This window comes from Mobula birostris, chromosome 31, assembly GCF_030028105.1.
Source record: "Mobula birostris isolate sMobBir1 chromosome 31, sMobBir1.hap1, whole genome shotgun sequence".
NCBI lineage: Eukaryota > Metazoa > Chordata > Chondrichthyes > Myliobatiformes > Myliobatidae > Mobula > Mobula birostris.
Genome location: NC_092400.1, coordinates 3,214,295 through 3,452,358, shown reverse-complemented (window position 1 = coordinate 3,452,358; position 238,064 = coordinate 3,214,295). Strand labels below are relative to the sequence as shown.

At 40.6% G+C, this 238,064-nt stretch overlaps 1 protein-coding gene across 2 annotated transcripts; it reads right to left on the bottom strand.

Annotated features, from left to right (window-relative positions):
• Positions 1–11,373: 11,373 nt before the first annotated feature.
• On the bottom strand, positions 11,374–236,752 carry cita (citron rho-interacting serine/threonine kinase a). 2 transcript variants are annotated; one of them, XM_072247918.1, is made up of 50 exons: positions 236,665–236,752; positions 217,008–217,117; positions 210,033–210,183; positions 208,419–208,594; positions 197,579–197,680; positions 190,313–190,455; positions 185,995–186,088; positions 175,838–176,041; positions 171,162–171,315; positions 161,441–161,624; positions 138,701–138,806; positions 132,147–132,290; positions 121,385–121,504; positions 110,195–110,365; positions 108,847–108,900; positions 107,674–107,727; positions 103,978–104,118; positions 101,048–101,173; positions 99,398–99,493; positions 98,900–99,016; positions 98,283–98,392; positions 91,994–92,168; positions 90,919–91,116; positions 89,617–89,670; positions 87,397–87,594; positions 86,542–86,735; positions 83,941–84,076; positions 73,116–73,220; positions 72,324–72,464; positions 67,773–67,880; positions 65,935–66,097; positions 58,121–58,285; positions 57,767–57,904; positions 56,822–57,002; positions 52,077–52,168; positions 50,519–50,620; positions 47,094–47,263; positions 46,872–46,913; positions 45,072–45,152; positions 37,262–37,397; positions 36,885–37,024; positions 29,927–30,019; positions 29,589–29,697; positions 28,718–28,846; positions 28,095–28,175; positions 26,065–26,143; positions 23,636–23,812; positions 15,669–15,716; positions 11,639–11,927; positions 11,374–11,519 (listed from the first exon to the last, which is right to left on the bottom strand). In XM_072247918.1, exons 2-50 carry the CDS (start codon positions 217,101–217,103, stop codon positions 11,496–11,498), a joined length of 6,291 nt encoding a protein of 2,096 aa, XP_072104019.1. In that variant the 5' UTR covers positions 217,104–217,117; positions 236,665–236,752; the 3' UTR covers positions 11,374–11,495. The 2 variants fall into 2 exon arrangements, with proteins under 2 accessions (XP_072104019.1, XP_072104020.1); XM_072247919.1 differs by lacking the exon at positions 15,669–15,716.
• Between the last annotated feature and the right edge of the window lie 1,312 nt (positions 236,753–238,064).

Genomic DNA, 238,064 nt, shown 5'->3' with positions numbered 1-238,064 from the left:
AAATATTAAATTCCCAGTTTTACTGCCAAGCACCTAATGATCGTTAATGCGATATTCGTGACTGCTCCCATGGCTCGTCACTAATACACGTCAATTCAGTTTTACATTTACCTTTCTCCTGCAGGGGTTCTCTGCTATTTCTGAAGCGTCCATTGCTAATGGGATTGCTTCGTACATCTGAAGGCTGGCTTCAGGTTACAGTAAGGCTCAGGACCTTTTTGTTCTGAACTTGTTGATAGAAAAACAATGTCCAGCCCACTGATTGGACCCTGGCTCAAACTCTCTTCTACCAATTACTGTTAGCAATCAGTGCTTGACAGACAGGTTAGGGAAGGAGTTGCCCTTTTCTATGCAGACTTTGGAGAATAATTTTGCATTAACAAGGGGCTTTTCACAGCCTCGTGTTCAAATAGCGTGGCACTGGCAGATGATGTATCATTCCACTACTGTTCCAGAAATAATAGTCAATATGCGCGCAGCAAATTCTCAGTTACCATTGTGAGCACCACGGTTCGTCCATTAGGTTAAATTAGATTAGTTTACCAAATATGTTAGGATGCAATGACATGTCACCTTCGTAAAGCTTACAAAGTTAACAGAATTTGGCCCATTGAATCTGTTCCAACGTTTGATCGTAGCTGATTTATTTTCCCTCTCAACCCCATTCTTCCGCCTTATCCTGGTAACTTTTGACACCGTTACTAATCAGGAACTTCCCCCTCAACTTCCTCTTTAAGTATATCCAATGACTTGGTCTCCACAGACATCTGTGACAAGGAGTTTCACAAATTCACCACCCTCCGGCTAAAGGAATTCCTTGCCATCTCTTCTCTAAAGGGACATCCTTCTATTCTGTGCGGTACTTAGACCCACTATCGGAAACACGTCATCCCTCTCCAGGCCTTTCAGTAGGTTTCAATATCCCCCCCTTTCTAAACTCTAGGCAGTACAAGGCCAGAGCCATCAAATGATCCTCATATGTCAACCCATTTCACTCCCAGGCTCATTCTCGTAACCTGCTCTGGACCATCTCCAATATCTGCACATCTTTTCTTAGCTATGAGGCCCAAAACTGCTCAAAATACTGTAAATGTGGTCTAACCAATGTGTTGCTTTTATATTCTAGTCCTCTTGAACTGAATGCTAACATTGCAATTTCCTTCTTTACTATCGACTCAACCTGCGATGTAATCTTCCTATGGTTTACCTTCCTAATGTTTCCTCTGGTGGGGTATCCAGAAGCAGAGGGCACAGCCTCAGAATTGAGGGGCGACCTGTTAGTGAAGAGGTAAGGAGGAATTCTTTAAGCCAGTGAGTAGTGAATCAGTGGAATGCCCTGTCACAGCTTGCAGTGGAGGCCAAGTCCGTGGGTATATTTAAGACTGAAGTTGATAGTTTCCTGATTGGTCAGGGCATCAAAGGATTTGATAAGAAGGCAGGTGTATGGGGTTGAGTGGGATCTGGGATCAGCCATGATGGAATGGCGGAGTAGACTCGATGGGCTGAATGGCCTAATTCTGCTCCTATACCTTATGGTCTTATGGTCTTATGGTCTAAGTCCTGCACAAAGGCTCTCAATGTCACAAGCATGGATCTGGCAGCTTCTGTTGTAGTATTTGTCGAGACTTAGACACAACAACACCTGTTTGCATTCCGCCTTGCCTGAGAAATTGGACTGCCGAGTCAACTAACTCTGAAGACTAGCGGTATTCGTTTAATCTTTAGTTGTTCTTTTCAGCTGCAGTGTTGGCTTTGTTTTCCATTTGAGAGTTTTAGTTAATGGCCCTGTTTGGCCTAGCATTTATTCTCTTCCCTTTAGCACTGTTCGCATTAATGTCTGTGAAATATCAACCCACTTCAGTGTCTCTCACTCCGCACTTGGGCCAGATCCGAACCCGGTGACACTCCAGTTCCTTTGCATCTCCCATTTATGAATTGGTTCCCTGTTTAGAAAATAGTGTACAGCTTTATTCCTTCTACCTAAGTGCATGACCATACACTTCCCTGTGCTGGATTCTGTCTGCCACTTCTTTCTCTCTTTAGAATGCTTTATCTTCTTTGGGATAAAAACAATCCTGTATCTTCTGAATTGCACACAGGAACTCCACCACCATCCCTTCTAGTGTCCCCTTCCAATAAACTTTGGCACACACCACTCTCATGCTTCAGTCATTACCTTTACTCAGCTGTGATACTGATAATTTGAATTTTAGCTTTTCTCTCTCTCTCTCAAACTGCAGAGTGAAGTCTATCACATTATGATCACTGCCTGCTAAGGATTCCTTTACTTTGAGCTCCCTAATCAAGTCTGGGTACTCGGTAATAATAAATTCAGCAATAAATACAGCAGCAAAGACAAAGCAACAGAATGGTCTGAATACAGATGAGGCATCTGGAGTAGTGCAGAAAGAATCCTAAAGTGGCAATAACAGAGAAGTAGATTTAAATGTTCAGTAAAATGACCATAGTACTGGGTAGGGGAATGTGAATGAGCTGATTGGTTCAGAAGTTTTATAGTGGGGAGAAGGAGCTGTTCTTAAGTAGTAGTAGTAGTAGTAATAATAAAGTCATACTTTATTAATCCCGGGGGAAATTGGTTTTCGTTACAGTTGCTCCGTAAATAATAAGTAGTAATAGAATCATAAATAGTTATATAGTAATATGTAAATTATGTCAGTAAATTATTAAATAAATCCAGGACCAGCCTATTGGCTCAGGGTGTCTGACCCTCCAAGGGAGGAGTTGTAAAGTTTGATGGCCACAGGCAGGAATGACTTCCTATGACGCTCAGTGTTGCATCTCTGAGGAATGAGTCTTGACTGAATGTACTCCTGTGCCCACCCAGTACATTATGTAGTGGATGGGAGACATTGACCAAGATGGCATGCAACTTGGACAGCATCCTCTTTTCAGACACCACCGTGAGAGAGTCCAGTTCTATCCCCACAACATCACTGGCCTTATGAATGAGTTTGTTGATTCTGTTGGTGTCTGCCACCCTCAGCCTGCTGCCCCAGCACACAACAGCAAACATGATAGCACTGGCCACCACAGACTCGTAGAACATCCTCAGCATCGTCTGGCAGATGTTAAAGGACCTCAGTCTCCTCAGGAAATAGAGACAGCTCTGCCCCTTCTTGTAGACAGCCTCAGTGTTCCTTGACCAGTCCAGTTTATTGTCAATTTGTATCCCCAGGTATTTGTAATCCTCCACCATGTCCACACTGACCCCCTGGATGGAAACAGGGATCACCGGTACCTTAGCTCTCCTCCGGTCTACCACCAGCTCCTTAGTCTTTTTCACATTAAGCTGCAGATAATTCTGCTCACATCATATGACAAAGTTTCCTACTGTAGCCCTGTACTCAGCCTCATCTCCCTTGCTGATGCATCCAACTAAGGCTGGACATCTGGGCTCTCAAGGGCCAGAATCTCCTTCCAGAAGGTGAAAGAGAGAAAAGAAAATGGCCAGAGTGGTCGGGATTCTTGGCAATACTGTTAGCCTTTCTGAAGGCACGTGGAGTGAAGATGGACTGGGTGACAAGCTTGTGAATGGGTGGGCAGTGTTGTGACAGTCCACGGCAAAGCAGTTGCTGTGCCAGACTGAGATGTAAATCATCAGGATGCTTTCTATAGCACATCTGTGGAAGGTCATGCAAATCATAATGTACAAGCTGAATCTTCTCAGGTTCTTAAAGAAAGTAAATACGCTGATGCATTTTCTTGATCACTGCATCAGTGAGAAAGGCCAAGTAAGGTTGCTGTGATATGGCTGCCTAGGAACCCGAAGCTGTTGACCATCTCTACAGGAAAGATATCGATAAGATTGAAAGAGTGTGGAGAAAATGTAAAGGATGTTGCTGGAACTTGAGGATTTTTGCTTTAGGGAAAGGTTGAATAATTAGGATTCAATTTCCTGGAAAATGAGGGGAGATCTGATAGAAGTATATAAAATTATATAAATAAGGTAAATACAAACAGGCTTTTTGCAGTGAGGTTGGGTGAGACTACAACCAGAGGTCATGGGTTAAGGGAGAAAGGTGAAATGTTTAAGGGGAACATGAGGGAAACTCCTTCACTCAGAGGAATGTGAGAGTGTGGAATGAGCTGCCAGCAAAGTGGTGGACAGGAGTTTTATTTAAGCATTTAAGAGAAGTTTGGATAAGTACATGGATGGGAGGGGTATGGAGTGCTATGGTCGAGATGCAGGTGAATGGGATGAGGCAGAATGATAGTTTGATGTGGACTAGATGGGCTGAAAGGCCTGTTTAGTGCTGTATGACTCTGTTGCTGAGGACTGGGCTGTGTTCATCATCCAGCTACCTTCTATCAACAACCAACTTTTTCACCTTGGCCTAGGTTGATTAAGGGTTAGGTTGTTGTTCTGAAAACTCAGTTGCACAAGGTTCACAATTTCTATCCATGTTGTATCATCGTCAAACCTAAAGACTGAGATGGTGCTACGTCTGGTCAGTGGGTAGAGCAGGGAATTAAGCTCAGGGAAGCATCAGCATTGAGGCCCAGGAGTTTGGAGGTGAGCTTATTTGATATTAGAGTGTCGAAGAAATAGTGACTGAGGAAGTTTTGAATTCCTGCACTGGGGAGAATTCTCCAAAATTACCTTCTTCAAAGTAGTACCATTGATACTTTTCTATTCATCTGAAAGAACTAAGCTCCTGATATATAGACAGCTTTTTGTGCTGGGGAAATTCACCAGGATGTTACTTGAATGGAGCTTATTGTGAGACTGGAGGAGCTAGGTCTGTTTTCCTTGGAGCAGAGGAGGTAGAGGGGACATGACTGAGGTATGTAAAATTATGAGGGGTAGACAGTGGGAAACTTTCATCACTTCAAAGGAAAATAAAACTAGAGGACATAGATTCAGAGTAAGGAGTATAAGGTTTAAAGGGGATCTGAGGTCACCCTTTTCACCCAGAGAGTGGGTGAGTACATTGCCTGAGAGAGTGGTGACATTATTTGTGAAGTGTCTAGACAAGCACTTGAATTATTTACATATAGGCCACGTGCTGGCAGATGAGATAAATATTGCTGGATGCCCAGTAGTCAGTGTTCACATGAGGTTTGATTCCACACTCTGCAGTAACCTTCTAATTCAGATGTGAGCAAGGAGCCAACTGAACCATAGTCGATACGATATTTTATCATTGATAAACAGAAATTCTCCATATCCCTTGGACTCCTTTATCCCCAACCAGGGCTTAAAAAAGCAAAATTATGTTGCAAATATCCCACCCGGCAAAAACTCATTTCAGGGAGGTAGCACCATCAATTTGTGGGAACTTCTGAGAGAGGTGGGATGTCTGCAATAGAGTAGCTCCTTAGCAGCCGGCCAGCTAGTTTAAATAACGTTAGCTATGCTAATGAACAAATGACACCTGTTAAACTCACCTCAACATGTCTTTTACAGTCTTAACCCACCATGGGCAATAGAAAAGTCACTGTTGCAAACAGTGCAGCGAGCAACACCGTCATCATTTTGACCCCTATTAGGCAGGGGTACATTTTAGGGTAGTCTGGGGTGACGTACGTTTTATATTTTCTTTTTTTGGAACACTCTGCCATGGCGCGCTCTCGCTCACGTTCTCTCTCTCGTGGTTGCTCTCGCGCTCTCTCTCTTACTTTCTCTTGCTCGCTCACTCTCAAAAAAATTGATTTCTGGGACATTGTATATAATTTGCGGGCATCAGGGAGCCACTATTAATATGCGGAACTTCCGGGAGAGGTGAGGTGTCTGATGTTGACAGGCTAGATAATGATACCATAGCACAACCTGTGGTGGATATTCAGTGTGTCAGACTACAGTGAACAATGGGCAATCACAGTCACTCCATGCTGAACTCTATGTAGGGCAGGCTGGTGCTTTATCACCCATCACATGTGAAATATTCAGATGGAGTGTGCTAAGCATTATTGATGCTGTGGAGAGCTCTATGAAAGTGTGATGTGGAATTCATTGGTGACGTTACCACCATAAGACCAGCAGATGTCGAAGCATATTCAGAAACCTAGAAAAAAAATGTTACCATTTACATTTGTAGATGGAAAGAATTGGCATGGAGTTCATGGTTTACTTTCAGAACAAATTTTCTGTTTACTACAAGCTGACATCAACAGGGGAGACACTCGTCCTGGAATGAATACATCCCGATCCAAAGTTTTCTTTGTTCATACATTATTTCTTATCTGCTTTTCCCCACACTAACTCTACCCTGTGTACATTGAGTGAGGTAAGCCTGTAGGCAGTGTTAAGCTTCAGTGCCTATGCTCCATACCTAAGTGAGCTGGGTTCTGTTCTGCTTTTTCTTTATATGTACAATGGCAAGCATTTGCCCTGGAGTTTTATCAAGCCCTTGCTGGGCCAGTAACCAGACGTGAGTCACTATAGATCACTTTAGGCTACAGTTTTATGGTTGGAGTAGTCGAGCCTGTTACAAACTTTCACCAGCTGGTACCAATCCGATAGAAGTACCGTTTATCTTTCTATCACGTGCTCATCTTTTATCTCTCTGCTGTACTGTGCACCAAGAATTCACTGTTCCAGGAATTTACTATCCCTTACTACACATTCTTGTTTAGAATGAGTGTCTAATACGATCACCCCCAAAACCCATCTCCCAACAAACTGAATTTATAATGACCCTGATAACATGCTTAATAATAATAATTCAACAGTAGGACGTTATCAGTCAACCCAGCTGAATTAACTACACATTATACAAATTATTTTTAAACCAACTAAATTACAGCTAGTGCCTCCAGTGCAAGGGATTACAGGATTTACCAGCTTGGGAGTTCGAATGTTTTTGGACTCAGCATTTGACCTCTCAGGACTTAGAAGTGATTTACAGACACAAGAAATTCATCCCAATGGAGGTTAGCTCATCCTTAGAAAATAGAGAATGCCCCATAATACTGTTTAAATTGTATCCAGTGGGTTAATTCTCGGAGTGAACTGTTAATTCAATATGGAAGATTTAAAAATACAAGAGGAGATGAAAAGTTTAGGCAGTGACGACATTTTCTGGATCGCTGTTGAAGAATGTGACAGAGGTCCCAGACTTTAGGAGACTCCCGCACATGTTCACTTGGAAGTAGCCAACGAGCAAGTTAATGAGAATGTATGGATGATCACTGATGGTGCAGCATCTACATTTTCAGCAGGTTGCTTCTCCAGTTATAGACCACCCACATGACAATGGAGCTCATAGGTGTACTTGGCCTACAGGCAATAAGACTGGCACTTGCAGAACGCGCAGAGGCCCTCCTCTGTCACTGTCTGTGTCAGCACCTCCAGTTGAACTTGCCTTTTTGTGTTTCCCCCCCCTAGCCGTCAGTCTATGGTTTTGTATTGCCATGTGCTCTTGTTTGTTTTCATGCCCCATGTGCTCCTGTCCCCGCTCCTGCTCTACTCCGGCCCCTGTATTACTGAGTACTCTGCCTCTCACCTGTTTCTCATTGTTACCTGTTTTGCTGCCGCTCATTTCTCATTGTGCTCCACCTATCATCTGCCTCTCTGTTCATTGCTCAGTGTATTTTAGTCCTGTGCTTTGACCTGTTTGCTGCCAGATTGTGCCAGTGAGTTTTCCTGAGCCTTTCCAACATTTGTATCTGAACTCTGTCTGAATATCAACTCTGCCTGTTTCCTGATTCTGGTTTGTGGATTTCTCTGGATGTCTTGATCTCTGCCTGAACTTTGATGCTGACTTTGTTTGCACCTTGGGATTTGTTACTCAATTAATATCACTGTGTGCACAGTACTGGGTCTGCGATTGGATCCCTGCTCCAGTGTCCTGACAGTCTGCTGCCAACTTTCTCCTCCACCACTTGTTCCTCTTCCTCTTCCTCAACCCCTTTCATTTTAATGTCTAAGGTCCTCTAGTAAAGGGAGAGCCCTTCTCAGAATCTCAATCAGGTTTAATATCAGCGGCATGAAATTTCTTGTTTGTGGCAGCAGTAGACTGCATGACATAATAATAAACACCGTGAATTACATTAAGTATATATTATAACAGATAACTACATTAAATAAGCAGTGCAAAAAGAGAGGAGAAATACTGAGGTCGTTTTCATAGGTTCATTTGAGGCAACAGCTTTTGAAGGTGTTCTCGATGCTGGGAAGATGATGGAGCTGACCTAACTTACAGCTTTTTTCCAACCCTGTGCCGTGGCCCCTCCATACCAGACGGTAATGCAACCAGTTGGAATGGTGTCCATGGTACATCTGTAGAAACTTAGCAGTGTCTTTGGTGACGTACCAATTCTCCTCAAACCCCTAATGAAACATAGCCGCTGTTGTGTCTTAGTAAATGCATGAATATGTTGTGATGTGTATTTAATGTTTAATTAATCTTGTTAGTATATTGCAATGCACACGGGACACTGAAGGAGTTCAGCAGGTCAGGCAGCATCTATAGAAATGAATAGATAGTCAATTCTTCAACTTGAGACTCTTCTTCAGGACTGGGGGGGGGGGGGGGCGGGGAAGATGCCAGAATAAAAAGGTGGGGAGAAGCTGGAAGGTGATATCTGAAGCCATGTGGGTGGGAAAGGTGGGCTGGAGAAGAAAGAATCTGATAGTGGAGGAGAGTGGACAGTAGGAGGAAGGGAAGGAGGAGGGGACCCAGGGGGAAGTAATAGACAGGAGCGAAGAAGTGAAAGGTCAGAGTGGGGAATAGAGGAGTGGGGGTGGGAGGAATTTGTTCACCAGAAGAGAAATCGATATTCATGCCATCAGGCTGGAGGCTACCCAGATGGAATTCAAGATGTTGCTCCTCCACCCTGAGGGTGGCCTCATCATGGCACAAGAGGAGGCCTTGGATTTACACGTAAGAACTTCTTTATTTCTGTTTTTGCACTACTTATTTTAACTATATATATATAATGTAACTTGTTTTTTTCCCTCTATATTTATTTATCATGTATTTCACTGGTACTGCTGCTGTAAAGAAGTTAACAATGTTCACGACATATGCCGGTGATATTCAGTCTGTTTCTGAGCCAGTGGAAAGCTCAGCATTCTTTATGTTTCCATGCTGCTCAAAGGAGACAAAGGTCAGCAGTAGCTTCCTTAACAACACAGAGCACAGCTAATTCGGATACAGGGCAAAGACTGCGTGAAAATGATCAGGAGGCTAGGGCCTACTGAGGCAATTCACCTCACTCAGTCACTTGTCAGTGGGTGGCCCTTTACATTGCATGGAGTGGCCACAGCGAAGACAGTGAAAAGTTATCTTCTGTTTGGGTAGCCTCCAACCTGATGGAATGAACATCGATTTCTCTAACTTCCAGTAATGTTTCTGTCTTCCCCTTTCTTCTTCCTTAATTCCCCACACGGGTTTCTCTTTGTATCTCTTCTCTTCTCTTCACCTGCCTATCACTTCCTCCCATTGCCCCTCATCCTTCCCTTTCCCCCATAGTCCACTCTCCTCTCCTCCTTCTCCAGGTCTTTACCTTTTCCACCTATCGCCCTCTCTCCTACCCACCTGACTTCACCAATCCAGGCTGGAGCTGTGCCCAGGTAAAATGACACATCTCTGTCACCACAGAAGGACATGATGTTAGCTTCCTGCTTCATTGCTCTTTCGACTGCTGGTGTAGGAGAGTGGATCCCTGAACCTTCTCGGAGTAACAAGGTCAATCAATAAAAGAACCTACCCCACCTCTGGACATGACTCGCCTGCTTCTAGCTCCTGCTCTGTAGCTCAGAGTCACCACAGATCCTGAGATCAGTTCTGTCTAGGATTGTTGTCTCCTCCAGAGATGTTCAAGGCAACATGATGAATTTTGTTCTGTTGTGTCTTGCACAAGGGCATGGTACTATGATACCTCCATTGTTGATGTTGAGTTTGGAATTATGTTTGGTCCTTGACCATCTTTCAGTGAAGATGTCATTACTGAAGCACAGATCCCTCATGCATTTTTCCCACTGAAGTCTGTTCCCACAAATCCCTGGATGAACAAAGCCTCCTGTGGAAAACAATTGTTCATTCCACTTCCACTTCATTCTTAGTGCATCTCCAGAATCGGAATCAGGTTTATTATCCACCTTATATGATGTGAAATATATTGTGTTGCAGCAGCATTTTGTTATGCTCTGCATGTCCTCAGTTCCTCTTGTCATGTTGCATACCAGGTCCTGCATCTGAGAGCAAATGGTTTGAACTTCCTCTACGAATGAGAAGTATGGGAGGCATCACCTGGCACGTGATGTCGATTTGTTGTCAGTCCTGACAATGGAATTCCATTCATATTTGCTTTCCTGGCCTCAGAATGACTCTCTATACTTCACTGGACTTGGGACAACTTCTTGTTTTACTTTATTTAATCTTTGTTTTAATTGCTATTGATCAATATTATAGCTCATCTCTGCTTACTTAAAGTTACCTACCAGTGGCTTTCTGTATTGTAATTTTGCAAAATGTGAATTTGTCATACGAATGCAGGTCTGAGTTATGCTAATGATGAAAGATTCCAGGTCATCCTTTTCTTGTGAGTCTTTTAGCACAGGGCCTGTGATTACTGACAGATTAGTTTGAGTTGAATCTGTGTGGCTAGAGTTTTGAGCCAAAAATTTTTCGATAATTTGAACAGTTGTGAAACAGCTGCTTCAACTAGAATCTCCCTCAAGTTTTAAAACATTTTGTGCTAGTTTTATCACTTATGCCATTTTTATGTCTGAGAATAAGATAAAAACAGTTTCAATGTGAAGATATGCAAATTATGTTAAATTTATTTAAGCATTTTCATGGAAAATGAGTCACCAGAAATGCGACTCACATTTTATTCTTACGAGTCGCATGTCGACAGAAAGCGGTACAAAGAGAAAAATACAGTAATCTCACAAAAATAGGAACACTTCAGAACTGGGAATTTTTGACACAGATCAGAGAAACAAAATACAAAAATCTGCAGTCAATTTTGTTTGAATGTACAATACATCCAGGACAAAGCAGCAGTGCAAGACAGCAGAGAGTAAAGATTAAATAGCCAAGGGCTATGGATTATCACAAAATATATATTAAGTCCTGCTGCAATTCCATGTTCAGTTTCTCTTCATAACCTTTGTATAAAATTCAAGTAATGAACTGTGTACGGTTAATAACCAATTTCATCTCTGGTTCAAACTTGCAAACCATTTGACTATACAAACTTGACTGGAGAAAATTTAAAAGGATTTGCTATCAAGAGGAACAATCTTTCAAATGGCAGTGAATCTTCTACAGTTTTGTACATTTAACTCTGCAAATCCTTTTCCCCACAGATGAATCAGTCACCCACATTACCAAGAGCCAATCTTAATTTAGATTGCGAGCAGCATGTAGATTAAAGTTAATGCCCCACCCTCCCATTCCCTTAGTGACTGAAGCAGATAAATGTGCGCGACTTTATTTTGTTCCGTGCAATTCCTTAGTCCGAGAGCCATCCTCCCTCTGTTGATCAATACATGCCTCTTCATCTGTAAGACAGCAGTGTACTCATACAGCAGATTGGTCCCAGGGCTGTTGAATACAAACATTAATTCCATTTGCAATTTAGATAAGCAAGGTTGGAAAGTGTTAGTGTATGCATATGATTACTTAATTCTAAATTTTAACCAATGATGTGATGTGGAGGATACCTTTGTAACTGGAGCTCTTGCAGATCCTGCAGGTAAACGCATACCACCTCCTCTGCTTTCATCCAATATCCTTCCTGGTGACCTCTCTCTGGTGGTATCCAAAGGTCTGCCTGGTGATTTCTCCCTCTCCAAGGCTCGCCGCGGTGATTTGTCCCTTCTCGTTTCTTGCCTCCCTTCTCTGTACCTGACTGACCTGTTCAAATCCTGAGGTGAATTTTCTCTCGGGCAAGGTGCCAACTTCTTTGACATGTGCTCATTGTATGAGGGAAGTCCTCGCTTGTTCGGACTGCTGCTGGCCACATGGAAAGAGAAAGAGCCTCACTCAGGCATTTAAATTTGCTAGTTCTAACAGAGTAAGACAGAGTCTCATTAGCTTCAGCTTTTCTAGCCATTGACAGCAGCTGGAGGGAGAAGAGACTAAATCCTAAATCAATCTCAATAAAACTTTCACTGTATTCTCTGTCTGGCTCAATGATGTCAATGGGACATATTGTACAACATCGGGCTCAATGCATACACCGCAGATACCTAGGTCTATCTCTCCAACATTTCACTGCACTAACAAACTGTTGGAGGAACTCACTGGGTCACACAGCAACTGCAGAGGGAAATGGCCAGTTGACAATTCATCTGATGTGGAATGAAGGGTTAGACACATAGCTTTTAGGATGCTGGAATCAGTTTGCTCCCTTTGGTGCTATTAGCAACATTATCTTCCTGACTACCTTTGGACCATTGATTCCCTCCATGTCTGCTACGTGTATAGTATAATACCCAGTGAGGCACATAAAAAGTGTTCAGTTATGATTTAATTATTTCTTAATAATAATAACTTGCACCCTTTAAAAAGCAGAATCTATTTAATTGCTCCGCATCTTAATCTTACGTAGCAGCCATGATGAAGAGGCTGGAGCAACAGGTATGGGTGCTGTCCCCAGTTGACTGTTGGTTACCAGTTGCTTTGGGCCTACTCCAGGGTTCCGATCTGAGGATTCAATTCTGGTTCAGAATGCTGTTGATCACTTCAATTGGTTGCATGATTTATATATTTTTTATCTTGTGCATCAAGTGTTGGTCTTTTATTTTTATTTTTTTTCTTTAATTGGGTTTCTTGCTTTGTGACTACCTCTGAGTAATCAAATCTCGAGGTTGTATAATTTATATATTCTTTGATAATAAATGTACTTGAGCTCGTAACTGTTTTTTAGTTTTCTGGAACTATATTGATTCTCCTATAGGAAACGAAAAGATATGATCCTCAATTTCAGGATGCAGTGGAGTATCACGTTGGTTCTGTACAGAATGGACTTTTAACAGGAATGAGCTCCCTCTACCCAATCCCTGCACAGGCTGGATACACAGTGTAGCTCTCTACAATACCAGCAACTGGACAGTCAGAGATTCTAAACTATGTATCTCTTCTGACATACCAACTAATATCAAGTCCCTAAACCTTTAATTATAGTCACCTTATTGCATACTCCCAGTATCTGATTAATTAGTCAAGTCCCGGTTTAAGATGGTGCTACATACCAAAGATGTGCGACAGCTTACTGGTAAATGATAAGGCAAGTGAATAGACTAAAAACGTGATTTACAACATCTTCCATAAAGCAAATTGTGGTGAATTATCGCCGCAGACAGTGAGGGGGCAGGCGGTGGCGAGGCTGTTTCGGGGATGAGCTGTGCTGGGGCATTGCGAGGCACAATGTGTTCAAGCTGCTGGGTCCGCAGATGAAGATCATATTGCTATCGAGATGGAGTGATCAATTTGGAGAGGAGTCAATCCGGAAGAGTTTTGATACCTGTCCACCTAACCCAGATGCGAGGTTGAATTACTCCAAGCACCGCAGCGAGATTGAGAACAGCTTTGGATGGGGTGGTATAGATCCACATCCTGGAACATGACATTACTCAGTGCTTGGACAATTTAAACACCGGCACAGATAGACTTGTAGCCTGAGTGCCAGGTACCAAGGTGAGGGTTGAGTTGATTTCACTCGCTCTCCCACGGATGTTCATTCCTTTCTCCGAAGCAGTGAACTGATTTGACTGCTGGGCGTTTCTGCTCCATTGCTGTGAAAACAGGGGACCAAGGCTTGGCTTGAACCTACTCCCGTTGCTCCGGGAGCAGATCTCGGACTCAATCTGGTTCGGGATGCTGTTGGCTTGCTTCTATTGTTGGTGCGATCTGTTTTTTTTTCTCCCTCCCTCTCTCTCTATGAAGTGTGTTTTGGTTTTTTTTAATTGAGGCATTTTAGTTTCTTTGCTTTGTGACTGCCTATAAGCAGACAAATTTCAGGGTGTATAATTTATACAGTCTTTGATAATAAATGTGCTTTTTAAATCCCAATAAGGATAAAACAAAAATGGCCTAGGCCTCATCTGATCTAAATTTATGTTTCCTTCATTTCAACCTAGTTGTAATTTTTTTTTTTACTTTTTAAAAAATATTTCTTCCTAACTTCATTGTTTCATTGTCTATCATCTCTTAGTCACCCTTGCTTCTCCAAACTCTCCCAGTTCTCAGGCTTACTGCTCTTCTCACATTCTAAACTTTAGCTTGAACCTCTTAGTTTCCTTTTCCTCAACAAAATGTGCACTGGTAATTTTGAAAGATTTCTTTAATGTTACCCATTATTTATTGATTGTCAAATCCTTTAAATTATTTCCCCTAAAGTACCTGAAGTAATTGGCTTAATTACATTTCAAGACACTAGGTTTTGATTGATTTGTATCTTTCCCAAATTGCTTACGATGTTCTAACATAGACTCATAATCAGAATCAGATTTATTACCACTGATATATGTCATGAAATTTGTTGTTTTGTAGCAGCAGTACAATGCAAGACATTAAAAATCATTCTAAATCACATGAATAAATAGTGCAAGAGAGGAAAAATGGTTCCCAGACCATTCAGAAATCTGATGGCAGAGTGGTTATTCTCTGGAGGAGCTCTTGTTATGCTCCAGAAAGGTTCCATCTTAAAGCTTTCCTCGCAGAATAAAAATGACTTTATATTAAAATGAACTAGTCTTCACTGTGGATACAATAACCACATTTAACATTCAAAAATAAGCAAGCATCTGGCTTGTGGCAGCAACATTTCTGCCTCACTGTCAGATGTTGCAAAGTTTACGCCTCATTCAAGGCATTTTTAATTCAGTATTGACGTTCTGTAGGGTAACTTGCACCTGATGGGTGTGGGTGACTCTCGTCCATATCAAATGGATCGTGGGAATACCTAAAACCCATTCATCCATTCGTGAATGAGATAAGCAATGTTAGGAGAATTTATGTTGTGGTTATCAGCTTATTATTCAGTCTGCAAACTCTTCTACTATTCTTTAAAGGAAGAACCCAGTGGCATAAAAAACTGAGCAACACCTTTAGCTTGCACAGACTGCCCTGCCTGCACTGATGATATTATCTGTATTATACAATATGTACAGGTCATATATCTTATACATTCTCAGGCTGTCACAAAGAAATTCTCAGTGAACTAATTACTGGAAAGTGTAGTCACTATTGATTTTAAATAAGTACGTATGGCAAATCTGTTCAGCAAAAGACTATAAACAAGTAATATTTTGGGGGAAGGTTCATTACAAAATCATTTCCATTCAACTGAGAACACAGAACACTGCCTCAGACAGACACCACCACCAAAGCATAGCACTTCCTCAACTGTGGAAATTACACTGTCATCCCCTACAGTAAGGCCAAAATCCACAGCCTTTGATTCAGTTGCTGGACATGAGATCTCACCTTGTCATGCAAATACAGCTCTTGTGTCCTCTAGTATAAATAAAGTGGGGAGAGAAAAGGTTTACTTAGAAAAAAAAGCATTCTTCACAGCAAATTGTTCTGCAGACAATTAAGCCAGCTGGAGTACAATGAAGAAAACACTGAGTACCACAAGCAGTTCCAAAGACACTAACATACACAATATGATGATAAATGGTGCAGGCACACACATGCCAAGTACACGATTTTACACAAAGAAACGATCACTGCCTGCGCACTCACGTTGCATTTGCTGCCTGCTGAACCGGATCCATGTTGTGAGAAGGAGACCTAAAAGAGAAACACAGTACGTGCTGCACATACCACAGTTACCGTCTTAATCGACAGAGACAGAGAACCTGTACCGAGTTACTTCACCTATCAAAGTCAGGTCTGCCTCAGAAACTGATCACCCTCTCATGGTCAGAATGAGTGCAGGAGAAAAAAACAATAAAGCTAATAATCCCAGGAATCATAAATCATATTTTATTATTTCTGGTCCTAGGGTTGGGTTCTGAACTGGAAGAAGGCCAAATTTGAAGAAATGAGAAAGGATCTAAAAAGCGTGGATTGGGACAGGTTGTTCTCTGGCAAAGATGTGATTGGTAGGTGGGAAGCCTTCAAAGGGGAAATTTTGAGAGTGCAGAGTTTGTATATTCCTGTCAGGATTAAAGGCAAATTGAATAGGAATAAGGAACCTTGGTTCTCAAGGGATATTGCAACTCTGATAAAGAAGAAGAGGGAGTTGTATGAAATGTATAGGAAACAGGGGGTAAATCAGGTGCTTGAGGAGTATAAGAAGTGCAAGAAAATACTTAAGAAAGAAATCAGGAGGGCTAAAAGAAGACATGAGGTTGCCTTGGCAGTCAAAGTGAAGGATAATCCAAAGAGCTTTTACAAGTATATTAAGAGCAAAAGGATTGTAAGGGATAAAATTGGTCCTCTTGAAGATCAGAGTGGTCGGCTTTGTGCGGAACCAAAGGAAATGGGGGAGAGCTTAAATAGGTTTTTTGCGTCTGTATTTACTAAGGAAGCTGGCATGAAATCTATGGAATTGAGGGAATCAAGTAGTGAGAACATGGAAACTGTACAGATTGAAAAGGAGGAGGTGCTTGCTGTCTTGAGGTAAATTAAAGTGGATAAATCCCCGGGACCTGACAGAGTGTTCCCTCGGACCTTGAAGGAGACTAGTGTTGAAATTGCGGGGGCTCTGGCAGAAATATTTAAAATGTCGCTGTCTACGGGTGAAGTGCCGGAGGATTGGAGAGTGGCTCATGTTGTTCCGTTGTTTAAAAAAGGATCGAAAAGTAATCCGGGAAATTATAGGCCGGTGAGTTTAACGTCAGTAGTAGGTAAGTTATTGGAGGGAGTACTAAGAGACAGAATCTACAAGCATTTGGATAGACAGGGGCTTATTAGGGAGAGTCAACATGGCTTTGTGCGTGGTAGGTCATGTTTGACCAATCTGTTGGAGTTTTTCGAGGAGGTTACCAGGAAGGTGGATGAAGGGAAGGCAGTGGATATTGTTTACATGGACTTCAGTAAGGCCTTTGACAAGGTCCCGCATGGGAGTTTAGTTAGGAAAATTCAGTCGCTAGGTATACATGGAGAGGTGGTAAATTGATTTGGCATTGGCTCGATGGACGAAGCCAGAGAGTGGTGGTAGAGAATTGCTTCTCTGAGTGGAGGCCTGTGACTAGTGGTGTGCCACAGGGATCAGTGCTGGGTCCATTGTTATTTGTCATCTATATCAATGATCTGGATGATAATGTGGTAAATTGGATCAGCAAGTTTGCTGATGATACAAAGATTGGAGGTGTAGTAGACAGTGAGAAAGGTTTTCAGAGCCTGCAGAGTGACTCGGAGTGAGCTGGAAAAATGGGCTGAAAAATGGCAGATGGAGTTTAATACTGACAAGTGTGAGGTATTGCATGTTGGAAGGACAAACCAACGTAGAACATACAGGGTTAATGGTAAGGCACTGAGGAGTGCAGTGGAACAGAGGGATCTGGGAATACAGATACAAAATTCCCTAAAAGTGTCGTCACAGGTAGATAGGGTCGTAAAGAGAGCTTTTGGTACATTGGCCTTTATTAATCGAAGTATTGAGTATAAGAGCTGGAATGTTATGATGAGGTTGTATAAGGCATTGGTGAGGCCGAATCTGGAGTATTGTGTTCAGTTTTGGTCACCAAATTACAGGAAGGATATAAATAAGGTTGAAAGAGTGCAGAGAAGGTTTACAAGGATGTTGCCGGGACTTGAGAAACTCAGTTACAGAGAAAGGTTGAATAGGTTAGGACTTTATTCCCTGGAGCATAGAAGAATGAGGGGAGATTTGATAGAGGTATATAAAATTATGATGGGTATAGATAGAGTGAATGCAAGCAGGCTTTTTCCACTGAGGCAAGGGGAGAAAAAACCAGAGGACATGGGTTAAGGGTGAGGGGGGAAAAGTTTAAAGGGAACATTGGGGGAGGGGCTTCTTCACACAGAGAGTGGTGGGAGTATGGAATGAGCTGCCAGACGAGGTGGTAAATGCGGGTTCTTTTTTAACATTTAGGAATAAATTGGACAGATACATGGATGGGAGGTGTATGGAGGGATATGGTCCGTGTGCAGGTCAGTGGGACTAGGCAGAAAATGGTTCGGCACAGCCAAGAAGGGCCAAAGGGCCTGTTTCTGTGCTGTAGTTTCTATGGCTCTATGGTTCTATGGAAGCATTTTCTCTGCTTTCAAAGTGCCATCCCCATTCTTTAATATACAGGCTCTAAAACAAAGTATGGAAAGGTCAACTACTCCCAGCATCCAGCTTTTCATTTACCCGACAGGAACACAACTGGGCACAATGGGCAAAGCAAGTGCTATCATTAAAGAGGGTCCAGAGCAGGTTTACGACAATGATCCAGAAAAGGAAAGAGTTAACAAATAAGAAGTGTTTGATGACTCTGGGTTTGTAAATTACAGAAGTTTATAAGAATGGTTGGGGGGGGGGGTGGGGAGTGTGGAATCTCATTGAGACCTACCAAATATTGATAGGCCTATATTGAATTGATGTGGAGAGGATGTTAGAACCAGAGGGCACAGCCTCAGAATAGGATGTCCCTTTAGAACAGAGATGAGGAGGAATTTCATTAACTAGAGGGTGGTGATGTCTTGGTAAAGCAAGCAGGCGTTACAACCAGATCTGGGCGCAAGTGGGCAGCCAACGCAGCTGTGGCGGAGGCAGTGTGTTCCCTGAAGCTGCGAGATATCATCGGCAACCCGTGCGTCGGGCGGCAAGGCCTCGGCTCCGTTCACTTCCAGAAGTGGGGAAATGCAAACATAAGGAACAGGCGAGACATGATGCAGGCAGAAGTACGGATCCGTAAGGAAGAGAAGCGGATTTCAAAGGCAGTGGAACAAGGGTCCCAGGGTGCCTGGACAAAATGGGATCTGCCTAAGCACAAGATCTCATGGGCAGAGTTATGGAGACTGGAGCCCATCTGTATTTCCTTCCTCATGCGATCTGTGTATGATACCCTTCCTTCACCATTACATCTGTACACATGGGGGATGAGAGAGGACCCGAACTGTAAGCTCTGTGGTCAAAAGGGGACACTGGCTCATATAATGTCTGGGTGTAAAACAGCTCTAACTCAAGGACGGTATAGGTGGCGCCATGATAAGGTGCTTCTGGCTCTTGCTGACACACTAGAGCGGGAGAGATGCAAGAAGAGGATGGCTGGCATAGATTTGAGAAGGGCCATCGCCTTCATCAAAGAGGGAGCCAGGCCTTTTGTAACCAAACAACCAAAGCCCAATCTGCTGCTAACTGCCAGGTCCTGGGAGATGAGGGTCGACGTGGGAAGGAGGTTGCAGTTCCCGGATGTGGTGCACACAACCCTACGCCCGGACATTGTACTGTGGTCAATGGAAGACAAGAAAATAATTCTGGTTGAGTTGACTGTGCCATGGGAGGAGGGATGGGAAGAGGCCCACGAGAGAAAGGCCTTGAAGTACCAGCCCTTAGTGCAGGAGTGTAAAGACAAGGGATGGCAGGCATGGTTGTTCCCTGTGGAGATCGGCTGCAGAGGTTTCCCAGCCAAATCAGCATGGTGGTTGTTGTCAGATCTGGGCCTGGACGAAAGGAGCAAAAAACAAACAGCTCATAGGATGGGGGAAGAGGCAGAACGAGCTTCTTGTTGGATTTGGAGTAGGCGAGAGGAGGGGAGCTGGAAGCCAGGAGCAGACGGGCAGTGATTTAGCCACCACTGCCGGCCCACCAACTGGAGAGTGTCGTGGTTAAGGGTCGAAACACTCGGTGAAGGTTAGGAACCAACTGATGACATCTGCTCCTGGCTGAAGGCTACAGTTACCTTATAAGGTAACTGGAGAATGCACCCTAACAGGTGTATGTAACAAGCATAAACATTGTTACATTGACCTGTGTTAATATCTTTAGAAAACAGTAAAGAAACATTGTGCTCAAAGTCTGATAGTGTTCTGCTGAAAGCTATAGATCAAAATCAGAATCAGATTTAATATCATCGGCACATGTGGCGAAATTTGTTAACTTTATGGCAGTAGTACAATAAAACACATGATTAATAAATAAAACTGAGTTACATTAAGTATGTATACATCTGTTACATTAAGTTAAAACACGTAGTGCAAAATAACAAACAAAGTAGTGAGGTGGTGTTCATGGGTTCAACGTCCATTTAGGAATCGGATGGCAGAGGGGAAGAAGCTGTTCCTGAATCACTGAGTGTGTGTCTTCGGGCTTCTGTACCTCCTTCCTGATGGTAACAGTGTGAAAGGGGCATGTACTGGGTGCTGGAGATCCTTAATGATGGACGGCAACTTCCTAAGACCCTACTCCTCGAAGATGTCTTATATACTATGGTGGCTGGTATCCATGATGGAGCTGACTAATTTTACAAGTTTCTGCAACTTATTTCGATCTTGTGCAGTAGCCCCCCTCCACTCACCATACCAGACGGTGAGACAGTGGTGCAGCCAGACAGAATGCTCTCCACAATTCATTTCTAGAAGTTTTCAAGTATTTTAGTTGACAAACCAAATCTCCTCAAACTTCTAATGAAATATAGCCATTGTCTTGCCTTCTTTATAGCTGCATCAATATTTTGCATCCATGTTAGGTCCTCAGAGATATTGACACCAGGAACTTAAAATTGCTCACTTTCTCCACTTCTGATCCCTCTATGAGGATTGGTTTGTGTTCCCCCGTCTTACTCTTCCTGAAGTCCACAATCAGCTCTTTGGTTTTGCTGATATTGAGTGTAAGGTTGTTGCTGTGACACCACACAATTAACTGCTATATACCGCTATTGTATGCCCTTTTGTCACCATCTGAAATTCTGCCAACAATGATTTTATCATCAGCAAATTTATAGATGGCATTTGAAGTGCACCTAGCCACACAGTCATGGATGTAGAGAGAGTAGAGCAGTGGGCTAAGCATATATCCCTGTGGAGCCCCAGTGTTAATTGTCAACGAGGCGGAGAGGTTATTTCCAATCCACACAGATTCTGGTCTTCCAGTTAGGAAGTCCAGGATCCAGTTGCAGAGGAATGTACAGAGGCCCAGGTTCTGTAGCTTTTCGATCAATACTGTAGGAATGATGGTGTTAAATGTTGAGCTAGAGTCAATAAACAGCATCCTGACCTAGGTTTTTGCACTGTGCAGGTGATCCAAGGCTGCGTGAAGAGTCATTGAGATCATGTCTGCTGTAGACCTATTGTGGCCATGGGCAATCTGCAGTGGGTCACGTCTTTCCTGAGACAGGTGTTGATTCTAGCCATGAACAGCCTCTTACCATAGATGTGAGTGCTACTGGACCAGTTGTTGAGGCAGCTCACACTGCTCTTCTTGGACACTGGTATAATTATTGCCCTTTTGAAGCAGGTGGCAACTTTAAACTGTAGCAGTGACAGATTGAAAATGCCTTTGAATATTCCCACCAGTTGGTTGGCACTGTTTTTCAGAGCCTTACCAGGTACTCCATCCACCCCTGCTGGCTTGCAAGGGTTCACCCTCTTGAACGACCGCCTGACGTCAACCTCCGAGACAGAGATCACAGAGTCATCAGATGCTGCAGGGGTCCTATAGCTGTAGTTTTATTCTCCCTCTCAAGTGAGAATAAAAGGCACTGAGCTCGTCTGGTCAGACTGTGGAAGGTGCTGAATGAAATATTAAAGGGGTATTCATGAAATAGATCTGAATTATCAAGTGCAATGTCATGGAACAGTTTTAATAGTTCCTTTGTGAAATGTTGTGCTGAAACTGGCAGTACCAGTTTGAATCAGTCACATTAGGGTGGGGAAGTAGGTTTAGTGTGGAGTACTGAGGGCAGGGCAGACTGGGATTCAACTGCAGCAGAGTAGTTCGGGTTAGAGGTAGGAGCGAAGTTGGGAGGCAGTCATGGGTTCTCTGAGGAGTATCAAAGATATTAGTATCAGACTGGGTAAATGCTGAATAGAGTATTGGACATGTTGTTGCCTGAATATTTGCTATCCATACACAGCAAATGACCAATAGAAACAAACCAACTCTAAACTTGATAATTTTTTCTTATGATTTGGCATTAGGACAGGGCATGAAACTGAAGTTAGATTGCATGTTTTAGGTTCTTGTACATTAGTTCATTGGAAGACATATTATAAATTATTTGTATGCAATGTCAGGAATGCACTTTTTATAACAACTTGTTAAGTTCCTTGGGAAGTGATGTCGAGAGTCATAACAGATTTCTCACCATAAAGAGAATTTGGCAAATAAACTGGATAAGAAAGTATTCAATTTTAAAAAGTGATGCACCTTGGCTAAATTATATTAATTGTGTACTGGATATTATAACAAGGCATTTATGCTTTGGGAATAGTGAAGAGCAAAATATGAGTTTTCAAATATTCTGTTAATACATTATGAAGAAAGATTGTAGAAGTTTGTCTTTAGAGATTAACTTTACTTTTATTTTGTTACACAGCAATCAGTATCTTTGGAGATCCAAGTAACACACACAAAATGCATAGATGCTGCCTGGCCTGCTGAGTTCCTCTAGCATTATGTGTGTGTTGCTTAGAACACTACCAATACTGCAGTACTATAAAACTGTATCAGGCTACCTCAATAAATATATTTAAGACAAGGTTGGACATATTTTTGCATAGTAGGGGAATTAAGGGTTATGGGGGAAAGGCAGGTAGGTGGAGATGAGTCCATGGCCAGATCAGCCATGATCTTATTGAATGGCAGAGTAGGCTCGATGGGCCAAATGGCCTACTCCTGCTCCTATTTCTTATGTTCTTATGAGTGGTCAACACATGCACTTTAAAATGTTTCTTACACACGAGACATGTTACATTTTACAATACATGGATCAATTAAGTTGTTAGTGAGGAAATAACAAAAGTGTTGCTCTGTGATGGGTGCAAGAAACAAGATAATAAATAATAAAAAAGATTATTGTGAAAGGCAAAAATGAGACAAGTAGAAAGAAAACATAGTCAGGGATATGCAACTGGGTCTGGCAAAAGATGACATCAATACCGAATGCTGAAGCTCTAGTGTACCTGGCTGAAATAAGTGGTGGTTGTTTCCCAAGCATACATGGAACTATGCCAGAATGGGTAATGGGCCAAGAACACAGATATCAGATGAAAATCAGTACGGAGAAAGAAACCAAAGCTAAATTTATGTTGAAAGCCACTGTTTTTCTAAAATACTTTTTAAAAAATACTTTTAATTTGATCAGCTTGGATTTCTCGGTGACTAGTTGAGCTGATCAATATGTTGGACTTTATTGGATGGAGTCACACACACACACACACACGCGCACCCTGAGTGCAGATGACTACTTTCACGTTACATACATTTTTCCCCTTCCCATCAACCAGCCTCATCGCTAGCTAGACTGTGGCTCCTATGTATAACTTTAAGTTCTTTAAAGTCTGATCTCCACGCCAGTGGTCAGCGCAGCAATGTTATCAGTTCTGAGCTCTACACATAGCTCCCAATGGGAATAACACATATCCAGCCTGAGTGCTTGAACTGTTGTGTAAAAGGCTTTTGCTGTGACTAATGGTCTTTTTGCATTTATTGCAAGAGATTCAAAAGGGCATCAATATGAAATGCAACATAGGTTTCACAACTCAAAAGAGAACAGACTCCGATTTCTAAGCATATAGTCATACAGTTTATCTACCTGCGGCTGGTGATTGCACTTTGTAAATCATTGCTTGCCTCCTTCACCAAGTTGCCTTTGCAGCAGATGATTCGCTGTTTATTCTGATAGGATGAGGCTAAGTAAATGGCTCCAGATGACATAGCAGGACCGAGATATCTGGGATTTGGGATGTCCAAGTGAGCATGACTCAATACACTACAAATACAGAATTAGGGTAATGTCAATTTGTTGAACTTTGTTTCATGTAAATACACTGTTAAATAACTAAAAGTTCCAGTCACAGCTTGGTTTGGTATTGCAATAAATAATCAACCTAGTCATGCAAAGCTCGGCATAGGGATTTGTATTTAAGACTTTGTTCCCCAACCCCATGTTATTTTTCTTATTTCTTCAAGATTGTGAAGACAGTGACAAAGAATTGTTCTTGTTTTTACAAATGAATTGTTTAGTAGTTCATTTCTGAGTGCACCAAGAGTAAACCATGTTCATTTGATTTGTCTCTATCAATGTCCAATCAACTCCTGGGCCTCTGCTGGTCATCATTCAGTCCCTCACAACAGTGCCAGCACCATTTCTCCCTCACCCTGAATTTTCACAATCCTCATCACTGAAGTGCTGTAGAATCCCTCAAGTCCTTGCCACAAGATGTGCAGTGTGAGCGCTCATCCCCAACCTCAAAACAATGCAGTATGAACCCTAATTTACTCCATAACAATAGTCATCCAACCCTTTCCTACACTCTGAACAATGGCAGGACAACTTAATTGATGCCATTGCCATTAAATCTATCCCACCACAAGATTAGTTCAATCCCTCATTTCCCACCACAGCAAGAACAAGGCAATACTTCTCTCATCCTCACAACAATGCAGACATGATCCTTCATGCTCCCTGGCATAGGACTGCTGCTGCTGTAATCCCCCACTATTCCCCAATCAAATACAATGCCAGTGTTTTCCCCTCCTCACACTCACAATAACACTGGTGTAATCCTTAATTCCTCTCCACAACAGCAATGCAGTCTGCCTTTGCCTCACAGAAATGCTGATGTTACCCTTACAACCCGAGCCAATAAAAAACAACTGTGTTGTTGCTCCTCCCCTCCTCCCTCACCATATGCTGCTCTCCTAACCTACTGTGACCTCCACTCCAACTGAGCCTGTGGTTGATATCCTGGATAAGAAGACTGATTGGCACATATACAGTCCAGGCCCTTGGCTGCAACTGAAACTGCACCAATATGGCTGTTAAGTCAACTCATCTATGTGTTTTAACCATTCTTCAGAGTGTACAAAAAAACTAGACATTAATTTTCTTAATTATCTCAAGCTCGAATATTCAAATATGCTCTTGACTGGTCTCCTTCATCTCACCCTCTGTAAATTTGAGATTGTCAAAAACCTTTCTCCTCTACTTCCTCAGGAGGAAGGAAATTTGACATGCCTGCTTTAACTCTGATATATTTTTATTGATGTGCCACAGAAAGCATCCGATCTGGACGCATCACCTCTTTGTATATCAACTGCTCTGGCTGAGGCCACTAGAAACTGCAGGGCTGTGGACACAGCTCAACACATCATGAAAATCAGCCTACCCTCCGTGTACTCAGTCTGTACTTTCACTAGCTTTATAAAGACCACATCCTCCAAGGACATTCTCTCTTCTCCCCTCGGACAGAAGATACAAAAGCTTGAAAGCAGGTACCTCTAGGCTCAAGGACAAATTCTACCCCACTGTTATAAGACTATTGAATGCTTCCCCAGTACAATAAGGTGGATTCCTGACCTCACTATCTACTTGTTTTAGCCTTTCACCTTATTCTCTGCCTGCATTGCACTTTCTCTGTAACGTAACATTTTATTCTGCCTTCTGTTATTGTTTTCCCTTGTACTACCTCAATACAGTGTAATGAAACGATGATATACAAAACCATCAAACCAAAATGATGTTATTTATTCATTTCCGCAGATGCTGCCTGACCTGCTGAGTTCCTCCAGCATTTTGTGTGTGTTAATGGAATGTATGGATGGTACACTAAAACAAAATTTTTCCATTATACCCCTGTACATGACACAATAATAAACAAATTTACCAATTTACTTAGTCTTAGCTGACATCATGCCCTGTTCATCCATTATGCTTAGGTTTGCTTTACTGCACTGGTTCTCAGTTAAGCGATGATTTTAAAATACTCATCTTTGTTTTAATATTCTCACATAGCCTCAGATCTTCTGTTTTTCTGTTTCCTACAGCCCACGTCACTGAGATCTCTGAGTTCACCCAAATCTGGCCCACTACTCATTCCTGACAGTCTAATTCCTCCATTCAAATTACTTCCTTAAGTCTCTCTGTTTCACATTTCTCCTTCACAATCTTCCCAATTTTTCAATCAACTTTATCTGTCATTATCACTCCGCATGAGAGAAACTACTGGATCTAAGACTCACCTGGCTGTGTTACGGCTTTGGATTTCAATAACCTCCAGAGAGTTGAAATGAGTTACAAATAGGTAAGGTTCTCTATAAGCTGAAATGATCACAAATAAATCATCAGGAATTACAAGTTGGAAATTGCAAAAGACATGCAGAATAATGGTGATGTTACCGTACAGTGATCATATGTACTGTGGTGTGAAATTTTGGATTGAAGGTATTATATAACTAATTTCTCTCAGCTATCAATCTACATCTAAATTCACAGCCACAAGACATTCAATGCAAACTGTGGGGCATTAACACAAAAGTGCATGCAAGTCATCATTAATCTTGATAGATAATGAACTAATTCCACAATCACTTCCAAGGACTAGATGGGCCAAAGGGCCTGTTTCTGAGCTGTACTTTTCTATGGCTCCATTACTCAGGTTCTTAATTTTATTTATTTATTTAATTCTCTCTTTTTTTTGTTTGCACAATTTGTTGTCTTTTACACATTGGTTGTTTGTCTTTGCCATGTGCAGTTTTTCATTCTGCAGAGAGTGGTGCAGATAGCCCAGCGCATCTGTAGATGTGAACTTCCCGCTATTCAGGACGTTTACAAAGACAGGTGTGTAAAAAGGGCCTGAGGGATCACTGGGGATCCGAGTCACCCTAACCACAAACTGTTCCAGCTGCTACCATCCGGAAACAGTACCACAACTTAAAAGCCAGGACCAACAGACTCCAGGACAGCTTCTTCCACCAGGTCATCAGACTGATTAATTCATGCTGGTACAATTGTATTTCTATGTTATATTGACTATCCTGTTGTACATACTATTTATTATAAATTACTATAAACTGCACATTGCACATTTAGATGGAGACGTTAAGTAAAGATTTTTACTCCTCATGTATATGAAGGATGTAAGTGATAAAGGCAATTCAATTCAATTCATTGATTCTATTGTGTTTCTTAGTACTAACTGTGTATATCTGCAAGAAACCAAATCTCAGGTGACATACATGTACTTTGATAATAAATTTACTTTGATCTTTGAAAACTAAGAGTTAGATATCATTATATGACAATTATTTTATTTTATAAACTCAGTACCTATTTACATAGAAGAAAATAATGGGTGGAGAGGGTTTGATCTAAAAAATGCCCAGGTCATTGTAGCATATGTGAAGACAACCAAGTAATCTGATCTGGAGAGATGGGATAATATTCTAATATGTTAATGGGGTAGAGGTCTCCATTGTCTTTATCCCTCTGATTGGTGTGGACCTGGATTCTCGTAATAGGGCAGCTATCAGCAAGTAAGTATTCTTTTAGCATCATCTACGGACTAGGAAGAACAGGGCTTCACCTTCTCTATTCCTCGAACAAACTAAACATCATCTCTTTTGTCATCCACATCCAGACGATGGTGCCTCTTCTTCCATCTATGATCTCTCTTCCCATTCCTCACATTGTTTCTCTGCTGCTGTGTGCCAAGCCTACTGCTTCTAGCTTCTTTGTGGAATTGCAAGCTTGCCTTTATAAGCTGCGGTCCAGTTCGCTCTTTCCTGCCTGTGTCGGAATCTTGCAGGCTAAATTTGATTCCATAAATAATGCAATACTAGGGAATGCAGTATAGTAAGACTTGATGCCATTTAAAAAATCCTTTTCTAAAACAAACTACAGTTTCATCTTGTCCAGTCTTTCCTGAGATCCTTTAGCTCCAGTATTTGGTTATCTTACAAATCACTTGTGAACTCACTCTAGTGGTTCTGAATTCTTTTCATAACACATGGAACTGAAATATCCAAGTGTGGTTTAGCCTCAGGTTCAGTATATACCCATTCATCAAGTTCATTAACTTGAATTATATCACAATCTTCCTTGTAATCCACAAATCTCCCAATTCAAAATTTTTGAAGCATGCTTCCAATTTCCAAGTCTAAATCATTTCTCACAAAATTAAGCTAAATTTTTAAATGATACCAATTTATAGAACTCTGTGCTAACAAATTTGAATATACAAACCTAGAAAGATGCCACAAGACATACTTACCAAATGCTAAGGGCAAACGTTTCCACTTCAGATCATCAGTGCGACTGCGTCTTCCGTACGAATCAACAATGACTCCAAATTCTAATTGTAGATTAAAAAAATAGCAAGTCATAACTGTGAAATTGTTTCATGACTTTAATAATGGCAGGAAGCAGAATGTAAAATATAAGAAGTGTCAGACTACATAAGGCAGCAGGATGTAAAGTTACGTTCACATCTTTCTGTGGAACCAACAAACTCTAATTATTGTGTTGTATTTCCCAATAAATAGACATCTTGAAGGTTATGTCAGTATTACCCTGTGTACTCAATAAGTCACACATTCAGTGGTGAGTGGTGTGCAGAATGTAGGGCTGGTGTGCAAAACTACTAAGGCACAAATGGAGCATTCCACGCCCAACCCCCCAACTCCAATGATCAATATCATTGGTTTTGCTTTAACATTCCCCAGAAAATCTTTACTATCTATTTGTCTGTAAGATGGTTGGGTTATTCACATTAAAGTAAAAACAACTGCATGCGTATCAATATAAACCTGAATTAACACCTAACCAGGTCATATAGTACAGAAGGCAGGCGTCATTATAAGTAGGCAATGGTCATGCTTCAGGCTCATTACGTACCATGGAAACAGAGCAAATACTCATCCTTTTGTCCACTGCTGTTCACCTGGGCTATGGCAATCGGGAAACTGTAGGATGAAGCAGCAAATATGGCAGAGGCCAGGGTCATATCATTCTTATCCAGAAATTCTGTAGTGCAAGAGATAGTCACATGAGATATAGGGTTCTCAATAAGAACATATTACCAAATTAATGAGGTCAACAGTAAGTTCAACATTTACAATATGCCTATCAATGTTATTAAGACAATATTTGGCTGGTTGCTAACTTAAACAACAACTAGTTTACTTTGAAATGTTGCCCAATGTTTCAAGTGTCTACTTTATCCAAACACATAGAAGAATGAATATACAAAGCCTTTCAAACTGGAACTTTTATCCACCTGTCTTAATCCACTCTTGTCATCCTACATTATTTCTTTTTCTCAGCTATGGAAGCTTCCCAGTGAACTTTGTACCCTTGAGTTATGAAAATGAAGGGAAGAAACACAGACAGGGCTCCTTTTCTTTGCATCTTTTTATTTCCTGTGGAAAGTGGATGTAAGCTTTGACTAATATGCTCCATAATGAAAAATAGTCCACCAGTTGTCACTGTCTAAACTTGATACTGGCCACATGTTATTAATGAACTTCTCCTGTTCAACTGCTGCGGTAGTTTGAAGTTGCGGCTGAGAAACCAGGCAGATGCACAGCTTAAACATTACTTTTTCCATCAACAACGTACAAAGGTTGGCAATTTAATAATAAGATAAGAATAATGCTTCATTATTCACATCAGTATCAATTACTCCCAGGTCTGGCATCATACAAGTAAGAAGCAACCAAAACTGCTTTGAAGCTTTCAGTGCTAGTTTCACAGTAATTCTTCTTACCCTCCAGTGTGTAGTTCTTCATTTCCATCTCATAGAACTTGTTGGTTCCAATGATGATACTGTATGCAGTAAACTGTATACAACTGCAGGGCTCAGATGTTTCAATCTCCTATGGAGACATTGATAGTAATAGCCCAACGTGCAGATTATATAAAATCAAAATAAAACTAATTTGTCAGTGGGTAGCATATGGGCTATTTTTGACAATTCTACTGTATATCAGATAGAATAGCCTAAATCAGTAATTGTGTTACAGAAGAATGGTAGACTGCAATAAGATAGAGTATTACAATTCTACTCTGAACAAGCTTTTCTATAAACTGCATTAGCACACTCACCTTGCGTATTGCAAAGCTGTCAAGACCCTCATTATAACGGAGGACATATACTTTATTTGGCATTGCTGCACAGATGCAGGGTCCAGCCTCAATCTGATGAGAGAAAAAACATAACCATTACCGCAATGGATTCAGCGATAGGATTTTACAGTTCATGGCTCATCAACCATGTGTACTACTATCCCACAAGGAGGTCCATGTTTAAATAGTGACAATTTCCTGAGGTCAACACAAAAGTAGTTTAATTATCAGTGTAAGGCTCTCTATCATGGCAAGGCCTACTGTGTGCAAATTCCTTCCTAAAGGAGATATGTGCAGAATATACATGATGAAAGTACTTTGATAGCAAGCTAAGCCATGTTCTATTGTTTTGCCAGCACTTCTGACTTACAAAACGTTTAGAAACTCTAAAGCTCATTTATTACAATTATTATTACTGTATTTTTTCTTTATTAATCTTTTTATTGATTTAAAAAGCATATATATGAGAATTATCTCAAATATATATATATCAATAACAATACAAACAGAAAGTGAAATAGACATTATCAAAATCATGCATAGTATTAAGCTACTATGTAGTATATAATAAAAAAGAAGACAGTTAATTCTCCTCTTATCAATTCATAAAGAGAAAAAAAAAACTTCAAATTTTTAAAATGAGAAGAAAAAAGAAACCCACTACACTATATGAAAAAAAGGGACTGGGCAGTCCATTCTGAGGATACGACAAAAAAAAAGTAAAGACTTTCTGATCAAATCTAAAACTTCAAAAAAAAATAATTGGAAGAGTAATAAATCAAATCAAATGAAAATATTGAATAAAAGGTCGCCAGATTTGCTCAAATTTAAAGGATATATCAAATGTCCGCTTCTTATTTTCTTTAAACTTAAACAGGACATAATGGAGGAGGGCCAATAAGCAACAGCAGGTGGATTAGAATCCTTCCAACTCAATAAAATGGCTCTCCTAGCCAATAAAATTGAAAAGGCTATCATATGTTGAGCGGAAACAGGAATATTACCTGCTTCTGATAGGATAGTTCCAAAGATTGCCGTAAGTAAATTAGGTTGTAGGTCCAGATCCAAGACTTTTGCTAGCGTTTTAAAAACATCTCTCCAAAAATTATCTAGCTTTATGCAAGACCAAAACATATGAGTTAAAGTGGCCACCTCAATATTGCATCTGTCACAAATAGGATTGATATTGGAAAAAATACCTGCTAGTTTATCCTTTGACATATGGGCCCAATGCACTACCTTGAACTGTATCAAGGAATGGAGGGCACAAATAGATGAGTTATTAACCAAATGAAAAATTTTACTCCATTGATTATCTGAAAAATGACTCTTGAAATTCCAATTCCCAAGCACATTTAATTTTATCGTTAGATATCATTCATAAATTCAATAACCGTTTATAAATTATAGCTATCAACCCTTTTTGAAGTGGTTTAAGCTGAAAGAGAGCATCTGTCATATTAGATGGACAAGCAGAAGGATAATTTGGCAGCAAACCACGTAAAAAATCCTAATTTGTAAATGTCTAAAAAAGTGTACATTAGATAAATCATATTTATCCACTAACTGAGAAAAAGACATTAAACAGTCCCCTAAAAACAAATCTAAAAAGGTTGTTGTTCCCTTGGTTTTCCAAATTAAAAATGCCTCATCCAAAATTGATGGTTTAAAAAAATAATTGAAATGGATATTACTAGAAAGAACAAAATTATTTAACTCAAAAAATCTATGAAACTGAAACCAAATTCTAAATGTATGTTTAATGATGGGATTAAAGGCTTGTCTACTAATCTTAGAAAACAAAAAGGGAAGAGGAGCTCTCAGTAAAGAGGTCAAAGAGAACCCCTTCACCGAGCTTTCCTCCAAATCCAACCATGAAAGCCATTCATGTATGTCTGAATAATGAAACAAAAAAGTAATATATCGAATATTACATGCCCAATAATACATTCTAAAATTTGGCAAAGCCATACCACCATCCTTTTTTAATTTCTGCAATAAGAGTTTACTCAATCTAGGATTTTTATTATCCCAAATATAAAATGAGATCTATTCTGTCAAAAAACGTTTTAGGAACAAAGGAAGGAACTGCCTGAAATATATGTAAGAATTTCAGTAGAACTATCATTTTAATAGCATTAGTTCGACCTATTGATGATAATGTCATAGGTGACCATTTAGAAAGCATTTGTTGGGTGTAATCAATTAATGTGAGAAAATTATATTTATACAGGTCCTTAAAATTTTTAGTAATTTTAATACCAAGATAAGTAATTTTTAGCAATACTAAAAGGTACTGGATGATATTGATCCGAGTAATTATTAATGGGAAATAACTCACTTTTATGTAAATTTAATTTATATCCAGAAAAGCTACTAAATTCAGAAAATATAGATAACATAGAAGGAATAGATTTCCTAGGATCTGAAATATAAACTAACAGGCCATCTGCATACAACGGAACCATGTGTACTTTGTCCCCTCTCTTAATACCCTGAACAGTATTGGAATCTCTAAGACTATTACTGTTTTAAATTATTAACATTTAAATGTGCCTGAAAACAATTTACAAAATTTAACTAACTTAAAGCATGTAACTACTTTCCAGTAAAATGGACTTTATTTTGTTATGTTCTAATTGTGTTCTTTCTTGTAAAAAAAAGTGTATATTCTATTTTAAAATTTATGTTTTTCTTGTGAATGTTATGTGTCCGTGACAATGCTGTAAGTTTTTCATTGCACCCGTGCATACATGTACTTGTGATAAGGCAATGAACTAGACTTAGAGTTAAAAAACTGTAGATTACTAAACCTTACCTTGCCATATGAATGGGTGGAGATGCTGCTCTAGCACCAAATCTAATTTGCTTTAGGTATAGCAACACACATCAAAGTTGCTGGTGAATGCAGCAGGCCAGGCAGCATCTCTAGGAAGAGGTACAGTTGACGTTTAGGCCCCAGACCCTTCGTCAGGACTAACTGAAGGAAGAGCTAGTAAGAGATTGGAAAGTGGGAGGGGGAGGGGGATATCCAAAGTGATAGGAGAAGACAGGAGGGGGAGGGATGGAGCCAAGAGCTGGACAGATGATTGGCAAAAGGGATATGAGAGGATCATGGGACAGGAGGGCCAGGGAGAAGGAAAGGGGGGAGGGGGGGAAAAACCCAGAGGATGGGCAAGGGGTATAGTCAGAGGGACAGAGGGAGAAAAAGGAGAAAGAGAGAAAAAGAATGCGTGTATATAAATAAATAACGGATGGGGTACGAGGGGAAGGTGGGGCATTAGTGGAAGTTAGAGAAGTCAATGTTCATGCCATCAGGTTGGAGGCTACCCAGACCGAATATAAGGTGTTGTTCCTCCAACCCGAGTGTGGCTTCATCTTTACAGTAGAGGAGGCCGTGGATAGACATATCAGAATGGGAATGGGATGTGGAATTAAAATATGTGGCCACTGCGAGATCCTGCTTTCTCTGGTGGACAGAGCGTAGGTGTTCAGGAAAACGATCTCCCAGTCTGCGTCGGGTCTCGCCAATATATAGAAGGCCACATCGGGAGCACCGGACGCAGTATATCATCCCAGCCGACTCACAGGTGAAGTGTCGCCTCACCTGGAAGGACTGTCTGGGGCCCTGAATGGTGGTAAGGGAGGAAGTGTAAGGGCAGGTGTAGCACTTGTTCCGCTTACAAGGATAAGTGCCAGGAGGGAGATCAGTGGGGAGGGATGGGGGGGACAAATGGACAAGGGAGTCGCGTAAGGAGCGATCCCTGCGGAAAGCGGGGGGGGGGGGGGAGGAAAAGATGTGCTTAGTGGTGGGATCCCGTTGGAGGTGGCGGAAGTTACGGCGAATAATATGTTGGACCCGGAGGCTGGTGGGGTGGTAGGTGAGGACCAGGGGAACCCTATTCCTAGTGGGGTGGTGGGAGGATGGAGTGAGAGCAAATGTGCGTGAAATGGGGGAGATGCATTTGAGACACTTCACCTGTGAGTCGGCTGGGGTGATATACTGCGTCTGATGCTCCCGATGTGGCCTTCTATATATCGGCGAGACCCGACGCAGACTGGGAGATTGTTTTGCTGAACACCTACGCTCTGTCCGCCAGAGAAAGCAGGATCTCCCAGTGGCCACACATTTTAATTCCACATCCCATTCCCATTCTGATCTGTCTATTCACAGCCTCCTCTACTGTAAAGATGAAGCCACACTCAGGTTGGAGGAACAACACCTTATATTCCGTCTGGGTAGCCTCCAACCTGATGGCATGAACATTGACTTCTCTAACTTCCGCTAATGTCCCACCTCCCCCTCATACCCCATCCGTTATTTATTTATATACACACATTCTTTTTCTCTCTGTCCTTTTTCTCCCTCTGTCCCTTTCTCTATACCCCTTGCCCATCCTCTAGGTTCCCCCCCCCCCACTTTTCCTTCTCCCTGGGCCTCCTGTCCCATGATCCTCTCATATCCCTTTTGTCTATCACCTGTCCAGCTCTTGGCTCCATCCCTCCCCCTCCTGTCTTCTCCTATCATTTTGGATCTCCCTCTCCCCCTCCCACTTTCAAATCTCTTACTAGCTCTTCCTTCAGTTAGTCCTGACGAAGGGTTTCGGCCCTAAACGTCGACTGCACCTCTTCCTAGAGATGCTGCCTGGCCTGCTGCGTTCACCAGCAACTTTGATGTGTGTTGCTTGAATTTCCAGCATCTGCAGAATTCCTCGTTTTATTGCTTTAGCTATACCCTTGCCTTAAAAATTGCAGAAGGCATAAATGTAAAGTAAATGTGAGACTATAGTTTCCATTCAACTTTTTTCACTCTTCTTTCTCATCTCAAGGGAAAAGTAAACATTGAGCATTTTTCATCAGGTAGAGAATAATTTTGCATAACAACATCTCTTGCCATAGCATACTGTGGTCTGGGTTTCTGAACCAAGCTAGATGGCCCTGTATACGAGGAAGTCATAGAAACCATAGAAACTACAGCACAGAAACGGGCCTTTTGGCCCTTCTTGGCTGTGCCGAACCATTTTCTGCCTAGTCCCACTGACCTGCACAGGGACCATATCCCTCCATACACCTCCCATCCATGTATCTGTCCAATTTATTCTTAAATGTTAAAAAAGAACCCTCATTTATCACCTCGTCTGGCAGCTCATTCCACACTCCCACCACTCTCTCTGTGAAGAAGCCCCCCCTAATGTTCCCTTTAAACTTTCCCCCCGCTCACCTTTAACCCATGTCCTCTGGTTTTTTTCTCCCCTTGCCTCAGTGGAAAAAGCCTGCTTGCATTCACTCTATCTATACCCATCATAATTTTATATACCTCTATCAAATCTCCCCTCAGTCTTCTACGCTCCAGGGAATAAAGTCCCAACCTATTCAACCTTTCTCTGTAACTGAGTTTCTCAAGTCCCGGCAACATCCTTGTAAACCTTCTCTGCACTCTTTCAACCTTATTTATATCCTTCCTGTAATTTGGTGACCAAAACTGAACACAATACTCCAGATTCGGCCTCACCAATGCCTTATACAACCTCATCATAACATTCCAGCTCTTATACTCAATACTTTGATTAATAAAGGCCAATGTACCAAAAGCTCTCTTTACGACCCTACCTACCTGTGACGCTACTTTTAGGGAATTTTGTAACTGTATTCCCAGATCCCTCTGTTCCACTGCACTCCTCAGTGCCTTACCATTAACCCTGTATGTTCTACCTTGGTTTGTCCTTCCAACATGCAATACCTCACACTTGTCTGTATTAACCTCCATCTGCCATTTTTCAGCCCATTTTTCCAGCTGGTCCAAGTCCCTCTGCAGGCTCTGAAAACCTTCCTCACTGTCTACTACACCTCCAATCTTTATATCATCAGCAAATTTGCTGATCCAATTTACCATATTATCATCCAGATCAGAAATATAGATGACAAATAACAATGGACCCAGCACTGATCCCTGTGGCACACCACTAGTCACAGGCCTCCACTCGGAGAAGCAATTCTCTACTACCACTCTTTGGCTTCTTCCATCGAGCCAATGTCTAATCCAATTTACCACCTCTCCATGTATACCTAGCGAATGAATTTTCCTAACTAACCTCCCATGCAGGACCTTGTCAAAGGCCTTACTGAAGTCCATGTAGACAATATCCACTGCCTTCCCTTCATCCACTTTCCTGGTAACCTCCTCGAAAAACTCCAACAGATTGGTCAAACATGACCTACCACGCACAAAGCCATGTTGACTCTCCCTAATAAGTCCCAGTCTATCCAAATGCTTGTAGATTCTGTCTCTTAGTACTCCCTCCAATAATTTACCTACTACCGACGTTAAACTTACTGGCCTATAATTTCCCGGATTACTTTTCGATCCTTTTTTAAACAACGGAACAACATGAGCCACTCTCCAATCCTCCGGCACCTCACCTGTAGACAGCGATATTTTAAATATTTCTGCCAGGGCCCCTGCAACTTCAACACTAGTCTCCTTCAAGGTCCGAGGGAACACTCTGTCAGGTCCCGGGGATTTATCCACTTTAATTTTCCTCAAGAAAACAAGGACCTCCTCCTTTTCGATCTGTACAGTTTCCATGATCTCACTACTTGTTTCCCTTAATTTCCCTTAATTAAGTCCCTTGCAACTGACAGTGGTAAAATTCCTAATATTGAAATAAATTCATATCTTAGAGCTAGAATACTCTAACAAAGTGAACATTTAATACAGTCGTTTTAAATATTCAGATAAATGTCTTATAGTAGATAACAGACACCTATATATGTTTGTTCTGGCTGTTACTTAAATCTACTTACCCACACATTGACTCATAAATGAACATGACTGGACATTCAGAATAAGATTATAGAAATTTAAACTGCCAAATTGCTTTTGAAGTTGAACTGACTGTTTTGCATATGATAAATAAATCTGATTAAAAGTGCTCACTTTTCCTACTGCAAACAGGTGGCATCCTTTCAAGTTATCAAAAACTGTAGGTATGAGCTCTGGCTGGGCTGGCAGATGGGACTGAGCTATCGATAGCTTCACCTTCTTAATATCCACAAAACAGAGGGTTCGCTCCTCCCCTGTCAAACAGATAATGTAATTAATCATTCGCAACCACTCTTGATGTGGGTGAAGTGTTTTGAGAATGCATAAAAATGTGAAAGTCTGTAAAAAAAATCTGTATTACAATCAGTACTAAATAAAACTATAAATTTATACCCTTTGAATTAAACATTTATGGTGCGATAGCAGTTTTCTAAAGTTGTACCTGACCTGTTTTCTTGCTGGCTAACACATTCAAACAAGTCCATAATAACCTGCAATCATGATGAGTCGATCAAGTTCCTTTAGGATATGAAGCTGGAACACTGACCCCACACCCGGAATGTGCACAAGGGAGTTCTTCACAACATTTAATGCATATAAACCTTCTTCTGTCCCAACCAGCACAATCTGTAGATACACAAAAATCAGCTCTCCTCAGAAAAAAAGCATCGTAAGTAGATACTTTCTGATGACTTAATGCATGGGCTCTAGTTATAATCACATCCTTAATAAGAATGTACACCAAAACTTTGTTTTTTTCTGCTCCATCACTACCCCAAAACAAATTACATGCACATATCCATAATGGGAAAGACATTAACCCTTCAAACCAGTTTCAGTACTGTGTGAGGTAGTGGCTGATTGGTGATCTAATACAGAAGATACTGTATCTGCTTTTGTCCTACTTCTCTTAATTTAATTGGTTAACAAAAATTACCAATGTGAGGATCAAAATTATTGAGGGGAATTCAGGGTAATGGGGAAAAGGCAGGTAGGTGGAGATGAGTCCATGGACAGATCAGCCATAGAATGGCAGAGCAGGCTCGACAGGCCAGATGGCTTACACCTGTTCCTATTTCTTATGTTCTTTTATATGGATGCACTTACCTTTCAAACGTAAACACACACTAATCCAAATGGGACTACAATATAAATTGCAGTGCTTTGAAATAACCCTTCTGCATTCTTCTTGGAAAGATGGATGGAAACATTTATAAACTAAGTTTGAGATGCCTAAGCCAATTGACAGTCATTCTGGTGAACGCAGCAGGCCAGGCAGCATCTCTAGGAAGAGGTGCAGTCGACGTTTCAGGCCGAGACCCTTCGTCAGGACGAACTGAAGGAAGAGTGAGTAAGGGATTTGAAAGTTGGAGGGGGAGGGGGAGATCCAAAATGATAGGAGAAGACAGGAGGGGGAGGGATGGAGCCAAGAGCTGGACAGGTGATTGGCAAAAGGGATACGAGAGGATCATGGGACAGGAGGTCCGGGAAGAAAGACAAGGTGGGGGGGGAACCCAGAGGATGGGCAAGGGGTATATTCAGAGGGACAGAGGGAGAAAAAGAAGAGTGAGAGAAAGAATGTGTGTATAAAAATAAGTAGCAGATGGGGTACGAGGGGGAGGTGGGGCATTAGCAGAAGTTAGATAAGTCGATGTTCATGCCGTCAGGTTGGAGGCTACCCAGACGGAATATAAGATGTTGTTCCTCCAGCCTGAGTGTGGCTTCATCTTTACAGTAGAGGAAGCCGTGGATAGACATGTCAGAATGGGAATGGGATGTGAAATTAAAATGTGTGGCCACTGGGAGATCTTGCTTTCTCTGGCGGACAGAGCGTAGATGTTCAGCAAAGCGGTCTCCCAGTCTGCGTCGGGTCTCGCCAATATATATAAAAGGCCACATCGGGAGCACCGGACGCAGTATATCACCCCAACCGACTCACAGGTGAAGTATTGCCTCACCTGGAAGGACTGTTTGGGGCCCTGAATGGTGGTAAGGGAGGAAGTGTAAGGGCATGTGTAGCACTTGTTCCGCTTACACGGATAAGTGCCAGGAGGGAGATCAGTGGGGTGGGATGGGGAGGATGAATGGACAAGGGAGTTGCGTAGGGAGCGATCCCTGCGGAATGCAGAGAGACGGGGGGAGGGAAAGATGTGCTTAGTGCCTGTCCTGGCCGACCTATTGTCTCAGCTTGCTCCTGCCCCACCGAACTCGTTTCTGCAGCCTGTCCTGGCCGACCTATTGTCTCAGCTTGCTCCTGCCCCACCGAACTCGTTTCTGCATACCTCGACACGGTTTTATCCCCCCTTGTTCAATCCCTTCCAACCTATGTTCGTGACACTTCTCACGCTCTTAAACTTTTCGATGATTTTAAGTTCCCTGGCCCCCACCGCTTTATTTTCACATTGTATGTCCAGTCCCTATATACTTTGATCCCCCATCAGGAAGGTCTCAAAGCTCTACGCTTCTTTTTGGATTCCAGACCTAATCAGTTCCCCTCTACCACCACTCTGCTCTGTCTAGCGGAATTAGTCCTTACTCTTAATAATTTCTCCTTTGGCTCCTCCCACTTCCTCCAAACTAAAGGTGTTGCTATGGGCACCCGTATGGGTCCTAGCTATGCCTGCCTTTTTGTTGGTTTTGTGGAACAATCTATGTTCCGTGCCTATTCTGGTATCTGTCCCCCACTTTTCCTTCGCTACATCGACGACTGCATTGGCGCTGCTTCCTGCACGCATGCAGAACTCGTTGACTTTATTAACTTTGCCTCCAACTTTCACCCTGCCCTCAAGTTTACCAGGTCCATTTCAGAAACCTCCCTCCCCTTTCTAGATCTTTCTGTCTCTATCTCTGGAGACAGCTTATCCACTGATGTCTACTATAAGCCTACTGACTCTCACAGCTATCTGGACTATTCCTCTTCTCACCCTGTCTCTTGAAAAAAACACCATCCCCTTCTCGCAATTCCTCCGTCTCCGCCGCATCTGCTCTCAGGATGAGGCTTTTCATTCTAGGACGAGGGAGATGTCTTCCTTTTTTAAAGAAAGGGGCTTCCCTTCCTCCACTATCAACTCTGCTCTTAAACGCATCTCCCCCATTTCACGTACATCTGCTCTCACTCCATCCTCCCGCCACCCCACTAGGAATAGGGTTCCCCTGGTCCTCACCTACCACCCCACCAACCTCCGGGTCCAACATATTATTCTCCGTAACTTCCGCCACCTCCAACGGGATCCCACCACTAAGCACATCTTTCCCTCCCCCCATCTCTCTGCATTCCGCAGGAATCGCTCCCTGCGCAACTCCCTTGTCCATTCGTCCCCCCCATCCCTCCCCACTGATCTCCCTCCTGGCACTTATCCGTGTAAGCGGAACAAGTGCTACACATGCCCTTACACTTCCTCCCTTACCACCATTCAGGGCCCCAAACAGTCCTTCCAGGTGAGGCAACACTTCACCTGTGAGTCGACTGGGATGATATACTGCGTCTGGTGCTCCCGATGTGGCCTTTTATATATTGGCGAGACCTGATGCAGACTGGGAGACCGCTTTGCTGAACATCCACGCTCTGTCCGCCAGAGAAAGCAGGATCTCCCAGTGGCCACACATTTTAATTCTACATCCCATTCCCATTCTGACATGTCTATCCACGGCCTCCTCTACTGTAAAGATGAAGCCACACTCAGGTTGGAGGAACAACACCTTATATTCCGTCTGGGTAGCCTCCAACCTGATGGCATGAACATCGACTTCTCTAACTTCCGCTAATGCCCCACCTCCCCCTCGTACCCCATCTGTTACTTATTTTTATACACACATTCTTTCTCTCACTCTCCTTTTTCTCCCTCTGTCCCTCTGAATATACCTCTTGCCTATCCTCTGGGTTCCCCCCCCCCGTCTTTCTTCCCGGACCTCCTGTCCCATGATCCTCTCGTATCCCCTTTTGCCAATCACCTGTCCAGCTCTTGGCTCCATCCCTCCCCCTCCTGTCTTCTCCTATTATTTTGGATCTCCCCCTCCCCCTCCAACTTTCAAATCCCTTACTCACTCTTCCTTCAGTTAGTCTTGACGAAGGGTCTCGGCCTGAAATGTCAACTGCGCCTCTTCCTAGAGATGCTGCCTGGCCTGCTGCGTTCACCAGCAACTTTTATGTGTGTTGCTTGAATTTCCAGCATCTGCAGAATTCCTGTTGTTTGACAGTCATTCTGGAGAGGTTTTTATAATCTATGCATTTAGAGGTACAGTGCCGGCCCAACGGGCCACACAGTCCAGCAACCCACCTATTTAACCCTGGCCTAACACACAGGACAATTTACTATGACCAATTAACTTCCTAACCGATATGTATTTGGAACATGGGGCAGGCAGCACGTGAGGACCGATATGTCTTTGGAACATGGGAGGGAGTAGGCTGGTGGGGCAGGCAGCACGTGAGGTGGTTGGTTCTTCTGCATAGCTTGTTGATTGTTAATACCACCCTAATGCTTTCTCCATTTAAAATGGTCACGATTCAGAGGCTTCCAGCCACGGGAATGTTGTACTTCCAGGAAGTTTTCCATAGGTCTATTCTTCTGCCCATCTGGTTAATATCTCCCATGACTAAGCTTGAAATAGAATGCTTATTTTGGGAATATGGTGTCAATTTTTCTTTACACAGCCCATTGAGAGTATCTAGGACTTCTAAGGGAATATAAAGAGGAAGAGGATAGCTGAAGTGAATGTTGATCTCTTAAAAATTGATACTGGGGAAAGTAATAATTTCTAAATGGTCATTTTGGATTAATTTTCATGATTGAAAATACTAAAACTATCCTTTGATAATAATAGAAAAGCAAAAGACTACAGGGAAGAAGGAACTTAAAATAATTTCGTTCACAATGACAAGAAAAAGATTGAAGATAGTCCCTGGGCCCCGTGGCCTGCCCTGGGTCTTAAAGTGGTTGTAGAGACAGTAAATACATAAGTAATAAATCCACCAAAGTTCCCTGGATTCTGGAAGTCCCAGAGGATCACTCTTTTCAGATGGAATTCAGGATTTTTTTGTTATCTTCTACAAATATATTTAAGGCAGAGATCATCAAGCATTTAAATTACAAGGGCGTAAAGAGGTTACAATAAAGTTTGAGAAGTGATATTGAGTCAAGATTGGGTCAGTCACAAACCTACTGAACGGCAGAGTGGTTTTGAGTGCCTGATTAAGCTACTTGTACTTTGTTGCTTATGTCCGTAGGGTATAGAACAGGGGTTCCCAGTCTTTTTTATGCCATGGACCAATACCATTAAGAAAAGGCTCGTGGACCCCAGGTTGGGAATCCCTGGTCTGGAACTTAGTCCACTCGTCATCACCATTAAAATTGATGACACTGTAGTGCTGGGAGCAGACTGGCATTAATGGTTGTAATGAAAAGGATGGCAGACTGGATGTAAATAGCAGGAAATATCTGTAGGCACCAGCTCTAGCTGGACTGGCAGATGGGATTGAGCTCCAAGAGGAGTATCCGCGAGTTCACTGCTTGGACCGCAGATATTCACAATATATGAAATTGGTTTAGGTGAAGGAAATATATGTAATTTTTCCAAGTCTGCAGATCACATAAGGCTAGGTGCAAAGATGAGTACTGAGGAGGATGCAGAGAGTGATTTAGATATGTTGAGTGAGTGAACTGTATTGAAGAGCATTCAAATATTTGGAAGACAGTGTATTGTCTGAACAGTGAGATTAGGAAATGGAGAGGTTACAGCAAGGTCTGGGTATCTTTGTGTGTCAGTCCATGAAAGCAAGCAAAAAAGTCCAACAGCTAGTCAATAAATCAAATATTCTGGCCCTCCTGGTGAGAGGGGGTGTGGATGTCTCATTCCATTTGTACAGGGCTTTGATGAAATTGCAGCATAAACTTTGAATGCAGTTTTGGCTCCTTTTCTGAAGAATAATATCTGTGCTATAAAAGAAGTGCAGTAATTACTATGAGATTGATTTCTGGAGTTGCAGCAGGGGTGCATGATTGGGCTAATAGTCACTAGAGTTTAAAAGACTGAAAGAGGAGCTCACTGCAGAAAAGATGTCCCTGTGGTAGGGCCAAAGCCGAAGGAAATACAGCAAGCCATTTAGGAGCAAGATGAAGAGAAGTTCCTATATCCAAAGGATGGTAAGTCAATCAAATTCTCAACTACAGAAGGTATTTGGGCCAAATTACTAAATACATTTACATTATTATACAATATCAATGGCTAAAGAAACCAAGTGAAATGGGGAAAAGTTGGGAGCAGGGCACTGAGTTTTGATGATCTGCCATGATCACACTGAATGGCAGAGCGGACTCAAAGAGCAAAATGATATACACCTCTTTCTAAATTTATACACTCTATACTTACAATTTCTCGCTAATGAAGCTGACAATATTTTTATGTAGCAGTACTAATGCCAATTTTAGGCATGGGCTGGTAAATGGCATGTAACATTTGTGCCAGAAATATGCTGGGTTATGCCCATTTCCAACAAGAGACAGCCCAATAATTTATCATTGACGTGGTGTTATCATCAGAATCAGAATCAGGTTTATTATCACCGGCATGTGACGTGAAATTTGTTAACTTAGCAAACAGTGCCAAAATTCTGGAGGTCATAATTAGAAACACAATGGACTAGTAACATAAACATTGTGCCTACAAGAGCAGGCCTGAGGATGTGTGTCCTGCAGCGGATGGCTGACCTGACATTCGTAAACCTTCTTTCAACTACAAAGCATAAGCACATGTCAGGAACGTAATGGAATACTTCCTGCCTCATTGTATAAGTGGAGTGGTACTAATTCTCAAGTAGTTCAGGATTATTCAGGACAAAGTCACCTGCCTGATTGATACCTCATTCCCCCCACGGCGGCAGCACTGTGTACCACAAATACACCAAGTTACTCACCCCTGTGATTCTGACAGCATCTCCAAAACTCATAACTGCTATAACCAAAGATGAGGGCAGCGATGTAGGGCATCACCACCACCTGCGTAACCACCTCCAAGACACCTACCATCTTGATTTTGAAACATTGCTATTGCTTCATCTGCTTTGGAAACCCTGGAACACTCCCTAGCAGCACAATGCTGTGGGTGTATCTTCACCAAAAGACTGCACTGGTGAGCTCACCAGTTTCTCAAAGGCAACTGGGGATGGCTGGTAGAAGAGCTGACCTTGCCTCTGATGCCCATACTACAAATAATGGAAAGCAGTTAAAAACTTCACACTACATAATCTATGCCTCTAAATTCAATTCCAGTGTTGATAATGTGAGCACTGACCAAATGAAATTTGATTCTTTTTCATGAACATATCATGGTAAAACCAACTCTCTGTCATTTTGTGTTACATGAAGATTTTGATTGGGCATGTCCTGTCCGGATTTCCCTTTGGAACCCTGGCAAAACATCCATCTCAGAAGTATGTAAGATAATATTCTGTAATTAAACATTTAGTTATTTTTATTGAATTGCAGAGACACTTGGAGCATACTGTTCCAGAGAAGGCCATTGTAAGTACTGTGATCGCTTATTAATGCACTCAACCATGAAGCCTGTAAGATACTTACCTTCAATTTTCCCTTCCAAAGTTAAGACTTTCTCAAGTCTATAAGTCTCCCAGTGCTCATCCCTCACCACCAAAATGCCCCATCATCCCACAACTCCAGGAGGCATTATCCTGGCAATATCTGACAATCTCACTGCCTCTCGTTTCTCATTCCTTCTTCTCCGGCTCCCAGTCCATTGTGGACATTTGCTAGATTTCCAACTCTCAATCAGCCATATGTGCAATGACAACCAGTCTCTGATTCTCGGATACATTCTAATTCCACTCCGATACAAGCAGTTGGACCAGCTTTCTACGCCTGTTCTCAAGAGAGGTGAATCAGATGGCATGTGATTGTCAAAAAGAAAGGGCAATATCCACTCTGTCACCTTGAACCAATGAGCAAAGTTGCAATGAGCTCATTCACTCATCTTGTTTTAATCGCTCTTTATGAGTGAACTCATTTCAATAAAATCATCACCCATTCTTTTAAACTAGAGTGAGCAACCACTAATCTTATATAACAGCTCCTCACAAGAAAACTTCTATTCCTAGAAGTTAACCTATTGGTTCTAGGCTCTACCACCTCCAAGGCAGGTACATTAATATGCCTGTGACCTCAAAGGTCAGGCTTCATTTTAACTCTGCATTCTGAAAAAGTAACATGTCTGTATTTTGACCCTGTGGCTGGCAAATGACCATAAATTAGCTACAGCGAAAATCTATTTATTCTGTTTCCAACATACCTGCTCACTGAGTGGTAGAGTGCAATTTATATCCAAACGGTCATCTCCCTCCAGCTTCAGCAAAGAATTTCCCAGTAATTTCTGCAGAATTAAACAAACTATCACATTAGTATGTGCTTCCATGGACATGTATGTTACTCCATAATTTGTGCAAACTCAGTTTACAGTTTTGGACAGAAATGTACTTTTTAATTAATCACTCACTCCAGCATTGACAATTAGACTGCACTGATACATTATGGAACTGAGATAATATAAAAAAGGATTAGTTTGAGTTAAATGGCATCAAGCGATTGTTAGCAAAGCCTATGATGTATGTGTCACTAAAACATAAAAACATGAAATTTGAAACATTGAAGTCTTTTGGACTAGAGTACCTAGGGTCATTCTATTTTGATTAATGAAGTCTACAAAGTGTCAAAATTCAAGAGTTTTGATGAAAGAACAGGAATTAACATTTTATTTTATAATTAACCAGACCATAGAGATTTATGATAAATATATAGAAACAAGCATGGACATTTAGTTCCTTAGTTCTGTTCCACTTTATTTTGGTCTGCAATTTTATTCATATGCTCTAATTAATAAATATAATCAACAATTCTCCCATTTTTAGATGGTAGAGTTTCAAATTATTATCATTCACTAATTGTAAAAGTGTTTTTATTTTAATTTCCAAATGATCTGGCTCTAATTTGTTATTTATGTCTATCTAGTTTGAGACTTCCCAAGTAATGGCAATGATTAACCTCCATCAATTCTCCTTAATATTTTGTCAAATCCTAAACTTCTAAATTCCAGAGAATTGAACCATGGTTTGCTCAATGAAAATTTCCAGGAAGTGCAAGGCAAAGCGTCTACCTTTGACATTTAATAGTATCACTACATCTGAGTCAACCCTCCATGAATATCCTGGGGATCACCATTAATGAGCAAGTCAACTCCAGCAGTCATATATGTACTGAGTCTTAAGAACAGATCGGTAGTTGAAGATCCTGTGTGGTTGACTGAACACCCTAAAACCTTTTCGCTATCTGTGAGGCACACATCAGGAGTGTAATGGAATTCTCTCCACTTACCTGAGTGTGTGTTGAAACCAATTGCACAAAAAAAAAGCCCAATATCAGCCAGAGCAAACTATTAAGGATAACTCGCACAGAAGTTTATTTGAACTTCTATCAGTAGAAATGGAGATAATTTGCCATGAACTGCCAGGACTGCAGTTTTTATTTGTGGTTCTGCCAGACAATCTTAGGCTTAGCGTAGATGATTGCTAATCAAGATGCAGTTCATGAATCAATGAGAACATGGTAAACGCATGCCAGCAAAAGTGATCAATGTTTGGTAATGTGTCAACAGCATGACTTAGCAGGAAGAATACATCTTGAAGAACTGTTTACTTCAAGAAGAGCCATGGTTGCTGGTTGTCTGTGCCAATGTAGAATATTCACTTATGTTTTTCTAGAAAGGTGAAGCTTTTCTCTTCGTATCAGAAAGCATACATATGCTTGAGTAAGGCCTAAAGATGGGTAGTTTTATTCTATTAATTTTTTGATAGTTATAGAGCCTGTACATGTCTTTGAAACTACAATAATTAATGTCAAATGCATCACATGTGAAACCATTTAAACAAGCAATTAATTTCAAAACATTTTGCAAGGCAGAAATTTTAGTTTTTGTAATGTTGAAAGCTTGTTGTATTAATAAGCCCCATAAAGCTGAAAAGCGATGCTGCAAAATATATTTTGCAGTGGCATGCAGGGCAAGCATAGGACAAGCACAATTGTGTAATTGTTTTACCTTCACCAACAGGACAAGGTCATCGCTCTGGGCCACTTCAGCCTATCATATATTGACAATAGGGATCATTCCAGGCTATAGCACATGCTTAGTTAGAAACATGAACTATCAATGGCAAACAAGTCAAATTGTCAGGTTACAATAAATATAAACAAGGGCTATGTTTCAAGGAATTTTAGATGAAAGAAAACTGGATAAGCATAATCTAGTACTGGCACTTACAGCAGCTCTCTCTGCTTTTTCACATGATTTCCGTCCAGAAGCTGCAACAGACTCCAACACGGCGACCCAGCGCTGCTTGTCCGGGAAGCTCGGAGCAAGCATGTAGAGTGTCTGACCAGGCCAGCAGGTTGTGTGTGGCTGAGATTCTAACTTCAGCACATAAGGCACATCTATGAGGAGAGGAATTTGACGGAAAGGAAAACTACTGACTACTGTAATATCAAAAGCATTGTCTTATATTTTTGAATACAACCAAACCATCAATGGAAAAATAATAAAATTTCTTGCGGCCTTATGTTATTTATATATACACATAAGGGTTATATTTATGGACTCCCTCTTTAAAACCATTCACCCAAAGTAGGAAGCAGATTTGTATTCTCCATCTCATAGTTACCCACCTCTTTCAAATAGAAATATCCTCCACACAACAATGAGAAAGGTCAGAGCTCTTTGCAATGTCCAGTTATTTTATACCTCAACATTGCAAAGAATTTATTCTTTTTTTCTACTGATCATTGGTTTGTTTACTAGAAAATGTAACATTTAAAAATCTTTGAATAGAATCTTAAAAACTTGTATCATAGAAGGAGGCTATCCAAACCACTGTTGCTGTGCAGCCCTAAAGAAAAGCAGCTTGGTCTAGTCCCACTTCCCTGTTCAAATTCAGTGACCAGTTAGCTTATAGCACCTCAAGGGCCTTTCTGCTTAAATTTTAAATACGAGGAGGATTTCTGCTATAACAATTGTCAGGTAGATGCCCAAATTCCCAACATTGCACAGTGCTTTCCAAATTTTACTGTAAATCTATTTACTTCTCCAAGGGAAATAGAGCTATTTATTCTGCTCAGGCTTGTTACAGTTTTATATACTTACGTCAAATCTCCACTTGGCCACCTCTGTCCCAAGGAAATCAACCCCAGATTCTCAGATTCTGACAATATCTCCATGACTCTCACCAGAACTACCACACCCTACGTTGCATTACATCAGCTGTGGTGTAAGCTGCTTTGTGCAGTTCAAGCACAATCCCTTTACTCTTGTATTCTATATCATGGCCTTTCCTGTAACACTAATGCCTTGTTATCTATCTGACCTGCTATCTTCAGGGGTTTATGGACATCAGTTCAAAAGTTGCTTTAATCCTCGTCATATCATCCCTTGCCTTATTTGTTATCCTAAAATCTTATAATTGTCGATTTGCTATGTTTCTGCTCATTTGTCCAATGATATTTTTCTGTAGCTTACAGCTTTCTTCATCATTATCAACTGCCTGGTCAAACATTACTACATCTGCAAAAGTATTAAATATAAGGAGCACAAATAAATCTAAGTTACTGATTATATATCCACAAAGACAATAGAAAAAGCCAGTGAATCGACTCTTCAAATCAAGTTCAAGTTTAATTGTCATCAAACTATACACAGGAATCCAGCCAAACGTAACACTGTTCCTCTGGGGACAAGGTGCAAGCCATGGTACTGACAATCACATACAGCACATATAATTACGGCAGCAGAAAAACAGAGAAAAAAAAATAATAATACAGCCCAGGTCCCTAGGTGTCAGCCTGTAGATTCATGGTGTATGGATGTTGTCCTGAAGCCACATTTCCGCAGCAGATCTTCATGTCGTGCAACTGCAGCTGACGGTGAACGCAATCCAGCTTGTCTTCACGGAAGCAAACACTGGAGAGCAGCACCAAGGGAGGAGCCAGCTCCCAACCCAGTACGAATCCCAATCCAGTGATACACAGCTGTGTAACAACCGAGGCAACTCAGCTTCCCCACTGCCAGTCTGGCCAATGAACCGGTAAATTGGACTCACTGTATTCTACATTACCAATGTCCAACAGGGATCTTGTGGTCACAATAAAAATGTCCAAGTCCATCATATCCATTGTTTGTTGGATCATGCACCGCCTCCACACACTGCCTCTGACCCCTTCTTCCCTGAGTGGCTGAAGCAGGCTGCAACATGGTGCAAAACAAAGTCCAGCTCCACTGCTATCCAGCAACTCGCCAGTGGGGTGCATTTGCTGTACTTGATGTTCTTAATATCCCTCAGGTTCTTGCGATCATAAAAAAGATCCAAAGGACGTACAATTACACCTTTGATTGGATCCAGAGAGGCCACTGCATCCAAGCACACCACCATCTTACCAGAATTAGCCTTCACATTGCAAATTCTTTTTGCTTTTATACTTTCTTTTGACCTTTACCGTGACATTTCAATACTAACCTAGACATTCTGCAACAATTCATTGCCTGTACATGAAAGAAGTTTTTGCTGTTTGTTGCGACATAGTTTATACAAGCTGATTTTTGAAAATTAAAACCATGAATCCAGTTACTGCTTTAAAATATTTCAAGAAATGTTAGCTAGATTATTAATTTTCATTTTCCATAAACAAATTCAGTTTGAGAAATCCATTCCTTTGTTTCCTCTCTCCAAATACATCTTTCACATTTGTCTTCTTTGAATTGCACCTGTAGTTTTATTTGTCTAATCAGTTAACCTTGCATTTTAAAATGTATTTATGTAGGTAGTTAATAATGAAGAAGCAACTTCATATAATATTAACTACTTACATTTAAGTTGAAATAATATGTAACATTTGTAAAATAAAAACACGTGTGTCCTGGCAGTGAGCACTGCATATGTCTAATGTAAACAGCCTTCCATTGGCTTCTTACTCCACAGCTCGTCCTGTCTTAGCATTCTGCCACATAGGACTGACTCAAACAAAAATAAGACCATACACTATTTCTTAAACAGGTAAAAAGGCAACCTCTTTCCAGGCCTCTCTAATTGGTCAACAAAATATAGGTGCATAGTAGCATGATTTACTATCTTCTAGCAGTCAGGTGAGAAACTGAAATTCTTACCGAAACCAGGAACTTAATTCAAAGAGAATGCAAATATATTTGCTATCTTAGATTGTACCATCCAGTAACGTACTCACTTATGTATGTTTTCTTAAGCTTCCTCTCCCACCATACTTTCAGGATATTTTAATAATCTGATATAGTCATATAGCTGATTCTAGCTACTACCATTGGGCAGAAGGTACAGAAGCCTTAAGTTCCACACCACCAGGTTCGGGAATAGTTATTATCCTTCAGACTAGGCTTCCAAATCTGGGTGGGTAACTTTATTCATTAGTACACTGAATTGATTCTATGATCCAAGAACTCACTTTCGTAGTTTTATTTTTATTTGCTCAGTTCTTCTGCACTTTGGTGTTTGCCAATTTATGTATAGTTTTTGTAAAATTCTATTGTATTTCAATTTTTCATGTAAATACCTGCGAGAAAATTAATCTCAAGGTAGTATATAGAAACATAAAACATAATTTACTTTGAACTTTGATATTCCACTGAGGTTATTTTTTTTGTTCTGAAATTTCACAATTGAGTTTCACCTGTCTTTGCAGTGTTTACAAGTTCAGTGGCTCCAACTGCTCCATGCACTGTCACATCCCCATCAGGCAAGCATAGTTCAAATTCATCAATTGGTCTTTGTCCTGTTGGAGGGTAAGAACAACACATTATACCATAGTGACAAAATGTAGCAAAATTGAGGAGACCATTTTATACAACATAGACAAATTCATTACTCTATTTCATTCTCCTGCCAAACCTTTCAAAGTGTGAATGGAAGACAACTGCTACTATCAACTGAACTCTGTCCACTTTTTTGCAATATCCTCCACAGTAAATCAAGGTGCCACTTAGCTTGGTGATACAAGTTAATCAATATTTATTGCTTACCAGGTAAAATCATTCATCATATCTATTACAAAAAGAATGTAAGGAAAAAAAGATTTTCATTATGTTCTGTACCTTCAGTTATCTCATTGGCCTTCTGTACCTGTAAGCTCCTAAATCCTACCTTTTTTATGTCACTGCAAAAATCTCTGCCTCTTGACAAAGTTATCCTCTTAAACTAAATTGGGGACATTTATCAGGAGTGCTGTGTATGCAGGGCCCTTAGTATGGTAAAGGATCCCAGCCATCCATCCGGCATCCTCTTTGACTTTCTACCATCAGGCAGGAGAACATAATGCATAAAAACAAGAACGGTCAGGATGAGAAACAGTTTCTTTCCCCAGGCCATTAGGCTTACGAACTCCCTGCCACATTGTAATTAATGTGTCGCTGATTAATTTGTTCCGTACCTTATGACATTTAATATTAATGCACTTTAGTTTGTTATTTATGTGCAATTCATTTGTAGATTTTATCCTTACCTTCATAAGTTATCGTGTATTATGTGTGTTATGTGTCTCACATGCTGGTTCAAAGAACCATTACCTCATTTCTATATACACTGTATATGTTGTATATATGTATGTATGCCGTTAAATGACATTAAACTTCACTTGACACTTGACTGATGAAGAACATGTCACCAAAGTTATTTCTGCTCAACTAGTTCTGCCTTTTGATCCAGAGAGTACCCCTTTCACCACTCCTAAAAGTTGTGCCCTTTTCCTTTCTTTGGATATTTGCATTTCAGCTTTCATCATCCAGTCTTTACAAAGATACACCCCAGTTATATTAAACACCATAGAAATGAGTTGACATGTTATATGCTGTCTCTAGAATGCATAGTACTGAAATATATATTATTCATTTAAAGGGATTCTGTTAAGGGTTGTAGCTGCTACAAGTACATTTAATACAATTGATCAGGAGTGAACTTCTAGACATATGTAATTAACATAAACTGTAACATAATAAAAAGTTCTGGTGTCCTCTCAATTTGTGAGGTCAGCTTTTGTCCACTGCCCTGATTGGGTAAATATATCTTTTACTTTTTCTGTACCATTTGGATCCAGAGCAGTAACTTAACAGCACCTAATGAATGTCCACATTGGACAGATGTTCTCCAAAAGTGCTATTAGGAAGGAGTGATAATTACAGGATGAAGCAAGTACATGCTGTATAATAACATTTATAATAGCATTTATTACTTACCATCTATTGAATCATTGTCGTAAAGGAGAACTTTAGATCCTTCCAGGACGATATACTTCCGTTCCCAGCCCTGTTGCCCTCGTTTCCCATTTCTACCAAATGAAAAACCATAAGATGGCAGAACATGGATTACCGCTGCAGACATAGACGACATTTAGAGCTAGCAAATTAATACATTTTTTAAGAGCCAAGGATGTATGTTGTTCAAGTTAACCATCTCCGCAGGTCAGTGGTCACTCTCCATGGAAGGACTGAGTTCGAGCGGTTGCTCTCCTGATGCTGATGGAGGACGTTTTTGAAATTATGAAATATATGTGATTATTGGTGTGGACAGTAGTTTAGATCGGTCCCCTTTATTTTTCTGTGTTTTCTTTCTAGTTGACAATTGGTGGGTGGGGGGGGGTTGATGTCCTTGTGGGTGATATGTTAGTTTTTGTGCGAGGGAGGGGGTTGGGGGTTTGGGTTTTGATGCTCTAGCTGCCGTTTTCCGGGTGGACGATCTGTTAGCTTTTGTGCAAAGGAGGGGTGGGGGGGGGGGGTTTAAAATTTTTGTTTCTTTTTCTTTTTCATGCGATGGGGGGGTGTTGATGTTTTTTCTTTCAATGACTTCATGGTTTTTCTGTATTTCATGGCTATCGGGAGAAGATGAATCTCAGAGTTGTATTCTACATACAAACCTGGATATTAAAATGAACCTCTGAACCTTTCCAGGAGATAAAACAGTTCTTAGAAGGAAAAGATGATTGTTAAGGAACCATTACAGATCTCCACCAGGAGGGATCCTAAAAAGCAATTGATCTGTGGTATAGGCAAGAACAGTAGTGACCTTTGCAATTAGAATCATAATAGCCAAGGAGGAGGCCACGCAGTCCATTGAGGTAACAAATTCAGGTTGAATAGTTTACTTAGTTCTAGTTCCTCATAGTTCAAGATTAATTGTCATTCAACCATACACAACTACCCATGAATACAGCCAAACAAAACAGTGTTACTCAAGGCCCAAGGTGCAACACACAGTACCAACAGTCGTACAAAATACAAAGCACAGAAAGCACAAATAAGATAGCAAGCTCATATAAGGTTTCAGTAAAATACAGTCACACAAAAGGAATATAGTCCAAGACCATGAGTCCACAAATGCTGCATAAGTCTTCTGCCGGGATAACACTAGGGGCAGCTCCGATTCCAGCTTGGATGCTGCACCACACCGCCTCCAGTCGAGCACACTGACTCTGACACCTCTCTCCTGGGTGGCTGTAAACAGGCAACGACGCGGCTTGAGGCCTGGTCCTCACTACGACCAAAGCCATGCAGTTCCCCCCGCCGTCCGCCAATCATTCCACATTAACAATGTCCAAGAAGATCTTGTGATCACAAGAAAGACAATCAACATGATCACTCACTGCTAGACTGCACACCTCCATTGCGCACCAACGCCTCTCCTGACACAGGCAGCCACACGATCCATACCAAGTTCTCCTTCAATTTCTCCGCCAACAAGCAATGCTCTGATGGGGTAGACCTGCTGAACATTAAGTTTTTAATGTCCAGCAGGGCCTTGCAATTGTTAAAAAACATGTTTAAAAAGGACAATAACACCTTTGGTTGAGGCCGTAGAAGCTGCTGCAATCAAACGCGCAGTCATCTTACCCTCTACTTGCTCTGCAGCTATGCAAATTATTTCTCCTCATATCCAATCAATAGTCCTTTCTGAAAGCCATCCCCACATTAGGCAGTGAGTTCTAGATCATAAATCAGAATCAGGTTTATTATCACCAACATATGTTATGAAATTTGTTGTTTTGCAGCAGCAGTGCAGTGCAATACATAAAAAAATGACTGTTAGAGTAAAAAATATATAAAAAATAGTGTCTATTAGTACTGTAAAATACTCAGTGTAAGGAATTGTGATTATACTCTCTCCATTTACAGCTACATTTCAGTTCTCTCCCTCCTCTTGAATGACTCCCTGAACAACAGTGCTACAATTCAATTGTTCATCCTTTCTACGCCCCATTGTCATCCTCACAGGCAGCAACAATCTCAGACCCATTGAGCAAGCTCAGGTACTGAGCCTCCTCTCGAGTCCCCCTTCCTGCCTTTCCCACATCTTGTCCCTGGATCGAGACTGAATTTCAAGTCGTTAGTCTAGTAGGTGTGACCGCCTCCTGAAACACAGTGTCCAGGTATCTCTCCCCATTCCTGATGAAGCTCAGATCCAAAGTCATCAACATCGAGCCTGAGCTTCTTAAGCAATCAACACTTGCTGCAGATGTGGTCACCAGGAACCACAATGGAGTCCCCCGGCAACTACATTCTGCAGCTATAACAAATCACCTGATCCTGCATCCCTAATTTTATGTATTTAGTTGTAATTTTGTATCTTTTCAGTGCAAAATACTACATCCGGTACCGTGTTTTGCACTTGGTCCTGGAGGAATGCTGGTATTCATGTATGGTTGAATGATAATTAAACTTGAACTTAACTGCTATTAAAACAAAAATGACCTGTTCCCACCTACTGCTCACCTGGCCCTCTTGTCGAAGCCTCTCAAGCCAAAGCCTCAGACCTCAGATTCCTACAGTAGCCCACTCACACAATGGACACCGTACCATACTGGCTGCTTTATCTCTCCATCTTATTTCTATCCCAAGCTGTCTGTGACCTCCTGCATTGTTATAACAAGACTGCAACATAGCCAAATGAAATATAAGGTGCTACTTTTCAAGTTAAGTTGAGTCTTGTTACAACAACACAGGAGGTCATAGAAAGGTCTCAGGAAGCTCCAGGTCACCCATGAGGATTTAATACAAGAATACCACAAAGGTGGGGGTGCTCCCCAATCTGCAGTTGGTCTCTCCAGTGTAGAGGAACCCACATTACAGTATATTGTTGATACGGTGAATACACTAGGTTGGAAGAGGTCAAGGGAATTACTATTTCACTTGTAAGGATGATAGGAAGAGAAGAGGAGAAAGGACACATTACGCCTGCTATCACATCGTCATGATCACCATTGGAAATGTCTGAACCCAAGTGCAGAGGAAAATCAGACTCCCATGTGGAGATGGCAAACAGGGTTTATTCATAGCAGTTCCAACAAAACATTAGTGGCCTGGCTAAGTGACATGGTGACACGTAACATTCTGAAAGCCAGGACCTGCGATAAGTGTCATTTGGGAGTCCATTTAAATAATCCCAGAATATCGAAAAACTTGTGTCAGTCAAAATAAACAATATCCTTAATAAGATTAAACAGAAAGCAGAAACTTTCATTAATACAACAATTAACAAATTCAGGTGCTCCAGAAACCTGGGAGCCCAATGCTCTGACTCCCCGCACAGGCCCGAACAGCTCATCACACACATGTGGAAGTCAAAAGAGCAGAGAGGGAGTGAGTGGAAAGGAAATGGATCAGAGGAGAAAAGTTGGCGTCTAGAAAGGAGGAAGTAATATTATTGGGGAAATAGCAGGCTGAAATAATGGGCCTGCTGGGACAGCCCTACTTGCGGATTTTGGAAGTGGAAAAGCCAACAGGCTATGAGGATGGATGCTGTGGAGGGAACATCACATGAGGAAATAGGGTTGATCAGTATATGGGAGACAATCGCTTGTACTAAAGAAGTCCCTAGTCTGTATGGTTAGTGGAGAAATAAGTGGAGCTGGAGAAAGTTGTACAATTTCCCTTAGTGCCCCTCGTTCAGAGGGGAAGTGAGATAAATACACATCTGTCCTTGTGGAGGGGTATGAATGCAAACATAATCAACTCATGCTGAGACTCCCTAATAACTTCAAAAGTGTCATTGCTCCCACCAAAAACAAACATTGCAAAGAAATACAAGAGAAGGCTGCAAATTTTTGAATTTGGTTCACTTTCAGAAGAACAACATTTTTAACATTAAAGCATAAAAAGCATTAACATGTAATTCAGTAGATTCAAACCCAGTTGAGAGATTAAGCTCAGCAAGATCTGAAGTCTCATGGTATCCATCATTTATAAGTAGTTTCAAAATGACTTGTCCACTACAAGTCATGCTTAGAGTCATTCGGTTCGATTAACTGCTCTATTTTCACATTTACGTGCACAGTAACTTACAGAAAGTTTACACTTGTGGATCTTCCAAACATTAGGACTGCGTCTTATACTGCTGAGCCTGAAAATGTCATGCTGGAAAGTCTCCTTGCCTGTTCTTTTAGAAAGTTTATTTTATATTCTTATCATATGTATGTTTCCAACTGTGCCTGCCAAACTGTACTGAACTGCAAGGTTTTGATACATTGCCATTGACTCATGCATGGATTTGTTTGATGGCAATAGCTCATAAACCATCAAATTTTAAAGTATCTCTATAAATCTTCCTGAGACACATTGCTACCGTCTTCAGATTCCAAATAAATTTTTGTGAACAAAAGAATTTCTATTAGTCCCCACTTTTATGTAGGAAATGTATAAAGCCCATGGATATTCCAATTAACCATAAAGGACCTTAAGATTCACAAGGAATGCAGGAGGAAGAGAGAGAAAATAGAGGAAGACAAAAATAAAGAGAGGTGGAGAAAGGAAAAAAGATAAGTAAATAATGAGGAGATTGAAATGAGAGAAAGCATATGAGTTAATTACTTAAGAGGAAGAAAAAGCGCACATGAGAAGGAAAACAGGGTTATGGAGAAGTGCTGTACTAAAACAAGACAATGAGAAATTTAGTTCATATCCGGGACACCACTGTTTTGAGAAACATTCACCTGGGAATTTTCATCCAGCCCTCCAGCCGCATATTTGATGCTGGATCCTTTAGTTGTAAGCCAGGTGAGTTCATTTTGTCTCGACAAAAGGCTTTTGTGAAGTGTGTAGCATATTCTGCAGGGAGCCCACATGTTGCTGGTAGACAAGAGGAGCATTTAGGATGGCACATCAATTGGCATTCTAGAGATAGAAAAAAACATTTAACAATGTTAGACTTACAAGAAGAACTGCAAATGCAACACCAGTAACGATAAGATTGATAAAAGAACTAAATCTGATGGGAGTCCTCTCAGATTGTTATGTCTGTGCCTTGCCAGTGGAATGGTCTTCTGCACGATCCTCCCCAACTCCCACCCCAGCCAGTATTGTGCTCCTCACAAAGTAATTGCCACTGAGAATGGAAAATCTGCACAAGGAATAGCGAGACATTGTACTAGGGTGGACATCAAGAGGTATTACTGGGTGACAGAGATTTACAGTGATTGCAGCACTTTCTGTAAGACCATTGACTCGTTTCAGCTGGTCAAAAACAAAATTATTGCTGGTGAAACATAATGTTCATGTCCTGGGACAAAAATAAGTGAGACCAAAATACTTATACTACAATTTTTTTTTCCCAAATCATCCACAACTTAAAGTGAGCTTAAGCAAAAACAATGAGAGTAAATTAAATGAGTCTGTATTTCTGAAACAGAATTGCATTAGAAGGAAAATCCTGTTGATAAAAGCCTATCATGACTCTGACTGTACTGGAAGCTCAAAATGGTGAATTCATAATGACTTTGCAATATGGGCTAGGGAGTTCTGAAATTTACTTTTACAGATTAATTTAAAACAATGCTGTACACACTAAGATACTTGCTCAAAAAAAGACTATTCCACATAAAATAGACAATAAAAAATAAAGCTATCAGCTTAGAATCGCATTAACCTTCAGGGCTTACCTCCACACTTTGCTGCTTGGCGGCCAAAATGTACTGTATCCAGGCAAACGACGCATTTTGTAGCTCTCATGTTCAGGCCAACGGTGAAACGGTGCGGAATATTATGATGCATGCGTTCCTTCAATTGCCGACCAAATTCTGGGAAGAAAAATTTAACAAAAAAAAGAAACATGACCTTGGCTATTGGGAAGCAACTATCTATTGGTATGTCCATTATTAGCAGACACACAGACAAATTCTCCAAGATACTAAAATTCCAACCCACTTTCTGGTAGCATTGCAATCTTTCTTAAAACATATATTTGAAACATGGTTACAACAGTCCAGTTGCATTATTAGTCAATACTGCTTCACCTTCAGGAGTAGAAGATTCCTTCCTGTGGCTGGAAGGAGGAGCCAGCAGGCTGACAGGATTTGGCTGGTGCTCTGGGGAACGGACAATTGCAGACATGAGGATCTGGTGTCTGGCTGAAGCGGGTGTTGATTGTGGCTGGTGATCCACTGTTTTTAAATGAGCGGCTATAAGAAGAAAAGACAGTAAAGGCTTAGTCATTGACTGTTTCAGAAGGGAATGCAGTTTGATTACCCCTTGTCTGAAATGCTTGGGGCCAGAAGTGTTTCAGATTTTGGATTTTTTCTGATTTGAGAATATAATGAGATAGGTTGGATCGCTATCATTTCCAACTCTGAATTTATTTGCTACTGGTAAGCTGTCTTTGTCTTACACTTGTTCATCACACATATGTACTGATGCAGCCATTCAGAGTGTTAGATTTTCATCAGTGATGATCTTGACAAACTCATCAATGAATTTCTCTGCTGCTTTGTGATCAGCAGGCGCTTTATCACCCACAAATCTTTAAAAATGTAATGCGTTGCCTTTTCTTAAATTTCTTCAACCAGCCTGAATATTCAGTTACCTTCAATTTTCAGTTTGCTGCGATAGATCATTGCTTGTTTCATGATCAGTGTACCGTTAAGCGGCATATGTTCACTCTGATACTGAAGATTCCACGCTTTCAATACACGATCGAGATCTTCATTTCTCACTTTATGTGGTGTTTTACTATTTTCCATTAACTTCTGTTCATTACATATGTGAGGTCATTTCTCAGAACTGTCTGTGGTGCGCAGAGACCTGCAGATCACCTGGGAACCTTCCCAGTGCTTTGTGGAATTTTCCATTTGTGATGTTATGTCAGTGCTCAGAAAAATTTCGGATTTCAAAAGTTTTTAGATTTTGGAATTTGGATAAAGGGTACTCCCCCTGTACTAAAAATAATTGGCAAAAAAATGGACCACGAGCACCAGAGACATTGTAAATACAGTAAAGCAAACATTACTTGAAATGCTTGATTTTATTCCTTTTATCACCATTAACTTACAATCTTGCCCAAAATAAATCCATTAATCATAAGTCACATTAACCATGTGGTCACTAGGAACATTCTGAAATCTGGTGCCACACATGATCCCAATTGAATTTGAGATCATATCACTAACCTATTTTCAACACTGCAATGTCACCGATTTCATGAGACACAGGAGATTTCAGATGGAATCTGGAGCAAAACAAACTGCTGGAACTCAGTGGGGCAAACTGCAGCTGCGGTGGCAAAGGGATGGTTAATGTTTCTAGTTAACACATTTCATCAAGACTCATCTGATTTCATTCCTGCCTCACCTCATTTGCCACAGAAACCCTCGTATACGCCCCTTGTTAGCACTGCATTACATTTCTGGTTGGCTTTTACTCTGCATAAAATAGAAGTTATCACAAAATCGTGTCCCAACCCATGCCATCGCCCATTCTTTATTTTTTTATATATCTGTCAGGATCTGGGTTTCACTAGTAGGGTCATCATTTATTGACCATCCTTAAATGTTCTTGAGAAAATAGTAGAGATCTTCCTTCATGAAACTACTCCAAGCTTTCTGGCGAATGTACTCTGTCTCTGGCTATCCATCCCATAGGATGATGATGGTTCCTTTCAGACAGTTAGTGGGGTTCGATATGAGCGTCCTGGAGTGGCTGTACAGGCCGATCCTTGAGAGGCACTATTTGCCACATACTTGGCAGGTGAGGCCTGGAGGGGCAGCAAGGGCAGAAGCTCTGTTGTGGCGCTTCCTGCGCTTTTCCTCTGTTGCCTCGTTGAGCTTGTTCTCAGCAGCGTCCACACCTTTTCTGATGGTGTTCCTCCACTGTGAGCAATCTTGAGCCAGATCCTCCCATGTTGATGGGGCAACGTCAGCTTTCTTGAGGCTCCTGTGCAGAACATCCTTGTACCATAGTCGCTGGCCTCCTTGTTTTCGGGTACCACTGGACAGCTGGGCGTACAAGATGTCCTTGGGCAGTCTTCCGTCAGGCATTCTGACAACATGTCCTGCCCAGCGCAGTTGGGCTGACATCACCAAGGTTGACACTGCTGGCATTCCGCCTCGAGGGAGGACCTCGGTATTGGAGACCTTGTCTCGCCAGGTGATCTTCATCAGAGAACGTAGGTGATGCTGCTGCAGTTGGTCAAGCTGGCGTAAGTGTCTCTGACATGGGCACCATGTCTCACATCTGTATAACAAGGTTGATATGGCAACGGCCCTGTGTACCTTGCACTTAGTGGCCAACCTGATGTTCTGTGACCAAACTCGATCTTTCAGCTGACCAAAGGCAAAGCAGGCTTTTCTGGTTCTTGACTCAGTCTCTACATCCAGAGAAGCTGAGGATGTTATTATACTGCCCAGGTAGCAAAACTTGTTGACAGCATTGAGACGAGTGTCATCAATGAGGACAGTTGGTTCTTCGTAGCTTGAGCCAGGAGCCGGTTGGTACAAAACTTCTGTCTTTTTCAGGCTGATTGTCAGTCCGAAGCTTTTGGCTGCACTGGCAAAGTGACTGGTGATCTCCTGCAAGTCTTCGAGAGAGTGGGTAACCAGTGCACAGTCATCAGCAAACTGTAGCTCATGCGCCACAATGTCCCTGACTTTTGTTTTTGCTCTCAATCTTGCGAGGTTGAGGAGCCGGCCATCAGCCCTTGTTTGTAGGAAGATCCCTGACTTCAGGTCTGATGTGGCATCCTGAAGAACAGCAGCGAAGAATAGTCCAAACAGAGTGGAAGCCAGAACACAACATTGTTTTACTGCTGCTGATTGGTAGGGTGTAAAACTTCTGACAATGAAGGAATGGTCTGCAGTTTCAAGGGGAAAATGCAATTGGTGGTATGTCATTGCAAATAGAAAGAGTGAGATCTCTAACTTAGTAAAAAAAAATGGACATTTCTAAAATAACCTAATCTGTTTCATTTATAAGTCTGGCACACCTTTATCTTGGAAATGTTAATTTTCTTGCCAGTAAGAGATCACTGGATGAAGATTCAGATCTAAAGCCATGGCAAGGCTCTTGTAGTACAACAACAACAACATTGAAGCACTTTGCTTCTGTTCTGCTGATGCCTGAATTAGGTTTGCAAGAGGCACATCGTCTAATCCAAGTGTAACAGAGCTTTTGAGGCTTGACAGTCAAGTTATAAATTGCATCAAAACCCAGTGGGCTGAAAGTGCTTCCAGCAATCTTGGCACTATGGTGTAATAATGCAGAGGCCACTGGGCATTCACAATTTCATCAGGAAGCATGTAACTAATGCAACCTCCGACTGTGCATTAAGTCCCACAGAACGCATCAAAGGTGATCAAAACAGATAGACTGCTTTATCATTAGTTAAAGAACCCAGCCTTAACTGGTCACTTCAAGAGAATCTAAGGAGATCACCTATCCACTCTCCTGTCCCCAAATTCCTCATCATTCTCTCTCTGCAGTTGTAGAGCAATCAAACACCATAGCAATGATTTCTCCCCAACCTCTATGATCCACTCCCCAACATATTTATTTGCAATTTGACTCTCTGAAACACCAGTAGGTGATGAAGAGAAGGCCCATTCTGCCATGCATGGTATTTCAGACATGAAACATAATACTTTAGAGGAGCTACCTCTTCAGAGGGGGCAAACTAAAATTTCCCACAGACCAAATTTAGGGCCATAGTCATGGTTTCAACATATCTAACCAAATCCAGATTTCCATACCCTTCTTTCAGTTCTCTATCTTCTACTTAAATACATCTATGATATTGGCCATATCTATTCTATGAGGTAGCAAGTTCAACACTCTGAGTAAAGTCATTTCTCCTAAATTTTATTGTCTTTACTTGTTTTATTTTATACACGCCAGAAAGTTTTTTTTTAGTTAATTCTAATTGGTGCATCAATAAACATGGTTATACCAAAGTTATCAAGGAATAAATGCATCTCCCAAAAAGTGCCTCAACAAACCTGTTGGAATTCTTTGAGGAACAAACAAAGGAGACGAAGGAGATTGAGCGGAGGTTGTTTCCTCAAATAAGTGGGAATAAAGGAGGCCTGTTCTGGTTGGCTGCAAGTGACTAGTGGTGTTCCACAGGAGTTGGTATTGAGGCTACTTCTGTTCACGTTATATGTCAACAATTTGGATGATGGGACTGATGGCTTAAAAACTAGATGGAAGGGCAGGCAGTGTTGAAGAAGTGGAGAGTCTGCAGAAGGAGTTCGACAGGTTGAGAGTCAGAGTCTTAGGGAAGGACAGCACAGAAACAGGTCCTTCAGCCCATTTAGTCCATGCCAAAACCATTTAAACTGCCTACTCCCATCCACCTGCACCAGGACCATAGCCCTCCATATCCTTACTATCCATGTACCTATCCAAACTTCCTTTAAGTGTTGAAATCTCTGGTTGTAGTCCCACTCAACCTCAGTGGAAAAAGCCTGCTTGCATTTACCTTATCTGCACTCCTTATAATTTTGTATATCTCTATCAAATCTCCTCTCAATCTTCTACACTCCAAAGAAAACAGTCCTAACCTATTCAATATTTCCTGATTACTCAGGTTCTCCAGATGCAGCAACATCCTTGTGAATTTTCTCTGCACTCTATCAACCTTGTTGACATCTTTCCTGTAAGTAGGTAACCAAAACCACACACAGTACTCCAAATTAGGCCTCACCAATTTCATATACAACTTCAACATAATATTCCATCTCCTGTACTCAATACATTGATTAATGAAGTCCAATGTGCCAATAGCTTCTTTACAACCTGTGAAGCCACTTTCAACAAATTATGTACCTGTATACCCAGATCCCTTTGTTCTGTTACAGTCCTCAGTACCCTACCGTTCACTGGGTAAGACGGTCATACCGAAATGCAAAACCTCACTCTTATCTGCATTAAATTCCATTTGCCTTTTTTAAGCCATTTTTCCAGCTGATGCAGATCCCAGCTGCAAGCCATAACCTTCCAATACACCCCCAGTCTTGGTGTCAATCGCAAATTTGCTGATCCAGTTAACCACATTATTATCCAGATCATTGATATAGATGAGAAAAAAAACAAAGGAACCAACACCGATCCCTGCGGCACACCACTAGTCACAGGCCTCCAGTTAGAGGGGCAATCCTCTACTAACACTTTCTGGCTGCTTCCACAAAGCAATGTCTAAGCCAATTTACTACCTCATCCTGAATGCTGAGCAACTGAACCTTCCATGCAGGACCTTATCAATTGCCTTACTAATGTCCTTGTAGACAACATTCATTGCCTTGCCTTTATCCACTTTCCTGGTAACTTCATTGAAGAAATCTTATAAGATTGGTGAGACATGACCTACCACGCATGAAGTCATGCTGCTATCCTTAATCAGTCCATGTCTATCCAAATACTCATATATCCATCTCCTTAGAATACCTTCAATGACTTTCCCACAACTGATGTCACAGTCACTGGTTTATAATTTCCTGGTTTCTGTTTAGAGCCTTTTTTAAGCCAATGTTGCTCCATTGTTATTTTCCAATCCTCTGGTACAAATTCCTGTTGCTAAGAATGTTTTGAATATCTCTGCTAGGGCCCTGGCAATTTCTGCACTTGTTTCCGGAGGGTCCAAGAGAAGACCTTGTCAGGCCCTAGGGATTTATCCAGCCTGATTTGCCTCAGGGTAGCGAGCAGCTCCTCCTCCTCTGTAATTCGTACTGGGTCCATGAAGTTGATGCTGCTTTGCCTCACTTCTATGGGTTCATCCAAGTCAATACAGATGCAAAGAATACAGTTAAGAGCACTCCCATCTGTTTCAGCTCCACACATGGATTACCTTTCTGGTCTTCCAGAGGACCATTTCTGTCCTTGCTATCCCTTTGCTCTTAACATATCTGTAGAATCTCCTTCACCTTGTCTACTAGAGCAACTTCATGCCTTCTTTTAGCCTTCCAGATTTCTTTCTTAAGTGTTCTCTTGCATTTCTTGTTCTCCATAAGCGCCTTATTTGTTCCTTCCCTATACTTCTAGGCACCTCTTTTTTCCCCCTTAACCAGGGCCTCAATATCTCCTGAAAACCAAGGTTCCCTGCACTTTTTATTCTGACATGCAAGCTTTGTACTCTCAAAATTTACTCCTCACTAGAGAATGGGAAAAGAAGCAGCAGATGGAATATAGTGTGTAGGGGAGTGTATGGTCATACACTTTGGTAAAAGAAATAAAGACATGAACTATTTTCTAAGCAGGGAGAAAATTCAAAAATAAAAGGTGCAAGGGAACTTGTGAGTACTTGTGTAAAATTTCCTGAAGGTTAACTTGCAAGTTGAGTTGGTGGTAATGAAGGCAAATGCAATGTTAGCATTCATCTCGAGAGGACTAGAATATAAGAGCAAGCATTGGTCAGACCGCAACAGGTGTACTTAGAGTACTGAGAGCAGTTTTGGACCTCTTATCTAACAAAAGTTGAGCTAGCATTGGAGAAGGCCCAGAGAATGATTCCAGGATTGAAAGGGTTAATGTACGTGGAGTGTTTGACGGCTCTGGGGCTTGTACCAGCTGGGGTTTAGAAGAGTGGGGGATTGGATCTCATTGAAACCCACTGAATATTGAAAGCCCTAGACAGAGTGAATGTGGAGAGGATGTTTCCTATAGTAAGTAAGTCTGGGACTAGAGGGAACAGCCTTCGAATAGAGGGACTTCCATTTAGAACAGAGATGAGAAGGAATATCTTTAGCTAGAGAGTGGTGAATCTATGGAATTCATTACAATAGATGGCTGTAGAGGGCAAGTCATTTAAAGTGGAAGTTGACAGGTTCATTATTAGTCAGGTGTAAAAGGTTAATGGAGAAGGGGTCAAGATGGTTAATAAATCAGCCATGATGGAATGGCGGAGCATACTCAATGGGCTGAGTGGGCAAATACTGCTATGTCTTATGGCCTTAGTAGAAATTGCTAAGCACACTCAAAAAAAACTTTAGATTTATTAACCTGTCTACTTTTTCAATTCTGCTCTAGCATAATGACCTTTCAGGGTTTCTCTTCACAGCTAGATTTTATTGCATACGTAGCCCCCGGTAAGCCTCAGGCTCGCTCTGCTTGCTTTCGTCTAGGGGGAGCAGCCTTTGGCCCCGCCAAGCTGGGTAATCAAGTTTGTGTGGATGCTGTGTGATGTACCCCACCCCGCCAAAATAACAGACAATACACCATATGCGATTAAATGATTACACTTTATAGATCTTACTGGAACTACGTAATTAATAGAGATAAAATATAAAAGAAAGATAAAAGGTGCCAAACTTATCAAAGTTCAACCATTTCATGCACAACAGTTGGAGCTCAATTAACGGAGTCTTCTTTCCACCATTCGATCCCCTCCGACCCCCTTGACCCGCCGCCTGGGACCAACAACGGTGGTCGACCAGACGCTCCACACGTGTCTGTCTTCGTCTCCTCTTCTCACTGAAGACCCTGGGCCTCAGACTCCCGCTCAGAGTCGGTCCCGCCGCCCAGGGTCACAGCAATGCATCTCCTCTCTGTCCCCATCGTGCCTTCTGCGCCAAAGCCCGCGAAACACAAAAGCTTACAGACACACAAGAAAGAATAACATCCATCCCAATTGGTTTGTTCCCTCTCTTAGCAATAATATAACCCAAACAAGCAGAGAGAGAGAGAGAGAACTCCTTACATCACAGTTATTATTACAGAGAAGCCATTATATTATAACATAACAAAGAAGCCATTTTGTTAGCCTTCGCAGTAACATAAAAGGAGAAACCCTATACACATATTTTTCAAAGGTATATCAACCAGCTCTTGAGCATTTCAATGCTCTTACCTTCTTCCCGAACACATTTCAGCTCTACACGTATTTTCTGTAGTGCATCCTCTAGCTCCATGTTTCGACATTTCTCCTTATCCAAGGCTACTTTCAAGTCATTATACTGCATAGGGACTTGGACGGGAAGAGTAGGGTCCTCACGCCGGCGCCCAAACAAACTCTGCAAGCAAGGAGCGGCAACATGACGAGAACAATTTGCTTAGCAGCTGAATACCACGTAATGTATCTAGAACACCAGGTAATGTGTCCAGATCTGAACACCACGTAATGTGTCTAGATCTATGGAAGTGCATAAATGATAAAATGGAAACCTGGGAGAGTCTGTAATAAAGATATAATCCTCATCAAAATTACTGAAACTGAACACTGCAGTAGCATTGAACTATTTTCAAAAGGATATACAATATATTTTGAAGGAGTAAATAATTAGATAAGGAATACAAACAATGGTCCTACTGTTCAAGAACAATAATTAGTAAATAATAAATGTTGGTCTCTAGTTGCTGATTTTATTAGTGGAGTTAATTTTCTATTAACCCACATCAGAAGATGGGCAAGACATTGGAAAATAATGTTATTCATGTAGAAGGGGAAAGATTGATCAGGTTACAGTATAGTTAGCATCAGGGCAAAGGTAGATGGTTTGGATGAAGGAGTTATCAGAATCAGAATGAGAATTGGGTTTATTATCACCGGCATGTGTCATGTGATTAGCAGCAGCAGTACAATGCAATACATGATAATATATAAAGGAAAAAATAATAAGAAAATCAATTACAATAGGTTTATATATGTTTATATGTAATATATGTAATATATATGTTTATATATTAAATAGATTAAATATTGTGCAAAACAGAAATAATATATATTTTTCAAAAAGTGAGGTCGTGCTCATGGGCTAATGTCCATTTCGGAACCAGATGGCAGAGGAGAAGAAGCTGCTTTTGAATCGCTGAGTGTGTGCCTTCAGGCTTCTGTACCTCCTTCCTGAGGGCAACAGTGAGAAGAGGGCATGACCCCTGGGTGATGGAGTTCCTTAATAATGGACGTCGCCTTGCTAAGGCACCGAGTTATAAGAAATGACAGGATAAGAGAGAGGGATAGTACGACAGTCTTGAGACATTCAAAGACACAAACATAAAACAGAAATACAATAGCAAAATATATCTCTCAACACAATTATATGGAAGCAAGAGTATGCACAACAAGGTCTTTCAGAAAACACTGGAATATTAATGAATGAACTTCTGATCAGAAGTCAACTGCTTTATAGTTCAATCAATTGTAATCATACTAGATTTCAATCGTTAGTGAAGATCAAGTTTGTTTAAAAGTCACGCTTGGACACAGGCCCTTTCCTTTAGAGGATAATTAAAACATTATAAATGAAGTACCTTTAAAGAAACAGAACTTTTAATCTTCAATCAAATTATTTACGTTTTAGTGTTATTTAACCAATTATAAGGCTCATTATATGAACATTTTATCAGAAAATATTTAGATTCTCTCAGAACATCCTGAATATGGTACAGTTCAATGAAAAAATGTGTACACTAATTTTATATTTGAAAAGAAGCCTGCTCCTTCAATTTGACCCTGAATTAAATCTATCTTTACTTTTTGCTTTGTTCAGCTGAGTTTTCCCCAGCTAATTTTGAAGATTCTGGCACTTACACAAAAGTAAGAGTCAAGGAAATAAATAACTGGAGATAGAAGAGAATGCAGATGCTGAGATACCTACTTTGATGATGATTATACATTGAACTTTTGAAAAATATCATATTAGCATAATTCCATAGATCCAACTTCAGTTTGCATTCCCATTTAATTACCTTTTTCTTTTTAATTGACTGGTCCATCTTTGATTGTAGGAAATCAATCAGTTTAGACTGTTGAGAGATAGTACCTTCCAGCTTCACTCTATCATGGGAGAACACCATCTGTAAATAGAAAGAACAACAAAGATTTTTAAGAATTATCTTTATTTGTGCATCGAAACGCACAGCGAAATGTGTCATTTGCGCAACAACCAACACAGTCTGAAGATGTGCTGGGAAAGGCCGGCAAGTGGTGCCAGCAAAGCAGGCCCCCTGTGTGCTAGCCCGTACATCCTGGAAACAGGAGAAACTCTATGTGGTCACAGTGAGGATGCATAAACACCTTACATACAGCTGTGGGAATTGAACCAGAGTCATTGACATTTAAATAGCATTACACTATCCTGCCACCCAGAGCCTACTGTACATTTTGCTTATATACAATATAGGGTTCTGCTTCAACCACCTCAGTAGAAACAGCCCAATCAAAGGTTATTTCATTGAGAAAACAAGCTTCTCTGGCTTCACCTGTTTTAAAAGTACATCTTTCCTTTCATCATCTATGGAAATATCTTCAGGTTTTGGTTCAAAACCATTAATTTTTCTTCAGATGAACACACACATTTATTTGTATAATTCATTGTTTGATCTTTTATCATTGTGCAATCATACTTAACAAGGTATCACTACAGAAATAACCCTCCATAATACCAGACTAACAGAGTAATCACTCTATCCTGAAAAAAATTCAGCTAGAGAAAAAGCACTGGCCTAAAAATTATTTTTAAAAAAGCTAGTGATTGTAAATCATGCCAAGAACTTCTTGGTTTTAGTTCTGATGCTGCAAACTTAATCGTCAGAGACCTAAGGTTTTCAGTGCAATAAAACGTGTTGGCGAATGACAGTAAGACTTTGAGAAGGGAGGCTGGGTCAGGAATGGTTGGTAGGGATGTGAGGGATGGTGGTTATCGGTCCACCTGAGCCTTTTGGTAGCATGTGGTGTGACAGGGATTGGAGATGTTATAAGATGATTGAGTCTAGGACGGGAGGTGAAACTGGGTCTACATAGCAAGGCTAAAATAGGTCACAATACTAATAAGGTACTTATAAAGCACATGTAACAAAAATAATATGGTAATCATGGCAGACTTTAGACAAAGCAACACACATAAAAGTTGCTGGTGAATGCAGAAGGCCAGGTGGCATCTCTAGGAAGAGACCCTTCGTCAGGACTAACTGAAGGAAGAGTGAGTAAGGGATTTGAAAGTGGGAGGGGGAGGGGGAGATCTGAAATGATAGGAGAAGACAGGAGGGGGAGGGATGGAGCCAAGAGCTGGACAGTTGATTGGCAAAAGGAATATGAGAGGATCATGGGACAGGAGGCCTAGGGAGAAAGAAAAGAGGAGGGGGGAAGACCAGAGGGGCAAAGGATATAGTGAGAGAGACAGAGGGAGAAAAAGGAGAGAGAAAAAAAGAATGTGTGTATATAAATAAATAACAGATGGGGTACGGTGGGGAGGTGGAGAATTATCGGAAGTTAGAGAAGTCAATGTTCATGCCATCAGGTTGGAGGCTACCCAGACGGAATATAAGGTGTTGTTCTTCCAACCTGAGTGCGACTTCATCTTTACAGTAGAGGAGGCCATGAATAGACATATCAGAATGGGAATGGGACGTGAAATTAAAATGTGTGGCCACTGGGAGATCCTGCTTTCTCTGGCGGACAGAGCGTAGGTGTTCAGCGAAATGATCTCCCAGTCTGCGTCGGGTCTCGCGGTGGTGGGATAGAGTGAGAGCAGATGTGCATGAAATGGGGGAGGTGCGTTTGAGAGCAGAGTTGATGGTGGAGGAAGGGAAGCCCCTTTCTTTAAAAAAGGAGGACATCTCCTTCATCCTGGAATGAAAAGCCTCGCCCTGAGTTGCTTGAAATTCCAGCATCTGCAGATTTCCTCATGTTTGAGACTTTAGACAAAGGCATGTTGAATAGTAAAAGCAAATTTGCAATAGCAGCAAGGAAGGATTAATGGTGTGGATACATATTCTCTAGCCTGAACAAACTCTGAACTGATTCTATGAGCTACAAACTCACTTTCAAGGACACTTTACAATTCATATTCTCAGTTTTATCTTTTATTTGCACAGCTTGTCTTCTCTTGCACACTGGTTGTTTGTCAGTCTTTGTCTGTTTACGTAGTTTTTCATAAGTTCTACTGAATATTTTTCCTGTAAGTGTTTGGAAGAAAATATATCTCATGGTAGTATGTGGTAACATATACGTACTATAATAATAAATTTATCAAAGTACACATAAGTTATAATATTTGTCTGAACTTTTCAAATTGCTTTCTTGACCAATATGTTGAGAAAGACCATAGGCCCATAAGACATAGGAGCAGAATTAGATCATTTGGTCCATCAAGTCTGCTCCGCCATTCCATCATGATTGATTTATTATCCCTCTCCACCCCATTCTTCTACCTTCTCCCTGTAACCTTTGAAGCCCTTACTAATCAAGAACCTATCAACTTCCACCTTAAATATACCCAATGACTAAGCCTCCATAGTCATCTAAGGTAATGAATTCACCGTCCTCTGGCTAAAGAAATTCCTTCTCATCTCTGTTCTAAAGGGATGTCCTTCTATTTTGAGGCTGTACCCTCCAGTCCAAGACTCCTCCACCAAAGTTCACATAACTTCCACATCCGCTCTATCTACAGTTGGCCTTTCAATTTCATTTGGCGGAGCTAATGATGGTACCAGAGGACAACTTCTCCCAGCTCATCAAATTCTTCCTATTCTAATGTCTCTATTTTCCTTTACAGGGTGGCTGGGGCCCTATTGGGATCTTTGGTCTACAGCAGCATTCAAAACTGCGGTTCTGCACAACGGCACGTTCCCGTTCTTGGAGCTCATCAATTGGCTATGTTTCGGTATATCCAGGTTTGGCTTGAAGTCGGGCAACTCTGGGGTCTTGCATGGCCCTGTGAACACAAGTTCTCACCGTTGTCATAAACTGAAGCATAGCAGGAGCCAGAACATCGAAGACAGCGGGAGTGACTGTCGGGGGACTCTGCACTTGGTAATCAATCGATCTCTCTCTCTCTCAATGGTGAGGGAGAGTTTGCTGCCAATTCTTGAGTCAGGGAACTCGAAATAAAAAACAATGCTTCAGACTGACTGCAACATTGAAATAGTGACTGTTGTCTCCTCTGTTGCTGTTGAAGGAGTGATACCTGTTCCTCCCTTGTTAGTGACAGTGTCTGTGGGATGTCATAAATGTCAGAGTGAACAATTAGTTTTTCATGTACTCTAGATCATGGTCTCTCTTTGGGGCTTTACTGTTGCTTGCATAGTAAGTAGTGGGAATGCTGATGCTTTATGCTAGAATAAGTGGGGGAGGAGAGGAGAGGGGTTTGATGCTGCTTGTGCATGGAAGGTGGGGAGGAGGCTTTGGGTTTCTTAAGTTTTTTCTGTCATTCATTCTTTGGGGATTTCTCTTCTGTTTCAAGGATGTCTGTGGAGAGTGAGAATTTCAGGTTGTATACTATATATTATCCGATATTAAATGGAACTATTGAACTCCAGCAAGTATAGGCCTAGAACTATCAAGCTCTCCTCATATGTTAACTCTTTCATTTCCGGAATAATTCTCGTGAAACTCCTCTGGACCCTCTCCAATGCCAGTACATCTTTTCTTAGATAAGGAGCTCAGAATTCCTCGCAATACTCCGAATGTGGTTTGTATTCTAGACCTCTCAAAGTGAATGCTAACATTGCATTTGCCTTCCTCACCACCGATTCATCCTGCAAATTTACCTTTAGGGAATCCTGCACGAGGACTCCCAAGACCTTCTGATTTCTGAATTTTTTCCCTGTTTAGAAAATAGTCTGTGCCTTTATTCCTCCTGTAGTTAATAATCAGCTCCTTAGTTTGCTGAAATTGAGTGAGAGGTTGTTATTGTGGCAACATTCAGCCATATTTTGAATCTCCCTCCTATTTGTTTATACGTCACCACCTTTGATTTGGTCAACAACAGTGGTGTCGTCGGTAAATTTAAATATGGCAATGGAACTGTTCTTAGCCTCACAGTCATAAGTATAAAGTGAACAGAGTAGTGCCTTCTCATGCACCTGTGCTGATATTGATTGTGGAGATGTTGTTGCCAATCTGAACTGACTGGGGTCTGCAAGTGAGGAAATCGATGATCCACTTGCACAAGGAGGTATTGAGGACTAGGTTTTGGAGCTTATTGATTAGTTTTGAGGGATTGTTAGTGTTGAATGCAACCTTATGTAGGTATCTTTATTGTCCAGGTTCAGGGCTGAGTGAGGAGCCAATGAAATGGCATCTGCTGTTGACCTGTTGTGACGGTAGGCAAATTTGAACGGATCCAAGTCCTTCCTCAGGTAGAAGTTAAGTTTCATCACCAACAATTCATTATCATGGATGTAAATGCTACTGGATGATAGTCATTGAAGCAGGTTACCAGATCAAAGATTGCAGATGATCAGAATTTACAAGTAATATGATAGCTGAATTTGATTTTCTTTGCATTTATTGCTCACCTGCATGTTTGCAATCTGATACTCCAAATCACTCTGCTCTGTTTTTAATAGATCAGCCTGATCCAAGGCTTCCTGCAGTCCTTGAGTCAAACGGAAGATGTGTGTCTTGTGCATGTCCAACTGCTGCTGTAGCTTAGTTTGCTGAGTCAAGCGAAAAATCACAAGGAGCAGAGAACGTGCAAATTTAGGGACAGAAAGAACGGACAAAAAAAAAACTTTAGTCAGTTATAGTCTAATTTAGTATTCACAACACCAGGGATTAAAAACAAGCAAAATTGTCAAAGTGCTAAATTTCTGTTTAACTAAGTAGTGCACAACAAATTATCACCATTCTTTATCAGGAAGAGAGTTCCTCACTTTGTTCATTATTTGACTTATAAATCACTTTTTAACATGGAATTGTTAATGATGATATATATTCTGGGTTCATCAGACCCAATTCTATTTTGTAAAACAGCTGTTTACATCACTAACAAGGCTAGGATTCATTGTCCTTTAAATAGAGAGGCTTCTTATCCCATTTCAGAGACAGGAATCAAGCGCATTGTATTCAACAAGATTTGTTAGTCACAACTAGTCCAGACTGGTAAGATTTCCTTCCTGAAAAGTATTAATTAACCAATCAATTGTTACAATCTCATGATAGTTTCATGACAATTGTCAATAACATTAACTTCAACATAGAACCTGGTAATTTACACAAAAGAACAAAACCAAATTCTAACCAATTTTAATCCAAGTATTTACCTTAATGTTTAGTTTTTCAAGGAATAATCTCTAACTTTTGTTTACCTCTTCAATTAGTCTGTGTTTTAGTTCTCGCTCTGTCTCCAGTTTCTGCTGAAGGCCACGTGCATTCATTTCCAGCATGGCATGCTTCTTTTCCAGGTCACTCAGCTGCAGTGAAAATAAACAAGCAGCTGATACAAGTAATTTGTACAGTAGTGCACTTTTATGATGTAGCAAATTAAATGAATAATCTTGTATCGCAAGCAAAATAACATTTTGAAAATATGGGGAATGGCTCCCAATTAAGCTCTTTTCATGACTTTATGGCATTCTAAAATTCCACAGTGCCAATGAAGTATTTTCAGATTAAGCTATTGTTATTATATAGAGAAATACAACAGTATTAGAGAGACCCATAAAGAGAGAAAGAGTTAAAGTCTTGGGTTGATGACTTTCATTTTCCATTTACATTTCAGATATGCAGCATTTACAATCATTGGCTTTTGAGCAACTATTTTTACAAAAGCATATAGGATTTATAATTTTATTTGCTGATCCACTAGACATTTGCTGCCCTGCAAGATAGCAATTAATATGCAATTGTTTATCATTAAGTAACAGAAAGCATGCATTTAAATTCTTGAAAGGATTCTGGGTAAGTATTTACATCTTTGTTTTCCTTTTACTTTGCAAAATTATTTCTTTTCATATACTACAGTTTGAAAGAATTTTAATGAAGCAAACATTTTTAAAATTCTTTTACTAAATTGTTTCGTGTTTTGTGCATTATGAACACTGGTTTATAACAGTTATATGACACTGGTTTATAACGTTTTTTTCCGCCAAACAGGTCAAAGGGTAGAGGCCAGACTAGGAAAATGTTCCTTTCTCAGAATTTTTTGTTTATGATACACTGCTTGAAGCTGAACTCAAGTATAATTTCAGACTGCTTGTATCATGTAGGAATTTGGAGAAACAAGAAATTAACTTGTATTGAATATAATGCATTTAATTGCATAATGGTGCTGACACTTTGCAGTAGTTCAACTAAACTAAAAACGTTTTGTTGATGATTTTTGTTTGTACTCAGATGTCTGAAGCTTCTCTCTTAAATGTACAACAATAATCAGCCAGCATTGATGGGTTCCAGTTGCCCTGATACAATTTCTCCATGACCACAATGTCCTGGTGAAACCTTTCACCATGCTCATCACTGATAGCACAAAGATTTGAGGGGAAGAAGTCTAAATGGGATTGCAGAAAATGTATCTTTAGTGACATTTTGCCAAAGAATCTTTAGTGCATATTGTCCACTAGCTGCATGTAACTTGGTGCTCTGTAGTTGCCAAGAAAATTTTCAAGAACGTGTCTTCCATGTGATTTTCTCCAGCCCCGCGAGATGTTCTTCAAATTGCCTGTCGTTGAAGACCTATTTGATTTGCGGATCAACAAAAATGCCTTCCTTAATCTTGGCAGCAGTTATTCTGGGAAACATCTGTGTCAAACATCAAAATCCTTCACAGAAATTTATAGCCTTTTGTTACGTAACCTGTAATGGGTTAAAGAACCAGCAGAAGTGGAAGAACACCTGGAATCTGGTATTGCTACTTTCTAAAGCTCGTTTATTAGTAACTACGCAATACAGTAATATAAATTTAGATATATCAAACAGGTTAGCAAAGATTATATATAAGTGTGGAAATATATAAAAGCCAAGCTTCTTCAAGCTTAGGAGGTAAATGAATACAGTCTTAAGATGATGGGTAAAGGGAATCGGTACAGTTCGTGGTATTTAGTTGAGTAGTGTTGGAGTTTAGTTCTTCAGGTAAGTTGATGCCGTCGAATCTTCGTTGTCCTCCGAAATCCTTTTAAAAGTCACCGAATGTGACCACAACAAAAGAGAATGCCGTTTTCACGTGGTAAAGCTATCAACCCAGGCGAGGGTTAAGCACACCGATAGCTTTCCACCGGTCACCCCTTTGTCCACACTGTGAGCAAAAACCCCACCTTTGTCGTGGGCACACAAAGCTCAACCAGTGTCAGTGTCTTCCGTGTCTCTGGTGTGTCTAACAACCAGCTGACCTTGTATTTATCTCTGCATGCTGAACACCAGTTGTCCATCACATAATGCCACCCTCGGTTACCATGACAACTCACGAGCTGCTCATTGCTCTCTCTCTCTCTCTCTTTCCATGGCAACCCAGAAGCTGACAGCAGTAGTCAGTGTCCTTGTAAAAAGTAAACACACTGCAGAGAACCCATAACATCGATTGTCCATCAAATAACTCCACCTCTCTCTCTCTCAGCAGAAATCCCAAAAGTTAGTCTCAGTTCTCTCTTGTGCCTTAAAGTGACAGTCCACAGCAAAAGGAACCCTAGGGGTACATAACACTTTCTAGAACCTGTCCAGATATGCAGCATCTGCCCTGCCTAAGCATGCCCAGGCATTCCTAGACAAGATAGAAATTTTTTTAGCTAGTGTGGGCAACATTTTGAATTACTTGAATTATGAATTGAAATAACAAATATAGTGAAGTTCAAAAATAATGGTGCGTGATAGGGAAATTTCATGATGATTTTCATGATCAGCAGCCTAAAATCCATAAGATACACCCAAAAGTATTCAGGAAGCAGAATATTTTTAGTCTAGTGTAATTGGTTTCTTAAGTCAATCCAATTCGCACTTAACCAAAATATGAAACTTCTTGTTGCTGTTCGTAAAGGTACAATTTTCACAGTAAATATCAGGTAACTCACTATGTAAAATATCTTGAAATAAAACACACTGCTTAAAAAAAATAAAAATCATTCAATTGTATGGGATCACATCTTGCAACTGCCTACCCAGTGGCATGGATAGCAGATGAGAAGGGCAGACTGAAATATGATCACATAATTATTACACAAACTAAACTATATATTAATTTTTCCTGCTTATCTCCTCAACTGAAACATCTACACTGACATGGACCAGTCAGGATGAATGTCCTGATTCGGCACTATACATTTCACATACAATAAAGCTCTGATAAGCCACTTTTTGACTATTCAGAATCCTGATTGTTAGGCATCTAGCTCATCAGGTGAGGTTTGCTGCATTCACTTTGAACTCACAGGGGCCCACAGAGAAGTTTATCATAGCATTGTGTAAAATCAAAAAAATTGCATTATAATGTGTTTGGATATTAATAGAAACAAAATCCAATAGTCCAGAGAATATGCCAGAGTAGTATCGTGCCAAAGATCCTGGAGTTATTGGAGTTTTCATTTCAATATTAATTAATATAAATTCTGTAAAAATAGGATATCTGTAGGTTGAATGATTACTTAAACAATCTTATTTAATTCCAGTCCACATTATTTACTATCCAATTATACATTTCATAAACCTTTGTTCTAACTTACAATAGTTACAAAGGGCAGCATGATGCAATGTTCAATTTCCTTACCGACTGCATTTATTTCAAATACTAGATGTAACAAAGGAAAAACATCCAAATATAATAAATTTGGCAGAACATTTATAATGATCCCAAATTCTACACTACAAATACAGAAAAATGAAAACAACTTGCAACATTACAAGTGTAGCCTTCACTTTAAAAGTTAAATCTTACATATAAAAAGTGCGAATGTAATTCTTTATACCTTATTGTCGCCAAGCAATTGGTACTAGAACATACAATCATCACAGCAATATTTGATTCTGCACTTCCCACTCCCTTGATTACAAATATTAAATATTAAAAATAGTAAAAATTAGTCAATATTAAAAATTTAAATTATAAATCATAAATAGAAAATAGAAAAATAGAAAGTAAGATAGTGCAAAAAAACCGAGAGGCAGGTCCGGATATTTGGAGGGTATGGCCCAGATCCGGGTCAGGATCCGTTCAGCAGTCTTATCACAGTTGGAAGGAAGCTGTTCCCAAATCTGGCCGTATGAGTCTTCAAGCTCCTGAGCCTTCTCCCGGAGGGAAGAGGGATGAAAAGTGTGTTGGCTGGGTGGGTCGTGTTCTTGATTATCTGGCAGCACTGCTCCGACAGCGTGTGGTGTAAAGTGAGTCCACGGACGGTAGATTGGTTTGTGTGATGTGCTGCACCGTGTTCACGATCTTCTGCAGCTTCTTTCGGTCTTGGACAGGACAACTTCCATACAAGGTTGTGATGCACCCTAGAAGAATGCTTTCTACGATGCATCTATAATTCTACTTACAGATGTAGAAAAGAATTGCAGAGGGTCAAAATAGAACCAAAATAGACCAAAATAGAACACAACATTTTTCAGTCAGTAACTGGGTAATGCCTCTGTTCTGGATTTGGACAGATTTGCTCAAATTATTTCAACTGTGAAATCTTATTTTTCTTTAACAGAGTGACACCTTGCACTACATGATTAGATGATACCTCTGCATGAGTTATGTGATAACTTCCAGAATCTTTTAATTTGTACCATAAACCCAAACATCCTAATGCAGTTGATTATTTCTTCCCTTACTCCAGTTCAAGGTATCATTCTCTACTGTGATGACATGAGGTTTTTATGCTTACAGTTTTTAGCTATTACTGGAAATAATAGCCCAATATTTTTAACCAAAGGAGTGCATACAAGGATAACCACTTGCAATATTAGCAGAAGTTTGCCTCCCAACTATTAGCATCTGCATACATTGGCAATTCTCTGGAATAAAGGAAATCGTGGTGAAAGGATGGAATAAAGAACACCACTATAATTCTTGCTTATTTTAACTTGCAATTTTCCTAAATCACCACATTCTTGATTTTGTTCAAAGTATTGCATGATTAAATATTATACTCTGATAATTGATATCTAAAGAGGTGGTACTTGAGTAGTCAGTGAATCAGTTTCTGTTTTGATAAAGGCACAAAGAATATTAAAAACTGTTCCTGTCATGACCTGCAGATTGCAGCTTCAGACATCAAAAGAATTTTTAAATATTCGTACACCAATATCTATGCTATGGCTCCACCATGGATCAGTAGTCATTGCTTTCACCAATCAACAAGCTAAAATTCTGACAAAGTACTTGGTGATTTTCATTAACGCTGTTTTATCTTCCACCAATTCTATCTTTGCATTTATCTAAAACATGCCATTACTCTTTTCCCATTCGAAGCGAGCTCCCAAGAACTCAGAATTTTCTCTTACATCATATACAAAACACAATGGTAAACCTGAGAATGTGAGAATTTTTAAAACAGAGCAAATGAAAAATCAATAAAGAATCAATGTAAGACAGAAACAAGCAAGGAATGTAACATAGAACGTAGAACAGTAAAGCAGAGGATCAGCCACTTTGGTCCACAATGTTGTGCCAAACCAAATAAGTTAGTAATCCAATGACCAACTAAATTAATCCCCTCTTTCTATACAATGTTCATATTCTTACATTTCCCCTATGGGCCTATCTAAATGTATCTTAAAAGTCTCTCATATATCTGCCTCTACCACCACCCAGGCAATGCACTTCAGGCACCCACCAATCTCTCTGTAAAAATATTTGCCCTCACATCTCTCCCGAACCCGATGACATGGGAATCAAGATTCCTGCACCTTCTGCCAACCAGCAGTAGCAAGAGAGACTGATCAAGTGTAGGCACACAGTGCTGAACACTGTTCATTTTCTGCTCTCATCTTTGATGATTTTAATCTTGTTTGATGTTTTAATCTGCGTGGAATAAAGGAGTCCACCACAGGTTCATGTTCCATCATTAGGAATCAACACAGAGTCTTACAAGTCGGTAAGACACAACTTGCCCCACACAGAGCTAAGCTGTCTCTCCCTAATTAGGTCATAGTTTTCCAAATACTCATAAATCCTATCCCTAAAAATTCTCTCTAGTAACTTCTCTACCACTGATGTGAGACTCATTGGTCTGTCCAAAAAAACTCTTCTCGGGCTTCCAGCCAGGTACAAGTATTGATTTTAACTGACATTTCGATGATAAACTCTTCCATCTTCATCAGAGATGATGCCGAGGCATGTCTAGTCCAATGATATATATATCCCCGTCGTCCATCCCTCCTGATTGGTTAGGCCTCATCCAATCAGTCTATGAGGCCACACTACGAAGGCGTCACTGATGTATCTGAAGAAACATGCTGTCTCCCTTTGTTGAGGGCTGTGAGCATCACATCATGAATTGACCAACTTCGTAAAACCGATAACCAACATCCAGCTGACCCCGGAGGACATAATGGTCAGTTTTGACATGGTTAAAAAGAGTTCCTATTAAGGACAGCTTGGTCCTCCTGCAGGCAGGGTTTGATAACGGTACCAGTGACCTTTTTGAACACACCCTTACATCGACGTACTTCCTCTATAAGGGGAACTACTATAAACAGACAGATGGAGTGGCCATGGGATTATACTTGTTGCTGGGTATTGCTAATTTCTACATGGAGAAGTTTGAGGAGATGGTGCCGAGTTCATCACCGTTATGCCCCAAATGCTTGTTCAGATACATCGATGACACTTACGTAGTGTGGCCTCATGGACTCCAGGCCAGTTCCACCACCACCTGAACAGCATACATCCAAACATTCAATCAATGATGGAGATGGAGAAGGAGAAGAATGATTGTCTCCTTTCCTGGACATTCTAATACGATGGAAACTGGACAGTAGCATCGGATATGCCGTCTGTCGGAAACCCACTCACACGGACGTGCAGCTCAACAGTAACAGCCACCATCATGCCTCCCAATTTAGAGCGGTTCTTTCTACTTTGATTAACTGTGCAAAAACTATTTCAGACCCAGAGAATTTCCCCGAGGAAATAAGATGATTGTGCACAACAGTCCTACAGAATGGCTGCAAAATGAAGGAAATCAATCAAGCCCTTAAAAGGGCCGATGGAAAAACCAGGAAACCTAGCAATGAGGAGGAACCCATCACTACTGCCGGTCTTCCCTGTATTTCCAGAGTTTCTGGAAGGATTGCCAGGATCCTGAAGACATACTGGATTAATACCATCTACAAATCCATAAGGAAGGTCAAATCACAGCTTCTGCGGGTCAAAGATGACCTGGGACTCAGGATGGCTGGTGTTTACAGAGTTCCCTGTTAATGTGGAGCAGTGTAAATTGGCCAGATGGGGCATACGGAGGAAACCTGCATCGAGGAGTAGAGGAGACGTATCCATTTGGGTTACCCGGTGGAAGCGGAACATTGTATTTACAATGGCCATAGGATTGTCTGTGACAGCACAAAACTACTGTGCTGCACCAATGGCTTTTGGGACCACTTGGTAAAGGAAACCATTGAAATAAAATGAGGTAAAGAATTTTAACAAATACGAAGGTCTCACTCTAAGTAAGAACTGGAATTCGATTGTAAACAAGGTGGGACAGCAGAAACCTAATTGGATGAGGACTAATCAATCGGGGGGACAGACAATAGGATATATATACCACTGGACTGTACTTGCCTCATCCCTGATGAAGATGGCAGTGTTTGTCATCAAAACGTCAGTTAAAATTGAGACCTGTACCCGGCTGGAAGCCCAAGAAGAGTTTGTTCATCATATATGGTGGGAAAGCACGAGATCCTTTCTCATTGGTCTATATATAGTTTCCAAGATTATCCCTGGTTTCCTTCTTGAATAATGGAGCAGCATTAGCTACTCCCCAGTCCTTCTGGTCCTCGGTTCTGGATAACGAGGCCACAGAGATATTGGTCAAGGCCTCAGCAATCTTTTCACTTGCCTCTCTCAATAACCTTGGGTATATCCCATCAGGCCCTGGGACTTATTCACCTCAATCCTCTTTAAGAGACCCAACGCTACCTCCTCCTTTACTTTGAAATGCCCTACCATATTAATACTCTTGGCACTGATCTTCCTATTGTCCACGTCTTTCTCCTTGGTAAATTCAGATATAAGGTACTCATTCAGAACCTTGCCTTAATGGGATTGCATGACTATCAACATGTTAAAGAAAATGAGCTTGGAGGCACAAGGGCACAGTTGGTAGAGTTGTCTCCCCAGGCCAGAGATTTGGATTTGGATTTGGAATTGAGCTCCTGTACTGCCTGTGTGGGGTTGGCACATTTTGTCTGGGATCTCTGGGTTCTTCAGATTCCTTCCAATCTCAAAGATGTGCAGATTAGAAGGGTAATTGGCCATTGCAAATTGCCCCTGGTGTATAGGTGAGTGATAGGAGCTGATGAGAATGTGGGTGGAACAAAAAATGGGATTAATGTAAGATGGGTGGTTGACAGATGGCACGGACTGATAAAACCAAAGGGCCTCCACCTGTGCTACATCTGGTTGATGCTATGATTCAAAGACTGCATACGAGGAGAAAAAGATTACTAAAATTAAATGTTGTCCTTTAGAAGCACAAGCAAAAAATAATCAAAAGGAATAAAAATGGTAGAGCAGACACAGTAAATCAATATTCTTCAGGACTCGCACGACCAGGTTCAGGGCCAGTTACTACCCCTCAACATCAGGCTCTTGAACAAAAGTGGAGAGCAACACTCATTTAAGGACTCTGTCATATTGTTACTTCATACTTGTTATGTATTGCTATTTATTTATATCTGCATTGGTACAGTTTGTCTACAGTTTACAGTTCCTAATATTTACAGTTTACTGTTACTGTCCTATAGATTTGCTAAGTATGACCACAGGAAAAGAATCTCAGGGTTGTATGTGGTGACATGTATGTACTCTGATAATAAATTTTACTTTGAACTTTTTTCTTCAAGCTTTTTAAAGATAGAGAGAAATGGCAAAAGAAAGAGAAGGATTAAAATTAATTTTCATGAGAGATAAAGGAATTAAAGGCTAATAAATCCACTGAACATAACAGCTCACATCCTAGGGTTCTAAAACAAATGGCTGTGGTGGTAATGATTGCATTTGCTATGACAGAACATACAGTAGAACACCAGAGAACAGTACAAAACAGTCCACAATGTTGAGCTGATCTTTTAACTACTCTAAGATAAATGTAACCCTTCTCTTCTGCATAACCTTCCATTTCTCTATCATCATGTGCCTATCTAAGAATATCTTAAATGCCCCTAATGATCTGCCTCTACCACCAGCCCTGGCAGGGCATTCTATGCATTCACCTCTCTCTGTGTGAAAAAAAAACTTACCTCTGACATCCCCCTATAGTTTCTTTCAACCATATTAAAATTATGTCCTCTTGTATTAGTCATTTCTGCCCTGGAAAAATGTTTCTGGTTATCCACTCTATCTATGCCACTTGGTATCTTGTACATCTCTATGAAGTCACCTCTCATCCTCCTTCACTCCAAAGAGAAAAACCTTAGCTTGAGCAACTTATATTCATAAGACATGCCCTCTAATCTAGATAGCATCCTGGTAAATCTCCTCTGCACATTCTCTAAAGCTTCCGCATCCTTCCAATAACGAGGTAACCAGAATTGAACACACTATTATAACTATTATCTAACACAGGTTTTCTGGAGCTGCAACGGCTCTTGAACTCAATCCCCCAACTAATGAAGGCCAACACAACATACACCTTCTTAAAACTTGTGCAATAACTTTGAGGAATCTATGGATGTATACTCCAAGATCTTTCTGTTCCTCCACACTGCCATTTCTCAGACCAGCTCTGCATCCTGTCAATGTCCCACAACAACCCTCCACACTATCCACAACTCCACCAATCTTTGTGTCATCTGCAGACTTACTAACTCACCCTTCCACTTCCTCACCCAAGTCATTTATAAAAATCACAAAGAGCAGGGGGTCCCAGAACATAGCCCTGCAGTAAACCACTAGTCACCAATCTCCATCTTTCCATCTACCATCACCTCTGCCTTCTGTTCCCGAGCCAATTCTATATCCATACAGCCAAGTTTCCCCAGATTCCCTGCTTGTCTTTCTGAATGAGTCTACCATTGGAAACCTGATAAAACGACTTACTAAAATCGTATATCACATCCACGGCTCTACCTTCTTCAATGCGCCTTGTTACACCCTCAAATAATTCAATTAGGATTCAATTGTGAGGCATGATGTGTCCCTCACAATGCCATGCTGACTATCACTAATCAAAGTAAGGTTTCTTCCATGGTCTGGTGTTGCTATGATATGTAGGAAGGATTATACGAACCATAATCACCTGAAAAGCTAGAAGTTCGGTATGTGCTATCCCCTCTATCTATTACCTCAGTCATTGCATTGGAACATTTTAAATCATTTTTAACATGCTGTTTTCACTGTAAATACATGCTGATATTTATATACCTGTACTTCTCAGTTTATTGTTATATAATTCTTCATTCTGTAAAATTGTTGAATGGTGTCGTTTTTTTTGCTGCACGTAGTACCAACACACCTAAGCAATTTCCTAATACATGTAGTAGCACAATTATTCGAGTCAAGTATAACGAAAGGCCTTCTCCTCAGGTAGGCACTCCCAATCTCTTACATGTCATGGACCAATACCATGAAGCATGGGGTCCATGGGCCCCAGTTTGGGAACCCTGTCCGAACAGATTGTCCAGTGTTGGGGGTCCTCAGGTGGCTATAGAGGCTGATCTGGGATCCACATATCCTGGTGCAGTGTGGACATGAGTAGGTGTTGATTGTTGTTAGTGGTTGGGTCTTTTGGTTGTTCAAACTTCAATATATATTATTCATATATTTAATACATGTAAATGTATAAGGCAAATAAAGTTGATCCTTGAAAAGTCCAGAACAACTGACACAGATATACCACAGGGTAGATCATTAGACATGAAGCAACCAGGCGTGTGTGTGTGTGTGTGTGTGTGTGTGTGTGTGTGTGTGAGAGAGTGTGAGAGTGAGAGAGTATATATATGTCAAAGCTTTAAAAATTCCGCAATAAACCCAAATGAATTTTTTTGCCACACACCTACCGTATCAGAAAGGCTTTCCGCCTTCAGTTTCTGCTCTTTTAAACAATTTTGTAATGATATGATCTCTGACTTGTGCTCCTTCACAGCTTGTTCCACAGCCTGGCGGGATTCATTGCCACGCTGCTCTGCACGCATTCTATGAAATTAAAGGAAAATAACCCATTAAAAAGAGGTGTGGTCATATACTATATACTAATGAGGGGAACTGTAATGGAATGCAAAGGATGTCAATAGGCCAGAAGATTAGACGCAATATGGTGGCTGAAATTTAATACAGAGAAGCGTGGTGATTAATACACTTAAGACAGACCAAATGGACAAGAGACTTGTTGTGCACCATACAGCTCATTAGTCAGACCCAGCCCACAGAATGGGTCTGTGTATCCACAAACTGTTACTTTACTTCTGTTCTATCCAGTCATTCTGGTTATCTGGCAGAAATACATGTTCACCAGGCAAGGCTCAAACCTTTTATCCTATCCACTCCTTGCTGTCTGCCTGTGTCTGGAACCTACTGGATTCTGGTTTTGAGTACCAGACAATGGGAAGAGATCAGCGGCAGGGGAATGAGTGGATTGTTTTACAGATAGGTGGCATCCTAGAGGATAAACGTATTTATTATTTTAAGCTTTCAGTTCCAAAAGTTGTAATTCAGCATTCAATAGCAACTGTCATAGTAACAGTGACCTTTATGTAACTTCACACATGAGCAGAGATTTATGAATCACGACTAAAGATGATGTAGTCTATTTCTAACAGTCTAACAAATTTGGCTTGGAAATAATGATAGTAAATGATTGTCTTTGCATTTATTGAATTGAAAAACATCAGTTGATTCATTCATGAGATTCAGATGTCATTGTCAAGGCCAGCAGATTTTAAATCAAGTTTTCAGTTTCTGGGCGTGCTGATAAAGCCAACATTCGTTGCCTACCAATAATTGCTCTCTAGAAAGAGATGATGAACCACCTTCTGCACTATTGCAGCTCCTCTGATGAAGAAGTTTGCATAATGTTGTTGGGGAGGGAGTGTCAAAATTTGGTCCCTGCAATATATTTTCATATGAAGCAGTGAGCAATTTGGAGGAATATCTGTGTGGATGGTATTCCTATGGCCTGAAGCTTTGCAGTTATTGGCAGAGGAGTTTGTGGGTTTAGAAGGAGTCTAAGCAATTGTAATTTTACTGCATATCTCTAATACATATTTTTCATGATCATTATTTTAACAGTACTCCCAACACCAGGTTAAAGGCTGCTGTTTTGCAGATGCCCATTGCATTTTCCCTAAAGAAAGCAATCCGTGGGGTAAAGCTATGTAGGAAGTGCAAAGCTTTTTACCTGATTGCAACGAAGGAACAGTAATCTATTTCCAAGTCAGGATGATATGAAAGTTAAAAAAAAGAACAGGTGGTAATGTCCTCATGTGTATCCTGTGCCTATTTTTACAGCTTGCAGAAGTTGAAGTTGCAACTAAAGACTTAACAAGTTTCTGCAAAGCATATTGTAGAAGGTACAAACCACAGCTGAGTGTGCCACAGGTAAATGGATGTGTTGCTGTGCCATTTATGCACCAGTCTGACATCTTGTCTGAGCTGTACCTCTTGCAGGTGAGTGGAAAACATACCATCACACTCACTCCTTGCTTTGCAGAAAATGGAAAGGCTTTTGGGGAATCAGGATGCAAGTCACACAAACAAATTATTTAACTCTGAACTACTCTTGTACTCAAAGTTATAATGGCTCATCCAGTTACGCTTGAGGTCAATAGTGATGGTGGATTTAGTGATAGGAGTGATATTGAAAGGCAAGAGGAGCAGGTTAGGCTCTCTTTCGGTCGAGATGGTTAGCAGCTGGTATTTGTGTAACATGATTATTAGTTATTGTCAATTTTCAGTTCAAACCCAAATGTCATCAGAAACTGTTCGACTACATGAACAGATGCACGTGGAATTCTTGCAATTATCAGTGAACATAGTCTTCTAGTCTTATGATGGAGGGAGGGTCACTAATGAAGGTGACTGCACCCAGGGCATTGTCCTGAGAAACTCCTGCACAAAGTCATGGATCAGAGACGTTTTGTTTCCATCCGCCATAAGCTTTACGTTTGTACCAAGTATGTCACAAGTCAGTGGAGACTTCCCCTTACCAAATTCTACATCAATGTCTCAGTCTTTCTCTCTCTCCTCATCAGTCCACTTCTTCTTTTCCATGTTTGGCCTAAGACTACAAGGAGCCTCAAAGAACTGAGTGGAACTCAAGTGAATGTTGGTGAACAGGTAAGTGCTGCTTGGTAGTAATGTAACTGACATCTCAACACTTTGCTGATTTGTTCTGCTTTGTCTGATCCGTCTTGTCAGGGTAGAAGGTAATCTGATCCACGTTGACACCCATGAATAGTATGATGTGACATGAAGCCCATTTATGTACTGTAAGCTAACATGGTTATGACAAATGAAAATTACTGCAGCATCTAATGTATTGGTTAATATTAATCTAGTACTGGTTCCTTAGTACTATGCCAATATGTTCACTTACCATTTTAGTGCTCAGTCACACAATAAGCTGCACTAACAGTCAGCATGTTGTTCCTGTAGTACAGTACCTGGCCTGCTTTTCTATGTCCAGCAGCCTCTTCATTTCTTGGATCCGCCGCTCAAGTTGTGCTTTCTCTTCTTCAAACTCTGATCTCCAATTTTCCCACTGGCGTTCTTTTTCTAGGAGTTCATCATTCAGTGTCTCCAGGTCCATCACTTGCTCTTCTAGCATTGAGCAAGTTGTCTTTAAAGTCTCTATTGTCTGAAATTGGAACAATTTACAAAACACACAATTAAGATCTCTGTTCAAATCAGGTAGGTAAAAGGAAATGCAGGGTCCAGAATTATTCCACACCTAAAATTTCAAGATATATCTCCATTGAAGTATTTCAATACCAGTAATTCTTACTCTTCAATGATAGTTGTCAGTCCTGTTAATACATCACAAAATAAAACTAGATTGGCACGGAAAAGGTTATTTATTTTATTTTATTCAGAGGAACAAGCCCTTCTGGCACAAGCCACATCGCCCACCTATTAAACATTAGTCTAGTCACAGGACAATTTATAATGACCAATTAACCTACTAACTGGTACGTCATATTGGAATGTGGGAGGAAACCGAGTAGCCAGAGGAAATCCATGCGTATCACAGGGAGAACATACAGACTCCTTACAGGCTTTGTCAGAACAAAATTCCCAACTCCAGAATGTTCCAAGTTGTAAGTGTTGCGCTACTGTGTCCAAATTCATAAATGTCTCCATTTGCTCTGTTACCATTTCATAAATGCAGAAGAGCTCTGGGATTGTTATTGAAAAATATTTTATAAACTTTTAAAAAATCTTTCAGTGGACAGTGTGAACAATTAGATGATTGTAAGGCCACTTTGAGGTCAACTCTTCACTTGCAGAATAGTACTAACCTGTTTTTGGTTACTGAGCTGAAGCTCTTGGTCAGATAGTTCCTGACGCATTCTCCCCATTTCCTGACGAAGTTGGGCTCGTTCGTCTCCGATGCACGTTAATTCCTCTACCTGCTTGGTCAGGAAGTAGTTTTGGCTGTTGAGCTCTGCATTTTCCTGACTCAGCTGGTTTAACTGTTCCTCCAGGTCAGAAATAACCTATCCAAAGGCAACAGGAACACAAAGTCCAAATCTTGGTTGCATGCAGTACCTGAATATACGCTCTCAGTGACAACCGGTGATGGCCAAAGCCAAGACTAAAGACTTTGCTAGAAAGTTCAACCGGAAGTTCTGAGCAGGTAATCCCTCTCAGCTTCATTTTAAGGCCCATGCCACCTATGTAGCCATACAATTCGATTCTCCCGACATGGTTTCAAAAAAGCCTGAGCACACATAATAGGGAAAGGAAATAGGGCCTGGCTACATTTGGAACATTTGAGATGGAGTACTGTTCTAATTGTGCAGGTACGTATCTACAAAATGCTGGATTAATCCACTAATAATTACTGTCCCATCAGACTGCTCTCAATCATCAAGACAACAGAAGGTATCATGAAGAGTGCCACAAACAGCATTTACTCATCGATAATCTATTTGCCAACATCCGCTTGGTATTCAACAGGCCAAATCAGCTTGAGCATGTCCGCATGCTTTTATGCATTGCGATGCTGCCACATGATTGTCTGATTAGATGTTTGCATTAACGAGTAGGTATACAGTTGTACCTAATAAAGTGACTACTGAGTATATACATAAAATGATGTGAAAAATGCAAAAGCCAGCAAAGTCACAGGTTTCAATGACTTCCAGTCTAATGAATTAAAGACCTTCGGATCATCAACTGCTACAGATATTATTCAACTTTTGTGGGAAGAGACAGTGTTTACCAAAGATCTCAAGACAAACACGTCTCACTTTAAATCTGGGTATCGGTTCCAGAAATCTGAAAACTTTTTGATAACAGTTATCCTTGTTTTGCCACCTCTATTTACTTTGCTAATTCTAAATTAGGCCACATTTTGAAAGAAAAATTCAGCCTAAATAAAAGTTACATCATGTGGCGACTTTCAGTTGTGCTTTCATAGGCAAACAATAGACAGTTTGATAACGAGATGTTAACATCACTTTATCCCTCGTGTTGCTCAACAATGCTCTTCAGGAGGTGGTGTTACCTGGCCACTCATGGTGAAGTTACAACCCTAGAATATGATTTCAGTGTTTCTCCCAAATACATGAATAATGATTCTTCATCTGAAGTGGTAATCAGGACGAGGTTTCCTTTTACAAACAAGAGAAAATCTGCAGGTGCTGGAAATCCAAGCAACACACACAAAATGCTGGAGGAATTCAGCAGGTCAAACAGCATCTACAGAAAAGAGTAAAATCAGGACTCCTGACAAAGGGTCTTGGCCCAAAACATTGACTGTTCACTCTTTTCCATTAACACTGCATGGCCTGCTGAGTTCCACCAGTATTTTCTGTGTGTTGCTTGGAGGTTTCCTTACACATGTTTGATCTGATACCATGAGATGACCTTACAACATCTGAATTCAATGTTGAGGACTCCCAGAGATACTCCTTCTCCCCTGTATGTCACTGCTATCTTTGGTGGATCAATTCTGCCAGTGGGGCAGGATGTACCCAGGGACTGGGTTGAAATGTCTAAGAGGTAACATTTTGTGTCTGAGTACACAAATTCTTCTGAATGCTAACATTTACTGGCTTACCTTCTTAAAAAAAAAACTCCATTCTTTCTGCTTTAATGAATAATTCTACACTTCGTCACTTTACATGAATATTACAATGTTCTTGCCCTTTTTTATAAATCTGCTTTGGAACTTTTCTTGCCTCTGGATATCCAATAGCCAGTTCTGAATCTAGCCTGGAGCAAATCTAACCAGCAGATTGAAAAAAATATTTCTAAAACAATAACAGCAAATTTAAAATAGAATTTTCTTCTCTTGAGGATGATTGTAAAGAAAAACAGAGGAGTTTACACTATAAAAAGAGATACATTAAGAATGCACAATTAGATTAACTATTTCTCCATCTATTCCTCTCTCTGGGATAGCTAGCCTTAAAGATTCATAATATTAATATTCATTAAATTAATATAATATTAATTGCTTATAACTTAAATGCTTTCATCAAAGTTAATTGCTTTATGACCTCAGTACATACTGTGCAACTTTCTCGGAGGGCTTCAAACTTGTTGTGAATTTCATCACGGTGTGCCTGAGGAAAGAGAGAGAGCAAAAAATCACAATGTACAAGTGAGCAGATTCTTTGGCCAAAGTTTTCAAATAGATATACCAAAATAATTGTACTCAGTACTCATTATTTGCAAAGGCTGAAATCATGGACTTCCCATAGATAACAAGAAAATGTGGATAAGACTGTTGGGCATGACATATCTATGGAAGAGTTGAAAACTGTATAACATCTTCAACACCTTTCAAGTAGTTAAAACAGTTGAAATTAGACGAGTACTTTGGTGGCACCTTCATCCATATTCCTGGCCACCGGTGTCCTGAGACCAGTCTCCCATCGGTGCATGGCAGGCCTCATGAGTTAGTAGACTATTGAAAAGCAATTCCATCAATAATGAGAACATAATGAACACATGTTTAAGCAAAACATTTATGCATTTAAAAGTCTGTTTTTCTACTGTTGTTTATGTAAATGCATTAAATACATTGGATGGAAGCAGACATTTTAGATGTTCCTTTAATGTGCTAATATGTTGCTGCATTCCAGTGACTAGCGAGGTACTAGCCTGTAGGTAGCATTCACGTTATGATAAAGCATAAATCAGAGGTAAAAAGGATGACTCAATCTATTTCTAGGACAAAGCAGCAATTTAATCAAAATCCTCCTCAAATGCAGGTGATAATTTCAGACATTGTGTACTTTTGAAGGCAACTCTTGATAATACGCACTTCATAACATGTCGTGCCCACAGCAGTCTGCAAATAATTTGCTCAGAAATTGATTGTTTCCTTGGTTACTTCACAAATGAAGGCAAGTTATTTTTTTTCCCTTCCACTACACAGCTCTCTGAGAGCCTAAAAAAGCATAGCATAGTCCAAAACTGTATTCTGAAACTAAATCACAAATGAGAGAATCTGCAGATGCTGGAAATCCAAGCAACACACATAACATGTTGTAGGAACTTAACAGGCCAAGCAACATCTATGGAAAAAAAGTACATACGATGCTTCGTGCCAAGTCACAAAATATCGACTGTACTTTTTTCCATAGATGCTGCCTGGCCTACTGAGCTCCTCCAGCATTTTGTGTGCGTTTTTTCTGAAACTAAATGCTCATTTAGATAAGACGACATAGTGTCTATGTTCAAAGGTTCATTTATTATCAAAGCATTTATCCATATACAGCTCTGAAATTTGTATTTCTTCAGATAGCCACAAAACAAAGAACCAACACAAAAGTCATTCAGAAAGAAACATCAAACCCACAACTAACCCTCAGGGATTGAATCTCTTCCTCTGCTTCAGTTGTGGTCTCCTCCAATTCTGCCTTGGCCATTTGCAGTTGGTTTTCCAGTGCAGTTTTTGTACTTTGCAGACTTCTGATCTGAGCCTCCTTCTCCTGCAGAGCCAGCTGCAACTCATTCCCCTGCTTCTTTAGCTCCAGTTTCTGCTGCTCATGCTCCAGGCTGGCCTATAGAGTGCATTAAATAAAGCAAATTTGCTGCACTTATTACTGCATTGTACTGCATGGTCAAACAAGCTGAATTTGTACCACTACCAGATGGAATGTTATGTTTTAAATTTTCAGTTTCATATACCTTTTCTTTGAACTGGTTAAAGCTTAAACAAATTGATAATTTTGCGTGAAGATAGAGTCAGTTTCCAAAATCACTATCGCTGCTACTAAACAATTCAGGCTTGTTATCCCACACAATTATTACAACAAATTGCATTCATGCAGTATCAGCGTTGTATAATGCCTCAAAGAATGTCACAGGAGCGTTATCAAACAATTTATTTTTACAACAAGTTGTTCATGGACAAATTGTGTTCTAAGGAATATTCAAGAGAAAGGAAGAGAGATTTGGGGGGTGAATTCCAAAGCAACCTCTGTCAATGATGAAGTAATTAAAATCAGCAATGCTTAATAAGTCAGAATTGGAAAAGTGCGTGGATTGTGTGGGATTACAATGCTAGGTTCAAAACAATTGAAAACTTTGATGAAAATTTTAATTTAACAGTAGCTTCAGTCTTCTCAAAATTTAAAACATAGAAAACATAGAAAACTTACAGCACAATACAGGATTTATTTGCAGGATTTTTTGCTGTCACAAATTAAAAACAGAAGAGAGGGTGGAAATATGTTGGTGAGGCAAAGGGGCACACATGAGAAACTGATACTATGTTTTCAATGAAGCAGCCAAGTGAACTATAACATTGACATGAAAAATAGGGGCAAGGCAAAGACCATGCAGGTGGGGACAATAACAGAAGCAAAATGAACATTCGGGTAGAATAAATAAATGTTACATTTAATTTTCTACTTCTCACTGTTTTAATATTCTCACCTCCCGGAGTTTACTCTCGAGCTCTAGTAGCTTGTTTTTGCAGCTTTGTTCATCCTGGTTGATTTTATCCATTTGTTCCTCCAGTTTTTGGTTATGAGCATCCAGCTTCCCCGCCTGTGTCTCCAAGTAAAACTTCTGCTGCCTGAGTTCCGCAATCATTTCTTCCTGTGCTTTCCTGCCATGAAATTTAAGTGTTACATTTACGGCTGTACTCAACACTGCACAAAGCAGCAGTTAGGTCAGTGACAGTGCTTGTCCAAGACAGCACCCTTCAAAAGACTTGCTGAAGAATTACCCAACCTTCCTTTTGTTCAAATATTTTGTTTAAATATATGACAGCCATTTGCTCTGTGTTCTCTGACTGTAAAAATTGGTCACCTTAAAAGGTAAATGAAAACCTTTAGTATGTTATTTTGGGGAATCACAAATGGGACCAAAACCCACCTCTATCATCTCCAACTGTAGCACTCGTAACAATGACTTACCATGCTTCACTTTTCACTAATTGTAACCTCGCCAAAATACTGCTTCATGTATACTGTAGCATACAAACTCAGTTCAGGCATCACACCAATCTGACTAGACCACAGTGGCTGGCAATTGACTCAACATATTGAAAATTCAAATAGTTCTCCATAAATCTTTGCTCTTGCAGTAGCATCAAATTGCATATTTCCTATCAATTGGTGCAGTCCTCCCATAATAACTCCTCATCCTGTCACAGTTAGTGTTACTGGGTTAATTCTATGCCACTCAGTTAACCACTCTCACATGGAAAAAGTTCACATATTGTACAAACAAGGTTATAAATAAAGTTCAATTGAATAGGCTGCATGCTGCCATGCTGGTGTGTGCTTTGCACTCGCCCTCAATATCAAACACAACATGGTGTCAGAAGTAGTTGATCATCAATGAATTTGGGCTACAGAGCAATGGAGATCATTGGCAAGAAAGAATTTATAGAAAAACTGTTCTTTTTTGTATATACCTATGAAAGGTATCCAAAATCTAATCCTACACTGAATATGCTAGTTGTTAACTATATGTGTATGAGCTGAGACCTTTCCAGGGTTGCTAGGTAATGCCTTCGAGCTGCACCCAAAAGTAGATACATTATAATAATCTGTGGCCACTAGCCTGGGGAAGTGCACAGAGACACAGATACAGCACAGAAGTAAGAGAAGTCAGTCAAACTCTCAGGGAGAGAAAAGACGACTTTTGTAGTCCAAATAAATAAAATACTAAAAAAAAATGAACAGGAAAATGGGGCAAATACCTGCAGTACATACATCTGCTAACCTAATAAAATCCTTCGGAGGCATCTGATTTCTCTAAACCAGGGTACTTTGAGAGATGGCTCAGACATTTTGAGAGATTTAGGATTGCACACAATCTCACTCAGTCTTCAGAAGAGTGGCAAGTAAGTGCACTGATATACTGCATTGGCGACAAAGCAGATGACATCATGGGTGGATTAGGACTGACAGATGCTCAAGAAAAGGAGTAGAAAACAGTGCAGAACAAATTCAAAGAATATTTCAAAGGAAAGCGAAATGTGATCTGTAAGAAGTAACAAGGTGCTGTCAGAAAGACTACAGAAGGAGGTGACAGTAGTGCTCGGCTCAAACAAAATAGACAAGCGAAACAAATAGCAGGTAAAATGTCCAACTGCAGGAGATGTGGCATGTCTCCATCACATGTCGAAGAACTCTGTCCAGCAAAAGAAGTGAAATACCACTAATGATGTAGAGGTGGCCATTATAAAACGCCAGTGTCACTCAAAAACATTTCTTCAGGAGGTCAAAGAAGACCATGATTCAGCTTTCTTTGGCATTCTAGATTCAAATAAACGAAGCTGGTGTACTAAGGTTCTGTTGCAAAATGAGGCAGTGACGTTCAAACCAACCCTGAATGCCTGTTCACAAAACTGGCGAAGAAAACAAGCATTACGCTAAACACAATAAAGAATGTATTCGTAGGGCCAGGGAAACATAAGCACGATATTGTAAAGCAATGTGAAGTGTGCAGGCAACTGCACAAAAATTATGCTGAACTCCTCTCTCCCACAGAATTCCCAGACTTTCCATGGCAAATTGTTGGAACAGACATTTTCAAGCTGAAAAGAGGCAAATATTTTCTACCGACAGAATGTTGAAGTGTCCTAGCTATGCTGTGCTCACCATGGAATACCACAGTCACTTGTGTCAGACAACAGTCAGCTGCTCATAATTCAAAGCCTCTGCTAGGGAATACGAGTTCAAACACCAGATAAGCAGTCCACGGTACCCACAGGCAAATGGAGAAGCAGAACGAGCAGTGCAAACTGTTAAGACTCTCCCACTGAAGGCAAAAGACCCCTAACAAAGCACTGCTAGCCTATTGCTCCACACCTCTTGCGAGTGGCTACAGTCCATCAGAGCTGTCAATGGGCTGAGAACAAGTCTACCCATTCCTCCTTCCCTTTCCCAACCTCACTGACTTAGACAAAGTGAGAAGTCTTGAAAAAACACAGCGTGTGATAACGTAGAGCATGCATGATCTCAGACACAGACCAATCTTTGTCGCCACTTAGGAGTGGTGAAGCTGTTGGGTTTCAGATCAATTCACCAAAGGAACAATAATCTGGCAGTATATAGTGCGATCGTTTGTGATCAAAACACCACAAGGTGAAATCAGGCAGAACAGGTGTGCGCTAGTGGGCCTTCAAAGTCCACAAAAGGTAAAGAAAGAAACAGAGTGGCCTGATCCTTTTGATGAGGACCACTTACCTGAGATGGAAGCACCAGTTCAAGAGTCTCTATCCACTCCAACACTTCCAGGAAACTATACTAGATATAGTCGGTTATCTGTCTCACCACAGAGATATACTTCATAGCTTAATAGCTGAGGGCAAGTGAGTAAAGAGGCAGAATAATCCTCTCATTTTGCTGGAGTATTCAGGTAGTATACTCTGACCTCCATTAGATTTAGTGTTTTTCTTTTAAGAGTTCTCATATTGAAAACATTTCACAGAATGAATCTGCTCTTAAAAATGGAATCATTGAAAAAAGGAGGGAAACAAAGAGAGAGATCTCATTCAAACAAAGAGAAAGACAGTTATTAATGTTGATAATTCCTTTTTTTATGTTTATACTGTATAAGAAGCATAGGTTACGTGCTCTGGGTAAAGCAAACTGAATCACTCAATTTCAGTGACTGTAACTTCAGTGCAGTTCCATGAGTGGTAAACAATGAGACTAGATGCCATGAAAAGATTTTAAGAAGAGATAAAGTCAGTGAAGAGGGAAGTATAAGGAAGTCATAGACTGACCATTGTACTGATGTCCATTGCAAATTCATTGACTTCCACAGCATCCCAGAATCATAATTTATTGCAAATATTTTTTACTTCTGTTGAAAACTCACTGATTTTAAATCATTGGTTTTAAATCTGTTTTCTCTACACTGTTGTTGCCTCAGCTGCTGAGTATTTGTTATTTTCTTTCTTAAATTTCTATTTTCATTACCCCTTCCTGTTAAATCCTCATTATCATCTTATCATGATGTAGACAATGATGTAAATTGTTGGAGTTGAAGCAAATTGTTCGTACCAAACAGCAAATATATCAGGTAAAACAAACTCTTTAGCAGAATAACCCAGTGTTCCACCTCGTTACAAGTCCAGAAAAGTTCATCTAATGCATGAATCTAACACTATTCTCATTTTCACTATTAGTCACATTAATTGTTGTTGTTGTCAGTCAATGCCTCATTCACTGTTTGAAAGCAACTAAATGTCAAATGTGTTTATTGCAATGTGGGATTCCAGTATTTTTTTTAAAAAAGTACTTTTTGCAATTTTGCCCTTTTTTAATTAGTTCTATTTCAGAGGTTAATTAAAGAATTCACCACATCATTATATGATTTACTGTGATTTCACCAGTTTCTTTAACAATCAAACACAATGAGTTTTGTTTTACCAGTACAGCTATGAGCATTTGTTACTTCCATTAGTTAAAACTGTGCCGAGAGGAACCCAAGCTCATTCCATGCAAGATTCTTACTAAAGTAAAGGTCATCACCTTTAATTAGTCTAGATTTGAATTCAGGTGGTTAAACACTAAAGGGTTCTAGTTCCTCTCACCTAACAAATATGCTTTTCTTCTTTCTTTATCTTCCTTTGACCCTTTGTTTACATCACTATAAAGCAGACAGTTGCAAGAAAAATGAGGTTGTGATAGTAGGCAAATTTAACTTCCCACATATTGACTGACTTCTATACTGTAAAAAGAATGGATGGAATAGTTTGTCAAATGCTTTCAGGAATGTTTCCTTAATCAATATGTAGAGGTCCCAATACTGGATCTCCTCTTATGAAACGAGAAAGGGCAGGTAATAGAAGTATGTGCAGGGAAACACTTTGGATCTAGTGATCATAATTCTGCTGAAGGATAGGAATGGTCCTCGGGTTGGACTAAGTTGGAAAAAAGTCAATTTTGAAGGTATCAGAAGGGATCTAGCAGGAGTAGTTTGGGATAGATTGTTTTCTGGCAAATGGATGCTTGGTAAGTGAGAGGCCTTCAAAAGAGCAATATTGAGACTACAGAGTTTGACAGTTCCTGTTAGCACAAAGGGCAAGGTTAAAAGGTTTAGGGAATCTTCGTTTTTGAGGGATATTGAGGCCACAGTTAAGAAGTAGATAGGCAGTTAGGATCAATTGAGGTATTAGAGTGCAAGAAATGGAAGAAACACTTAAGAGAGAAATCAGGAGGCCTAAAAGAGGACATGAAGTTACGCTGGCATACAAGGTGAAAAATAATCCCAAAACCTTTTATAAATCCATTGAATGCAAAAGACAAAATTAGTTTTCTTGAACATCAGTTTGATTATCTATGCATGGAGCTGATACAGATGGAGGAGCTCTTAAATTAATTTTTTGCATCTGAGTTTACTTGGGAGACACAGGGTCTATGGAACTGAGGCAAAAGAGTTTTGAAGTCAAGGACCATATCCAGGTTACAGAAGAGGAGGTGCTTGCTACCTTGAGATCAATTATGGTGAAAAAATCCCCAAACCTGATGAGGTGTTCCCTCAAACCTTGCGGGAAGCTAGTGCAGAAATTTCAGGCCGATACTTATGTCCTTAACCACAAGCGAGGTGCTGGAGGACTGAAGTATCGCTAATGTTATTCTTTTGTCCCAATACAGGCGGCCTGGGTTCAATTCCCACCACTACCTGCAAGGAGTTTGTACATTCTCTCTGTGACCAAGTTGGCTTCCTCCCAGAGTACAAAGACATACCAGTTGGTAAGTTAACTGTTTATTGTAAATTGTCTCATAATTATGCTAGGATTAAATCAGAGGATTGCTGGGCAGCTTGGCTCATAGGGCTGGAAGGGAGGGATATGATGGATGGATAGATAGATACATCCAAGACGATAATAGGTCATAAAGAGACCTTTGGAATATTGGCCTTCATAAGTTAGAGCACTGAGTACAGGAGTCGGGATGTTACGTTGAAGTTGTGCAAGACATTGAAAGGGCCAAATTTGTAGTATTATGTGCAGTTCTCATCACCTACCAACAGGAAAGATATCAATAAGCTTGAAAACCTGCAGAGAAAATTTATAAGGACATTGCTGGGTCTTGAGGACCTGAGTTGTACGGAAAGGTTGAATAGCTTAGGACTTTCTTTCCTGGAGCATAGGAGAATGAGGAGAGATCTTTTAGATAGTTATAAAGTTATGAGGGGTATAGATAGGGTAAATACATGCAGGTGTTTTCCCCTGAGGTTGCATGTGACTAGAACTAGAGATCCTAGGTTTAGGGAGAAAGGTGAAATATTTAAGGCAAACCTGAAGGGGAACTTCTTCAGTCAAAGAGTGGTGCAAGTGTGGAATAACTGCCAGTAGACATGATAGATGCAGATTCAATTGTATCATTTAGTTTGAATAGGTACATGGACGAGAGGGGATGGATGGTTATGGTCCAGTGTGGGTAGATGGGTCTAGGCAGGAAAACAGGCTGCTGCATTCAAAATGGGCTGAGGGGCCTACTTCTGTGCTGTGCTGCTCTGTGACCCTATAAATCTATTTCATCTTATGCTTATTCCCCAACTTTCCTGGTAGGTTTAACCATATATATGGATTTCACGTTACCCTGTGTATGGTGTTAGAAGACAGTATTTATAAAGGACAATGTGTCAGGAAGTTAGATAAACAAAGTGCTTGCCAATTGCCAATCCAATCATCTCTATATTGTTGTATTTACTGGATAGATTTTGTCACAATACTACAAAGTCCAACACTCACATGCTTCTCTGAGTAAAGATGCTGCTGTTTGCTGCAAGTTTGTTTGCTTCAGAGAGCTCTGCTACCCTCTGTTCCAGAGACTTAATTTGGGAATCCATGGCGTTTATTGTCTGTAATATAATGTTCACCACATGAGATTAAAATACAGTTGAAATAATCAAAACACCAGGGATCAGGCAAAAACTCAATGAGCAAAGTGTAGCTTATCATTGGAGTTGCAGACTTCTGATGTAAACTTTACACCAAAACAAATTCTTCATAAAATATAGGTCACCACTCCCCCATGTTAGGCTGGGGGTGAGTGTTGTACTCCTAGAAAACAGCCTGTTTTCCATAATGTAAAGTGCATCTTGCATCAATAAATGCAAGTTTTTAAAAAACTGTATTTACTTTTCTCCCCCCACATAAATTATGTGAAAGCAAGTTTTATTCCATCTTTCAAATATTAGGTAGTGCTTGTGAATTCTCTAAAGGTGATTTTCCATAACCAAAATGGCCATAATGCACGGGTTGTCTGTAAAACTAATTTTCACACTAAATTCATGATCACTATTTTCAATCAGAGCTAGGTGTTTCACTCCTCTTGTGCCCTACATAAAAGTTAATTTATCACATACCGCTTTCTGATCATCAATCAATTTGCACTTTTTACGCAAATCTTCCTCATGCCTAAGACGACAATCTTCTAATGATTCCTTGGTTGCAATGCCCATCTTCACTTGTGCTTCCATAACCTGAGAAAGAATGGGTCAAATATGAATAGAAGGGCAGGTTGTTTTCTGAAAACAATACTGTTCAGGAGTTGGGGAGAAAAGTTTACATATTGTCTACTATTCAACAAATTCCTTTGCCCATCACTTTCATTGCACCCACTTAAACTATTTAAGCACATTAGTAGCAGTTTCACTTCATGCACTTGCTTATTGTGTGAATGCCAGGGAAAGATGTTAAAAATAATTAGGAGAAATTATAGAACAATTACTGCTCATGCACAACATTGTTCTAACCAGGTCTGATGATTACTTCTGCCTAATTCCTGTAAAAGAGAATAGTTCATTACAATTTACAGCTATGGCAAGAAAATCAAATGTTCTTATTTTGTTTTTGACTTTTACCTTCATTTTATCTTCGTAGAGTTGCTCTTTCTGTCTAAGGTTGGTTTCCATGCGTTGTGCTGTTGCTTGGGCTTCACACCAATTCTCCTCCAATTCCTGGATGAGGAAAGAAAGTAGAATAATGTAAATACATAATAAATAGGCATTTGTACACTTTTTCATAAGATCCCATCTATTGTCAGGTAACATTTCAGAATGTTTATGGAACTGAGATCAGCTATTACCATCACTACTGCCATTGGACATGAGGTACAGGGTCCTTAGGTACCACACCACCAAAATCAGGAACAGTAATTACCCTACAAACATTAGGCTCCTGAAATTAGCGTGAATAACATTAATCACCATTACTCTAAACCGATTCTACGATCTAACGACTCACTTTCAAAGACAATTTACAGCTCATATTCTCAGCATCAAAATTTTTTGTTTGCAGTTTGTCTTCTTTTGAGTATTGGTTGTTTGTCAGTCTTTGTCTGTTGTAGGTAACATATATGTACTGTGATTATAAATTTACTTTGAACTTTATTACCCATTTCTCTGTGCTAACAAGCATCAGCCATCACACCTTACACAGAAGAAATCCCTTTTGTATTCTGCATATAGCATCAGAACTAACCAGTGAGAACTTTAATCTCCTCATATAAAATGTTCTCAAAATCTTCATGCAGAACAGTTTCAGGTTGCCATCTTCGGTGTGACCAGCTTTATCCACTAGATTTTTTTTACATATTGCATGGTGGTCACTTGCCATTTTTGCCTCACATATTCTTCTTAATGCCTCTTCACTTAGGAACGTGTCTCATATTTACAGTTCCACTTAACACCATTAGGCAGAATATGCCTCAAATTAACTCTAGGAACCTAAATGCCCAAGTAATTGAGAATGTTAATTACAAACAAGAGAAAATCTGCGGATGCTGGAAATCCAAGTAACACACACACAAAGTACTGCAAGAACTCACAGGCCAGGCTGCAACAATGGAAAAAGAGTACAGTCGATGTTTCGAGTCGAGACCCAGGACGGGTCTCCTGCTGAAGGGTCTCGGCCCAAAACGTTGACTGTACTCTTTTCCATAGAAGCTGCCTGGTCTGCTGCGTTCCCCCAGCATTTTTAGAACATTAATTATCTTATTTATAACAAAACATCCTTACTTTATCTTCTAAACTTACTTCTGCTAATTTTAGATGGATTATGTTTTCACAATACAAAAAATAAGAAATCAAACACTTTGCACTAGGCACATATCCACTTCAGCATTAAGCAGCACCCCCAATCTTATGCAGCATTGCATGAACCACCAATGATGAAATCTGAACTCAATTCAATCTCTTGCTCTCATATTTTCACTCATCCTCAACAACATATCTTCTGCCAGTGTACAACCCCTGCACCCCTGCAGTATTACTACTGTGGGAATAGGATTGAATCGTGATCAGACCACTGTCCTATGTCTTGACAGTGATCAGTTAAACATCTAAGGGACACTTCTGAACAGGTGAGGAAGAGATCAAGTCAGAGTTCTCTGAAAATTTAATGTGACTGAAGGTAGAAGGAATAATTTCAACAACCCCTCTTTCCTCTTTACTTATATCAGTTACTCTTCCCCTGTTCTTCTGATTCTAATAATATAAACTAATTACACATACCAGGATTTTCTGAGCCATCTGTTGTATCTGCTGAGATTTTGTCTGCAAATCTTCCTTCAGTTTGTTTTCTCTGCGCTCCACCATCTCAAGTCGTTTCACTTGGTTCTCCAGAGATTTACGGCGTTCCTTCAATTATCAACACACCAGAAATTTCTATTGACTCTACAGCAATGTTATAAGGAATATTAGCACACTAGTGCATTACATACTGAGATAAGTGGCCGCTTGCCAAACTTTTTAACCCAAATTAAAACTGTTTTAAATGCATATAATTGATGACAACAATAACATTGAAATTTTGAAGTGTTATTAATATCTCTAAACCATTAAGGAAGTGTCCACACATCACACCATATGTAGGGTGGTTTGATTATATTTGTATGGCTTAACAAATCCTCTACGATTAAATACATTATAGCTGCTGTCATTTTGTAACAAAGTCTTCTCATATCTGTGTTTCCAAAGAACACTAAACTCTGTACAGTAAAATTATAATGGAGTGTATTACTTTTAATACTGAGATGCTTAATCAGTTGATTTTCCTTTCAGGGCAACAGCTGAATAGAAGACTGAGAGAAAAATAGCATTTACATGGCACTTATCAAAATCTCACAATTTAACAAAGTACTTCTGAAATTTAGACATTTTGTAACAAGTTCTACTCTATCAGAAACACCCAACATGTATTCTTCACCTGTTTAGAGTTTTTGGGGTGGGGGTGAGGTAGGGTGTGGCGTCAGGGAGGTAGGGAGTGTTAGGCCGGCAATTTCAGAGCATGAGCCCAAAAAATGGAATAAATGAGAGGATGCACAAGGGAACAGTCTTGGAGATGGAGAACAGCATCGAAACTGAATTGGTGATGTATTGCTTGATCATTTATGACATTGGTTTGAGCTTTTTCTCTGCCATGGCAAAAACCTGTTTGCTGAGATTCAATAAGCAGTTGTAAGAATTGTGAAATAATGCAGGAGATAACACCTTCAAGGCCTTTTGAAAGAAAAGGAGGAGTAGAGAAGGGAAGAAGTTTGCAAAGGCAGAGGTGTTAATCGATAAGGGGTGGGAAGGGTTTTAATGGTGCATCTGAGGTATGGAACAACTTATACAAATGTTGCATTGCGTTTGTGGAAACGAGTGCTATAATGGAGCTCAGAATGAGACAGCAAATGAGGGTTGCAGACATTTTTAATGGTGTACAAACATTAGCTAAAGAATAACTCTTGAAATCATGCAAGATTCACCACTTCCACAGTTATCTGTTCCTGATCTACATACATTTTGGACTAACCAAACAGTAACAATATTGTGGAGGAGAAACCCCTGAATTGTATATGGGACAGCATTTAGGACCCATACATTCGGGTCTTACAGCATAGAAATGGGTCTTTCCATCTATCATGTCCATGCTAACTATTTTGTCCATCTAATCATTTTGACCTGCACGAAGTCCACATCCTTCTATGTTTGAGTATGTGTTCCTTTCTAAATGACTCTTCATCAAAGTGATAGTATCTGATTCTACCACCTTCTCTAGCAATGAGATCCACTGGGTAAAAGTAACTTAAGAGGGCTTAGGAGGGAAGATGGCGCCTAACGGCCACTCCTTTGCTTGCATCTTTGGAAACAGCTCTATTTCAATTTTTAATATCTTTTTTTTTCCCTTTCAGGGTTGTTTTGAAGACCCTGACCTGGAGTTACACGCAGGCTTTGATTCTCTGCGGGAATGGGACCCGTCTCAGGGTTCCACAATTGGCCGTTATTCGACATGCCAAGGGTTTGGCCTGAGAGTCTCGATCGTGTTCTGAAGCCTAAGATCTCGGGGCTCTGGAGACAGGTGGATCGAGGGTTGATGTCATGGCAGAAGACTTGTGTGTCATCGGGGAGGCTGGAAAATCTTTCACTGTGGGCCCGAGGACCCGAGGTCTTTGCGATCTTCAGACACAGAGCTCGAAAAAGGCGACCAAACAGACCTTTAACATCGTAAACCAGCAGGTTGTTGTTGTGTCTCCCACTCGCTATGAAAATGGGGGACACCTCCCTCTCCCTTGCCAGGGAAAGAGAAAACCTTTGATTTGTCAAATGCATAGCCTTTGGGGTAACTTTGGTCTGTGTATTTGCTATTGCTTAGCACACGCTTGGGCTCGGTAATGGTACTGATGCACTTTTTTTTTGTTGGTGGGGGGAGGAGGGATTGTTGCTCGCTGCCACTTACATGCGGGGAGGGAGCTGGGGGGTACTTTGGGGTCCTCACGTATAACTGTCATTCATTCTTTGGAGCACTTCTCTGTTTTTGTGGATGTTTGCAAAGAAAAAGCATTTCAGGATGAATATTGTATACATTTCTCTGACATTGAATTTGACCTTTGAACCTTTCTCTCTCCTAAAGTCTTTGCCCTTTTATTTTTGATACGCTATCCACAGGATAAAGATTCCGACCACCGACCCTATCCATGCCTCTTATGATATTATATACCTCCATAAGGTCACCCCTCAATCTCCAAACTCCTCCCATAGCAAAGTCCTCCAGTCAAGGTAAAGTTCTGAGGAATCTTCTCTGCACTCTCTCCAATACAACCACATTCTTTCTATAGTATGTCAAACTACAACTGCCCACAATAGTCCAATGGTGCTCTTTAAGCACTGTTTTGTTGTTGCAATGTAACTTTTACACTCTATGCTCTGATCTCAAGGAGCAAGCATGCCACGTTCCATATGCCTTCACCATCCTACCTACTGGATGCTACTTTCAGAGAGTTATGGACAATCCCCCAAGGTTGTTCTGTTCATCAACATGCTCTGGTGAACTACTATTTACTGCATTCGTCCCTGAGGAACCAATTGAGCAGCAGACCATTTATAGAGCCGGTATTATGTTCTGAGAAAGAAATAATGGAAATGGCTAATCATGTTCAGAAACTGAATTTCCATCATACCTCTGATTCCACCAGTTTCTTCCTGAAGCTTTCACTGGAGTTTTCGCGGCCCTGTAACTTCTCAAGATCTCGCTCTGCGCGTTCTTTAGCTTGCCGTACATTCTGCAAGAGGTCTGTGGCTTCAGAACTGGCTTTCACTGCCTGTAACAACCATTGAAAAATATAACCCAACTGCAAGCCAATTAAGAATTATTTTTCAGTCTTTAAACTGGACCATTTCCTGGGATTTACTGGGGGAAAAAAAAGCTCTGGGGCTTGGTTACTGGAATTTGTCATAAATGAAACTTTATGGGAATTTCAAACTGCTTATTTAAACATTCTGGTTTGAATATGGTGTTTCTGACATGTACATAAAAAGACTTTCTCCACTTTTTACAGAATTAAATTCCCAGATTTGATTGACCACCTCCAATGAAGTGGTGGCACATAATTAATAACTCAGTCTACAAGCATAAGTTTTGGTTTGCACATCCTTTAACTCTCCATTTCTCTCCCACTCTGATGCTTCACTTCTTACACTGTTCCAAAAGACGCCAACGTAAGTTTGAGGGGAAAAAATGTCATCTTCTGATTTGGCCTGTCACAGGATCTCAGGGCCTAAGAGTGTCCAATAACCAAGCTCCATTCCACTTTCCGTTAGCAGTGACCAATTCTGATGAAAGGTTATCAATCCGTAATGCAAACTCAATGTTCATCTCTCCACAAACGCTGCCTGAACTTTTAGTTATTTCCAGCATCCTCTTTAATTTCACATTTCCAGCAACTCCAGGTTTCCACTGTACGTCTTATATTTAACTCTTTCTATTCTCAATTACTGAGAGGTGTGAATTATAAAGAGAGTTTGAGTAAGCTGGATCTCCAAAAATGAGTCTGAGGCATAACATTATCGAGGTTTATATAATTACGTGGGACAATGATCAGATAGATGGTCACAATCATTTCCCCAGTGTACGGGAGTCTAAAATTGGAGGGCATAGGTTTAAGATAAAAGGGGAAAGACTTAAAGGCAAGTTTTTTCCCTTCCACACAGAAGGTGATAAGCGTTTAGAATGATCTGCCAACAGGTAGAGACAGCTGCAATTATGAGAGATAGGAAAGGGTTGGAGATGTGGACCAAGCACAGACAAAGGGATTAGCTTACATAGACCTTCTTGGTCAGCATAACCAAGCAGGGCTGAAGGGCCTGTTTCTATGCTAAATAACTGTAGCGATCTACAACTTTTTGTATCAGCTCCAGGCAGATCAATTATAGCTGACAATACATCATCATCTTCTCTTATGCTGCATTAGCACCTATTATATTATTCAGTTTCTCTTGATTTACACCTGTCATTAACAGCACCTTAGTTCTCTCAGACTACTCCCCCGCTCTCCAATTTAAAGCATAATTGATTTCTAATTCCGATAAGTCATTGTTTAACTTATTTGTTAACTCTGCTTCTTTCTCTGCAGATATGACCTGACCAAATGACTGTTTCTAGCATTTTTTGTTTTTATTACTGATGGGACGGACCAAACCAAATCAATCAGAAATCTGGAAAAACTGTAAATAGGTCCAATCAACCAATGAGTATTTCAGCTAATAAAAACAAACAGATTCAAACATCAATTTTTTATGATCTTCAGATGATTCAAAGTACTTTATTGCCAAAATACAATGTTTTTGAATTGCAGTACTTTTATCATGCAGAAAGCTCATCAGATAATGTTTATATCGCTTCGGTAGCAATCCTCATTTAAGCAATTTGTGGAATTACATTTTCCAACAAGTCCAGAATGTAGAAAATAGGAAATCCCACGCAAGATCATTACATCAGTAAATGCAAACTCCTACAATGGCCCTTCAACCAAATGACCTCACCTTTGCTGAATAGAAAGCTATTTTCCAACTATACAATGATTCTTAATGAATTCAGTATTCTAATAGAAACATTATCATCTCATTTAATGGAAACACTCTTCATCTCATGTTCTCGATATTTATTTCTTATTTATTTAGTATTATTATTTTCTCTTTTGTATTTGCACAGTTAGATGTCTTTTGCACGTTGGTTGTCCATCTGTTCTGTTGGGTACAGTTTTTCATTAATTCTATTGTGTCTTGGATTTACTGTGTTTGCCCACAAAACAATTCTCAGGGTTGCATATGGTGACATGTATGTATTTTGATAATAAATTTACTTTGAACAATCAATTTCATCTGTTGATTATCCAAATGTTTCTATTAAATGTGTCTAAGTATGTCCCGTTTATTACTCTTATCCAACTGCTTCAATGCAATGGTAACAAGTTTAACAATATCATAAACAAAATGCTCATGGTTCCTTGGAGACACAAGAGACAGCAGATGCTATCACATGGAGCAACAAAAAACACTAGAGTAACTCAGCAGGTCAGGAGGCATCTGTGGACACAGAGACATCGGTGAGATTTTGGGTTAAGGCCTTGTGTGGATGAGGGGAGATGAACAGTAGATAGAAGGGAGAGGTGAGGCAGGAGCTGGCAGATGAGGAGCAGGGTAATGGGCAGATGGAGTCAGCTGGGAGAGGGGTAAAATTGGGAGGCAGCAGCTACTGGTTGGAGAGGTGGGGCAGGTGGATTGGAGGGTAGTGGTAGAGCAAGAGGCTAGAAGGTGATAAATGGGGACTAAAGGGGCTACAGTCAAGTAAGGAAGATGAAAAGTAGAGTTAGAAAGGGGAGAGATGATGGGCAGGTAGAACCAGTAAGAGGAGGTGTTAAAGGACCTGGTAAGCAGATGGAACCAGATGGGGGAAGGCATTGTACCTGGGTGATGGGGGTCTAGGCAAAAGAAGGGGTGAGAGAACCTGGGTGAATTAGGGGAAAAGAACACAGGGAATATAGTTTACTTGAATAAGAAAATTCTACATTGAAACTACAGGGTTGTAGATTACCCAGGCACAATACAAAGTGGTGTTCTTTTAAGTTTGTCTTTGGTCTCACTCTGACAGTAGCACTGGCCTCTGCCATAAAAATGAGGCCAAATGAAACTAGAAGAGCAACACTTTGGATTATGCCTGGGTGGTCTACAACCCCATAGAATGAATGCTGAATTTTCCAATTTTAGATAATGTGCTCTCAAGTTCTTTCCTACTTTTTATTCATCCTGGTTCTCTCACACCCGTTTTTCCTCAATCCGCCTCATCAGATCCCCATCACCCAGGTTAATTTTCTTCCCCCATCTGGTTACATCTGCTTCTCACCCACACCTTTAAGCTCCTGAGTCACCTACACCATCCCCCTATTAGCTCCACTGCCTCTCATCCCGTTCCGATATGGTTCTACTTACTACCTTCATTATTTATCAAGGTATATGTAACCATCTCCGCTTATCACTTTCTAGCCTCTGCATTTACCTCCACCCCTTCCCCCACCTGACTACATCAATCCTCCTTTTTATTCCCTCTTCCTTCATGTTTTGACTAGCACTCACCAGCTGCTGTTTCCCAGCTCTACCACTCCCTCACATGGCTCCTCCATCTGCCCATCAACCCCCTCCTCACATGTTACCAACTATCACCTGCCAGGCCCTGCCTGACCCCTTCAATAGGTTCCATTCCAAAGAATGTCTCAGAGAGTGAAAATATCGATTTTCACCCATTCCAAGAACTTTAGCAACTAAATCAACTTCATTCCCCTCGCCCAGAAATTTCTAACATTCGACGGCATAATACTTACTTTAGCAAGCTTTTCCTGCAATTCCTGGATTTTCTTCTGTTGCTCTGTGTTCATCTGAAACACACATATCAGTTCATGAATCTAACAGGCTAACGTGCTGAATACATTAGTAAAAAGTATAGAATACCAGAAAGGTTTATTTCAACATCTCAAAGCTCAACTTTCACATATGGTCCATTAGCCAAGAACTACTCTGAAGCACCATAGCTGAAGGACTAATCTTAAGGGCTGTCGCCACCAAAATAAGCTTGTAGCATCTGAACCAAGATGAGGGATAAACATATTCAATATAATGCTCATCAGTCTACCTGTTGTAGATGCACCTATCCACAACAATATTTTTAGATCTCACCACTGCACAACAACTTAAAATAAAGAAAGCACAGAGAACATAGACCAGTTCAGCACAAAAGTCAGGAGTGGAGGAATACTCTCCACTTGCCCTGATGAATGCAGCTCTAAAAGCATTCAAAAACTGAACTAGTATACCATATTCCACCAAAAACATTCATGCCATCCAACACTGCTGCAGCATATCACAATCCAAGGCATCATCGCCTGCTCTTGTCAAACCTCTACTACTCAGGAGGACTGAGTAGTAAGCATAAGTCAATACACTTAACAGATTCCCCTCTAGGCCCATATCAGCTCATTTAGAAATCTTTCAACATTCATTCATGACTGCTGGGTCAAAATTGTGTCACTTGCAAATCATTAGCATTGCAAAGCAACTTCTACTATACACAAGATTGTAATTCAGTACTCCTTTCCTGACACTGAATAAGGAATGGGGAAATAGATTGGGATTCCCAGCCATGTTCACTTTCCATTAATAAATTTATATGAAATTCTCAGCAATATTCTATTGCATAATACAAATCAATGAGCAGAATGGTCTCCAATCTTTGGATTTCCTAAGGTAGATTTATTACTTTCACCTTTACCCTAGTTTGGTAACTTTTATATCTACCCATTACTTACTTCTCATTTATTTATATCTTTCTCCTTTCTGACTCAATCTTGCCAAATTTAGATCCAATAGCTTCTAAATAAATAATCTTTATAAGTGCAGAAATATTTAAAGAACTTTACAATTTAGTTCTGTTTATTCCAAACTGAATATTTAAATTACAATTCAATTTGAGAAGGAAAGTTAATAAAAGATTAAGAAACCTTTTCTAATTTGGCATATATCTCTCCAACCTCAGCTTTTCCTTGATCTCGAGCCTGTGAATAGAAGATCAGATCTGATGTCAGTAATTTTTATCACATCAAGGCTTGGCTCACTGAAGCTTACACAGAAGCACATTCTGCTATATCTTTTCTTAACATATGTGAAATCTAACCTAGAAATATTAATGATAGCAACTTTATTTCAGGAAATAAAGATTATGTGACCATTAAGCAAAAGGTTTAGAAAAAGTCAAAGGTAAGTAGCAAAAATTCAAAATAAAGTACAGCGCAAGACTGACATTCTTCAGTATCCTGAAGGATATACACTCATTGGCCACTTTATTAGGTACAGAAGTGGAACCCGGTGTAGCCTTCTGCTGCTGTATACCATCCACTTCAAGGTTCAATGTGTTGTGCGTTCAGTGACGTTTTTCTGCGACCACTGTTGTAATGTGTGGTTCTTTGAATTACCGCCACCGTCCTGTCAGCTTGAACCAGTCTAGCCATTATCCTCTGACCAATCTCATTAACAAGGCACTTTCACCCACAGAACTGCCACTTACAGGACTTCCTTTTCGTTTTATGCAGCAGTCCAATGTCCACTCTTTCACTCTATATATCTGGAAAAAAAGACCTTTTGGTACCCTCTTTTATAGTATAGGCTAGCTTACTTTCACGTTTCATCTTTTCTCTCCTGTATTCTTTTTTTTAGCTGCCTTTGCTTGGATTTTAAAAACTTTCCAATCCTCTAGCTTCTCACTAATTTTTGCTGTATTATGTGCTCTGTATTTTGCGTTTTTGTTGTCTTTGTTTTCCCTTGGCAGCCATGGTTGCATCATCCTCCCTTTAGAAAGCTTCTTCATCTCTGTGACTTCCAATTACTGAAAAATCTCCATCTATTGTTGCTCTACTGTTTGCTAATGTCCCCTCCCTAGTTACCTTCACTCAACTATAATACTGATATATACAACTTTAGCTTCTCCCTCTCCAACTGCAGGGAAAATGCTATAATTTTATGATCAATGCTTTCTAAAGATTCCTTTGCTTCAAGCTCCCTATTCAAATCAGGTTCATTACACAACACCCAATTGAGAACTGCCTTTTTCTTCCTGGGCTCAACCACACACTGCTTTAAAAAACCACCTTGTAGGCACTCTACAAAATTTGGCTAAGCTCTACTCACTTGATAGGCCAATAATAGATATAACTAGTAAAACTGCTCCTTTACATCATTTGATGGCCCATAATATCACTGCATCCAAACCACTTTGGCGCACAAGATTTTACTTCATTACCTCACTGCCTGTTCTCCACCCTCTCTTCCTTCCACACAGACACTAAAACCAACCTTTTGTAGTTTATGCTGTGACTCAGCTGCTTTCCGTCTATATTCGTCTGCTGTAATTCGAGTGTCCTTCAGTTCAGTCTCGTAAAGATCAGCCCGCCGGCGTGCCGCAGCAAGATCCTCTTCCAGTTGTCGCACAGTCACTTGCACCTCCTCCATTTGAGCATGAAACTCCTATTGAAAAATGAGGGAAAAGCACAATGGACAACCATTGAGAGAGAAAAGTGAGGAACACACATCAAAGTTGCTGGTGAACGCAGCAGGCCAGGCACCATCTCTTGGAAGAGGTACAGTAGAGATGCTGCCTGGCCTGCTGCGTTCACCAGCAACTTTGATGTGTGTTGCTTGAGTTTCCAGCATCTGCAGAATTCCTGTTGTTTGCGAGAAAAGTGAGGAGCTGGGTTTAGCAGGAAATAGAAAATAAATAAATAAGTAGATAGATCGATAAATGAATAAACAAGTGGACAGTAATCCCATCTGCTCGCACAGATTTCATTATTTTGGAGATTATACTTCCACCTTTTGTTTTGCCTCTTAAAGAAATTTTGATAACAACTTACAGTGTGTAGAATTAAACAAACAAATCACAATGACAATTAATCCTTTATTGAAGAAAGGCAGCAAAAGACAGAATGAATTACTTTTAAACTGGAAAGTTTTCTACATTAAACTTGATTCAAGGATAGCTAATTTCTGCAACCAAACATCTTGATAGAAACTCATTAAGTCCCTGAGGCCAATAGTATGTTTACACATTCAGGAAGGACAGATTCCCCTCCCAGAGAATATAGCATATCTACCAACTATAACAATTACTCGCAAATCAAAGTTTAAACTGAAATGTAGCATAAACCTGCTTTAACTGAACTAACTGGATAAATAGCACAATATTTTCAAAGGATAAACCTATTTGACAAGAAAAATAAAAGGTGGACAGTCACCAGAAATATTGTAGATGTAAGATGCAAGTGAAGTAAATTAATGTGTGCAGGAATAGAAAGTAAGTTAAGCACATTGAACAAGAGTCTGGAACACTCAAACAAAACTGAAAAGAAATATCAATGTAGATATTCCTGGTAAAAAAGCAACCTCAGGATTTAATGAAGAGAAAGTAGAAAGAAGAGCTTATGCCAACTGTAAACGTGCTGTGTTAAAGTAAAATAAATACAACTGCGCTTTAAAGCTGCTGTTAGCTCCCGAGAATGTTTTTAATTCTTCACTGGAAGTTCTACCTGCACTTTATCTGGACAATCAGAATCCATGTTTCCCATCATTATGTTAAGTGTTTTGTTATATAAGCTGCAAAGAAACACATCCAGAAGCTAATTTCCAAATGTTAAAAATAGTTATAGTCAATGGAACACTGAATATTTTAAGACATTGTTTTATAACACAATTCTTACAAAATCATTTATTTAGAATGTTCAAGTGCCAACTTTGATGTTGCTATGGCTACTGGTTCACAAATTACTATAGTAACTGGTACTTAAAAATATAATTAAAACACTGTAGAACTGCGCAATTTTTCAGCCATGACTAATAAACTGATACATCTTCTTTTTAGTTCAACTTACAGGCAACAGTGCAGCCCAGAAAACACAAACACAACATTCCTTTTCTAACCAGATGTTTGGGAAGTGCTGAATGGATTCGGAGTGCGAATCAAGCTTAAGAAATAGTATCAACTCACTCAAAATGCTGGGGGATCTCAGCAGGTCAGGTAACGTCAATGGAAGACAACAAACTATTGACAGTTAGGGGCAATACCCTTCATCAGAAATTGATCAGAACACAAGTCTTTATGGAAGTTTTGGCCCAAAACATTGAACGTTTGTTCCCCTCCATAGATGCTGCCTGACTTGCTGAGTCCCTCTGGTGCTGTGTGTATTACTCAAGATTTCCAGCATCTGTAGAACCACTTCTTTAAGAAACAAGAGTAGTCATACATCATACAGACCCTCGGGCTTGCTCCTTCATTCAGCACATTCACGATTGATCTAATCATTAACCATTCTTCCATACAGTCCTTATAACCTTAGATTCCTGGTCGTCTAAAAATCTATCTGAACCTTCAGAATACTGAATGACATAGCACTAATACAGAATTTCAATGATTCAGATCCTTTGAAAAAAGAATATCTTCCTCATTTTTGTCTGTTCCCTAACTCATCCAGCAGAGGACACATTCTTACAATATTAATCATGTCAAGTTCTTCGGAATCTCGTGTATTTCAATAAGATGACTACTCATTCCTCTAAGCTTCAGGCAATATAGTTCTAACTTACACAGACTTGCCTTGTTAAAGAATCACCTCACCTCAGGAATCAATATAGTTTGACCTATCTGTACTGCCTCCAAGATTGTTTAAAAATACAGCCAAATATGCATTTAGTTCTTCGCTGTGGTCTCACCAACACCTGTGCAATTACAAACCTTCTCTACTTTTACACCCCATTCCATTTGCCTCCATAATTACTTGTCCCTGCAACTGGGAACCCCAATCCCAAACCATACTGAAAAGCTAGGTGATCATCATTCCAAAATTAAGACAGTTAAGATTTCTGCTTAAGAAAACTATGCTGACTTTGGCCTCTTTTTTAAAATCATGTGCCTCCAACTACTCCGAATCCTCATCTTCAATAATAGACTCCAACATCTTTCCAACCACTGAAGTCAGGCTAAGTAGCCTATAATTTCCTTCCTTCTGCCTCCTTCCCTTCTTACAGAGTAAAGTGACATTTGCAATTTCCCACTCCTCCGGAACCATTCCAGGATTTAATGATTCTTGAAAAATCATTACTAATGCCTCCACAATCTCTTCAGCTGCCTCTTCAGAACCTTGGGGTGTAGTCCATCTGGTCCAGATGACTTATCTACTTTCAGACTTTTCAGCTTCTCAAGCGCCTTCTCCTTAGCAATAGCAATGACACTTTCTTCTGCCCCTTGACACTCTTGTATTTCTAGCATTCTGCTAGTGTCTTTCACAGTGAAGACTGACACAAAATATTTATTCAGTTCAGTTCCACTTCTTTGTCCCCCATTACTACCTCTCCATCGTAATCTTCCGATATCTACTTGCGTCTTTTACTTTTTATATATCTGAAAAAAACTGTTGGTAACCTCTTTTACATTATTGTCTACTTTACTTTCATATTTCATCTTTTCTCACTTTATGGCTTTTTTAGTTGTTTTCTGGTGGTTTTTAAAAACACCCCAATCCTCTACCTTCCCACTAATTCTTGTTATATTATATGCCCTGTCTTTAGTTTTTATGCCACCTTTGACTTCCCTTGTCAGCCATGGTTGCCTCATTGTCCCTTTAGAATACTTCTACATCTTTGGGATGCATTTTTCCTGTGCCTTGCAAATTTTCCCTCAAAACACCAGCCATTGATGTTCTGTCACTATCCCTGCTAGTGTTCCCCTTCCGATTAACTTTGGCCAGCTCCTCTCTCATGTCTCTGTAATTCCCTTTACTCCGCTGTAACATCTGATTCTAGCTTCTCCTTCATCAACTGCAGTATCAAGGATATAGCATCAAGAAAGCCTTTGGCTCCTCTCAGAGCAAGATGGCTCCCCTCAAATCCAACATTGGGGAAGTAACAGAGGCAAACAGATGGAGAGCTGGGTAGAACATTACTCTAGCTTCTATTCCAGAGTGAACACTGTCATCACTTCAGCCCTGGATGCCATAGAGTGCCTGCCAACAGTGGAAGAGCTGGATGCAGAGCTGACCTTAGAGATCAGCAAGGCCTCGATAGGCAATGATAGGACTTCCCCTAGACCTGATCAAGTATTGCATGACCACCCTATGGCTTCTGCTGCATGAAGTCCTCTGTCAGTGCTGGCAGAAAGGAGCTGTACCACAGGATATGTTGACGCCAAGATCATTACCCTCTACAAAAATAGAGAGGTAAGCAACTGTAACAACTACAGGGGCATTTACCCTTGAGTATTGTTGGCAAAGTTTTCACCAAGTCTTCTTGGTCCATCTACAGAAGTTAGCTGAATGTGTTTACCTAGAGTCCCAGAGTGGCTTCTGTGCTAGAAGGTGGGCATAATTTTCTCTCTCTGCCACCTTGCAGGACAAATGCAGAGAACAAAACAAGCTGCTCTATGCTGTGCTTATTGATCTCACCAAGGCATGTGACATAGTCAGCAGAGACAGGCGTTTTCAGATCCTCAGATAGGCTAACCGCCAAGCCTAAAAGCGTGATCAAATCCTTCCATAACAACATGAAGGGAACTGTACAATACAACGGCAGCTCTTTGGAGCCTTTTGACAAGTAAGGCTGTTCTCTCGCCCCCTACACTCTTTGGGATCATCTCTGCCCTTCCCCTGAGGCATGCATTTCAAGTCAAGTCAAGTCAAGTCACTTTTTATTGTCATTTCGACCATAACTGCTGGTACAGTACACAGTAAAAACGAGACAACGTTTTTCAGGACCATGGTGCTACATGAACAATACAAAAACTACACTGAACTACATAAAACAACACAAAAACTACATTAGACTACAGACCTACCCAGGACGGCATAAAGTGCACAAAACAGTGCAGGCATTACAATAAATAATAAACAAGACAATAGACACAGCAGAGGGCAGTAGGTTGGTGTCAGTCCAGGCTCTGGGTATTGAGGAGTCTGATGGCTTGGGGGAAGAAACTGTTACATAGTCTGGTCATGAGAGCCCGAATACTTCGGTGCCTTTTGCCAGATGGCAGGAGGGAGAAGAGTTTGTATGAGGGGTGTGTGGGGTCCTTCATAATGCTGTTTGTTTTACAGATGCAGCGTGTGGTGTAAATATCTGTAATGGCGGGAAGAGAGACCCCGATGATCTTCTCAGCTGACCTCACTATCCGCTGCAGGGTCTTATGATCTGAGATGGTGCAATTTCCGAACCAGGCAGTGATGCAGCTGCTCAGGATGCTCTCAATACAAACTCTGTAGAATGTGGTGAGGATGGGGGGTGGGAGATGGACTTTTCTCAGCCTTCGCAGAAAGTAGAGACGCTACTGGGCTTTCTTTGCTATGGAGCTGGTGTTGAGGGACCAGGTGAGATTCTCTGCCAGGTGAACACCAAGAAATTTGGTGCTCTTAACGATCTCTACTGAGGAGTCGTCGATGTTCAGCGGAGAGTGGTCACTCCGTGTCCTCCTGATGTCGACAACCATCTGTTTTGTTTTGTTCACATTCAGAGACAGGTTGTTGGCTCTGCACCAGTCCGTTAGCCGCCGCACCTCCTCTCTGTATGCTGACTCATCGTTCTTGCTGATGAGACCCACCACGGTCGTGTCATCGGCGAACTTGATGTGGTTCGAGCTGTGTGCAACAGAGGAGATCTACCTCCACATGATCAGATGACAGGCTCTTTAAACCTCACCTGCCAGAGAGCCAAAACCAAAGTGCACAAGGCTATGCTCAGAGACATGCTGCTTGCTGATGATGCAACAGTTGCCATTCACACTCCGCAGCACCTCCAGAGCTTGAGGGATCACTTCTCCCAGGCCTGCAAGGAACTTGTTCAGAATATCAGCCTGAAAAAGACAAAAAAAAATCTTGGGACAAGATGTGGAGGCAGTACCAGTCATTACTACTGGTAACTACAAAATGGATGGTGTTTATCAGTTCACATACAGTCCATCATCCGTGACAACCTCTCAGATGCAGGAATCGATAAGCACATTGGGAAGGCTGCAATAACTGTTGCCTGCCTCACCAAACAAGTCTGGAATTACTTCAATCCTTCAGTCAAAAGAAAGATGGCAGTGTATGATGCTTGTGTCACCAACAGACTGTTGTACGTTTGTGAAACCTGGACGATATGCACTAAGCAGAAGAGAAGCCTCAATACCCTCTATTTAAGGTGCCTTCATCGCACCTTGGGCATCTTCTGGAGAGACAGAGTACCCAATGCTGAGGTTCTCTTTCAGGCTAGTCTCTGTAGCATATACATTCTGCTCAGGCAGTATAGGCTATGCTGGCTGGGCCATGTCTGCCACATAGGATAGCCACATCTCAAGAGATATCCACTATGGTGAGATGGCTTCAGGCAAGAGAACCATTGGCTGCCTGCAACTGTGCTACAAGGATGTCTGCAAGCGGGACATGTTAGCACTGGACATCAACATTGAGTCCTGGGAGGAACTTGGAGCCAAATGCACCTGGTGGAGAAGCACCCTGAAGTAGCAAGTTAATTCAGGAGAAGAAAAATTTCTGAAAGCAGCAGACGAGAAATGGGCCCATAGCATGTTGCAGCTCCAGCAGAGCTGATATCACTTATAGATGTGACCTTTGCAACAGAGACTGCCATACTTGCATTGGTCTAGTCAGCCACATCCGGCACCACACAAACAACATAGATAGCTGGAATACTACATCCATGGTCAACCTCAACCAACAGAGTCGGAGGAATTAAAGGGGTAGGGGTTCCATTGCTAGTCAGGGAAAATATCATAACAGTGCTCAGACAGGATAGACTCAAGAACTTGCCTACTGAGGCTATATAGGTGCAACAGAAGAATAACAAAGGGACAACCATGTCAATGGGATTATATTACAGACCACTCAATAGTCAGCACGATTGAGAGAAGCAAATTTATAGAGGGATCAGACTGTTCCAAGAAACATAAGATTGTGATTTCAGCTTTCCACATATTGACTCCCACACTGTAAAAGGGTTGGATGGGATAGTTTTGTCAAATGTGTTCAGAAAAGTTTAATCAATATATAGAGGTCCCAACTAGAGAGTGTGCAATACTGGATCTCCTATTAAGGAGAGAGGCAATTTCTGACAGAAGTGTGTGTAGGGGAACACTTTGGATTTAATGATCATAATGCCATTAGTTTTAAGATAAGAAAGACTAAGAATAAGCCAGGAAATCATAGATTATAACCATATAACACTTACAACATGGAAACAGGCCATCTCGGCCCTTCTAGTCCGTGCCGAACGCTTACTCTCACCTAGTCATATACCTGCACTCAGCCCATAACCCTCCACTCCTTTCCTGTCCATATACCTATTCAATTTTTTTTTAAATGACAAAATCAAACCTGCCTCTAGCCTTACATCAGTAGTAGGTAAGTTATTAGATATTCTGAGGGACCAGATATGTAAGTATTTGGATAGGCAAGGACCGATTAGGGATGGTCAACATGGTTTTGTGCACAGCAGTTCATATCTAACCACTCTCGACAGCCTTTCAAGAGAGTTACCAGGAAAGTTGATGAAGGAAAGGCAGTGGATGTTGTCTACCTTGACTTTAGCAAGGCCTTTGACAAGGTCCCGCATGGAGGGTTGATCAAGAAGGTTCAATTGCTTTGCACCCAAGATGAGTTAGCGAATTGGATTAGACATTGGCTTTGTAGGAGAAGCCAGAGAGTGATAGTAGATGGTTGCCTCTCTGACTAGAGGTCTGTGATAGTGGTGTGCCTCAGGGATCATTTATGCTGAGTCCATTGCTGTTTGTCATCTATATTAACAATCTGGAAGAAAATGTCGTAAACTGGATCAGCAGATTGGCAGATAACACCAAGACTGGGGGTGTAGTGGACAGCAAGGAAGGCCATCAAGACTGGCAGCCGGATCTATTGGAAAAATGGGCCAAAAACTAACAGGTGGAATTTAATGCAGACAAGTGTGAACTGTTGCACAGTGGACAAATCAGGGTAGGAATTACACGGTAAGTGGTAGGGCACTGCGGAGTGCAGTAGAACAGAGGGATCTGGAAATACAGGTTTATAATTCCATGAAAGTGACGAAACAGGTAGATAGGATTGTAAAGAGAGTTTTTGCCACAATGGCATTTATAACTCAAAGTATTGAGTACAAGAGTTGAAATGTTACATTGAAGTTATATAAGATAATGGTGGGACTAACTTGAGGTATTGTGTGCAGTTCTGGTCACCTGCCTACGGGAAATATATCCATACAATTGAAAGAGTGCGGAGAAAGTTTACAAGGATGTTGCAGGGACTTGAGGACCTGAGTTATATGGAAAGGTTGAATAAGTTAGTACTTTATTCCCTGCAGCGGAGAAGAATGAGGGGAGATTTGATAGAAGAATACAAAATTATGAGGGGTATAGATAGGTTAAACACAAGCAGGGCTCTTCCACTCAGGTTGTGTGAGACTAGAGTTAGAAATTATGGGTAAAACGTGAAACGTTTAAGGGGAATATGAGGAAGATCTTCATCACTCAAAGAGTAGTGAGAATGTGGAACATGTTGCCAGCGGAAGTGGAAGTGGTAGATGTGGGTTCAATTTCAACACAAGAGAAGTTTGGATAAATACATGGATGGGATGGGTATGGAAAACTGTCCCAGGTGCAGGTCAATGGGACTAGGCAGAATAATAATTTGGCATGAGCTAGATGGGCCAAAAGGCCTGTTTCTGTGTTGTAGTGTTCTTTGACACTATGACTAGGATGTGAACTTGAACTTCAGTTCAGGATGAAACACAGTGACAAGGTGGCAAGATGAGAATGGAATCAGCAGTAAGATGCAGGGATGCAGGGAGCAAGATGATGATCTTAGTCTTCCAAACATTACGTTTTTTATCCTGAAATTTGATGTCCAAAAAGTTGCATGTAAAATCATGAAGGGATCAAGAAGTAATGGTGAAGCTTGAATGAACATGGAATCTAAACTTCTATTTATCATCTATGATTTTTTATCCAAAATATGGACATATTTACCCATGAATTAATTGTTTCACATATTTATGCAATGTTTCTAACAATCAATTGGAAGGTGACCAATCGCAAAATTTAATTTTAAAGCACTTTTCCAAATCTATAACAATGTTCCCCTGTAATTATTCTGCATATTGACCAGTAACATCTTCATACTCAAATGTATGCCCAGGCTAACTTTTCTCCTCAGTGCTGAATTTCCTTGCATGCATTTTGCATTGCTATAGCAATACATAGGTTCCTCAAGGTTGTTATAGCTGGGGACGGTAGTGCAGATAAACTCCCACTAACTATTAAATGCTCCCAATAACATGTGTCTCAGATAGCCTCTGACAACAAATCCAGCTCCTGGCCTTCACTAATAAGCCTGGCAGAACCACTTCTTTGAATAGGAGAAGGGGCAAAAGGGGGTTACTGGTGTCTTAAACCCAGTTGCTTCAGGTAGATGGGGCTTGTCAACCATGGCGAGCAGTTCAACTAGGAGAAGGAAAACTCCGATCTCAAACCTCCACTGCCTTGCAGCTTTACCCATCTTGGGAAAGGTTTTGGGAGTAAACCCTGCCAGAAAATTCTGGAGCTGGAGTGGATAAGGCAGTCCTACATTGAATTTAACACTGACTGGCAACTCCTGCGACACCGCTGGTGCCAAATTGTATGGGTCTCTGCTGTTCCTTTGGATTCATCAGCTGCACGGAGAGGAGGAGCTTGCTGCACGGGCACCAGTTTGCTCTCCATATCACACTGCCCTGGCCTGCTTATCACATAGACAGCTGGGATGCAACATCCATAGTCGACACCGATCTACAAAAGGCCTCAAAGTCAATGTACCAAGGGGCTAATGACTTTAACAGAAACGTTTGTATTGTGTAGTTGTGTCAGTCAACAGATTTACTTTATAATGCTGCTATAAAACAATGGTAATGATGTGTACTTGTGTTACACCTGTAATGCAATAAAATTCCTGAAGCTCAAAACAAGAATATTGGCAAACGAAATCTGACAATGAATCACATAAGAAGTTATTAAAGTTGATAACAAAAAATGCCAGGACAAAGAAGTACTATTTAAGAGTATTTTAAAGAAAGAAAGAGATGTAAAGAGATGGATAGATTTAGAAAAGTAGTTTCAGATCTTTGGCCTTGGCAGCTGAGGACACAAATGCCAGAAATGAAAGAAATGGAAAATCATGGATAGTATTACACAGATACTTAGGAGGGTTATAAGACGGCAGGAATCAAAAGAAGGAAAAGATTAAAGAGAACACTCAATTAAACAGGATCTTGGTAAGAATAATGTAACAGTGCTAAAGCCATCTCAAAAAGGATGGATTTTGCGGAAGAATGTTGAAATTTGCACATATATTACTCGACAAACCAAAAAGCAACCATCCAAAATGCCAAACTGGTGAACAGAGTGTCAGTTACTGAGGCAAATGTCGTGGCTTTCAAAATCCATTTTGTGATTTAGGCTGTTTATTTCCTTTTCAAATATATACCTAGATGTAAAGCTTTTAAGGAAATAAGAAAGCTTTTAGACACATTCTCAGTTCAATTGCAGAGAAATCAGAGATAGCAAACACAAGAACAAACAGTTATATATTGATACTGCAAGCCTAAAAATAAGACTGCAGTGAAATCAGCTGACAAAGTGAAAGTGAACACAAAAACAGAATTGTTCACATTAAAAGCTCTAAACTTGCTGAAGATTACAAGGTATCGATGCTTATATTCAGTAATATTTCGTAAGACTGAAAGAACAGTTTACCGTATCAAAGTCATAAGCACAAGAGACGCTGCAGATGCTGGTAATCATGAGCAACACACAAAGTGCTGGAGGAACTCAGCAAGTCAGGCAGCATCAGAGAAGGGGTATAAACAGTCAATGTTTCAGGCCCAGACCCTTAATCAGGGCTGGAAAGGTGGGGGGGGGGGGGCAGCGGTGCAAACTAGCAGGTGGTAGGTGAGACCAGGTAAAAGGAAAGATGGTGGATGGGGGAAGGTAGTTGAAATAAGAAGCTGGGTGTAAATGGTAAAGGGCTGAAAAAAGAAGTAATCTAATAGGAAAGGGAAGGATGGAAACCAGAAGGAGGTAATGGGCAGGTGAGGAGATAAGAAGGGGTGAAGAGGTAACCAGAATTAGGGATAGAAAAAGAGAGGAGATGGGAGGGGAGAAATTACTGGAAGTTGGAGAAATCGACATTCATGCCTTAAGACTGGAGGCTATCCAGACAGAATATGGGAAGTTGCTCCTCCAACCTGAGTTTGGCATTATCATGGCAGCAGAAGAGGCTATGGGCAGGAATATCAGAATGAGAATGGGAGGTCAAATTGAAATAGGTAGTCAGTAGGAAATCCTGCCTTTTTGCAGAGGACTGAGTGAAGGTGCTTGAATAACTTGTTCCCCAACCTGCATCGCGTTTCAGACTTGCAAGTAAAGTGTCACCCCACCTGGGGGAAGGACAATTTCATTCAGTTCCACTTATATGCGGCAGTTACCTGTTCTTTAATTTCCTGCATTCTGTGACTCTGCTCCTGGATTTCCTGTAGCAGCTGGAGTGCTTTGTCATCCTCCTGAGATACCTCTACACGTGCCTGCTCAAGGCTACGTTTCAGGCTCTGAGAAGAGTCAAATCATAACATTAGATAATGAGGAAGCCCATCCACATTACTGCTACTTTATTGGCAGGAATATATAAACATTTTGAATATTTTGGGAATGTTACTTCAAAATTAAACTCCGATTCACATTATCAGCAATGATCTATAAACAGACCAGCCCACTCAAAACTGAATTATTTCAATCTACCAACTCTGTCTCCTCATTTTCATGTCATCACTGACTGCTGACAGTGCTCCAAGTGAAGGAAACCATATATCACGATCAGCTTAAGAACTTTGCTGCAGCAAAGACAAGTCCAGGAGTGGGGAGAGAGGAGGTGGTTGATTAGCTTAGACAGAAATTTGTTTCCTGCAAAAAGCTCTCCTCAAAGTTCAAATTACATTTATTCACAAAGTATGTACATACAGTGCCTATAAAAAAAAGTATTCACCCCCACCCTCTTGGAAGTTTTCATGTTTTAGTGTTTTACAACATTGAATAACAGTGGATTTATTTTGGTTTTTTTGACACTGATCAACACAAAAAGACTCTTCTGTGTCAAAGTGAAATTTGATCTCTATGAAGTGATCCAAATTAATTACAAATATAAAAGACAAAATAATTGATTGCAGAACTACTCACCCCCTTTAATAGCATCAAATCATCACAGGTGCAGCCATTGGTTTAAGAAGTCACATAATTAGTTAAATGGAGATCATCTAAAGTATAAAGTATCCGTCTGCAGTCAAGGTGTTTGAATTGATTGTAGTAAAAATACACCTGTATCTGGAAGGTCCAACTGCTGGTGAGCCAGTACCCTGGCAAAAACTACACCATGAAGACAAAAGAATGAGAAACTCTGCAAAAAGGTTATTGAAAAGCACAAGGCGGGAGATGGATACAAGAACATTTCTAGGACACTGAATATCTCTTGGGATACAGTTAAGTCAATCATCAAGAAATGGAAAGAATATGGCACAGCTGTAAATCTGCCTAGAGCAGGCCATCCTCAAAAACTGAGTGACTGTGCAAGAAGAGGACTAGTGAGGGAGGCCACCAAGAGACCTATGACAACTCTGGAGGAGTTACAAGCTTCAGTGGCTGAGATGGGAGAGACTGTGCATACAGCAACTGTTACCCAGGTGCTTCACCAGTCACAGCTTCATGGGAGAGTGGCAAAGAGAAAGCCACTGTTGAAAAAACTCACATGAAATCTTGGCTAGAATTTGCCAGAAAGCATATGGGAAACTCAGAAGTCAGCTGGAAGAAGGTTCTACAGTCTGATGAAACTAAAACTGAGCTTTTTGGCCATCAGACTAAAGGCTATGTTTTGCGTTAGCCAAACACTGCACATCATGAAAAACACACCATCCCTCCTGTGAAGAATGGTGGTGTCAGCATCATGCTGTGGGGATACTTCACTGCAGCAGGCCCTGGAAGGCTTGTGAAGATAGAGAGTAAAATAAATGCAGCAAAATACAGGGAAATCCTGGAGGAAAACCTGATGCAGTCTGCAAGCGAACTGCAATTTGGGAAAAGATCTGTTTTCCAGCAAGACAATGACCACAAGCATAAAGCTAAAGCTACACAGGAATGGCTTAAAAACAACAAAGTTAATGTCCTGAAGTGGCCAAGTCTGAGTCCAGACCTCAATCCAATTAAGAATTTGTGGATGGACTTGAAAAGGGCTGTTCACTCAAAATCCCCATGCAGTCTGACAGAGCTTGAGCAATTTGTAAAGAAGAATGGGGAAAAATTGTAGTGTCCAGGTGTGAAAAGCTGATAGAGACCTATCCACACAGACTCAAAGGTGCCATTGCTGACAAAGATGCATCTACTAAATAATGAGTTGGAGGGGGTGAGTACTTATTCTATCAATTATTTTGTGTTTTATATCTAATTAATTTAGATCACTTTGCAGAGATCTGCTTTCACTTTTACATGAAAGAATCTTTTTCAATTAGCATCAAAAAAAGGCCAAATTAAATCCACTGTGATTCAATGTTGTAAAACAATAAAACATGAAAATTTCCAAAGGGTAAATACTTTTCATTGCCACTGTAACCTTGATATTCTTCTTGTAGGCAACCACTAAACAAAGAACACGATGGAATCTATTTAAACAAAAATCCCACACAACAAAACCAACAAACACTTAATGTGTGAAAAAGAACAAATCATGCAATATGGGCAGTAAACATTTGACAGAAAACCTCTTTTTATAAACTTAACTTATCCTAAACATCAAAATTTCTACACCAGCTATAAAACGGACATCTGCTCTCAACATGGAAGGTCTCAGTTAAACAGCAAGATGCGCCAGCAGTTTGATGTTCAAGACTAATTGTTGTAGAAAAGGCTTGGCGATTATTACCCATCTTTAGTCCAAATTCTTACGCAAGGGCTTTGCCAAAAACTTGCTTAAATGAGAACTGTGCACCTCTACTGAGTGAAAAACTTTTGTTCTTGCTCTATCTCACAAAGTTCATCTTGGAGCTGCCTCAAGGCTGAAAGGAAGCATTTCTGTTGCATGTCATAACCAGACCTTTACAAGGTATGTGCCTATAAGGTTGTCTTATGCTGAAGGGAGGTGCTTATTAGGCAGAGACCTGCAGACAGAAATGAATTCCAATTGCTCATAAATAGAAGGACAAATGCCAATAGAAATTACTGTTTCATAAGTATCATTTAGCACACACACTTCAGAATACTGAACCAATTTATGATGGATTTCAGCACAAATCACAATCAGTAAAGTCTATCCATTTTTGAGCTCAACATTCATACTTCAATGTCTGATGGTGCATGAAAACAAATAAACCTAAAGAATAGTGTCACCAGCCATATTTCCAACTACACAAAAGAAAAAGACCATACCATTTTATAAGTAGGTTGTTCACTGATCTAGATCAGACCAGATGTAAAAGATGGATGCAAGGGCTCAGGCATCTTTCTAGACTCTTCCTGTTCCCTTGTTGATTTCCCTAAAATATACTGTATGCTGGTTTCCCTCAAATATACTGTATGCTGGTTTCCTCCCAGGGTGACATGAAATCAAATGAAGGCAAAGTGAGAGTACACACAGGAAATTCACAGGCACTTTTAGGACACCAGGGACACGCAGCTCATGAGGCAAAGTATACAAATCATAATAGATTACAACTCAACCCTACGTGTCAGTGACAGCAACACCTCCCTTCCTGATAGGCTGGATGCCTTCTAAGCACGATTTAATGTAATGAATGATGTGACATGGAGGAATGCCCCCTCTCCCCCTGAGGGACAGGCTCCCTGTCTGGCCACAGCCAAGTTGAGAAGAAATTATCGGGGATAAACCATGCGAAGCTGCAGGACCGGACAACATACCAGCTTAGGTGCTAAGGGATTATGTGGCCCAACTAACCAAGGTCTTAACGGACATCTCCTTGCAACAGTCCACTACTATCTTCAGGCAGCCACCGTCATTCTGGCAAGAGAGTGACGGCAAATGGCCTGAACGATTACTGCCCAGCGGCACTGACCTCAACAATCATGAAGTGTTTTGAGCAGCTGGTAACGGATCATATAAAATTCCAACTTCCAGCGACACCGGACCCTTTCCACTTTGCCTACTGTCCAAACTGGTCCACTGATGATGCCATAGCTCAGCCCTCCACTCCATCCTGTCCCACCGAGTTCATGATGCCTCATGCGTCAGGTTGTTTTTCATCGACTTCAGCTCAATTTTTTTCATGATCGTCCCTCAGAGGCTGGTGGGTAAACTGTGCTCGTTGGGATTCAACACCCCTCTCTGTAACTGGATCTTCAACTTCTTGATGGAAAGACCCCAGTCAGTCTGAAAGGGCAGCAAAACCTTAAGTTCCATCACACTGAGCACTGGTACTCCATAGGGCTGTATGCTCAGCACACTATTGAATCACAAATGCACAGTGGGATCCAGCTCAAATCACATCAAGTTTGCTGATAATACTACAGTGGTTGGCCTCATCAACAGCAGGGATGTGTTGGCATACAGAGAGGACGTAGATAGGCTTATCAAATAGTGTGAGCTTCAATGAGGACAAGACGAAAGAGATGACTGTGGACTTCAGGGAGGCTCAGGCCAACCACTCCCCATTGCACATCAATAGCTCTGCTGTGGAGAGAGTGAAGAGCACAAAGTTCCTTGGTGTGTACATAACGGATGATCTAGCTTAGACCCACAATACCTCTTCATTAGTCAAGAAGGCACACCAGTATCTACAATTATTGAGGCAATTGAAGCATGCAAGGCCCCCCCGCCCCATTCTAACAACTTTCTACAGGGGTAGCACCAAGACCATCCTGTCTGGCTACATCATCATGTGGTGCAAGGCATTGGAACACAAGACCCTATAGAGGACAGTAAAAACCACCACGAGGATCATTGGAGTCTCTCTCACCATCTAATCTGTGCTGAACCATTTAAACTGCCTAGTCCCATTGACCTGAACCCAGACCATAGCCCTCCATACTCCTGCCATCCATGTACCTGTCCAAACTTCTCTTAAATGTTGAAATCAAGCTCGCATGCACCACTTGCACTGGCATCTCGTTCCACACGCTCACAATCCTCTGAGTGAACTTGCTTCCCCTCACGTTCCCATTAACCTTTTCACCTTTCAGCCTTAACCCATGACCTCTAGTTGTAGTCCCTCCCAATCTAGTGGAAAAAGCCTGCTTGCATTTATCCTTTCTATACCCCTCATAATTTTGTATACCTCTGTCAAATCTCTTCTTAATCTTCTACATTCCAAGGAGTAAGGTCTGAACCTGTTCAACAGTTCCATATGACTCAGGTCCTTCAGTCTTGCCAATATCCTTGTAAATTTTTTCTGTACTCTTTCAAACTTATTTACATCTTTCCTGTAAGTAAGTGACCAAAATTGCACATAATACTCCAAATTAAGCCTCACTAACGACTTATACAACTTCAACGTAATAACCCATCTCCTGTACTCAATACTTCGATGTGACTAATAGACTAAATTATTGCCAAAGAAAGAATCCTATCTCACGACTTGTCAAAGATTATGAATCCGACCTCAATCACAGTAAATATTGTCAGCATGAAGAGTACATCGATGATGTATGTGACTTACAGTGATATGGAGATGTTTGAGGATTTTAACTGCATATGCATTCGTCAGGTTGTCATCAGAATGACCTTGGTGTTGCTTAGCTTCTGATTCAAGTCAATAGAAAATTAGCATACAAAATCTGGAAAAGCAGTTTGCTTGGGTACAAAAGAACACCCAAGCTACACAGCTAATTCAAAGGTTGGAGAAGCACAATTATTTTGATGCCTGATCTGACTTAAACTTTACATGCATTGGTTGCCTCTTGAGACTGGGTCACATAGTCAAGTTCTAACCAGGAACTCAACGTACTCACAAAGAATACTAACCCAACATATATTCATGAAACAATTGAGAGATCTTCCTTTGAGCTGGAGTTTAAAGTTTATTTCTTTCCAATTCTTAGGAGTGAATTTGGAAAAAATGGATCACCGGTGATGGCAACTATTAGGAAATTTGAACTACCATTTCAATTCTGAATGCCAGGTTGGTACAAAATGGGTTATTAATTTTTGTGGATCATCTATGATATTTCTTTCAAATATGAAAACCAAATATTATCAAATTTTGCTTAAGGTTATGACATGGCATGTAATGACATAACGTAGGCAAGAAGTTTCCTGGATCACTTCCTAGGTGTGTTCTCAGTTATTCAACAGAATGCCATCTGGTCTTAGCAGTTTTGTATTATAAAAAAGCAAATAGATAGATTCCTGTTTCTGCTCTCAATGGAATATCAATAGATTTTGGGAGAATTCTGTTGTAAACTAGGGATAGCTGTTGTGATAGTTTCTTCCCACTCCCACTTTTAAATAGACTATAATTAATCTTTCAGTTCATATATGAAAACGATCAGTGAGTTGATGTATACAGCCAGGGCTGTACCAAAAAAAAAAGAGACCTGATATGAACATCTGCAATGAGAATTCAGAGAGAGAAATCAAAGCTAACGTTTCATTATTATAGTAATCTTACTGTGTCTTTATAATGTTCGGACAAATCGCTCCAAAGGAAAGCAAATGGGAAGCTACACTAAAAATAAAATATTTCAGTCTATATTAAGTCAAAATGTGCCAGTCAGCAATGATACAAATACAATTCATGCTAAAACACACAGCTAGATGAGTCATTTATAAATATGCAATAGTACAACACATTTTAACTTAAAATAGAATGTAGAAGGGATTTTACCTTAAGAGTAAAAGTTCAAAGTTCAAAGTAAATTTATTCTCAAAGTAAATACGTCACCATATCTAACCTTGAGATTCATTTCCTTGTGGGCATACTCAATATATCCAATAACCACAACAGAATCAATGAAAGATGGCATAAACAGGGTAGACATCCAATGTGCAAAAGACAACAAACTATACAAATACAAAAAGAAAGAGAAAAAAAGGAAATAAAAATAATAAATTAATAAGCAATAAATATCGACAACATGAGATGAAGAGTCCTTGAAGTGAGTTCACAGGTTGTGGGAACAGTTCAGAGATGGGGCAATGAGGTGCACTTATCCCCTCTGGTTCAAGACCCTGATGGTTGAGTGGTAATAACTGTTCCTGAACTTGGTGGTGTGGGTCCTGAGGCTGCTGTACCTGCCTCCTGATGGCAGCAGCGAGAAGAAAGCATGATGTGGGTGGTGGAGTCCTTAATGATGGATGCTGCTTTCCTAGGACAATGTTCCTTGTAGATGCACTCAATGGTGAGGAGGGCTTTTCCCTTGATGGTTTGGGCCATATCCACTACATTCCACACCAGGCTGTGATGCAGCCAGTTAATACACCCTCTAACACATCTACAGAAGTTAGTCAAAGTTAAGGATGTTGTACCAAATCTTCACAAATTTCTAAGCAAGTAGAGGTACTGCCATGTTTTCTTCATGTTTGCACTTATGAGCTGGGCCCAGGACAGGTCCTCTGAAATGATAACACCGAAGAATTTAACATTGCTGACCTTCTTCACCTCTGATTTCCTGTGAACTGGTTCATGAACCTCTGGTTTCCTCCTCCTGAAGTCAATAAAATCAGCTCCTTGGTCTTGTTGACAATGAGTAAGGGGTTGGTGTGGCACTTCTCAGCAAGATTTTCAACTTCACTCCTCTATAACTTTTATTTATAGAGCAGCTTTATAGACCATTAGACACAGGAGCAGAATTAGACTACTCGACCCACCAAGTCTGCTCTGACATTCGATCATGGCTAATTTATTTTCCCTTTCAACTCCATGCTCCTGCCTTCTCCCCATAACCTCTGACACCCTTACTAATCAATACTTATCAATCTCCACTTTATTCCAATGTAGTATTCCAAGACAATTTGAAAAGGGATTACCAGACAAAACCTAGCATTTATTCACACAAGAAGATATTTGGAAAGGTGAACAAAACATGGGTTTTAATGATCTTCCTAGGAGGAAAAAGTGCAGAGAAAGCAAGATTAAGAAGAAAATTCCACTGTTTAGGCACTGAAACCTCAGCTGTCAACAGTAAAAATGGGAATTTACTGCTAAGTATTGGATGAGATCATGAATGGACATGAAACTTGCACATGGCATTCAATTTAGAACTTTTAAAACTGTAAAAGCCACAACTCTTGCTCAAACTAGCATGTAACCTATCTGGCTGGAGTGGCAGCATACTGGGTATGAAGTTGTGAGTTTGAACTGAGTGGGAAGTCAGTGGAAGAGGGTGGGTGCTCCCACTTGCGGAAGTTTATATAAACTTCAGTTAGTAAGCATTTAATAATATTAAACATTTTATTCATTGTTTTTCTCAGTGCAAGTTTCTCTGTGTAATCTTAAAAGATGTTTATAAAAGGCTGAATAATAAAATATAAATAATATAATGTCATAAATAGAAGTATAAATTATCTAAACACAGATTTTGGAAGTTCATGTAGAGTAGGACTGTGCCAAATGAACATCTCAGCTATAAATGACCCCATTTGGCTCAAAGTCGAGAGAAAAACCATTAATTGGAGACATTCCTACAAATCAGAGCAGAGGGACAGTTTGTTGTAGAGACGTACAGGATCAATACAGGTTTCTAAAGGCTTGGTCAAACAAAATGATTTGAAAGACAGAATTTCAATCCTTTAGGTCCTTTAGAAATAAAGGCAAACAAAAGAGAAACGAGTTGAACAAAGCTTGGTACGTTCTCATTCAGTTGTCCACAGAATAGTCATAAACAGACAATTAATTGGCTAAATTTTCAACAAGCAAAATAACAGTAATGAAGCATTTTCAGTTTTATTTCAGCAAAGAATAAAATGAGATGGCACAGGTCAAAAACATGTGTTTTGAAGTTCTGCATATTATGTATCTGGGAATTTATTCACATTGCAACACATTCTGTTTACCATAGAAATTTCTTCATGTACTTTCAAATATGATCACTTACTTTAGGCAAAGAAAAAGAAAACAAACAGGTGAAATTATAATTTTATAAGAGGCAAAAGAGGAGAGGGTGACACAATGTTAGGTATGATCTTACCAAATTCCACACTGCAGAAACATTAAAGACATGGACACAGTCTCATTAAGCGGCAGTCAGAGTACATATCAATGAACACCAAGCTGCGCCCTGACAGCTTCCAGGAAGAGTGAAGTCAGACTGTGTACAGCCCCATCGCAGCAGAACTGCACACACCAATGATGGAAATCATGTGGGAGGGGTGGACTACATGCATCACAGTTCTCATAAATACTTTAGAAGATAGATTTGAAAGCCAGGCATATAAACACTGCATTGAGCGCTACATTAAATGAAATGGAGATATTAGAAGAATGAATTAACACAAAACAAAGATCAAAGTTTTCATGATATTAAAAGGCTGGATAAACATTAGAGATTTCTACTACAAACAAAAGAAAATCTACAGATGCTGGAAATCCAAGCAGCACACACAAAATGCTGGAGGAACTCAGCAGGCCAGGCAGCACCTATGGAAAAAAGTACAGTTGACGTTTCAGGCCAAGACCCTTCGGCAGGACTAGAGAAAAAAGCTGAGGAGTAGATTTAAAAGGTTGGGGGGAAGGGAGAGAGGAATACAAAGTGATAGGTGAAACCTGAAGGGGGAGGGATTAAGTAAAGAGCTGGGAAGTTGATTGGTGGAATTTACCAGAAGTTCGAGAAATCGATGTTCATGCCATCAGCTTGGAAGCAACCCATACAGACTATGAGGTCCCACCTAAAGGGTGATCTATACTTCTGCATCAATTCGACACCATAGGTACGGTATCGCCGCGAACCCTACGCAGTGCCTATGCAGATCCCTATGCCGTAGCCTGATGCACACCTCTCCCAAAATGTAACTGCGCGTCGCAGCAACGCAGAACGCAACAACTGTGATTGGTCCGCTTGGTAGCATCGCATTTCCTCCTACACTGCAATAGCTTCCCATTGGCCGACTGAAGGGCAGGGAAGGAACTCTGGCTGCAATGCTTTCCATAAAGCTTTACAGACCTCCGAAATTATGGAGGACATATTTTGCTTTTACGAAAAAAGACACTCGCTTTAAACTTGTTTACCCCGAGAAAGACTACCATGACCATGAAGCCTAGCATAGGCAGGTGTGTGCGCATGCGCAACGTGCCCGAATTGCAGAGCGACACAGACGCACCAACACACAAGTATAAATGCTCACAACGCACATAGGCCACTTGCGTAGGTTATGGCATCGAGTTGATGCACAAGTATAAATCAGCCTTAAGTGTGGCCTCATTATGACAGAGGAGGAGACCATGAATAGACATATCTGAATGAGAATGGGAAGTGGAATTAAAATGGGTGGCCACTAGGAAATCCCACTCAGATAGTGGTGTCGCCTCACCTAGAAGAACTGTTTGTGGCCATGAATGGTACTGAGGGAAGAGAAGTAGCACTTGTCCCACTTGCAAGGATAAGTGTCAGGAGGGAGATCAGTGGGGAGGGATGAGTCGTATAGAGAGCGATCCCTGCGGAAAGCAGAAAGTGGGGGTGGGAGGAGGGAAAGATGTGCACGGTGGTGGGTCCCTTTGGAGATGGCAGAAGTTGTAGAGAATTATTTGCTGGATGCAGAGGCTGGTGGATGAGGACAAGAGGAACCCTATCCCTGGTAGGGTGGCGGGAGGATGGGGTGAGAGCAGACATGCGTGAAATGGAAGAGAAATGGTTGAGGGCATGGTTGATGGTGGAGGAAGGGAAGCCTCCTTTCTTTGAAGGAGGAGGACTTCTTCATTCTGGAATGAAAGGCCTCATCCTGAGAGCGGATGTGGTGGAGAAGGAGGTGGTGTTTTTACAAGTAACGGACTAGATTTCTGCTAGTCATGAAATGAAGGGTATCACCAAAAAATTAGAGTCAGACCTTTCAACAGCAAAGCTAGAAAACACTTCTGCAAAGAGTTTTAACCAATACAGGGAAAAGGACAGTAAGCTGGAATGTGATCATAGTTCAGTTATGATTTCACTCAAGGTAGAGCAAATGAGGGGTAAACAAACTACCATGGGCCATGTGTTCTGAAACCTGAAAACAATCTAAACAACATTGACAGACGTGATCCTATAATGGATGCTGGTACTTACACTACATTCTGTAATATATGTTGCCAAGTCCTGCTCCAGGATTGACTTCTGGGATTCAGATGCCTGAAGCTCCACATCCTTTTGCTCAAGAGCTGTTTCTAGCTCACAGACTTTTCGATGCAAATGTGTGACTTCTTGATCCATCTGAAAGAGAAGCATTTTAAAACATCAAATAAAGTCATCATTAGGTATCATTTACATAGATGAATCTTAAACTTCTGGTTCAATCCAGATATAACAACATTTCAGGTTTAATAGTAACTAGCTATTTCATATTAAAGTCAATAGGTACTGCAGAGGAAAATTGAAGAGAAAAGTTATCATTATTTTACCTGTGTTGCTAATTTTCACCAAAATATTGCTATACAATAATGATACTTTGATTTGGGATCTCTTCTGGAGATGGTATGACCTGTACAAAGGGGACGAGTTGCACCTGAACCCGAGGGGGACTAATATCCTTATGGGCAGGTACGCTAGAGCTGTTGGGGAGAGTTTAAACTAATTTGGCAAGGGAATTGGAGTGACAGGGCTGAGGATGGGGCAATTCGTAGATAAGTAGGTGCAGGTGTATTGAGACTGTGAAGAAAAACAGGCAGAAGACAGAACAAAATTAGAGTCAGTGGGTTGAGTTGAAGTGTAACAGGCAGGTTTAATAGAGCGTTCGGGAGGGTTGAAACTAATTTGGCAGGGAGATGGGAACCGGAGTGATAGGGTTGAGGAAGGGGAAAACAGAAATAAATCAAAGATAGCGTGCAACAGAGATGATAGAAAGGACAGGCAGGAGATGAGGCATAATCACAGCCAGTGGTATGAGTTACAGGGCAATAGAGGCGTGGTGCAGTACTGGACTGAAAGTTATATTTGAGTGCACACTGCATAAGAAATAAAATGGGCGAACTTGAAATTCAGCTATAGATTGGCAGGTATTATGTTGTGGCCTGCGGAGAGACTTTAGGGGAATGGGCAAAGAAGTGGCAAATGAAATGCAATGTTGGAAAATGTATGGTCATGCACTTTGGTGGAAGAAATAAATGGGCAGACTATTATTTAGATGAGGAGAGAATTCAAAATGCAGAGATGCAAAGGGACTTGGGAGTCCTTGTGCAGGATACCCTAAAGGTTAACCTCCAGGTTGAGGCGGTGGTGCAGAAGGGGAATGCAATGTTGGCATTCATTTCCAGAGGTATAGAATATAAGAGAAGGGATGTGATGTTGAGGCTCTATAAGGCACTCGTGAGACCACACCTGGAGTATTGTGTGCAGTTTTGGACTCCTTATTTTCGAAAGGATATACTGACATTAAAGAGGGTTCAGAGAAGGTTCACGAGAATGATTTCAGGAATGAAAGGGTGACTGTATGAGGAATATCTGGCAGCTCTTGGGCTGTATTCCCTGGAGTTCAGGAGAATGAGGGGATCTCATTGAAACATTCCGAATGTTAAAAGGCCTGAAGAGATTATTTCCCATGGTAGGGAGCCTAGGACAAGAGGGCACGACTTCAGGATTGAAGGACATCCATTTGGAACAGAGATGCAGAGAAATTACTTTAGTCAGAGGGTGGTAAACCTGTGGAATTTGTTGCCACGAGCGGTTGTGGTGGCCAAGTCATCGGATGCATTTAAGGCAGAGATAGATAGGTTCTTGATTAGCCAGGGCATCAAAGGGAACGGGGAGATGGCAGAAGAGTGGGGACGACTAGAAGAATTGGATCAGGCCATGATTGAATGGCAGAGCAGACTCTTCGGGCCAAATGGCCTAATTCTGCTCCTATATCTTATGGTCTTTGGTAACGAGGGCAATACTGAAAACGGTGATGAATCTCGGACTGGAGGTGCTCTGTTTGAATACACACAGTGTATGGAATAAGGTAGTTGCTTTTATGGCACAGTTTAGAGATTGGCAGTTATGACATCTGGGCATCACTGAGTCGTGGCTGAAAGAAGATTAGAATTGGGAGCTTAACATCCAAGGATACACATAGTATCAAAAGGAAAGCAAGTAGACGGAGGGTGTGGACTGGCTCTGTAGATAAATAATAAAATCAAAACCTTAGAAAGAGGTGACATAGGATTAGAAGATGTAAAATCCTTGTGGGTAGAGTTAAGAAAATGCACAGGCCTCCAACTGGTAGTCAGGATGTGGAATATAAATTACACTGGGAGATAGAAAAGGCATACTATATAAAAAGAGCAATGTTACGATAGTTATGTGGGTTTCAATATGCAGGTAAATTGGGAAAATCAGGTTGGTGCTGGATCCCAAGAGAGGGAATTTGTAGAATGTCCATGAGATGGCTTTTTAAAGTATTAGGAGAAAGTCGGCCAGCTGGTGGCGCAATGGCATCAGCGCTGGACTCCAGAACGAAGGCTCCTGAGTTCGAATCCAAGTCGGGCCACCCCCCCAGCACGCTTCCCATCCGTGCTGGGTTGGGCATCGAGCTAGCCACTCGGCCTCGTGAAAAAAAAAGGGTCGAGTCAGGAACGTTCATATCGTGACCCGGTTAATCCGAAAGGAGACCAATCCTGACACCACGTGCCGGACAAGAATGGCTGACTGTCTGGTGCGACACGCTAAAAGAAAAAAAGGAGAAAGTCAATTCTGGACTGGGTGTTGTGTAATGAACCAGATTTGATTAGGGAGCTTAAGGTAAAGGAACTTTGGGAAGCAGTGATCATAATATGATAGAATTCACCTTGCAGTCTGAGAGGGAGAAGCTGAAGGTAAAGGGAATTACAGAGGCATGAGCGAGGAGAGAACAAACAGAACAAAGATGAGTGGAGTTTCTGGGGCAGTTTAGAAAGCACAGATACATCCCAAAGATGAACAAGTATTCAAAGGGAGGATGACTCAGTCGTGGCTGACAAGGAAAGTCAAACAGAGCAGAAAAGCTAAAGACAAGACATATAATATAGCAAAAAATAGTAGGGAGTTTAAAGGACTGGGAAGCATTTAAAAACCAACAGAAGGCAACTAAAAAGCCATAAGGAGAGAAAATATTAAATATGAAGGTAAGCTATCCAAAAATATCAAGAAGCTACCAAAACTGTTTTTCAGATACATGAAGAGCAAAAGAGAGGCAAGAGTGGATATTGGACCACTGGAAAATGAAGACAGGTAGTAATAGGGGCCCAAAAATGGCAGACAAACTTATTAAGTATTTTATGTCAATCTTCACTGTGGAAGACACTAGTAGTTTGCCAGAAATTCAAAAGTGTCACGGGGCATAAGTGAGCGCAGTTGTTATTACTAAGGAGAAGGTGTTTGGAAAGCTGAAAGGTCTGAAGGTAGCTAAGTCACCTGGACCAGATGGACTACACCCCAGGGTTCTGAAAGAGGTAGCTGAAGAGATTGTGGAAGCATTAGTAAAGATCTTTCAAGAATCATGAAATTCTGAAGTGGTTCTAGAAGGCTGGAAAATTTCAAATGCCACTCCACTCTTTAATAAGGGAAGGAAACAGAAAAAAGGAGATTATCGGCCACTTGACCTGACTTCAGTAGCTGGGAAGATGTTGCAGTTCATTATTAAGGATGAAGTTACAGGGAACTTGGAGGCGCATGATAAAATAGGCCAAAGTCAGCATGGTTTCCTTAAGGGGAAATCTTGCCTGGCAACTTTGTTGGAGTTCTTTGAGGAAATAACAAGCAGGATAGACAAAGGAGATGTTCAGAAGGCCTTTGATAAGGTGCCACACATAAGGCTGCTGAACAAGATAAGAGCCCATGGTATTACAATTAAGATGCTAACATGGATAGAAGATTGGTTGACTGAAAGGTGGAAATGAGTGAGAATAATGAGGGCCTTTTTCTGGTTGGCTGTCGGTAAACAGTATTGGGACCTCTTCTTTTCACATACATGTCAATGATTTATGACGGAATTGATGACTTTGTGGCCAGGTTTGTGGATGATACAAAGATAGGTGGAGGGATAGGTAGTGTTGAGGAAGCAGAGAGTCTTCAGAAGGACATAGACAGACTGAGAGAATAGGCGAAGAAGTGGCAGAAGGAATATAGTGTAGGGAAGTAATGGTCAAGCACTTTGATAGAAGGAATCAGGGCATAGACTATTTTCTGAATGGGGAGAAGTATTCAAAAATCAAGTACAAAGGGACCTGGGAGTCCTTGTGCAGGATTCCCTAAAAGTTAACTTGCAGGTTGAGTCGGTGGTAAGGAAGGCAAATGCAATGTTAGTATCCATTTCAAGAGGACTAGAATATAAAAGCGAGGATATGATGCTCAGGCCTTTATAAGGCATTGGTCACACAGTGAGTGGTGGGTGCATGGAATGCACTGCAGAGACAGTGGTAGAGGCGGATACAATAGGGCCTTTTAAGAGACTGTTAGCTTAGAAAGATAGTGGGCTATGCAGTAGGGAAATTCTAGGCAGTTTCTAGAGTAGGTTACATGGTTGGCACAACATTGTGGGCCGAAGGGCCTGTAATGTGTTGTAGATTTCTATGTTCTCTGGTCAAATCACACAGATTATTATGAGTAGTTTTGAGCCCTTTACGAAAAGGTGTGCTGGCATGGAGATGGTCCAGAGGAGGTTCACGAGAATGATTTCAGGAATGAAATGTTAACATAAGGAGGGCTTGATGGCTCTGGACCTGTACTCACAGGAGTTTAGAAGAATAAGGGGGAGTTTCATTGAAAGCTATCAAATGTTGAACGGCCTCGATAGAGTAGACTTGGAGAGGATGTGTCCTATAGTGGGTGAGTCTAGGACCAGAGGGCAAAGCCTCAGAATAGAGGTATGTCCATTTAGAACATAGATTAGGAGGAATGTCTTCAGCCAGACAGTGGTAAATCTGTGGAATTCATTGCCGTTAATGGTTTTGAAGGCCAAATCATTTAGTACATTTAAAGCAGAGGTTGATTGATTCTTGATTAGTTAAGGCATCAGAGGTAATGGAGGGAAGACAGGAGAAGTGGGTTGAGAGGGTTAATAGATCAACAATGATGAAATGGCGGATCAGACTCAATGGGTCGAAGGGCCTAATTCTGCTCTTATGTCTTATGATCAGTAAATGTTTGATATTTTCACAGAAAACCTACACCATTCCTTTGTATGATTTTACATGCACACAAAGACCAGATCAAGCAAGTTTCCTGCAGTGTACAAGATTTTCCTGAATAAGTGTAAATGAATGAATACCTGATGTGAAGCCTCAAGTTTTATTTTCAAGAAACAAACTCTTTTATGATTACAGATGTCTCTAGATTCAGAAATATTCTTTCAATTTTCTTCTGCCATATAGAATGTTTTTTTTTCTGTCCTAGATAGTCAAATGTTCTTCCGTGCTTCCCTCCAAAGCACCAAAACTTATTTATATTGTAGCTTAAGATACTAGAAAAGACTTATTCAACCTATTATAAATGTCCTAATCTTTGGAAAGTGCTGTGATCTATCACGATAACGCTGCTAATTGTATTCTTCAGGTAATTATTCAATTCCCATTTGGATCTGCTATTTATCACTCTCAGGCAGTCATGACAATATACAATTGAAATTCTCTTCATGCCCTTGTGTCAGCTCAGTTTCTTTTCATTATCATCTTAAATCAACCTGTTCTGGTTACTGATATCTGTCACCAGAAATACTACTTCTTCATTTATTATACAAATAAACCTTATTAATTTTGATATTAACTCTTTTAATTTTGATCACTTCTGTCATCAAAACATTTCTGTAGGATATATCAGGAATTACTTCTGTTCACTGCTCTTGCCAGACCTGATAATTATTTCCAGATTTCCTGTTCTTTCCCTGCAGAGCTCTTAGAATCATTTAGCTTTTCTTATTTTATTTGACTGGCTAGAGGTCAATAGATTAGGGAGTTGAGATTTTGCCATTATTTTCCAAATAAATAAATGCTGGTCGCATTCCAAATTATAATCGTCTGATTGCGCTGAGGAATAATCCAGCTGCAACTACAATTTGAGTTTAGTTTCTAAAAACTAACATTTAGTTTTCTTCTTTAGTAGTTCTCTTCAAATAGATAGTAGGTGCTAACGAGTTTGAATTTTTGAAGTAATACACAGTGAAGTAAAATATCAGTTTATAGCTCTATGGTTTTATACTATATTTAGAACAATGCTAAAATATCAATGAACTTGTCCAACCTCAAAGAATCAAAACATACAATAATTAGAGTTAATTGTTGAATTTTTACATCTTTTTAACTTTGGTTTTGCATTTTGTAAGACAAAATAAGTTCAACAGCAATATCGGGCATAGAAACCATTGGCAAAATCTGCGCAGATGTTAACAAAACAGTGCAGGAATTGCTGTGATAATTAGATCCAATTGTGAAATAATAGATCACTCTGTTTTTACAACAAAATGCAACATAATATTTACAAATATGTACATCAAACAAATCACACAAAGATCGCTTCAGAAATTTACAATCTACCAATATTAGACAAGATCTGTGAGGAACAAAAGAAACAAACAATGGTAATGCTGTTAATAAAGATAGTACATGAAACTTACCATATTATTTATGAGAAAATGAGTTATAAAAATCCCTATATATTTTGTCCCCAAATACCTTATGACATGTGTCCTGTGACTCCAGTAATTCTTTATTCTTTAACAGCAGCTTTTTTTCCAGAGAGTTAGTCTTGGCTGGTGAGTCCATCAATGAAGTTACTGATCTGCAAAATATCAAGACTATTTTATTATTTTTACATGTATTTCAAGGAAACCACAGTATCAATGCCAGGTTAATTTATTTTGTGATGTCCTTTTTAAATAAGTTACACAGTCAGTTTACACACAAACTGTCAGGCAGCATGTTTGGAGGGAAATGAACAGTTGATGTTTCAGGCCAAACTTTTAATTGATCATTTCCATCCATAAGTGCTGCATGACTTGCAGAGCTCCTCCAGCATTTTATTTGTTTTGCTCCAGATTTCCAGCATCGACAGTCTCTCTTATGCCTACAAGAATTCAGCAGAGGGGTTCATTCTTCCAAAAACCTGAACACTAACATTTAGGATTCCTTGTCATATATGAAATTAGGAAGATTTAAAAAAACAAATCCAAATTTAAATTCAACCAGGTTATCAATTTAGTTAAAAGAAGGCTAATCTTAAAATTTGTATCAGTTGTTGCCATTGAGTATTCTGCCTTCAGACCTAGCAACATTATTTTAATGGCTCAATGGGCTTCGACAATAATCACAATCTCTAAAAAGCCAAGGTCCAACTACCTTTCTTTATTATTGAATGGCATTACTAATGTTGAGCCCCCACCATGGACTTTCTGTGGGTTCACCACTAATCAGGTGCTGTTTAAGTGGCTTAAGCATTTTCTAGATGATACACAGTATCCTTTATATGCAGGGAGTGGAGGGAATGAATACTTAATGTGATAGACCATATAGAACAGCCAATTTTTTGCTGAATAATATAGCTTTTTGAGTGTTGTTGCAACTGAGCAAGCAAAAAAACATTCCATCACAATCCTGTACATAGAATGGGAGTAACGTATCCACAGGTGAATCATTTACTGCACGATACCTAGCAATCAATATGCTCCTATAGTCACAAGTATTTATGAGGCTCGTTCAGCTGAATTTCTGAGCCATGGTAAAAAACTGGGAAAAGGCTTACTTAGTCCTGTTAGAATATGGACCTCTCTCAACACCACTAAAGTACAACTCCTAAAGTATACTCAAACTCCAATTCAAGTATAAAACCTGAAGTAATACAAAAGGGAACCAGACAGTGTGATGGACCAGCAATTATGATGCTGTTTCACAGTTCTAGGGACCCAGGTTCAATGATGATATTGGTTGCTGTGTTTGTGCAGCTTGCATATTATCCCTCTGACCACTTGAGTTTCCACTGGCTGCTCTGATACCCTTCTACATCCCATAAGTGGTCTGATTACTGTAAATTATCCCTTAATGTAGGTAAGTGCCAAAACTATTAAATGATTGTTGATGAGTACATGAGACAGAATAAGTTGTAGTGCTAGAGTAAAATAAAGAAAGAGAGACTGATTCCAATGGAATTTGCTCTGTTGAGTTGAATGGACTTCTTTAGTGTTGTAAGCATCCATGAAATAAAACTTCTGGATTCAGCTCTGGCACAAATGGATCCCTGTTAAGAACCAGTCCTGCATCAACATTTGTACAAGTGCAAACCCCATATTATGAAATTGCCTAATAATTGTCCTTTGCTATTTGATAGACCTTGATACAAAGCCGAGAGACAGTGGGATTGAATGATGTATTTCAACAGACCCTGAAATAATCTTCAGTATTAGCTCTGATGCTGTAGGTGCTATTCACAAGTTACACGTATTGTCACCTCAGCCATTCTCCAAAAGTTTTGTTACGTATCCTTATGGCTGAACTTATAATTTATTAGAAATTTTCAGCAGAAAAAAGTGCGTAATTAGTTAGCTGACTGAGTTTTTGCCTCAGTCTGGCAACAGACCAAATATTATCTGGTTTATTGAACTCGTGAAATTTTAGATAAGATAAAACTTTACTTATCCCAAAGGAAATTATTGTTGTAAGGTTGCTCAGTCAGAAATATATACTTCAAAATACAAAATCTAAGGATTGAAGTATGAAAAAGAAATCAAAGTGTGCATTAAAAAGTAATAGTGAAAAATACAGATGTGCAATAAAACGACATACTTCAATACTTAAGGAGGAAGAGTTGTAGTCTTATAGCCTCAGGGAGAGAGGATCTCCTGTTGTGTTCAGTGGTACACCTCGGTGGAATCAGTCTGTTACTAAAGGTGCTCCTCTGTTTGTCTAGTATGTCATGGAGTGATTGAGAGGGATTGTCCATAATGCTCTGTAGCTTCTGCAGCATCCTACGCTCAGTCACAACCACCAGGGAATCCAGTTCCACCCCCAGAACAGAACCAGCCTTCCTGACGAGCTTATCGATCTTCTTGGCGTCAGCTGCTCTCGCCCTGCTGCCCCAGCAGACCACAGCATAGAATAGAACACTGCCCACCACTGAGTCGTAGAACATCTGCAGCATAGTACTGCCGATGTTGAATGACCAGAGCCTTGTCAGGAAGTACAGTCAGCTCTGTCCCTTCTTATACAGAGCCCCTTTCTTTTTAGTCCAGTCCAGTTTATTGTCCAGGTGAGTTCCCAGGTATTTGTAGTCCTGGACAGCTTCCACATCTGTTTCCTTGATGCATGTTTTCACTCTCCTGAAGTCCACTACCAACTCTTTTGTCTTAGTGACGTTGAGCACCAGGTGATTCAGCCGATACCACTCAATAAAGTTGTCCGCCACACTTCTGTACTCAGCCTAACAAACCTGGCTGGTATAGCCCACAAATGCCGAATTGTTCAAAAGCTTCTGCAGTTGGCAAGACTCCAATTGTATCTGAAGTCCAAGGTGTAGACAGTGAACAGGAAGGGAAACAGGACAGTCCGATGCGGAGCCCCTGTGTTGCTAACCACAGTATCTGATACACAGCTCTGCAATCTCACATACTGTGGCCGACTGCGGCCGAATTTTACTTCTCAGTCTATGGTTATGATCAAATACATTGAACAATTCAGAATGGTGCCCAGTATAACCCTAGTCATAAGGCAAAAGTTTATACCTCTGTTTTCCTTCCTTCTAAAAGGCACAAGAAATATTTATATCAGCCAATTAATCTTTCCACTGCTGAGCGGCCATTAATACATTGATTGAAACAGGGTATTCTTAGATTAATTCCTTAGAAATGGGCTCATTCTTTGAAATTAATTGATAGATAGAATTTTACTACACAGAAACAGGCACCATGGCCCAACTCAACCATGCCAACCAAACTGCTCATTCCTGCTAAATCTGTTTGCCTGCATTTGGGCAACATCCCTCTACGCCCTTCCTGTTTTGGCTGATACTAATGCCTTTTAAACAATACAATTGTACTTGCCTCTACCACCTCCTCTGGCAGCTCTTTCTATACACCCAACCTCCTCCGTCCAGAAAAACTTGCTCCGAGGACCGTCAATAAATCCTTTCTCTCTCACCTTAAATCTGTGCCCTCGAGTTTTAGACATCCCTACTTCAGTAGAAGAATGTCACTATCTAGCCTATCTACAGTATACCTTTCATAGTTTTACACACCTCTATAAGGTCACCCCTCAGCTTCCTTCACTCCAGGGAAAACTGTGTCAGCTTATTCAAACACACTTTGTAACTCAAGCTCTCTAGTCCATGCAATATTCCGCTGAATCCTTTTTGCACTCTTTCTAGCTTACTCACATCCTTCCTATAGCATGGTGACTAACCACAGACACAATACTCCAAATGCAGCTTAACGAATGATTTGTAAAATTGTAACATGATGTCCCTACTTCAACACTCAGTGCATCAGCAGATGAAGGCGAGCATACAATATGCTTTCTTCACTCTCGTACCTACAGAGTATTGTAATGAATGGCATCAAAAGCTCAATGAACTTACAGCAAAGAACAATGACGAAAAGTGGAGAGAGAGAAGCAGCTAGTTATGACATTTATAGGAACAGAAGTATGCCCATACATTAGATTTTTTGATTTTAATGATATCTTGGAAGCATTTTCATATGTAAGAATGTCCAAACACTGGATGTTTATACCCCAGGAACAGACTGTAGGTCTCTGGTGCCAATATAGACTATTGTCTCTATATGGTCACCCTGCTTGAGCAAAGTGAACAAAAAATCACTTGAAAAAAATTTTTGCAGAATTATGGAGGAAGAGGAAGGGGGCAGGTGTGGTGAATGGGATAGTTCCCATATGGTGGACCAGGAGCCTGTGCTGTTTGTTTAATCATTTAATGTTTCTATTAACCGCATGGATATCTGCTATGCATTAAATCATTCAGGGCAACATCATTAGATAGAAGAGTTATCATAAAGAACCAATGAGAGGGAAGAAAAAATAGGATAAAATAGATAAACAGTTATTCAGTAACACACACAAAATGCTGGAGTAACTCAGCTGGTCAGGCAGCATTTGCAGAAATGAATAGATAGTCGACATTTCAGGCCAAGACCCATCTTCAGGACTGAGAAGAAAAGAGGAAAATGCCAGAATAAAAAGGTGGGGGGTGAGGGGGGGGAGGAGGAGGCTAGCTGGAAAGTTTTAGGTGAAGTCAGGTGGATGGGAAAAGTCAAGGGCTGGAGAAGAAGGAATCTGATAGGACAGGACAGTGAACCATAGAAGAAAGAGAAGGAAGAGGGGACCCAGGAAAAGTAATAGTCAGATGAGAAGAGGTAAAAGGTCAGAGTGGGAAATAGAGAAAGTGGGGGGAGGGGAGGGGGGAGGAATTTGTTTACCGGAAGGAGAAATCAATATTCATGCCATAAGGTTGGAGGCTACCCAGATGGAAAATAAGGAGTTGATCCTCCACCATGAGCGTGGCCTCATGCTGGCTCAAGAAGAGGCCACGGACCGACATGTCAGAACGGAAATGGAAATAGGAATTAAAATGTTTGGCCACCAGGAAGTCCTGCTTGTGGCAGATGGAGCAGAGGTGTTCGATGAAGTGAAACCCCAATTTATAAGACCATAAGATATAAGAGCAGAAGTAGGCCATTCGGCCCATTGAGTCTGCTCCGCCATTCAATCATGGGCTGATCCAATTCTTCCAGTCATCCCCACTACTCTGCCTTCACCCCATGTCCTTTAATATCCTGACTAATCAAGAACCTATCTATCTCTGCCTTAAATACATCCAATGACTTGGCCTCCGCAGCCGCTCGTGGCAACAAATTCCACAGGTTTACCACTCTCTGACTAAAGTAATTTCTCCACATCTCTGTTCTGGAAGGATGTCCTTCAATCCTCTTGTCCTAGAATCCCCTACCATGGGAAATAACTCTGCCATATCTAATCTGTTCAGGCCTTTTAACATTTGGAATGTTTCAATGAGATCCCCCCCTCATTCTCCTGAACTCCAGAGAATACAGACCAAGAGCTGCCAGATGTTCCTCATACAGTAACCCTTTCATTCCTGGAATCATTCTTGTGAATCTTCTCTGAACCCTCTCTAATGTCAGTATATCCTTTCGAAAATAAGGAGCCCAAAACTGCACACAATACTCCGTGTGGTCTCACGAGTGCCTTATAGAGCCTCAAGATCACATCCCTACTCTATATTCTATACCTCTAGAAATGAATGCCAACATTGCATTTGCCTTCTTCATAACCAACTCAACCTGGAGGTTAACCTTTAGGGTATCATGTACAAGGACTCCCAAGTCCCCTTGCATCTCTGCATTTTGGATTCTCTCCCCACCTAAATAATAGTCTGCCCATTTATTTCTTCCACCAAAGTGCATAACCATACACCTTCCAACATCGTATTTCATTTGCCTCTTCTTTGCGCATTCCCCTGAACTATCTAAATCTCTGCAGGCTTTCTGTTTCCTCAACACTACCTGCTCATCCACCTATCTTTATATCACCGGCAAATTTAGCCACAAATCGGTTAATCCCATAGTCCAAATCATTGACATGAATCGTAAAAAGCAGCGATCCCAACACCAGCCCCTGTGGAATTCCACTGGTAACCAGCAGCCAGCCAGAATAGGATCCCTTTATTCCCACTGTCTGTTTTCTGCCGACCCATGCTAGTAATTTCCCTGTAATTCCATGGGCTTTGATCTTGCTTAGCAGCCTCATGTGTGGCACCTTGTCAAAGGCCTTCCGAAAATCCAAGTACACCACGTCTACTGCATCTCCTTAGTCTACCCTGCTTGTAATTTCCTCAAAGAATTGCAGTAGGTTTGTCAGGAAGGATTTTCCTTTCAGGAAACCATGCTGGCTTTGGCCAATCTTGTCATGTGCCTTCTGGTACTCCGTAATCTCATCCCTAACAATCGATTCCAACAACTTCCCAACCACTGATGTCAGGCTAATAGGTCTATAGTTCCTTTTCTGCTGCCTCCCACCCTTCTTAAATAGTGGAGTAACATTTGCAATTTTCGGTACAATGCCAGAACCTATCGATTCTTGAAAGATCATTGTTAATGCCTCCGCAATCTCTCCAGCTACTTCCTTCAGAACCCGAGGGTGCATTCCATCAGGTCCAGGTTTACCCACCCTCAGACCATTAAGTTTCCTGAGCACCTTCTCAGTCATAATTTTCACTGCCCAAACTTCACTTCCCTGACGCTCTTGAATGTCTGGTATACTGCAGGTGTCTTCCACTGTGAAGACTGATGCAAAATATGCATTCAGTTCCTCTGCCATCTCTGCATTTCTCATTACAATATCTCCAGCGTCGTTTTGTATTGGTCCTATATCTACCCGCGACTCTCTTTTACTCAAGGTTATATACTTACCCTTTATATACATATGACAGGTCTCAGCAATGAAGAGAATGCCAGACCGGGAGCACCGGATACAATAGACAAGCCCAGCAGACTCACAGGTGAAGCATTGCCTCAACTGGAAGGACAGCCTGGGCTCTGAAGGGAACTGAGGGAGGAAGTGTATAGGCCGGTGTAGGACTTAGGCCACTTGCAAGGATAAATGCCAGGAAGGAGATTAATGCAGAGGGACAAATTGACAAAGGAATTGCAGAGGGAGTGATCCCTCAGAAATGGGATGGGGGATGAAGATATGTTTAGTGGTGGGATCCCTTTGGAGATGCTGGAAGTTGCAGAGTATGATGTGTTGGATACGGAGGCTGATGGGGTGGTAGGTAAGGACAATAAAAACTCTATCACTGTTAAGGTAGCAGGAAGATGGGATGAATGCAGATGTTCAGGAAATGGAGGAGATCCAGGTGAAGGCAGCATCAATAGTGGAGGGAGGCTAACCTCATACTTTAAAGAAGGAGCTCATCTCTGATCCTGGGAACAGATGTGGCAGAGGCAAATAAACTGAGAAAAAGGAATATCATTTTTACAGGATATAGAGTGGGAAGACATATAGTCGCGATAACGTTGGGAATCAGTAGGTTTAAAAAAAGATGTCAGTTGACAGTTTCTCTCCAGAGATAGACAGAAATTAAGAATGAGAAGGGAGATGGCAGAGATGGACCTAGTGAATTTAAGAGCAGGGTGGAAGTTAGAGGCATAGTTGATAAAATTGACAAGAACAGTATGGGTACACGAACCAGCCTCGAAGCAGTCGTCAATGTACTGGAGGAAGAGTTGAGGAGCATCACCAGGGAGGGCTTCAAGCATGGACTGTTCTACATAGCCAGCAAAGAGGCAGGCATAGCTAGAGCCCATACAAGTGCCCATGGTTACCCCTGGAGTTTGAAGAAAGTAGGAGGAGTTAAAGGAAAAATTGTTCAGGGTGAGGACCAGTTCAGATAGATGGAGGAAGGTGGAGGTGGAGGGGGGAATTAGTTGGTTCTTTTGTCAAGGAAGTGAGAGCTTTGAGGCCTTCTTGATGGGGGATCGTGTATTCAGTACAGCCTGAAAGGAGCATGCAGCCCCTCATCTACAGACTGAAACTCTACAGATGCAAACAGCCTGACAACAGTAAAATATATAATCATGTCATGTATTGTGAAACAACTCACCCAAATGGCATCAATCATTCTAGCAGTAAGATCCAAGTGTATGCACCAATGTGCTAAAAGTAGCCTGTACATGATGCGTGCATCGTGGGTGACAGCTGCGTGACCACAAGAGCAACCTGTCATGTTCAAAGCACAATGCTGCGAAAAGAATAACTCAGGTTGGATGAGCAAGATAGTTATCTAATGACTCCTTTCATTCTGGAGTGGGTAATATGACAAAGGGAATATAAAAATACAGAGCTTTACAGAATTAAATTTTTATAGCACAAATTATTTTCCTGATTTGTCTGCAAAAGGATTAATGAAAAAAACAACTTTGCTATGAACATTTATTTAGGTTCCACTAAACAAGCAGTACAAAATTGACTGTATAGCTGACAATGGGGAAAGAAGATTTGGACCTTAACAGGTCTGTAGCAATAGATACAGTACACAAGTGTAAAAGAGAATGAAATCATTGTTACCCCAGCTCCAATGCAGCACAAAAAATACAAAAGATAAAGAACACAATAAATATAAATACACAAGATAGCTTATATACATAGATTGATTGTATGTCCATAAACTGATGCTAGGCACAGCAGTGTTTGTACATAAGGTGATGAACAGAAAATAATAAAGTAGTGGCAGTTGGGGGTGTGGAGAGGAAGTTAGTGGGTAGGGGTGTTGATCAGCCTTACTGCTCAGGTCTGATGGTCTTGGTGTGGATGCTACGTAGCCTCTTCCCTAATTGGAGTGGGACAAGCAGTCCGTGAGCAGTGGGTGGGATTCTTCATGACGTTACTGGCACTTTTCCGGCACCTTTCTGAATACATGTCCTTGGTGGCGGGCAGGTGGGTGCCGATGGTGCATTGGGCAGTTTTAACTGCCTGTTTTAGAGCCTTTCTGTCCACCACAGTGCAGTTTCTGTCCCATGCAAAGATGCAGCTTGTTAGGACGTTCTCTATTCTTTACACTTGTAGAATGTTGTGAGTATGGTCATGCATAGTCCGGCTCTCTTCAGCCTCCTCATAAAGTAGAGGTATTGGTAGGCTTTGCTAATCATGTAGAATGTGTTCAGGGACCGTGAGAGGTTGTGTGAGAAGTGTACTCCCAGGGATTTAAAACAACTCACACTTTCCACTGCTGTGCCACCAATGTAAAGCGGGAGGTCAGTGTTGAGAGTTCTTCTGAAATTGATAACCCTTTCCTTTGCCTTGCTGACACTGAGGGAGAAGTTATTTTCCTGGCACCAGGCCTCAAGCTCTTCCACCACCTCCCTGTTGTTGGTGATGAGCCCCACCACTGTCATGTCCTCGGCTAACTTGAGAATGTGATTGCTTGGGTGTTTGGCCATGTAGTCGAGTGAGGAGAGTGTATAGCAATGGGCGCAGCACACAGACTTGGGGGGGGGGCACCCATGTTGAAAATGATAAGGAGCGAGCAATGGTTGTGTGGGAAGTCCATAACGCAATTGCAGAGTGATGTTTTTAGAGCAAGGAGCGGGAATTTGTTCACCAGTGTCTCTGGGACAATAGCGTTGAATGCAGAACTGAAATCCAGAAGCAGCATTCTGACCCTTGTCCTTGGTTTCTAGGTGTGTCAGGGTGAAGTACACGACAGATGCTATGGCATCTGTCGTAGAGCAGCTCTATCAGTAAGCATTTTGCTGAGTGACAAAAATACAGACAATAAAGTGAAAGGAGAAATTAGGTCCAGAGAAATATAGGTGATGCACTTGAGGAAGACAAAATTGGAATGAGAATACAGAACAAATAGTACACTAAGAAATGGAGGGGAAGAGAGACATTGGATCGTATGCCAATTAATCTCTGTGAGGAGGTTCAGAAGGCAAACAGTTACTCCCCGAAGCTTGGAATGCCCAACTAGAGTGCGACATACAGTTCAAGTCATCACTTTTAGAACAGATGTGATAACAAACGAGACATTACCCTGACTGGAGATTTTTAGTTATGATGGGAAATTGATTGAACTAGAATTGAATTCTTTAAGAAAAAGGTGGTTAAAGGATAGTTTAAGTGAGGTGTGTAATGAGAAGACTAAAAGAAATAAATAAGAACAACTAATTACTTTAAAGCAAGAGATTAATAGTTGTGGGCAAAGGCTTATTGCAATAAGGCATCAGAAGGGTGATGAGAAAATTATATTTCTATGAAAAGGTAAAGGGTGTTTAGAACTTACTACCTGCAAGAATGGTAGAGGCAGGATGCTTATCACATTGAAATAAATACTCGACTAAGCTTGCAGGTGTGGACCAAGAAATGGAGAGCTTTGCTTGGTCAACTCAGAATGATGGACTCTTTCTGTGCTGCATATTTCCAGGATCACAAAAACGCAGAACTTTAAAGGAGCTGAAAACTTGAGTAAAAACAATGACTGCCTGCAAATTGTGAGAACCAAAAGTAAAATTCAATAACATTCTCACCCGCCACAAACACTTCAACATATGTCCCAATATACTGCAGTCACAAATATAAATAACTGCATTAAGTTATAAAGATTACAATTTAAATGAAACTCAATACCGTGAGAACAACTACTCTTTTAAAGTGGGTATCTGTCCATTTTTTGGAAAAAAAGTGAAATTTATAGATGTATTTATGTAACATTAAACCACTTCAGGTCATTTTCCTTATTCAGATTTAAAAATAATACCAGAGTAAAAATGAAATGGGCCTGAACTTGTTCTTCCATTCAAAATGATTATTACTTTGCTGCTACCTCCCATCTGGCTAATTTTCCCAGCATATTCCCACATTCTTCAGTTTTCTCTGTGCCAAAAATCACTGAATCCATTACTGTACATATTCAACAAATGGGCATCTAAAGACCTTGGGAATAGAGAACTCAAAATATTCATGACCCTCAGTAAAAATGTCCATCCTATTCTCCATGTCATTTCACTATCCACACTCCGTCCAGTTGCTGCACCATCTGTACATTTGCTGCTCATAACTACGACATTCCAGCACCACTGCTAGCTACAGGCTTTCAATCACAATAGCAACTCCACCATTGCCCTCTTCCAGAAAATCTTCTGGAATATGTATATCTTATCACTTGTTGATTTATTTGTGTAATATTACTTTGTGTGCTGTGTGTTGTGTGAGTGTTGTGCACATTGGTCTGGAGGAAGGTTGTTCCTTTTGGCAGTACACATGTATATGGTTGAATGACAATAAAAATGAAATTAACTCCTGTTACCATGCCTCAAGCCTATTAGCTCGCCTAACCTATTATGAATGCCTGAAGGATTCAGATAAGTTGAAGGGTTTAAACTAACGTGCATGTGTGAATGTGTGCATACATTTTGGTAAAATGGGTAATGATAATCAGATCCAGTTGAGGGGCTGTGCATACAAACAAAAATATACCTCTGATTAAAGTTATAGCAGGGAATAATGATAGAAATACAAAAATGAATTCTTTATCTCAATGCATAATATATGTAACAAGGTAGGTAATTTAATAACACAAATAGAAAAAAATGGCTATAATATTAGCCATTACAGAGATGTGGGTGCAAAATAGCCAGGACAGGAATTCAGTATTCCAAGATCCCTAACAATTACAAGAGACAAGCAAAAAGAAAACTGAAGAAGTGTAGCACTGATATTAAAGAAGTGCAGCAAAGAGCAAGAATTTTAGCTCAGGTAATCAAGAAATAATAACCATTTAAGTAATAGCAATAACATTAATGTGAGTTGCACACAGGAACCCAAACAGTAATAGTAAGGTAGATAATGGTACAAATCAGAAAATTAGAAATGCATACCCTTCACCTAATACAATAGTAATGGGGAACTTCAATTTACACACAGACTGGGCAAACTAAATTATCAGTTATTATGTGGAGAAGGCACTCAGAACACTTGTAAGAGACGGTTGCTTTGATCAATATGCTGAGGAACCAAAGACAGAACAGACTAGTTTAGATCAAGTACAGTGAATATTTTAATTGATGATCTGGTAGACAAGTAGCCTGGTGGGAATCGTGATCCTATTCCATCTACTACCTTCATTGCTATTCACAAACTTTCTATTTTTTGCAGACTCTTTAAATCTTCATCAAAGATCACTGAACAAACAAAATATGTTACATCTGTCGTTTGGCCACACTGTAAATAGCTGAGAGTCTACTAATAATCACTGTGGTATCCTACTAGTAGCAGTATGCCAATCTGTCAAAGATCCACTTATTTCTATTCTGTTTTCTATCCTTTCTTTTCATGCCAGATATATAAATTGAGAACCTTTTTATGAGAACATTGAACAGTACAGCACTGTACAGGCTCTTTGACCCACGATGTTGTACTGATTTTTAACCTACTCCAAGATCAATCTGGCACTTCCCTCTCATATACCCCTCCACGTTCCTTTCATCCAGATGCCTATTTAAGAGTCTCCTAAATCTCCCTAATGCATCTGCCTCTACCACCACCCCTGCCAGTGGGTTCAGTGCACTTACAACTCTCTGTGTAAAAAATCCTACCTCTGACCTCTTTTCCGTACTTTCTTTCAATCACTAGAAAACTATGTTCTCCTGCTAATTCTACCCTGGGAGAAAAAGGTTGGCTGTCCACTCTTTCTACATCTCTTATTATCTTCTACACCTCTATCAAGTCACCTCTCATTCTTCTTCGCTCCAAAAGGAAAAGCCCTGCCTCACACAACCTCTCCTCTTAAGACATACCCTCTAATTGAGGCAGCATCATGGCAAACCCCCTCTTCAACCTCTCCAAAGCCTCCACATCCTTCATATGAGGTGACCAGAACTGAACACAATTTTCCAAGTATGGTCTAACCCTTGATAGAGCTGTAACATTACTTCGTGGCTCTCGAACTTTGAGGGGTCTATAGATATGGATGCCAATACTCAGCTGTTCCTCCTCACTACTAAGGATCCAGCTATTAACCTTGCTCTGTGTCGTCAAGTTTGACCTTCCAAAGCGCATCACTTCACACTTCTCCAGACTGAACTCCATTGCCACTTCTCAGCCCAGCTCAGCAATCCCATTGATGGCCCATTGCAATCTATGACAACCTTGTACACTATCCACAACACCACCAACCTTTGAGACATCTGCACACTCTTTAATCCAGCCTTCCCCTTCCAAAACAATAAACCTTCACATTCTCAGTCATGAAACAAAACCTTCCAAGCTATTTCACTCATGTACAATTCCTAATTCTGCATATACAGTACATAGCAGGTTCCTAATGAAAGTTCTTAGGTTACATTGCTCATTGTCATTTAATAGCAAAATATTTATCAGGGTCTGTCACATTTTCTCCAGAACGCTGAAGTTACTGAGTTCAACTACAAGCAATACTGCACTACATTCAACTAAAAAAAAACTCCTTCAAAAATGCTTGCACTTTAACATATTCTGAGACAAGCTCAACCTCTGTATTTTATGCAACAGTTGGAGTTCTGTATCTATATTACATTACTTTGTCATGCTCATACACCACATCCTATCATCTTAATTGGTAGGACTCTGACCTGAGAGTTAGACAGCTGTAGGTTCAACTTCCACATGAGAATACTTGGAGCTTGATCTGTTAATTATTATTCCCTCTGGATTTTCTCAAATTCTTTTCTCATCACTCACCCTAATGTATCTCCCTCTGAATTTATAGTATTCAGTTCCCTGACATTGCCACTGAACTTGCTGACAAGTACCGTGACGGCTTTACTTCATGAACACAGAACAGTAGAGTAGTTCAGCCCACTATGTTGGGTTGATGTTAATGCCAATTTACACTATTTGCCTTCTTACTGTGTATCATCAATATCCTTCCATCCTCTTCATTGTCGTGTGCCTATCTATAATCCACTCAAACTCCACCAAACTGCCAGCTTTCACTACCTCCCGCATTAACTTATTCCAGACATCTATCACTCAGTGTAAGAAATATGCCCTTCAAGTCACATTTAAACTTTCTCCTCTAATCTTAGAAATATCTTCTCTGGCGTTCAACATTTTTGCTCTTTGGAAAAGATTCTGACTGTCTACCCTATCTGCACCTTCCATAATTTTAAAAACTTCTATCACAAGTTCCCTCAGGCTCTGGAACTCTAGGGAGAATAACATAAGTGAGTCCAACCTTTCCTTATAGCTCATACTCCTTAATCAACGTAGTGTGCTGGTAAACCACTTCTGCATCCACTGCAGTCTCTATATCCTTCCTAAAATAGACAACCAGAGATGATTGCCAGTGCAGTCTCCCTAGTTTTATAAAGCTGCAGCATGATTGCTTATTCTTATATTCAATACCCCTACCAACAAAGGCAAACATGACATACACATTCTTTACTACCAAATTCGAATATAGGGACTATCATTAACTGCATACTTTCTCCTTTAAGTTGGTCTCCCAGAGTACAACATGTCATACTTGCCCAGACTGAATTCCATCTGTCCGTTCTCTGCCTGCCTACATCTATAACTGATCTGTATTCCGCAGTATTCTTTGATTACAACATTCGCAACAGGACCAATCAGTCATATGCAAACTTGTTAATCCACTTATCTACATTTTCATCCAGATCATTAACATATGCAACAAACAAAAGTCCCAGGACTGATCATTGGAGAACACCACTAATCATGGACCTTCAGCCAGGATAACAACCTTCCACCCATACTCTCTGTCTTCTATGAGAAGGCCAATTCTGAATCCCAATTTGCAGTTCACCCTGGATCCACTCAGCCTTTGCAGTGCTTGAGTTTTGAACTCTGCCAGTGCTGCCAATCATGCTGCAATGCCGCGCTCATTTTATGCACTCTTGGAAGTGGAGTTTCATTTTCAAGCAAACTTTTCACCCCCAAAATTTCATCTAACTCCCCTGTACTGCCCTATATTAAAGATAATGTAGGAATACATTTTTAACCCTGCTAATTTTATCCAGTTCTCATGGAAACAATGGACCTCAAAACGTTCCCCTACTTTAGGTGGTGAAATTATAAAGGACATAACTCAAAGATTTCTGTATGATTCTTCTCAAAACTGGGCATAATTCTTCCAAAATCTCTTGTTAGTTATTTTTAAAATATGTTGAGTAGCCTTCTAAATTGTATAAAGTCTAATCTTAATGGTGATTGAGATCATTACAAAGGGACATACTGTACATGCAAAACGCTTTGCAGTCATGATTAACTTGCTTATATCCCAAATATCCACAATGAGACTGGAAAGTATACTATTTGTTAGTCATCATCCATGGAGGGAGAATCAGAGTTGATATTTCAGATCCAATATGCTTCCTTCTAACGAGGGGTTATTGACCTGAAATATTTACTGTTTCTTTGTCCACAAACATGCTGAGCATTTATATAGTTTTATTTCACATTTCCAGCATCTGTATTTTTCTAGTGTAATTCTCGTAATTAATGAAACTACCTTTACCTTGCAGACCCTTAATACTAATTCTCTAACATATTCTCCTACGTCCTCTGGACCAGAAAGACAATAGTGAATCTCAAGTCATTGTCTTCCCTTTAGCAGTTCATCCTTCCCATGCCCTCAAACCCAATCGGCCCCACCTCGCTCTACCAAAATTCACGAACAGCACTGTGTAAGCAGACCAACAACTTCAGCCAGGTATCTCTCTGCAGAGAACTTACTTTCCTCTTATCTCAGCTCCAACTTACTTCCCCAACCCCACACCTCCTTGCCACAGCATTCTAAACTGTATTTGCAACCCTTGTGATGGCCTCACAGTTTTTTTGCTGTTTTCCGCTTCCATCCCATTTCACACCTTTACACTTACTCTGTGAAACTCAACCCCAACAGGACACTTTGTCACCTCTCCACCATTTCCACAAACATATGCCCCTAAGGGCAAGTTTGCTAGAGCTGTAGGGGGAGGGTTTAAAGTAGGTTGGCAGGGGATGGGAACCAAACTGATAGTTCAGAAGATGGCGCAGGTAGTGTAAAGCTAAATGCAACGTGTAGAAAGACTGTGAGGAAGGATAGGCAGCTGATTGGGTAGAAACACTGTTGGTTTACTGTTTACTTTAATGAGAGAGGTATTAGAAACAAGGGAGGTGAACTTAGAGCACACGGAATTCAGATGTGGCAATTCCAGAGAAATGGCTGTAGCAAGCACAGGATTGGCTGCTTGATGTTCTGGGGTTTAGAGGTTTCAAAAGGGATAGATAAAAAGGAGTGGTGTGGGGTGGGAACATTGTTTTATTAAATTAATCAAGGATAGTATCACAGCTGCAGAAAGGAAGATGACATGGAGGGATCACCTACTAAGTTAGTTTGGGTGGAAGTCAGAGACAGGAAGGGTAGAATCATTCTACTGGGAATATTCTATATGTCCCCCAAGAGCAACAGGAGCACCGAGAAGCAGATCAGTAGGCAGATTTTGGAAAGGTACAATAATAACAGGGTTGACACCAAAGTAACTTCAATTTCCCTAATATTGTTTGGCATATACTCAGTGAAAACTTTTAAAGTTTAAGGGAAATTTACTATCAAAGTACATGCGCGTCACCATATACTACCATGAGATTCATTTTCTGTAGAGATTCACAGAAGAACAAATAAATACATTAGAATTAATGAAAAGTTACACACAAAAATATACAAAAAAACCAAGGTTTAGATGGGACAGAATTTGTTAAGTGTGTCCAGGAAAGGCTCACATCACAGTATTCGGATAAGCCAACTAGAGAGGACATACTGGATCTAGTATTAAGCAATGAACCTATCAGGTTTATAATCTCTCAGCGGGCAAGCATTTCAAGACCACAACTCCCTGACCTTTAGCAGAGCCATGGACAAGGATAGGAGCAGACAAAATGGGTAAGTAATAAATTTTTGGTGGGGGGGGTAATTATGATGATATTAGGCAGAAACTTGGAAGCGTACACTGTGAATTGATATCTTCATAGAAAAGCACAACAGAAGTGTGGAGGTTTCGCAGGGAGTACTTGCATGGGTTCTGGATGAGTTTGTCCTACAGAGACATGGAAAAGATAGTAGGATGAAGGAATCGTGGTTGAGAAGAGAGGTGGAACATGTAGTGAAGGGGAAGAAAGAATCATACTTAAAGAAGGAAGCAAAAATCATACAGGACTCTGGAGAGTTATAAGGTAACCAGGAAAGAGCTCAAGAAGGGACATAGGAGAGCTAGAAGGGAACATGTGAAGGAACTGAGAGATCTTGGGCTCCAAATCCATAGATTCTACAAAGTTGCCGTGCAAGTTGATAGGACTGTTAAGGCGGTTTATGGTATGTTGGCCTTCATTAGTTGGAGGATTGAATTCAAGAGCCATAAGGCAATGTTGCAGCTCTAAAAAGCTCTGGTTGGACCACACTTGAAGTATTATGCTCAGTTCTGGTCTAGGAAGGATGTGGAAGCCTTAGAGGGAGTGCAGAGCAGCTCTGCCTTGATGCAACCTGGATTAGAGAACATGTCTTATGAAAAATGGTTGAGCAAGCTGGGGCTTTTCCTCTTTGGAGTGGTGGAGGATGAGTGGCAATAGAGATGTTTAAAATGATGAAATGAATAGACAGAGAGGACAGCCAGCAGCTTTCTCCCTAGGGCGGCAATAGCCAGCACCAGAGGCCATCCATTTAAGGTGAGTGGAAGATATTTTAGGGGAGATGTCAGAGGTAGGTTGTTTTTCCACACAGAGAGTGGTGGGTGCCGTGAAAGCACTGGCCATTGTAGTTGCTGAAGTTGATACAACGGGGACATTTAAGAGACTCTTAAATAGGCACATGAATGCAAGAAAAATGGACAGTTATAGGCTATGTGAAGTGAAGGTTAAATTGATTTTGTCATAGGGTTATACAGGTCAGCACAACATTTTGGGCCAAAGAGCCTGTATTGTGCTCTAGTGTTCTATGTTCATTGTTAAAAGCCCAACTAGCTCCAAGCACCATCAGACTCTGCCATTTTGCTTGTTTTAACAATGAATGACTTGGCCTGTGATCTTCTGTCCTGACTACAAGTATCACAATTGAAATGGTTATGTGTCCCAATGATCCCAGTTCTTCTGTGGGACATGTGAAAATTATTTCATCTAATCCTCCTCAGAAGGATTATCTCTTCTTCTGACAATATTGTCCCAATTAGCCAAAGTTTCATGGAAATACTTAAAAAGGTATATAAAAGACCAACTATTTTTAACTGAGTAACAAATTATGTATTTAAATGAAAACAGAATAAATGAGAACACTATAAATACTACCACTGTACTATAAAACTGTGTATTAGTTCCTAATAGTTAGTTATCGACAGAGGAATTAATCCAGTGTTCACTGCCATGTTCTTTTGATACTGTAAATGAACAAAATCTGTGCAGACAACTAGTGTAGATAATGAACTGCCTTCATACAATCCTTTCAACAACTGCACCCTCCAATTCTTCATTTTCACTGTAATATTCAAGACTATTGTTGATATTTTCAAATTATTCATAGTTTCTAACTTGTTGAAGGAGTGAAATCATTTCATTTTCATTCCCAGCCATTTCTGGCATTTACAAGTTTGAACACTTGAAACCACAGTGAGCAAAACGGTTCTGAATTGTCTTACTGCTTATTTCTCATCAACTATCAGAGACTAAAATCACTGCTTTTTGAACATAAATACATGCAACTGACACTATTTAAAAACTGTCTGCTCTAAGCACTGTGTCGTGGTCTAACGGTCACACAGGTGCACACAACTGACATTAGTTAGAAACTGTTTCCACCAGTCTCCTGTCCCAATTAAGCAGCATAGTGTCCCAAATAAATGAAGGAAATCCTGGCTATTTTTGTGATTAGTTTTTGTTGGAGTTGGCCCAAATAAACAGCTGCACCAATTAACCGATTTAACCAAAATCCACTTTATATCCAATTATTTGTTCTCAGTAAAATTGCAGCCAAGATGTGTGCAGCAAGACCCAGACAAGATTTGAATTACCTGAGTGTATCTTGAAATGAGTCTACCATCACTAACAGCATAATTATCATTAAATATCACCATTTATCAGAAACCCAAATAGACCAGCTATACAAATAAAATTATTACAATGATGGTATTAATCAATGAGACAAATGGAACAGTTTCTACTTGTATAGATGAGTGTAGCTCTAAATATACTAAAAGTCCAGTACCATCCTGGACAAAGCAGTCAGTGCATTCTGGCTGCAACTTGTAGCAAATCTACAAAATGCACTGCAATTAATTGCCAAGATCATTCCAATTACAATTTCAATAATAGTGACAAAGAACATGTTTGCACACTTGATTTCATTGGTCAGGATATTGAGTACCAGAGTTGTGATGTCATGTTACAACTGCACAAAACAATGGTAAGGCCACATTTGAAGTACTATGTATAGTTCTGGCTGCCCTGCTATAGGAAGGACGTCAATAAAATAGAAAAGATACTAAAACCATTAACAAGGATGTTGCCGGAACTGGAAGGTTTGAGTTATTTGGAGAGGCTGAATAAGTAAGACTTTTTCCCTCTGGAGCTTAGGAGGCTGAAGGGTGACCTTATAAGGTTTATAAATCATGAGGGCATAGATGAGGTAAATGGCCACAGTCATTTCCCCCAGTTTAGGAAAGTCCAAAACTAAAGGGCTCAAGTTAAAAGTGTGAGAGGAAAGACGTCTGTCTGTCTGTATCTTGTTTTACGGCGGTTGGCATCCAGCTTAATGGTGCATTACCGCCACCCTCTGCTCCGGAATGTGCACTAGACATACATTCTAAATCCCTTCACCCAGTCACACACACACACACACACACATACATATATACAAACCTACACTTCACTCTCCCATCTTTGACCATCCTAGTATCCTATTCCTGTTTATTCGTCATATTCTATAAAAAACCCCTGTACCCCTTAAAAACGCTAAAAATACCTGGACTTGTGCTCTCTCACCATGCCCAGCAACCCTTTTAATGTGAATTCCTGCATCCCCAACTCCCTTAATTTATTTCTCATCATCCCTCTCTGTATCCCATACTTCCTGCAACTCAGAACTACATGTTCTACTGACTCCTCTTCCTGACATTCCTCACACAATCCTGTCTGGTGTTTCCCTATCATTTTCAATGTTTTGTTTAATGCACAATGCCCAATGCCCCAGCCATAACCTAGTCCACACAATTTCCTCTCTTCTGTTTCCAAGAGGAAAGACGTAAAACTGACATGAGGGGCAACTTTTTCCTCCACACATTATACACGTTGTGCATAAATGACAGATGCTGCCAGAGGCAGTGGTAGAGGTGGGTACGATCATGGCATTTAAAAGACACTCGGACAGGTATATGGATAGGGAAGATATAGAGGTATCTGAGTCAAGCATATGCAAATGGGACCAGCTTGGTCAGCATGAACAAGTTGGATCAAAAGGACTGTTTTTAATGCTGTATGACTCTATAATTCAAATAGCACCTCCACTACCCTGAAAGACAATAGAGCAGCCACAAACAACAGCAGAATTCTCAAGAGATGCACCTTCCTGATTTGGAAATAATTTGGTGTTTCTGCATTACTGGTACAAATTCTGAAGCACCCTACCCAACTACACTGTGGACATTCCTTCCCCAAAAGGACCACAATGGTTCATAGCAGAACAACACCACCACCATTTCAAGGACAATTAGCAATGGGCAATAAAATCTCATCATTCCAGATCATGCTTCATTCTTCCAATCCCCTCAGAGCACTGTGCAATCACACCAAATCTCTCCTCATTGGACAGTAACATATATGATATGTTTAACTTTGGGTTGATAAAACTCTAAAAATTATGCCATATGATCAACTGTTCTATGTATATATTGTAACAATGTTTAATTCATTCCAAACACACCCTCTGCCTTTGGGAAGGAACTGTTCCTTGTGTGGTAATTAACACACATTAGAGGTACTGCTTCATAAATGTAAGCTATTTTATAAGTATCTTTGTTTGTCATTTTAAATGACCAGCTACCCGCCAATACTTCATTGAGTGAATAAAATTGAGAGACAAGGAAACCTCCACTTTCCAGATTTCTTGACTTGTCTCCTTCTTTTCTTGTACAGTCATCCTTTATTTATTTACTCACTCCTGCTTAACAAGCTAAAACTTTATTATTTCATCACCCTTTGCTTCCCCCTTAAAAAACATGATTACATGTAACATTTTCCAGTTCTAATGAAATACCTTAAAACCTGCCTCTTTGCCTCCGTAGATTCTTCTCAACCTTGCTGAATACTGTACTGTATTTGCAATACTTTGTTGTTATTGCAAATTTCCACAAATTCAGTTCCATATTAAACCAAAACTACATACATCTGTTCCATTCATTCAAAAGAAGATCAAACACCCTGGAGAGTATTTCAAAAGGCAATAACAGTTTTCCTGCTGCCCTTAACAATATTCTTTCTCAGTCCACATAATAAAAAAAAACTAAAACAATGTGCCTCAATGCTTCCTTTCAACCATTCAGTTCTGAAACCAGCTGGTGAAACCGTAATTACTACAACCTTAGCAACATTATGACAACTTTCCATTAAAATGGACATTGCTTTTCTTTTGTCCAAATTGTGACCTTTCTTGTAAAAATCATGCATAAATTATGTTTCCTTTTTCCTGTGAATTCTGGTTATATGATGCTATATGCCTGTGATGCTGCGGCAGTAAATATTTCTTTGCACCCATTTAACATATATTTAACAATAACAATAACTTCAATTATTTAACATTTAACAATAAATATTTCTTTGCACCCATTTAACATATATTTAACACTAACAATAACTTCAATTATTTAACATTTAACAATAACCTCAACTTTGACTTTGCCGGTTGTGGGATTTTGCTGCTTGCAAAATCATTCCTATTGTTTTTTACATAATAATTGATGCAAAGTAAAAAAGTATAACTTTTTAAAATACTTTGAGACATCCAAGATTTGATAAGGTACTATAAAAAATACAGATCACTTGTTTTTACAAATGAGATGACTTCCCGTGCAGAAGAAATGAGCTAAAATAAATTACATTCTTAGATTATAATTTTCCCCACAATAAATTCAACTATTAGCTGTATGAAACTATTACAGCACAGAAGCTTTTATATACATCCATTATTATGATTATGATCAAATGCATCAACAAAATAAATTGCTATGTATAATTTTGCCATCAACTAAGGTTCTGAGAGGAACATCAACATATCAGCACAATTGTCAAGAATAGGTTGATATTCTTAGAAATGGCCTTGCCAGCTTAAGTTGTAGGTTGTTACTTGTGCAAAATCCAGATACAGTCCATCTCTGTTCTAGTCTGGCTCAGTACAATTTATTAATACCTTTTCTAAGATTTTAAAGTCTGTAGGTAAATAATACTCAAGGGCACAATAATCTAAAGTAAAAGATGCATATTTAGTAGTAAAGCTATTTATCTATAAATGAGAACAATCAACAGGGAGCCAAACAACAGGGCTCACAGAAAGAAAACAAGGAATAGGCTGCACCATCACAGTATTCAAATGCTAACAGTAGTGATCCTGATCAATTTTATCTATAATTAGATGATAAATATTATAAAAGCAATAATTCTCTACAAGTTAACCTACGCTGGAATATTTTGTAAGTTTAATGATCATTTGCAAAGGAATATTTATAAATTACTCAGTATTAAAACATCAATGTACAACTTTACATTCCACGGAAATTTCAAAACAGAATTGTCAGACTTCTCTGAAAATTGAAACACACTGCTACTCTCCTGTTATGCTTACATTGACAGTGAAAGAGTTAACTGAGTAATTACACTTACTCTGAGCGAGAGAGTGCAGCCAGTGTCTTGGTAAAGGACAATCCTACGAAAGGCAAGTCCTCTCCTGTAAAACCCAATTTGTTCAGCTGCTCTGCCTTGATCATCGGGTGCGATATTTTCTCTGGCTCATCGAAATTGGACACATCATCATCAGTTTCCAGGGTGGGTACAAAAGGGGGTGGAACTGCGAGGTAAAAAACAAGATTTGTTGGAATTCAGGAATAATGGGGAGACTAAAGAGGTAACAGTCGGAATGTAATCTTCAATAAAAATGGGAAGTGAGTCACTACTGGAGCAGTCTGTTCAATAGGCTGTCACAGCTCATTACATCAGTTTGAGGTAAAAGTGGATCTTACTCACAGATAACCTGACAGCCATAAAGGCTGATCTCTAATACAGTTCTATAATTGCTCCATAGCTCCATTGCAACATATTTTTTACTGCATCTGTATGAAGATACATATACAACAGGAAAATCATACAAGGTAGTCCTGGCTCTACCCATTGCCATGTTTTTAAAAAGCATTTCATTCCTTATTCTATATCAAATGACTCCTGGTTATACAGAAGTTGATTGCTCCACTTATATAGTATTTTGTGTTATATTAAAAGCCAAAATAGTCACACTATGGATTTATTATTCTTCCTAACCAGCACTGATGACACTGGTTTCTTACTTACATAGCATCCTGAAACACTACAAATATCAATATATTCTAATGATCTTCATTCTTCAGAATCAAGACTCCTCCCTGACAGTGATTAATTTACTACCGCTGCAAAACTAATTGATGGAAAGAGATGAGTGTCTTCAGAAACTTTCTTCCTGCACCACACATACAATCTTTCCAAAATGGAATGTGCCAATAGCTCGATTCAGTCAGCAATGCAGCATACTGTGCCAATCTACTTCTGAAAGACTGCAGGTTTAACCATAGCAGTTCTGAGCTGAATAGACTTGTAACAAAGCTTCCACACAGGGTTACATTGCTGATATCTTCCGACCTCACTACTGATGAATAGTTGATGGGAACCTTTCAGTACATACGAAGGTAATCTGCTTTGTTGTAGACAAAAGAATCAATGACTACTACAGAATTCAGGGACATTATCGAATGGAACCACTCTATAATGTGATATGAACCTTATTTTGCTTGGACTGCACCATTTGGCAGAGCAGGAAGACTCATGACAAGAGAATGGGCTGGTCAAGTTTTAGACTAACTAAGCAGCTTTGTGATCTATGGAGAGATACTAGTCATTCAAGAACAACCTGCATAGTCTCTTAACATTGCCAGAACTATGGCATGTTTTAGACTTTAGGCAGTTTACAGATCAAGATTAAAAGTTTAATGAAGTTTAGAAATTACTGGAATATTGAAAGGCTCTAAGGTGAGTGGGTGGGGGAGAGGAGGTGATCTGGGAAACTATGAGATGAGAAAGAGGTAAAATGCTGAGAAGATAGAATCTGATAGGAAAAGATAGTGGACCCTGGGCTAAAGCAAAGGAGGAGGGGCACAAGAGGTAGGTGATGAGCAGGCAAAGAGAGCAGAAGAAAAGGAAAGGAGTGAGAGGGGAACCAGAATGGGGAATGGAAAAATAAGGGGGAGGGAGAAGAAAATACCAGAAGTTAGAGAATTCAAGGTTCATGCTATCAGGTGGAAAATGAGGTGTTGCTCCTCCAACCAGAGCGTGGCAGTAGAGAAAGCCATGGACTGACATGTTGGAATGGGAATGGAAAGTCAGATTGAAATGGATGATAACAGGGAAATCCAGCCTTTTTTTGGCAGACAAAGCAAAGGTGCGCCTCCACCTATTCCCATTCCAACATGTTATTCCATGACCTCCTTTACTAGCATGCTGAGGTCTGACTTGCTGAGTTCCGTCAGCATTTTGTGTGTATTTCTCAAGATTCCCAGCAAATTCTGTTTCTCTGTTCTAATGTCTGGTTCCAAAAAAGTCAAATAGCAGAATAATCAAAGGCCACTGAACAACAATTTATGTCTCAGAAAAGATTACTACAAGTAGATAAGTACATCTCAAAAAAAAATGTTCCTCCTCCTTAATTGTGACTTTGTTTTCAACTCCATTCTTTTTCTGCATTCTGAGTTTATTTTATTGGGGCTTTGCAACTGTATCAACAGTAAACCACAACAAACTTACAGCCAACCGTTACTGTGGTTGCAATTTCAGTTTATTCTCCTTCATTATCTATTTTTCCTGTCTTTTTGGTTCCTGCAGCATAAATCATTTCCCAACTGGGAGAGAGGTTTCCGTAAATGCTGCACAGTAACTAACCACCAGATGGTATACAAGTACAGCTCACCATGCTTATTTGGAGAAGTTGCAGCCTTCTTGCAGACATTTCAGCCGATTAAGTTTGAGGACCACTGGCATTGCCTATACTCCTACCAGTAAAACACGATTTGGCTTCAGAAACTCACTCATTCCCAAAATAAAAATCCCTTAAGGTTTTAAAATAACAGCAACTGTATGTTTCAAAGTACAGCATCTAAACATTTAATTTCATATGTTATTTTGGATCTATTTCCACATTTGTGTCTTCATTATTAAACATCCAAATTGTTTCAATATAGAAGTTACGAATTGCACCATGACTGTAAAGGATTTTCAAAATACATTAAAGGAAAATACACAAGGCACAATGCTGAAACAGTCAGAAAAGAAAGAACATTAAGAAACACCAGAGGCATTTCAACCTTTAGCGTTTGCTCCATCTTTCAATAAGATCATGATTGATCTTTTTTCCCACAAACCACTTTCCCGCACTCATCCAATATTCCTTAAGTGGTCCAAAAAATTACCTATCTCTGCCTTAGGTACATTCAGCAACTGAATCTCACAACCTTCTTGGCCGCAAAATTCCAATGATTCGCACCTTCTTATAAGGATAGAGAAATTTCTTTGCTCTATCCTTAATGGCTAACCCTTCTTTCAGGAACACAACTCCTAGTTCTATATAAGACTAGGCAGAGGAAACATCTACCTTGCATCTACTTGACAAGCACTTAAAAACATTGCAAATTTCAATGAGTTCATCGCAGCAGGCCAGGCAGCATCTCTAGGAAGAGGTACAGTCGACGTTTCAGGCCAAGACCCTTCGTCAGGACTAACTGAAGGAAGAGTTAGTAATCTCTTAGTAACTCTTCCTTCAGTTAGTCCTGACGAAGGGTCTCGGCCTGAAACGTCGACTGTACCTCTTCCTAGAGGTGCTGCCTGGCCTGCTGCGTTCACCAGCAACTTTGATGTGTGTTGCTTGAATTTCCAGCATCTGCAGAATTCCTGTTGTCAATGAGGTCATCTCTCGTTTATCTAAACTCAATAATGTATGAACCTTTTCTGCATAATCTTTTCATACGTGACAAACCTGCCATCCCAGGGATCATCCTGGTAAACCTTGGTACACTCCCCACTGTAGCATCTTTCACTCCTTGTTATTGTAGACAAAATTACAACCAAAGGGCCATGAAAATTGATCTCAGGGCTATTACTCTGGAAGGAAGGAATAGCAATCAACTGGAGTCCTTTCCTTGATAACCACCTGCTGATGAATGTGGTAAAGTCAAAGAACATTGCCAGGCACTTTTTCAGAAACCACAAATTAGTTAAATAGCTTTCTAATGTTTTCTGCCAAGTTTTGGGTGAAAGTGATCTTCTAGGTAACAGAGGGCTGTAAAACAACACAAGATGCAAATCACTAGTTTTGGACAGAATGAAGGGAGTGGGGTGGGCGGGGAAGCAAATAGATCACACGTGGATGACTGTTCACTTAGTATTTACAAAGTGGAATAGGCATTAAAGTATTATGACAAAAATATTTGATTTGTAGAAATTCAACTTATTCTAGAATATTAAGCAGCAAAGAAAGAAAACACATTAGGCAACAAAACAAATTATTAGCTAGAGCTCAGTTCACCGACAGCATAGAAAGGGTTAGCATGCAGCATGGAGACTGTAATTATGCTGTAGATCAATGTGAGCCCATCCTTCAGAGGGATGGAACACCTACACACTGTTCATGTACTGTAACACTGCTTACACTGGCAATCCCGTTTCCATGGCATCCTATTTCATTCTAACATTAATGCTGCATGATATAGTACATAAGTGGATTCATGAAATATGCCAAATCATGCTCACATACCTGTAATACCATAGCATCTGCCATAAACAAGATCAACATCAGATACAAATTAAGCCATGATGGAAAAGAAATAACTCACATCTACAATCCAGTTACTGAATTAATCTAAATAAAGTGACGAGTATTCTTTTCTCATCAAAGTCCATAGCAGGTTAATACATCAGCACAAATTTTCCTATTTGAGTAATGCAGTATTATGTAAAGAATATTAGATTACTGGAGCAACAGTACAACATTACTTGTTTTTAAAGGGAAAATCTCACTGGTTCCACTGTGCATTGTCGTTTTTTTCTTCATTACATAATCATCTATGTACGGCTCATTATAAAGTCCTAGTTACAAGTCAATAGAATAGGTGACTGTAGTGATGTGCAAGCAGAGCTCTCACCAAATGCCAAAAAAATCCTGCACATTATTGATACTTACACACAAGCACCAAGATTAGTCTTATGCTGTGTTTTAAACTGGTCTTTTAATTCAAGGCTGTTAAGGCTTGAGTTTTTCAGTTGTTATTTTTAATTTCTGGGATTTTTTTTGACTATCAGTGCTTGGCAAAATCAAGTACTTCCGCTTAGTAATATAAACATTACATAATTACATTGACTTCCTATTTTTACTAATTTATTATCAAGTAATAATAATAATGATAATAATAATACCTGCACATTCAAAGGTGTTCATTGCCATCCGTGTTTTTATTAACCTGGGTTTTCCTTCCAACAACCAGCACCACTTACCGAATCCTGAATTGCCCAGTCACTGACCAATGAATTCTATTAAGCACCCACAAACACATATGATTGGGTAGGGATCTGTGCACGATATACATATTTTAATAGCCAGAGCAGATTGACAGTTAAAAAAAATAAATTGTTAGGACAGAGCTGTAAAAAAAATTATAAACAGTTTTTTTGAGTAGGCCTATGACACTGTTTCTTTGATTGTCATTGTGAAAGTGAATATAGAAACAAAAGGAAAAGATCGACATAATCAATAGATTCATTGATCAGTGAGCTATTGAGCACTATAAATTATGCAATCTATTTCAATCTGGAGAAGTTTTTCAGTCAAAATAATGTCATGTTATACCCGAGGTAAACTAGGCCTAAGGATTGATACTCATAATTAATACATGGGGGAAGAAAGAAATACTGGAATACAACCAAAAAGTGGAGTCTAATCTACATTTTTCCCTTGGCACTCCATATTTTAAGAGCATTACAAAAGAATGATATCTAATGATGTGTAACATTTCTGCAACATTACCAAACAAAACCCGAAAGAGCATTTTCACTTACACCAAAGCATCCTTCAGTGCTGTTTCCACATAGATTTTTAAACTGATTCTGAACTAGATCCTGGAAGACTTGAAAAGCTGCCACATTCTAAACTGTTTTTGTATCAGTTAAACTGTAGTTTACCAGACCTGTACCTTCCCAAGATACTTTACCTGCAACAATAGTGAAAGATACAACACAGAAACAAGCCATTCAACCCATCAGGTCAGTACTAGTCAATAATAATCACCAGAATTCTAGAACAGAGATGACAAGGAATTTCTTTAATGAAATGGTAGTTAATCTGTGGAATTCATTGTCACAAACGGTGGTGGAGACCAAGTCATTGGGTTTATTTAAAGCAGAGGTTGATAGGTTCCTGATTAGTAAGGGCATCAAAGGTTACAGGAGAATGGGGTTGAGAAGGATAATAAATTGGCCATGATTGTTGGCAGAGCAGACTCAATGGGCTGAATGGCCTAATTCTGCTCCTATCCTATAGTCTAATATCACGTGGGGGATTTGACACAGAATTTCAATAGGTGGCTGGATTCTATTTTGGTAAAAATAGTTATTGCCCAGTGTTTTTAAAACGTACATCTTATCAGCCAGTGTCAAAATGTCACCTTGCTCTTGTTGCATCAGCATCAGGCATATAGGCTGCTTTATTTGCTGAGGAGTTGCAAATTAGAACTGAACATTACACAATCAATGCACATTACATTTATAGGCTTACAATGGGAAAAAATCTTCGATGAAGCACCTGAAGGCAGCTGTGCTTAGAACGCAATAATATCTTAGGGCTGAGGTGTCTGGAGGCTGGGATGATAACAACATCAGCTTTTTTCATGCAAGATATAATTGAAATGTTTTCCCTCTGATACCCATTGATTTCAGTTTTATTAAGACTCCTTGATAGCACACATGGTCAAACGTCAAAGGCTGCTGCCTCAACTCACCTCCAGGACACAAATAGTCTAATGAAAGCTAAGTGGTGAGTAAGCTCTGTTTGATGGCATGTCAATGTTAGTTTTCTTCACTTTGTTGAGAGTAAACTTAATGTGTAATAATTAGCTAGATTACTTTTATGAAAGGATCATACCTGGGCAATGTCAGAATAGTAACTGGCATGAGCAGCAGCTGAAGCAATGTCTTTAGACCTACAGCTTAGATGGTGTCAGGTCCTGGAGCTCTTGCTATATCCAGTACTCACAGCTGTTTCTTGTTATTATGTGAAATTAATTAAATTGAGTGGAGACTGGCTTCTGTGATAGTGGAACAGTCAGGAGGAAGACGAGAGGGATCATCTATTCAGTAGCTCTGGCTGCATATGACAGTAAACGCTACAATGTTTTCTTTAGCACTCATGCTGGGCCTCACCATAGTTGAGAATTTGGATGCTTTTGGAAGATCCTCCTCACGTTAGCTATTTAATTGTCTGTAACTGTCTGTGACTAGAGTAGTAGGACAAGAGATTTGATCTGATCTGTCAATTGGGAGGTTGCTTCGTTCTGTGTTTTGAAAATTGATTCTGATTTGCTTCAAGATGGAAAGCATAGGAGGGATGACAGGGGCAAGTTCTTTACACAGAGTGGTGAGTGTTTGGAATGCCCTGCCAAGGGTGGTGGTAACAGCAGATACATTAGGGGCATTTAAGAAACTCTTAAATAGGCATATGGATGAATTCTAAAAAACGGAGGGCTGTGTGGGAGGGAAGGGTTAGATTGATCTTAGAGTAAGGTTAAAAGGTCAGCACAACATTGTGGGCTGAAGGGCCTGTACTGTGCTGTAATGGTCTATGCTTAAGGTAGTTCTGTATTTAGCAGGCTGGCACCTCATCATTTTTAGGTGCACTTGATATTGCTCCTGGCAAGCCCTTCAGTACTATTCACTGGATGAGGGTAAATTCCCTACCCTCATAGCAAAGGCAAAGTGAGCAGTATGCTAAGCCATGAGGTTACAGATTGTAGTAGTGTATATTACTACTGCTGTATAAGGCCCAGAAGGGAAAATTGGTTTATTATTGTCTTCACCTGTACCAAGGTACAGCTTGTATTTTGTTTTGCATGCATACAGATAATTTTATTACAACAGTGCATTAAGACAGTACAAGAAAAGGCAGTGCAAGTAGACAAAAAGGTGCAAGGACATAATGAGGTAGAATCCATTTTATTGTTCTAGGGAACCATTCTATAGTCTTATAACAGCAGGACAGAAGCAGTCCTTCAGCTGGGTGGTACGTGCTTTCAGGTTTTTGTATCTCCTGCCCCATGGGAGGGGGGAGAAGAGGGAACGTCCAGGGTGGGTGAGGTCTGACTATGCTGGCTGCTCTACCGAGGAGCATAGACAGATTCCATTAAGGAAGGCTAGTTTCCATGATGAGCTGAGCTGTACCACAACTCCCTCCGGTTTCTTGCGCTCTGAAGTAGAGCAGTTGCCATACCAAACCACGATGCATCCCGATAGAATGCTTTCTATGGAGCATCGATTATAAAGTGATGAGAGTCAAAGACAACATACAAGATTTCTTTAGGAAGTAGAGGCACTGGTGAGTTTTCTTGGCTGTGATATCTATGTGATTGGACCAGGACAGGCTGTTGGTGATGTACCCTCCTGGAAAATGGAAGCTCTCAACCCTCTCAACTTCAGCACCATTGCTATAAACAGGGGTGTATGCATCACCCCTCTTCCTGAAGTCAATGACCAGACCTTTTGCTTTGCTGACATTGAGGTAAAGATTGTAGTCATGACACCTACCACTAGACTCTCCAACTCCTTCCTATATTCCAAAGCATCACCATTTTAGATTTGGCCCAGCACAGTGGTGCACAACTTAAACATCATCTATAAAATTGCCAGTGACAACAGTGACAAACAGTGACAAGTCATGACTAGTCCTGATGAAGGGTCTCGGCCTGAAACGTCAACTGTGCTTCTTCCTATGGATGCTGCCTGGCCTGCTGCGTTCCACCAGCATGTTGTGTGTGTTAACTGATTGTGGATTACAGGTAGGAGAAGTTGGAAAAACACACACCTGTTGTCATTAAGGGGTCAATGGTGGGTACGGCAAACAGCCTTAATATATCAGAGGATCTATCCTGGGTCCAACACGTCAATGCAATCACAAAGAAACCATGGCAGCAGCTCTACTGCTTTGAGGAGATTTGCTACGTTACTAAAAGCTCTTACAAATTTCTACAAATGTACAGTGGAGAGCATTCTGTCTGATTGCATCACAGCCTGGCATGGAGACTCAATGCACGGGATTACAAGAGACTGCAGAAGGTTAGAGACTCAGCCAGTTCCATCATGGGTACAACCCTCCCACCAGAAGATACCTTCAAGAGGCAGTGTCTCAAGACAGCAGCATCCATCATTCAGGACTGTCATCATCCAGAATATGCTCTTATCTTGCTCCTACCATCAAGAGGTACAGGAACCTGAAGACCCACACTCAACAATTCAGAAATGGCATCTTAACCTCCACCATCAAATTTCTGAACAATCCATGAATAATATCTCAATATTCAGTTTCTTCCTTTTATTTGTAATTGATAGATTTTTGTCTTTGCACTGTACTACTGCCCCAAAACAACAAATTTCATGTCACATCAGTGATAATAAATCTGACTGGCAAACTTGTAGATGGAGCAGAACCCAGCCATGTGATTGTTAGTGAGCAACATAATGCAGCCATGTGGAGTACCAAAGTGGGGAATAATCATGGCAGAGGTATTGCTCGCAATCCTTAACTCTTGCAGTCTGTTCGCACATATCCATTAAAACATTGAAACATACAGAGAAATGCATCACTTTGTATCAAATCAAATCAATGACAATTGTGCTGGGCAGCCCGTAAGTTTTGTTTTGCTTCCAGCGCCAACATAGCATGCCCACAACCCACAATTCACTATTCCTAACCATAGGTTTTTGGAATCTGGGAGGAAATCAGGGCACCCGAAGGAAACCCGTGCAGTTATGTGGGGGATGTATAAACTCCTCACAGACAGTGGCAGGAGTTGCACCCCAAGTTCACAGCTAGCACTCTAAAGTATTGCACTAACCACCGTGCCATTCTGCCACTCTGTTGCTCTGTCCTGTACCATTGCCCTTTACTGTTGTTCTTTGGCCAACGCATCATCAAACCATTATGTAGATCGTCCAGTTTTTATTATATCTTTGCATATGCACACTGCACAGTGAGAGGGAATTTAGTCTATCCACAGAACTGTATCAAATAAAGTCAGGATAATTATACAATTCAATAAAGATAACTTACTGTGCCTGATATTGTTCCAGTTGATGTTTGTAAAAAATGAGTGGCAGATGAGTCCTTCATAATTCAAACGCTCCTTAGCTTTACACAGCAGACTTTGCACCAAATCTAGAAACTCCTTACTTGTTTTACGCTCGTCTGGAAATTTCAGAGATCTCTATGATAAGAGAACATCATGAACATATCATTAAAAACTCTATCACCTGACTAAGGGAGATTACTAGCCAGGAAACATGCATAATAAGCTCCTCTTTAAATCATATTGATCAGGAGAAAGAGGTCACAGATCTACTGTAATATCTCTAGTCAGGTTATTTATGGTAACACTTTCACAACTTTAAATGTCCCATCCATCGCCAAGTTTACTCAAGGCAGGTCAAGAACAATGTCCATGAATATTCAATTTTATTTTGTGGATATTTGATATGTAAATATCCCTTTTATCAGGAGGTATGAGGTTAGAGCTGAAATCAAAGTTGGGGGTGGCATGGTAACATAGCAGTTTGCACATCGCTTTACAGTCCCAGCGACCACCACTGTCTGTAAGCAGTTTGTGCGTTCTCCCCATGACTATGTGGGTTTCCTCCCACATTACAAAAACATACAGGTTAGGGTCAGTAAGTTGTGGGCATGCTATGTTATTGCCAGAAGCATAGTGACACTTGCGGGGCTGACCCCAGCACAATCCTTGGAGTGTGTTGTTCGTTGACACAAAACAACACATTTCACTCTATGTTTCCATGTACATGTCACAAATAAAGCTCATCTCTGAGATAGCCGTGATTTTATTGAATGAAGGAGCATGCAGTGTGGGCCAAATGGTCTACTCTTGCTTCTGTTTCTTTTATCTTCACCTGTTCTTCTCATTTTCCTCCAGGGAATGGTGGGTGAACCACGTAAACCAGTCAATCAAATGTCTCATTTAAAGACTGGCACGGCTTCATTTGCTTTGGATTTCTAAACATAAATGTAAATTCAAAGAACTATTTTTCCATCTTCATGTTACAGAGCAACCCACCCTGAAGAACACAATGCGAGTGACTGGTGCTTATAACCCTTCCAGTTTAATCTTTTTCGTTCCATTTTTTTTTAAACCCAGAGCTTAGTTAAAAGTCTCCTGTATGGAACATATTGGATTTTTCAGTGAATATCTCACATTGATGACCTCTTCCTGTGAGTGGAAGTGATTTCTCTGCATTCATTAACAAAATTATTCATAATTTTAAAGACTTTTAGATCACCCACTTAACAGAAGGGCAAGCCAACTGGCGTCTTGATCTTATTTACTGCTCAATAATATCATAGCTGATCTAACCTGGGCCTCCACCACTAATTTCTTGCTCTCTCCTTTCTATTTCCAATGCCTGCCAATTTTCATTTTGAATATTTTAATGACTTTGCCTCCACAGCTTTCTTGGATAGGGAATTCCAAAGATCCAAAGAGAAATTCCTCTTAAACAGGAGACCCTCCCAAATTCCGAGACTATGCTCCTAGTTTAGTTATCCCCATTAGGATAAATGGACTCTCAACATCTATCCTGCCCCTCAAATCAAAAATCTGCAGAAGGTAGAATTCTATTATTTCAATAAAATCCTCTCTCATTTCTCTATATTCCAATGACTTGAGTCCCAACCTTATCAACCTTTCTTCATATATCATCTCCCTCACCCAAGGAATCAACCTCTTGACTCTTGTATTTTCTCTGTATTGCCTGTAATACAAGCAGGCCCTTCCTTAAACAGAGGTCAAAGCCTTCAACAATATTCAAGGTGCTGCCTCACCAGTTACTTGTAAAGCTGCATTAAACCCTTGCAATAAATTCCAACATTCCTTTAGTTTTCCCCATATGCCAAGAGATTATGTTGCATGTCTAGGTCCGCAGATCCCTTCATACTATTTGAATAATAATTTGTTTTTTTCATTTTTCCTTCATGGTGAATAATCTTATATTCTCCCACATTATACCCCACCTTCCAACTACTTGCTTAGAGTCCTCAGAATTTATAAGCTTACCTGTCTTTGTATCATCAGGAAATCTGGCACCCTCATCCATTGATTCTGCATGATTGTCTTATGATTTTCTAACTGACCTGGTATTACCTACTTAATAAAGGATTCAAGTATTTCCCAATGACAAATGGAAGGTTATCTGCCCTATAATTTCTTGCTTTCTATTTCTCTCCTTTCTTGAATACAGATGTTACAGATGTAGTTTTCTATTTCTCTGGGATGCACCAGAATCCAAGGAATCTTGAAATATTACAACCAATGCATCCACATTTCCTGAAGCCATTTCCTTTAAGACCCCAGGATGCAGTCTATTAAGCATTCATTTCATCCCTCTCTATTGTCTCGTGATTATCTACTACTATGGGGGTATTTTTAGTGTCTTCTATCATGAAAACAAATCCAAAGTAATCATATAGTATCTCTGTCATTTTTCTCTGTCCATTATCAATTCTTCATACTCATCCTCTAAGGAATCAAATTTTACTTTAACTACTCTTTTATTTCTTATATATCTGCAGAAAGTTTTACTATTTACTTTTATCTTAGTTGTAAGTTTATGCTCATAATCAAGTATTCTCTATATTTTTTGTAGTGATCCTCTGTTGGATTCTAAAATAAGGAATCCCAATTCATTCAGCCTTCTTTTTTCAAGAGAGTAAATACCTGTCCTGTTCATGTCTACCCTCTCCAGTTCCTCATTTCATTTCCTATAATCTAACAATCAAGACTATATGTAGTTCACCAACTGTGATCTAAGGTTCGGAAGAGGTCTGATACAAATTCTCTGCTTTTCATAGCAGAGATGTATAGCACAAAAAACGGCTCTGACCCACGCTGACCATTTATACTCATCCTCCTGCCGCCCACCTACAATACAGATCATTAACAGTAGCTATTTAATCTACCAACGAAAATGTCTTTGGCATATGGGTGGAAATTGGAACATCCTGGGGAAGCCGACATGTTCACAGGCAGCAAGCGCTAACTCCACAGATAGCACTCAAGATCTGTACTGAACCCAGTTCTCTAGGACTGAGAACCAAGTGTTCACTGTACTGCTCAATTTTCTCCTTGCACAAATAAACCATTTATTTCTGCAGGGAAATGTGATTCCTCGGATGTAAATCATTGACATTAATTGTGAACAGCAATAGTCCCAACAAATAAACTTGTGGAACTCCACTGTCCACCATCATCCACAACAAATAGCCATTCACTGTTTGCTTTCTATCTTGAAAGCAGCTACCAATATACAGTAATCTGCTATTTGTTCCCTAATCCTGCAATCTCCAATATTATTTGTTAGTCAGTCATGGGTACTTTATCAAAGGATTTGAAAATATAAGTAAATCATATCAACTATATTATCTACTTGGTTATCTCCTGAAGAAATTCAAAAAGTTAATCAAGCAAGACTTTTCCTTTTGAAATCCAGACTGACTATTCATTATTCAACTTAACATTTCTAAATGTTCTTCAATGTTACAGAATTTATTGGAAAAGATTCCATTCCCCCCCCCCACCAATATTAAGCTGAACTGTCTACAAGAATTCTACCCTTTCCTTCAATATAGTTATTGTCATAGTTATCTAATATCCATTAACACTACAGCTTGTGCTAATAAATTATTAAATTTGTATATTAATGCCACATCTACCTTTTCCCAGATACTTTTAAAATGCATGGATGCAGTTCATCTGGAGCAGCAATTTCATCCTACTGGCATCTGATTCACATTTAAAATTACTATATTTTCTCTTTAAAATGCCTTGTTTTATTATTCATCTCATCGTCCAACCATGCCTAACTGTTATGCAGCAAGCTGGTGCATCACAGCAACACAGTTTCAATCTTGACCAAGGGCACTGTCTGTGTAATTTGCACATTTTCCATTTGACCACAAGAGTTTTCCCCAGAAGCTCTGTTTCCTCCTACATCCCAAAAACATGCAGGTTGGTTGCTATAAATTATTTGTGTGTACATTCAATGGAAAAAAAGTTTGAGTGCAAAATGCAAACACAGGGGAGAACCTCTGGTCAAAGGACAAGGATTAACTTTATTTATCATATACATTAGCATGCATTGGGAATTTGCTGTGGAGTGTTGGTACAACAGGTAACAAAAAAGGAACAACATTCAACAAGTATAAATAATTATATGTAAATAAACTTAGAAATACGGATAGCGAATAAAATGTGCATTAACACAATCACATATTTACAGTGTAAACAGCACTATAAAAAGTGATTTTAAGTGGTTGCAGTGCAGTGGCTGAGGCGATAGAGGGTTTGGAGGGGGGCTAATTAGAATAGTTGATCAGATTAACTGCCTGGGGGAAGAAGTGTAGAGAAGATAGCCAGAATGATATTATAACTGGAAATATTTTGATCCAACATCCAAGTTACAGCTGATGGAAACATTTTGCTCATGATGAACCAACGAGCCTTTATTTGACAACTCTCACATATTTAAGGAAAAGGGCAGGAATTCACTGGTTTGCGAAGTACACAGAATTCAACTCATAGTGTCATTAGGACCAACAGAAAGACACTTTTTAAAGCACAAATACAGTGCAATCCATCTAAATATAAAGCTTTTAAACCAGTATGTTTTAATAAAAAATGAAGCAAACAATAAACACATAAGATACTGAAAGACAGCACAAACCTGGAAATTTTTGATGTTGCTGATAGTTTTGACTGATGTTCCCTCAACAAATGGAGATCTCCCATAAATCATTTCATAAGCAATCACTCCCAATGACCACCAGTCACATTCTACACCATATGAAGAACATCCATCTCCATTCATCACAGTTAATACTTCGGGAGCCATGAAATCTGGTGTGCCAAATGGCAACTTTGAGCTCACCTATTAGAGATACAAAGGAAAATATACATGGATTCAAATAATTAGGTAGGCATATTCTTTTTACTCTTCATTATTGTAAAAACTATTAAGTGGTGGTTGGTTTAATACTGCAGATAGTCAATTAACACTGGGTAATGAAATAAAGAGATCATGTTTACATTACACAATAAGTTTGCTGGGTGACACCAGAATAATATCTGTCTTTAAAGAACAACAACATTGAAAGTACTCTAATTAAAAAATTTGGAATTGCAGTCAAGCATCAATAATGGTTTTTATACACAGTAATAGATGACAAACATAACTTGGATAATAAATGCAATTTATTTTGAATACTTAAAACTATACCTCAAGAGTTACTATCAATCCACCATTCTTACATCTTCCACAGTGACAGTTTATTAACACATCTCTAACTCCAACAGATTAAAATTTACACAGTAAATTGCTCATCATACAGTAATTTTAAAAAAACAGCATTTTGATCCAAGATTTTGAGTTAATCTGAAAGAAAACTAGATGACACAGGGATTCTTTCAAATGTGACTAAAGACACTGTACTTGAAGACATTTTAGTACCATTTGTCTACAGCTACAACATAAAAACCATCAAAATAGGCTGATCTGAAGTCAGTAATGCTGAAGCAATTTGGAGGTTAATGTTATCAAGAGATTTCATTGAATCAAGTGAATTTATTTCAAGACATCTCAATGCTGGCCAAAAAAACAGCAATTGAGACTAATCTGAGCTCCTATCCCTCAGCCTGTATCTTAGTAGTGCCAGAAGTTCATTTTTAATTTCAGGCCCAATCATCATTTGGGCTCCCACTCCACTTCCATTCCCAAACCATCAACTCACAACGCTCTAACAATTCCATCTGATGCTTGATATTCATACTCTTCTCCTACCTACCTAGGCTACTTATAATTTAGTACACACTATTAAATCCGTGCATCGCCTTCACTGCACAAAAAGAAACAATGGAGTAGCCAACCCTGCCTCATAACGAAACTTCTGTAACCTTGGCAATATCTTTGTAAATTCCCCTGAACCCTCTCCTAATGTTTTCACCCTTTTCCTGCACACCTATTGAAATACAATGCTTTATCTGGCCCTAACTGATATTTTAAATAGTTCCCACATGCCATCTTCAGGACAAAAATAAGGTGATCCAAAAGGCATTAATTCTAAGGTTTTCTGTTCACTTACATTTCTTAGCTTCCTATCATATTTACACTATGCCTTGGCATTATTTTGTTATCTGAACTACACTCTATACTGTATTCACAGCAAATCTAGTATAGCAAGTTGGACACAACACATTCTTAATAAATGCTAGTTGGCATTTATCAACCTGTGCCTTTCTAAATGATTTTTTTTTGCTCTTCAGTTTCTTCCAATAATTTTGCTACCACCAGTGTTAGCATCAGTTGCATGTAATTACTCTTTCTATCCTTTTCTTCCTCAAACAGTGGTGCAATGGTATTAACATTTTAATCCTCAAATACCCCATAACAGAGGAGCCTAAAACTAAAAGACAGGTTTTTGGTGAGAGTAAGGAAGCTTAGAGAGCATCTGATAAAGAACCTTTTCTGAGGGTGGTTGGAATCTGTAATGCATTGCCTGGGTGGCTGGTGCTAGGATCTATTCAGACATTTAAGTGATATCTGGATGAGCAGTTGAATCACCATGAGTAGATGGTTAAAGACCTAGTGCTAGTAAAACGGGATTAGTACAGTCAGGGTACTTGGTACTTGGGGTGGTGAGTTGGGGACCTGTTTCTGTGCTATGTGACTCTATGACGAGAGTAGCCAGAAAGGATCAGAAAAATAGTGGAAGGTATTTCCTATTCTCTCCCTTGTTTATTTTAACTGTCCAGGATCTATTTCATCCATGCATGGCATATGTGAAGTGCAGTAATATTCTTTCACTTTACTCATAAACACATTAACAATTCAATGTCTTCCTCCTTCGCCTCAATGTTTGCATCATTCCCCCTTCTTATGAACACAGATGTCTGGCATTAATTTAGAAGTTATCCTCCACCTTCACACACTGATTAACCTTTTGATTTCTCATAGACCTTACACTTCACTACCCACCGGTTCTTCAGGTTTTCACTGATGTTATTCGATAATTTTTTTTGATGCAGTCTGTTTATCTTACTGATTTTCTTTATTTTAATTTTACCACTGTCCGAATATACCCTATGGTACTGAGGGCACAATTCCTTTCACAAACCTGATTGTCTTTCATTTTTTTACCCTCTATGGTCCTCAAAATCCAAAGAGGGCCCTAGATTTAGGACCTCTGTCTTTCCATGGTTGAAGATACTGTATGCTCAGTGGCCATCTGATTAGATACACCTGCTCATTATATATCTAATCAGCCAATCATGGGGCAGCAACTCAATGCATGATGCCATGCAGACGAGGTCAAGAAGTTCCACCATTGTTCAGAGTGGGGAATAAATGTGATCTAAATGACTTTGACTATGGAATCATTTTTGTGCTAGACAGAGTGATTTGAGCAGGTCAGAAACTGCTGACTTGAGATCTCTTATGCACACTGTTAGAGTGAGTTTTTTTGGGCAGATGATTCATTTACACTTAAATGACTTTGGCCACCAGACTTCTATTTGACAAAGTACTGTGGACTGAGTCCACACCAATGCGCTTCCTAAATAGGTGTGAATACCAGATGCTTCTGGCGCTGTAGTTTGACCAGATACTGTAGTTTCGAAGACAGTATTATCTATATTTTATAAATATTAATTGTCTTCTATGCTAGCACGTAAAATGCCAATAAATGTATTGTGGACTGAACTAAAGGCTGTGGATACCAACCCAGACATGTTGGCGTCGGAAGGAAAGGATGAAATCCGAAGGTGTGATGTTTTGTAGGTAGCTCCAAAAGGAAGCATTGTTTGTAACTTTTTAAGTAGCGATTGCCTTTGTGTTTAGCATATAAATATCGAGCCCACATTGGGCTAGCAGACCTTTCTACCAAAAGCGTCTCCATCCGTATGATGCCTGCTGTACTTTGTTGTGTCGAATAAAGAAGCTGCTTTGTATCTACCAATGACTCTGTCTCTCCAGTGATTTCATCCATGCTTCAACACACACGTCTCCAGAGTTTAGAGGATGGTACAAAAAAGCAAAAAAAAAATCCAGTGAGTAGCAGCTTTGTGGGTGAAAACACCTTGTAGGAGCCAGGCATCTGTGTTCTATCGGCATTGTATTCTGTATTGTGTGTTTATTAGGGTAACTAGTCATGTGGGTGAGGGTGTGGTAAAAGTGAAGGGAATAAGTTACATATTCATGTTTTGTTCTGGGCAGTTTGATTCTGGGTGCCATATCTTTTGTGGACCATTTAATTACATAGTATGCATTTTTTTTTGCATAACTATATGTGTGCTCACCATCTTGAATGTGCCTGTGCCTTGTGCTGTGTATGTTTTGAAACTTGACCCCAGAGGAATGCCATTTCATTTGGCTGTATTCACATATGGCTGAATAATAATTAAACTTGAATTTGATTTGAATTAACTTCGCTTAATTTCATCGCTACGAGATTGTATGTTTTGTTAGTTGCTAGTATAGAATTGAATACATTTCTTTAACTTTTTGAAACATTACTATTGGGTTGATTGGAGGGCACGTTATACAAGATAACTACCCATGTGGTTGCCAGCAGCAGCATTCTTTATTCGAGATGCCACTACATAACTTGTTAAGTGAGAGATCAGAGGAGAATGGCCAGACTGGTTCTACCTGACAGGAAGGGACCAATAACTCAAATGCTCTACAACAGTGGCGTGCAGAAGAGCATTTCTGAACGTACAATACATCAAACTCAAATTATTCCAGTTGCCACTACATTCTGTCAACAAAAGAATTCAGCAGTTATACTGAACAAACATTGACATTCGGAGGTGTCTGCGAAATTAGAAGCACCACAGCCAGGAGTAGCTTGTGGCAAGTAACGACCTTTAGTTGATTCATACTGTGTGTCTGGGATTGGAACACAGTTTTGAATGGTCATTGCAGACAGTAAGCTCAGTAGTGTGGTGGTTGCCTAAGAGTTCAGCGCTACGTTCTGTTGAAGTGCGAAATATTGAATGCCGTTGTTTTGTCTGGTTCGTGCACTTGGAAAACAACACGAATGAAGCTGGAAGCAGAGACCTTGAAGTCAGAACTAAAAGAAAAAATATTTATCAAGCTACAGGGCATACTCTGACTATATATAAAAGCTGATGATTTTCAGGATGACACACACCCTGAAGACAATTTGTCTAATGTGTGTGCAGTAGGTTCTATTGCTAGCAGAGTGTCCCATGCATCTGATACTTCGGCATGCAGTAGAACGGAGGCTGCTTTAGCTGCGTTATGTGCAAGGCAACAAATATTAAGGGAACATTCATTGGAAAAACAGGCAGAATACCTTCAGAGAAGCCAGGAGCACCTATAAAGAAAGATGGAACAGTTTAATTTTCAAGAAGAAATTGTAACCAAGATGGTCAAAGTGAAAGCGCTGAAGGCATCAAGTTATGTGGGTGCTAAACGTCCTCCAACAGGACAGTTCTATGGTGTGAATTGCTATGCTGACAAGGAACAGAAAATACAACATACTCTGTCAATGTGGATATATTTGTTCCTCAAATGTCTAAGCTAAGGGTTTGGACCCCAAGGGGTAGTTCAGGATGTTCACTCTCAGCCTGCACCAATGAGGCACTCTAAATCAATGCTATATCCAATAGCACAAGGTGCTTCTGAGGACGGTACGGTGACACTCGTGTTTCAGATGATAGAAATCTAAGTAGTGTGCTGGAGCCCACAAGGGCACGAAAGGAAGTAGCAAGCTTATTGGTGCAACAACAATACATTGCATTTCTGCATAAAAGAGAGATCCAAATCTTCGATGGCGATTCATTACAGTATCATTCACGTGTGAGGTCTTTCAAGAATAGCATCGAAAGCAAGACTGATGATTATGGCAACTATCTCTATTTTCTCAAATACTTCACTGGAGGTTACCCTAGGGTGTTACTCAAAAGTTGCTAGTGAGCCAGCCTGGAGCAAGGTTATCTAAAGGCCAAAGCTTTACTATAGAAAATTTTGGTGACAAACAGAAAATTGCTGTGGGCTGAATGGAAAAGGCTTTCTTGGCCATACTATATCTCATGAAAGCTCTTGAAGACTACTGTCTTTTCCTTAGAGGTTGTTGCAATGCCATGGGAGAAGTGCAGTACATGCATGAGCAAGGTATACCTGCTAATATAACAATTATAGTAAATAAATTGTCCTATATACTTAGGGATAAATGGAGAAGTGTGAACTGCAGAAAAAGGCACAACTGTAAGATTACTTTCACTGACATTGTTGATTTTATTGAAATGCAAGAAAAGATTGCTACACAGTGTTTGGGAATTAACAAGATGCTACATCACTGACAGTAAGCAAAGGTATGAACAAAACCAAGTCACAAATTTGCTCTAAAGCTAAAAGATGCAGCTTTGCCACTACTGTGGCTATGGTGAAAAGTGAAGCTAAAGCTGAGCTGAGAAGTGATGAAAAGTGGTTTCCAGCAGTGGCATTTTTTTTTTTGATCGAGCTGCTGCTACATGCCTTGGTAATGAGAGCAGTCAGAGGAGAATGGCCAGACTAGTTCTACCTGAAAGGAAGGTGCCAGTAACTCAAATAACCATACTCTACAACAATGGTATGCAGAGGAGCATTTCTGAACGTGCAATACATCAAACCTTGAAGACCACACAGGGGTCCACTCCTGTTCTTGATAAAGTTTGGCCACTGAGTGCAATTTACTTTAGAATCTGATCCCACTGTTATCAAATCTAGCAGGTCTGTGCTTCAAGAAACCAATTTGTATAGTAATGGAAAGACTGAAAGAGGATGTATGGAACAAGCAGCCAGAACATGGGGGTAGATGCAAGTACAACTATGACATATATAAAAAGGCATTTGGATATGTGCATGGAGGGGAAAAGTTAAGAGGAACATGGACCAAATGCAAACAAGTCAGATTCAATTAGATAGGCATCTTGGTCAGCATGGGTGAGTTGAGCCAGAGGGCCATGCTATATAACTTAATGAATCGCTGGTATATTCCAACAGTAAACAAAATCAATATTTATAAAGTGACATTTGTGGCTGCCTTTTTCTCATAAACTAGGGGTGAAAACAAAAACAAAAAATCACTTTTGTCTTTATAGTTACTATATCACTGCCAAGAATCTTGGGGTTTTCAGTGAGTCAGTGTGCTGGTTCTTCAAATCTAAAAATTTATATGATGGAAAACTTGGGGAGATTGTTACATCACTTAATTTTCCCAAATGTAACTCAATGCTGTTCAAGTTACCAATAGTTTTCATGAAAAATCAATTTTAGCACCAAAAACATGATGCAGCATAGGCCATGAATAAAGACCTTCTTTCTAAGCTTCCTCGACAACCTATACAGTATAAATCTATTGGTAGTGTGACAGACATTGATGAGGCTGTACATTTTTCTATTTAATTTTTAAACTCTGTCACCATCTGACATGCAAAATCCTGAACTAAAAGAAGGAACTCTAATCGTGCTACTCAGGAAATCAGATCCACCAATCCTATGCCACTGCACAAGATTAATCAGCTAAAAAATTACTGCCACATGTAACTGAAGCTCCAGTAATCACTGGTAGTGGGGAAAATGTCTTTTATCATTATACCAATTATCCCAATTGTTCAATCTTTTCAACTGAAATGACTTCAATTTAGCTTTGCTGTGAGCATTGACAAGGTTGACAAGGACAATCATTAAGAGTTGAAACTCAATACTTTTGGAATGGTCAGCTATATGTTGGTTGCTCGGGAGAGGGGGAGAATGCAGAAGTAAATTTGAATAGGTATATTTGAATAGATAGAGCTATATTAAATGCAGTTTTATTTTCCATGTGTGTTTAAAATAAGTTACGTAATTTTAATCCTCAGATATAATTAATGGAAAGTTATGTACACAAGTTAGATTTAATGTCATTTATAAGAAGTGTTATAAAACCTGGCTGTATGGAAATAAATGCAAAGGTCATGATAGCTGGCATAATAACCCAAGCAACATTGGATACTGCAGCTGGTTCTAGATTTAAAAAAAAACTATTAAGGCTTAATCAAGTTTCATATTCAAAGAAGTAATCTGATGTATTGCCATAAACTGAAAAAAAATCATTACAGAAATCGCAGAATCTCCTAAAGGCCCACTTTCTTCTTTGAGAAAAATATTATTATTCCATTTATATGGTGAGAACAGTTTTACTCCTTATGAACAACACAATATTTTTACGAGTGCTGAAGTGCAAAACTGAATGCCATATAGAGACGGGAGAAATTATTTATAAAAAAGCAGTACATTAAATAGGAAAAAGTAGATGGAAATCACTGTTTCCTCTGGAAGGGGTGTTGTGATGGACACAGAAGAGATTAAAGGGCAGGCATAGCAGCTCCTGTGTTTTCCTGGAACAGTGGAGAGGATGTGGTGAAATGGATGAGTAATTAAGATGAGCATGATGCAAATGATCCCATTGGAATGCTAAAAGGGGAGGGAAAGTGTGTTTGTACTGCTTTCAACACTCACAGTGTAATCTCCTCTACAATGGAGAAACTCAACCCAACTGAAAAACCAGTAGCAGATTGCAAAAATAAACCCAAGTTACCTTTTACCATTATTTTACTTTAATACGTTAGTTACCTATTACTTTAATTCTTCTTCCCACTCTGACACTTCTTCCATTGTCTTCATTGTTAGAACAAAATCAAGTGTAAGCTTGAGGAAAGGTGTCTCATTTTCAATTAGGCAAGTTGTAACTGTTCCATTTTGACACTGAATTTAAAATTTTCAGATTATCAGCCATTCTGTTTATGTCAGAATGAGTTCGTTCTGATGAAAGATCATCAAACCATAACATTAACTCTTGAGCTTCTTGCTGCTTAAGTTGTTAGGTATTTTCTGGATTCTCTGCAATTGCTGATTTTTGTCTCACACCCTCACTTCTGCCCCTCTGACCCTCAGCACAGGTGCCCCTCAGGGCTGTGTAGGCTGTGTACTAAGCCCCCTCCTTTATTGTCTGTATACTCATGACTGTGTCGCCACCCACAGCTCCAATCTGCTAATTAAATTTGCTGACGACACTACACTGATTGGCCTAATTTCAAATAATAATGAGGCAGCCTACAGAAAAGAAGTCATCACCCTGACACATTGGTGTCAAGAAAACAACCTCTCCCTCAATGTCGCAAAAACAAAGGAGCTGGTTGTGGATTACAGGAGGAATGGAGATGGGCTAACCCCTATTGACATCAATGGATCTGGGGTTGAGAGGGTAAACAGCTTCAAGTTCCTCGGCATAAACATCACCGAGGACTTCACGTGATCTGTACACACCAGCTGTGTGGTGAGAAAGGCACAACAGCGCTTCTTTCACCTCAGGCGATTGAAGAAGTTTGGTATAGGGTCCCCAAATCCTAAGATCTTTCCACAGGGGCCCAGCTGAGAGCATCCTGACTGGCTGTATCACTGCCTGGTATGCGACTGTACTTCCCTCAATCGCAGCACCCTGCAGAGAGTGGGGCAGACAGCCCAGCGCATCTGTAGATGTGAACTTCCCACTATTCAGGACATTTACAAAGACAGGTGTGTAAAAACGGCCTGAAGGATCACTGGGGACCTGAGTCACCCCAACAACAAACTGTTCCAGTTGCTACCATCCAGGAAACAGTACCGCAGCCATAAAAACCAGGAGCAACAGGCTCCGGGACAGCTTCTTCCACCAGGCCATCAGACTGATTAATTCATGCTGATACCATTGTATTTCTATGTTATATTGACTATCCTATTGTACACACTATTTATTATAATTTACTATAAATTGCACATTTAGATGGAGACGTAACAAAGATTTTTACTCCTCATGCATATGAAGAATGTAAGTAATAAAGTCAATTCAATTCAATTCTTTCATTGTTTTTTTCACGTCACAGACCACAACAGCACAGAAAAAGGCCCTTCGGCATATCTGGTTTGCCCCATCATCCTGCACCTGCACCATAGCCCTCCATACCCCTCCTAATCACGTACTTATCCAAACTTCTCTAAAATGTTGAAATTGCATCCGTATCAACAACTTCCAATGGCATCTTGTTCCACACTAACTAAACACTCTGAGTGAAGGAGCTCTCCCTCATGTTCCTCATAAATATTTCACCTTTCAGCCTTAACCCATGACCTTTAATTCTAGTCTCAACCAACCCCAGTAGAAAATGCCAGCTTTTTTTTACCCTATCTATACCCCTCATAATTTCATATATCTCTGTCAAATCTCCCCCCAATCTCCCACAATCCACGGAATAAAGTCCTAATCTATTCAAATTTCCCTATCACCCAGGTTAAGTTTCCTCTGATGTCAGGTTTCTCCTCCAGATAGATAGCTTGAATTACCTTCACCCTCGCTCAGTCGGCATCACCAGTTTTGAGTGATTCAGTCTCTCATCTCCACATTCAGTCTTTCCAATCTTTACTATGTTTTCTGTGTCCCCCCCCCCCAATTTTCTGCAACTTGAAAACAGGGGTAATTTTAAAATGTTTTCGTTCTGATGAAAGCCCAGCAGCCCAAAACATTAACTCTGTTTCTCTCACAAATTCTGATTGACTTGCTGAGTATTTCCAGTATTGGTAATAATTGCTAAATGGAAGCAGTCTTTAATTTTACTAGAGAGTTGATCTTTAGGTTAAAAAAGGTGTTCAGTTCAAACTAATCCCCATCTATCTCTTACGAGATTCCATAAAAGCATAAAAATGCACAAATCCTCATGCTGCACTTGGATATACAGGCTATCACCCTGGTGTACTTCATTATCAACATGCAGGCTATCTTTAGCATTCTGGGTTCTTTGTCATACCGTTTTGTTTGCTGTCAGTTTGGCCGCTGATCCAAAATCGGCCAATTTGATGTGTCCTGTTCGGTCAATAAGAATATTCTCTGGCTTGATATCTCTGACAAGACAGAAGCAAATAAATCACTCTATCAAATGACAGTACTAGTACACCATGGTGCAATTTAGAGATTACTATTATTAATGGGCAATTAATAAAAGTATCATTATAAGTTATTGATTACATTCTCATTTGAGTCAGCATGTTGTAGATTCACGTCACATTACAACACTTGAGCACATAAACATATGAAAACAAGAGACAGAAACAGGAGCAAGCATATAACAGATTAACAGGCAGTAATGTCCCAACTTTAGCAGCATTGCCCTTCTATAGCACAAGGCCCAAATATTTAATAATGGTAATTATACTTAAACGAACAAGCCTACTCAACAGACAGTGAAATGAAATGTAGCACAAAACTAATTTACGATTATTTTGAAGTGTGGAAATGCCAAGTGGTCTTATAAAAAGGGACATAAAAAGGCATCCACTATTTGAAACTTCAGTTGACTTTGTCTTTGGACACAATTCTGCTATTCTTCTATCATCTGACCTCCTATGGTATCCAATTAAACTCAACTGAACACAATCCTGTGAGAGAACTGAGTTCTACATTAACCAGAATTAATCTTAACCTCTGGCTGATTAAGAAAACAGAACATTCATGCATGTTGAAACAGATTTTCATAAATGTACCATGGAGGCAGCTGGGAGATGGAAGGGCCTGGGGAGTGATGAATGATTAAAGTTTGTTGTCTGGTAGCAGTAGGAATAAGATCTCACTAGTATCTGTGAGACAGAGAGCAGTGGGGGTGAAATGGAGTGGTATCAGAAAAGATAGGGGCTAGGGATGATAGCTCTATAGATGTAATGCTACAGAAAAGATAGGGGCTGGGGATGATAGTTCTATAGGTGTAATGCTACAGAAAAGATAGACTGATACATATTGGGAAAAGGAATGCAAGTACCTTTGGAAACATACTGTTACCTCATTTGACAGGACCCAACAGGGAACCAATTTGCCATATTGCCCTTGAACTTAGGAGTCCAAAGTCTCACAGGGCCATATCCCATTTAAAAAATGGAATCAACCTGGACTGTGAGCTGCTGTGCATAGCAATGAATTGATCATCTCAAATCACTGCATGGCCTATATACAGTGAGCTACTAAGGCAATGTGCAGTGGCTGCTTGAGGGCTAAGTTGGATCGGCTGGAACGAGTAGTACAGACTCAGAGGTGGTGAGCATGTGGAGCAAGAGACACTAACGTGAACCGACAGCACTTTCTCCATGTATTGATAAGCCACCCACATTCATAATGGAAACTGATGTGTTGCCATAATTTTGTTTGATTCTACAACTCTTCCCAGCTCAAAGACTTGTGGTACAAACCCAACAAATGGAAAAATCTCCAGCCTACAGAGAGCTGTGCAACCTTGCTGGGAAGAGATCCCCGATTTCCATCACAGCCAAGATGAGGTTAGAAACCAAAACATATGGATCCAGCAGGCTCACTTCTCTGCTGTTGTCATTCACTAGTAACAGCCCATATTCAACATGCTGTCCATATTGCAGGCCTAAGCCCTGCATCTTGATGGTCATCCAGTACACTACTGTCCGCAGTCCAACCAATTCCATTCTCTAAAGGCAGCCATTGCACATTGAATCGGTGGCCCAATCCACAAGAAGCTGTGCAGCTATATGATTATTCATTGTTGCAGAAGCGCCAGCAGGAAAGCTCTCAAACAGGTTCCCAATATTTCTGCTACAGCAGTGGGAAGAACAGGCTTTGCACCAGGTTTTAGGGGCAACCATGTCATCAATAATGGATTAATATAAAGTGCTATCATGACCCCTTTTAGTGCTGATTCCATTACTGCACTCATTGCTGGGAAATCGTCCTGAATATTCAATAAGGCACCATTGTTATGAACAGTGAATGCATTTGAGAAATTTCCCCTCAAAACATTAAAGCAGTTTGTACCAGTTATCCTAGTAAAAGCACCAAGGAATGCAAACCACATTGCAAGGTTACAGTTAGGCAAGTATTCAAGAATAATAGCTTTCTCAAGAGAAGACAACTATGGGGAATAGGGCAAATTGGAGTAGAAAGGATTGAAGCTGAGTCATGAGAATATCACAGAAAGTGGTGCAAGGGCAACAAAAGATATGTAGGGCTAAATAAATAAAGCATGGAAAACATATCCTAAATCAATCTGTTAACTAGATAATTCTGCAAATAGCTGCATCACCTGGGCAACCCTGGCTGCATCTTATCTATTGCTCACCCACTCTGCAGCTTGATCTATTTTCTAATTCTCCCGGTATCAATGAAGTCTCTTTAACTTATAAACATTGTCTGTTTCTATTTCCATAGAAGCCTTGCCCCACCCCACTTCACCTCACTGTCCCATTTAAAAACTACATGGGATGCTTTTGCTTTACAAATAAAAGTCAACATTCTGGGAGAGAGACTACGTCATACTTCTCTATTTTCAGCATGATGTACTCCTTGTCATTTATAAAGACCTCAAGTATTGATCTTTCATTTGACTTCTGTTGTTATATACTTTAAAAGAGCTAGATAACAGTGAAACACAGGAAAGATAATGAGGAAACAAAACATGATGAGCCCAGTCCATTTATCTGTTGGCTAGGACTTCAACCAGAAACACAAATGGTCCAATTTTGAGGCAATGATATGTAAATGAGAAACTACCAGCCCTGGGCAAAGAATGGGGAATATTGTTTTTAGCTATCATTTGAGACAATTTCTTCATACTTTAAGTGTCTCAAACTTTTGTTTTAGCAATTTTAAGGAAAGAAAATACAATGGTTCTTTTCAGTGCACAAATTAACACCAAAATCTACCCAAGCACAATTATCTTTTAACATATCTTGGGGAAAAAACACAAAAATAGGAAAAAGAGTCAGCCACCAGGTTATTCAAGCCTGGCCAGCTCAAACATTAGACCTCATCACCTTAAAGAGAATTATAAGAATACATTGAACTGCTCAAATAATATATTGCATGTTACATGGTCTATTCACACACCAACTTATTGCCACAGAATAACCACAAGGAATTTTAAAAACTTCACTGAGTGTATGTCGCATATGGATGTAAGAAAACAGGAGGGCTATGGACAGTCTAGTTTAATGTTGCAGTAGGTTTTTATAGTTTGGCACCTTATGGACCAAAGGGCCCGTACTGTGTTGTACTGTTCTACACCTGTGGCCACTTTATTAGGTACACTGCCTCGTTAATGCAAATATCTAATGCATAAAAGCATGCAGACATGGTCAAGAGGTTCAGTTGTTCAGAGCAAACATCAGAATAGGGAATAAATATAATCCAAGTGACTGTGACCATGGAATGATTGTTGGTGCCTGATGGGGTGGTTTGAGTATCTCAGGAACTGCTGATGTCCTGGGCTTTTCATGCACCAGTCTCTAGAGTTTATAGAGAAGGTGTGATAAACATAAAAGCATCCAGTGGGTGACAGTTCCTCAGGCGAAATTGCCTTGTTAATGGGAGAGGTCAGACAATGGCCAGATGGTTCAAGCTGACAGGAATGAGACAATAACTCAAGTAACCACGTGTTACAACAGTGGTGTACAGAGGAGCATCTCTGAACACACAACACATTGACGCTAAAAGTGGATGGGCTACAACAGAAGACCACTCTGGGTTCCACTCTAGTGTCTACTTTATTAGGTACACTCCTGTACCTAATCAAGTGGTCACTGAGTGTATGTTATAGCAATTAAGTTTAATTTATCCCTCACTTTAAAAGAAAGTAGCAAAATATGATCCTAAGTTGATGTGGACAAGACGCTAAAGTATTCAAATGAAGAGGTTCCCTCGCTGTTATTTTTGTCATGCTATGTTATCTACTGTACCTAGGAGTGCAACAAGTACAAACTCAGAAACATACAGTCAGTATTCACCTTTGAGAGCAGCCTGAGACAGAGAATGCCTCAAATTCTAAGAATGAAAATGATACAGGAAAACCCAGAAATATAGCCTACTGTTACACAATGGAATACAGAAAGCAGTACATCAATCTATATCCAATTGTGCAATATTGCTTTTTCACCATTTAAGAATTCTTTATGATTCCAACTGTAGCCTGGATAAGGTGGTAGCTGACCCCTTATAAAGACAAGGCACACACAATGAATGGAGATTGAATGATTGCATTCATTTCTGTATCTGTGACCTCTATTTATCTTAACATTCCTAATCGCCCAAATTCCAGATCTCATAAAGTTGCTCACCTGTGAACGTAACCCATCTGATGAACACTATGAATGGCCAGAACTAACTCAGCCAGGTAAAACTGAGCCATACTCTCATCAAACTGATCATCATAACGATTAAGGAGTGTCAGCAGATCGCCCCCTGGCTGGTATTCCATTACCTAGGTGAAACAAAATCCATATTAATAAATACTCCACAGTTCTAATCATAATTCAGTTCTGTAAGCATGTTGCTTTAGGAGTCACGCTATACACCTCCATCTCCTAGAATAACTTAATGTTGCATACCCATCCAGAGGCAATTGTTAGAGAGCATGGAATGCAACTTTGTGGCTTTGTTCTGAAGATGTCAGACATGGGGACAGAGCCTAAAGGGTTAACTTGCATAACATATTATAAAGCATCACGTATAATAAGTATATTTCTATTCCACCAAGTCAGACAGACCTGGTCTATTCGACAGAGGAAGAGATAAGATACCAGAAGGTCCCAGTGTGTAATCTGGTAATTGGAGATGGTTGTCCCATTCCTAATTCCATCACCATGGTAACAAAGTCTTAATTGTACAGGGACACTTTAAGCATAGAACCACCAGAATAGGGCCAAAGGGAGGCCTCAACAAGCACAATGCGACCATGCTGCCATCCCCGATGCAGCTTCTCCAAAAGGTGCATAAAATACCATGGCAACACACACACACACACACACACACACACACTCAGCAGGTCAAGCAGCATCTATGAAAATGAATAAACAGTCGACATTCTGGGCCAAGACTGAAAAGGAAGGGGGAAGATGCCAGAATAAAAAGGTGAGTGTAGGGGAGGATGGGAATGGAATCACAAGACATTTTCACTAGCTTTCCACTCTGCATTGGGTCACTTTGACAATGTCCGGCTGATGTTTATTCATTACAACTCAGCATTCAGCACCTTCAATACCAAACTTCCTTGGTACATCCTTCTGCAACTGTATCTTTGACTTCCTCGTCAGGAAACCACAGTCAGTGTGGATCGGAAATAACATCTCCTCCTCACTGACAATCAACACCAGCACCTCAGGGATGCGTACTTAGCCCACGGCACTACCCTCTATACATCGATGACCGTGTGGCTAGGCACAGCTCAAACACCATCTATAAATTTGCCGATGACACAACTGGTGTTGGCAGAATCTCAGATGGTGATGAGAAACCATACAGATGTGATGTAGATCGGCTGGTTGAGTGGTATTGCAACAACAACCTGGCACTCAACGTCAGTAAAACCAAGGAATTGATTGTGGACATCTGGAAGGGGTTATCAGGGGAACACACATCAGTCCTCATTAAAGAGGTCAGCAGTGGGAAGGGAGAGAGGTTTCAAGTTCCTAAGTGTCAACATCTCTAAAGATCTATCCTGGGCCCAACATATTCATGAAATTATGAAGAAGGCTCACCAGCAGCTATACTTCATTGAAACATAGAAAATAGGAGCAGGAGAAGGCCATTCGGCCCTTCGAGCCTGCACCGCCATTCAGTATGATCATGGCTGATCATCCAACTCAGAACCCTGTACCTGCCTTCTCACCATACCCACTGATCCCTTTAGCCACAAGGGCCATATCTAACTCCCTCTTAAGTATAGCCAATGAACTGGCCTCAACTGTTTCCTGCGGCAGAGAATTCCACAGATTCACCACTCTCTGTGTGAAGAAGTTTTTCCTCATCTCGGTCCTAAAAGGCTTCCCCTTTATCCTTAAACTGTGACCCCTCGTTCTGGACTTCCTCAACATCGGGAACAATCTTCCTGCATCTAGCCTGTCCAAATCCCTTTAGAATTTTATACGTTTCAATAAGATCCCCCCTCAACCTTCTAAATTCCAGAAAGTATAAGCCTAGTCGATCCAGTCTTTCATCAAATGAAAGTTCTGCCATCCCAGGAATCAATCTGGTGAACCTTCTTTGTACTCCCTTTATGGCAAAAATGTCTTTCTTCAGATTAGGGGATGAAAACTACACACAATACTCCAGGTGTGGTCTCACCAAGGCCTTGTACAACTGTACAGTAGTACCTCCCTGCTCCTGTACCCGAATCCTCTTGCTACGAATGCCAGCATACCATTCACCTTTTTCACCGCCTGCTGTACCTGCATGCCCACTTTCAATGACTGGTGTATAGTGACACCCAGGTCTTGTTGCACCTCCCCTTTTCCTAATCGGCCACCATTCAGATACTAATCTGTTTTCCCGTTCTTGCCACCAAAGTGGATCTCCTCACGTTTATCCACATTAAATTGCATCTGCCATGAATTTGCCCACTCACCTAACCTATCCAAGTCACCCTGCATCCTCTAAGCATCCTCCTCACAGCTAACACTGCCGCCCAACTTTGGGTCATCGGCAAACTTGGAGATGCTGCATTTAATTCCCTCGTCTAAGACATTTATATATATTGTAAACAACTGGGGTCCCAGCACTGAGCCTTGCGGTACCCCACTAGTCACTGCCTGCCATTCTGAAAAGGTCCCATTTATTCCCACTCTTTGCTTCCTGTCTGCCAACCAATTCTCTATCCACATCAATACCATACCCCCAATATCGTATACTTTAAGTTTGCACACTAATCTCCTGTGTGGGACCTTGTCAAAAGCCTTTTGAAAATCCAAATATACCACATCCACTGGTTCTCCCCTATCCACTCTACTAGTTACATCCTCAAAAAATTCTATGAGATTCGTCAGACATGATTTTCCTTTCACAAATCCATGCTGACTTTGTCCGATGATTTCACCGCTTTCCAAATGTGCTGTTATCACATCTTTGATAACTGACTCTAGCATTTTCCCCACCACCGATGTCAGGCTTACCGGTCTATAATTCCCCGGTTTCTCTCTCCCTCCTTTTTCAAAAAGTGGGGTTACATTAGGCACCCTCCAATCCTCAGGAACTAATCCAGAATCTAAAGAGTTTTGAAAAATTATCACTAATGCATCCATTATTTCTTGGACCACTTCGTTAAGCACACTGGGATGCAGACCATCTGGCCCTGGGGATTTATCTGCCTTTAATCCCTTCAATTTACCTAACACCACTTCCCTATTAACATGTATTTCCCTCAGTTCCTCCATCTCACTAGACCCTCGGTCCCCTACGATTTCCGGAAGATTATTTATGTCCTCCTTAGTGAAGACAGAACCAAAGTAGTTATTCAGTTGGTCTGCCATGTCCTTGTTCCCCATGATCAATTCACCTGTTTCTGACTGTAAGGGACCTACATTTGTCTTAACCAATCTTCTTCTTTTCACATATCTATAAAAGCTTTTACAGTCAGTTTTTATGTTCCCTGCCAGCTTTCTCTCATAATCTTTTTTTCCCTTTCCTAACTAAGCCCTTTGTCCTCTTCTGCTGGACTTTGAATTTCTCCCAGTCCTCAGGTGTGCCGCTTTTTCTGGCTAATTTGTATGTTTCTTCTTTGGAATTGATAGTATCCCTAATTTCCCTTGTCAGCCATGGGTGCACTACCTTCTCTGGTTTATTCTTTTGCCAAACTGGGATGAACAATTGTTGTAGTTCATCCATGCGATCTTTAAATGCTTGCCATTGCATATCCACCGTCAGCCCTTTAAGTATCATTTGCCAGTCTATCTTAGCTAATTCACGTCTCATACCTTCAAAGTTACCCTTCCTTAAGTTCAGAACCTTTGTTTCTGAACTAACTATGTCACTCTCCATCTTAATGAAGAATTCCACCATATTATGGTCACTCTTACCCAAGGGGCCTCACATGACAAGATTGCTAACTTGTCCTAATTTTTTAGGAGTTTGACGACATTTGGTAGGTCACCAAAGAGTGACAGATTTCTACAGATGGAGAGCATTTCTACAGGTTGAATCGCCGTCTGCAGGGAGTTGCAAACTCAGCCTGCTCCATCATAGGCACCAGGCTCGTTAGCATAGAGGACACTTTCAAAAGGTGATGCCTCAAAAAGGCAGCTTCTGTCATCAAGGACTCTCATCACACAGGACTGCTCTCTTCTTAATACTATCATATCGAGGTGGTACAGGTGCCTGAAGACGCATACTCATCTTTTTTAAAACAGCTTCTTCCCTTCCACCATCAGATTTCTGAGCAGCTAATGGACTGACCAAGAACACTACCTCATCATTTTGCTTGCTTTTTGCACTACTTATTTCATTTATTTTTATTTCTAATTGTACTTTATCGTATTTTATGTACTGTACTGCCACAAAACAAGAAATTTCACGACATATGTTAGTGTTAATAAACCTTATTCTGATTCTATTTTCTTTTCCTTTGGCACTCTGTTAATGGGAAAAGAAAGAAATGCAAAGTAGTTAAATATTGATTACTTTCATTAAGGTAGATTTCCCCACGGGGTCAAGAATTTGCACCATAGTCATAGAGGAGCACAGTACAGAAACAGGCCTTTTGGCCCATGCTGAAACTATTTAAATTCCCTACTCCCATCGACCTGCACCGGGACCATAACCCTCCTTATCCCTACTATCCACGTACGTATCCAAACTTCTCTTAAACATTGAAATTTAGCTTGCATAGACCACTTATGCTGACAGCTCATTCCACACTCTCACGCCCCCTGAGTGAAGTTGTTTCCCCCTCTGTTCCTCTTAAACTTCTCGCCTTTCTCCCTTAAGCCATGACCTCTAGTTGTAGTCACACCCAACCTCAGTGGGAAAAAAAAGCCTGCTTGCATTTACTCTATCTATACCCCTCATAATTTTGTACACCTCTATCCAATCTCCTCTCAGTCTTCTATGTTCTAAAGAATGCAGTCCTAACCTGTTCACTCTTTCCTCATAACTCAGGTCCTCCAGACCCAGTAATATCCTTATAAATTTTCTCTGTATTCTTTCAACCTTGTTTACATCTTTCCTGTAGGTACAGTAGGTGACTAAAATTGCACACAATACTCCAAATTGGCCTCAGTAACCTCTTATACAACTTCAGTATAACATCCCATCTTCTGTACTCAGTACGTTGATTTATGAAGGCCAATGTGCCAAATGCCTTCTTTACGACCCCATCTACCTGTGATGCCATCAAAGAATTACGTATCTGCATTTCCAGACCCGTTTGCTCTACCACAATCAGTGCCCTACTGTTCACTGTGTAAGACCTACCATGGTTGGTCCTACCAAAGTGCAAAAACCTCGCATTTGTCTGCATTAAATTCCATCTACCATTTTTCAGACCATTTTTTCAGCAGATACAAATCTCTCTGCAAGCCACAATAGCCCTCCTCACTGTCCGCTACACCCACAATCTTGGTGTCATCTGCAAATTTGCTTATCCAATTAACCACATTATCATCTATATCATTGATATATATGACAAACAAAGGACCCAGCACCAATCCCCGTGGCACACTATTGGTCACAGGCCTCCAGACAGAGAGAGGCAACCCTGTATTACCTCTCTCTCTGGCTTCTCCCAAAAAGCCAATGTCTAATCCAATTTACTACCTTATCCCACAACTGATGTCAGACTCATCAGCCAATAATTTCCTGGTTTATGTTTAGAGCCTTTATTTAAAAAAAACAGCAGAACAACAGTGACTATCCTTCAAACCTCTGGTACCTCTCCTGTCGCTAAGGAACCACAGCATCATTTTCTGAACAGTAAGCATGTCACAGAGTGCCAATCAAGTCAAAGCCAAGTAAAGTCTATATGCATTGTTTAACCTGACCAATTTGTCTTAATTTTGAAGTTATCAAGTAAAGCTTTACCGAAAGTCTCTTCTTTCTCACATCAACACCCCAAAACAATTTAAGCAATGCTGTATAAAAATAATATACATCAATTCAAAGATCACAGTGACACCCCATGGTACAAAAAGGAAGCTACACTCGCAAAAGATGACAGCAAGGTGACAATTAGCATTTTTTAAAAATACAGAATAAATTACGGTGACCTTAACAAATACCTTGCACTTCATAACCTAACACCTAGGATTCTGAACAAGGTGGGTATAAGATGCATGAATGTTGATCTTCCAATTTTCTCTAAATTCTGAAATAGTCCTGGTAGATCATTAGCAATCAAATGTAATGCCGCAATTAAAGAAAGGCGGTAGGAAAAAAATAGGTAACTTTAAATCATCTATCCTGACACAAGCTGTTAACGCCATTTCATGAAGGAAAAACAGTGTTTGACAAATATAAAGTAATTTTGTGAATGTAATACTAGGGAAGATTTCTGGCCAACGGAGAGAAGGTACTTGATGAGACGGTCTCCCAATCTATAAATTGGCAAGACCCGACGCAAATTGGGAGACTGCTTCGTTAAGCACCTACTCTCCGTCAGCCAGAAAAAGTGGGATCTCCCTGTGGCCACCCATTTTAATTCCTCTTCCCATTCCCATTACAATATGTCTGTCCATGGCCTCCTCTACTGTCGCGATGAGGCCACACTCAGGTTGAAGGAAGAACACTTTATATCCCGTCTGGAGAGCCTCCAACCTGAAGGCATGAACATCGATTTCTCAAACTTCCAGTAATGCCCCCCTTCACCATTCCCCATCTTCCTTTCCCCCTTCTCACCTTATCTCCTTGCCTGTCCATGGCCTCCCTCTGGTGCTCCTCCCTGCCTTTTTCTTTCTTCCATGGCCTTCTGTCCTCCCCTATTAGATTACCCACTTCTCTAGCCTTGTATCTCTTTCACCAATCAATTTCCCAGCTCTTTACTTCACCCCTCCTCCTCCCAGTTTCACCGTGTGTTTTTTTCCTCCCTTGCCCCCACCTTTTAACTCTACTCCTCGTATTTTTCCTCCAGTCCTGATGAAGGGTTTTGGCCCGAAACATTGACTGTGCTCTTTCTGCTGAGTTCCTCCAGCATTTTATGTATGTTGTGAAGAAGAAAATCTTATCAGGATTTCTGAGACTTTTGCAATATTTCAAATGTTCAGTGCAATGTGTTTTTTGGGAATGGGCAAAAGAGGAATCATTGTTTTCTGGGAGAAAGGCAACAGATTTTGGAGATTCCATGTGCTAACTGAAATTGGCTTCATCTTGTGTTCATCCGACAAGTGACAAATTAAGGCATTTGTGGGAATATCAAAAATTTGATTCCTTGCCTGCAGTAAGATAACCTTGTATGGGGCATTAAAATTGTCTTTATACCCATTAGGCAGGACAAAATGAGAACTGAGTTCAGGAAAGAATAAGACAACTTTGTGTTTAATGACAAACTAAACGAAACTAGAGTAGGACATTTCACCCGATCCCCAGTTACTGTTTTGCTCTACTCTGCTCTGTTTACTCACCAGATAAATATACGTCTTATCCTGAAATACATACTGTAAGGAAGGCAACCAGGGGCTGGTGTTGCGTGATAGGATACTACACTCCTCCTCAAAAAATACGACCTAAGCAGCAAAAAAACAAAAATATCCAAAGTAGGTGAAGCTTAAAATGGTAATGAAGACATGTAAAGCTGTAAACTACATAAAACAGTATATCACAATGTACTGATATTTGTTAAATTCAAACATAATAAATCAATCAGCACTTCACATGCTGATTGTTTATTCCACTAAGTAACTTGTACACTGTGAATAATTTATTTTCTTTAATTTCAAAAAAACCTTTGTTTAATCTTTAATGTATCCCCGTTCCATGGTTTTCTCTTTAAAGCAACCAACAAACCTCTTGGAGGCAATAGAAATCTCAGAATCTAATGTTCTAACCACAGAGAAGTAAGAACAATGTGATAGCTAATTCCCTGACTGACCAAATTATCAATTTAATGACAGCAGTGAGTTGTTATGTACTGCTCATGGCTAGGTTCTTATTGGTTGTATTTCCCACCTACAATTCCTTCTTCCCACAACAACCAGAGTTTACTGTAACAATACCAAAAAAGAACTTTCTTTTAAAACTAATCCTACCAAGGAACTGGACTGACTGTCCAAACATTGATAATTTTGAAAGTGAGATATCACTGAAAAATACTTCTCTCACACTAACATAAGTGGATGCTAAAGGTCCTGTGAAACCTTGACAAGAATATCCACTCTGCTTGGCCAATGAACAACCAAGTGATTGTCAATGATGCTACCACCTTAGATGTCATCCCATAATTCTACACAAAAAGCTGGATTATTTACTTTGCATGTTGCAGAGGAGAAGAGAAGACATTTTTTTCTGTACTATATTTGCGAGAATAAATACCAAAGTATCAAAGTCGAGTTTATTTTCATATTCACAATTACAGGTACGGTATACACAGGTGCAATGAAAAACTTACTTGCAGCAACATCACATACAAGCAGCATTTTCAAGAAAAAAATTAATTAAACACAATTTTTTTTGTTTGTTTTGCAAGAATCACAATTAAAACAGGAAGTCCAATTCAGTGCACAATGGTCAAAGTGTCCATAGTGTTGTTAAACTGTAGTGATTAGGGTTGTGCTGGTTGATTCAAGAATCGAACAGTTGAAAGGAAGCATCTGCTTTGAACCTGGTGATGTGAAACTTCATACTTCTGTACCTCCTGCCATTGGTAGCTGTGAAAAGTTGGCATGGCTGGGATGGTGAGAATCACTGATGATAGATAACATCTTCTTGAGGCTGTACCTCCTATAGGTACGTCTGTGATACATATATGGGCAGAATCCACTATTCAGCAGTTTCTTATGGTCCTGCACATTCAAAATGCGAGACCAGACCTCGATGCAACCAATCAGGATACCTACAACAGTACACCTGTGGAAGTTTGTTAGAATGTTCAATGATGAGTTGAACCTCCTTAACCTTCCAAGCAAAGATGCTGGTGCACTTTTCTTATCATTGCATCTAAGTGCTGGACCCAGCACAGGTTATCCGATATGTTAGAACATAAGAACATAGAATAGTGCAGCACAGTACAGGCCCTTCGGCCCACAATGTTGTGCCGACTCTCAAACCCTGCCTCCTATATAACCCCCCACCTTAAGTTCCTCCATATAGCCATCTAGTAGTCTCTTAAACTTCACTAGTGTATCTGCCTCCACCACTGACTCAGGCAGTGCATTCCATGCACCAACCACTATCGGAGTAAAAAGCCTTCCTCTAAAATCCCCCTTGAACTTCCCACCCCTTACCTTAAAGCCATATCCTCTTGTACTGAGCAGTGGTGCCCTGGGGAAGAGGCGCTGGCTATCCACTCTAACTATTCCTCTTAATATCTTGTACACCTTTATCATGTCTCCTCTCATCCTCCTTCTCTCCAAAGGGTAAAGCCCTAGCTCCCTTAATCTCTGATCATAATCCATACTCTCTAAACCAGGCAGCATCCTGGTAAATCTCCTCTGTACCCTTTCCAATGCTTCCACATCCTTCCTATAGTGAGGCGACCAGAAATGGACACAGTACTCCAAGTGTGGCCTAACCAGAGTTTTATAGAGCTGCATCGTTACCTTGCGACTCTTAACTCTATTCCTTGACTTATGAAAGCTAACACCCCATAAGCTTTCTTAACTACCCTATCTACCTGTGAGGGAACTTTCAGGGATCTGTGGACATGCATCCCCAGATCCCTCTACTCCTCCACACTACCAAGTATCCTGCCATTTACTTTGTACTGTGCCTTGGAGTTTGTCCTTCCAAAGTGTACCACCACGCACTTCTCCGGGTTGAACTCCATCTGCCACTTCTCAGCCCACTTCTGCATCCTATCAATGTCTCTCTGCAATCTTCGACAATCCTCTACACTATCTACAACACCACCAACCTTTGTATCGTCTGCAAACTTGCCAACCCACCCTTCTTCCCCCACATCCAGGTCGTTAATATAAATCACAAAAAGTAGGGGTCCCAGAACAGATCCTTATGGGACATCACCAGTCACAACCCTCCAATCCGAACGTACTCCCTCCACCACGACCCTCTGCCTTCTGCAGGCAAGCCAATTCTGAATCCACCTGGCCAAACTTCCCTGAAACCCATGCCTTCTGACTTTCTGAAGAAGCCTACCATGTGGAACCTTGTCAAATGCCTTACTAAAATCCATGTAGATCACATCCCCTGCACTACCCTCATCTATATGCCTGGTCACCTCCTCAAAGAACTCTATCAGGCTTGTTAGACATGATCTGCCCTTCTCAGAGCCGTGCTGACTGTCCCTGATCAGACCATGATTCTCTAAATGCCTATAGATCCTATCCCTAAGAATCTTTTCCAACAGCTCTCCCACCACAGACATAAGGCTCACTGGTCTATAATTACCCGGACTATCCCTATTACCTTTTTTGAACAAAGGGACAACATTCGCCTCCTTCCAGTCCTCTGGTACCATTCCTGTGGACAATGAGGACATAAAGATCCTAGCCAGAGGCTCGGCAATCTCTTCCCTCGCCTCGTGGAACAGCCAGGGGAATATTCCGTCAGGCCCCGGGGACTTATCCGTCCTAATGTATTTTAACAACTCCAACACCTCCTCTCCCTTAATATCAACATACTCCAGAACATCAACCTCACTCATATCGTCCTCATTGTCATCAAGTTCCCTCTCATTGGTGAATACCGAAGAGAAGTATTCATTGGGGACCTCGCTCACTTCTACAGCCTCCAGGAACATCTTCCCACCTTTATCTCTAATTGGTCCTATCTTCACTCTGTCATCCTTTTGTTCTTCACATAATTGAAGAATGCGTTGGGGTTTTTCTTTACCCTACTCGCCAAGGCCTTCTCACGCCCCCTTCTTGCTCTTCTCAGCCCCTTCTTAAGCTCCTTTCTTGCTACCCTATATTCCTCAATAGACCCATCTGATCCTTGCTTCCTAAACCTCATATATGCTGCCTTCTTCCACCTGACTAGATTTTCCACCTCTCTTGTCACCCATGGTTCCTTCACCCTACCATTCTTTATCTTCTTCACCAGGACAAATTTATCCCTAATATCCTGCAAGAGATCACTAAACATCAACCACATGTCCATAGTACATTTCCCTGCAAAATCGTCATCCCAATTCACACCCACAAGTTCTGGCCTTACAGCCTCATAATTTGCCCTTCCCCAATTAAAAATTTTCCTGTCCTCTCTGATTCTATCCTTTTCCATGATAATGCTAAAGGCCAGGGAGCGGTGGTCACTGTCCCCCAATTGCTCACCCACTGAGAGATCTGTGACCTGACGCGGTTCATTACCTAATACTAGATCTAGTATGGCATTCCCCCTAGTCGGCCTGTCCACCTACTATGACAGGAATCCATCCTGGACACGCTTAACAAATTCTGCCCCATCTAAACCCTTGGAACTAATCAGGTGCCAATCAATATTAGGGAAGTTAAAGTCGCCCACGATAACAACCCTATTATTTTTGCACCTTTCCAAAATCTGCCTCCCAATCTGCTCCCAATTAGCACCCAGGAATTATACTGCTGCTTTCGTCCAGTGCCGATTCCCCAATGTACACTGGCACATGTTCGCCCCACTTTCCCTTCCTGAAAACAATAATCAGCTCTACAGTTTTGCTGCGAGAGGTAGGTTTTTAAAAAGTAACACTTCACAGATGACCTATTTCACTCCAGTAAACTGACTCATTGCTACCTGTGATTCATCCAACAATAGTGTCGTTGACAAATTTAAAGATGACACTGGAGCTATGCTTAGCCGTGAAGTCCTATATGTACAGAGAACAGAGCGGGGGCGAGGGGGGCCGGTGAAGGAGTGTGGTAATAAGTACGCAGAGTTTAGATGCACCTGTGTTGATGGTCAGCAATGAAGAATTTTTACCAATCCTCACTTGACTGAGGTCTGTGGATGAGAAGTTGAGTACTCGGTTCCAGAGGAAAATACAGTGGCCGAGGTCTTGAAGCTGATAATGAGATTGGATGGGATAATTGTATTTAATAATGAGCTGTAATCAATGAACAGCAGCCTGACCTACAAACTCCTGTTGTCCAGATGGTTGAGAGCAGAGTGAAGAGCCAGAGAAATTGCACCAGGTGTTGACCTGCTATTGTAGTAGGCTAAAAGGAGCAGACTCAGGTCATCTCCAAGGAAGATGATCCATGCCATAACCAACTTCTGTAAAGTACTTCATTATCTTTGATGCAAGTGACACGGGACAGCAGTCATTGAGACAGATCACCATACTCTTCTTGGGCACTGGTACAATAGATGCCTTTTTGAAGCAGGTGAGAACCTCAGACCATGGAAGCAAGGTTGAATAAGTCCATATATATTTCCAATCAGTTAGTCTGCATGGCTTTTAGTACTCGGCCAGGTACACAGACTGGATCATATGCCTTTTGTGAATTTATCCTCTTGAAGGATGCCCAGATGCCAGCCTCAGAGACTTAATTTACAAATAAACTCGAAGGACTAAAAGACATCAATACTAATTAGGAAGAACCATTTTGAATAGACTGTAACACTGATGACAGTCCTCACACATATGATGAGTCTGATGTCCTGTCAAGTTTTTTAGATCCAATTTACATTTAGAAAAAGATTCTTAATTAATTATGCTTAACCAATATAGATAACATTTTTCTGAAGATTCAACAGATGCTTTTACCAGAAGTTACCATCACCAACACAGGAATATGGAGAGTTTATATAACCCCTTAAGCTTGATCCAGCATTCAAGGAGATTGCAGCTGCCAAAACACCCTTTTCCTCATATCTATTCATAACTTACACCTTTGTTTACCTTTAACTAGACATACTGGTCCCCACTATATATTGTCAGGTAACCCTATCCAGCTCTACGTACATGCAGAATATGGCCAATAAAATCATTTTGGAGTAGCAAGAGCGAGATCTGTGCGAGAGCAGGAACCTTTGAAAAGAGCAAGTCTCATTGTGTGAGTTTCACTTGGAATAATAAAAAGAAATTAGGTTTAAGCAGAGCAGCCATTGTTGCAATGGGCTGGGTTAGAGTGGGAAACTGAGGCTTTGGCGTGAGGCTTCAGTGACAAGAAATGGACACCAAGGTCCCAGATGCTATTTTGGACAGCATTCTGTGAGTGGACCATGGCACAGGTAAGTAGCAGGTAAGAACAGGTAACTTATTGAAAAAAAAAGTATTAACTAAAAATAAACCAAATTACAACTAATTAATATAGTAGGAATGCCAGATCAGGTGATGTGTTGCAGCTACATGATAAGGAAGCTGTCAAACCCCATTGACCACATCTACAGCAAGTATTTGATGTTCGAGGAACTCAAGCTCAAGGTTGATGATGTGCATTCTGAGCTTCAAACACTGCAATGCAGCAGGGACGGGGGCAAGTCACCTGGACACTGTTTCAGAAAACCGTCACGCTCATTAGATTAACTATTTCAAATTCAGTTTGTGGTCAGGGACAGGATGCAGGTGAGACAGGAAGAGATAATGTAGAGAACGCTCAGCCGTTGAGCTTGCCCAACAGCTCGGAGATTGTTGCATCCTGCGAGGATGAGATTGGGAGTTGTAGGAAGGATGAGCAACCAAACCGTAGTGCAGTAGTTCAGGAAGACATTCAAGGGGGGTGGGGGCAGGGCGAAAAGAAGAGAAATGTTTTTGTAATTGGTGATAGTATAGTCAGTGAGATAGACAAAATTCTGTTGCATGGATTGAAAGTTCTGAAGGCTGTGTTATCTGCCCTGGTGCGTGCAGAGGAAATTGGCATGGAAGGGAACATCCAGTTGTTGTGGTCCATGTGGGTACCAATGACATAGGAAGGACAATGAAACAGGCCCTGCTGAAGGAATTTGAGCAGCTAGGGACAAAATCAAAACACAGAACCAAGAAAGTAATAATCACTGCATTGTTACCTGAGCTATGTGCAAATTACCACAGGGTTAATAAGATCCGAACTAAATGCATGGCTTAAAGATTGGTGTGTGTGAAGTGAGTTTGAATTTATAGGACACGAAGCAGTGAGCTTTTCCGACAGGATGGGATCCTCCTGAATCATGAAATCAAATCTTTAGAAAGAGACGAGTTAAGAAAATCCAAGGGTAAAAAGAGACAGCTGAAGACATTGTGGTGGCATTAGCAGTAATCTTTCAAGAATCACTAGATTCTGGAGTGGTTCTGGAGTACTAGAAGATGCAAATGCCACTCCACTTTTTAAGGGAGGGAGGCAAAGAAAGGAAACTATAGGCCAGTTAACCTGACTTCAGTATTTAGGAAGATGTTGGAGTTCATTATTAAGGATGAGGTTTTGGGGTACTTCGCAGCACATGATAAAAATAGGCCAAAGTCAGCATGGCATCCTTAAAGGGAAATCTTGCCTGCAAGTTTGTTGGAATTCTTTGAGGAAATGACAGATGGGATAGAGAGATGTTCTTTACAGAAGGTGTTTGACAACGTGCCGCACATTAGGCTGCTAAACAAGATTAGAGTCAATGGTATTACGAAAGATACTATGGATTGGCTGGCTGACAGGAGGCAAAGAGAGGGGATAAAGAGGGCCTTTTCTGGTTGGCTGCCAGTGACAAGTGGTGTTTCCCAGGGGTCAGAGTAGAGACCACTTCTTTTCGCATTATAGGCCAATGATTTGGATAATGGAATTGATGGCTTTGTGACAAAGTGTATGGTCATGCACTCTGGAAGAAGGATAAAGGTATAGAATATTTTATAAATGAGGAGAAAATTCAGAAATCAGAGTCAAAGGGACTTGAGAGTCCTCATTCAAACTTCAAAGTAAATTTATTATCAAAGTACTCATACATCACCATTGACAACTGTGAAATTCATTTTCTTATGGGTGTTCTCAGTAAATCCAAGAACCATAATAGAATCAGCGAAAGACTGCTCCCAACAAGGCGAAAAAAAAAATGGGCAAAGTAGAACAAACTGTGTAAATAGAAAAGAGAAAAAATAAATAAACATTGAGAACATGGGATGAAGAGTCCTTAAAAGTGAGTCCATGTTTGTGGAAACAATGCAGTGATGGAGCAAGTACAGTAAAGTCAAATGAAGTTATCCCCACTGGCTGAAGAACCTGATGGCTGAGGGACAATAACTGTTCCAGAACCTGAGTGTGAGTCCATGCTTCTCCGTGGATTGTCACCTTGTCGTGGTGGAGAGGCTTGTGTGGTCCTGTGATCCCGAGAGCAATGTCGTCTGGAGCTATGCTCCTGGTAGGGTCACTCATGGCGGTAAGGTCGAGGGTGAGGTCCCTGACAAAGAACAATCCAACCAAGTCCTCAACGGTGGAACAAGTGGGCGAAGTTACTTCGAGCTCAATGGCTGTGAAGGCCGATGAAGGCTGCGACAAATCCATCAGCTCCAATCATCGTGGTTTCCATGCCATTGGAATCAGTTGGTTGATTTGTGAAGTATCGTGTGCTTCTTGGAGTGCAACATCAAGTACACGTTAAACAAATACACGCACAGACATCTTCACTCTGTGGGCCACTTCTTCAGCATGAAAACCATCATCCTTGACCTCGAGGGATAGCCATGACCACGAGTGTGAGTCCTGAGGCTCCAATACCTTCTTCCTGATTGCAGCGGTGAGAAGAGAGCATGACCAAGTGGTAGGATATATTTGTGCAGTATTCCATAAAGAGTAACTTGCAGGGGGTAATGCTGAGGCTTGAAAAAAGCATTGGTCAGTCCGCACTGTGTATCGTGAGAATTGTGAACAGTTTTGAGCTCTTTATCCAAGAAAAGCATGTGGTCCAACATCAACTCTCACGTTTCTTTTAATATATCTGAAGAAACGTTGGGTATCCTCTTAATATTACAGTATTGTCTAGCTTACCTTGATATTCCATCTTTTCCCTCTTTATGATTTTTGTTGCCTTCTGTTGGTTTTTAAAAGCTTCCCAAGAGCAACCTAATTTTCCCAATCTAACTGCATAGCTATCTAAAGATTGTTCTTTTGATTTACCTTTTCTACCTCCTGTTGTAACTTAACTTGTAGCACATGTATTTGCTGCTGTTGCAAGGTCTGTATAAAGACCCATCCGGGTCTTTTTATCCTTGCAGTTTCTTAGCTCTACCCACAAGGATTCTACACCTTCTAATCCTATGTCACCTCTTTCGAAGGATTTTACTTAATTTTTTAACCAACAGAGCCACTCTTCCCCCTCTGCTTACCTGCCTGTCCTTTCAGTACAATGTGCATCTTTGGATGTTAAGCTCCCAGCTATAATCTTCTTTCAGCCATGACTCAGTGGTGCCCACAACATCATACCTGCCAATCTCTAACTATACTACATCTACCTTATTCCATAACTGCATGCATTCAGATATAACACATTCAGTCCAGTATTTACCACCCTCTTCGATTTTGTCCCTCTTTACAGAGCAACTCATCCCAATGACTGTAATTTTGCCTCATCAGCCTTTCATTGCTAGCAGTCTCACTACACAATTCTTGTTTGTAAACTAACTGCCCCATCCTCAGCCTTATCACTCCAGTTCCCATCCTCCTGCCAAGTTAGTTTAAACCCACCCAGACAGCTTGTATCTTCCCCAGAAGAGATCCAGAAATCTGAATCCCTGCCCCTTGCACCAGCTCCTCAGCCACACATTTATCTGCCAAATACTCCTATTCTAACCCTCATTCGCAGATGGCACAGGCAGCAATCCAGAGATAACTACCCTGGCAGTCCTGCTTTTCAGCTTTCTATCCAACTCGCTGAAATCTCTTTTCAAGGTTCCTCGCCTTTCGTACCCATGTCATTGGTGCCAATATGTACCAAGATTTCTGGCTCTTACCCTCCCCCTTTAGAATGCTACAGACCCGATCTGAGATATTTTAACCATGCACCTGGGAGGCAACATACGATCTGTGTATCTCTATTACAACTCGTTTCTGTTCCTCTAACTATGGAATCTCCTATCACTACTGCAGACCTCTTCACCTCTCTTCTCTTCCGAGCCAGACTCTGTGCCAGAGATCCAGTCATTACAGCTTCCCCTGGTAGACTGTCCCCTTCAACAGTACCCAAAACAGTGTTTTTATTATTGAGTGGAATGGCCACAGAGGTACTCTGTACTAGCAGCCCATTTCCTTTCCTTATCCCGACAGTCATCCCGTTACCTGCTTCCTGCAACCTAGGGGTGACTACCTCCCTGTAGCTCCTTTCTATCATTTCTTCAGTCTCCTGTATGAGCCAAAGGTTATCGAGCTACAGCTCCAGTTCCTTAACATGTTCTCTGAAGAGCTGCAGCTCAGTGCACCTGGTGCAGAAGTGGTCATCTGGGAGGCTCTAAGTCTCCCAGAATTCCCACATTAAGGAACTTGAAGTAAAGGAACCCTTGGGAAAACTTGACTATAATATGCTAGAATTCACCCTGTAGTTAGAGAGGGAGAAGCTAAAGTTGGATGTATTGGTATTACAGTGGAGTAAAGGGAATTTCCGAGGCGTGCAAGAGGAGCTGGCCAAAGATGATTGGAAGGGGACACTAGTCTGCTCACCACCTACATTCCAGCCCGAGGAGTTCCCAATCATCAGATGGACTGGTAACTTCTGTTTGATGATAAACTCATCGCAGTGCTTGAGTGTAGCAGTTTTGTCGCACTCTTGTTGTCCTAACCTGAGACATCCAATCCACCATTCTACTTACCGAGAGAGTTCTCCACCATGATTCTGACTACAGTTTACATACCACCAAAAGCGGATGTCAAGCTAGTGGACAATGTATTAAATGCCATGATTAACAAACAAGAAACGGCCTATCCTGAAAGCTTTCAGATACTTGCCAGGGACTCCAATCAGACTCGTTTTGAAGAAATCTCTATCCAACTACCATCAGCACATCACTGTGGCACCAGGGGACCCAACACACTCAACCAGTGCTATACCACCTCAAGAATCTGATTTAAGAGGCCTCCAACACTGAGCATCTTAGTTGAAAAACATTCAATTTCCCAACAAACAAAATTCATCCACGACATAATCCCAACCCTAAATGTATTATGCAATGGCAGCAATAGATTGATCACCAAAACTCTCATCCATGGATATGTAGCCAATTTTTAAACTAAAACTTGTAATAACTTGAAACTATTAAAAATTTACATTTTTAAAGATAAATGGAATTATGTTTCTGATAATTCAAAGAGCCACAAATGTAAAAATATCAGCCTATTCATCCCATGGAACCTGTAGTGACAGCTCTGTAGACATAATGAATCTCAGATTAAATCCAAATTAATAATAGTGTCATCTTACATTATCCTCTTCAATCAGCGCCTGCTTATTCATGACTTTCATTGCATAAACATCGTTGGTGGCTTTCTCACGGACGACCTGCACTTCCGCAAAAACACCACGACCAATCACGCTTTTCACCTCAAAATCACCAGCACAGGGTTGTAACTCTCGAATCTCATTCAGAGCATCTTTGTCTACAGACAGAAAAGACAGTTTGAATCTACTGAAACAAAATATTCAGTTTAACAACATAGGTATGCTAAAGGTTACCTGGGCTCAACATCATAAAATCTGTCGGTATTATACTGTCTGCATAATTTTCTGAATTGGAGCACTCCATGTGAGGCAAGCAGGGTCCTGGGAAAGTACTGGTTAGAATTGTTCCCCTCAAGAACAGCAGGGTATGAAAGAGGAAGATCTCCCTTTCTCTCCCTCGAGCACATAGACAGTCTGTTGCTGTTGGATTACTTGCCTGTGTGGATGAGTGAGAGAGAGAACACCCACTCACTTAGTTTCCAGCACATTCTATTTGATCTCTCATTGGTTGGGTTATGTCCTGTTTTTTTGCCTTCATATTATCAGATTATTCACAGCTTTTTTGCCCAGCTCTGACCTACATAAGTAACCTTTAAATATTTTAAATTGCTTTTATTAATTTGTACTAATTTAATATATTTCTGATCATCACATCTTATTCCAACAAACACATTATTCATTAGAAATAGGAACAGAAAACCAAGACTGACAGATTTAATTATCAGGGGAAGCAGAGATCAGTGCTCTTTTCGCCTGTAAAGGTGGACTGAGAGGTAACCTGACACAGGCCTTCAATATAAAGAGAAGGTCACATTGAGGAGGGACATGGGGTAAATCTCTTGAGGCATACCCAAAAGCAGATGTTATAACATAAAAGAATCACTAGCAAATCCAGTAGAGAAATTAAGTTTTTTTCATCTAAAAGACTAGGTTAATGAAAACCTTGCCTCCTATGTAGTATACCGAATCGTATATATGGCCTGTGGTATACATGGTCCTCTGTATAATTTTAAACACCACAGATAATAATCAGACAAAGATAGAGTTTCAGAAACTGAAGTGTAGACGTTGGATGATAGAGGATCTTGATTATAATTTTGTGGCTATTTCATTACCTTCAGTTAAGAAAAATATAATCTAAATTTCACAATAACTGGCAGCTTCAATTGAACTTTCCAATCATCTTTTCAGAAGAGGGTATAAACAGCCTAACCACAAATGATAAACAACTTAACATGCAGAACACTATATCGCATAACAAATTCCTACAGGTTATTGAATTACTATTTCTGATCAACATGAACCCAATGCATGAAAATACCTTACCAGGATGGCAGCAGACTGTTTAGGAATGGGATCTCTCGCTTTGTAACATAACTAATTATAAGGCATTTCCACATTTATTTCAAAATTTCAATACTTAATTTTCCCTAGATTAAATATCATTGTAACCCTGCTACCATCTATAGTACTCAACCAACTAAAATTAGGAAATAGGTTAACATCCATATACAAACGTATTAAAAAAAAGTGATTGTGGAAAAAGGAAATGAAAAATTTATCAAACCAGCAGCAAGCTTATGGTACAGTACTCACACTTTTTTACAAAATTGGCCACATGCTTTATTTTCATCAGGTCAGGACTATTACATTCTTTAAAGAGGGCAAGGATTGCATCAATAAGTCCTTCTCTGGTCAATAAGCAGGAAGACTGTTGTTGTATCCGACCCAGACAAGGAGTCTTGCCCTGTAAATGAAGTACCATTATCATCAGGGAAATGTGCACATAATCTCTACTTTAATAAAGTCATAAAAATGAGATAGAAATATAATCTATCATTCATGTATGGGGTGTCAGGAAGGGGTAGCACCTCTGGTGGGGGAACATGTTGCATCCTTTTCAAGGTGGTTGTCCACCTTTGGTCCCTACCTGGTACTCAGCCCTCACCTGTGGCTCCCCGTAGCTGTTTGCACGTGACAGCAGCCACACCCCGGGCAACAGCTTTGACAAGCTGGCTAAACCAGGTGAGGGTAGCCGGCGGATCTCAAACCCTCGGTGAGATGGGGAGTTGTCTATCCCAGAGTGTGAAGACAGACTCCGGCAGACTGAGCGAACGAGACCAATGGAAGGTCCAACGGTCAAGAAGGTGGTCTCTGCAAGCGTCGTGGAACGTGTAGAGCTCGACAAGACACAGAAGATGTCCTGGTCATCCACTGCGCCTGGTCCCATCTCCAGCCGTCTCGACTCTTGTCTTGCCACTGGATCCAGATGGGAATTGGGAAGAGAGAGTGAGGCTGACGTTGCGCAACTCTCCCTCACTTAAATCCAAATCATACGCTAGTCTCGACACCATCATAATGGTGTCGAGGTCCTCATCGACATTGATGATGGACGAACACTATCATTCATAACTTTGGAAAACACATTAAAGTAAGAAGTACAGACTACTTAGCTATTCAAGCTTGCTCTGCCATTCAATAAGTCTATACTGGTCTGTTCTTTGTCTTCAATTTCACTTAAATCCCTTGAATCTCTTGCTGTTCATAAATCTACACCAGGCCTGAATATATTTATCCAAACCAAGTCACAAATTAGATATGGAGTGTCATAAGACATGAGCAAGGAATAGAAATTTAAACAAAATGAAGGAGGGAACTCCAAAGCTTGGGCCTTGCGTAGATAAAAGCTTGGCCAACAGTAGAGAGTACTTAATAAAAAAGTAGGTCATTATAGAAGTAGCACGTAGATACTGGAAGATTGTAGAACTGGAAGATGAAACAAAAGAGGTGGGAAGAGGCAGGCTCTGGAGGGAAATGACAAAAAAAAAGTTTTTAAATTTTCTGGTGCTGTTAGACTTGGAGTCAATGCAAGTCGTGGGTAAATTCAACCATAAAATTTTTGCAGTGGTCTGCAAAGTTTTCAATGAGATTGAGTATAATGAGAACATAAGAAAGAAAAGAGCAACCAAGTGATCAAAAACCAGGTGATAACTTGTGACTGGATACAGCTTTCAGTAGCAGATGAGCTGAGGTGGGGTGGAGATAGATGACATTTTAAGAGAAGATAATGCAGATGCACAGTTGGAACCTCGTTCTCAGGTCAAATATGTAGTTATTTTCATTTTATTTCGAGATACAGCACAGAACAGACCCTGCTGGCCCAACAAACCACACACCTAGTAACCCACCTATTTAACACAAGCGTAATCACAAGACGATCTACATGCGGTTCACGGAGAGAATGTACAAACTCCTTACAGACGGTGCTGGATTTGAACTCCGAACTCTGGAACGGTCCAAGCAGTAATAGTGTCACACTAACTGATGCACTACCGTGGTGCCCAAAGTTGCAACAGTCTAATTCAAACTTAGACAATTGTGAGGGAGATGGATGGACCTGTAGCAAGAGTTTTTAGTGAAATCTGAAGACAATGGTTTTTACCTTTTCATTACCTTAACGGAGAAAATTTCTGTTCAAACAGTGCTGCACATCAGCTCATGGTCCAACAAACAAAAAATTGGGAAAAGGATCAAGAGTCATAGTGGTGAGGTAAATGGAATACTGCAAATAATGAATAACTGGAAGGGGTGAGGCTGGACCCTTTTGGGTTCTTGAAGTAATTATGAAGGAACTAAAGATAAAGCCATTGCAAGCAACTTCTTGATAACAAAGAATCAAGAATGAAACTGGTGAATAAAGTCATGTCTTTCTGGATAACTCAGAAGTGTTTGAGGAAATATGACTTAGTTAGCAGTGGCAAAAGCTTCAGACAGGGCAAAAAAGACCAGGATTTATAGATTGCCATAATCACAAACATACAAGATGTCATTTGTGACTTTGATTGAAGGTCAGTTCAGTACTGCAGCAGGTAAAGAAACCAATTGTGAAAATTCAAACATGGAATTCTTAGAAAGACAGGGATGAAGTTGGGACAGGATAGCACCTCCAAAGACCAAAGTAGAAAGAAATTATTTAACATCAGCTTGTATATAGTCACAGAAGTACCTTATATAATTAAATGGTTATGCATCTCATGATGTACAAAAAACATGATAATACAATGGGGAAGATCATGCCTAATCCTGGCTGCTTTTACTACAGCTTCATGTACTTTTGTGACATGATGGCTCTGATTGTCTTCCAGGCCTAATTAGCTCAACTGCCTCCCAAGGTAAAACAGTCTGTAAGCAGTGACTAGGCCTCAGGTGGCAGATCCTAAGGCCCTGCTTTCATACTACCATTCATAGCTCACTTACATCAAAAGCTTTGAATAAGTTTTTAAGTATCAATGACGATCTGACATAAAATCAATCCAAATTGATTTTAATAATTAAAAACAAAAATATTACATAAAAACTTTTAAGTACTAGAAAATATTTAAATGTCGCAGCTTAAGATATTTTAAAGAAAATACTTAATAATCTTTCCACTCAAGGTGCATGTGCCAAAAGCTGAGGAGTCAGGAAGCCAACTTCATCATGTCTGTCACTGAAGAACATCTCTCCAAGCCCCCCCTGCCCCAGACTCAGTGCTAAGTAGGGCTGTGGAGCAGAAGGTTAGATGTACTGGCACTGTAAAACATTAGTGCCAGTGCAGCTGACTTACTGCTCAATACAGACTTCTGAGCTTCAAATATACAGGCCGGGCAGTCAGGAACGAACTGACCAACAAACTGCTGTCAGTCAGTAGCTCTCTTCAGAACTACAGGCCATCCCCACATAATAAACAAGTCCCATATGGCCAGAAGCCCATTTTATCTGCAAGTCTGGAATTACACAAAAATTATTCAATATACTAATTATACCTCCAAAGTATTGCAGTGAATGGCATCAAAAACACAAGACTTATATAAAATAAAAGAACAATTAGCAAAAGTAGAGATTGAGGGGGAATCTGTTTTTTTTTTATTGATAGGAATGATTAGAAGTACATACATTGGACTTCAGAATTCATGGGAGCTCATTCTTTTGACTTGGAAGAGCAAATCTGCAGAGAGATAGCAGGCAACTGCAGGAAACATAAAGTTGTGGTGGTAGGGAATTTTAATTTTCCATACATTGATTGGGACTCCCATACTGTTAGGGGTCTAGATGGTTTATAGTTTGTAAAATGTGTTCAGGAAAGTTTTCTAAATCAATATATAGAGGGACCTACTAGAGGGGATGCAATATTGGATCTCCTGTTAGGAAACAAATTAGGGCAAGTGACAGAAGTCTGTGTAGGGGAGCACTTTGGTTCCAGTGATCATAACACCATTAGTTTCAATTTGATCATGGACAAGGATAGATCTGGTCCTAGGGTTGAGGTTCTGAATTGGAAGAAGGCCAAATTTGAAGAAATGAGAAAGGATCTAAAAAGCGTGGATTGGGACAGGTTGTTCTCTGGCAAAGATGTGATTGGTAGGTGGGAAGCCTTCAAAGGGGAAATTTTGAGAGTGCAGAGTTTGTATGTTCCTGTCAGGATTAAAGGCAAATTGAATAGGAATAAGGAACCTTGGTTCTCAAGGGATATTGCAACTCTGATAAAGAAGAAGAGGGAGTTGTATGAAATGTATAGGAAACAGGGGGTAAATCAGGTGCTTGAGGAGTATAAGAAGTGCAAGAAAATACTTAAGAAAGAAATCAGGAGGGCTAAAAGAAGACATGAGGTTGCCTTGGCAGTCAAAGTGAAGGATAATCCAAAGAGCTTTTACAAGTATATTAAGAGCAAAAGGATTGTAAGGGATAAAATTGGTCCTCTTGAAGATCAGAGTGGTCGGCTTTGTGCGGAACCAAAGGAAATGGGGGAGATCTTAAATAGGTTTTTTTGCGTCTGTATTTACTAAGGAAGCTGGCATGAAATCTATGGAATTGAGGGAATCAAGTAGTGAGAACATGGAAACTGTACAGATTGAAAAGGAGGAGGTGCTTGCTGTTTTGAGGAAAATTAAAGTGGATAAATCCCCGGGACCTGACAGAGTGTTCCCTCAGACCTTGAAGGAGACTAGGACCTTGAAATTGCGGGGGCCCTGGCAGAAATATTTAAAATGTCGCTGTCTACGGGTGAAGTGCCGGAGGATTGGAGAATGGCTCATGTTGTTCCGTTGTTTAAAAAAGGATCGAAAAGTAATCCAGGAAATTATAGGCCAGTGAGTTTAACATCAGTAGTAGGTAAGTTATTGGAGGGAGTACTAAGAGACAGAATCTACAAGCATTTGAATAGACAGGGGCTTATTAGGGAGAGTCAACATGGCTTTGTGCGTGGTAGGTCATATTTGACCAATCTGTTGGAGTTTTTCGAGGAGGTTACCAGGAAAGTGGATGAAGGGAAGGCAGTGGATATTGTCTACATGGACTTCAGTAAGGCCTTTGACAAGGTCCCGCATGGGAGGTTAGTTAGGAAAATTCAGTCGCTAGGTATACATGGAGAGGTGGTAAGTTGGATTAGACATTGGCTCGATGGAAGAAGCCAGAGAGTGGTGGTAGAGAATTGCTTCTCTGAGTGGAGGTCTGTGTCTAGTGGTGTGCAACAGGGATCAGTGCTGGGTCCATTGTTATTTGTCATCTATATCAATGATCTGGATGATAATGTGGTAAATTGGATCAGCAAGTTTGCTGATGATACAAAGATTGGAGGTGTAGTAGACAGTGAGGAAGGTTTTCAGAGCCTGCAGAGTGACTCGGAGTGAGCTGGAAAAATGGGCTGAAAAATGGCAGATGGAGTTTAATACTGACAAGTGTGAGGTATTGCACGTTGGAAGGACAAACCAACGTAGAACATACAGGGTTAACGGTAAGGCACTGAGGAGTGCAGTGGAACAGAGGGATCTGGGAATACAGATACAAAATTCCCTAAAAGTGTCGTCACAGGTAGATAGGGTCGTAAAGAGAGCTTTTGGTACATTGGCCTTTATTAATCCAAGTATTGAGTATAAGAGCTGGAATGTTATGATGAGGTTGTATAAGGCATTGGTGAGGCCGAATCTGGAGTATTGTGTTCAGTTTTGGTCACCAAATTACAGGAAGGATATAAATAAGGTTGAAAGAGTGCAGAGAAGGTTTACAAGGATGTTGCCGGGACTTGAGAAACTCAGTTACAGAGAAAGGTTGAATAGGTTAGGACTTTATTCCCTGGAGCGTAGAAGAATGAGGGGAGATTTGATAGAGGTATATAAAATTATGATGGGCATAGATAGAGTGAATGCAAACAGGCTTTTTCCACTGAGGCAAGGGGAGAAAAAAACCAGAGGACATGGGTTAAGGGTGAGGGGGGAAAAGTTTAAATGGAACATTAGAGGGGGCTTCTTCACACGGAGAGTGGTGGGAGTATGGAATGAGCTGCCAGACGAGGTGGTAACTGCAGGTTCTTTTTTAACACTTAAAAATAAATTGGACAGATACATGGATGGGAGGTGTATGGAGGGATATGGTCTGTGTGCAGGTCAGTGGGACTAGGCAGAAAATGGTTTGGTACAGCCAAGAAGGGCCAAAGGGCCTGTTTCTGTGCTGTAGTTTCTATGGTTCTATGGTTCTTTTGTATGGGTGCCCACAACTCAGGCATTCCTTTAAGGAATCTGGACAACATTTATTGCCAATCACTAATTTCCTTTTCCTTGCTTGCCCATTTCAAAGGAATTCAGAGAGTCAACCACATTGGAAATCACGTATAGGCCAGATTAGATAAGAATATTCGACTTTCTGCCCTGAAGTATATGGCCTTCTCCACTGTCGCAATGAGGCCACACTTAGGTCAGAGGAAAAACACTTTGTATTCAGTTTGGGTAGCCTCCAACCTGATGGCATGAACATCGATTTCTCAGACTTCCAGTATTGCCCCTCACCACCCCCCTTCACCATTTCCAATCCCCTTTTCCCTCTCTTGGCTTATCTCCTTGCCTGCCCATCACCTCCCCCCTTTTCTTTCTTCCATCGTGCTCTGTCCTCTCCTATTTGATTCCCCCTTCTCCTGCCCTGTATCTGTTTCACTAATCAACTTCCCAGCTCCTTACTTCATCTCTTCCCTTTGTGGTTTCACCTAACACCTTGTGTTTCTTCTTCCCCTGCCCCCACCTTTTAACTCTACACCTCATCGATTTTTTCTCTCGTCCTGAAGGGTCTCAGCACGAAATGTCGATTGTACTCTTTTCCATAGATGCTGCCTGGCCTGCTGAGTTCCTCCAGCATTTCGTGTGTGTTGCTCAGATGTCTAGCATATGCAGTTTTTCTCTTGTTTGTGATTAGTGCACCAGTTGCATTTTTACAGTAATCCAATATCTTTGTAGTCATCACTACTAACCACTAGTTTTTTCTCATTACTATTATTAACTGAATTTAAATTTCAGAGCTAGGATTATAATTAAAATCCAGTCCCCTGGATTACTAGTCCAATGCACAACTACTGAGGCACAAATAAAATTCAATACACTCATGCCCAAGGAAGCTCCAACAAGCTGAATATTTGTAGTGTCATCTTCATTTTCCACAAGTGCTGATACTTTCACATTCACTTACCTTTTTCTCATATCTGATTCCAGTATATTTAAGTCATTTGGTAGCTCCAACTTTCAAGCGTTAAACCACAAACTCACTAACCTGGAAAAACAGGTTCAGTCTGGAACAACGATTGGTAATTGGCTCACCAGCCCCATTGTCCATAAGACCACGGCCACCATATTTAAACTTCAACATCGCTTTAGGTTTATCTAAAGAAAAAGTTAAAAGATTATTTTTAACAGTGAATGTAATTGATTTTGCTTCTGATCTTTTTTATGTCTGTCTGCTATTACCAAGAGGAATGTTCCATTTCTCTGTAAACTTAAAATCAAGTATTTTGGAGTCCATTGTGCTGTGTGTTAAAGATCGAGTAAAAAATAAAACCATACTGCTCCACAAATGACTGTCAAAAGATTTTATTAACATCTTGGCAGAGAGTAAATATTGCACTTTCATCCTTTGTCATAACATTAAAAAAAAACTCACCTTTTCCCAATGTTAACCAGTCTTATTACTCCTTACCATAGAATAGGAACATTATTGGCAGGGTTAGCACATCACATCCATTTCCAATTGTCCTTGAGAGGGCAGCTATCACCCAGCTTACTGAATCACTGCAGTCAATGGAATCATAGAAAAGTACAGCACAAAAACAGGCCCTCCAGTCCATGCCGAACCATTTCACCTGCCTTGTGCCATTGAACTACATACCCCTTCCATCCATGTACCTATCTAAATTTCTCTTAAACCGTTGAAATCTAGCTTGCATGCACCACTTGTGCTAGCAGCTTGTTCCATGCTCTCATGACCTTGAGAGAAACAGTTTTCCCTCATGTTCCCTTAAACTTTTCAACTTTCACCCTTAAACCTCTAGTTGTAGTCCCACCCAACCTCAGTGAAAAAAATCTGCTTGCATTTACCCTATCTATACCCCTCATAATATTGTATACCTCTATCAAATCTCCCCTCAATCCTCTACGTTCCAAGGAATAAAGTTCTAAACTATCCAATTTTTCCTTATAACTCAGGTCCTCTAATCCCAGCAACATCCTTGTAAATTTCCTCTGTACTCTTTCAAATTTATTTACATCTTTCCATCAGGAAGGTAATCAAACCTTCAAAAAGGGCAAATTAGGCCTTACCAACATCTTGTACAACTTCAACATAACAACACATCTCTTGTACTCAATACATTGATCTATCAAGGCCAATGTGCCAAAGGCTTTTCTTTATAACCTCATCAACCTGTGACACCACTTTCAATGAATTATGGACTTGTATTCCCAGATTCCTTTGTTCTACAGCACTCTTCAGTGCCCTATCATTCATTCTGTAAGACCTACCCTGGTTGGTCCTACCAAAGTGCTTGTCTGCATTAAATTCCATCTGCCATTTTTCAGCCTCTTTTTCCAGCTGGACCAGATGCTGCTGCAAGATCTGATGGTCTTCCTCACTGTCCACTACACCCCAATCTTGGTGGCATCCACAAATTTGATGATCCAGTTAACCACATTATCATCCAGATCATTGATAGGTGACAAACACCAGCAGACACAATACTGATTCCTGTGGCTCTCTACCAGTTAACAGGCTTCCAGTCAGAGAGACAACCATTTACTGCCACTCTTTGGCTTCTCCCACAAAGCCAATGTCAATTTACTTCCTCATCTTGAATGTCAAGCAAATGAAACTTTTTGACCAATATCCCATGCAGGATGTTGTTAAATGCCTTGCTGAAGTCCATGTAGACATCACTATCTTGCCTTCATCAACTTTCTTGATAACTTCCTCAAAAAACTCTGTAAGATTGGTTTGACACGACCTACCCCACACACAAAGCTATGTTGACTATCCCTAATTAGTCAATGTCTATCCAAATACTCATATATCTGGTCTCCTAGAATATCTTCCAATAACATCGCCCCCACTACTGATGTCAGGTCACCTGACTATAATTTCCTGGTTTATTTTTAGAGCCTTTCTTAAACAGTGGAACATTAGCTATCCTCCAAAACCTCACCTGTTGCTAAGGATGATTCAGATATCCCTGCTAGGGCCCCTGCAATTTCTACACTTGCCTCAAGGTGAGGGACCACCTCGTCAGGCCCTGGGAATTATCCACCCTAATTTGCCTCAAGACAGCAAACACTTCCTCCTCTAATCTTTATGGGTTCCATGGCCTCACTGCTGTTGCCTCACTTCTATAGACTCTGTGTCCATCTCCAAAGTAAATGCAGATGTAAAAAATCCATTTATGTCTCCCCCAACTGGTTTTTCTCCACGCATAGATTGCCATTCTGATCTGCCAGGGCACCAGTTTTGCCCCTTGCAATCCTTTAGCTCTTCACATATCTGTAGAACTGCTACGGCTTGTGTGCTAGGGCCACCTCAGTCTGTCTTTTAGCTCTCCTGATTTCTTTCTTAAATGTTCTCTTGCATTTCTTATACTCCAGAAGTACCTCATTTGTTCCCACCTGCCTATACCTGTCTACTCCTCTTTTTTTTCCCCTTAACCAGGGCCCCAATATCTCTTGAAAACCAAGGTTCTTAAACATGTTATCTTTGCCTTTTATTTTGACAGGCTCATACAAGCTTTGAAAATAGATGTAGAGATTACAAGAATGGGGGGTTATTAAACTATTGAACTTAATTCAAAGTGCAGAAGACATTAATGCAAGGCAGAAGATGAATGCTGCTCATCAAATTTACTTGAAAGCTCTATAGAACAATATAGGAAGTCTAGGAAAGAGACATCAAAGCAAAAATAAGACCGAGAACTTGAATAAGGTTTGTTAGAAGTTCAGAGTCACACTTGCAGATCGAACATAAATATTCTGCAAATTGGTCACCCAGTCTGCATCTGGTCTTCTCAATGTATAAGAGAACACATTATGGCCAGTGAATAAAGTATACTAAACTAAAAGAAATATAAACAGATGGTTGCTTCAAGTAGAATAAGTGACGGAAGCCATGGACAATAAGAAGGAATGAGGTAAAGGAACAAGTTTTGTATCCCTTGTGATTGAACAGAAACTGTAATTGACGGTAGTGGAGATGGGAGAGTGAAGCATTGCATCCTAAAGGAAATGGTCCATTTGGAATTCTGAAAGGGAACAGCAGCTACATCTGGTAATTGAATCATGTTGGTGATGCCATAAATTACTGAGGAAAATCTCGAAAGTAAAGGCTTGTAAAATAAACCTTAAGATGACAAAATTCTATCCCAGCCCTTGGAGTGCAGACAAGATAATGAAGGCAGAAATGCAAGCAAACAAATATTCATGTTTGAGGACACCATAATTGTAGGCAAGTAGCTTTCTAGAAAGTAGTTTAAATAGATTGAATGCAATTGAAATTGGAAGAATGGAATGGACTTCTTACAGGAAGCTGGGTGGAGAAGAGTAGTCACAGTAGCTACTGATTACTAGGCTAACCCACCAAATGGAAACAGAGAAGTTAGGGATGGAGGAGTAACGGTAACAAGGGATAGACAAAGTGAAGGAGGGTGCAGCAATGATCTAAATATTGAGAGCAGAAAGTTACAGGAATATAAACAATTTACAGAGAGGAATAAATTAGAGAATGTTTAATGCAATAACCCAGGCATAAATTCAACCATTAGATTTCCCAAAAGAATATCTCTAAGTGGAGGAAGTGAATGGAGTCAAGTTCAGCAAATGTGATGCTGGAGGGTGACAAATTGGGCTTCTATATATGGAGCAAGCGAAGGGTTCTTAAACCATTCTGTTTAGGTGAATAGAAGTATAGACCAATTCATCCAATGTTAAGGCTAGGATAATGAGGAAAGGCATCAAAATTATCAGACATATAGATAGTAAGGGACTGACCAAGAAACAATAAAAGATGGGGAAAGTGATTACTTTGGGTCAAGTAAAGGCTAAAGTGATAGGGACAAGGTAGAAGTGGGCCACTTGTGGTCAACAGCTATGAAATTGTAAGGAAAAGATGACTGGGCAAAATAAGACCAGTGACTGAAAAATAATGGCCCAAGAACACCAACCCATGTTGTTGTTTGGTAAATCAACCACAAATTTGCAGAGGCTGAATGCCAGCTCTAAGTGGCTCCTCAAACCTCCCTTCTGGACCATAATTCTCATCTGAAACATCAGGTCATTGCTTTTCCAGGTAATGATCTCATTTCCTAGCCTCCTCAATCACATGTAGCTCATATTTTATGTAACAAGGCAACACTTCAAATGCCTGCCACTTTTTTTTTCCCTAGTTCTAGTCATCCCATTTTTCTATGGCCATCCAATCCCACTACACTTCTATTCCTCACAAAGACTCGCCCTTCGCTTCTTCCTTGAACGCATTCTCCTCCACTATGGTCACCTGGTTTCACTTGTTCTCACATTGAACCAGAGTCTGTAAGCTACATTTACTTTTTCCAGCTGGAAGGTGTTGCTATGGGAACTAGAATGAGTCTCAGCTACACACATCTATCTGTGGGATGTGTGAAGCATTCTCTATTTCAGGCCTGCTCTATTCCCCTCCCTCACCTGTTTTTCCTTGCACATTACTGTTACATCAATTCTGCTTTATGCTTTCATCCTGCTAGGAAATTTTTGGCACATTTCCCACAAAATTTCACTGCTTTCACTTTCATTTTCCATATCCAACTATTCCTTTCCTCAACTTTGCTCTCTCGACATTGGGGAATAAACTATTGACCAGTATCCACTATAATTGCACTGATTTTCAGTTACTTCCTCTGCTCTTCCTCCAAACTTCCATATTACAAGAACATCATTCCATTCTCCAATTTTTTTTCCTTCACATCTGTTCTGACAATGTCACCTTCTATGTGGCGGCATGTAGTGGATTCCCTTGCTCTTCAAACACGAATTGCCTTCCACCATTGATCACATGGCCCTCACAGTGAATCTTCCATGTCCTGCAATTATGCTCTCATTCCACTGCACTCTTACAGTTAAACTGGGATTGTCCTTGTCCTCATCAGCATTCACATTTAACAAATGATTCTGTGAAACCTCGCCTATCTCCAACCTGATCTGACAGACACATCTTTCCCTCGGCTTGTCTTTCAGCATTCAATAGGGAATATCCTCTCCAAGCATCCTGAATCATTCTACATTCTCCATCAGTGCCCACTTCCCATCCCACAGCATTTTCTTCAGACTATGCAACCGCTATAGTTTTATCACTTTCATTCCCACTGTCCAGGGATGCACACACTTTTTCCATATGATTCAATGATTCATTTTTAATTGCTTCATTCTAGTATGCTGCAATCACTTCATTTCGTCATCTCAAAATTTGGTCCCTTCTACTCAGAGATCAAACACTGATAGGTCAAAAGCTCCACATAACACCTCTAACTGAACCCCAAAAGTGACTCTCAAATGTTCAGTTGACAGTGACCTTAAATCTGTGTCAACTATTTTGAGCTCTTTATACAATTTGGAGGTATAACTCCAAAATAATTGTTTAAAATTCCTCTGGTAATCATAGTTAATCTTCCCAATTATGATCTTCTTTCACATTTCGCCATCAACTCTTGCAATTTAATTTCAACTGTCTTCCATTCTATCACCGACTTTTCATTCTCTTCGTCTTTCGTCATCTTAAAATGTTAGTTAGTTGGAGATATAGCACAGTAATAGCAACCTGCATTGCCAAATTGCACCCATTTAACCAATTTAACAAATTAACCTACTAACCCACACGTCTTTGGACTGTGGGAGGAAACCTGAGCTCCAGGAGGAAGCCCACACAGTCATGGGAAGAACGTACAAACTCCTTGCAGACAGCAGCAAGAATGGAACCCGGGTCACTGGCACTGTAACAGAATTACGCTAACCACTACACTCGATCTCTAACTGTTCGAAGTTCTGACACAAGATTGTCACACACTGCACCTAGACTACGTTTGTTCTGCTTCGTGTAGAATGCTTGTGCTCACACTTACCTTTTGCAGCAACATCTCTGAAAGTACAGATGATCAGAAATAAGTATAAACAGTAGTAAAAAAGTTTACTACTCAATGTGTGCAAATTATTTTACCTTAATATTTAAGAGGTATTTGGATAAATACATGATGGGGGTGTAATAGGCTGAATACAGGCAACTGGGACTATCTAGGAAGATGCTGTGGTCAGCATGGAATAGTTGGGCCAAAGGGCCTAATACAATGCTAAATGAATCTTTGAAACAGGATTAAGTCCACAGGCAGATTGGGAAGTCAGATCAGCCAAATTACATCTAGTATTGTTTATATTCTGTACCAGGGACCACAGGCACAATCAGGTCTGTTACCTTCTCTTCTCTTTTCACAGGTGCTGTCTGATCTGCTGTGCATTTTCAAAACTTCCATTATTTTATTTCAACAATCTAATTTAATTCATTCTCCAATATACATCCTCTGAGCTGTGAGAATGGAAAGATCCCTCTTAATCATCTTGAAAAAACAGACCAGGTGAGTTTTAAAAGTTCCTTCCACAATATCAAAAAAACCCCTGGAATATTTTATGCCCACAGAGAAGACTGACAGATTAATTGTATTCGAAATATAGTATTTTTGGAAATGATGTCATTTCTCAGTAGTGCAATGAAGCGTCAGCCTGGACTATTTACTCAAGCACTCAAGCTTCCAACGTGGAACATCAAACTCACTTTGTAACTCAGATGCGAGACTGATATCAATGAACCAAAGCTAACACCAGAGGGTAGTACGCCAATTCTCAAACCCGTTAATTTTTTACAATAATCAACAGCTTTTGAGATCCCATTTTAGTACTAGCCAGTATTTCATAATTCAGTTATGTCTACTCAATTTATTATTTGAACATAGCCACTGGATTGCTGTTATTGTGTAGAACAAAACATCATTAAAAGCACTAATCCTCATTCTTCATTTCTCCTGAGATAGTCCTTCAGGAGTGAGGATGATATACTTCCAGCCATGTTTTTTCTTTAGTTCTGAGGTGACTGATGGGCCAATGGTGGAATCTGCAGGCACAGCTATAAATAAGTAGGTGATACTTTGCATGCCCAGTACACAGGAAATTTCGGAGCTGGCTTATCCCTCCAATAATTTTGCTAGACTTATATGCTCCTGGACTTTAGGTTCTTTGTGCACATCTAATTGCTCCTCAGTTTTCAATAGTCACAGGCCAGGGAATCACAGGAATTAATTAGGATTTTATACCTCTTCCAGAGGCTTAGACAGCATCCTTGAATCATTTCCCCTGTCCATTTGGCAATCACCTCCTGTAAGACAATTCAGAATAGGGAGTCTGGTGTTCAGACTGAAAGTGATGTGGCCTCACCGGAGGTAATTGAGTCATCACTGCTGAGGATGGTGGCTTGGGAAAGCATGTTGATATTCGTTTGCTTATGATGTTACTCCAGTCTGCACAGAGAGGGCAGATGTGCTCAGAGAATGAGGTAATGTAAAAATCAGAAGAGGAAGTCAGGATGCAAGAGGATATGCAAAAAAAAAATTCAGGGATTCTTACTACAGCATGATACACATCTTTGTTAATAAAAACACTTCCTAATAGATTCATAAATCTATGAAGAAAGCACAGAAGGAAGCCACTTAGTCTATCACACCTTTGCCTGTCCTTTGAAAGGGCTCCCTAGGTCATCCTATTGCCTATTTTTTCCCAATTGATCTGCAATTTCTTTCAACTTCCTGAGGAAGTCTAGTATTATACCTGCTTCCACCATCTTTACATGGAGTGCTGTCCAGCTTTTCCATAAATCAAACCTTAAATCAGAACTAATTGATCATGGACCATAGAAAAGTTTCTTATTTAATCTTCATGATTTTGAATATCTCCATTAAATCTAGATAACTTTATAAATTCCAAGTAAGTTCTGTACACTTCCCTGATGACATCTACACCCTGTCTTAGGCAGTGACAAACCAAATCCGTTTATCCACATCTGGTCAAAATACTCTAGATCAAGTATAACATGGAACTTGTAAAGATTTTACAAAACTTCCTTGCTTGATAATGCATCAGAAAGTTGCCTCCGACTCAACTTCTAAATTTAATGGCCTTGCTTTAGGCTATGCACTGTATACCTACTTGGTAAGGCAATTAACATTATATTAACATGGCTTTTCAAGTTCAACAATGGATTCACTGGTTTCCTCATTGCTTGAGATCAAAGGTACAACACGATGGCAATTGAGGAAGGGAATATTCAGTAGGGAAGAGTAAGTTAGCTGCAAAACTACATCTTTTAACATCTTTTTGACCACTTGTGGTTCGAGGTAGAACTGTTTGCTTGGTCAGTGCTTTGATATGCAGATACATTAGTTTGGAAAATAAACTGCCCATCAGTACCAGGAGTACAAGGCAAAAAAAAACTACCACGGGCTATATCTTATTCAACTTCCACGCCAAAACAGAAAAGATCCTCAACAGTAGCTATTTATAAAAGCCTACACAATGTGTAGAAGCAGAGCATACGCTTACTGAACCTGTAAAAACACAAGTTTTGGGAAGGCACAGATGATGGCACTTTCGCAACTTGCTGGAACTAGAACCATCAGTAAGTACACCAGTAACTATGTTTTAACAGTGGCAATAAAGTTCACAACTCATAGACAGGTTCCAATAAATTCAAAAATACGACCTTGGGTTTATAGCTATCCGGCATCACTCAGGCATAAATACAGTTAAGCACTCCAGACCATCACAAGTATTCGTTAACCATACAGACTTCTGCTTCATCAATTTGCAGCCATTAAAAAGATCTTTATGCAAGTACGCACAAGAGTCTAGGGCAAACTGCTGTGATTATTTTGTCTGTGGCAGTCTATGCTCACCGACAATTCCATGCTTCAACCCATTCTGGTTCCCCTCTCTTCTCTTCACCTGCCCATCACCGTCCTCTGGTGCCCCTCTTCCATTATACACAATCCTCTCCTATTAGATTCCTTCTTTTTCAGCCCATTACATCTTCTACCTATCCCTTCCCAGCCTCTTACTTGATCCTCCCTCCCCACCCACACACCTTCCCCCTCACCTACCAGCTTATACTCATGCCTCTCCCACTCCCCCACCTTATTCTGGCTTCAAGTCCCAATGAGAGATTTCAGAGGAAACACTGACTATTTACTTCCCTCCTGATTTCAGTTCCTCTAGAATTTTGTGTCTGGTGCTCAAGATTTCCAGCATCTGCAGAATCTCGTGTTTAACATTCTATGCAAATATATTAAAAGTATTGTTTTTTGATGTTTTCCCAAAATGTTATGGAGAAACAGAGTACTAGTGCAAAGAAGACAATCCAGTACTATCATAATGATGCCCACAAAAATCTGACACCCAGATTAAAAAGGCCCACAAGAAGTTACTTTCCAAAATGTTGAAATACAAAGGATCCAGGGTCCTAGTGCAAAAAAGGTGCTTAATGATTAAATGGAATCTTGGTATTTATTTTCAAGGAAGCCAAGTATAAAAGGAGATCAAATTTAGATAAAACTTTACAGGATACTGGTCAGTCCACACTTGAAGAACTGCATACAATTTTGCTCTCCAATTTTTTTCTCTTTAAGAATGGATCTGCTTGCATTGGAGGCAGTGTAGGAAAGGTTCCCTGGCTTGTTTCCTGGGATTGACACATGAAGAAAGGCTAAGCAAGGTGTGACAATGTAATCAAACTCCAATAATCCAACACCCTCCAGACTCAAGTGTAGACAGACTAGCAGATTTTGTCATTAATATCCCAAAACACATTTCACTCTTATTAAAAATCATATTACAAAATAGTTTTCTTGGTGAACTGGTGAAATTAAAGTGAATGGGACACTAAACCTATGTGAACATATAATTTTATAACACAGGAGAAGCCTGCTTTCACCATGTCCATGCTGACCGTGATGCCAATCTAAAGTAATCCCACCTATCTGTATCCCTCTATTCCCTGCTTTTTCATGTGACTCTTTAAATGCCTCTTTAACATTGCTGTTCTACCTGCTTTTATCACCACCACAGGCTGTGTTTTCCAGACACCTAACCATTCTCTGTGTAAAAAAAAACCTGCCCCACAAATCTTTCCCTTCTCACCTGATTTCAATTTCCACCCTGGGAAAAAGACTATCAACCATTACTATACTCCTCATAGTTTTATATACTTCTGTCAGGTCACCCCTCGTCCTCCAGCACTCCAGATAAGACAATTCAAGTTTGTCCAATCTCTGTATATTGTTAATACTCTCCACTCCAGGCAAAATCCTGGTGAACCTCTGTTGTAGCTTCTACAAACCCTAATCACCTTCATCACCTCATCAAAAGCCCAGTCACTTTAACAAGACAGAATCTCCCCTGCACAAAACTATGTTGACTATGCCTGATAAATCCACGCTTTTCCAAATACAAGTATATCCTGTCCCAGGAATATTTTCCAATAATTTCCCTGCTGATGACAAATGGCTTACCAGGTTATAATTTCCCAGTTGTCCCTATTGCTCTTCTTAAACAAAGAAACAACATTAGCTATTCTCCAGTTCTTGGGACCCCACTGGTGGCTAAAAAAGATCAGAAATTTTGATCAGTGCCCCCAGTCTTTTCCCTTGCTTCCCTCAGTAGCCAGCCACCTTAAGCTTTGGGGACTTATCTATCTTAATGCATTTCAAATACCCAACATATTCTCCTCATTCTTACTATCCAGATGCCTTGGAATTTCAACATACTCTTCCTTAATCTCAGCATCGTTTACATACTTCTCAATAATGAAAACAAATGCGAAGGACATTTCCTGGCCTCTTTCACCCTTCCTACTGCTTCTTTCATATTCCTCAAGGGGCTTGTCTGATTTTGTCTTTCTGAACTTTACATATACACATGGGATTCTGGAAACCTGAGCAACATGCACAAAAATGCTGGAAAAACTCAGGAGATCAGGCAGCATCTATTGTAAGGAATAATCATTTAATGCGTCAGACCAAGCTCCTTCAAAGTAAAATTTATTACCAGAGTACATACATGTCACTTCATACAACTCTGAGATTCTTTTTCTGTGGGCATATTTAGCAAACCTATAGAACTATAACTGTAAACAAACTGTGTAATTGCAGATATAAATAAATAATGAGCATGAAATAACAATACAACAGAATCCTTAAATGAGTGTAGCTATCCCCTTTTGTTCAAGAGACAGATAGCTGAGGGGCAGTAACTGTCCTTTAACCTGGAGGTGTGAGTCCTGAGGCACCTGTACCTTCTACCTGATGGCAGCAGCAAGAAAAGAACATACTTTATACTTATTGTCACCAAACAATTGATACTAGAACGTACAATCATCATAGCGATATTTGATTCTGCGCTTCCCGCTCCCTGGATTACAAATCGACAGTAAATATTAAAAATTTAAATTATCAATCACAAATAGAAAATAGAAAAATGGAAAGTAAGGTAGTGCAAAAAAAAACCGAGATGCAGGTCCGGATATTTGGAAGGTACGGCCCAGATCCGGGTCAGGATCCGTTCAGCAGTCTTATCACAGTTGGAAAGAAGCTGTTCCCAAATCTGGCCGTACGAGTCTTCAAGCTCCTGAGCCTTCTCCCGGAGGGAAGAGGGACGAAAAGTCTGTTGGCTGGGTGGGTCGTGTCCTTGATTATCCTGGCAGCACTGCTCCGACAGCGTGCGGTGTAGAGTGAGTCCAAGGACGGAAGATTGGTTTGTGTGATGTGCTGCGCCGTGTTCACGATCTTCTGCAGCTTCTTCCTGTCTTGGGCAGGACAACTTCCATACCAGGTTGTGTCGCACCCTAGAAGAATGCTTTCTACAGTGCATCTATAAAAATTAGTGAGGGTTTTAGGGGACAAGTCAAATTTCTTTAGTTTTCTCAGGAAGTAAAGGCACTGATGGGCCTTCTTGGTAGTGGACCCTGCTTGGTTGGACCAAGTCAGGTCATTTGTGATATTGACCCCAAGGAACTTAAAGCTTTTGACCTGTTCCACTTGCGCACCACCGATGTAAATTGGGTCTTGCGGTCCGCTACTCCTTCTAAAGTCAACAACCAATTCCTTCATCTTGCTGACTTTGAGGGATAGGTTATTGTCTTCGCACCATGCCACCAGGTTCCTAATTTCCCCTCTGTACTCAAACTCATCATTACCCGAGATACGGCCTACAATTGTTGTGTCATCAGCAAACGTCAGCATGGCCTGGGTGGTGAGGATCTTTGATAATGGATGCTGCTTTTCTACAGCGATGTTTCATGTAGAAGAGCTCAATGGTTGGGAGAGATTTTACCCATGATGTACTGGGTCGAATCCACTACCTTTGGTAGGGTTTTCTGCTCAAAGGCATTGATGTTCCCATACCAGGCTGTAATGCAGCCAGTCAGCACACTTAGACTTTCAACCACAGATCTATAGATGCTTGCAAAGGTTTTCAATGACATGCCAAACCTCTGCAGACTCCTGAGGAAGTAGAGGCACTGTCTTGCTTTCTTCGCAATTACATTTATATGATGGATCCAGGACAGGTCCTCTGAGATGGTGATACCCTGGAATTTAAAGTTACTGACCCTCTCCACCTCTGGTCCTCAGATGATTACTGGCTCATGGATCTTTGGTTCCCTCAGTTCCTTGGTCTCTTACTGACATTGAGTGAGAAGTTGTTATTACACCACTCAGCCAAGTTTTCAATCTCCCTTCTGTATGCTGCTTCATAACCCCCTTTAATACAGCCCACACAGTGGTGTCATCAGCAAACTTGTATAAGGTGTTGGAGCTGTACTTAGCCACACAGTCATAAATGTAAAGTGAGTAGAGCAGGGGGCTTAGCACACATCCCTGTGGTGCTCCTGTGCTGATGGAGATTGCAGAGGAGATGTTTTTGCCAATCCAAACTGACTGGGGTCTACAAGTGAAGAAATCCAGGATCCAATTGCACAAAGGGGTATCAAGGCTCAGGTCTTGGAGTTTACTGATTAGTTTTGAGGGGATGATGATGTTAAATGCCAAGCCGTAATTGATAAGAAGCATCCTGATGTATGCATCTTTGCTATCCAGATGTTCCAGGGTTTTGTGAAGAGCCAATGAGATAGCATCTGTTGTAGACCTGTTGATTCGGTAGGCGAATTGGAGCAGATCTAAGTTGCCATTCAGACAGGAGCTGATATGCTTTAACACTGGCCTCTCAAAACACTTCATCACTGTGATGTAAGTGCTACTGGGTAATAGTCATTTAGACAGGTTACCATACTCTTCTTAGACACTGGTATGATTGAAGTCTGCTTGAAACAAATGGGTACCACACACTACCGTAGTGAGAGGTTGAAGATATTTGTGAATACACCAGGTAGTTGGTCAGCACAGGTCTTCAGTACTTGGCCAGGTACTCTGTCCGGACCAGGTGCTTTCTTTGGATTCACTCCCTTGAAGACAGCCTGCATGTCATCTTCAGACCAAAAGATCATCGGGAGACATGGGGGTGAGCAATGGGTCCTCCCTGTTCTGGTGGTTGAAGTGAGCATTGAAAGGCATTGCACTAATATGGAAGTGAATCTCTGCTTTCCCCTATGTCATAAGATTTAGCTTTGTAGGAAGTATGGCATTCAAACCCATCATCAGGACTGGAAAGCAAGGGGAAGAAGCCAGAATAAGCAGGTGAGAAGAGAGGAATGAGTTAAAAACTGGCAAGTAATAGGTGAAACCAGATGGGAAGGTGGGGGTGGGTGGGGAGGGTATGAAGTGAAAAGTGGGAGGTGAAAGGTGGAAGAGATAAAAGCCTGAAGAATGAATCTGATAAGAAGAGAGCGAACCATGAGAGAAAGGGAAGGAGGAGGGGAACTAGAGGAAGATGATGGGCAGGTGAGGAAAAGAGAAGGGTTAAGACGGGAGCCAGGATGGGGAAAGGAAAAAGTCGGGGTACAATTGCTAAAATCGATGTTCATGCCATCAGGTTGGAGCTTACCTAGACAGAATGAGGTGTTGTTCTTCCAAACTGATTGTGGCTTCATTATGGTAGTAGAGGAAACCATAGACTGACATATCAGAATGAGAATGGAAAGTAGAATTAAAATGGGTGGCCACTGGGAATTTCTCCCATCTCCAATGGGATCCTACCGCCAAGCACACATTTCTCTCCCCCCCACTTTCTGCTCTCCACAGGGATCGCTCCCTGCGTGACTCCCTCGCCTATTCATCCCTCCCCACTGATTTCCTTCCTGGCATTTATCCTTGCAAGTGGAACAAGTTCTACTTCTCCTCCCTCAGTACCATTCAGGGCCACAAACAGTCCTTCCAGGTGAGGCAGGTGACACTTCACCTGTGAGTCTGTTGGAGTCATTTACTATATCCGGTGCTCCCAGTGTGGACTCCTGTACATCGGTGAGGCCCAACGTAGATTGGGAGACTGCTTCGCTGAGCACTGTCTGCCAGAAAAAACAGGATCTTCCAGTGACCACACATTTTGATTCCACTTCCCATGTGTCCATCTATGTCTTCCTCTATTGTTGTGATAAGGCCACACTCAGGTTGGAGGAGCAACAATTTATATTCCGCTGGATAGCCTCCAACATGGCGGCATGAACATCGATTTCTCGAACTTCCAGTAATGCCACCCCTCCTTCTCTATTCCCCATCCCATTTCCCTTTCTCACCTTATCTTCTTGTCCGCCCATCACCACCCTCTGGTGCTCCTCCCTCTTTCTTTCTGCCATGGTCTTCTGTCCTCTCCTATCCGATGTCCCCTTCTCCAGTCTGTATCTCTTTCACCAGTCAACATCCCAGCTCTTTACTTCACCTTCCCCCCCCCGCTTCACCTATCATCTTGTGTTTCTTCCTCCCCTCCCCCCATCTTCTAACTCTGACTCCTCGTCCTTTATTCTCCAGACCTGCTGAAGGTCTTGGCCTGAAATATCAACTGTATTCTTCTCCATAGATACTGCCTGCCTTTCTGAGCTCCTCCAGCATTTTGTGTGTGTTGCATCTGCAGATTTTCTCTTGTTTGTGATGAGGCCACAGGGAAAACCCACCTTTTACATATGCTTCCTTTTGCTTTTTGACTAAACTTACAATATTCCTTGTCATCCAAGATTCCTGAACAAAATCAACATCACCTTTCACCCTCACAGAAACATGCAGCTCCTGAACTCTAATCAACCGGCCTTTAAGAGTCCAACATGTCAGATGTGGATTCACCCCTAAAACAGCCATCCCTATCTGCTTTCTCCCGTTCCTGTCTAACACTGTTTTAATTTGCCTTTCTTCATTTTAGCACTCTCTCAAAGACCAGATTTTCCTTATCCGTAACTATTTTAAAATTTATGGAATTATGGTCATTTTCCAAATGCTCCATATTAAAACTTGGTCAGGCTAATTCCCAATACAAAGCCATGTACAGCCCAATCCCTAGCTGAACTATCTACAAATTGTTTCAAAAACCCTCCTGAATGCACCTAACAAATTCTGACTGATTCAAGACCCTGACACTTAGAGAGTCTCAGTCAATACTGAAGACATTAAACTCACTGACTATGATACCTGTTGTTTTTGCACTTTTAACACCTGTTAAGGGGTTTCCCTAGCTCTCACTGGCTATTGGGAAGCCAACAGTACAAGTCCATCATAGTGAACGCATCTTTCTCATTCCAGAATTCTTTCACGTGGCCTTACTGGATGAGCCCCTCACGATGTCCTCTGTTGATGTAACACGAATATTCTCCTTCATCAGTAAATCTAACTCCCCAACCTCTTTTACATCCATCTACAGAACACCTGCCTTCTTCTTAACCATCTTTCTATAATGGCTACAATATTGAAATCCTGGCTTTTAGCTCATCTTCTTCACCCAGTATATTCCTTGCATTAAAATACACCTTAGACCATATTCCTGCCACCTTCATGATTATACCCATGGCTGCTTTTGCTTTTAGACTTAATCTTTGCCACCTGCATACCTACTGCTCCAGTTCCAACTTCACCACTACAGTCACTTAAATCCTCTTATGTTGCACTAGCAATCTTCCCTGCAAGGACAAAGGTGCCCTTCTAGTATACATGCAACCTACCTTTCTTCTACAGATCCCACCTGCCCTGGAACAGACCCCAATGACCTAATTAACTGAAGCCCTCCCTCCTACATGAGTTATTTAGCCAAGCATTCAACTTGTGTCTAGCCTGACTAGCACATAGGTCAGGGAGTAATCCTAAAATATAACCCTGAAAATCCTGCTTTTCAACTTAAATCTTGAGTACAACACAAGCTTTGAAAGCAGAACCAAGTGAATTTCAATTTATAAGCTCAAGTTTGTTAAAACAAGCCAAAACATATAAGTACCAGAACCCAGTTTTAGGCATACACGTGACCAACAATCCAGATCTGTATTCCAACTACACATGCTCACAGCCCAGACTAACAAAAGTTCCAGATGTTAAAGCATCAGGATTTTGCAACAATAGGATACTGGATTTGCAGATTCAATGAAGTATAGAAATATAGGGGTTTCATTATTGAAACAAAAGATTTTGAGGAGGATAGATGTTGGGACGATGTTTCCCCTAGATCAAAGAGGACTTAATTTGAGAATAAGAGATCACTTATTTCAAACAGATATGAGAAGGAGTTTTTCCTTTCAGAAGTTGCAGATCATTAGAATTTTCTACCCCAGACAATGGTGAAAGTAGAGTCATTGTATGTACTCAAGGTAGAGTGTTCAAGGGGGTGTAAAAATAAAGCAGAAAAGTAGTGTTGAGCAACACACATTAAAGTTGCTGGTGAACGCAGCAGGCCAGGCAGCATCTCTAGGAAGAGGTACAGTCGACGTTTAGGCCCGAGACCCTTCATCAGGACTAACTGAAGGAAGAGCTAGTAAGAGATTTGAAAGTGGGAGAGGGAGAGGGAGATCCAAAATGATAGGAGAAGACAGGAGGGGGAGGGATGGAGCCAAGAGCTGGACAGGTGATTGGCAAAAGGGATATGACAGGATCATGGGACAGGAGGCCACGGAGAAGGAAAAGGGGGAGGGGGGGAAAAAACCCCAGAGGATGGGCAAGGGGTATAGTCAGAGGGACAGAGGGAGAAAAAGGAGAGAGAAAGAATGTGTGTATATAAATAAATAATGGACAGGGTACGAGGGGGAGGTGGGGCATTAACGGAAGTTAGAGAAGTCAATGTTCATGCCATCAGGTTGGAGCCTACCCAGACGGAATATAAGGTGTTGTTCCTCCAACCTGAGTGTGGCTTCATCTTTACAGTAGAGGAGGCCGTGGATAGACATATCAGAATGGGAATGGGATGTGGAATTAAAATGTGTGGCCACTGGGAGATCCTGCTTTCTCTGGCGGACAGAGCGTAGGTGTTCAGCAAAACGATCTCCCAGTCTGCGTCGGGTCTCGCCAATATATAGAAGGCCACATCGGGAGCACCGGACGCAGTATATCACCCCAGCCGACTCACAGGTGAAGTGTCGCCTCACCTGGAAGTAGTGTTGAACATTGGATTAAACATGGTCTTAATGAATGTAGTAACAGGCTCCAAGGATCCACTGACCTACTCCTCCATCTCTTATGTTTCTCCTCTAACACCCCCTCACCATCTACATCCAATTGAAGAGTTTGGAGTGCTCTCGGACATCAATTATGGAAATTCCAGTGCTGCTCTTTTCACCATCTGCTCCTAGTCATGCAGCTTGCAATTCACTACACCAGTCTCGTGACAGGCATGGAGGTACTAGGAGTGCTGGACTGAGACCAAATGGATGTACTTGCAGGGTTAGTTGGTTCAAACAGAATACATGATGTTGAAATGATACGTGGATGCTGGTGGCGCCAATCTTTATTAGATTACTAAAACTACTTTTGATATTGAATCCATAAGTGAGACACCATGGTCCTGCAAATGACCTCCTTGATAGTGCCCAGCCACACCTGCATTAATGGAATCCTGCCCCCTCTCACAAAAAGGAAAGTAACTTCTTGCAGACCATTGTTATACAACTATCACATCCTCAGAGGCATCATTGAAACAGCCTTAGATAGTCTCAATTCATTTGTACCAATATTTAGTCTCTCCATGGCAACTGCGACTGCTTCAAGTTGCATACCTAAGGCACATCTTTAATGAGGCATCATCGTGTGCATTCATGACAAATGATTCAGAAGCCCAGAAGTAATGTAACAATGCAGTGGCTGGATTAAAAATGCCCCTGCATGACAACAGGCAACAGGCATCTCCAGGTTACAGACATGTAAACTAAAATCCAGCCCTATGATCTATTAGAGTCATAGAGCAGAAACAGGCCCTTTGGCCCATCTAGTCTATGCCAAACTATTATTCTGCCTAGTCCCTTGACCTCCACTCAGACCAAGCCCTCTATACCCTGTCCATCCATGTATGGTACCTATCCAAATTTCTCTTAAATGTTTAAAGAAAACCTGCATCCCCCTCTTCTGCTGGCATTCTCACCACCCTCTGAATGAAGAAGTTTGCCCTCATATTTCCTTAAACATTTCACCATTCACTCTTCTTAACCCATGATCTCTAGATCTAGTCGCACCCAATTTTAGTTGGAAAAGCCCACTTGTGTTTACACCATCTATTCCCTCATAATTTTGTATAACTCTATCAAAACTCGCTCTCCTACACTCATATTTAACTGGTCCCTACAACTCAGGTCCTCAAAATCCTGGCAACATCTTTGTACACCTTTTCTGTACTCTTTCAATCTTTCCTGTAGGCAGGTGGCCAGAACTGCACACAATATTCCAAATTAGGCCTCATCAACATCTTACACAACTTCAACATAGCATCCCAACTCCTGTACACTTTGGGGAAAGTTCTCTTTACGACCCTGTCTACCTCTGACACCACTTTTCAAGGAATCATGATCTGCATTCCCAGATTCATCTGTTTTACCAGATTCTGCAATGCCCTTCCACTCACCATGCAACTACTCCCTGGCTTGTCCTCCCAGAGCAACAGCTCACATGCCTCTGCATTAAGTTCTAGCTGACATTTCAACCATTCTGCCAATTAGTTTAGATCCGGCTGCAGTCTTTGATCGCCTTCCTTGCTGTCCACTACACCCCCAATCTTGGTGTCACTCACAATTATGTCAATCCAATTTACACATTATCATCCAGATCATTGATATAGATGACGAACAGCAATCACTGATCCCCAAGGCACACTGTTAGTCACAGACCTCCAGTCAAAGAGGCAACCAGCTACTACCACTCTCTGGCTTCTCCCGCAAAGCCAGTATCTAATCCAATATATGACCTTATCCTAAGTGCCTTTATAAATCCACGCATCCTACTTAAAATATCCCTCTCAAACTTTAAACATTTGTGCAATTCCATCTTTCAGACCCTTTTTCTACGCTACCTTAAATTGTGCTACCTGTCATCTTTCCTATAACAGCTCACTCCGCAGACATTAAAATCCATTTTCCATATTTAATAATATTAACAACGTCCTTCTGAAGTCTGTTGTTATCCTTCGCGCCTTTCGCTACATTTCCCAATAGCATCATTCATCAAGAACGACGTTATCTATCAACTGAACTTTGAGCTTCCTCCTGCCTTAACTTTCATAATGTCCCATTCGTGAGATGCTGTCGCTTTAAGGCACCAGCGTCTTGCTGAACAGAACAGATAACATCCGAATGAGGAGGTAACTGTTCCAACTCCCACTGTCAGGCTCAGTAAGAAAGGCTGCATGGCAGGGACATTGTTCCTGCCTCGGGTGACGGACTGCACCCCGCACCCCGCACAGGCAGCATTCCTCCCACCGCACCTTCTTACCTGATGACCCTCGGGCCACTCTCCCTGGCTCTCGGTAATCACGACTGGCAACCCCACCATCCGATAGCTCAGCCCGCGGCCGCGCTCCGTTTCCTCGCCGCCCCGATCCCCCTTCCCGCCCGCTGCTAACGTCTTCTTCACCGCTTGCCTGCCCTTCAAATTTCGCTCAAAAAGATGGTAGCGCGCCTCCCATTGGGCAGCGGCGCCGGCGGCCTCCCTGCGTCCGGCCGGCGGATTGGTGGGACGGCCGGATCCTCTGCTGATTGGCCTGAATCGGAAGCTCGCAAGCGCCTGCGTCGGTAGGCGAGTCTGGTCTCCAAGGTGACGGTGACGCGCTCGGAAAGGGCGGCGGAGGAGAAACAAACACTGGAGGTTCGTCAGGAGCTGGAAATCTGGGACAACACACGCAACACGCTGGAGGAACTCGGCAGGTCAGGCAGCATCCATGGAAATGGCGTTTCGGGCCGAGACCCTTCATCAGGACTGGAAAAGCAGGGGGTAGATGATCGAATAACGGGAGGGGAGGGAGAACAAGGTGTGAGGTGAGGTGAGGTGAGGGGAGGGAAGGAGAACAAGCTGGAAGGTGTGAGGTGAGGGCAGGTGGATAGGAGAGGAGGGATGAAGTAAGAAGCTGGGAGGTGATAGGTGGAAAGGGCATTGGGCTGGAGAGGAAGGAATCAGATAGGAGAGGAGAGTGGACCATGGCAGAAAGGGAAGGATAAGGTGTACCAGGGGGAGATGATGCTAGGTGCGGAGAAGAGGTAAGGGGTCAGAGTGAGGAGTAGAAAGGGAAGGGGAAGGGAAACAAATATCGGAAGGAGAAAACGATGTTCATGCCATCAGGTTGCATGCTAACTAGACAGAATATAAGGTGTGTCTCCTCCACCCTGAGAGTGGCTCATTATAGTGGAAGAGGAAGCCAAGGGCCAAGATGTGGAACGGGAATGGGACAGGAATTAAAATGGCTAGCCGCCAGGAAATTCCTCTTTTTATGTATGAAGTAGAGATGCTCAATAAAGCAATCCACACACTTACGTTGCGCTCACCAATGTAGAGGAGGCCACATCAGGACCTGGACTGATTCATAGGTCAAGTGTTGCCTCACCTGGAAGGACTGTTTGGGCCCTGAATGGAGGTAAGGGAAATGGGCAGGTGGAGCATTTCTGTCACTTGCAGGGATAAGTGATAAGTAAGACGGAGTTTAGTGGAAAGAGAAGGATGAATGAACAGGGGCATCACAGAGACAGCGATCCCTGTGGAAAGCAGAGAGTGGGGGGGCGTGTAATGATGTGTTTGGTGGTAGGATCCTGTTGAAGATGGCAGATGTTGCGGAGAATGAAGTGCTGGATGTGGAGGCTTGTGGAGAGGTAGGTGAGGACAAAGGGGACTCTATCCCTGTT

Coding starts and splice junctions, on each gene's coding strand:
- cita (XM_072247918.1), bottom strand. CDS start 217,103: ATGTTGAAGTTTAAATATGGTGGCCGTGGTCTTATGGACAATGGGGCT. Junction 73,221..83,940: donor CGGAAAGCCTTTCTGATACG/GTAGGTGTGTGG, acceptor TTTTCACTGCAG/CTGAGTGACCTGGAAAAGAA. Junction 57,003..57,766: donor CCAAGCAGCAAAGTGTGGAG/GTAAGCCCTGAA, acceptor TTCTATCTCTAG/AATGCCAATTGATGTGCCAT.